At 47.5% G+C, this 280,110-nt stretch overlaps 7 protein-coding genes and 1 pseudogene across 25 annotated transcripts; 6 read left to right on the top strand and 2 right to left on the bottom strand.

The window, feature by feature from the left end:
• Positions 1-37,315: 37,315 nt before the first annotated feature.
• Positions 37,316-70,636, top strand: FAIM2 (Fas apoptotic inhibitory molecule 2). Its single transcript, XM_010989705.2, has 12 exons — positions 37,316-37,548; positions 40,988-41,186; positions 43,886-43,989; positions 44,401-44,465; positions 44,933-44,986; positions 51,084-51,134; positions 51,474-51,513; positions 51,984-52,021; positions 52,538-52,625; positions 52,909-53,004; positions 54,674-54,727; positions 67,021-70,636. The coding sequence occupies exons 1-12, from the start codon at positions 37,534-37,536 to the stop codon at positions 67,168-67,170; spliced, it is 954 nt and encodes a 317-aa protein (XP_010988007.1). The 5' UTR covers positions 37,316-37,533; the 3' UTR covers positions 67,171-70,636.
• Positions 70,637-87,042: 16,406 nt separating this feature from the next.
• BCDIN3D (BCDIN3 domain containing RNA methyltransferase) lies at positions 87,043-91,914 on the top strand. Its single transcript, XM_010989708.3, has 2 exons — positions 87,043-87,319; positions 90,589-91,914. Exons 1-2 carry the CDS (start codon positions 87,086-87,088, stop codon positions 91,231-91,233), a joined length of 879 nt encoding a protein of 292 aa, XP_010988010.2. The 5' UTR covers positions 87,043-87,085; the 3' UTR covers positions 91,234-91,914.
• Positions 87,180-134,417, top strand: NCKAP5L (NCK associated protein 5 like). 6 transcript variants are annotated; one of them, XM_031462608.2, is made up of 14 exons: positions 104,280-104,373; positions 109,157-109,218; positions 121,134-121,195; positions 122,294-122,422; positions 123,129-123,197; positions 123,310-123,348; positions 124,038-124,157; positions 126,881-126,994; positions 128,119-130,748; positions 131,707-131,869; positions 132,128-132,209; positions 132,698-133,006; positions 133,081-133,223; positions 133,519-134,417. In XM_031462608.2, exons 4-14 carry the CDS (start codon positions 122,300-122,302, stop codon positions 133,729-133,731), a joined length of 4,005 nt encoding a protein of 1,334 aa, XP_031318468.1. In that variant the 5' UTR covers positions 104,280-104,373; positions 109,157-109,218; positions 121,134-121,195; positions 122,294-122,299; the 3' UTR covers positions 133,732-134,417. The 6 variants fall into 6 exon arrangements, with proteins under 6 accessions (XP_031318469.1, XP_031318465.1, XP_031318467.1 ...); XM_031462604.2 differs by having other exon boundaries at positions 122,264-122,422; XM_031462609.2 differs by lacking the exons at positions 104,280-104,373; positions 109,157-109,218 and adding an exon at positions 87,180-87,319.
• LOC116156356 (exosome complex component RRP43-like) lies at positions 98,790-101,317 on the top strand (annotated as a pseudogene).
• A 13,117-nt stretch (positions 134,418-147,534) lies between the features above and the next one.
• Positions 147,535-165,318, bottom strand: TMBIM6 (transmembrane BAX inhibitor motif containing 6). Its single transcript, XM_010989709.3, has 10 exons — positions 165,210-165,318; positions 156,700-156,787; positions 156,186-156,294; positions 153,625-153,745; positions 152,360-152,408; positions 152,156-152,253; positions 151,879-151,958; positions 151,343-151,443; positions 150,598-150,673; positions 147,535-149,548 (listed from the first exon to the last, which is right to left on the bottom strand). Exons 2-10 carry the CDS (start codon positions 156,753-156,755, stop codon positions 149,525-149,527), a joined length of 714 nt encoding a protein of 237 aa, XP_010988011.2. The 5' UTR covers positions 156,756-156,787; positions 165,210-165,318; the 3' UTR covers positions 147,535-149,524.
• A 17,887-nt stretch (positions 165,319-183,205) lies between these two features.
• Positions 183,206-234,906, top strand: FMNL3 (formin like 3). Of its 5 annotated transcripts, none has more exons than XM_031462610.2 (27): positions 183,206-183,600; positions 213,329-213,412; positions 215,398-215,478; positions 215,754-215,830; positions 218,949-219,032; positions 221,786-221,938; positions 223,128-223,236; positions 223,418-223,494; positions 223,846-223,939; positions 225,018-225,092; positions 225,674-225,784; positions 226,223-226,369; positions 226,796-226,897; positions 227,902-228,181; positions 228,639-228,707; positions 228,791-228,915; positions 229,116-229,318; positions 230,062-230,296; positions 230,433-230,501; positions 230,627-230,707; positions 230,809-230,938; positions 231,617-231,777; positions 232,103-232,204; positions 232,562-232,654; positions 232,958-233,081; positions 233,185-233,301; positions 233,986-234,906. In XM_031462610.2, exons 1-26 carry the CDS (start codon positions 183,475-183,477, stop codon positions 233,274-233,276), a joined length of 3,084 nt encoding a protein of 1,027 aa, XP_031318470.1. In that variant the 5' UTR covers positions 183,206-183,474; the 3' UTR covers positions 233,277-233,301; positions 233,986-234,906. The 5 variants fall into 5 exon arrangements, with proteins under 5 accessions (XP_031318470.1, XP_010988012.1, XP_010988013.1 ...); XM_010989710.3 differs by having other exon boundaries at positions 226,220-226,369; XM_010989711.3 differs by lacking the exon at positions 233,185-233,301 and having other exon boundaries at positions 226,220-226,369.
• Positions 234,907-235,179: 273 nt separating this feature from the next.
• PRPF40B (pre-mRNA processing factor 40 homolog B) lies at positions 235,180-255,488 on the bottom strand. Of its 10 annotated transcripts, none has more exons than XM_064490955.1 (26): positions 255,365-255,488; positions 249,206-249,286; positions 248,305-248,448; positions 247,933-247,998; positions 247,243-247,270; positions 247,001-247,026; positions 246,756-246,866; positions 246,349-246,469; positions 246,242-246,266; positions 245,810-246,013; positions 245,451-245,580; positions 245,303-245,367; positions 244,629-244,793; positions 244,423-244,531; positions 243,911-244,061; positions 243,093-243,226; positions 242,337-242,451; positions 242,097-242,188; positions 237,834-237,950; positions 237,472-237,609; positions 237,168-237,263; positions 236,830-236,916; positions 236,434-236,611; positions 236,113-236,174; positions 235,857-236,000; positions 235,180-235,756 (listed from the first exon to the last, which is right to left on the bottom strand). In XM_064490955.1, the coding sequence occupies exons 1-26, from the start codon at positions 255,365-255,367 to the stop codon at positions 235,664-235,666; spliced, it is 2,685 nt and encodes an 894-aa protein (XP_064347025.1). In that variant the 5' UTR covers positions 255,368-255,488; the 3' UTR covers positions 235,180-235,663. The 10 variants fall into 10 exon arrangements, with proteins under 10 accessions (XP_064347025.1, XP_064347027.1, XP_064347030.1 ...); XM_064490957.1 differs by lacking the exon at positions 255,365-255,488 and adding an exon at positions 254,300-254,316; XM_064490960.1 differs by lacking the exon at positions 246,756-246,866.
• An 8,086-nt stretch (positions 255,489-263,574) lies between these two features.
• Positions 263,575-275,133, top strand: FAM186B (family with sequence similarity 186 member B). Its single transcript, XM_010989727.3, has 6 exons — positions 263,575-263,751; positions 264,576-264,801; positions 268,682-268,864; positions 270,807-272,469; positions 272,991-273,183; positions 274,951-275,133. Exons 1-6 carry the CDS (start codon positions 263,656-263,658, stop codon positions 275,131-275,133), a joined length of 2,544 nt encoding a protein of 847 aa, XP_010988029.3. The 5' UTR covers positions 263,575-263,655.
• Positions 275,134-280,110: the final 4,977 nt, after the last annotated feature.

The raw sequence follows: 280,110 nt of genomic DNA, 5'->3' as shown, positions 1-280,110 counted from the left end.
CGACTGAGGAAGCTGTGGGCTTCCATTCCATGGTCCATCTCCATGATTTAAAAAAGGGATGATAAACCTACATGGGCTTGGGGTTTAGATTAAATGAACTAATGTATAGAAAGTGCTCAGGGCTGCTCAGCTTAAGCTGTCAATTAATACCACCTCTTATTAATAGCATTATTTCACTCTGAGGAAAATATGACTCCCCAAACTCACATATCAAGAATCTGTGACAGGCTCTAGGCACCTCCTGGAGCTCAGAGTCCCCCAGGCCACAGGGGAGGACATTTCTGTGGGGCAGTGAGCTGTGCAGTCTCAGGGAGTCTGCAGTGTTCCGGCCTCAGTGCCCATGCAGCTGGCCTGGTATCCTGCCATCAATGCCGCTCCGGCCTGGGTCCTAGGAGACATTTAGGTCTCGGAGTCCCTTGGCCCCACTCTGTGGCTCTTTAATCCTTCCAGCCCTGCTGCCCAGCCTGGGGACCTGAAGGTAGGGTCAGGCTCAGAGTGTGATTAAGAGGACCAGCTTCTGGATCCTGCTCTACCTCCTGTCCAGCAGTCCCAGGAATGGAAATCTGAGAGCGAAGGGAGACTGCAGAGTGAAGCACCTTGTATTGCTGTGTGCCCTCGGATGGGCTGTGCACCCTTTCTGGTCAGAATGTTCATGGTCTTGAGAAAGACAGTGGCCCACTAACCCATGAGTCTCAGCAGGATCCCCACAACCCAGTCAAGTGAAAATCTCTTACCTCCCGACAAACCCAGAAGTGTCATGACTTCTCTCTGTAGCCCATTAACCCCTAATCCCAATTTGTGTGTGTGTACATGTTGGTCATTCAGTCACACAGTCATAAATTTAGAACACAGTGGGATCTCTGAGTTCATCTAGCCTATGAATCTCATTTTACAGATTACAAATTGAAGTCCAGAGGGATTGTGACTTGCCCATGTTCTGGTCTAGACTCAAGTCTGGAAGGAGGGGAGGGTGCCAACCACGAGGGGGCCTCTACTTTGCTGTGCTTTCCCCTTGAGCCAGGTGGAAAGTGTTCTTGAGAAGCAGGAGGGTTCTAGCAGTGGTTCCTGGCGGGCGTGGAGCTTCCAGGGGAAGGCTGCATTTTGTTTACAGTGACCACTATGCCATGTCTTATGAGGAACAAGATGCCATCAACGGTGTGATGCACTCCTAATTAGAATGTGAACAAAAATGCTTTCTTGGAGATGGATGGCGGTGATGGTTGCACAACAATGTGAATGTACCTAATACCACTCAGCTGTGCACTTAAAAATGGTTTTAGGTTGGTAAGTTTTATGTTGTGTGAAAAATAACTAAAGTCAGTGAAGAAAGATGACCCAAAGAATGTGTTCTTCCCATTTTTGTTTTTATATGTCAAAAGAAGTCTTATAGATCTATGTGAACATCAGTTTTTAGTCAAAAATCACTCTTGTGCCCACACAAAAAAGGAAATTTTATTTATAACCAAAATAAATTGGCTAAAATGGTTCCAAAATTTTTTCCCATTAGGAGCCCAACTTTCCTAAATCCCTTTTTGACTCAGTTTCACCCTCTGTGCCATCAGGGCTGCAGTGATACGTTGCTTATTACAAGGTTGTTCACTATGTTTCCAGAATTTCTTTCAAGGCCTCTGATACTCCTTCTGAAAGCTTTATCACAGGTGTTTTCTTGCTTCACACATTGACAGGCAACCATTTTGTCCTTTTCTCAGCAGTAAAACATAACAGTTTCATCTACTTGTGGGACTCTTCCGTTCTTAGGTCCCATGAAACAATTGGCTGTTGTTTTACAAGAAAATACAGACTTGCGGTCATTCTTCAGTGACAACTGTTTGCTTCTCTAATGTCAAATTCTTGCCATGCTGCTCTGTTTCCGTGTCCTGCTACACACACAATAACTTTGTTTAACTGCTAAACCATGGTGTAACCTTTCTGGAGAAGTTTTAAATAGCAATCAAACTGAACAGATGTAGGAATGAGAAGGCATGAAACTCACCTGACCAAGTTTCAGGATGTGCAGGTAGAGACAGCCACTCTCAGCTGCTGTAAGACAGCACGATTGTTAAGACGTTAGAATGAGGGGGAAAAGGTATACCTTAGAATTGACTCAAGATAACAGTTATAATATCAAATGTGTATTTAGTGCTCACTCTCCTATGCACTGCTCTCCCGACATTTCTGCATGTATTAACTCCCTTGATCCTCACAGCAATCCTATGAGCTAAAAGTATCATCTCAATTTTTAGAGAGGAGGAAAATGAGACAGAGAGGTTAACTAACTTGCCTGAGGTCACACAGCCAGTAAGTGGGGAGGCAGAATCAGAATCCCAGGAGTCTGGCTTCAAGAGGGCTTTTTGTTTGTCTTGATTGTCTCTTTTTAAAATAAAATAAAAAATTTTATTTATTTAAACTTCTTTTTGAAGTATAGTTGATGTACAAAATTATGTAAAGTTATAGGTGTACAACATAGTGATTCACAATTTTTAAAGGTTATACTCTATTTACAGTTACTATAAAATATTGGCTATAGTCCCTGTGTTGTACAACATATTACTGTCATTTATTTTATACATAATAGTCAAGAGGACTTTTTTGATTGTGGAGGTGAATCCTTGCCTCATCCCCACCCCATGAATTAATCAAGATAGGAAAGAAGCGATCAAAAAGGCTAAAGGACTCTGAATCATAAGGAAATAGGGGTTTTGCATGTTGTTTGCTGGTGGCTTGAACGAGGGGGCTGAGACTCTGGAAAAGCAGAGATAGGAGCGTGTCTGTAGGGAGCTGGGCCAGCGAGGATGCCCCACGTGGAGGCACAGTGACAGAACTCAGGACCAGTACTGTTTGACGGGTGACATGAGATGCGTTTCCTGCCCAGAGTTAAGCTACAAATGCCCTCCATTCTCCCCACAAGGTCGGTAAAAGTGGGTCACACACCACAGCCCAGGAGGTTGGAACTTCAGGGAGTGCAGGAGAGGAGACAGGGCAGCTCACTGTCGGGTGACGTGGGATCGAGTGAGAAGTGCAGCCTCAGGCAGCAGCCGGTGGGAGGGGTGGGAGGCTGGTGCTCTGGCCCCTCAGGAAGCCTGAGAAGTCTTGTAGGGTGCTGGATCCCTGTGGTTCTGGGACAAGTGCCCGCCTTTGGATTTCTGTATCAGGTTGCCAGATAAAACACAGGATGCTCAGGCACATTTGAATTTCAGAGAAATAACAAATAAGTTGTGCAGTGTAAGGGTAGTCCAAGCAATATTTGGGCTATACTTACACTGAAAAATAACTCATTATCTAAAATTGAAATTTAACTGGGTGTCCTGTATTTTTATTTGCTCAATCTGACAACCCTGCTCTATGTGAAAGCAAAGAGGGAACCCAGAGGACTGAAGGCCTGGAGACATCTGGGTTTCAAACTAAATTCTCACAAGAACTTTTGGGAATAGTCTTATTAGCCTCATTTAACACAGGAGGAAACTGAGGCACAGAGAGGTTATAAAGTTGTCTAAGATCACAAGCTGGTAAATAGCGGAGACAAGCTATAAAAACAGGTCTGTCTGATTCGGAAATTCAGACTTTTGCCCCCATGCTTGGCTGACTTTGTCCTCAAATGCTAGGCAGTCCTGACCACTGAGGCCCAGGTGGCAGCAGGAAGGTCACAGGTCCAGGGTCCCGGGGAGACACAAAGTCAGTTGCCTGCAGTCTCCCTCCTGCAGAAGTTGGGCTCTCACCTGACCTCCTACAGCTCCCACTGCCCACAGGGCAAGGCCAGACGTTGGGCGTGGCTGTTTGCCTCCCAACCCCTTCATTTTGGGGCCCTAATACCTGTTGTCCCCTCTGCCTGGACCATGTGTCACCATCATTTTCTCATGGCTAACTCTTCCTCAAACTCTAGGGCAGTGACTTTCAAACCTTTTTAATTTCCTCCTGATGGAAGAAATACATTTAGCAGCCTAACCCGAAAACCTAATCTCAATAGATAGAAAGACATATAACTGAAACTAACATTTCCACAAAGCAGTGTTTCCTAAATGTGATGTTTTAAATTTTTCTATTTTACTTAAAAAACTAATTGAGGTCACAACTACTAAATTGGTTTCATGACCTACTAATGAGTTGCCACTCACAGTTTGAAAAACACTGTTTTTGATCCTGTCTTAAAACTTGCTTTCTCATTAGGGAAGGCTTCCTGTTGCCCCAATAACACACACTCCCAGGACCATCCAGCCAATGGAGTGCTTTTGCCTTTTATATCACTCAGAGGCTTGTAATTATCTGCTCAATGTTGGGCTCCTCCTCTGGCCTGTGAACTCCCAGAGGGCATGGACCGTATCTGGGTTTGCTCACCAATGCATCCCCAACACCTAGCGTGGGCGGCCTGGCACATTCCAGGGGCTCAAAAAGTGTCAAGTGAACAAATGAGCAAAACTGCCAGCTCTGGTCCCCTCAAGCCCACTGGCACCCTGCCCTGCACCACTTGCGTTGCAGCCACGTGGCCCTCCTCAGGGACCTGATCAGGAGAGAAGTTGATTCTCAGAGCTTGGGTGGAGAGAGGGAGCATGCGTTTTGCACCCTGGTTGGGTGAAGGGGGATCAAGAACAAGCTTCTCATTTGAAAAGGATTAGGCATAAGTGAGGGGCTCCGGGCAGGGAGACCTTTCGAATAACCCTGCGTTGGGAGGTAGTGAGTTCCCGGGTGCATCGAGGAGACCAGTGAAGGCTGAGCAAGGAGTTTGTGGCAGGAAGCTGTGGCAGGAGTTTGTGCACCAGGGGGAGGGTTGGACAAGCTGACTAATGGAGTCCCATGAAGCTCTGCAGCCCGGAGAAGTGCAGCATGAAGGTGGGTGGCTGGGAGCCACTGTGGGTGCTCACAGGAGAGGAGACAGCTGGGAGGAGGACATCTGGCTCCCCCCTTGACTGAACTCCTCCTAGCCTCTGTCTCCCCCATCACATCTGGGGAGGCTGGCCAGGCTGGAGGCCCCAAAGAGCCAAGGGTGCCTTGGTGGTCCCTTGGCTTGCTGGGCTTCCACTCCCCCAGCGCTGGAGGGCAGAGGGGGAAGTATTTGCCAACTGGCCCAGGAGAGCCAATGTCTTGGCCCTACAGGGAGAGAAAGAGGAGCTGTGAATGCCAGGGTCAGGTGGTGCCGGGGTCATTGCCAGAGAAGGGAGTGGACTGAGCTGAAAGGGTTGTGGGCAGTGCCTCATGACCTTGCTCCCAAAGGTCACCTGAACCTGTTTGACTCCCCACCCAGAACGGCTGCAGCTGAGCCGCCCTGGCTTCACGGTGGCTGCCTCCAGCATTCGTGGCTCCAGCGACTGGGTGGCCTGCAGGACCCTGTTCAGGCTCTAGGCAGGGTCCCTCTCCTCCCCAGCCTGCCATCATGCCTACCATCATGCCTGCCATCACACCTGCCATCCTCCCACCCTGGTACCACTCCCTCTCTTGTCCCTCCCAGGCTTTGGCCTCTGTCTGCTTCATGCATCTCCTCAAGGCCTGCCCTGCCTGTCCGATGTGTGAGGTACTGAGCTAGGCTCACACCCCATCTGAACCATGTGGTGGTGGGCACTGACCCCATCATATGGATTAGGGTAAAGGAGGGAGGCTCAAGGACATTAATTTGGCTACCACATCTTCTGCCTCCACCACACAGCACTCTGCATCACCTCCACAACATCACAGGATCATGCCCTCCTGGATGATTTGTTCAAGCTCTGACTACTGCAATTGTATTGAATTGGTCTTTGTAGTTCCAACACATGATTGGCATGAATAGACACTTAAAAAATGTTTGTAGAATGAACTGTTTGCACAAGGTCAAACAGCTAGAAAGTACCTAAGCCATAATTCAAATTCAGATCTTCCTGGATCCCAACCCAGTCCCACACCCTTCACCCTCCTCCAGGAAGCCTCCCCTGACTCACTCAGTCAAGGCATCTTCCCCACCCCACTCCCCAGAATCCTGGGAGTTTGGCTGTGTTCCTATCTCCCTTCTCCCCTGCTCTACCTGAAGGCAGGGTCCTGGGATAGTGTGTCAGCCTAGCTCTGACCCCCTAGCTCTGCCCCCAGAACTCAGAAAGAACTCTGTGAATGTGGGATGCCCAGACTGGGGTGGAGGGCCGGGAGAGGAAGGCCTCAAGGCAATCCACTTGTGTCTTCCGGCTGGTGGGCCCAGCTGCCCGCCTCATGACCCCCGCTCATCCAACCACGATTCTGCCTGATAATGGGCCTGCCAGCTTCTCACCAGAGCCAGCCCAGGCCTTGGTATTCTCCTAGGGTGGGTCCAGGTGGGGCACCTAATCCTCCTCTCATTTTGCTGCAATTCAATATCAGCCTTCAGTTTGCACGCTCTGTTGCCATCCTTCCCTCCTCCCTCCGGCCCCTGCTGGGGGAAGGGAGAACTGAGTTCTCTCAGTGGCGCTTCTGAGAGACCGTGGGAGTCCCTCTGGCTGACCACAGCCTTAGGCCTGCTCAGAGCTGCGTATCCGCCTTGGGATGGAGGGACCACAGTCCCCACCAAGGGCGCAAGTCTTGGATGTCCAGTGGCATGGTGTAGATTCTGGGTCCACTTCTTAAGCTGCCTGGCTGTGGAATTCAAAGCGACTCAGGCTCTCCAAGCTTCCGGCTGAACAAATGTAAAGGTACCTGTACGTGGCAAGGGTTCAAAATTACCAGCCAAGGTTTCCAAAGGGGCTGAGGGCCTGTGGCTCCGGGGAATCCCTTCCTCACCTAACCACCCACTTCAGGCTGCAACGTGAGCCCATTCTCTCTGTTTCTAGCTGATGAATGCCTGTTTTCTTGGGATTTTATGGCACTTGAAGTGGTTCATTGTATTTATTTAATCATGCAACAAATAGTTATTGAGCACCAACCCTGTGCCAAGCACTCTTTTAGGCTTTGAGATACGTCAGGGAAAAAAACAGACCAAGATCCCTGGCCTGGCAAGGCCGACCCTGTGGGCAGCCTGTTAGTCGGCGCCTCTCCACCTCTTCTCCTCCACTTTAAACAACCGGAAAAGAGATGAAAAGAAATAGTCAATATTGGAAAATAACAGTGTTTACTCTCCGATGTCACCTTCACCCCGTCTTACCACCCCAGCCTGCATTTGTCACGTCAGAGGAGTGCAGTTAAAAGGGTGTTCTGTTCCTCAAAAAGTTAAACACAGAGTTCCCATATGACCCTGCAGCTCCACTCCTGGAGATAGACCCAAAAGAGCTGAAGTCAGGTGTTCAAACAAAAACTAGTACACACTCGTTCACAGCAGCGTGATCCAGAATATCCAAAAGGTGGAAACAACCCAATGGCCATCAAAGATGAACGGATACACGAATCGCAATGTATCCGTACGGAATAGGATTCAGCCACAGTGAGGAATGGAGTACATGCTACAACATGGATGCACCTTGTGCACATTATGCTGAGTCAAAGAAGCCAGACACAAAAGGCCACAAATCATGTCATTCCATTTATATGCAATGTCCAGAATAGGCAACTCCATAGAGACAGAAAGTAGATGAGTGGTTGCCAGGGGCTGAGGGGAGAGAAGAGTGGGGAGTTACTGCTTAATGGGTTCCCGGTTTCCTTTTGGGGTGAGGAAATGTTCTGGAACTAGAGAGTTGTGGTGGTTATGCAACGCTGTGAATTTACTAAACGCCACTGAGTTGTATGTACATTTTAACAGAGTTGAAGGGTGAATTTTATATTATGTTACTTTACAATTTGAAAAACAGAAATGTGTTCTGTGAGGGACTTCCCATCCCACGTATTGCCTCTGCTTCCCCCAGGGGCCTTTGCACATGCTGGTCTTTCTACCTGGGCCACTCGTCATTTTCTCTTCTCCTAGTTAACACATCTTCATCCTTTAGATCGCAGCTTCACCATTACTTCCTCAGAGAGGACCAAGCACCCCAGTGACATGCTCGAGCACCATGTGCCACCCCAGTGGAGCACTTGTCTTGGTCATAATTATGATGTTTGTATGATGAATGTCTCCCCCACTAAACTGTGAGCTCCTGGAGAGAGGCAGGAACCTGTGTATTTTTGTTCCTTGATGTATCTCAAGGGCTTAGCTCAGTGTCTGGCACATTGTAGATACTCAATAAATGTTTATTGAGTGCATAAATTAATAACTGTTCCTAAGGGAATTCTAACAGAGTCATGATCCCCACCAGTCCCATCTCAGTCTCCCCATCACTGCCACTGCCACCACCGAGCATTCATAGCCACCTCGACTCCTTATCATAATTGTCACTGACAGGTCAGGATGAAACCAACAGAAACCAGAAATGGCCATGAGGAGGAACAGCCAAACTCGTAGGCTGCTTAGGAGGTGAGACAGAGTTGGTCAATAAGGGTGAAGTTCAGGTCAATTATTGGTATTAGGAAGAGAGGAGTCAGGTACCAAGTGGGGTGACTGTCTGAGTTGGAATTGTAAACATGGGTCAAGTCAGTGTCCTACAGGATGGTCTTTCCGGGAAATGCTTGTTGAACAAATACCTGAAAGAATAATGTGCCAAGAACTTGCAGGGTAGACACCGGGCACATCACAGAGGCACAATGATGGATTCTGGGGATATTAGAGAGGAGCCTTGAGGGGACTCAGTGGGGTTGGGATGTGGGAGGGAGGGAGGGAGGGAGGAGTACAGAATGACTGGTGTGTAGTTGGGCCCTGCTGCCCTTTACCAAGATGGGGAACTGGAGGAGAAACAAGCTGGGGAGAAATGAGATGGGTTCTGATGTTCTGATGTTGAAGTGCTTCTGGGATGGGTAAGAGAAGGTTCTGGGGAGCTGCAGAAGCCAGAGGCAGTGAGTGGATTGAATGGGAGGTGAGGCAGGAGGGGGAGACTGGGGGTTTCCATGACTGGGGGAGGAGCTGGGGGAAAACGCGCAGCTGGAGAGAGGAAGAGGTGGAGGGTGACGGGTGGTGCTCTCTGCCCAAGGAGGAGGGAGGAGCTGGGCCCCAGACCCCAGGCTGGTCCTGGTCAGGAAGGGGGAGACCTATGCTTCAGGAGGAAGAAAGGTGGGGTGTGTGTGATATTGTGATGTGAAGGGGGGGGTGGCAGGAATTTGCGGGAATCCTCATCTTGGGGCTTCTGCTTTCTTTGTGAAGGAGGAGGAAGGGCAGCTGTGAATGAGGAGACTGAGAGACGGAGGTGTGGGTACTGGGCTGGGACTGAAAGAACTGCAGTGGGGAGCAGGGAGAGGCTTGATGGGGAGAAGTGGACAGGGCCCATCTGAGGGAAGAGGCTGGAGTCTCCATGGTGGTCTGTTCTCCAGCAGGCGCAGCGGCCCAAGCAGGCAGCCAGCTTCACCACCCAGGGGGTGCTGGGTGGGTGCAAGGGGCAGCTGGGGGGTGGGGAGCAGACAGGGAAGGGTGTGAAGGCCAGAGGGTCTTGGGCATGGGGGGAAGGTAGAAGTGTGTTGGAGAGGCTGGAGGCCTAGGTGAGCAAGACCCTGGGATAGGCCATCGGGAGGAAGCGGGTCCACCAGGAGCACAGAGGGACGTGGCCAGTGAGTGGAGTGTTTGATTTAAGCTTTGAGAAGTGCGGGTGTTTTAGGAAAGATGAGCTCCAGGGTGTGGCTATGGGAGGGACTGGCTGAAATGGGGATGAGAAGGCCTATGGAATTGAGAAGTTTGGGGAACAGAACAAAGGTGGACGTCCCCACACAGGAGGAGAGCTGGGCTTCCAGGAGGTGGAAGGGTTAAGAACGATGCTGAGGAAATAGGAAGTTTGCAAAACAATCCCCTCTACTGGCCCCTGGGGCAAGGAGCCTCCTCTCTGGAGGAGTCAGCCAGAGCTGGGGTAGAGTTTCTGAGGAATCCAGGCTCTGGTCTCGGCCCCATGGACACTCTTCATTTGGGCCTTCAGCATCTCTTGCTGAGACCCCCAGAGCAGCCAACAGATCCACTCCTGACCTCAGATACCTCTCTCTCCAGGCCCATCCGTTCCCCAGAGTAACTGTGGCCACTGCAGTCTCCCTCAGAACACTGCCTGCCTCCCCGTTGCCTGCAGTGGCAACTCCAGCCCGCTGGTGGCTCCGGCCTCCTCTCACCCCACAGGACACACTTGAAATTACTTGCACTTCCTTGAACATCTGTTCTCTCTTGCCTCGAGGCTGTGCACAGGTGGCTTCCTCTTCCTGAAAGGCCTCTCCACCCTCCTGACTGGCTCCTGGCCCTGGCCTACTCTTCTTCCAGGAAGCCTTCCCTGATGACCCAAGACTGCCCCTCCTGGGCGTTCCTAGAGTACTAGAGACTTTCCTTATCACAGAGGGCCTGGCCCAGCATGGAGGCTCAATAAAAAAGTGTTGAATGAATGGGCTAGTTGGTTGAATTGGGCTGGGCTGAGCTGCTGCTGGTCTGATTAGTTCAGAGGAACAGTGTCATGTTCCTTTTTCAATGACCTTTCTGGGGGAGAAGGATAAAGTGTCAGGGATGGATCAGAATTACCTGGAAAGCTTTTCACAAGACAATTGCCAAACTCCCCGAAGGCATATTGTCTGAATTACGTAGGGGTGAGAATGCGGACAGGGCGGCACTACACTTATGAGGAAGCTCCCTGGGTGATGCCGACCCTCCACACCTCCAGCTTCCTAGAGACGACTGTTCAAGGCTGAGTTCCAGGCCATCTTTGAGCTGATAAGCATCTGTGGGGTTCAAACCAAGATGTTCAAACCAAGAATTTCAACTCTGAAATTGCCACTCTCGACTCCACACTGTGCTGCCCTAACCAGGACCACCACTGCCATGCCCACCTTCATGATTTGAAACACCACCAACTACCCTCTCGGATGCTCCAGGCCATCACACTCCTCACCCAGCCCCTCGCCCCACAGCCACCTCGGCCCTGCCCTCTGCACAGCTTGGTCTCAAGGAACCAGCCGAAGCCCACCTCCCTCTCCCACTAGTGGTCTGGCCCTGTTACGAGACTCACGCTTCTGCGTCCACTGCCCATGGGCGGGCTGAGCCCTGGCTGGGCCCTTCTCTTGGGGTTCATCTTTGCCCCAGAGGTCAATATCCTTGATCATCCATGCTCCAGCTGGCCTCAGAGCCTTTTCTGGAGACTTCCAAGCCAAGATTCATGAAGTGTGTGTACGTGTGTATGTGTGAGTGCATGTGTGTGTGTTTCCAAGAGCGGGCCCATGACTTTCACTGGATTCCCCCAGAATCTTTGAGCCTCTGAGTATGTACCTGCTTCACCCCTTGGAGAACTCTTGTTCTTCCAACAAAATGCAATTCAAACACAGCTGACTCTCCCACCCACATCAGAGCCTTTCTCAAGCTCCATATCTTTACTGGGTTGAGTTTTCACGACCTGCCTTCTCCGCAACAATGACAGCTCCCCAAGGGCAGGAACCACAACTATTCACCCCTATTTCCTAGAGCTGCACCAGCCCACAGCACATGCTCAAATGGTATTTCCTATAACCAGCCAATCTGTCATGCCGTTCCAGAAATTATTTCTCTTTGAAAGCCTGCCCAGATGGACAAGCAGGCAAGTACTGCTTTATCCCAAGGTGACACCTCAAGCCTTACCCCTCAACACCCTCTGCACCTCACAGTACAAAGGCTCAGCCCCTTGTTTTAAAGATGGTGGAAATGGATCATATGCTGGACTGATGGGTTGTTCTACATGGGTCACGTACTTTCCTGCCCCGGGCATGTCCAAATGTCCAACCAAGGCTTATAGATGTCTTCATATCAAGTGCCAAGCTCTCAGCAGACTTATTGCACCCCACCCCCACCTAGATGAATCCCTCCCTCCTCCCCAGCTCATCACCCTAGAGAATTTCTAGTTATTTCATTTCTCCAGAGGTGACCCCTTGGGTGCCCCGTATACCCTCATACCACCCAGAATGTGAGCATGCGTGGAGACTATCTCTCTGCATGGAGACTGTCTAAGCTGCAATGTGCCACCACCCCTCCCGCCCAGCACACTTATTTTGATATAGCTCTTCCCCCTCCTCCTTTCACATCCATGCATCAGTCCCCTTTGCCAAAAAGCTCCCTTTGACCAAGTCCTTTCCCTCCAAGCTCCTTCCCTCCCTGCCCCCAGCTCTAGATGGACTCTGACATATTCTGGATGCGGTTCTGTTCCCCATGAGTAAGCACTACTCCTTTCCTCAAGCAGACTTCATCCCATCTGTGGGTTATGAGAAGAAATGGGGACAGGGCCGGAAAGTAGAGAGCTCTTGGGGGTGCACAGAGTGGACTCTTGAGGTCCCAGAGCCTGAGCCCTGAGCAGCCAGGACTGGAGAAGGAGGTAGACCTTAAAGGAGGCAACAAGCCACATTCCTGAGGAGAACACTGAAGTTCTCTCCCCGCACTGGTGGGGGCTGCCTGGAGCCACAGAGGGCAATTATCACAGTGCTCCAGGAATTCAAGTTCCATTGGTGGTTTCCAAATAGTCCCACAGAGCAACATGAGGCAACCCTGGGCCCGCAAGGACTTGTCCAGCAGTGGGCTTGTAGGGGTGGTGCTGGGGTAAAGAGCACAAGTGGGACTGAGGTCAGGTTGACAAGGATGCCCTCCTCAGGGGAGGGGCAGTCATTCCGTGGGGAGCTGGCCGACCCCTAGACCCTTGGGTTATCAGAGCTGGAAGGAAGGTTAGCGACTACCTATCTTGTCGGTGGTTCCTGGGCCCAGGGCTGCATGAAGTCTGGGATGGAGGTTCTCAAGCTATTCGCTATAATTCAATGGGTACATCAGGCTCTGAACATTTCCCTGACATGAGGCTGCAATCAAATAACTCAGCCATAAAGAAACTCTCTGTTTATTTCTGGAATTCTACCAACACTGGTTGGCATGTTGGCTATCTGCTGTAGATCTGAGTCTGCTCCATACGTCTTCCGTTAACAAGAAATGGGGAAGCAAATTAATCATTACTTACATGTGGTCTGCTCAGTCGGCAACATTTTTCAAAGTATGTCGTCCATGGCAGTGATTGGGGTGGGAATGGATAACAAAAGATGTCTTTGTTGGTGAAAAGGTAGGAAACTACTGTCCACTCAGCCCTGCAGAGAATGCAACTGAGGTCCAGAGAGGGAAGATTTTCCAAGATTGCACAGCAACCTGTGGACTGGTATCAAATTTGAATGCCAGTCCCTGACTCCTAGACCAGAGCACTTTCCACCAAGCCACCTGCCCTCTCCACCCTCCAAGGGACCGCAGAGACCCCCATGAATGAGATTTACCCCATTTTACATTAGTGGATCCCTATTCCTAAGGAGATCCAGTCTTTCCAACACCCTTTTTCTTTCCCTCTTGAGATTATTATCTGTTTGTTCAAGATGCAGTGCCAAGAGAGTCCATACTATGTGATTCCATCTGTATAAAGTACAAAACCAGACAAAACTGATCTGTGCTGTCACAAGCCAGGACAGTGGTTCTCCTTGGGGAAGTGGTGACTGGGAGGGGAATGAGAGGAGTTCTGGGGTGCTGGTCATGTTCGGTCTCTTGATGCAGGTTCTGGTTACACAGGTGTGCTCACTCGGTGAAAATGCATCAGGCTGTATACTAATGACACGTGCATCTTAATAGATGTTTGTAATCCACCAATTATGAAACTTAAAAGGTATGTGATCAATAAATACTTGTCATTGATTGATGAAAGAAAGCACATTGGGACTGTTTCTGAGCGCTGTTTTAAATATTGGACAAAGCTATGTCCCTATCAGCAGTCTGCGGTGCTGGGAAGGCTCTCCCTGCCCCCACAGCTTGGCTGGTCTGCCAAAGGCCTCCTCAGGGACAGGCAGAAAAGCCTGCATCTTGTGACACTGGAGCTTCATCAGGACCAACAATCTCTGGCCCAGTTCATGTTGGGTCTCCAAGGCTTAGTGCTGGAGTCTGCAGTGAGGAAGGACCCTGAGGGAAATGTCCAACCTGGTGACAGAGAGAAGGCCTGCATTGATGGGGGGAAGGCAGGGGGTGGCAGACATTAAGTGCCCTCTGGAGGAAAAGAGAGCTGAAATCCAGAGCCTGGTGGGACTTGGAACTGTGGGCTGACTCAGGTGAACACAATGCCACCTGTCAGACAGTTTCCGCCTTGCACAGTTTTGGGGAGCAGGATGCACCTGAGTCTTCGCGCATGTCTTGGTACAATGTGTACTTGTGAACACACCTTTGCTCTAGCTGTTCCATCCGCCTGGAACATCTTGCCCACTCTGCCCGAAACCCGCCAGTCCTTGTCTTTACCTGACAGAACCCCAGGCAGGCTTCCAGTCTCGGTTCAAAGGTCTGAGGTGGCCTGACACCTCCCTGCCTCCCAGGCAGAATGACTCCTGTCCTACTGCTCTGGGTCCACTGTGTGACCCAGCACTCCGTCCTTTGACTCTGAAGTCATGTGTGTGCTGATGTCATGTCTGGACCGAGGGCAAGGACTTTAACCCCAGCTCTGCACAGGCCTGCTTAAGGGACAAATATGTGTATGTTGCTCTGGGAGCATATATTAGAATTGATTAGGGCTAATCCCTCTAAACAAAGAAAATCATTAGCTGATTAATTAAGAGCCCTGTTTGGAGTGCTAATTTAAAGGCTAATAATCTTTTCATTTAAGCAAGGGCTGATGCTTTGATAAGACCTGTCATTGTGTTACAGTATTGATTGAGGCCAGGCCTGGCTGTGAAATGCCTAAGTGTGCAATTCACACGTAATTCCTCCACTAATTCAGGCACATTTTTCTCTTATTGACAAGCATTATAATGACTATAATAAACTAAGGAAATCTCAGGTGAAACAACACATGACTGTATTTGTTAATAGAGGTGTAGCCATGAATTTAATGGCTGCATTTCCTAATCCCTTCTTTGTTAAGGACGTTTGCCCAGGTTCTGATCAGAATATGAACTATATTTTATGCACTCATTCATTCATTCATTCATTCATTCATTCAGCATATACCATTCAAGCCTACCATGGTCCTAGGCTCCATGACTGGGGACGTGGGAAATATTTTCAAGAAAATAAGACACAAACCCTGCCCTCAATGAGCCCTTCTTCCAATGAGATTGGCGATCCCAGCAACCTGACAAGAGTACAAGATGCTGTAAGATGATTATTAAGGAAACGTCCAGAGGAAGACAGATCCTGAATGGAGAGTCTGGGAAAAGCTTCCTAAAAGGTGGCTTTTAGGTTGGAACAAATTGAATATGTAGGATTTTGTTGATAGTAATAAATATTTTTTCCTTCTATAAAAATAATTCGTGCTTCAGAATGGTCAAAACATCTTGAAAAAGAGGAACAAAGTTGGAAGAGTCACACTTCCCAATTTAAACTCACTAAAAAGCTGCCATGGCACTCTATTGACTCAAGACTGTGTGGTGCTGGCCCAGGAAAATATAATAGATCAATGGACTAGACATGACAGTCCAGAAATAAACCCACATATTTATGGACAATTGATTTTTCCCAAAGGTGCCAGGACAATTCAGTGAGAAAATAATAATCTTTTCAACCAGTGATCGTGGGACAACTGGATAGCTACATACAAAGAATAAATTTGGATCCCTACACTAAAATTAAGTCAAAATGATCAAAGACCTAAATGTAAGAGATAAAACTACAAAGCTGTCAGAAGAAAACATACAGGTAAGTCTCTTTGACCTTGGATTAGGAGGTGATTCCTTAGAGGGTAACATATAAAGCACAAGCAACCAAAAAAAAAAAAAAAAACCCAACCTTGGATGTCATCAAAATTAAAAACTTTTGTGCTTTAAAGGACACTATCAAGAAAATGAAAACATAATTGATATAATGGGAGACAATATTTACAAATCATATTTCTAATAAAGAGTCTAGTATCCAAAATATGTAAAGAACACTTACAACTCAATAATAGAAAGACAATCCCATTTAAAAATGGGAAAAAGGATTTGAATAGGTATTTCTCTAAAAATACATATATATGTGTATGTACACACATGTATTATATATAATACACTATATATATATATATATATATATATATATATATATATGTATATATATATGAGAGAGAGAGAGAATAGGTACTTCTCTATGGATACATAGAAAATGGCCAAAAGCACTTGAAGAGATGCTCAACATCATTAGTCATTAAGAAAATGCAAATTAAAACCACAGTGGGATGCTACTTCACACCCACTAGGATGGCTATTATGAAAACACAGACAATAACAAGCTTTGGCATTGATGTGAAGAAACTGAAACCCTCACACGTAGCTGCTGGGAATATAAAATGTTGTAGCTGCTGTAGAAAACAGTGTGGTGGTCCCTCAAGAAGTTAAACATAGAATTACTATATGATCCAGCAATTCCACTCCATACCCAAAAGAATTGAAAACAAGGACTCAAACAGTTAACTGTGTGCCAACGTTCATAGCAGCATTATTCACAATACCCAAAAGGTGGAAACAATCCAATTGTCTAACAGCAGATGAATGGATAAACAAAGGGGGGGAGTCCCATACAATTAAATATTATTCAGCTTTAAAAAGGAAGGAAATTCTGACACATGCTACAACATGGGTGAACCTCATAGTCATTATGTTAAGTGAAATAAGCCAGTCACAAAAGGCCACCTATATTATGATTCCATTTATATGAAACATCAATAGGCAAATCTGCAGAGATAGTAAGTAGATTAGTGGTTGCCAGGGGCCAGGGGAGGGAGAATGTGGAGTGACCGCTAATGGGCAGGGGTTTCTTTTGCGGGTGATGAAAGTGTTCTGGAATTAGATGGTGGTGATGGTGGCATAGCTTTATTAATATACTAAAAGCCATTGAATTGTACCCTTTTTTAAAAGAGTGAATTTTATGTTTTATGAATTATGCATCAATTTACAAAGGTACGCTTAACATAGTAAGTGTGGAAACAAATATTTTTAAAAAGGAGAAAAAGCATCCCCTAAACTCTCACCTGGAGGCTGTTACAGGCTGGGGGACTCGTCAGCAAAGAAGGTGGGAAAGGGAGGGGTGAGTGTAGCCAGTGTCCAGAGTGACCGGCACAGATCTTCAGAGGGCCTGAATGCTGGCTTAGATCACAGGCAGGACAGAGAGAAGCCATGAAGAGTTCTGGGGAGACCAGGCTGGTCCAGTTAGGACATCACGTAAGAATCTGGGCAAGAAGTAGGCTCCAGCAGTGGTCAGCATCCCATCAAATAATGGAAATGTGCTCCTTTGATTTACTGTAAACCTGTAAGTGTTCACAGTGTGTATGCACAGTAAATAACGAATGAGAAGGGCAGTGTTATTTACAATAGAGAGAAAATGGAAACCACACAAGTGTCCTGCAATAGTGTCCCTGCAGTTGTGGGAGATAGTGTCACATAGGAGTTGTGGGAGAAAACATTACACAAATATGTTCAAGATACCTTAGGTGAATAAAAAGGGGGGGGGGAGGAGTTCACTATAAGAACTTGCTTTTGTAAAATAAAAAAAAGTTACTCATAATCCCCTTCTTTATGTATGAATGGATGTAGATAGGATAAAATCTTACTGATAGTTCTCTGCTTGGTGGAGTTGATTTTCTTAGTCTTGTGTTTTCTATTTAAAAGTTATTTTTCTATGAGGAACATGTATTACTTACTTGAAAGAATAAAGCTAAACATTAATTTACATTAAATGGTAGAGACAAAATCCTATTTTGCCAATTTTCTGGTTGTTCATGGGAGAATCCAGTGAACCCAGGGGCGGGGCGGCGAGAGGCAATATCAGCCAGTCAACTAATGATTCAAATGCGATTTGCTTTTTACTTTCAGTAATAGAGCAGAGCTGGGAACTCGGGCAAGGACCTGATTCTCGGTGTTTGGCAGCTGGAAGAGCTGGGCGGTTCCACACTGCCATTGGGAAGAAGGTATAACACTTTAGCCATAGAACGTGCACCCATTCACGTATTCCTTCCTTCCTTCATTCATTCGTCTGTTGGCTGAGCACCTGCTGCGTGTCAGGCACGGAGCAGTTTTAGAATTCACCTGTATGTAAGATACAGTCTTTGCCCTCGCCAAGCTAGGAGTTGATTTATAATAAATCGATCTGCCCCATATTGAAATTGCCCACCTGGTAGAGTGAATAGTTAACATTTATTGAGCACTTTCTATGTGTTAGGTGCCAAGAGTCTTACATAAATTATCCCAGATACTCCTCTCCCCTACAAGGTAGTTACTAGTGCTGTTACTCCCTTTTATAGATGCTGAAATTGAGCCCTGGAGAGGTTAGCAATGTTCCCAGGTCTCTCAGTTTAGAAGCAGTGGACCTTCCAGCTCAGGAGGAGAGCCCTCCAAGCTCACACAAACACCCTGCCTGACTCCAGAGTGCAGGTAACACCACAGTCTTTGTCAGCGCAACTGCAAGTTGCATGGTTGCCCTGATGATGTTTGGTGAGCACCTGTTCTGGGCCAGGCACTGTGCTGGGGACAGGGCGGGGACTCAGGCAGGACCTGTCCTCAAACAGGATACAGGAAGCATAGGTGAATATCATCCTCATTCCACAGAAGAGGAACCTGAAGCTCTGAGAGGTTGAGTCTCACACACAACCAGGTGCAGAAGCAGGTCCACTTTCTTGCTTCATTTCCAATTTGTGGCTCTGCATGGACTCATGAATTAGCACAGTATTCACAAAAGTTGCACGTAGTAGTTGAGGCATGTTTTGTAAGACTAATTCTTCTAACTCTTTTTTGTATATTCACAGGTATAGGCATAACGTGTAGGGAGCATGATACCAATTCTTTACATTGTTCCACCCAGCAGTTCTCAAAATGTGGCCCGAGGATTCGGGAGGTTCCTGAGCCCCTCCGCAGGGATCGTGGGGTCAAAACTGTCTTCATAATAAAACTAAGACACCATTTGCCCTTTTCACACTAATTGCCTCACGAGCGTAGTGTTTTCCAGAGGCTGCTTACATGGTTTGCCATCAACACTCTGATGGCTCACAGAATGCGTGCTTGTGTGTTGTGTTTTAAAAGTTACCTGTTCATCATCTACAATACAGAAACAGACTTGCAGACATAGTAAACAATCTTACGGTTACTGGGGGAAAAGGGGTGGGAAGGGATAAATTTGGGAGTTTGAGATTTGCAAATGTTAGCCACTACATATAAAAATAGATTTTAAAAAACATAATTTCTTCTGCATAGCACAGGGAACTATATTCAATATCTGTAATAACCTTTAATGAAAAAGAATATGAAAATGAATATATGTATATGTATATGCATGACTGGGACATTGTGCTGTACACCAGAAATTGACACATTGTAACTGATGGTACTTTAATAAAACAAAAGTTATCTGTTCAATTTCTAATAGGACAACTATTGATAGTTATAATTCACATAAATAGGAGCTCTTTGGAGTCCTCAATGATATTTAAGACTGTAAAGGAGTTCTGACATAAACATGTTTGAGAACTGCTATTTTTATAGGTTGAGATATTGCCTTAAGAAATTTTCATGATATAAGGAATAGCAGTTTATATGACAAAGTAAAAACATTTTGTAATTTTTTGTGACAGTGATAATGTATCACATGCTATCCTATTATTTTGTTTGTACCTGATACATAAAATTTGTGGTTTCATTCTGAATCCAAGTATTGCTTTGATATATTGATAGTTTTCTTAGTTTCTCCAGATTGAAGTTAATTAAAAAACTAACAACTATAATGTCTAATTTGGTATGACTTTCAACAGAACACAAATTATGTGAAAATTCTTTTTTTCTATTTATTTTTTGGTTGAGGTATAGTTGGCTTACAATATTATATAAATTTCAGGTGTACAACATAGTGATTCACAATTTTTAAAGATTGTACTCCATTAATAGTTATTATATGAAAAGCTTTATTATAACCATATAATTGGTGACTTTCCATGACAAAAGCAGGAAAAACAAATTTTATTGAATGAACATGTAATCATTTATGAATTATGTATAATTATATATGCATTTATTACTCAACCAAGCATGGCCAGCCCATCAACAGTATACCCAGATGACTGCAATGATAATTAAATTTAGTCTTTTGATGTTTTGTCAACTTTTAGCTATACAATAACCATCACTTCACACATTTAAAAAGTGTTGTCATTATGAAAGAATATCACCAAAGTGGGTAATGGAACATATTTTATTCAACACTTTGACACTTAGCTTGACTGATAACTTTTCAGTATTTAGACACATGATATAAGAACCTTGCCTGGGCCCTGTACAAATTAAGGGCAGGTCTGGTGCTATAGACTGGGTCATCATTTCTTACAGAAGTTGGCAAGAATTTCCAGAATGTTCAGATCTCACGTCAGCCACTTTTTCTTCAAGCTGGTAGTTCTGCTACCAAAGGAGAGTGGAGGGTGTGGAATCCATGCCTCAGCTTGAATCATAGTTCTTACTGCCTTTTCCATGGCTCCGGAATTGCTCCAATGCTGTGAAAAGTCACCATCCTCCACAGGGAGCCTCGTGGAGCTTGCAGTGTAAGCAAACACTTTACATACGTGGAGACCAGGACAGGGAGACCACAGGGACCCCTCTTCTCATCCCCTAGCACCCTCATATGGGCTGCAATGATGAACCTGAAGTCCTGGGTGAGACTGAAGGGCAGAGCACTCCCTTGGGCAGGATGGTCCTTGCAGGAGGCTGGGCCCTGGAGCTCCAGGCCCAGGGTTCCCTGTGGCTTGGCACGTGTGGCTACCCAAGCTCAGCTCACCTGGACACAAGTGTCCGTCAGTGCAGGACATCTGGATGGGAAGGCCTCGCCCAGACCTCAGCTCTCTTTCTATACATCTTCACAGGCTTCTCAGGAAAAGAGCCAGGTAGGGAGTTAGGGGTGAGCAGGGGGAGAGGGCAGGGGCGCCAACAGGGAGTCAGCTCAGTGACTGGCACTGTAGGAGGCGGTATAGCAGAGGAAGCCCGTCCCCTTCACCTCATCTTCGTGGTCCAGCTTGACCTCCCTGTCTATGTCTCACTCTTTTGCCTCCCGACATTGAAGGAAGGATGGGAAAGTGGAGAAAGAGTGACCATGTTGACCTCTGATGTACCTTCTGCCTAACCAGGGGTAGGAGGACACAGTTGGCTGAGGGTGACAAGGACAGAGAGAGCTATGACCTTGGGTCCTCCTCTTCCTCCTCCTCCTTACCAGTTACCACTGATGAACAGCCCACACTGGGTGTAACACAGGGTTCAAAAGGTGATGCAATTTCCTACCCTCAGGCATCTCAGGGCCAGGAGACTTGGAGGACACTTATGCCAGTCTCCACCCAGGGTGAAATTCAAAAAGATCTGGGAGCTGATTGGACCAGACAAAGGGCTGAGGCGGAAGGGTGGAGATACAGGCAGAGTGGAGGTGTGAGGTGGATTGACTGCTCTGGGCCCCAGCTCTTGGAGTCCTGAGTGACAGAGGCCTGAGGATATGACAGGGCGAAGCCAGAGGCTGAGGCCATGCCCTATTGTTAATTCAGTTCTCATGGGCACCTGCTACCTGCCAGACCTCGTTCCATGCAAAAGTGGTTCCTTTCTTCACAATGCTTACAATGTTTTCAACCAATATGCATTTACTGAGCACCTACCATACACCTGGCTCAGAGCTAGCCACCAGGGTCTCAAAGAAAATGACAATTCTAAGGAGCTTACAGTAGCGTATCAGAGTCATGTGCCAATTAACAGAGTGATTGGAGTAATCATGTAATCTCTAGAGGACTGGAGTTTTCTCTTATGAAATTAAGGGACTTGATTATCTATTTATTACTTACATCCCACCTGCTTCCAAAAGATTTTGAGGTAGCGTCCAATTAAACACACATTTACAATAATTTTGTTAAACTATAATTAGAAAATTAAAAAGCAAGTGGCAGGAGAGAAACCAATTGAAGGGGAGAGGGAAAAAGAGAGCTAAAATGAAGCCAGATTGGGTTAAGAGGTCAGATGTCAATCACCCTAGTTATGTTGTTGCTATGAGGGACCATTAAATATGGCTCTGAGCTTCCTGGTAGTCCAGACAAAAAGAGAAATGTAATTACCATTATCTGGTAAAAATAAAACATATCAGGTCTTTAGGAGAGAGAAATTTTTTTTCCTGGTGGTAAATATTTAAGATAATTTACTATGTGGGCCCTTCCTTCTGGTAACATAGACTACCAGTGTAGACAATGCCTTTAATTGTAGTTTTTCCAGGACAAAAGTAATGCAGTGTTTTTCATGTGGTCATTTCTTCTGTCAAACATTAACAGATGCCAAGAGTGCAATATTAAAGTAGAACTGAATTGAAGGCATTTTTGCACGGGCAGCTAAGCTGACGTGGTTCAGATGTGTAGTTTTCTGGTGACGTGAGCTGACACCAACACAGGGCTCCAAATATGTAGAGGAACAGTTGGTTATAAAGTAGATTGTTGCCCCACACACCATCGCAGCTTGGGTATTGGCAAATGTTTTCATTTCTGCCTAGCAGAGCAGTGAAAAAGTGTTGTCTAAATTCTAGTTTTATTTTGTGTTTCTTCAATTATGAGTGATATCAAACATCCTTTGACATGTTTATTGGCTTTATTTATATTAAGTACCTATAGCTATATGTTTATCGATATTTCTTGTTCTGTGAACTATCATCTATATTCTTTGACTATTTTTAAAAACTGCTTCCATATCCTCATCTATAAAGCAGAGATAAAATAGTACCTATCTCATAGCGTTCCTTCTTGTGGAATTTAAAAGAAATACTCTATGTGCTTAAGATAGTGTCAGCACATAGTAAATGATCATTAAGTATTAGCTTTTATGATGATTAGACTTTTAAAAATAATTTATATGAGTTTCCCTGTAAATTAAGAAAATATTCCTATATCATTTTTTTTCATTAATTGAAAAAACATTTTTATGGTTGTTTTCCATATTGAATTGTTTTAGAAAATTGTTATGTGGTCAATGTATCAACTTTTTCTTTATGACTCCTGGGTTTTCCGTCCTGATCAGAAAAAACTTTCCACTCCAAAATTATAAATCAATTCACCTCTGCTTTCTTATAGAGCTTCTATGGTTTTATTTATTACACTTAAATAAATGTTCCAAAGAGAATTTGTTTTGGCCTCATCTTTATTATCCTCCCAAACAATAATCCAGGCATCCCAACACCATTTATTTTATATTCTCATTTCCCTGACGATTTGAGTGAAAATACTTCAATCTTTCACAGAATTCTCAGCCCTTTCCCTAATCCAAAATTCTTTTTGGTCCTAATATGTCAGGACGGATGCCAACCCACTGGAGAATATAAGGCGTGGAGGTGGGAGACCTGGGTTCTAAACCTCTGCACTCTTCATCTGATGAGTGATCTTAACCAGTCATTTCTGCTTTCTGGGCCCCCGTTCCTCTCTCTGTAAAATGAGAAGATAAGACTCGATAATTTCTAAGGTCCTTCCAGCTTTAATACTGTTTGATTCTGTAGATTACAGAGGGAGTGTGTGCACAAGCGTGTGAGCCAAAACTGGAGATGGAGGCATCCGTGGTGCCAGCCCTGGCCCCTCACCCCCTCCTCTGCCCCAGGCCCAACTGCCTGGCATCCCTAGAGATGCTGGCTCTGGCACAGGAAGGTGAGGCCCAAGAGAAGCTGCTGGTTGAAGGTGAGTGGACAGATGGCACAGGCCCCTGAGAAAGCCAGCCCAGCGAGCACCGCTGGAGTGTGCCCACTCCAAGGGCCTAGACCCTCCCAAGAGAGGAAGGCTAGGAGAGGACTGGAAAACCTTACTCTGAAGGTTAGCAGTGACTGTGAGCATACACAATGCATACACATATACAGACACACGTGCACACACACACATCCACAAAGCGCACACACACAGAGGAGGGCAAAATGACTCTAACAACTCAATGAGTTCTAACAGTGCCTGGGACACGGTGGGAGGTCACTTCAGGATACCCCATGTCTGCTCCTGCTCCATCCCTCACCACCCTGGATGCTTGAGTCTTTGAACAGACTGTAGCAAGTGCAGTGGAAAGGGAGTTGGGCTTTGGGGTCAGATCAGCCACGAGGCTCTGTGAGCTCACATCTCTAGAGCATGCACCATGGCTCCGGGCCCCCAGTGGGCACACAGTAAGTGGTATTAATATTACAACTCAATACATCTTCAGTGAGCTTGGAGCTCACTGAGGGCAGCATCCAGGCAGGTCCTGGGAGGACAGGGTACCCAGTCTTGGAGGGAAGAGAGACTGACTGGGAGCCCCAAGAAGGCCTGAGTCTGACAAATAAAGTCCAAGACGATGATCCCACTGCGCATCAATGTGCGGCACAGCAACGATCCCGGGGGGCGTCTTGACACTCATCCTCACGTTCAGTTCAGTTCTAGACAGCCTTTGCAGAGCCATTGTCTGGCCCCACATCCCTGTCCTCCCAGCCAGTCAGTAAACTGCCATCAGTAGGGTTTCCAGATAAAATTCAGGATGCATGAATAAATTAGAATTTCAGATAAACAATGAATAATATTTTTGTGTTATAAATGTGTCCTGAAAGGTGCCAGAACATGCCATCCTCCAATAGACCACTTTGACGTAAGGATTATTTTGAGCTAAAGGCACTTGAAAAGCAGCAGATGCCAGAAGGGCATTCTAATCTCCTTTTTTCTTCCTGAAGACAGGAGATTAAAAACTCCCCTGTGAAAGATGCCTTCCCTGTACCAGGGACGAAAAGAACCATTCTCTTAAGGTTTGTCAAGGCCAAGAGACTTTTATACAAACAGACTTTATTAAAATAACTCATCTTCCTCCAGTCTTCCCGTACAGTTCGGTGACTTTTTCACAATTGTCTCTCTTTGTTCAACCCCAAGGAAAGGCATGTAGTTTTCACCACTTCTTTGGGTCCTCTAGAAATAAAGCCGGTAGAAATGTGCATGCTTTTCTTCTGTTAATCTGTCTTATGTTGGTTTAATCCTCAGGCCCAACCAAAAAACCCTAAAAGGGTAGAGGTAAAATTTCACCTCCCCTACAGTTCTAAATATTGTGTGGGACATACTTATAACAACAAAAATGTTTTTCTGTTTGTTTAGCTGAAATTCAAATTTAACTGGGTGTCCTGGATTTTTATTTGCTAAAGTTGTCAGCTCATGCCATGGATGGGCCAGTAGAACACTTTACTGACTGTTTAATGAACAGTTGTGTGCTGGACTTTGCAGTCAAAGTCACATCCATGAGCTGGTATGACCCTCCTCTTAACAGATACGGCCTGGTTGCACCCTTGACACCGCAGTCAGGGGATGTGCGAGGGCTGCGAAGGGAGGGTCAGAGGCTGAGGACAGGAGGGTGAGCTTGGCAGTGGGTAGAGGCTGGCTCTGGGAGCCCTCAGTCAACAATATTATTATTATTACTCCCATCTAACATGCAAAGAAACTGAAGCACATTTATTTAAAAATATGTATTGAGCCACATACTTTTCAAGGCCTGAGAGGGGAGGTTAACTGATTTGCACAGGGTCCCCCAACTGGTAGACAAGGACCAGCTGAACTCTGCGTCCCTGGGGGTCACCTACCTCTTCTCCTGCTCACAATGCTGGCCGCTGGAGAATCTCAGACAACACACTGTATATACATTAGACTTTTCTGCATCTGTGTTTATCTCCTGTCCTACCCAGCTCCACTCCTCCTCTACGCCAGGCTGGGACCCCTAGACAGTCTTATTCACCTTGGGATTCCCAGCCTGAAGCTCAGAGTGAGTGCTTACTAGATGTGGATTCCAAGGACAGTGACTCATGGGGGTCCTCTCTTTCTCAGCTGCTGGACCCTAAGTCACTGCTTTCCCGGGACAATGAGGACAACACTGGCCACAGGCTCTCCAGCTGCCCTGTTCCCCTTCCTCCAGGCCAAGCATATCTGGGGCCCCTGAAAGAAGTCAAGAAAGGAAGGGAAGATACCAGGGTGGGACAAAAAACCAGGAGAGGTTGCATGCACTTAGGTTTAAGGAGGAGAAATACAAAATGCATACTTGTACAAACAATACTGGTTTGGCCATAGCTGTTCCGGCATTTACTGTGATGAGTGGTCCCTAAAATGAAAGTTTAGTGGGGGTGGGATCAGGACAGGGACAGGTTCAGGATCAAGATACTCAGGGCCACAGTGACTATGTCTTAGCCTGCTGGAGCAGCCTTCCATGGCTATACCCTCCTCCCCACCCAACACCTAACTCTCGCTCACTCGGCTCCAGTCACACTGGCCCCCTTGTAAGCACGCTGCCTGCCAGGGCCTTTGCTCCAGCTGTTAACTGCTCAGAGCACCCTTCCCCCAGCTATGCACTCCTCTACTCCCTCACCTCCTTCAAGTCACCTTACTCATCCTACTGAATCCTGTAACTTCTCTCCAAACCAGCACACATCATTGCACTTGGCCGGCGCTGCTCTAACTACTAGAAATTCTTACTTATCTGATATTTTTGCTCACTGATTGATCCCAAACCTGCAGGATGGCACCTGGCATGGGGGTACTCAATAAACATGTCTTGTGTTGAACTTAACGAATTGGATTTGGACCTTGACAATCTGGTTGTTTCTAATCAGGTGTGCTTTCAGAGTTCCCTGTAGAGCCTGTTAAAATACCCCCACCAGAGTCCTTTCCCAGGACCTCCTAAGTCAGCCTGAGATGCTCCTGGAGACTTCTGACATTAAAAACTTCTCTGGTGCAGTCCCCTCACTTAGCCATGGGTTTGCTGAGGGCTTGCCTTGCTCAAGGTCGCGGCGAAATCAGGATTCTCTCCCACGGGGGCCCTTTCTGGCTCTTCAGGAAGATCTGGGGCACCTCCTAGTCCAGCACAGGGAACCGTCAGTTCAGAATATTAGTTATCAGACAGCATGTCTGCTTCTTTTGTTCTCTGTCTAGTTTTCTCCACAGTGCCTCTGCCTACTAGACATTTTGCTTATTTATCTTGTATTTTGTTCACTGATGTATCCCAGACCTAGCGCGTGGTTGGAGCTCCGTAAATGTTCTTGCTCCTTGCTGTCATGTTCTTGGGAAGCAGCAATGCCTGGCATGGGGGTCCAGGTGATCGCCATCTCACGCTCCTCTTCAAGGCTGAGCCGGAGCAGGGCTGGAGAAGTCAGCGGCCAACAGACGCCTCTGTCTTTCTTTCCTTACGCCCTGAGTGTTGGAGCAATGTCCCACACTGGCTAGAGCACTGGGTTTAGGGTCAGTTGTTAAGTGCTTTGTAGCCTGAACACATCTCAGAACCATTCTGAGTCTGTTTGCTAATCTGCAAAATGGGCTAGCTTTCAGAATTGACACAATGCTTTCACCTGATCATGTACCTCTAGAAGCTCCTCACAAACCACAGATCACCATGCAAACCCAAGTTGTCACTGTCATTGGCCCTCTTGCTTAACACCCCCTACAAGGACAAAATGCCAGTTTCTCAGCCTGGAACCTCAGGTTTCTACCTTGGCCTCAGCACCCGCCTCACCCCATCTGGTGCCACTCCTCCCTACACGCCCCTCACTCTGGCCAGAGTTAGTCACCACCACCCAGAACAGGTCATACCCTTTCATGCCTCCACACTTTCACATAAACCCGTAAACCGTTCCTCTTGCTGGGAATGCCTCCCTCCCTTTGCTATTTCAGCATTGCCTGCCTCCGCAGTACCCTGCTTCCTTGTCTGTCTGTACCCGATGTGGAGTTCGGCAGCCTGGATTAGATTCCTGGCTCTGCCACCTGCTTCGGGCAATGTTGCTTAACTTAGCCTCAGTTTGCGTCTGCAAAATGGAGATGAGAACAAGACCCACCTCTTCTAGGTACTGTGAGGATGAACTGAGATAACTTAGGGCCTGGCTCCTGCCTGGTGCATGTCAGGTGCTCAGAAAATGATAGCTATTATTGCTGCTCTTGATTTATCATCGATACCTCCCCGCTCCCAGCTGCACTCAGGAGCTCTGCCCTCCCCACCGGCCAGGTAGGTCTTGGGCTGTCCTCAAAGATTATTCAAGGGCCACCCAGCCACTCTGGGGAAGCAGAGGGAAATTTCCTGCCCTTACTGATTAACGAAGCCATTCGGATGAGAGCCATAATGGTGGTGGACACAGAACTCACCAAGAACAGTTGCGTTCTTAGGCAAAAGGTGAAGGGGAGCCTGGTGTGGGAGAGGCCACAGCTGCAATAGGAGTTTTGCAGCACACTGCCCCCCATCTGCTAGACCTGTCCGTGCTCCATTTCTGAGGGGACGTGCCAAGGGCCAAAAATAGTCCTGCTCACCCTCTAGGTCCTGCCCTGATTTTCCCACCTGCCAGGGCCTGCCCTTTTCCTGGTTAGTTCATTGCCCCATCCTTCACTCCCATGGTGCTTATTTCTACAGCCACTGATCATTCTCATTAATTAGGCATGAAACTCAGGCCAGCACCATGAAAATAGGTACCAGCTAAGAGTATGGGCTTTGGAGTCAGGGTGAGTGCCTGGCATGCAGTAGGCATATGAGTGATGAATGATCATCACCATCATTATCTCAAAGCTTCAAATAACCACTAGACAACAGTGCATTTTAGAGCCAGACTGCCCTGGGTTCAAGGCCCTGTTTCCCTTCTTTCTAGGTGTAACAGTGACAAATTGCTCAACCAGTTCATGTTTCGGTTTCCTCCTCATCTCTAAAATAGGGATGATAATAGCTCCTACCTCATTGAGCTGATATGAGCATTACATATCATTATGTTTTTAAAGCTTTCTAGGTGTGTAACCTTCACAAATTGCTCAACCAGTTCATGTGTTAGTAGCTTCCTCCTCATCTCTAAAATGGGGATGATAATAGCTCCTACCTCAGTGATCTGATACAAGGATTATGTTATTAGGACTTTAAAGCAGCACTTAGCTTTTAAGTGCTTGGAAGACAGTAAGCACTGAATAATAGTTGATTATTGTTAACCATTTCCCTCTTTGGGGCATGAGGAAATAGAAATACAGAGAAATTAAACCACTTGACAAAGGTCACTAAGCTTGTAAGTGGTAGATCCCGGATTCCACCTCTGGGCTGTTTGACTCCAAAGTCGGAGTTCTCTTAGCTTTCTGATGGTTACCTTTATTTTTATTACTCTCATTCAGGAAATTTAAGCCAGAAAACAAATTTTAAAACATATCCCAACCATAATGGCAATGATTCGAAACACTTCAAATATTTTTAAATTCATGAGTTCATTATTAAAAGCAAACATCGATCACTTTTGGAGAAGCTAGGGAAGTAACATCTTTGAAATTGTAAATAAAGGGAAAAGAATCAAGCACTAAGCTGCTTTTCCTGTATGGTTTATAAAAGTTAACTCACGTTAACCAAACAGTTGAGAGACAGAAGTTTCTCTTAGTAAAGGTATTTCAACTACTAAATGCAAAGGAATAATGGAATATCACTATTTTGCAACACTTAATGAAATAATGGAGTGAAGCGGTGGTCACCAGGAGCTGCTCATTAGCTGTTGTATCTTCTGATGGAAGAATACACCACAGCCTATGGGGTTATCATCCCACAATTTGAACCTGAATCATGTCAAGCCTCCAGATACAGAGGTGCAGCCAAACTCCAGACGGTGGGAAACTGCAGAACAAATAACCTGATTTCTTCAACAAATAAATTGTAAGGGGCAGGGTGGAGAGGAAAAGGGGAAACTATAGTTTAAAAGACACAGCAATCATTTGCCATACATAGACTTTATTTGGACTCTGATTTAAACAAATTATTCTAGAAATGAGACAATTAGAGAATTTGAACAATGATTGGATATTTGATGATATCAACACATTATTGTTAATATTTTAGGGGTTAATAATGATAATGTGGCTATTTTTAAATCATTTTCTCTTAGAGATACATACTGAAATACTTACAGATGAAATGATATGTCTGTGATTTGCTTCAAAAGGACCCCAGGGTTTGGCAGGGATGTAGATGAAACTCAGTGGGCCTGATAATCATTGAATTAAGATAATGAGTATATAGGGGCTCATTATATTATTTCTCCATTTTTGTACGTTTGAAAATTTCCATAATAAAAACTAAAAGAAAAAACTGAATGATATCAAACCATTTTGTCTCTATAACTGTGCCTAGTTATTATTCCTCTTTGGGCCCCGTTCCCCTCAAATATGAAGTGAGGGAGCTAGACTATTTCTAACACTGAGTGTTGACCACATACTGGGCACAGTTCTAAGTCCTTGACTTGTTTTTAGTCATTGAATCTCTGAACTACCCTGTGGGCAGGGGACCTGGGTTGTGCCCATTTTAGAGGGAAGGAAGCTAAGGGCTAAAGGGGTTAGCTAACTTGCCCAGGGTCACATGCAGGCAGTGGAGAAGCTAAGATGTGGACCCCAGTGTTCCAGCTCTGGAGCCCTGGTGCTTCAGTTCTACTATAGGCAGCTTCTTAACATGCAATCCTAACTATCCGTCCCTCTGAGCTCCTCTAGGGTCCTTTCTGCATCCTCAAGCCCTCCCTGATCCTGCTTCGTCCCTACCTTGCCTGCTGCTGGGCAGAAGAGGCTCTCAGAGGGTGAGGACCGTGGGAACCAGTGAGTTGGACCCAGCCTTGAGAGTTTAGGTGTGTGAGAAGGGTGCTCCTGTGAGTTGCTGACCCGCGAATTGGGCAAGGGTGGGGCCCTGGCTTGAAATGGAGGCAGAGCTGTGCCAGGCAGGAGCAGCTGAATGTTTCCGCCTTCCCTGGGCTACACTAGTAGCCTTTCCCACCCCCCACCCCCCCAGCCCGAGTGTGGGAGTCCTGCTAAACCTCTCCCAGGTGTGTATGCACCTGGGGAAGTGCCGGGTGGAGCCAGCAGTCTGACTACAGGAGGCGGAAGAATCTGCTCCTTTGAAGGGGGCGAAGAGGCAGGAGTCTGGACACAATGACCTCGGAGTGTCCTCACTGCCTGTTTCAGCTGTCTTTCAGCTCCTGAGAAGTGTATATGAGTTTGGGCCTGACTGTTCTCTGGAGATTTAATTTAAAAGAGCTAAGGATTAGAATTTCCAAATATTCCAACTGCTGTAGCCACCCAGGCGGGCCTGGCACCGTCTCAGCACAGTCCTCTGCTGTCTGATTCTCTCCCTTGCCTTGTTCCTTAATGCAGTGCGTGCTTTCCAGCGGTCACTCTATGGCAGGCTCTGTGCTTGGCACTGAGGATATGAAGACAAGAGCTCCCAGTCTGCTAGGGAGGCAGACATAGGAAACAGAAATATGAGCATGAAAGAGAGAATGCCCGCCCCATACCCCCCTCTTCGTGAGCCCCATCAGGCATAGCTGTCCCCCACCGCACCCCTCCACCCCACCCCGTCTCCAGCCTAGTCTGGATGGATACTGTCCCAACACGTGACAACCCCTCTGAGTTTCCCCCATAACATCTCCCCAGGGGCTTCGCTCTGAAGAGTGGGGAGTAGGGAATGGTTCCATCCAGATCAGCACTGTTCCACAGAAAGAAGTATGTGAGACACAAATTGCAAGCACGTTTGTAATTTAAATGGTTTTAATACCCATATGAGAAAAGCGAAAAGAGCAAGTAGAATTAATTGTAATATTTTATTTAGCCCAATATACCCAAAATATTATCACTTCAATACGTAGTCAATATAAAAAAATTATGAATAAGCTATTTTACATTTACCTTTCATACTGCCTCAATAGTAAAAGAGCCCCAAATAACCTTGATTAAAAAACAGGTAGCGGGGAGGGTATAGCTCAGCGGTAGAGAGTGTGCTTAGCACGCAGGAGGTCCTGGGTTCAATTCCCAGTACCTCCATTTGAAAAAAAAGTTAAATAACTTAATTACTCTTCCCCAAAAAACCTAAATAAATATATTTTTAAAAATAAGCAAAGGACTTGAATAGACAGTTTCAAAGAAGACATACAAATGGCCAACAAGTATATGAAAACATGCTCAATGTCACTAATCACCAGGGAAATGCAAAGCAAAACCACAGTGAGATACCACATCAAACTGTTAGGATGACAATTATAAAAGAAACCCAACAACAATGTTGGTGAGGTCGTTGAGACCCTGGAACCCTTGTGCACTGTTGGGAGAAATGTAAAACGGTGCAGCCACTATGGAGAACAGTATGGCAATTCCTCAAAAAATTACAACTAGAACTGTCACATGATCCAGCAATCTCACTTCTGGGTATTTATCCAAAAGAATTGAAATTAGAGTCTCAAAGAGATATTCAGACTCCCACGCTCATTACAGCATTATTCACAATAGCAAAGATGTGGAAACAACCTAAATGTCCATCAGTGAATGAATGGATAGAGAAAATGTGGTATATACATACACATCTACATATATATGGTTAAGCATTATTCAACCTTAAAAAAGAAGGAAAACCTGTTATATGTGATAACATGAATGAAACTTGAGGACATTAAGTTAAATGAAATAAGCCAATCACAGGGGTAGAATTACTGCATGATTCCCCTTTTATGAGGTACCTAAAAGTCAAACGCATAGAAGCAGAGAGTCGATAGGTGGCTGGCAGGAGCTGGGGGAAAGGGGAAATGGAGAGTTGTTATTTAATGAGTATAAAGTTTCAGTTACGCAAGATGAACAAGTTCTGGAGATCTGCTGTACAATATTGTGCCTATAGTTAACAATACTGGATTGTATCCTTAAAAATCTGTTAGAAGGAATCATGTTAAATGTTCTTACTGCAACAAAATATTTTTTTTTAAAGGAATTCAAAGTGCCGTAGAGGTAATGACCCAGGTTCCCCTGCCCTCAGTTCCAGCTTCTGCCCCTGTTGTAGGGGTGTGGCCTACGTCCCTTGCTTTCTTTTCTGGGCTCTCTGCAGTCCTTCCAGGACCCCAAAGGTGACAGAGCTCTCGGCACAGTGTGGGGCTGGAAGTAGGAACCTGCAGATGGCTTGGTCTTACTTGGGAAATGGGACCCTGGGCCGGCTCCTTCTCTGGCCTCTCTCCAGACGAGGTCTGTCTGCAAAGCTGTTTCATGCTCTTCCAGGGGAAGGTCTTCTTTTTCTTTTAAGGAGGCTGATCAAACACTTGCAACAGGTCTGGGACTTCTCCCGGACCTCCCCACCACAAGTGCTGCAGAACACGGGCTGCACAGCCTCAACCACACAGACACACTGAAATATTTACGAGGCTCCTGGCTCGTGAAACAGAGCTTTCCACTCAGGAGGAAGGGAAGGAACATGGCACGTGTGAAGACCTACAGTATGTCACACCACTCAGGGAGGGTTTTCTTAAAACTTAATTTTTTATTAAGGTATAGTTGATTTACAATGTTGTATTATTTTCTGGCGTACAGTATAGTGATTCAGTTAAACATATATTTTCTTTTTCATATTCTTTGTCATTATAGGTTTTTACAAGTTATTGAATAAATGTTTTACTTTCATCCTGAAGCCTCATGGCTCAGGAAGGAGCTACCATTAACCCCATCTAACTGGTTAGAAAACAGTATCTGAGGCAGGACCAGGTGTGGTTGAGAGCTGGGCTCTGGGGTCTGGCTACTGACTACCAGCTGTGGGAGACCCTGGGTAAGTCACTTAACCTCTCCAGGTCTCAGTTTCCTCATCTGTAAAATAGAAATAAAAGGACCTACCTCTGTTGTCAAGGACTAAATGAAACAACCCATGTAGCACACTTAGCTCAGTGCCTAGCATTTAAGTGCTCAGGAAGTGTTAGCTATTATTATTATTATTACTATTTTTTTAATTATTATTCCCCACTCACGTCACCCTGCTCTCCACTGTTCCTAGGTCTCTTTTCCCACCATTCCCCTCATGGCCCAGAACCATCCTTCCATGTTATTCCTGTGGGGATGATTTGCCCCCTGCTGGGGACCTCCTGGAGGCTGAATGCTTACCCAAGGAAATGAATTTATAATGGTGGAATCTTGAGCCTGGTGTAGTTCTGGCCAAGGGTAGAGGACTGGGAAGGGGATCCTCCATACCCTACCTCTTGGGCAGTTGTCTCTTGTGCCTGTGAATAAAACTCCTTTGCCTGGATAGGCCTCCAACCTCACCCTAGGCTAGGACATTTTGGGATAAAGCACAAAATTGGTGCCTCACATTGTCCTTCCTCCATGCCTTTATGTGCCATTCTCATCTGCTAAAGAGCATCCCTTCCTATTTCTGCTACAACTGTCTCTGTCTGTTAAATTTAACTTTCTTCTTCCAGATGCAGTTCAAAAGCCACCTCCCCCAGTCCCTTCTGATCTCCCAACCAAGCATAACCACACGTTTTTCTGAACCTCCCAAAAGCATAGCATTGATAACCATCAATCACGTACGGCTTTGCCTGAAAGCTATCAGGGGACAAAGAGCTGTCTCTGCCATATGTTACATTCTAGAACTTTATGGTTCTTTGTAGTGTGCAACACAAGCTAAGCTGGTGCTGGTTACAGGCTTCTGAACAATAATGAAGATGGTGCCCGTTGTAACATAGCAGGTGCATTAGACTGTGAGTTCCTTGAGGGCCTGGTGTTTGCACCTATGTCTCCCTTAGCACCCAGCATGGAGCTGGCACGCAGTAAGTCCTTGGCAAATGGTTGCGAATGGATGTTCACAATAACAGCTCCCGTCTGTCATGCCTACCACAGGTCAGGCACTGTGCTGAGCCTTTTCCATATGGTAGCTCATCAAGTCCTCACAATCGCCCTATGAGACAGGCACTGATATTCCCCACTGGAAAGTAAGCCCCACAGGGCAAGGATTTGCATCTTTTGTTTTTGTTGCTATATATACATTAATGCTTGAGATGTAGGAGGCCCTCAGTGAACATCGGTTGAAGAGTGAATTAATTAATGGATATTCATTACTAAGCTCGGAGAGGTTTAATAACTTGCCTAAGGTCACTCATGTAATAAGTGGCAAGCTCAGAATTTGCACCTAGATGGACCTGATTCCAAAACCTGTATTCTTCACCACTGAACTCCAGCAGGTGGAAGAGATGGGGTGGGGCTGAAAGGATCAAGGCACACAGTCCTACCTTTAAGGAGTTTTGCATCTGGTGGAGAAGCAGAAATGCACACACATAGCACACATAACACGACAAGTGATCGGACCAGCCCGTGACCAACCCAGGAATCAGGGAGGGCTGGTGCTCACACCAAGACTCAGGGGAAGGAAATGACTTCTCAAGGGCCCTGACACTGCCAAGAGCAGCAGGAATGTAGTTTCACATGGTAAGAAATCTCTGCAGCTGGGAAAAAGGGTGATTCAGGCTGTTGATGCTTGCCATGTTGGCTTTGTGTCCCTGCACTTTGGAGACTGTATCTGGGGAGGAAGCGTGCCTTTAACATGTTATTCCTCTGCTCAAAAAACCTTGAAACCTACCTCCCTCTCCCCTGGTCCCACTTCCCTACTTCACACTAACAGAATAAAGCGCATCCCCTGTGCTAGGAGGTCAAGGATGTGACCCCATCAAGCTCCCAGCTCACTCCGGGGAGCCCCTCACTGTTCCCAGCTCCCCTCAGGCACCCTGTCCTCTAACCACCCTGGCACTGTGCTGGGGCCAGCTCTAAACATGCTCTGGAGAGAGTGTTCCTCCTTGAGAAAAGTGATCTGTAGAGATCCCAGGCAAAGGACACAGCAAGTGCAAAGGCCCTGAGCTATGCTTGGCCCAGTAAAGGAACAGCCAAGAGACCTGTGTGGCTGGAGCGGAAGGAATGGGGAGAGAAGGAGTAGGTCAGAATCACAAACACATGAAAATGCCAAGTTCTACATAAATTCAGGCTCTGTGTAGCACCGCATGTCTGGGTAATAGTAATAGGAGTCACTGAATGCATTCCACATGCCTGATACAGTCCTCAGTCCTGCCAACACAAAACATCTACAGACAGGACCTCTTAGAGTTTAGCAGGGAGACGGACAAAGGAACTCCACAGTGCCATGTGACAGGTGCTGTGTCAGGGCACTCTGAAACCACAGAAGAGAGCATCTCACCTGAACTAGGGGCCAAGGAGGCCTCCTGGAGGAGATGGCACTTAAGCTGTCAAACAGGAGAAGGAAAATGCTCCAGAACACAGATGCAGAGAAGGAGGGGAAGGCCAGAAGCTGGGATGCTGGGTAGAGCTTCAGTAGCAGTGCCAGGGCCAGGGGCAGCTGGCTGGATGAAGGGCTAAGGAGGAGAGTGCTGGGACAGGGAGGCGCTCAGGCTTGTGGGGACTGACAGAGCCTCTGGACAGAGAGGCCCATGTTTAAGTAAGTGTGTGAGAAGTTGGTGGTTATAGAGTGGGAGACACCAAGTGAGTAGAGGTGGTAAAAAGACTTCAACAATTTACCTGCCGCCCCTGGGCCCTGCTTTGTCAGAAGGTAAGGGGCCACCGCCACCTGCACCAGGTCTTGGTTTCTCATCCCACCCTACAAGGTTCAGATCCTTCTTTTTAGGCAGATCTCAGTCCTCACTCTGGGGCAGCTCAAGACACTGGAAAGAGATTTCCTTGGTTAATAATAACTCAAATGCTTGCAACACATTGCGGTCTTCAGTGTACTTTCACCACAATGACCCACGCGTCTTACAGTAAACCTAGGAAGGACAGAGCTCTGCTGTTCTCCTTTCCATAGGAGCTGCTGCAGCTCAGAGAGGTTAAGGCTGTGCCAAAGTCACACGGCTAGTGGGTGACTAAATTGGGACGTGAGCCCAGCTCTTGAGACTGCAAATCCCACAGTAACACTGCAGCAACTGCAGAAAACAGGGCTTGGTGATGGCCAGGTTCCCAAGGACAAGCCTGGGAAAGGGGACGGGACCAGCCCTGGAATGGGGAAGAGATGGAAACAGGGGTGATGGAGGCTGAAAGTGAGGCAGAAAGGGGGCAGTGTAGGAGGTTGGAGAGGCTTTGACACAGAACTAGAGGTCCTCTAGAAACATCTGGTAAAATGTCCAGGCAGGGTTTAAAAAAACAGAAGCTGCATCCTCTCTCCCCAGGCCTCTGTGAGGGGCCTGTTGCTCCCATTTTGCAGGTGAGAAAAGGGAGGCAAGAGAGGGGCCCACATGGCTCGCCCAAAGGCCCACAGGAACTTAGGGCCCAGGGGCCCTGTTAGAAGCCTGGTAGGGTGACAAGACAGCGGAGACTTCCCACCCCAGCGTGGATGACGAAATAGAGATGATGAGACAGGAGGTGGAGATGGAGACAGAAATCAGGGCCGCATCCAAAGACGGAGGGGGGAAAAGGCAGAGGTACTGACGGAGCCTGTCAGCGGCAGAGACGGTGGAGAGATAAGGCCCTGATACCCAGATCCAGTTACTGGCAGGCAGCATCAGCTGATCGGGTGTCACACGCAGTCCTGGCGCTTGCTCCCGCCCGCGCGGACCCATCCACCTGGGGAGCCCCGCAGCGCAGCGCTCCCTAGTCCCGGGGAAGTGGGGGTGGGGTAGGGTACGAGGGTGGAGGGGGTGGGAGGAGGGGGCGGTGCGCCACCTCCTCCCCTTCCGCTGTCAAATCCGCAGAGACCTCCGCAGCAGCCTCCTGGCCCGCCCCAGATCCCCCCTCCCGCTCCTGGATGGTACGCTCCGGTCCTCCTGGCCTGGCTGCAGTGGATGTTGCTAGAACCCACGCGGAGGAAGGAAGAGACGCAGGCAGGCTGCGGTGACCCAAGCAGCCGCCCCTGCCTCAGGCACCCCCTTCCCCGAGAGACGGAACCATGACCCAGGGAAAGGTACCGACATCTCCCCCGCCTGCACCATCCTCCATCCTCTGGATCCCCCATTTCCCTGTCATCCTAAGCAGGCTTTTCGGACCACTATAAGCATCCTTCCTTGGCTTTTGTGCGAAGGTCCTCTGCGGTCCTTGCTGAAGTCAGAGGACCAGAAGGCCCATTTCAAGGAATGGGTTGTGGTCTCTTCCCTCCCACCAGGCTCACCTCTCCTCCCATCTACCTTCCACCCCATGCGTTGGCATAACAGGACTCTTCACAGGCGCCCAGGTCCCCTTAAGGAGTCAGCCTAGGTGTCTGGTGTGTGTCTGTGTAAGTGTATGCACCCCAGGGTGAGCCCTGAGGGGTAGTTCCTATAGGGCATGCGTCCCTCGGTCTATTCCCAGCCCCAATCATATTATGCTCATCTTTCATACCCTCCATAGAAGCCCCCCACCCAGCTCCCTGTCGTTATTCCATATCTGGATACATCCCCTGTGGTTGGGGGGCCGGGGGTGGTTGATGGCAATCCTGCTTAAGGATGCTCTAATTTTTGTTTTGGTTTTGGCCAGACATGGGATTGAATGGGACCAGATGAAACGTCTTCTCTTTTTCCCCCAATTTTAGACCTGCAATGTAGGGAAGGGGCTGGGGCAGAGACTTGGCTGGCCTAATAAGGTTATGTAACATCAACAGCCTGTGGAATTATACAACCACCAGGGCCTGGGGCAAAGAGGGAGGGTCCACTGGGCCTCTGCTTGGGGATGCTAAGGATTGGGCAGAGAAAAATAGAAGAGGGACCTCCCCTCCATTCCCCCTTCTTTTCTGCAAGATGAGCTTCAGAGCCAATGGCATTTTCCCTGAGCTCTCAGACCCTCCTTTCCTTGTTTTTAAGCTCATCATGCCTCAGAATGATGTCATTGGGTGATACCACTTTCTGCCATTGGGCAGACTGCATTTGAGGATGCCGGATATGTGTGTATGGGGGTCAGGGCCCAGGAGACTTGGGGGGCTGGTCAGCAGGGTGGGTGTGGGTAAGAAAGACCAGCTTTGGACAGGGCTGAAGTCAGAGGTGATAATCCTTCTTTCACTACAAGCCCTGGGGCTGGACTCCGAGGCCCTTGGTTTTGGTGGGCTGAGATGGGTTTTCCTGGGCAGGACCCTGCTGGTCTGGGTGATGAAGGGGGTTGGTGAGTAGGAGGGAAGCGGATGAGCCAGGGCCCCATTCCCACAGGACTGGGATCCAAGGCCCTTCCCTAAGGATGCCTGGGGGGTATCCACTGTGGTGAAAATGAAGAGCTCCCCACTCTGTGGCTCCTCTGCCTCCACTTCCCACCCCCACCTCCATGAGTCACTTTGCCAACGCTGCTTCTTGCCCTGGGGTGAATGTATTGCCCTTCTTCCTCTGCCCCTCACCCCCAGCTTGCTCCCAGGTTTTCCAGGGATGGAAAAGACCCTTTCAGTTTAGTGGTCCTCAGAGCTGGATGGAAGCAGAGACCTTCTGGTGCTAGTCTGTCTCCGGGAAGCCTCAGCTAGACACACCCTGCAAAGAAGGAACTCTGTGGGGCTCTGCAGGTTTAACACCTTTTTGAAACCAGACCTAAATCCTATTTGTTTTCTAAGGCTCAGTCCTTTTGGTGCTGTTTCTGTTTTCATACCACCTCCGCCACCCCAATCTTCCCTTCTCTGGTGGCATCATTCAGGCCCTCACAGCTGGTAGCCTCTCACCAAAGCTAAATTTGCACATTGTGGGGCCTGGGGGGCATATCTGAGTGTAAACAGACTTGAGTTTTCAACCAGCCTTGGGGTATTTCCCACGGGGTTTCAGTTTCCTGGTCTGTAAGATGAAGGGGCTGAAATAAATGCTTTCTCTCTCAAGTCTGTGATTCTGTTCTGGTTTGGGTTTCCAATAGGCCGAAGCCAAAAAAGACACTTAGCCCCGGGGCCTCTTGCCCCTCCTTTGCCCTGCAGCCCCCATTCCTCTTCCTCTTTTTCCCCTCTCCTCTCCCCTCCTTTCTGTTTCCTGGCTCTGCCATCCCCACCCACCTTGGTCATCTCCAGCCCAGCAACAGGAGGCCAGTCCCAGCGGATGGTACCTGGGCTCTGCAGCTCGGGGAACCATATGTGACTCTGAGTCATTCTTCCTTTCTGATCCTCAGTTCCCTCATTTAAAAACAGGGGTCAGATCTTTAAAAAAGACACAAATGAACTTATTTACAAAACAGAAACAGACTCACAGACATAGAAAACAAACTATGGTTACCAGGGGGAAGGGAAAGGATAAATTGCAGATACTAACTACTATATATAAAATAGATAAACAAATTTATACTGTATAGCACAGGGAATTATATTCAATATTTTGTAGTAACCTATAATGAAATAGAATGTGAAAAAGAATATATGTTTGTATATATATGACTGAAACATTATGCTGTACACCAGAAATTGACACAACATTGTAAACTGACCATACTTCAGTTAAAAAAAAGAAAAAAACAGGGATCAAAATACAGCTAGCAAAGTAGCAGAGTGATTAAGTGAGAAAAACGTTTATTTAGTATTTTTAAGGGCCTACTCCATGCCCAGCCCTTCCCTGGACCCCAGGGAAACAGTAGAACCATATAGAGCCAGTCCCTGCCCTGGGAACAGTAACCACCAATGGTGGGTTCTCCTAAAAATTTTCTTCTTCCTCAATTCTAATCCAGGTCCAGTGTGTGCCCCTGGCCAGCTCTGACCCTCCTAGAGCTCAGTTCTCCCATCTATAAAATAGACAGAGTCTTTTTCTTTTCCAGCCTTATTGCGGTATAATTGACAAATAGAAATTGTATATATCTAAGGTGTATGATGTTTTGCTATATCTATAACTTGTTAAATGATCACCACAATCAAGCTAGTTAACACATCCTTCACTTCGCAGAGTTACCTTTTTTTTTCCAGTGGCAAGAACACTTATCTACCCTCTCAGCAAATATCAAGTACACAATACAGTATTGTTAACTGTAGTCACCATGCTGTACATTAGATCTCCAGAACTTCTTCATTGTGCATAACTGAAACTTTGTACCCTTTGACCAATGTCTCTCCATTTCCCCCACCCCTAAACCCTGGAAACCACCTTTCTACTCTGCGCTTCTATGAGTTCAACTATTTTAGATTTCACATATAAGTGAGATTATGCAGTTTTTTGTCTTTTGGTGTCTGGCTTACTTCACTTAGTATAATGTCATCCAGGTTCATTCATGTTGTTGCAAATGACAGGATTTCCTTCTTTTTTAAGGCTGAATAATATTCCATTGTATATATACACCACATAAATTGGGGAGATTCTTGTCTGTTCCCCTGCCTTTCCTAATGCACATGAGAAAGTACCCACAGAAGTTCCAGAACTGAGGGGCTGCTGAGGAGGACTTGGAAAGCACCCTTTCCCTGGTGACTGTCTCCCTCTGCCTCTATTCCACAGCTCTCTGTGGCTAACAAGGCCCCCGGGACAGAGGGGCAGCAGCAGCAGACAAATGGTGAGAAGAAGGAGGCTCCAGCAGTGCCCTCGGCCCCACCTTCCTATGAGGAGGCCACCTCCGGGGAGGGGCTGAAGGCAGGCGCCTTCCCCCCAGCCCCCTCAGCTGTGCCTCTCCACCCCAGCTGGGCCTACGTGGACCCCAGTAAGTCTCTCAGCTCCTGGAGACTGGAGCATCAGGGGAGTGGTGGGCCCAGATGGAAAACGTGGGTAGGAGGAAGTTGCCCAGAAATAGATGTACTGTGTGGTTGTTGTATGAGGCTCTGATATCAAAGGGTTGGGATTTGGAGGACTGGTCTGAGGGTAGGTTAAGGAGAAAGCCATGAAAGAGGAGATATGGTGTCTGCAGTCATCATTCTCTTGGATGGGGAACAGGGGTTTCTGAGTCACGAAGCTAGGGCAAAAAGAGGGGATGGATGTGAGAGAAAAACCAGGAGCTAGTCTAGAAGAGAGGGATACAGAGAAGGGATGGGAGAGGTCAGAGTGGATGCAGGAAGGAATAGAGTGAGGCTATAGCTGACCAAGGCCTTAGCTAGGGCTGGCTCCCTGGGAGTAGGGGTGCAGTGTGCTTACATATTGGCTGATCTGAACCCTTCGTGGGGACATGTCTCCACAGAGGCCTCAGGGTTGTTGGGGGCTGTGAGCCTGAGGATCCACTTCACCCATTACCCTCCTTGTCTCTTTTCCTTCCCCCAGGCCTTAACTGGGGGCAGGAGAGCATGATGTGGGGAAGGTATGTGGATGCCAGCCTCAGCATGCCTCATGGCCAGACACAATTCATAGGCAGACCCACCCAGCCTGATGACAGCTCCTTGCAGACTGAGAACCGCAGCTGGTGGGGTCCCCTCTGTTAGGTGGGGCAGCCCGTGGGAGCTTTACCTCAGGGCTGGGAACACACAGCTCCTCACTAGCTGTAAGGATGCCTTCCTCAGCCCCTTCACCCTCCCTCAGCAGTCCCTTGACCCCTCCCCCACGTTATCAACACCCCCTCCTCCCCCACAGAATTCTAGAAGAGATCCTGAGGACAATGCCTCAGACAGAGTCTCTCCTCACAAAGAGTGGCCACCATGGTCCGCACCTCCCACCACAAAGCCTCTCAGCCCAGAGCCAAGCAGACTTACCCCACTGTGACCTACTGGAGGGCCTTTGAAGGTCTGGTATTATGGGAGCCCTTCCCACTGCCCCTGACACTTTTTCATGTCAGGCTGCTTTTTATCCCCTTTTCTCCCCTCTGTGGCCTGGCCATTTGGGCTTTGAGAGAGGTTGTAGAGGGAACATGAAGGAGTGAAGGATAAGAGGTTGAGGGTCCCCAAGCCCCAGGTTGGCAATGGGTCTACCTCCCTCCCCCTTCCTCATTTCCCATATCCTGGTGGCCAGGACTGGCTGCCTAAAAGAATGTTTTCCCAAAAGCTGTTGGGGCAGAGGAAGGCAGTTCATTTCAGTCAGCATATGACAAATGTTTACTAAGTGTGTTCCAGGTACTGTCTGGCACTAGGCTAATTTCTGGGGATGCAATAATTTGTAAGACCTGCCCTCACAGAGCTGACTGTGTAGACAGGTAAGTGGACAACCACCACACAGTGAAACAGGTGCAGTGATGGTGGCCTGGGCAGTTCAACTAACCTGCTTGACAGTCAGGGAAGACTTCTTGGAGGAGGGGGTATCTTCGTGGAGTCCTGAAGGATGGCGTGTGTTAGGTGGGGAAATGAGTGTCCATGGCTGAAAGAAAGAATGTGCAGAGGCCCAGAGGAAAGAGAGCACATCGTTGAAAAAAATATAGTCAGGCTGGGGAAAAGTAGAATAGATAGTGAGCAGTGGGGCTGGAGGGCTCCTGGGAGGCTGAGAAAGCTTTGTTAAGGAACTTAGACTTGAGTAAAAGGCAGTGGGGAGCCATCAAAGAGCCTGAAGCAGGGCACTGCCAAGGTCAGCTTTGAAAGACCAAGATGGAGGCTATTGCTGTGGAGGGGAAGGTCACAGAGAACTGGCGGGGACAGTGGAGGAGAACAGAGTGGACACATCTGAGGCCTTAGGAACAGCCCAGAGGAGGGATGAGAGAGAGAAGGGTGTGTAGTCACCATCAGGCACAGAGCTCTCACTTTTATCTCATTTCGTCCCCATGAGGTGGGTATCACTGACCCACATCATAGAAGAGACTCAGAGGGCTGGTGACTTGCTTAAGGTCACACCGCTGGTCAGTCTTGAGGAGGAATCCACATGTTTGCCTGTGGAGCCCATGCTCTTCTGAAAGCCTGAGTCCTGGGACCACACCCCACAGCTTCATCCTCACCTCATTCTTGCCCTTGTCCTGGCTTTATTCCCGCCTCTGGTCTCCCGTCATCCCTGGTTCCCAGCTGGAGCACCAGCAGGTCCACCAATCCAGCAAGTCCCCAGTTCCCACCCCAAGGGCCTCAGAGCAAGCTGGGGTAGGACCTTTGAGCCAGGGGTGTGCAAGGTGGCCCTGGGAGAGTGGTTGTCCCTCTCAGCTTCCCAGCCATGAGGGAGCCAGAGTGTCCAGGGAGGGGGGTGAGGGACATGAGAAGGAAAGGTCACACTGGTATGGCAGAGCTTGGCCCACGGGGAGCCCTAGCCAGCATGGAGTGGGTGAGGAGGGGAGATGATAGTTCATTCTCAGGACTTGGAACAAGGAAGGTGAGAGGCATCCTGGGAGAGAAATCTGGGATCTCTGTGGGATGGGTGGGCCGGGAATTTTGAAAATGGGGCTAGAGAGAAAGGCTTTGCCTGGCCGGAAGAGCCAGTCCAACAAAAGGCAGCACTGAGCAGGTGGCCACTGGGGACAGTGTTTATATGTATGGCGTTCTCATGGCCCTCCCCTGCCCCCTCAAGGCAGCAGTTCCAGCTATGAGAGCGGTTTCCCCACTGGAGACCATGAGCTCTTCACCACCTACAGTTGGGATGACCAGAAAGTTCGCCGAGTCTTCATAAGAAAGGTAACTGCCTCCCCCAGCTCTCCAAGATGGGAAGGCTGGTTTGGGGGAGCCCCAGAGAAGCCCCGACCCAGCCGTCTGCCTCAGAGGCCATCCCTCTCCCCGTCCCTTCTGATCCCAGCTGACAGCACTGCTGGGAAGTGGGGGCGCCCCCTGCTGTGCCTGATCACAGGGTCTCTTCTCTCCAGATCCTGCGGGTGTGGGATCTGGGGTGTCTTTGCTCTCCTTTCACCTTGCCCTGGATCCAGTCCAATGACCCCCTAAGGAGGAGGGTGGAGGGCACAGGATGTGGGTCTGAAGGGTAGGTTGAGTCACCGGGAAGCTGGGCTCTTCCCTGAGCCTTGCTGGGGGCCTAAGCCTCCTTGGCCTCCAACAGGGCCTCCCAAGCTGAGTGGAACCCCCTCCCACCCCTAGGTCTATACCATTCTCTTGATCCAGCTGCTGGTGACTTTGGGTGTCGTGGCTCTCTTTACCTTCTGGTGAGTTGGCCGTGTGGACCAGCATGTTCTAGGGGTGGTATGGCCAGGCCTCAGGTAGGGGTGGGAGATCCAGAAGCAGACAGTTCTTGGAATGTTTGCCTGAAAATATTTGAGCAGGGCAGCAGCCACCCTCATGCTGGAGAGGAACCTTAGCGCACACGGAGGGGGTCCTCCATCCAATGTGGAGGGGGGGAGCGGGGTGGCCTTAGTGCTTTCCAGGCCTGCTGGTCTCTGTGAAGTGGTTGTTCCTCTCAGATGCACCAGCCCTACTCCTGGGCATGGAGTCTCAGCCTGAGACCATGGCTGGGGCTCCCTCCGCCCTCTGCAGTACAGCCCTCCTCTCTTCTCTCAAGGACTCAGGACTTCTCTTAAGTCCTGTGACATGGGTGGGGGAAGGGGCAGGTGCAGATGTTGAAATAGAAATGGAGACAAAGGGTACATTCTGATTCTCCCTCTCTTCTCTGCAGTGACCCCGTTAAGGACTATGTCCAGGCCAACCCAGGCTGGTACTGGGCATCCTAGTGAGTATACCCTAGACCCCTTCCCAGAGCATCCTCAGTGGCACAAGGTGGGAGAATCCCAGCCCATGGCCTCTCCCCACCCCACAGGAACCGTCCTCACAAGGCCATGATCAGAAGAGCTTTATAGGGTGTTTAGATCTGAGAGGGAGGAGAGGAGATGGGAGTGGGTTCTGCTGCCTGCTCAAGGAGGGAAGGGTGGGGCTGGGGTCATGCTGGTGAGACCGAGACCTTGGCCCTGAAGAGAAGGGGTGCTGGAACACCTTGGCCCACGCTAATGATAACGTTGCTACTCTTATTAATGTGGCTGTTATTAGTGCTTACGAATTATTAATCATAATAGCTACCACTCACAGCATGCCTAATAAGGGCCAGGTATTGCTCTGTGCGCTTGATACACTGTTGCTTTCGCTCCTCAAATCTACTGGGTACGATTACCTCAGAAACTAAGGCTCAGAGAGGTTGAGTAATTTGCCCAAGGTCACACAAGTAGGCAGTGGTAGAGATGGGATTCAAACCCAAGAATCAGGTTGAGGCTTGTGCTCATAATTCCTCTGCCCAGCAGACTCCCTTCCTCTTGAGCACTGGGCTCCTGCTTGTCCCATCCTCTTTAAGGAACATGGCAGGTAACTTGAGAGAAGGTCGTTCTGACCTTCCGATGTGGGCAATCACGGAGTCATTCTGGATCATTTCAGGCCGGGCCACCCTGGGCTCAGAGCAGAATTACTATCACCCAGGATCCTTTAGCACCCACTGTGAGCCCAGCTTGGAAGTAGGGGAAGGTAGTGGATGGCACAAGGTAGCCTGTGAAAGAGTGGCGTCCAGAGGAGGGGGAGCACTCAGTCCACATCAGGGGGTGCGCCTCAAAAGATGAGCCAAGAGGACTGGGGACCAGAGTGCCTTAAGCAAAAGCATGGGAATGGGAGTGCACGTGGCCCATTTGGTCAGTTAGGGACTAGGCTGGCAGAGTGCTGGAAGGCTCAAGGGAGGGGAATCTGGGACAGCCCAGAGAGCAGTGGGGCCTTCTGGGAGGCTCTGAACGTCCACCCAAGGAGCTTGCCCACTACGGCTGTCCCAGGCCTATGTCTGGATGGAGATCTGGTGGGAATATGGGTTTAGCCCAAAGCCTCCTGGACCACCCAAGCCCAGAATAGTCCCAGAGTGGACCCCGAGTTAACAGAAGCCAGCCAAAGGCTGACAGGAGGGAGACAGCCTGGCCTTGGGGACTCCTCAGAGGAGCAGGGGAGTGGAGGAGGGGCTCAGTCAAGTTGGGGGTCCCTGGGGAGGAGACATTCACACTCAGAGCCTTTCTTAGGGCACAGGATGGAGGGCCTGTCTGCAGACCAGGCAGGGACGGTGCATCTTGAGAATCTGGGGACACTGTAGGGTAAAGCTAATGAGGCCCCAGGGACCGCCACCCAGGTCAGCACACACGGTGGGTTGGCATGGCTCCCGGCACGTCAGCACTGCCTGGCAGCCTCGGTGCCCTGAGACCTTGGGAATGGAGTCCCCAGGCCTTTCATCAGGCCTTCTGCTGAGAGGTCTTCAGGACCCTATGCCCTGAGCAGATGGTGGCGGGGGCACAGCCCAGGAATAAGCAAGCTTGAGAAGCAGGGGCAGAGTCTACCTCCCTGAGGGTGGATGTGAGAATCTGACCTCTGAATAGTGAGATTTAGTGTCCTTCCTGCTCAACATCTCCAGGCAGAAAACAGAGACCTGGAACTCAGAGGTGGGTGGGGGTGGAGAGAAGTTGGAAGGGGGTGTGGACCTGCGCTTTTCATGGGGTATCACAAAGCCTTAAAGGTGCTTGGGAATTCACCATCAAGGTACTGCTCTGTTCTTCAGAAAGCCAGTCTGTGGCTCTGCCCCCACTGTCCCCTCCCCAACTCTCTGTCCATCCTGCCCCTGCCCCCAAAGTTTATCTCCAGGTCTGAGACCTGTTGGGTCTCACCTCTCCAACATACCAAGCCCTTAATGGCAATAAGAATAAAACAGGTCTTTTTCTATGTGTGTGGCACTGTGCCATGTGATTTGCAGATATTCTTCGTTTTAATCATTAACAACCATACCAGGCAGATATTATTATTATCCCCATTTTATAGATGAGGAAATTGAGGCTCAAAGAGAAGTTATTGCTTACTAAGCAGCACAGCCAGGATTGAAGTCTGTCTTTCTGATTGCAAAGCCCAAGCACTTGCCCCCAGTGTTCTGCTGCCTGCCCCCACCCCTAGCCGGGAACTGGTCCTAGAGCAGGATGAGTTGGGGGAGGACTCTGGGTTCAGACGCTGGCCTCCACCTGAGCCTCACTCCTCTGTCTTGACACTCTGTAAACAGACCATGGCTCCAGCCCAGGCCCTGAGGCCCAGGCTCTGACAAGCAAGTCAGTCTTTCACTTCTGTGACTCATTCTTCACTCCTGGGGACGGCAGCCTTCCAGCACCCAGCACCCTGCAAGCGCCCCTCCCAGCTCCCGCTCCCCGCCTTTCTCCAGGCCCCAGTCATCTCCTTCAGTGGGCTCTTGCCTTATTGTTTGATTGCTCCCTCTGAGCCCCGACAGCGGGACCTGCGAGCCTCCCTGAGGTGGGGAGGAGTGAGGGCTGTGGGGTAGAGGAAGGGGAACCCAGCAGAGGAGGAAAAGTGTGAGACCAAAGCTGGGGGGAGGTGAGCCTGAGCCTCTCCAGGAAGCTGTCAATCAGCCAGATTCTAATTATAATAATAACAACTCCCATCCGCAGGTCACTACCCTGTGCCAGGCCCTGTGCTAAATGCTCCAGCCATGCATGCCCTCATTCAGTCCTCGCTACAGCCCAGTGAGCTGGTACCAGTATTCCTGTTTCACATAGCAGGAATCTGGGGCTCTCCAATTAAGTAACTTGTTCAAGGTCACACGATAGTGGTGGTAGAACTGGGATGTGAACTCGATTGTCAGGCTCCCAAACTGCACCATAACATGCCAGGACAGCAGTCCCTCTGCCCTTCCTCCCGACCACTCACCTTGAGGGTTGAGGAGCTCTGGACCATAGGGAAAAGGAGGCTGGGCCTTGCCCTTAAGAAGCTTCCAGTCTGGCCAGGGAGACAGGCCCCACGCCCAGGATACACATAGACAAGGCTATTATTATTATCATTATTTTTGAAGTGACTGACCCGTGACTCAAGGGAGACCAAAGAGCAAATGCTGGGGTGTTTCTCAATAAATGGGTCAGGATGACTCCACCGTCCCTCACGGAGCAGGGTATCCTGCGGCCCTGGCCCTGGCACTGAGAACCCCTCCATCACTGTGACAGTGGTGTGCTTCATTTGAGAACCACTGAAGGGTAGGGAAGGATGAAGATAGAGGGCTCCCAGTCACCAAACCCAATAGGCTTGTCTCAACCCCCACAGTCCCTGTGCATTCACATTTCATCTAGAAATATTTAAAGGTCAGGCCCCAGGTTAGGCAATAGCTTGCTCTGGATGCTACATCTGGGTCGGGGTCAGATGAGCGGGCCTGTAGGGTGTGGGGTCCAGGGTGCAAGCTTTGGTTGAGGTATGCCCGTGGGTCACAGCCCCTCTAACCCCAGTCTCAGGCGTCCTGGTCTGTTCGTCCTTTCTAGCCGCAGCAGCAGAGTGATGGGCACATTGTGAGGGTGCCCAGGGCGATGAGGGTGGAATGGAGGGACAGAGTGCAGGGAGGGATGGGCTGGAGAGGTGGGGGAGCGGATCTTGCAGGGCTTTGCCAGGTCTTTGGAATTTTAAACAGATGAGTCACATGATCGGATATGCCTATAGTTTGGAGAGTGGAAGGCAGGGCTGGAGGCAGGAAGACCAGATGGACAGAGGTGGCCTGACCTAAAAGGATGGTAGTGGAAATGGAAAGAAGGGAACAGATATTTTGTCTTTTTTTAAAATGTCTATCTCTTTTTTTTTTTTAATTCTTTTGGGGGGGCAGTAATTAGGTTTATTTATATATATATTTAATAGAGGCACTGGGGATTGATCTCAGGACCTCATGCATATTAAGCACCATGTACTTTACCACTGAGCTATACCCTCTCCAAAGAGGGGCAGATTTGAGAGCTACCTGGGTAGAGGATCCACAGGTCCAGGTGACTAGTTGGGCGTGGCAGGGTGAGAGTCAAAGCTGACTGAGGTCACTGGTTGGGTGACTTGGAGGCTGCGCAACTTGTCCTTTGCAATAGGAGATGCAGGAGAAGGAGCAGGGAAGAGGGCAAGTTTGACTCTAACCTGCTGCATTTGGCACGTTTCTGAATAGCTATGTCGGCTCAGTAGGCAGTTGGTTATTCGGGTCTGAGGTTGAGAAGGAAATGCTAGATCAGGAATATGGGTGTGGGAGTCATGAGCATCTGCCTAATAAAGGGAGTCCTGGGGATGAGTGAGCCCACCGGAGGGGAGTGTTCAGGGAGACAGCCTGACGGGCCCCTGTGCTGAAGGAGCCCGGCAGAGCTAGAGTTACTCTGAAGGAGACTGAGAAGGAGGGGTCAGGGAGGTAAGAGGGAACCCAAGAGTGTGTCATTGTGGAACCAGGGAAACAGTGGGAGAGATCAGATATTGAGAAGTCAGGTAAGTTAAAGACTAACAAACATCAATTGGACTCAGCAAGGTCACAGTGATATGGTAAAGCCAGCTTTCATTAAGTGGAGCTGGGGCTGGTTTGCTGGGTTGAGGAATAGTTGTGAGATGGAGAAGACACCATGAGCAGAGACAGCTTCTTCAAGGAGCTTGGCTGTGAGGGTGGACAAAGTGGCAGTAACTAAAGCCAGGGAAGTTGTTGGTTAAAGATGGAGAACAGCTGCGGAGCTTTGTGAGTAGAAGAGGTGGCAGTGGCAAGGGGTAAGCAATAGAGATGACAGGGTAGTTGAGTATGGGACCAGAGGTGGAGGGGATTAGCCTGGGACAGGAGGAGGGCCAAAGGAAGGGCACACAGATGTGTGACGTGATGTTTGCAGGTGGCAGGCAGGCAGCCAGGGAAGCCCCACTTCATCTCCAATCTTTCTGGGACACATCAGGCCAGACCAGCAGTAAAGTGAGGCAGCCTGGGAGGTTTGCAGACAGAGGGAGATGGGTTGGAATTGCTATGGAGAATGGATGAGAGAACCAAGGAGTGAGATGGGGAAGAGTGGCAGGCGCCATGTTGAGGGTGCACTGGGGGCTGCAGACCAGGCATCGATGTTGGCACCCATCTCAGTAGGAATGAGCATGCCCCATCCTTGGGTCCTCAGCCCTTATCTCCCATCTAGACTGGCCTCCTCTTCCACCGCTCTCTAGAAAGTCCTCAGTCCTCAGCCCCTACCTCTGGGTTACACCTGAGCTTCCTGCCAGTCTCCCGGTCATGGCTGCCTGCTCCAGAATTTCATGCCACAGGTACTTCTTGCTGTGCCAGGCGCTGGCAGAGCAGACAAGATCATTACAGGTAGTGACAGGGTGAGGAAAGGGTCTGAGGGAGGCAGTGCGGGGTGGTGGTGATAAGCCAGGACTCAGGAGCCAGAATGCCTGGCTTCTAATCCCGCCTCTGCCATGTAGTAGCTCCATGACCTTGGACAAGTCCCTGACCTCACTGTGCCTCAGCTGTCAAATGAAGAACGTGCTTCACAGAGCAGTTATAAGGATTATATTATAAAGCACTTAGCACTCTGCCTGGCACATAGGGAATATTGTATATGAGCTTTTAATATTTTTTGAAATAATAAGATTGTGTCTGGAGGGAACCACTTCTTTAAAAAATTTATTTATTTTTAATGGAGGTACTGGGGATTGAACCCAGGACCTTGTGCATACTAAGCATGTGCTCTGCCACTGAGCTATACCCTCCCCCCTGGAGGGAACCACTTTAGATTGGATGGTTAGCTATCCCATGGCACCCAAGATTCAGTATTTCTAGAAGCAGGCTCATCTTAGACCTCTTCCTCTCTTTTGGATATTGGATCACCCCATAGCTGGTTGCAAGGCTCTAGGATTATCGTGGTCTTAATCAACCTCCCCTGCCCCAAAGAACCCTGCTTGGTGCCCCAAGGGCAGGGTTGGCAGAGAGAGGAATGAGCAGGGGACTGGGTGGAGGGGCTTCAGGGAGGACTAGCTAACTCACCCATACATCTGTCTCTCAGCGCTGTGTTCTTTGCAACCTACCTGACCCTGGCCTGCTGTTCTGGACCCAGGTATGATGATGGCTTGAGGAGCAACTTGTGGGAACATGAGCAAGATTTTGGAAGTTCTGGCCCCAGTCCTCCCTGCCACTTAGGTGCTGTGAACCCCTAAGAGGGCCCCATCCTTCTCTGGGCTCCATCAAGCAGTCCTGCCCCTCCCCCCTTTACTTGGCACCTCAGAGGCTGAGGGAGGGTGAATGGACAGAAGGAGGCACGTGGGGATGTGGCTGAAGGAAGAGGCTCCAAGTAGTGGGGGTGGGTTGGGCAGAGACCCCTCTGTGCAGCAGTGACCCCCTGTGCTGCTGGCACCCCCTCCCCACTCTCCTCTGAACTCGGTGGCTTGCCTTACAGGAGGCATTTCCCCTGGAACCTGATCCTTCTGACTGTCTTCGTAAGTGATGTGGAGGTGTCTGGGGTTAGACGCTGAGTGGGGAGGGAGGGAGGAGGCCTGGAGGTTGGGCTTTGAGGGCCAGGAACTGGGGGCATCCAATGTGAGGTCGCAGGGGGAGTCCGGGGGATTTTCACCCCACTTCTTCTACAAGGACATCCCTCTCGTTCCAAATGGGCTTTCTCTCCCTACTCCATCCAGTCTCCCTTTCCACTTCGATTTTGTTTTGAAGAGATTTGTATGGGGAATCCTAGAGCTATGGATGAGCAGGGGGGTCTTAGAAAGGAGGAAAAATAGGGGTACGAAAGATAGAGACAGCTGGCGCAAGGCCTGTTGGGACCTCCTTCACCAGGGGAAGTCCTGGAGGTAAATGTGTGTGTAAGTGAAGCAGACTCAGGGTTGAGGGGTAGGCACAGGGGGTGGAGACCCAGGCTGGCCCTTGAAGGTGTCCCTCATCTTGCTTCTCCTTTCAGACCCTGTCCATGGCCTACCTCACCGGCATGCTGTCCAGGTAAAGGGGACAGGCAGAAGGTGCCCTAAACATCATCTCTCCTGGGAGCATTTAGATGGGGGAGTGGTTCAGGCAGGTAGGAGACACTGGCTTAGAGCCTTCACCTTGCTCTCCTCGGCCAGACAGCGCCTCCAGAACCTGGCCAGGTCAGTGGGGTGGGGGTGGAGGACAGAGGAGAGCAAGGTGACGCCTCTCAAGCTGCAGCTTAAAAAACCCCAGGTTCGTGATCACATGGTTCCCTGCAAACCACTTCCAGGTGCGAGCACAAGCCTCTCCCCACCCCCACTCTCACCTCTTCAAGATCCTTCTAGCAAGAGTTTGAGTCTAAGGATTTGGGGAGGGCAGGTCCCAGCAGAAAGGATGGGGAAGTAGAGAATGGATCAGGGGAGAGGGGAGAGGGCAGAGGTCAGAGGTCGTGGGATCAGGTCCTGGCAGAGGACGGTGGGCCTGGGAGGAGGGCTGGGGGAGACCAGAAGCCCTGCCCTGAAGCTGACCTCTAGCCTGACGGTCCTGCAGTTACTACAACACCACATCTGTGCTGCTGTGCTTGGGTATCACGGCCCTCGTCTGCCTCTCCGTCACCGTCTTTAGCTTCCAGACCAAGGTCAGCTCCGGGGCCTGCGGCCAGGGGAAGGCAGAGGGGGTGGGGGCTCCGAGCTTGGATTCCCTGGCTGGGGAGAGGTAAAGTGGATGAGTAGGGTCTGGGGAGGCCACCTGGGGTGAGGTGGGGAGGGACGCTGCGTTCTGAGGGTGAGCACAAGACGGTGGCCTGCCGCAGAGGCCTCAGCCTTCCCTCCAGCACACTGCCCGGCCAGGGCCCCCAGGAATGCCGAGCCGCCCTGTGCGGGCCTGAGGCCCGGCCGCTGACACCCATCCCATCCCTGCAGTTTGACTTCACGTCCTGCCAGGGTGTGCTCTTCGTGCTGCTCATGACTCTCTTCTTCAGTGGACTCATCCTGGCCATCCTCCTGCCCTTCCAATATGTGAGTCTCCAGGTCTCCCAGCCAGCCGCATGGGGGTAGAGGGGGAGGGACCGCTGGCCCGAGGGTGCCGTTTCCTCCTACATCCTCCAGGGAAGGCCCAGAGCCAACGGCTCACAGCTTGCCCTCCTGTCCTGCCTCTCCTGGCACCTGCCCTGGGCTTACTGGCAGTGTAAGCAAACAACTAAAGGAGGCTTTTCTTAGCAGGCCTGGGCACCTGCCCACTACACGAGCCACATCCGGCTTCACCTTTCCTATCTAGCCCCTCTCCGCGGAGGTGAGGTTGAGGGGGAGGGCAGGAGCATTTAAACCCCCAGCAGGGGAGGGAGCTCTGGGGCTCCCTGGAGCTGCCAGGCCCAGCGGAAGGACCTCCTGGAATTCTTGGGGGATCAGCCAAATCCAGGGAGGCAGCATCGGGCTAGCCGGGTGGGCGAGAAGTGGGACAATGGGGCTCCGAACATACCCTCACCCCATTAGAGTGTCCATGGGGGGAGTCAAATCTCAGCTCTTTAAGAAGTAAGTGTATGGCTTGCCTGGAAAATCCAGCTAGGACTGCTCGGGGCTCAGGGACCTGTTCCAGGCACTCAGACTACTGCAGGTGGAGAAGGGGCAGATTGAGGGCATCACAGGAGGGGGTTTGACTCCTGGGAACCCGAGAGAGGAAGCTACTGGACCCCTGCTGAAGGCTCGGTGCTTACAGCTTTCCCCAGATCCTCGTAGCCACCTTTGGTACGTGGTCCGCCTTTTCTGCCAGTCTGGGAGCAGTGTTCCTCACTCGCTGCTTGCTCAGCCTGTTCTGCCCAGCCCCCAGGGTACTGGCTGCCAGTCCAGGACATCAGGATTGGTTCTGGCATTTCCTTGACTCTTCCCACAATCCTGTTGACCAAGGGAGGAGCCGGAGCTGGCCTGGGGGCCCTCTGTGTATCTAGGATGGGGGTGTACAGGAAGGGGCCCCAGAGCTTCAAAGAACCCTTTATTGACCTGGGTCAGGCTAGTGGGATGCCTGTGTTTCCAGGAATCTTCTGGAGGAAGGCCCTATGGAGGGCAGGGCTGGTGTGGCACCTTTTGCAGGATTTTCACACACAGCTAGGTACCCCTGAGACCTGGGGGAAGCAGAGGTTGGGAAGTGGGCATGCTGTTCCAGCCTCTGCAGGCAATCCCATCATGCACAGCTGGCAGGGGCTCCAGATGCCCCTCCCACACCCCTAAGTTCAAGCCTATGTCCCCTTCTGCCTGAGCCCCTAACCCCCACAGGCTAAGCCAGGGAGCTCCAGACAGAGGGACAGACAGACAGCGCAGGAATGAGTGCACACTGGGAGGAGGGAGCAGCCTCAGGCCAGGCCCAGGCTGGCAGGATGACAGGGCCCCAATAGGATGAGTCACTCTGGGCCAGCCTGAGCCTGGGGCTGTGTGTGGAGGGAAGAAGTGCCAGTTGGGAGCTCCCCTGCCAGTCCCTCATGATCTCTGTTATCCTGGGGTACCCCCACCAACCCTGAGCACACAGAGAATCAAGGACCTCTCAGTCTGGGGCTGGGTTTGCAGGGGTGAGAGCAGGCCCCCAGTGGGGAGGTCTGTCCCATATCCTTCATTCTCCAGACAGATCCCTCCTCCCTACGCTTCTGCCCCATTGCTCATCTCGCCAGCCCTAAGCCCATTTTACATCTGCCTGCAGGTGCCCTGGCTCCACGCAGTGTATGCCGTACTGGGAGCAGGCGTGTTTACATTGGTGAGTGTGACCCCCTGGGGCCCCCCTTCTCAGCCTCCCACCATCTTCCCAGGCCCCTCCACCATCACCGTCTTCCTCACAGCCCTCCTCCCTAAACCCTTCTGGAGTGCCAGTGGGCAGGGAGGGGCGCAGTGCTGTGGTCAGGGAGTTCTCTCAGGTCTCCAAGACAGACTAATTGACCTGGGAAGAGAGGGAAGGTTGTAACAGTGAGATTGAGGCTTAATGACAGAGCTGGGAAGAGGTGCCCTTGGCTCGTGGAGAGGTCCAGTGCTGCTTGTGGAGGGTGAGAGAGTGAGGTTGTCCTGGCCACATGGACTAAGTTAGTCATGCTCTCCTGGGGTAATCTGGGAAGGCTTCTTGGAGCAAGGGAGATTCCAAGTACTCTGTGACAGAGATGCAGTTAGATTGAGCTTGTCCTTCTTGGTTCTCACCAAACTGAGAGAGTTGATGACGATGATTATGATTATCATAACAATGATAGTTAATGTTTATTGAGAGGCTTCTCCCACAGCAGGCTCCCCACCTACACTGAATGTCACCATAACTCTAAAATAGGTTCTATTGTTCTCCAATTAAGACGCGGAGCCTGAAGCTCAGAGACTTTACATGACTTGCTCAAGAGCATACAGCATCCTAGGAAGTAAACAGCCAGATTGAGAATCTGGACAGTCTGGCCCCAGAGCCCCACTCAGGATCTGAGGCTAGGTGGGGAAGGGAGTGGCGTGGCTAGAGGCAGATGCCCAGGTGACAGAAGGTGACCAGGGGCAGACATCTGCCTGGAGCAGCCCAACACAGGACCTTTGCTCAGGGGCTCCCAGCACCTGAATGTGGTAGTCCAGGATCCTCCCAGTTTGACAAGCATGTGTTGGTGACATGTTCTTGGGGGATGTGGCATCCAAGGTAAACCTCCACTGCCAGCAGGAGCAGTGACCAGGCTCTCCTTTCCCTCACTGGAATGTTCAGTTCAACTCAGTCTGGCCCGAGCTCCGGGCCGAATCACAGGTTCCAGAAGCTTATGGGTAACAGATTTGAGGGAGCAGAGATGAGGGGAAATAGGGAGTCAGAATTATGAGCAAAGGTTTTGAGGGGTTTGGATAGGGATCATGCCAGGAATGGGAGTGTGGTAGGTTCATTCATCCATTTCCATAGGTCTTTACTGAGCACCTACAACATGTGACATGTGTGCTGTGTGTCCAGGCTGCCATAGTCAGCAGGAAGAGCACAGTGCGTGGCACATAGTGGCACTCATTAAATACTGGTGGAGTAAATGACCTCCAGGCTCAGAACTTGAGGGCTGGACAGGACTAAAAAGGGGTCTAGAGAAACTTCAAGCCTCTCATTTTACAGGTGAGAAAACTTGTTCAGTGATTTGTCTAAGGTTTCCCTGCAAGGCAGTGGTAAATCAATTGAGTGTGGCCTTGGTTAAGAGTAGGGTGACCTTTATCCCAGTTTACCCAGAACTTCCCCAGTTTTAGCACTGAAAGTCCCACTTCTTGGGGGAACCCCTAGGAACTCCAAGATTGGGCAAACCACGGTGGATGGTTATCCTACAACACTAACTTCTCTTGGCTCCTGGACCAGTGCTCTTTCCTCCAGCAGCACCTGCTAAAGACAAATTTCAGTGAAAAGGATGAGGTGGGGAGTCAGGCTAGGAGGAAAGAAGAGGGAGGGTCAGACAGGGGGAGCCTGGGAAGGCCTCAGAGGACAGCGTTTGCCAGGGACAGATGGAAGAAGAGGCATCATGCAGGGCAGAGCGGGAGGAGAGCGAGGAGCGATGGAGGGTCAGGATGTTTAGGACATTTACTTGGCTTCATGCTGATCAGGTCACAGCAGGTATGTCAGCTATTCCAGGAGGCTGTGCGTTGGAGTAGGGTTGAATGAACAGTAACCCCTTAAATTTGTTCAATAATCCACTGTGTTATTAGAATAATAAAAATAATCCCAACCATCTGTTCCACCCTTTACATTATACAAAGAACTTTCACACCTATTACCTCACTGGATCTCCATCACAACCCAGCGAGGGAGGCAGTGCTGATGTTATAAACCTGCTTTCCACATCTGAAGCCCCCGTTGTTAAGGGGCTGGCGCAGAGTCCCACTGCCAGGAAGGAGCAGATTTAGGACAGGACCCAGGTGCCATTTCCAGGTTCCCCCTTGGTCCCCCTTGGTCCCCCTCGGTTTCTGTTGGCTTGAAGTGGGGAGAGCCACTTCTCTCCAGCAATTTCCCCCCTCCCTTTCTTGCACCACCAGTATGGCCCTCCCTACTGGGTTATTTCTGTCAGCATCTGAAAAAAAACACACACAAAATAGTCTGAGCCCACATCTCCCTCTAGTTCCCCCTTTAGAGCAAAACTCCTTATAAGGGAATTTACACAATTTCCCATTCCTCTCCTCCCTCTCTCTCTTCTGTTCTCTCTTAACCCTCTTCAGAATTCTCCCTGCGAGGTCCCCAGTGGCCTGTCTGTAACTGAATCCAGTGGTCACTTCTCAGTCGTCATCTTGCTCGACTCTCAGCAGCATTTGATACGATTGCTCATTCCCTACCCCAGAAGCATCATCTTCCCTCAGCATCCAAACCACTAGCCCTCCTGGTTTTCCTCCTCCCTCCCAGGTCACACTGGAGGACCCTAGGGCCGTGGACTCTCTACACTCACTCCCTAGGGGATGGCAGACCGACTCAAGACTTTCAATACCATCTTTTATGATGACCCTAAGTTTTACATCACTAGCCTGGAATTCCAGGCTAGAATTTCCAATTGTCTGCTCGGGATGCACATTTGAAAATCTAATAGGCACCTCAAACTTAACATATACAGAATTGAGCTCTTGCTCTTCCCCTGAACCCGTGCTCCTCCCTCAGCCTTCTTTGTCTCTGTAAATGGCAGCTCCACCCTTTTGGTCACTCGGGCCAAAGGCCTTGATGACATCCTTGACTCCTCCACTCTCCACACCCCACAACTGGCGCAGCAGCAAATCCAGCTGGCTCCACCTTCTGTCTAGAGTCTGACTGCTTCTCTCCACCTTCATGGGTACTGCCTGGTCCATTTCACCATCCTCTCCTACCTGTATTTTTTTTCTTTTATACCCACCTGGAATCTGGAAATGGCATCCTATTGGTACTGCCCTGACAGTCTGTGTCCAACACCGCAGTGGCTAGAGTGATTTTGTTAAACATAATGAGGTCAAATCATTATTCTTCTTGGCCTCCAGCAATTGCTCCCCACTGCTTGCAAGACCCACGTGGACCTTCCCTACACTCACTCCCCATCACCCCCTCTGCTGCAGCCACGTGAGCATCCTTGGCTCCTGAGGACTTCAGGCTCGCTCCCAGCACAGGACCCCTCCACCCACTGTTGCCTCTATCTGTTCCTTCGCATTGGCTCACAGCTCCCTCTCTCCCCTCGTTCAAGGGTTTGCTTCATTTACAGTCTCGTGTGCCTGAGTGTGCACACACGCACGCACACAAGCACACAAGCTGTATTTCTCTCCATAGCACTTCTCGTTCTCTGACATACTCCATATTTTTCTGCTTTGTTATTGTTTGTCTCCATCCAGCAGAATTTAAGTTCCTTGAAGACAGGGATTTGGTTCTGGATTGCTCATTGCTGCACCCCCAGTGCCTGGAACAATGTATGGCACGCAGTAGGCACCCCCTAGATGTTTGCAGAATGAATGGACACCTGAGAGGCATGGCTGGGGGGCCGGGTCCGGCTGAGGTGCTGTTTGAGCAAGGCAAAGAAAGCGTGGCTGCACAGTTGACTTAAGCATCAGTCTTCTGTGAGTCACAAGGGAGGAGGAACCACAGCGCCTAATTACCCGTTAATGGCTCATTAGGAGAGCAACACACCCACAGCCCTTGGTTGGGTTCATCCTGAAGGTTATGTAAACAAGGGTCAGGAGCACATGATGTCAATCCCCCAGCCCCATCCTCTGCCCTCCTTCACGTGAGAGGTCCCATGGGGTGGGGAGAGTTGAGGAGGGGCCGCTGGATTCATTCTCCTCCCTCCTTTCAGTTTCAGGTGGACAGAGGCCCTCAAAGGCCCAGCCCTATAAGAACTAAGGTCCCTGTGTCTTTCCATTAACCTCAACTCGGAAGGTCCTTGACCTCAATCTGACCCTGCTTCTAGCATCAGTCCTGTGCTGTTGAATCTGTGGTCCCCTAGCTGTAACCCATCCCCAGAACCAGTGCCCAGCACCCCCAGTCTCTCCATCTGCCCATGCTGACATCTCCCATCCTAGTCTTTGGGGAATTCTCAGCACCGTGAGGGGTCCTCCCAGCATTTCAGCTAGGCAAGAATTGTGGAGGTGGGGGGTGGGGAGAAGAGAAGTGTCAAAGGAGGGGTCCCAGACCCCCAGGGAGAACCACCCCCAACCCCCACCAGCTTGGGCCTTGGAAGGGCTGTGAGAATCAAAGGGTTTTCTTCTAGAGACCTCAGCCCCTCCCCTGAAAGATTCTGCCATCTTTGAGAGCAGGGCCACCCAGCTGCACAAGGCTGAGGTTGCAGGTGGGTGGGGAGCCAAGGCATCTTAGGGCTGTGGTCCTGCAGGGCCCCTCCTAGGCCTCACCCCCTAGGCTTGGCACATTCTCAAGAGGCTCCGGTTTTCTGCCTCACCCTACCCCATACCCCCTACTGGGCACCAGCCCCAAATGCCGGTGGAAGTGGGTGAGTCAGAGCCGAAAGGTACTGGCCTCAGGATGGCCCCATCCTCCTCTCCCTTTCCGTGCCCTCTCCTTGAGTGCTTTTTCTGGTAGAAGCTCCTGAGAAGTTAGGCAGAGGAGCATGAGAGCTGGGCTGGGATGATGAGGCAAGGTGGAGGGGCCAGGACAGAGCAGGAGGGTTGGGGCGGGGAGAGAGTGAGAGAGAGCGCGAGCACACAGGTGGGGCGGAGGGCCTGGCTGGCTGCTTTCCCTCTGTGACGGAGTCTCCATGCCTACATGACTCTGGGCAGGTTGTTCCACCTCAGAGTTGGTCCTTCTTTGGGGAGGCTAAAGTCTCCCAACCACTTAAATCAGGAAGCCAAGCCTGGATGTACCTAGGGGAGAGATCAGGTATAGGGCCTGAGAAATTAGACGGGCCTGATGGGAACAGAACTCTCCCCTCCCTGCCCAGCCCAGCCACTTTGAGGACCTCAGGAAACATTAGCCTCTGTGCTTGAAGGAGTGAGAAGCCAGATCAGTGAATAGGCCAGAGGCTGGGAGATTAGTGAGGAGGCCACTACAGTGTTCCAGAGTCAGTGACAGGGTGGCAGGGAGAACCTGTGTGGTCGGCAGTGGCTGCTTCAGGGCCTGATAGTGTTTGGATGGGTGAAGCTTGGAAAGGAAGATGCTTTGTTTGCAGAGGTGCTGGGCCTCCAATGCTGGGTATGGACCCCTGACCATTGAAGGGACACACACAGGCATCTGTCCTCAGTCCCTAGAAGAAAAGGAGCACTGAGTAAATCAGACAAAGACAAACATCACATGCTGTCACTTACATGTGGAGTCTAAAATGTGATACAAATGAACTTATTTACAAAACAGAAACAGACTCACAGACAGAAAACAAACCTATGGCTCTCAAAGAGGAAAGTGGCGGGAGAATAAATTAGAAGTTTGGGGTTAGCAGATACAAACTACTGTATATAAAATAGATAAACAACAAGGTCCTATGGAACAGCACAGGGTACTATGTTCAATACCCTGTAATATACCATAATGGAAAAGAATATGAAAAAATACATATATTATATATATGTGTAACTGAATCACTATACTGTAAACCAGAAACTAACACAACATTGTAAATCAACTATACTTCAATTTAAAAAAAAGAAAAGCAGCATTGAGACCAGGGAGCCCTCAGAGCTGACAGACCTCCCTGTGCTAAGGCCCAGAGAGGGCACACCCAGACACACACACCACACACATCATGCACACATCACACACTCACATAACACACACCAGACACTCACATACACAGCCCACACACATACACACCATACACACATCACATACACCACATACACATACACACCACACACACGCATGCAGTGTTTGCTGCCAAGCTGGATGAAGGCCCCATTTTCCTGACTCTCAGCCCAGCATTCTTTCTACTCTCTTCTCTGTATCATTTCACAGATGGGAAGATAAAGCCCTAGAGAAGGGCCCCCACAGCAGGAGGACCCAGAGGGGCCTCAGCCTCTGTCACCCTGAGGCTAGGCCGTCGGTAGTTACTTCCATCCAACCCTAGCAGGGAATCTGTGTGTCCTGGGACTCTGCCATCCAGCCTAGGCCAAACCCACAGCATCTGAGGGATTTGGGAAAGAGACTCCAGTCTGCCCTCACCCCACCCTTCCCCTGCTTTTCTGGAGATCTATGCCCTGTCTTCTTCACAGTTAGAGAAACACTTCGAAAAGTAAAAACGGCTACACAGACCCAAGGCGGGGGTACGATTTTATTTCAGACTTAACCTTTATTTCATTCAGAGTTTAGAGGCTCTTTTGCCTCGGTGGTTTACATAGGCCCAGAAGAGCCGGTGAGAACCTTTTCTGTTGTGCCCCCTATCCTCTGCCGCTAAACTCTGACGCCCGACCTGAGGTCTAGTCGGAACCCTCTGGAGGTTGATGGATTCCTCTGAGGGCGGCAGGAGGGAGAGTGGATTGACCGGTAATTTCTTCTTCTAGGGGGAAGTGTATTCAGTGTCCCCCTCCCAGGTCTCACCTCAGTCTCACTTCCTGAGACACTAATCTTCAGAAACCAACGCCCTGCTCAGACCAAGTCCTTCAAACCAACACTCTGACCCAGAGAAGGTGAAAGAAGCCCCTAGCCCCAGGGGTGATTCAGAGTCCCTGTGGAGAGCGGGGCTGGGCACCCTGGCATCAGGGCCGGGGGGGGGGGGTCACCAGGAAGAGGTGCTGTCAGAAGGGCCAGGGGAGCTCTCCCGGTGACCACGCACACCCCAACCCCAGCTACAGTCAAGGCCTAGCTCGTCCTCTCACCACTGTGACTTCTGGGCAAGTTATGTGATCTCTCTGTGCCTCAGCTGCCTCATCTTTAAAATGGGCCTAATGCTAACTACTTCACAAGGCTGTAGTAATGATTAATAAGATACTCTATGAACAGAAAAAAGAAAACAGCCTAGCACTGGGAACATAGTAGTCTCTCAAGTACCCTGGTAGCTTTTAGCCTGATTGTAAAAGTTAACCCTGTAATTCAGGGCACCAGATTTTGGAACACGGTACTTGGGTTCAAATCCATTCTAGCTGTGTGGGCTGAAAAGTCATGCAACCTCTCTGTGCTTCTGTTTCCTTATCTGTAAAATGTGGATAATAATAGTACCCACCTTGTAGGTTGTGACTTTTAAGTAAATTAATATGTGCAGAGCACTTAGGAAGCACCTGGAACATCATCAGTGATCAATAATATCACCTGTTCCTGCTAGTTAGTTGCCTAAGGTGAGGTCTATGTGACGCCCCACTCCGTGTTCTTAAGCACTGTGTTACACACATGTCCCTCCTCTCTCACACAGCTTCTTACATGCTCCCCTTTTATCCTGGGCCAGACTTTCTGGTTCACATGCCTGCCAGGCGACCTGTTCCTTTGGTGGTGGCCCACCTGGAGGTGCTCCCCAGGACCCAGGGCTGCATGCAGAGGTCATCTGGGCCATTTAAACTTTTGACACCCAGGTCAATGAAGACAAGAAGTGTCTTCTACTGGCCCAGCAACAAATGGACCCCACGTCTCCACTCAGCTCCCTTTCCCTGTCCTGCATCCCAACCAAGGGCACAAGGGCTTAAGGCTGGTAGCCTCCTTTCTACAGAAACCCCAAAGCCCAGGCTCATACTGTAGCCCAGAAAGTGGTGGCAGGACCAGGTGGGCCCAGTGCTCTGTGCATCCCCCCGGGTAGCCATGAGCTCTATTTATACATCTTACCTCTTCCATCCTTCTACAAACACACACACACTCACACACACTCACACACTCACACACACACACACCATGCCCCAACGCAGTGTCACATGGTGGAAAGAGAGTGGTCTTGGGGGTGGTCAGGAGATCTGAGCTGTCCTCTCTGCTGTGTGAAGTGGGCAAGTCCCATCCTCTCTGGGCCTCAGTCTCCTCAACTCCGTGACGGAGATGACAGTGCAACACCCGTGACAGGGCTTGCGGTGACAAAGGAAAGAGTCTGCCAAGTCTTCTTTTGTGCTACTTTAAACTTTTCTTAAAATTTTTCTAATATAATAGTATATGAATACATTATTCACATATTTCATTTTTTAAATTTTAAATATTGATAAAGCAAATGTCATTTGACCATGTCCCTTACTGCCTTCCCAGTGGTAACCGCTGTGGTCAGTTGTCTCTCCTTCCAGACTTTTCTATCTGCATTTTATAGATATATGCTGTGTAGGTTCCTATGACGTATAGTCTTGTGAGGTTTTTTGTTACATAAAGGAGCTCGTGTGATATGGATTTTTCTGCAAGTTGTTCTTTCCTTATAATAGCATTTATGTGAGATGTTTCTCCCTTGGCACTGCTGCCCACAATTTAACAATCCCCTGGTTGATAGAGTTTTGGGTTGTTCCCAGGGTTTCCCTGTTAGAACCAACACCACCCTGAACGGCCTTGGGTGCTCTGCTTTGCGCACTTATGCTGGCATCTGTAGGATGGACACGGGCCACGAGTTATTTTTTATGCTGAGTCAACACACTGTAACCCCAGCTTTTTGTATTCAGTGCCTATTTGGTGTGGCTCTGAGCCTCTCAGCCTCACCTCTGGGAGGACAGCAGACAGAAGCCTGGACATGGCAGGGACAGGCTGAGTGAGCGGCCAGGAGACCCTGACCAGGTGCAGCCCCAGCTGATAGGGTGAACCAGGAGAGTCTGCCTTTGGCTCCTCTGCCTCTGTGCTTGCCCCCTCCCTCCCGGCAAGCCCACCCCAGCCCCATCTCTGTCAGAATAGGACAGCTGAGCTGGTTCCAGCACGCGACAAATTACCATCAGCAGGTCACGCAGTGGCTGAGACGCTTTCCCCTTATGTAAAATACTGATGATAATATCCACCTCCCAGGGTGAATTCGGTGAGTAAGATAAAAGACTAGTGTGTGAAAGGACGACTCAGATGTAAGTCAGTAGTGTTCTAGTCCTGCTCCTGCCTCTTGCTCCTGCCCTTCCTGCAGGGTCTTGTATTCGGCTAGTTAGCAACTCAAGTACCTGCTGTCCATTTCGGTGTTAGCGGTCAACCCATTTGCGAGCTCCCAACTAAGATCTTAGCTGCCAACTAAGATGTTAACTTAGTTGTTAATAACCAGGATATCCACTCTCAGTCAAGATGTTAGTCAACAGTGCACATCAACCAGGGAGATTATCAGGTTACTTTCCCCTGTAATGACTACATGCTCATAATGTAATCTCTGATACTATCTTTTGCTCTGTTAGTTCTCTGAAGGCAGGGTTCCAAGAACATAGTAGATACTCAGTAAATATTGTTGGGAATAAATTAATGGAAAGCCTTCACAGACATGAGGTTTCAATGATGGGTGGTCCTGGGCAGGGAGATTGAAATTTGGGGCAGGCTAGCACCATGGAGATAAGCACCCCTGACCATAGACCAAGGGTGGGGACAGAAACCATTTAATTCCTCTTTACTCCAAGGGAAAAAGCCAGCTGACTGCTCTAGGCGGCCTCGTAGGTGGGTGCTCCTTGGAGAGGCCACCCCCAGACCCGGACAGGTCCAAGCCTTCTAGGTTGAGAGATTCAGTTTCATTAGCTCACCCAGGGGTGACCAGGCTCTGGAAGTCAACCAAGCAAGCTGCTGATTGGCAAGCCAGATCAGCAATTTATTAACTTCCACTCCCCGCTGTGACTGCTAAGCAGCCTGCAGCATTGGAGCCAGCCCTTCTCCTCGCTCGTTCGCGCTGCAGAAGGAAACTACCTGGGAGTCCAAATCGAATTGAGAAGAAGCAGAGTAGAAGGGAGTGACACGACGCTAAAGAATAATAATACTTGATGCCACATACTCTGTCATACATTTCCCCAAAAACCATGCCACGCTGTGGTCATTATCATTGTCCCATTTTGCAGATAGAACACTGAGGTCAAGTGGGTGATGGTTCTGAGAGATGGAACCAGCCCCCAAACCCAGGCGTTCCGGCTCCAGTGCTGTGTTCTCCGGCACCCTTCCCTCCGTGCCTGTGAGCTCAGAGGCTCACGTGCCCTGCACAGGGCCCCCTCAGCACTGGCTGTGGCTCTCCATTTTCCTTCTGTTAAGGGCACATAGCTTCCCCTAGTGACACTTCTGCCTCCTGACAAGCGGCGCAGGAGACCCGAGTCTCAGCCGCAGCGTACACATGTTCTCAAGAGGGCACCTCTCCTTCTGCAGATACTAACAATAAAACTGCATTAATAGCTACCATTCATTAAGTGCTTACCATGTGTTAGGCACCATGCCAGGCGCCTTGCACGAATTATCTCACTGTCACAACAACCTCAAGAGGCAAGCACACTCATCTCCCATCTGACGGTGTGGACTCGCAGGCTCAGAGCAACTCAGTAACCTGGCCCAGAGTCCCAGCGCTACTGAGTAGCAGAGCTGAGACTGGAACATAGGTCAGTTTGACTTTCAAGCCCATAGTTGTAATCACCCCCACCTCCCCACCCTCAAGGGTGACATGTGTTGATATCCCATGTGCTGGAGCTGTTCCTTATTGGAGCCTCTGGCCCCTAGGCTCCAGCCTCTCTCCATCCATCCCTTTGCCAAATTGCTCCTGCCACCCTGAATCCCTTGTTCTTCACACCACACCCCTCACCTCCAGGGCTTCCCTAGGTCTGCTTAGTCTAGCAAACTCCCTACTCATCCTTCAAGCCCCAGTTAAAGTGTCACCTTTCCTGGGCCACCTTCCTCCTGCCCAATCAGCCTTAATTATGGCATTTACCCAGTTTTATTGTCATCATCTGTAAGTGTCCCCCACTAAGTGGTGAGCCCCCAAGAGCAGGCACAGCATGGTGTTCCTCATTGTCTCTGCAGCTCTGAGCAAGTCACTGGGGCTCGGAGGGGAGCCTGTTTCCTGGCAGGAGACACATTAACCGTGGGTGCTGCCCATAAGCCACAGGGCAGAATGGTTAAATGTGGGGGCTCTGAAGCCAGCCCACTTGGGTTCAGGTCTGGCTTTGCCACTTCCCAGCTGTGTAACTTTGGTTAAGTATTTAACATCTCTGGGCCTGGGTTTCCTCTAGGAATGATAGAATCCCTACTCGATAGGGATGTTATTAGGACGAAGTGGGCTAACGTCTGTGAAGCACATAACAAGCGCCTGCTCCCTGCTCACTGTTACCTAGAACAGACATTCACCCTCTAAGAGCAGGGCCCTGAGGCTATGGCAAGAAGACTATGCCTCCGTTTGAAGGTCCCCTCCTCCAGGAAGCCTTCCGGAACCCCTGCCACACTCACGTAGGTCAGGTACCTTGTTAGCAGCCCCCCGTGGCACATCGTGTTTCTCTTTGATTCCTCATCATACTTTTACTTCCCCACTAGACTCTAAGCTCTCCAAGGTCAGGGATCTTTTCTGTCTAGTTCTTTTTTTTTTTATAATCAGAAGAAAATATATTTTAATGTAGACATAAACACAGAATAGGTATTTAAAAGTGCTCATGGATTTTTGTAGTTCTGTCTTACAGAACAGAACTAAATGGTGCTTGTTAGCGGTTACTCCCTTGCTCTGTCTGGGGACAATGTTGAGAAAAGGGTTTGAGAGCAGGAGGGGAGAGAGGTGACCCTGAGTGACAAGGGTCATCATCTCCACCATGAAGTCCAGTTTAAGTAGGGCCATGGTCCCTGCGTCACTGTCCCCTCTGTTTGCCAGGTGAATTAAGTCGGTGTCTTCTGACAAATGTCATCTGCAGTTAACATGTGGGTGGGTGCATTCCAGCATCTCCACTTACTTGGCCCCTGGCTGTTGGTAGCCTGGTCTTTTCAGTCAGGACCTATATGACTCCTTTTCTCAAGTGCCTTTTTACTTCCTCAGTTCCCAGTAAATTTGGATGGAGAAGAGAAATGTTAGTTCGTTTTAATTATTTAGTTCTTTGCTGCATGACTGCCTGGCACATAGTAGGTACTCAGTAAAGAGGTATTGAATTAAAGATGGAAAGTGTTGGGAAAATTTCAGATTCCGGGCTGTCACAGGAGAGTCACTAAGCAGCCAGTCAGTAGGTGATAACAAAATTGGGGTTGGGCCTGGGTGGGGACATTGGGGCCCCATGGTCAGTGTCACAGTGACTGGACCTTCTGACTTCTCTCTCTCCTCCTTCCCTCAGTTCCTGGCATTTGACACCCAGTTGCTGTTGGGTAGCCGACGGCACTCGCTGAGCCCTGAGGAGTATATTTTTGGAGCCCTCAACATTTACCTAGACATCATCTACATCTTCACCTTCTTCCTGCAGCTCTTTGGCACCAACCGGGAATGAGGAGCCCTTCCCGCCCACTCCTTCCTTCAGAGAATGCCCCCTTGCTGGTCCTCTGACTGCCCCCTGTGCTCCTGCCAGCCCAGATATAAAACTAGCTGCCAACCCAGCCTGAGGCCAGCTCACTTCCTTGAGCCCAGCCCTCATCCTCACCCTCAGCAGCTTGCACCCATGCCATCAAGGGCCCTGCGGAATCCAGGTCACACCTCCCCTGTGCTGCCCCTTCCCCCTAGTTACCGCTCCCAAACTGGAACAGTTGAGGCTGGAGGCTTCTCCGAGTTTGAGGACCCAAAGGATGAGTGGGAGGAGCCCAGCAGTATTTCAGATGTGGAAAGGAGGCTCCAGGAAGCCCGGCTGAAGTCTGCACTCCCACCATGATTCCTCCTGAGGTGGCCACAGCTGTGTGACCCTGGGGCACACTGTACTGTGTCCACCCCCACCCCCTCTCCGCTTCCAGGTTAGGCTTTGACACTGCAAGGGAGTGGTTAGGAGGAGAGCTGGGAGACAAGGTCTGGATGCTCTATGTGTGAGGGGGAGGGGGTTGGGAGTGGGGGAACAGTATGGCTGTCTCAGGCTGCCCATCCTCTCCCAGGTCTGGGACCAGAGGCTTGTTCTAGGCACTTGAGCCCTGGGGGCCAAGGGCAACGAGAGAGGGCAGGAAGCCAGTACCATCTGTGCTTGCCTTGGCTGACCCCCCTGGGTCATAACAGAGTGCTGTGGGGGCAGAAGTGGGCAGGGGGGGCTCTGCTCCTAAATGGGGGCCTGTCCTGGGACTCCAAGGGAGGTGGGAGCAGGCAGCCAACCAACTGGGAGGCCTGGGCTCTGCAGTACCGCCAATTCACCCAGACCTTCATCCTCCTGGGAGGCGGGGCAGGACTGAGACCTGCACCCTCTCACCCTCTTCTCTTCAACCCCCAGGCTGCTCCCAAAGGCCTGAGGCTAAGTGGAGTGTTTGGGCCCTAGGAGTTCTGGAGGAGGGGGTGTATTTTAGCTGTTGAGCTAGCCCCAGCCGGAGGGGATCCAGCCTTGCCCCCAGCCCTTCCCCAAGGTCTTTCGGCCCATCCTATTTCCCAAACCTCCCCCATCTGCTGCCAGTTGCTGGCTTATCCCCAGTCAGGCCTCCTGAGGCCTCAGTTGGCAGTGCCCAGTCCCTTCTCCTAGTTTCTCTGGCCACTCAGCCCCTCCACTCCTTATCTCCTCATCTTTCCAATTTGGAAGCCATCCAGCTGATGTTAACTACCAGGTCAAGTCTCTCCTGCTGGTCCCATGTGATGGAGTCAGGTCTCCTTATCAGCTTCCTGGCAGCTGAGATCTCAGGCCCGGTGTGCGTCAGCCGTCCAGCCCCCTGCAGGTCTGCTGGGGAGCGGACCAGGGGGCCACACTTGGGGAAGCATGCAGCCAGCACTTGCTGACTCTGGGCCAGTGGAAAGTTACTGGATAGATCAGAGAGGTTCAGAGCAGCTATCTGGACCCTTCCTTGGCCTCTTCCTCCAGGGCTGCCTCTTTCTCCATATGCCAGGGGCTCTTTCTGCCTCTGGGGAGGATAACTAGGTATGTTATCTGTGTGTTCCTGACCCTTCCCTCTCTGCCCTTTCTATTTCCAGCTTTTAAGAAATATTGCAGAAACAGTTGAAGTTATGTTCCATCTTGGGTATGAGGAGAGAGGGAGCCAAGAACGGATGGTGGTGTTTGTGTTGAGATACAGGCAGCTGGGAGCACAGGTGGAATGCTTCCTGTGTGCTGGTCTAAATTAATCCGTTACAGCAATCCTACAAAGACAGTACTCTGTATATCCCTGTTGTGGAGAGAAAAGCTGAAGTGCTGGAGAGGCTGGGTCCCGGGTCATAAGGCTAACAGACTGGGTAGGCACTGGAATGAGACTGGGTGGTGAGGCTGTGACATCTCGGCGGATTTGTTATCCTCAGTGCCACCCCTGGCCTTCCATCTCCCCGCCCGGTACCACCACCAAGTTTTGCACTCTGTAGTTTCCACCTTCTAGACACAAGCTGGGAAGTAGAATTCTGGTGTCTGATTTCTAGCCTCACTGCCAACAGGTTCATGGTATGAAGCAAGTGTTTCTTGCTGTCTGTGATTCAGTTTTCTTATCAGCAGGATAGAAGACCATGGCCAGGGTGGCGCAGGGAGAGACACCAGAACACTTATTTGCACTGTCTTCCTTATCCAGTTGCCACCTCTCCTCCAAGGTCTCCTCGATTCCTCTCCTAATCTCTAGTTCCTGTTCATAAAGGGTTATTTCCCCCACCCCTTGCCCTGTAATTCTCAGCCTGGGCCTTGGTCATGCTTCCCAGAAGCTCTTGTCCAAGTCCTCCTCTCCCTAGGACAGTTTGTGCAAAAACGGGATTGAGAAGCTTTTCTGAGGCTGATCTCCAAAAGCTTAGGGGAGAAGGCAAGCACTCAGAAATAAACAATGTGTTGGGGCAACTCAGGGCCACCCCAAAGCAGAGTAGTGTGGAGCCTCCTATTCTGGGTCCTAAGAGGGGTCCAGGACATGCTGAGCTGGCAGCAGAGCCAGGGTTGAGGCCCCTGCATTCCACCTGCATTGAGGCCATGAGGAGCCCCAGGAACACTTGGATGGGTCTTGGAAGGAGGGAGAGCGGGGGAACAGGAATGCAGGATTACAGGAAACAGGGAAACCGAAGCTGGGCAGGAGGAACACGCTGCAGAGGAGGAAGGGAGCCTGCTGGCCCCTCACATTTTGGGCAGGGCTGCGGCTGGGACCAGGGAGGGGGAGGTTGGATTTTCATAAGGCGGGATGCAGCCAGGAATCTGACCATGGGTGTTGTGAGTCGGAGGTCTCTGACTGAGGGGAAGACCTATCAAGAGAGCCTCTCCTTGGAAGTGCAGGTTGGGGGCCTCCCATACCGATTCCCAGGCTCAGGTGTGGCTCCTGTGTCACCGGGGGAAGCCCCAGGAACGTTGATTCTTCCAGCCTCAGCTCTTTCTCCCCGGGGAGTCAGGACCAGACATCCTTATTCCAAGAGGCTCTGCCTCTCCCTCCCTGGCTCACCCAGCTGGGATTTCACACCGGCACTTTGCTGCCCCTTGGTGGCTGCCTGAGGAAAAGGAGGGCCTGATTCTGCAGGGGGAGAAGGAGAGGGAGGTTTGGGCCTGAGGTTTGCAGGCAGGATCTGGCCACTGAACTTCATTCCGGGCTCTTCTCAGGCAGCCTCAGACCACTCTCCTCATCAGCCTCCTGCTGTTCCCTTTAGTCCAGCCATTTTCACATCTCTCGGACACTGTTTACCTGTCTGCTGGAAACTGCCCCTGTGCCACCTGGCCCCAGAGCTTCCTCTCAAATGTCTGAGAGCAGAGACACACCCCAGACACAAGCCCTTCTGGCCTCAGCTCTTCCAAGTTTCCCGGGGTCCATGCCTGTTCCCTTCCCTGGCCTCACCTTCCGGTCCATGACTGACAGGAGATAAGAATAAAAGTAATAATGACACCCGAACTGTTTCCTTTGCCTGCCTTTTACTCGTTGCCTCAGATGGCTTGGGGAGTGTGTGTGTGAGGTGTAAGTCAGATTCAGTGTGAGAGGTGCACACCAGAGCTGCTGCTCCCAGTGTAGCTGAGCGAAAATTAAATCTCCGCGTTCCTCTTTACGTGGAAAAGAGGCACTGGCCCTCCTGTCGCTATACAGCCTTTGCAGAGTCTCCTTGGATCCTCGTACCTGTCACAGCCCTGACAGAGTCCCTTCCCGGTGGGGGGGCTTCCATGGAAGCCTGTTCCTTTGTGCTCAGTTGTGTTAGAAGATTCTTCCATATTTTGACCCAAAATTTGTTTCCCTAGAAGGAAAGCTTATGTTGTACCTGGAAGGATCCCAAGAGCAGCAGCTTTAAGAGTCGCCTCTCCTGTGAAGCCTTTCTCAATCCTTCCCCCTCGCGGTGCTCTGGCCACTCCCTCCTTGGAGCCCCTCTTCCTTGTACACTAGCTGCATTTTAACTGTTGTTTCTGTCTCCTATAAAACCTGAGCTCCTTGAAGGCACAAACTGTTCACCCTTGAATTCATAGGTCTTATGGCAAATGGTTCAATGAACAGGTTTTGAATGAATGGAGGAATAAATGAATGACCCCCCTTCAACCCTTTATTTTACCTAAGAGGAAAGTAAGGAGCAGAAAGTGCAGGGATTTGTTCAAGGTTATACATGAGTGAGTGAGTGGGTGGGAGTGCGATTAGAGGCACATGGGTGGTGATTACATTACCACGTTCCTGGGAAGTGGACACATCACACTGGAGAAGCAGGAGACATTATCTGGTTTCTGACAAGGTTTTGGTGTCAGTCCAACTGGAGCAGGGAAAGGAGCAGGGCAATAGTTAGGGGACTCTGAAGAAAGAACAGGAAACATTTATTAAGCACCCACTGTGAGCAAAGCACTTCCACAGACAGCAAGAGCCAGGAGAGGAAGAAATCACCCGCAGTGCTGCAGGAGAGAAAACATACCCAGCAGCTCCAGACCGCTTGGCTGAGAGTCCCAGGTAAATGTGAGCAGATGCAGAACAGTGGACCAGAGGGGACTCTGAGTCAGGGCTTGAAGTGAATGAAGGCAGAGGGGCATGGACTGGTGGGAACTGAGGGATAGCAGTCCAAGTTGGCGGTGGGGGGTAGGGGGGTTGGCAACCCTGGGCTCCCTCGCCGCCTCCTGCCTCCAACCAGCCCTTCAGCCTCACTATCTCTTTCCACTCATTCTATCTTCATCAGTTGTTAGGGCTGCCTTACAAATTACCACAAACTGGGTGGCTTAAAACAACAGAGCTAAATTATTCTCCCACAGTTGTGGAGGCTAGAATCAAGGTGTCAGTAGGGTTGGTTCCTTCTGGAGGCCCTGAGGGAGAATTCATTCCATGTCTCTCTCCTTAGTGTTCTTGGCTTGTGGCTGCCCACCAGTCTCTGCTTCCGTCTTCACCTGGTACTTCCCTCTGTATCTCTGTGTCTTGAATCCCTCTCTCCCTTCTCTTATAAGGACACTTGTCATTGGATTTAGGGCGCATCCTAAATCTAGGATGATCTCTTCTCAAGATCCTTAATTCCATCTACAGAGACCCTATTTCCAAAAAAGGGTCAAATTCATAGGTACCAGGTGTTAGGACTTGGACATCCCTTTTGGGGGCCGCTATTCAACCACTAAACCATCCACTCCCTTCTGGCAGCTGCTGCCTTGCTCGAGTGGTGACCTCTGTGCACATCCTTCTCACCCCAGGAAAGATCTTCACACTTCACACTTCATTCCCATTCCCAGGCTCCCAAGCTAGGCTGGAGAAATTCTAGACCTGAGCTGACCTGATCCAGCTCACGCGTGCCATCTGTCTCCACTCAAGCCTGGCTACACTCAGCAAACCTGTGTTTGTTTTCTCATTGTCCACCCCACCCACCGCGCCACACACAGTCGGCTAAGATCCTTTCTTCCCAGACTACTATTCCCAACCTCTCCTGGAGTCTCTGCTTTCTTTTCTGAGGAAATCCTGCCAAAAGGAGTGAGCCTCACCCTGTCCCTCATTAGCTCTATGCCCTTTTGTTAGCTCCTTTTTCCTCCATGCCAGGGAGGCCATGTGTGGACACTCTAGCTAAGAGACCCAGCTGAGCCCAGAGCTCCTGCCATGCTCACCAAGTGGCAGCCATGTGAGGGAGGACACCATCTTGGAAGTAGATTCTCCAACTCCAGCTATTCTAGCCCCCAGCAATTTGAGTCTTCCCAGTTGAGGCCCAAGACATCACAAAGCATGGACAAAGCATCCCCTACATGCCCTGTTCAAATTCCTAATCCACAGAATCTGTGAGCACGACAAAACGGTTGTTGTTTTATGCCACTAAGTTTGAAGTAGTTTGCCATGCAGCAACAGATAACTGGAACAGAATTTGGTACCTGGAAGTAAGTCACTGCTGTAACAAAACCTAAAACATACGGCATTGGTTTTGGGATCAGGTGATAGGAGATGCCGGACAGGTCTCAATGAGACTGTGAGAGAAAGCTCGAAGGGCCTCCAGGAAACTGCATATGAAGATTCAAAGGAAAGTTGAAGAAAATATCAATGAAACCTGGAAGAACAGAGACCCTTGTTATATCGTGGTAGAAAGTTTAACAAAACTTTTATCTACACTAAAGTGAAAAATAGAAAAATAATGAACTGACAGATCTGGCTAAGATGATTTCCAAGCAGAATGTTGAAAATGTCCATTGGCTTGTTTTGGCTTTGTGTCAAAAGAAACAGAGAATGAGAGAAAAGCTAAGGAAGGAATTATTCTGTTTTTAAGCAAAATTTGGAGGAGATGTAAAAAGTCCAGGACAGTCTTTCCAGTCAGCAAAGAATTTTCAAAGTAGTAAGAACCTCAGGACACAGATCAAATCCAGGGCACTGTCAGGAAAACATGGTCTCCCGGCAAAAGTGAAGCCAAAGGTATGACTGTAAAACCCTCTGTTAAGACCTCAGAAAGATCTTCGATGGTGCCTCATAGAATCTTTCCAACAGACAGAAGCACTCTTAAGGCTCTTAAAGGGTTGTAAACCTGCTCTGTTAAACAATAGGGTTTCCAAGGATCTTAAAGATATTACCCTTCAGCAGCTTCACTGAGGGCCCAGATGAAGAAGACCTTGTCCTAAACAGATTTACGAGTGTGACTATTGTCACTTATTGGAGTGATCCCCAATAAGATTCAGATAAAAACCACAGTTTTTAAGATAGTTGTATTTGTAGTAGCACCACCAGTTCAGATTGAAAGAGATAGAAACAGTACAAAATGAAGCAGCCTTTGGATTCCTGAATGTCTATGGGCAGGAAGCAGGCTGAAAAAACGATTTAGCTACAATATGGGCTGATTCCTACGGAAAAGATGACTCAGAAGGCAAAACCAAGAGGCCAGAGAATGGAGTTAAGAGCCACAAAGAGTCATTGCCAGAGACTGGGCCCTAGTCAACCCCAGGTGGAGTTCGAAATTGTTATAACCATATCTGCTGTATCCCTTTCATTTCCTCCCTTTTGAACCAGAGCAACTATTGTGGTTGTCCTATGCCTGTCCCATTATTTACACCATGTGGGGTGGAGGGGAGATGGGGGTAAATAACTTGTCTCTCTTATTCTGAAGTCTTCAAGTGGAGCACAGCCTTACCCAAGGAACCAGCCCTGAAGAGCCTCAAATGCACATAGACTTGGTTTAGATGTGATTCAGGACCTCTGGCCTGAGCCTGATATTGTTATGCAATGAGACTTTGGGAGAGGTTGGGTATATTTGCATGAGGCCTGAGGGTAGAATGGAGCAGTTTAAAACAATGATCACAAGTTCTTTGACCAATGGAATGTGCTACTGTGTGAGTTCCAAGAATTCTCTGGCCCAGCAATTCCAGCAGAAGTCCTGGCTGACCCTAATCGGTCCTCTTTGGTTCAGAAGTTCTTTGCTGGGCCAATCACCGTGGCACTAGGTTGGGATGTACTGACTGACTGGACCTATGTCATGTATTTATCCCAGGAGCCACATTCACTGATGAGAGTCAGGGAGGTGAGGGATGTTTCCCCAAAGGAAATCAGAGTATGATTCCCATGAGATGGGAATTAATCAATTAATTAATTTTTTGAAAAGGAAAGAGAAGATGCTACAACATAGAGGAGCTAGGTTCTGAGGGACCGACCAATGCTCTGCCAAGGAGATGGAACTAGGTTCTGCAGGCAGTGAGAACACTGTAGATGTTTAAGTAGAGGAATTACAAAATCAGATCTGTGTTTGAGAAATAACTCTGGAAGATAATTTGGCCATATTTATCGAGTAACTTTTAGAAGTATATACCCAGAAATCATATTTCTAGGTATTTGTCTAGATATTTGAGTGAACAATTGGACAAATTCCAAAAAGATACAAGAATATCCATTGGTATATTATTCATAAGAGTGAAAATTTGGAAACAAATTTTAAACAATAAGGGACTGTTTAATATATTGATAGACTTCTTCTATGAACTACTAATCAGTCCTTAAGAATAATATGGTTGTAGTAGCCTATAATGAAAAAGAATATGAAAAGGAATAGATATATGTATAACTGAATCACTATGCTGTACACCAGAAATTAACACAACATTGTAAACTGACTATACTTCAATTAAAAAAAAAAGAACGATAATATGGGTAAATATTTATACAGGCATAATATTACATAATACTAAATTAAAAAGCATATTGTAAAGTAGTACAGAGAGTATAATCCCATCTTTTATTTTTTAAAATATATTTTATGGCTCTTCCTTATCGTAAATTTCCAACAAGTAAATATAGATGGAATAACAGAATTAGAAAATTACCAGTTTGTAATATTCAAAGCAATAATTGATTCAGGCAAGAATCACCAAATGAATGCTAAACTTTTAAGTGAAAGTTTGCTAGGAACAGAATATTTATTTATTTTCAACTTATCTCCATCCACAATTACTTTCTTCTTTTTTAAATATTATTTTAGGTAATATTAGTTTACAACATTATGTAAGTTTCATGTGTACAACACTACATTTCTGCTTCTGTATACCATACATACCATTGGTAGTGAGCTTATCATGCTCACCACAAAAAATTTCATATCCATCCATCACCACACAGTTCTCCCCTTTACCCAATTTGTCCCCATCACCTCTCCTTCCCCTCTGGTAACCACTACTCTTTTCTCTACAAGTTTATTTTTGTTTGGTTCATTCATTTATTTTGTTTGGTTTTTTGTATGTTTTTTATATTTATAAATACAAATATGATCCATTTATTATATCATAGGAGTGAAATCATGTGGTATTTGTCCTTCTTTCTTTTCTTCTTTGTGAGTCTAGCTAAAGGTTTGTTAATTTCATTTATCTTTTAAAAGAATCAGTTCTTAGTTTCATTGATCTTCTCTATTGTCTTTTTGGTCTCCATTTCATTTATTTCTGCTCTGATCTTTATTATTTCCTTCCTTCTACAGACTTTGGTCTTCATTTGTTCTTCTTTTTCTAATTCCTTTAGGTGTATGGTTAGATTGTATATTTGAGATTTTTCTTGTTTCTTGAGGTAGGCCTGTATTGCTATAAACTTTCCTCTTAGTACCACTTTTGCTGCATCAAATAGATTTTGGTATGTCATATTTTCATTTTCATTTGTCTTCAGGTAATTTTTATCTCTCCTTTGATTCTTTATTGACCCAATAGTTGTTCAGTAGCATGTTGTTCGGACTACATGCTTGTGATTTTTTCAGGTTTCTTATTGTAGTTGATTTCTAGTTTCATACCACTGTGATCAGAAAAGATGCTTGATGTGATTTTGTTACCGAGTCCAAACTTGTTCTGCTTGCCGCACAATAGGTCAATAAATTGGGAGATGAGGTGTTGGGGCAAGGAATAGCAACTTTATTTGGAAAGCTGGCAGACCAAGAGGATGGCAGACTAAAGTTTTGGAGAACCATCCTGCTCCAGTCAGAATACAGGCTCCTTTTATACAAAAAAACAGGGGAGGGAGGTGTGGTTGGTTGTTGCATACTTCTTGGTGTAGGAAGTCTCTGTTCCTTCAGCTGTCCACATCCGCCAGGTCATGGCTCTTGCAAAACCTCCAGCAAAACAAAGGCTACCCTCTATTCTGCAACTTGTTGTCTTTATATAAGTGCAGAAGTGTTAATATCCTTAAAGGTCAGAGCCTTGAGAAAAGGCTCTCCTGTTTACCAGATGGGCTAAAGGCAACATTCATTTACAAAAGATGCAGAGCTAGCAAGAATGAACCCAGAAAAGGACACCAAGGCTAAAACCAAAGGAACAGATCCAATATAGAGTCAGATCTGTTCTCCTCTATTACAATTTCAATCTTCTTAAATGTATTGAGACTTGTTTTGTGTCACAATGTATGGTCTATCTTTGCAAAAGTTCCATATGCACTTGTGAAGAATGTATATTCTGCTGCATTTGGATGGAATATTCTGTACAAATCTATCTGGTCTAACATTTCATTAAGACCTTTGTTTCCTTATTGACTTTCTGTCTGAATGATCTATCCATTGATGTAAGTGGGGTGTTAAAGTTTCTTACTATCATTGTGTTGCTGTCAATTTCTCCCTTTAGGTCCGTTAATAATCATTTTATATATTTTGATGCTCCTATATTAGGTGCATATATATTAATCACTGTTATGTCTTCAAAGAATTGTCCCATTTATCATTATATATTGTCCATTTTTGTCTCTTTTTTGACTTGAAGTCTATTTTGTTTGATACAACACAAGCACTGATATGAGCATGGCTCTTTTGGGCTGCCATTTGCTTGGAGTGTCATCTTTCATACCTTCACTTTGAGCCTATGTTTGTCTTGAGAGGTGAGGTGAGTCTCCTGGAGGCAGAATATAGTTGGATCTTATTTTTTAATCCATCCAGCAACTCTGTCTTTTGATTGGTGAATTCAATCCGTTCACATTTAGGGTGATTACTGACAGATGAGGATTTGGTACTGCCATTTAATTTTTCATTTTCTGGTTGTTCTATATCTCCATTGTTTCTTTTTCCTTGTATTTCTATTTGTCTTTTTGGTTTGGTGGTTTACTATGAGGTTTTTCTCAATTCCTCTTTTTATATGTTTCGTGTCTCTGCTCCAGATTTACGTTTTGTGGTTACCATGGGGTTTGTATACAGCATCTCATAGAAAAATAGTCCTTTTTCTGCTGATAGTATCTTAGATTCATTTGCCTATCCGGGTTCCATCCTTTTCCTCTTCCCCTTTTGTGTTTTTGTTATTTCAAATTGTTTTTCATTTCTTTTAAACAGCTTTATTGAGATATAATTTACCCATTCAAAAATACACAATTCAATTTTTTTGTTAATATTCAAAGGGTTGTACAACCATCACCACAATCTAATTGTGGAACATTTTTGTTCCATCCTTATAGTCAGTCCTCACACTCACCTTTCCCCTGTCCCTTGACAACCATTAACCTACTTTCTGTCTCTAGATATTTGCCGAATCTGGACATATGTAAATAGAATCATACCGTATGTGGTCTTTTGTGACTGGCTTCTCTCACTAGCTTAATGTTTTCAAGGATCATCCATGTCATAGCATATATTAGTACCTCATTTCTTTTTATTGCCAAATAATATTCTACTGCATAAATATACCACATTTTATTTATCTATTCATCAATTAATGGACATTTAAGTTGTTTTCACTTTTGGCTATATGGACAATACTGCTATTAACATTCATGTGCAAGTTTTGTGTGGACATGTTTTCATTTCTCTTGAGTACATATGTGGGAGTAAAATTACTGGGTCATATGTACCCACATTCAACCTTTTGAGGAACTGCCAAATTGTTTTCCAAAGGAGTGGTACCATTTTACATTTTCACCTGCAGTGTATGAGGCTTCCAATTTCTCTACTTCTCACCAGTATTTGTTATTGTGTGTCTTTTGTATTTTAGCCATCCTTGTGGTGTGCAGTAATATCTCATTGTTTTGATTTGCATTTCCCTGATGACTAATGATGTTTAGTATCTTTTCATATGCACAGATTTTTTCACAGACTACTTTTTAATCACAAAGGGAAAAATGATAACTTTACAGCAGAAAAACCTGGTAGATTCCACCTCAATCAAAGTTAACATCACAAATAATTGACACCATTGTGCCTTCTGATGTGATGTACTGAGAAGGACACATTCTACAGTATTAAATATACTGTAAAGGGAAGTTCAAAAACTAAAAAAAACAGAGAAAAAAAGGAAGGAAGGAGGAATGGATGATAAGAAAGAAGGAAAGGAGAAAAGGAAGGAGAATGGAAAGGAAACTGGCAGTAGTGATAGTTACCAAGTATCATTTGGCATATCAAGTATCCTTTCCTTAATCTTATTTTCTTTGTCCTATTCGTAAAACTGTACATTGTGGAATTAATTACGCCCAAGCAGTGGTACATGCTGAAAACATAAGTAGGCTCAGATAACATTTACAAAAATTCACAGATGCTAAGTTCAAGGTGAATTAAGGAGAGGAGCTGAGGATGTTTGGGGATACATTCCCTAACCTTTTCTTTATAATAACCTTTATTTGTCTTTTTCTGACTACAAAACTAACACATACGCATTATAGAGGGCTTGGGAAATACATTACTTTGAAGAAGAAAATAAAAGGGCAGTCAGAGAAAGAAACAGAAAGGATTTAAAACAAACTGGGGGAGAGATGGAAATCGTGTGTGTGTGTGTGTGTGTGTGTGTGTGTGTGTGTGTGTGTGTGTGTGCGCGCGCGCAGGAATAAGCATTCTTTCTCTTCCCCCCCTACCCCGACCCCTCTTCCTGAGTTCTTCTGATTTGGTTATACCCATAATCATGTCAGTAAGTTTCCCCAAAAGGCTCTCTAAACCTCCTACTTGAAGAGTATAATCCTGGCTGCCAGTAGGGCAAGAAATCTGGGGTTTTCAACATTCAGTGTGTATACTTTCACTTAAGCCTGAAGCAGGTTATCCTCGCCTCCGGTGGGCTGGTATCCCCCAGACCAGAGATCCTCTGTTCCACCCTGTTCACTCTGCTGCCAGGGCTGGAAGCAGGCAGAGACGCAGTCAGATGGCTACGTCGGGTGGTGGAAGGGGTGGAGGTATACCTGCTTCTTAAATTGATTCTCTAACAATGCCTCTCATTTTTAAGAACTTTTTATTTTGAAACAATTATAGACATACAGGAAGTCACAAAAAGGTACAGTGAGGTCCCTTGTACCCTTCAGTGTTTCCCTCAATGATTACATCTTATATAATTATACTGTACTACCCAAACTAGGAGATTAACATTGGTACAAACGTGTATATAGTTCTCTGACATTTTATCACACAGATTCAAGTAGCCACCACTATAATCAAGATATGGAACTATTCTATCACAACCATCTCCATTAAGCTACCCTGTTATGGTCACATCCACCCCCGACCATCCCTAACCGTAGCAAACAATTCATCTGTTTTCCATTTTCTGTAATTTTTTCACCGTGAAAATGCTATACAAATGGAATCATATAGTTTGTATCTTTTTGAGTTTTTTCACTCGGCATAATGCTTTAACATCTACCCAAATTGTTGCATGGTGTCAGTAATTTGTTCCTTTTTATTGCTGAGTAATACGTACCATGCTGTAGACTACCACATACCACAGTTTGTTTAACCATTCACTTACTGGAGGAAATTTTGGTTGTTTCCAATTTTTACCTATTACAAATAAAGCCACTATGAATATTGATGTAAAGGTTTTGTGGGGGATATAAGTTTCCATTTCTCTAGGGTAAATACCTAGGAGTGTGATTGCTGGGTCATATACTGAGTGTTCATTTTCCAAAAAAAGATTTATTGAAATATAATTCACATCCCATACAATTCACCTATTTAAAGTGTCCAACGCAGTATTTTTTAGTATATTTAGAAGGTGTGAATAAACCATCAGTGTTACCAACCTGGGTTCTTGGATTCTTTAATCAACAGAAATTGTTAAAAGACCAGAAATTCAGCTAAGGCTTTATTGGGACTCACTGCAGCATGAGGGAGTGAAAACAAGTAACAGGTTCCCTTGCTCACTCTTTGAGAGGGGATGAGCTAGTCCTTTAAATGGGGTGAGGGCAGGGGCAGAGGGGTGGCTCAGGTGGTCTGCCCACCCCCTTGGAGGGGCTGTGTGCAGGAATCATGCGTGTTACCCTGCTTTTGCTCTCGACAACTCAGAAGCGGCCAGTGGGTTTTCACCTCTTTGTAGCTTGTTGTTCATAATTTGCCCCAGCTGCTGCACGCATGCTGTTATTTTTAGTTCCTCATAGTTGCTTTGTATTTTGTTGCTCCAGGAGTACAGGCACTGCAGTAAAGGACCCCAGGTCCCAGGTCCCAGCCTGTCTCATCACCATAATCAAATTTTAGAACATTTTGTTCCCCATCAAAAGAAACTCTATAGCCATCAATCCTCATTCCTCCCAACTCCAGTTGTTGTTTGTTTGTTTATTTGTTTTAAGAATCTGTAAAACTGTTTTCCAGAGTGGTTGTGCCATTTGACATTCTCACCAACAATATATGACAGATCCAGTTTCTCTGTGTCCAAGAATTCAAGTATTCAGTGCTGTCAGTATGGTGTCAAGTTCACTCATCTAATAGATGTGTAGGGCTATCCTGTGGTGCCCTTAGTTTGCATTTCCTTACTGGTTAGTGACGTTTAACATCTTTTCATGTATTTATTTGCCTTCAGTGAAATGTTCTCAGACATTTTTTAAAGCTGAGTGGGTCCATGAAGCCTCTGAGAAGCAGAGGCCCCCTCTACCCCTCCCCTGACCCACACTGAATTGAGACACGAGGAAGAAATAAACCTTTATTGTGGTAAGCCACTGAGATTTGGGAGTTGTTTGTTATAGCTCTTAGCCTACCCCGACTAATTTGGTTCCATCTTTGGAGAAATTGCCGTTACCTCCTGGGTCTCAGTTTCCTCATCTGAAAATGAGGGGTTCAGAACGGGTACTCTATCGGTTGCCTTTCAGCTATAATACTCCATTTATAAATTGTGTGGCTACTATTCCCAAGTGGTCTAAAACTCTATAAGGATTAACTGCAGAACTTCTCAACCATAATAACAAGTAAATTTCTCCATTTATACATGCTTTGTGTTCCAAAAGTCCAGGTATGAATCCCTTATTGGAACATAGTTTCTGTGAGAAAATAGATTTAATATTTAAAAATATACATAAATTCCTGCTTAACTCCCAGTTCTGAGGCCCCCTCAAACCCCAGCTGGAGGCAGTGAGTGAGGTGGGAGAACAGGGACTGAGCAGAGGCTCTGGGCATGATTAGCAAGGGACAGGATGGGAGGATAGGATGGGCTGGAGCATGGGCCAGGATATCAGCTACACAAGGTTCCTTGGGAGGCCTCAGAAGCCATTATACCTGTGAATAGTTCCTAACTTGGATATTTTCAATTCTATGTATACTTCTTCACTTTAACTGTGCTTGGGTACATGTTCTGGGCAGGGCAGAGATGGATTTACTGCGGAGCAAATAAAGCTCAAACTTCAGGGTCCTCTCTCACACCCAGGACCCTTCCAAGGCCCTAGAAATGTGTTAGCAAGGTCATTTGATTTTATAAAATTTGAAGAAGTAAGCTATTTTAATTGCAGGTAAGACTGCTATTTCCACTTTGACTCCCCCTCCTTCACATTTCCCCTTGTGTTTGGATGGCACTGGAGTGGCCACAGGCATGCCTGGAACCCAGCTAAGGAGAAGTTCAGTTGGGGATACCCTCTGTTTGGGATCTATTCACAGGGTTTATAGTTACTTCCACGCATAATTGAGCTATTACAGCTATTACCTGCCGCCCAGACGAAGGAACAGTTCCAGGAATCTCTTATTCGCCCAACATGCTGACTCACCTGAAGCTGTGACCTGAAGGTGCAAGGCCAGAGCTCAAATCAAGATCTAGACGAGTCCTATGACACCCGGCACCGGAAGTGTGTGGGAGCAGAAGAAAATCAAGTTTTGAAAATGTATGAAGCCAGAAGCTCGTATGAAGAAAACTCTTCCAATTGTCAGCTGTACAAAAATATAAATAGAGGAGCCTGTCCTTATTGACATCCAGTCAAAACAAGTTTTGTCCTGTCAGCAATATACTCAATAACACAGCATATATCATTATAAATGTACCATACATGCTTTTCTTTTTTGATAGGAACTGTTTGAAATACAATTTATCAAAACTCCTATCTTTACACTTTTTGATGACTTGACACAAATTTCTGGTATCAATGCAGATAATGAAAAACTCATAATACACCATTTATAATGAGGTTTTTCAAAGACAAATTGTCTAGTAAATGTCGTCAATTTGAAGAGTGTATCTAAGATTAGTCCCTGCACAAGAAAACTTGAAATGCTCTAAAATAGTATAGCTCTTAGATGAAAGAAATTTGATCAAGGTTTTCCCCCAATTTGATAACACATCTAAACATTTACATGACATTGCCAGTAACAAATCGTGAACCTGAAAGAAACTTTTCCAAACAATCAAATAATAAAAAAGACAAATTTAATCTGCCATGCTAAGAAAAGACTGAATTATCTTTCTAGTCATCTCAGTAAAATGGTATTATCAAATCATTACCATATAAAGAAGCAATCAAAGTGAATGCAGCCCAAAAATTTAAGAAAAATGTAATATTCAACTGTGACTTGCATTTGATTCATCGAACTAGTCTGGGAATTTCTGTGATGTTTGTGGTACTTGTCAGCTTTTAAAAAATTGTAACTTGTGACTTATTTTCTCACTGTAAATAAATATTCACTTTCATACCAATCTTTATGTCTGTACTTTTCTTTTTTTTTAAAAACACTACCCACCCCCACAATTGTCTAAGCATCAGGCTCCACAAACTCTGGCCCATAGCAGTGCAAAGCATGCTCTTAGGTACTACTACAGCAACAGAGGTATTGGGGTGGGTTACTCAGGCCCCAGGCTCAGGGACTGAGTATTGTCAGGTCACTGGGGCTGATCAGGCTCTGAAAAATGGGCACAGGTTCAAAAAGTCACCAGAGTGAGTCAAATTAAAATGCCTCCTTATGGGCTCACCTCTGAGGCATTTCAGGTCCCCAGTAACATTACCAGGTCCACTCCTATCTTTGCTTCTTGAGGATCCCAGGATCAGAAGGAGCCGGCCCTTCACCACCTAGGACTGTTGACTATTTTCTTTTCAGTGTTTTGAGAACTCAAAAATCATGCCTACGTCCTTAATGAAATTTAACTCTTTACTGGCAAAAATATATTGTGTATAACAGGCAAACAAAAGAGTGTTTACACAAGCAAGGTGGTTCTTGATTTTTGAAAATTAAGGGTAGTTGGGTGTTTGTGCTAGCATCATCTAGTGACAAAAAGGGGTAAGCTCAGCTCACCAAAATCTATCACTGGGGAGAGAGATAGTTGTGCTGCTGTCTCCTACCTCCTCTTTCCTAGAAGTTGTGCAGAATATTGTGGTTAACTCAATTCCACTGTGCCTTCTGGTCATTAACTTATGTCCCCAAATAGATCAGACAGAGAAGAAAGTATTAAGCAAAAATTGAGAGGACGAGAGACAGGGCTTATTTTAACCTCTAATGGCACTGTCTGCAAAAGTCTTGCTTAAATCCTTGGGAGAAGTTCAGCAAACTGCTGGCTTGATGAAGCTGGAGGCCCCTTTAAGATGGCTGGCCAAGTGGGGAGAGGTCAGCACAACTCTGCAGATCCCTGGCTGAGCCTGTTGGATATTCTGGGCCATCATGGCTTCTGACTTGAACCTGCTACCTAGCCTGACCACCCCACCACCAACATCCCATCCATAGTTTCTCACCCTACTAGCTATTTTTTTCTTATCTCTGGCTCAGCCCACATCTTGCCTAGCTCCATTCCACCACATCTGGTTCAGTTCAGTTCCTTTCTTTCTTCCTTTTTGGTTTTCCCAAAACAGACCTGGCTTTTGTTGGCTACTTACAACCATCATGGTGTTTGGTTGTTGTTTTTTTTTTTTTAATTCCATTGCAGCAAGAACACTAAACATGAAATCTACCCTCTTAACAGGTTTTTAAGTGTACAGTACAGTATTGTTCTCTATAGACACAATGTTGTACAGCAGATGTCTAGAATTTACTCATCTTGCATAACTAAAACTTTATACTGGTTTATTAGTAACTCTTTCTCCACACCCCAGCCCCTGGCAACTACCATTTGATTCTTGGCTTCTGAGTTTGACAATTTTAGATACCTTATATAAGTGGAATCATGCAGTAATTGTCCTTCCATGACTGGCTTATTTCACTTAGCATAATGTCCACAAGGTCCATCTGTGTTGTCATATATGGCAGGATTTTCTTCTTTTTAAAGATGAGTAATATCCCACTGTATGTATATATCACATTTTAAAAATTGAAATATAGTCAGTTTACAATGTTGTGACAATTTCTGGTGTACAGCATAATGCTTCAGTCATACATATATATATATATTTCTTTTCATATTCTTTTTCATTATAGGTTACTACAAGATATTGAATATAGTTGCCTGTGCTATACAGTATAAACTTGTTGTTTATCTATTTTATATATAGTAGTCAGTATCTGCAAATCTCGGACTCCCAATTGATCCCTTCCCATCCCCTTCCCCCCTGATAACCATGAGTTTGTTTTCTAAATACCGCATAACTTTTATCTATTCATCTGCATATGGACATTTTAGTAATTTCCATACCTTGTCTATTGTGAATAGTGTCACAATGAACATGTGAGGGCTAATATCTCTCCAAGAACCTACTTTCGATTCTTTTGGATAAATACCCAGAAATGGGATTGCTGCATCATGTGGTAGTTCTATTTTTATTTTTTTGAGGAACATCCATACTGTTTGCTGTAGAGGCTGCACCATTTTTCATTTCCACCAACAGTATACAAGCATTCCACTTTCTCCACATCCTTGCCAACACCTCTGTCTTTTGTTTTGGTTTTCATAGTAGTCTATCAGCTGTGAGGTGGTATCTCATTGTGGTTTTGATGAGCATTTCCCTAATGATTAGTAACGCTGAGCATCTTTTCACATACTTTTTGGTCATCTGTATGTCTTCCTTTGGAAAAATGTCTATTCAAGTCCTTTGCCCATTTAAAAAATCAAGTTATTAGTTTTTTTGCTTTTAAGTTGTAGGAGTTCCTTTAATTAATTTTGGAAATTAATCCCTTATCAGATATATGATTTGCAAATATTTTCTCCCATTCCATAGGTTACCTTTTTACTCTGTCAGTGGTTTCTGTTGCTGTGTAGAAGCGTTTTAATTCAATGTAGTCCCTCTTGTCTACTTTTTCTTTTCTTGTCTGTACTTTTGGTGTTACATCCATGAAATCATTGCTAAGATCAGTCTTGAAGCCTTCCCCCTATGATTTTTTTTTCTAGAACTTACACAGTTTCAGATCTTATGTTCAGGTTCTTAATCCATTTTGAGTTGATTTTTGTGTAAGGGTCCACTTTCATTCGTTTGCATATGATGTTTCCCAATACCATTTGTTGATACTGAGTATTCATTCAACAAACATTTATTGAGCACCTTTTGGCCAGACATTATGGTAGGGAGGCACAGGGGATTCAAAGCTGAGACAAACGTAATGGTTGCAAGTACAAAGTGCTTGAGTTCAAATCCTGGTAGCATTATTTCTAACTGTGCCACCTTGGGCAAATTACTAATTTCTCTGTGCCCCGATGTCCTCATTTATATAAAAGGGATAATAATTATGGTTCTTTCCTCACAGGGTTGGTGTGAGGATTAAACAAATTAATACATGTAAAGGGCTTAAGAAGGTGTCTGGGCCTGGTAAGGACTCTTAGGTGCTGACTCTTAAGGCATAGTCCATATCTCTCAAGGAGCTCACAGTCTACAGTTGCCCCTGTCCTCCTGTCCCACGTGGCAGGCAGAACCATCTGGGTCTTCTGGCACCTCAAGTGACCCATAGCTCCTGCCTAACATTTCCGGGAATCACAGGATGAACCGGGCACAAGTTCCAGTGTCACAGATTCGCCGTGTGACCCTGGACAAGGAGTTTCTACTCTCTGGGTCTCACTTTATGCATTTGTAAATGAAGTTAGACCAAAACTGATTTCCAAATCCCAACAAACTCCTTGTTCTTGGTAGCCCAAGTTAAAACTATGCTAGCTTAGGCAAGTCATTTAACCTCTCTGCACTTGTTTCACCAGAAAAATGGGATAATATTACTATCCACCTCCTACGTTACAGCGACAGTTCAACAAAGTAACGAAAGCCCAAGCATCCGCGATCGCTTAGGGTAGGCGGCCTTTAATACACACCCGCCTTTGCCATTCAGCGCACGCGCGCTGGAGCCCAGCCCTCGCTCGCCGGGCTGAGGTCCCCGACTTCCGGTTCCGCGGGGGCCCGGAGGCCAGATTGAGACTAATGGCGGCGTCCATGAAGCGGGCCACCGGGGGCGTTGAGGAGGCCTCGGCGGAAAAGGAACAGCGAGCTCTGGAACCCGGGGCCGCCCCATTCGGAAATTTTCCTCATTATTCCCGGTTCCACCCTCCAGAGCAACGACTCCTCCTCTTGCCCCCAGAGCTACTTCACCGGCTCTTCCCTCAGAGTCCCGAGACGAGGCCGATCCTGGGGCTCGACGTGGGGTGTAACTCCGGGGTGAGTGACGGGGGAGGGATCCGACGTCGGTTGAGATGAGAGGTTGGCAGCTTTCACGTCCACTGGTGTTCTGGTCTGGGCGTGGCATCACACCCGTCACAACTTTCCCAAAATGAGTTTAAAGGCGTAGAGTTCGATCCCGAGCTGCTGCTGTCTGACCTCCAGGGTCCCTGCACCATCTATTTTAGGAATCTTGGGGAGGAATCATTTTCAACTACGTTCCAAATTCCTGCGTCCCCGCCTCCTCTCTACGCCTCACGGCCAAACCCCGGGTGGGAAGGGTCATCGTGTCTGGGCTTCCGGCGCTTGCCTCCTGTCCAGCGTGGCTGGTGACTTGGCTGGGGGAGAGGGGGCCTCCCAGACTCACGTTGCGAGCCTGGAGTTGGAAATGGTTTACTGGGAGAGATGAGACAGAGGTGACAGAATCATGTCTGGAATTAAGATTCGTGTGAAACACGGTGCAGAATGGACCCTGGAGCCAAGTGGGTATTTATTTTAAAAGCAATGAGTTGGCCAAGTACAGTGGAGACGATCGAGAAAGAAAGCATCCTGCCAGAGGAAGGCATTGCCACGTTTTCTTACCACAAAGTATTCTTAGTCGTACAATGATTATAGTCAAACCACAAACACAACAGTGAGATGTCTCTCTGACACCTATTTGTAGCCACTAGGATATCCCAGAGGAGCAGGCATTCTGACCCTGTGATTATAAATGCTTCAAAAGTTAGTAGCCCCACTCCATTCCAGACCATGAGCAGCAGAGGGTGAGGAAATTTTTATTGTGTTGCTGGCCTTAGGCAGAAGAGACTTTGGTTGAGGGTTGAGGGCTGTAAGAACTCAGCGGGTAAATGAGAGGGGGACATTTAGATACAGGCTAAAAGTTGGAATGAGCAGATGGGTGGGTGTCTGGCTATCCCTTGCAAACATTTCTCTACTGTGATTATATAGGAAATCTGAGGGGGAAAGCAATGGAAAAGAGACTGGGCTTAATAAAAGGCAATAGGAAACTACAGGAGATTTCAAAGTAGTATATGTGCACCTTAGGGGCAAGGACATAGTTGCAGTTAACTAGGGCAGTGGTTCCCAAGCCTGCCTGTACATTTAGGGAATTTTTTATTTTGTACTTAAGAAAAAAAAATGCTTGCACTTCATAAAACAAAAAAATTCAAAATACAAACGGGCATATAGTAAAAAGAAACTACTTCTGATCCTAAGTCCTCTCCTTCCGCTATGCAATGGCAACTCCTGTTTATAATTTCTTGAGTGTACACAAGCATTTATGTATGTATAACTATCCCACTTATTCTAGTTTTACAAATAATAGTACACTGTTTTGCACCTTGCTTTTCACTTAATAATTTGGAGATCACTCATGTTACTGCATTGTTTTTTAGCAGCTTCATATTTCATTAATAGATGTGGTATAATTTTTTTTTTTTAATTTAAAAAACTCCTAAGCCCCACTCTAGACCTAATGAATCAGGATCTTGGGGGATTGAGCCTGTGAGTCTGAATTTTATTTTTTACTCTAGGGGACTCTAGGACTGGGGAATTGAGGATGGAGAGGATGAAGAGATGTGGAAGATGTGACAAAATGACTGGTCAAACATGAGGCACACCCAAGATCAGATAGGAGGAGGGAGACAGCAAAGAAGTAAAAGAGATATGGGGAGAAATTTTTAAGCAGCATAGTATAGGACCTTCCTACTCAAAATGTGGTCCTTGAACTACAGCATTAGTATGATTTGGAAGCTTATTAGAAATACAGAATCTCAGCCCCCACCCCAGATCTACTGTATTAACATCTTTATTTTAATAAGATTCCCTAGATGATGTGTATGTCTATTAAAGTATGAGAATCCTGGTATAGAGGAAAGAACCTAATGTAGCCTAAATCTTGCCGTGTATTAACCATGTGACATTGGACAATTCACTAGCCTCTGAACCATAATTTTTAAAATACCGGGTTTTCTGTGAACCATGCCACACATGGAGAACGTGCATAAAACATAAATTCATACTTTATGAATTATTTTAAAGCAAACACCTTTATGACTACTGTCTAGATCAAGTATAAAAGGCTGTCAGCACCCGCAGAAGTCTCCCATATGCCTTTTCCTGCTCATAAACCCCTCTCTCCACCCAGAAGTGGTAACTAGCCCAACTTTTATTATTATTCTTTCCTTGCTATTATTTATAGCTTATAAATAAATAGTGAATTTTTGTATCCCTAAACAATGTAGTTTAATTTCATCCATTTTTTAACTTCATATAAATGGAAGCTTGCCATGTATTTTCTTTTGTGTCTTGCTGTTTTACTCAGCATTATGTATTTGTGTGAGTCATCCATGTTGCTGCACTGAGCTGAATTCCTTCATTTTAATTGCTATCTGGTATTCCATCTTAATCCATGCTACTATTATTAGACATCTGGTTGTTTCCAGCCACACTTTCTTCACCTGCACAAAGGGCATAGGATTGTTGCACAGAGCAAATGAGATAATAAAAAATGCCTTGAAAAAATAGATTAGAACAACACAAATTTGAGTTAGTTATAATGGTTATAGAAGTCAAAGTTAGAGAAAGGAGATAGTGACTTGTTTAAGAGTAAAAAAGTGCTAAGATGGTGAAAATCACAAATCATTGGATTTGGCTAGAAAGAGGCAGCAGTGACTTTTGAGAGTAATGGATGCAAAAGCAGAGTAAGTCTCAGAAAGGGGTGGTGAAGCATAAGACAGGTAGTAAAATTGAAGCTGTAGAGCGAAGGCTGAATGTGGACTTTTTGGAATCCAGACTTTCCCAACCACAGGTCTGAGAAGTAGATTTTTATAAGGTGGTGCTTGCTCTGTTCCTCACCTTCCTAGTAAGGAGCTCTGGTTATGTCCCTGAAACTCTTTCATCCTCTCAGGAATCTGAGATATACAAAAGAGAAAAAGATGGTGAGTTTACCAGCATATTACTTAAGCTGGAAAATACTGCTCTGGACTCCTTTGCTGCATCCATTGGGCTGTAACTTTCAACCATACAACCCATCAGTGTCAGCAAAGTATAGAGATGATGCATTACAGCCTGAGACCCCTGGAGGGCGCTGACAGCCTGCTCTGTGGAAAACTTTTTTGGGGCAACCTCCTTAGCCTATATTTTAGGAACCTCACGTCTTATAAAGCCAGGTGTAAGTTGCAGTCTCTATGGGAGGATAAGAGATATAGGTTTCTCTTCCATTCACTGGTTGAGAACTGCAATGACAAAGCTCTTTTGGATTCCTCTAGGATCTGAGTGTGGCTCTATACAAACATTTCCTTTCCCTACACGATGGGGAGACCTGCTCAGATGCCTCAAAAGAACTCCATCTCCTCTGCTGCGACATAGATCCAGTCCTGGTGGAGCGAGCTGAAAAAGAATGCCCTTTTCCTGATGGCTTGACCTTTATCACCCTGGACTTCATGAATCAGAGGACCCGGAAAATTCTCTTGGGCTCTTTCTTAAGCCAGTTTGGACGTTCGGTTTTTGATATTGGCTTCTGCATGTCAGTAACCATGTGGATTCATCTGAACCATGGGGACCAAGGCCTGTGGGAGTTTCTGGCCCACCTTTCTTCCCTATGCCGCTACCTGCTTGTGGAACCACAGCCCTGGAAGTGTTACCGGGCAGCTGCAAGGCGTCTCCGGAAACTAGGCCTCCATGATTTTGACCACTTCCACTCTCTTGCCATCCGAGGTGATATGGCCAATCAGATTGTGCAGATCTTGACCCAGGACCATGGCATGGAATTAGTATGCTGCTTTGGCAACACCAGCTGGGACCGAAGCCTTCTCCTCTTCAGGGCAAAACAAACAACAGCGACTCATTCATCCCCTGATTCACTGATAGAAGAGGGGAAAGAAAGGAACAGATTAAGATTCTGGAGACAGTGAGATGAGAGGGTGGGAAGACCAGGATACAGATATTGAAGGAGTTTTATACTAAGAATTAAGTTCACTCTCCTTAAATCTTGGTAGTTAGGCAGCCTCAAAACCTGGCAGAAGCTTTTAAAATGTCCAAGACATGCAATGAAAAGAATCAGTATCTGTTCCCCATTTGGGGGAATGATCCTCGAGGAAAATATTTCTGTGGAGCAGTGATCTGGGCTATCTGGAATGAGATGGCCTAGAGAAAGTGATCCTGGTTCTGGGATATGGAAGGGGCTGCTTTTAGTGGTTATTTAGGAAGACTTAGACCAGGTTGGCCTTAGAATGTATTCATTCCCTGAACTCCTTGAATCTGATCTGCCTTCAGGCTTCTGGACTTATTCTGTGGGTCAAAGTCTCACAATACAATCTGGAATGAAAAGTCACTGGCTTGGCTAAAGGAGAGCATTGGTAGGAAAAACATCTTTCCAGAGCAGGCCAAGTTTCCAACATGCCCAGGCTGAGCACAGCAGTTACATATACAGAACTAGCTAAGACGCATTGACTGGCACTTAAAAGATGTTTTAAAGATTTAAATTATGAACTCAAAATCCAACTGGTACAAATGAAATGAATGAAGTGGAACTGTATACAGAATATACAGTTATATTTTATATATAATAAAAGTGACTGGAGTATGGTTGAGAATGCCCTGTGAACCTGGGGTAGATAAGAAGCTTCTGCTTTTAATCACTCTAACCATGAAGGTTTTCACTCAAGACAAAAACCTCACTCAAGCTCAAAACAGAAAATATGCTAGTGAGTAAGTTAATTCAGGACTCTTTTGGCAGTGTCCTCTGCCGGAGCACACCAGTATGGGGGTTGGGGGCACACACCAGTCAGTATCAGGGTGGGAATAGGTACAGGGAAGCATAAGCAAAATGCAGTCTGCAATTGGATGGCTACAGCATCAGTCCTGTGGAATAAGTGCCACTGATCTGGCAGGTTTTGATTTTTAAAACACCCATGAGTCCACTCCAAGGGAAAGTGGAAGATGGAGAAAGATTTGGTGGAGAGAAGATGGAAAAATAAAACATACCTAGCTAAGAAGGGAGATTAGATTGATGAGCTTCAAAATCCCTAAGGTCCTATTATTTATGTTATAGATGGAGGAACAGGGAACAGAAGAGTCTAAACCACCAATTAGAGGTTGGACCTCTTGAAGGAAAAGTTAGTAAAAGTTCCTGCTAAGGAATTTGAACTTTATGCATGAGAGAGCAGAAGCCAGAGCAGTCGCTGAATAATAGAAGGGTGGAACCAGAACCTTCATTTAGGAAAACCAATTTTTCTATTTTGTGCAGGATAATTGTATGGTTGGTACCATTTCCAGTCTCATTTAGACTCCAATACTACTTCTCAATCTTTTTATATTGCTGCTCCTGATCACTTTTATTCTAGTGACTCTTCCAGACTTTTCCCCTTCTGCAGGCTCTTGACTCTATTTCTGCTTCATTAATCTGAGTAGGTGACCTAACCACAAACTAGCGGCATTCTTGCTTGCTGTGTCAGGAAGTCTTTTTGAACACCTTCATCTTCCCTCCTTTCCACTTCTAAACTTACCCAGTGAGCTTTTACCCAAATAACCCCTGCCTAAGTCCCTGATCCCAACTTCTACTACCTCTCCCAAATTATGTTTTATTGAAGATCCTTTTGGTGTCTCCTTGGCCTCATTGACTCCTCCCCTATCCACCTATCAACATGCTCAGGTCTCTCTTCAAAACGACAAACCTTGTGTCCTATCTCCTCCTCAAGCTTTGCAATCTTTCCCTACATCTACTTACCAGCAAACATGAGCAAAGCCCTTGAAAAAATAAGACTCCACATCCTCTGTTCCCTCAGCCCCCATTCATCAGTGACCACCTGAACGCTGTATCTGAGACCTCTTTTCAGTCCTCCTCCTGGGCCATGGAACCATTGAACACTCTTGACCCCTTCTTCCTTGTTAAACCACTCTCCCTTGGTTTCTCTGCCATACCTCCCTCCCTTTATTCTCCTCTCTACCCATTAAGCAATTGGTTCAGATTTTAATTTGCATAAGAATTACCTGGGGAGTCCTGGATTCATCTCCAGGAGCTGTGTTTCAAGTCAGAAATGGGGCTTAGGATTCTGGTTTGGTTTGGTTTGGTTTGGTTTAGTTTTTTTGCATTTTTTTATCGTAGTAAGTATACAATTTTAATTATTTTTAGGTGTATGTTCTGTGACATTAAATACATTCACAATGAGGAATCTTTTTAACACGTACTCCATATGATTTGATGCAAGTTGAAACAGACCAAGCTTTGATGCTTACAGTTCATTAGGGTCCATCCAATCCTCTTCTACATATTTTTTCCTGGGGTGAGTTCCTTCACTCCCATGCCTTTAACAACTACCTATATGATCATAACCCCCAAATATATTGGTAGCCCTACCTCCACAGTTCCAGATTAATATTTTTCCTGTTTTATAGTCATATTTCCCTAGACAGTTCTTTGGCACCTCAAATTCAACATATCCCAAAAGCAAACTCATTGCCCTCATTCCAAACCTAATCCTATCTCAGCTGTTGGCATCCAGTCATTGCTCAAGCTGCAAACTTCAGATAACTCTCCTCACATATACTTCCCACAATGAAATAGTCACAAAGTCCAGTAGATTCTACCAATAACATGTAAGTCCCATTTATTCCATCCATGTGGCTGGCGCCCACCAAAGGTTTCTGTGTTAGGTCAACTACCCTCCAGTCCATTCTGTCTTGCTGCCAGTGTTTCCTTTCTCAAATAACTAGCTATGCTAGTATTATGCTTAAAAACCTTCAGTGTTTCCTGTTGCCTAGAGTCCTGTCCTTTATCCAGTGCCTAAACCAATTTGTTCAGTAAAGTAGCCGCTTACTGTTTAAATTTAAATTAAGCAAAATGAAATAAAATTTAAAACTCAGCTCTTCAGTCCTCCTAGACACATTTCAAGTGTTCAGTAGCCATATGTGACTAGTGACTATCTTATTGGACGGCACGCATATAGAAAATTTTCAGTGTTGCAGAAAGTTGCATAGGATGGTTCTTGTCTTCAGGCTTTTCCTCCACGCATCAGCCACGCTGAACTTCTTAGCACAAACTCCTGCTTCCTTTCTCTCTCCCCCAGCTCTCCTACTCTGCAGCGCAGTTCAACTGTCCTAAAAGATGGCTCAGACGCTACATTTTCTCGGAAACCTTCTCCAACTCCTAGAGCACTTTGCATTTGTTACTGTATTCTAGTGGGAACTTTGCATAGAAGCCTCTATTACAATATTCACCTCATCATATTGTAATCGTTCATATGCCTCTTCCCCACCAACACAAGACTAAGCTCTTCAAGCCCAACTTATTTTTGTATACCTAGGCCTAGCTCAGTGTCTGACATGTAGCAGACAGCTGAGAAATATTTGTTGGATGTATGAATGAACAAAAGAGAAATGCACCTGAATTCAAGTATTGAGAAGAAAAGGGAGATCTATGATTGGGCAAAAGACTGCCCAGGATACTGTGAAAATGGGGAGAAATTAGAAAGTTGGAAAGAGAATAAGCATAGCCTTTGGCATGGAAGTTTGAGTTGTGTTTCTCAAACATATCTTTAAGATAAAATGTCCATTTCAGGGTCTTCATTATTGATGGTTTGGGAGAGGACAGCAGATAAAGACTAGATATAAAAACTCAGAAGTCATTCACATAGAGTGGTTGATATTTAACAAGTAGTAAATTCAAAAAATAAGTGAATATGACAGGAGGAGACCAGATCCTAGGTCTGAGGGCTGCTAATAGTGTTTGAGTGAGGGGAAAAGGAATAACCAAAAGAGGTCTGGTTGGAAATAGGAAAAAAGAAAAAAAGATAATAATATACCATGTGCTGGACAACATAACTTTAAATCCTTGATACAACCCCATGGGTTAGATACTATTATTATCCTCGTCTTGCAGATCTGGGAACTGAAGCACATACAGATTAACTGACTTTCCCAAGGTTATGCATCTAGTAAATGTGGACTTTGAACTTAGGCAGTGGGGTTGCAAAGACTGGGCCTTGGCTGCTATGCCTTGAAATGTCACAGAAATCGAGACTGGGAAGAGACTCTAGAGAGCAAGTGTAAAAGAACATGGGCTTTGGGGTTACTGTGTTTCCTCAAAATGTGTGTTCACACTTGGGAATAAGAGACCCAGCCAGGCCACTCTTAGCTATCCCTGATGTTCTTAGAATTCTCACAGAAGTGATGCCTAATTCTAGGTTGAGTACCTGAGTAGTACCCCTGCTGCTGCCTACCACTTAAACAGGCGCATGTAGCAAACATAGACACTTACATCTCCATAAGTCCCAGCTATCCTCTCACTGTACCCTTGACTTGCCAGCAACCCTAACCTTCCCCTGAATTCCCGAAATTCCCAATCTGCCCCTAGCTTTGACTTCTGGGTAGGACCCCCTAAAATGGGTTACAGACTGTTTCATGCTTGGGAAGTAGGGATTCCAAGGCCAACTCCCAGATGTAATAAGATCTCAAGCTCAGTCAGATCCTTCTCAGCCCTCTGGGATTCAGTTTGGCCTGGGAACAGTGCAGTGGAAAGAACATCAGGTTTGGAATCAAGATGTGCCAATAACTCATTATATGACCACCGTATTCAGTTCATTTAGCCTCTTTGAGCCTCAGTTTACTCATCTGTACAATAGCAATAACAAAATCTTCCTTTTCCTATGCCCAAATGAGCTAAAGGATATGAAAGTATTTTACAGAATATGAAGTGTTAAACAAAAACACTCTATGCATGCACAGACCACAACTATGCCTGTTAGATCAAAGGCTTATGAGAAAAGCATCTCATCTGTGTAGAAAACATGCATCTTACTATTTTGAATAATTTGTTCTTAAGATGAGGAAGTAATAAGGAGTACAGCTTCAGCCTACGGAACATTTTAAAGGAAGAAATGCTGGGAGGGAGTGATTGTTGCTAATAGAAATAAGGTTTATGATGGTCTCAGAGTAATAATGGTGATTACAGATGTGAATTTACCTACTTTTCTGTGGGTCTTAATTTAAAAACAGTTTGAAACCTTATGACCCTGCTGGTGCTGTCTCTCCTCACCAACGCAGTGCAAAGAAATATAAATGGGGGCTGTGGCAGGCTGAATAATGGTCCACCAAAATGTCCTCATCCTGATCCCTGGAACCTGTAAATGCCACCTTAAATAGCAAAAGGGACTTTGTAGATGCATACAGATGTGCAGATTAAGGATCTTGATTAAGGATTAAGGATTTTGAGGTCAGGAGATTAATCTGGATTATCAGGGTTGGCCCTAAATGTTATCACAAGTGTCCTTATAAGAGAGAGGCAAAGTGAGATTTGACAGTACACGTAATGACGGAAGCCAGAAGTTGGAATTATGTAAGGAAGGGCTGCAAGCAAAGAAATGCAGTTAGAAAAGGCAAGGAAATGGATTCTCCCCGGAAGCCTCCACAGCTCTGCCAATACCTTGATTTTAGACTTCTGATCTCCAGAACTGTAAGAGAGCACATTTGTGTTGTTTTAAGCCACTAAGTTTGTGATGATTTGTTACAGCAGGAGCAGGAAACTAACACAGGGGCTCTGACTATAATGAGACTAGACTACAGGCCAGTGATACCTGTCCCACCTTCCTTGATGGCAGAAAATGGCCACAGTGACCAAAAGGACAGGCTGGGGCTCCATCTGGGTAGGTAACTGAGGAATCTTCAATCAGTAAAAGCTTCAAGAGATGCTTCAGCATCTGAACCTGACCTCTTCCCTCCTAACATTTTTATTGGCTGAGCAGTTACCTGACCTGTTGGAACTGTTGTATTTGAAGTCTGTGGCAGTTAGTTTCAAAAGAAGATGTGTAAATAGTGCTCATAAAGATGAGGCCCTGGTACCAAGAAGGCAATGATTGTGTAATGGCCTAGGCGAGCCCTTGAAGATGGTGGGAATATCTTTGGCTCCAAGAAAAGATAATCTTTATTCTTAAGCCAGCCTAATTTAAGAACCGACACCAAACATGGCAAGAGACTTATTGAGGGAGACAAGACTAGAGGGTGGTCCTGGATATACTTTAACTTTAAAAAATATATGTAATCCAATATTTCCAAAAATTAGCATTTCAACATGCAGTCACTATAAAAATTATTAATGAGATATGTTATATTATTTTTAATACCATCTTTAAAATCTGGTGTATTTTACACTTACAGGTCATCTCAATCTGGACCAGCCACATTTCAGATGATTAGCCACATGTCTCTAATGCTACACATTTATGGCAAATTTCAAAAAGTAATTTATCAAATCCCTTTCATATACTCAGCATGCTTTTAGCTTCTGTTGGGGGTAAGGAAAAGTCAGTTAAACAACCCTGGACTTGCAAAGGTTAGATTTGAATCTTTCAGCAAATATGTTAAAGTTGAGGAGAAAAGGAGAGACTCACACATGGTAGCATGTGATCATGTGAGCTTCAGATAAGGAAAAATCTTTGTGGACTACAACAGGGATGGGAGACTTTCTGAAGGATATGGGATTTGAGCTATCCCTGAAAGTCAACCCTCCGTATCTGCAGGTTCCGCATCCACAGATTTAACCAACCATGGATTGAAAATATTTGGGGGGAATAATTCCAGAAAGTTCCAAAAAACAAAACTTGAATTTGCTGTGCACCTCCGGCATAGCATTTACATTGTATTTACAACTATTTACCTAGCATTTACACTGTATTAGGTATTATATGTAATCTGGAGATGATTTAAAGTACATGGGAGGATGTGCATAGGTTATATGCAAATACTACAACATTTTATATGAGGGACTTGAGCAAACATGGATTTTGGTATCAGTTGGGGTCTTAGAACCAATCCCCCATGGATACCAAGGGACAACTGTATAGCTTTTGCAATGATGACAAGAGGGAAAGGAGCATGCCCTATAAGCCATGTAGAAAGGAACCTCTTGGCAAGGGTACACAGGAGTGGGTGTTTTGTACATTGAGAACAGACAGGACTGGCTGGTCTAGAATGGAGATGTCAGTATTTATCAAAAATGTTTACTGCACATACCCAGGAGTTCCATTGCTAGGAATTTATCCTGCGGATACACTCACATAAGTAATGCAAGGATTTGTATACAATGTTATCCATTACAGCTGGTTAATAAAAGTGAAAAGCTGGAAACAACCTAAATGTCCATCAGTAGGAAATAAATAATATGGTACAGCCATAGATTATTATGCAAATGTTTAAAAGAACAAGGTAGATCGATATATGCTAATATCAAAAGATCTCCAAGATAGTTTAAGTACAAGAAGGTGTAGTATAGTATGAATGGTTAGATCCCATTTTTGTACCTTATAAAAAGTATATATACATAGAGGGTAATAAAATATCTAAAAGTAAACAATCAAAGAATAGCAGTATAACCATATTTAATCATATCAAAGAATCAGCCAAAAAGTTAAAAAGGCTCATTGTTGAGAGTGGGAAATGCAGCAAATAATTGCTTCCATATTTTTTGATATTTTAACCACATGCACATAATGCTTTTTAAAAATAATTAATTTTAAATAAGTAATTTTGAAAATTAAGTAGTATCTTTCTAAAAATAGTTTTCTAAAATAACTCTCATCCCCCATTGCCCCACCCACCAGTCTAACTTTTCCCTCAAGTCATAGCCAAAATTCTTTTTTTTTTTAAGCCAAAATTCTTGACAGAGTTTTAAACACTTCTTGTCTTCATTCCTTACTTTGTACATCTTTCTCAACCCTTCAAAATTTGGTTCTACCAAAGTCACCAACCACATGAGGCTGAAGTCAGCAATTATATCTTAGTCCTGATCCTACTTGATACCAGCAATATCAGGAACTATTTGGTCCTTTTTTGGAAGCCACTTGGGCTCTGGTGACAGCACTCAGCCGATTGTCTTCCTCCTTCTCTGAAGACCCCTCTGTAATGTTGCTGTTCCTTAGGGTTCTGTTCCAGTCCTTCTTCTTTCCTTGCATGTTCTCCACTCCATGGCTTCAGTTGCCACTCATGTTCTGATGTTCAGATGATTCATAAACGTCTTATCTCTAGTGCAGATCTCTCTCCTGAGCTTCAGAATTACTTATGCAATCCATTATACACCAGTACTTACCAAACTCTTCCACATCTGGCACACATAGAAAATGATGGTGTTTTCATGGCAGTCCACCTTACTGACACCGCTGTCTGTTGAAGGGAGCTTGTGCTGCTCTGAAGGTTGAGAAGATCAGCATGCAGCACATCTTTAACCTCTTCCTGAGGCACAACAGTTGGGAAGCTCTGACCTCTTAGACATTTCTACTTGGATGTCTCCCCAGCATTTCAGTGTCAACTTGTTTGGAAGTGAGCATATCATTGCCCAAACCTGCTCTTCCTCAAGTGTTTGGTATTTCAATGAGTGGTCCTACTACCTGCAAGTTATCCAGTCCAGAGGTCTTGGCTTAGCTCTCTGCTTCCCTCCACTGCCAATCCCAATACCTGCTGATGCTAATGCTATTTATTTCTTGAGGTCAACTCATCTCCATTATCACTATCATTTTCCTAGACCAGAACACATCATTTCTCATTTTTTCCTCAGTTACTATAAATATTTTCTGTCTAGTCTCCCTGACTTCAGTCTTGCTCTCTTTAACCTGTTCTCCACACTGCAACCACAGTTATCTTTTTAAATAAATGCTGTTCTGATTGTGACAACCCCCTGCTTAAAACCATGTAAAAGCTCTGCACTGCTTTTAGGATAAAGTATGATCATCCCACTACTTACCTTTCCAATGTCATTGCTTATGATACCCGACATGAATTCCTTATTAGTTATCTAATACTATATGCGTAGTGCCTAGCATACAGTAAAGACTCAATAAAAATTTTTGAGTGATGAAAATGAGAAGAAAGGGGTTCAATAACCTGAGCAGATCCATCATTATCTGTGCTAGGAAGGTTTCAAAACACATACTGGCAATGTTGTTAGAACCCAAGGAACATGTTGTCCCATGTAGAATTAAGCAGCACTAGCAAAGATCTATTCCTATTCAGAAAATGGACCAAATATTAGCCTCTCCCCAGCTCCTTTCTTCTTCTAAGCAGGGAAGACATAAAGAATGCAGAATGCACTCAGAGTCAATCCAATCTGGAGAATAGTCAGATTATTAAAATGTTTTGAGGCAGACGCGTAGGCAGGAAGATGGCGGCTGGGTTCAAAACTGTGGAACCTCTGGAGTGTTATAGGAGAATTGTGAAAGAAACCTGCCATCCTGATGGAATAGAACTTGGTGAATTCAGAACCAGAACTGTCAACATAAGTTCATTTGGTACTGCAAATGGTTCTTTAGTGAGATGGAAATACAACAATAATTTGTGGAATTATAGTGGAATTTGGAGCACTACCAACAGATATCCCTGATTAACGATATGTTGTTCCTAATGTGGATTCATCACCTCTGCGTTCATGGAGTTTCTGGTCTGGACCTCCTGGAGAAGAGGTCCAAGTGGCCAACCAGTTCATTGCAGATGTCACTGAAAATTCACAGATAATTCAGAAAGAAGACTTAATGCATTTCTCCAGGAAAGCTTGCTTGAGTTCTATACTGTGATCTCATTTGCCTCAACCATGTTGGAAACATTTTGGTTGCCTGTACATTTGCTTTGTTAGCAGCTTTAAAAAATGTACAGTTGCCTGAAGAAATGAAGAAACTGCTTTAGCAGAAGTTAATTTAAAGAAGAAAAGTTATTGGAATTTTAGAACTCATCCACTTGTAACTTCCTTTGCTGTGTTTGATGACATTCTGCTTATAGTTGACCCTACTGAAGAGGAGGAACATCTGGCAACCGGAACCTTAACAGTAGTAATAGACGAGGAAGACGAGCTATGTTGTCTTCACAAAGCAGACGAAAGTCGACTGACTGGAGTGAAACTTCAGGACTGTGTGAACCTAGCAGCTACAAGACACAAAGAAGTTAAAAAAAAAAAAAAAAAGATGATGAAGCATTTGAGACTATGAAATTCAAATAAACAACCACCACATTTTCAAAACAGATTTGTAAAAACTATTTGTTACACTGCACTTTTATACTAAATAAATATCAAACTACATTCTTCTGGGAAAAAAAAAAATGTTTTGAAAGGTCAGTTACCAACCTGACCATCTTCTGATGTCAGGAATTCTAAACTGGGGTCAGTTCATCAACCAACTTACACAGTAGCCAAATGGCTACAGTGCCAAACTGAGTCATGAAGCTGCTCCAACACTGAATGAATGACCACATAGTATTGAAGCAGATGAACCCATTCAAAGTTCTGATGTGAACAGTGAGGGCGTGGTTCTCTGAGATGCCATACTAGTCATTCATCAGTACTAAATGCACAGTTAGACCATGCCACCAAACTGGTTTGTTACCAACAGCTTGCAGCAACCAGAGACCTCAGAGACCTAGTTTGTTTTATAACACAGGTAACCCAAGTAAAGAACAATTTATGACCAGTGATACATAACAAGGGTGGAAAACCAACTTTGGGACTTTAGTATAATTTTTAATAAGTAAATAATACCCATAAAGAATTAAAGTGTGTTAAGCCTCATCAAAGGCAGAAAGCAACCATGGAGCAATGGTAGCTATATTTCTTTCACCCCCTGTCAATGAAGATAAAGATCTGTGAAGCATAGAGAATCTGCCAAAATCTGACTGTAAACTTTCAAGTGTGCAAGAGCCTTTAAGTTAAGGAGGGCAGGTATTTGCTCTGACAAGTGCAGATGTTCTGGCTGTGTTTATTAAACAAGGGTAAACATCTGAATGAAAAGCAAAAAAAATCATCTAGATGGTTTGTTTGCTTCCAAAATTTAGTTATTTGGAAACATCCAAAAATAGTTAGAAATACCTGGTAGACTCTTAAGGTTTTTCCACCCCATGGCTTTGGAATGCAATAGATTCGTGGACTTTTACTGGACTTTTAAGCCCTTTGAGGAAATTATCATGTCTAATTTTTGTGGTAACCCTAGGGCTAGGACACTGATCCCTATTCAATAAATGTTAGATGATTGAATGAATAATAATCAATGCTGTAGGATTACAAAGATGCCACTATCTACCATCAAGAAATAAGGTGAGCTTTCTGAAAATGAAAACACATTCACAAAAGGATTTGCACAAGAATGTTTACAGCAGCAGCATTCACACTAGCCCCAAACTGGAAACACTTAAATATCCATCAGCTGGAGAATGGATAAAAAAATTATGATATATTCATACAATGGATTATTACTCAGCAATAAAAAAATAGACTATACATGGCTGAATCTCAAAAACATTACTAAGCTAAAGAATATAGACACAAAAGAGTACAAACTATATGATTCCACTTATGTGAAATTCAAGAACAGACAAAACCATGGTGATAAAATCCAGGAAGCTGCACAGTTGGCAGATGCAGGGTAATCATCTATACAGGGGCATGAAGGAATTCCCTGGGGTGATGGTTCAGTATCTTGTTTCAGGGGTTACATAGGTGTATATTATTATTGAAAGTCACCAAACGAAACACCTAAGATCTGTGCATATTATTGTATGTGAAGGATAAGTCAATTTTTAAAGTTGTTTTAAAGCAAGGATGAGAGAGCTGGTGGGAGTAACCTCCATGACATCTTTTAGGCTCCAATAATCACTGTTCTTAGGCACTCTTTTCATCAAGCTACCCCTATACTCAAGAAGTCAAAATGACTTTTTTATAACCTGTCCTGTCAAGTCCATATCCTCATTCTGATCTCCAAAAAAACTTTCTCCATTAACTTCTCCCACTTCCAACTCTATCTGCCAATGTTATCTGCTCACTGTCCCATGCAAATAATTTGTTCTTTCCTACCTGAATTTCCTTGTGTCCTTCCCTTGCCTGTTCCTACTCAGATTCTCTCTGTGCCCTTCAAATCCCATTTTAAATCAAGGAGCCTCTTTCAGAGAGGAACTCTTGGTTAATCTTAGCCAATCTGAGCACCCTATTTCCCTCAGTTTTTATGTTCATTTATCAGATAGTATGATGCTTTAATACATCCCTAGTATATCAGCAACAGAAGCAATTTTAATAAAATGGGCAGAGACTGTGGCTAGAGATCTTTATATTTTCTCCGCAGAATCCTGTTCAGAACCTGCACTACTGGGCCAAACTGTTAAGATTATGTGATATCAGGACAAGGGCAAATAGTTGTTTAACCAAGGACCAGTGATAATGGTATCGAAGAGAGCTCTGAGGCCCTGTAGATGTAGGTGGGTTGTTTGCTTTTCCTCTTTTAAGCACGCAGTTACTTGAATAGGGAAGAAATTCATCTCCACGGAGATAGCAAGTGGCTGAGAACAAGGCTGTATCCTTTTTCTACTCAGTTTTCCCTCCTCCTAAACCAGTGAGGAAAAGGCCAGCAGCGCTCTAAGAGGCTCAGAGCTTGTTCCCAGCGCCCAGGTTTCCATATTGCTGAAAGGACCCGATCTGGGAAGAGGAAAAGGGAGGCGGGAGCATTTAAGGCCAAGCAGGCACTTAAGCCTCTTCCCATAGATTTACACCCAACACGTATGCAGGAAGGCAAATTACAAACACGCTCACAACCACATACACACGTGCACGCCCAACCCCACATAAGCAAACGCGCATGCCTATGGGTCCGCGTGCACCTACTTAGTTTTCTCTGCTATAGGTGCCCCTCATTCCACCCCCGCTCGGCCTAGCCCAGCTTCTCCTACCCCGACACTGGGGAGATTTACCAGACCGGACCTGGCCAGGTCTGGAAAGACTGTTTCTCTATAGGGGGGAGGGGAGGTCCTTCCCTCCAGGGCGGAAGCCGCGCGCTCGGGCCGGGCGGACTTAGCTTTCGTCCTGGGAACATCTGGAGGGGGCTGGGAGGGGCGAGCATTCAGGGTGAAAGTGGATTGGCTGTGCAGGAGAAGGGGGCGGGGTCTGGGCGAGGGGCGGGGTTCACTGGCCCCTTTAAAGCCTTGACATCAAGAGGCGGCCCCAACACCCCCCTTTTTCTCTGCCCCCCGCCCCTGGAGCCGCGGCCATGGACCCGGCAGATCCGGCCTGCCCTGGCCCAGCTCAACACCTGATTTCGGTGAGTTCTGGGCCTACTTGGGATATAAAGGACGGCGAATGGGGGGTCTGTAAGCCCTGGGCTGGGGTGGGAGGTATGGAGGGTAAGGCTCTCGTGGCAGCCTTGGGTCAGAGAGAGCGGCGCGGTTTCCTGCCCGACCTCGCTGCCCGCCCCTCCCTTCTGCCTCACCTCACCCCGGGGGTCTGGCTGCGACTCTGTCCACCCCCACCCTACCCCCTCCCGCCCCCCGCGCCGTCCTCGCGCACACTCCGTGGCCCCGGAAGGGAAACTTTCCGGAGAGGGGGATGTTCCGGGGGCCGGTCTCCCTCCCTTTTGAAAGCACTGACCTTGCCCCAGCTGCGCACCCCACCCCACGCGCATCCCACCGCCCGGGTGCCGCTTAGCGGTGTCGGGTTGTTGTAGTGGGGAGACTCTCCCCAAAGCGCAGGCGCGGAGGCGAGCCCCGGGCTCCTTTTCGCACTCCTTACAGTCCCGGTGGCCTGGGGCGGTAGGGCGTGGGGGAGGTGGGGAGAGGCGGAGAGATCAGGGTCTCCCGGAGCGACCCTTCGATGGCTTTGAGGGGCTGCGGGAAGGGGAGCCCGGTGGGCTGAACACTAAAGAGAGGCTGAGAAAGGGAGAAGGGCTGGTCAGGGAGTGGGGCCAGGGCAGCGCCTGCAGGAAAGGCTCTCTGAGTCCTGGCTGCGGTGCCAGAAGAATGCAGAGAATTTATCTGTGCCCGACACTCCCCTGGCCTAGGCCGACTAGGAAAGCGGCTGTCCGAACCCCAGCCCCCCTCTCCTTAACCTCGGCCCAAGGCCCCATAGTCTCTCCAGCCCTGGCACTGCCCCCAAGGGCACGAAGGACCCTTACCTCGTACAGGCCTGGTTTTCCAGGTGTCACAGCGCTGTCCATCAGCTTATCCAGCTGCTACTCCTTAAATGCCCGCCTTCCTGAGAAGCCAGGGGTCTTAGGCTGCCAGGTTCTCTGGCTGTAAAGGCAATCCTTCTATTCCCTTCCTTCCACTGCTCGTCCTCCCTCACGGGTCCTCCTGCTTAATTACAGTTGTTTGCCAGCGGTAATGGTAGAGGCAGATGCCTGGGACAGGTGTGGTCCTGGAGGACAGGAGCAAGGAATTAACATCTAACCATTCTGTAGGCAGTACTTTGGGGAAAAATAAACCTAGCCCATTTGCCTTGTTGCAGACCCTCTCTTGCAAGACATGCCAGCTGACTGGGAGACCCCTTGTCTTTCAAAAAAGGAGACACAAAATTCACTTCTCATATTAGGTCCCTGTTTTTCTAAGAACAACCTGGGGTTAGTGGGTTTCTTACTTTAGAGAAACACTTATATTCGTGTCTGGGGAGATATTCCCACTTAGTTCAACTTTGTTTTCAGTCTGTGGTCTGTGCATGAGGTGGCATGAGCCCTCCAGCATCTCTCTCCAGCTCAGGCCTTTGGAAGAGAGTGAGAACCAGAAGGGGCAGATGGCCTGGGCTGCAGCAAGGAAGGCCCTTCTACAATAGGCAGGCAGACACCAATGTGTACGAGGACCAAGCTGCTCACTGTGGAATGGGAGTGAGAAGCTCTGTCCCCTGCTCTTCCTAGCTTGCTGTGTGATCTTAGCCAAGATAATTTGCCTCTCTGGTGCTCCTTTCCCTCAACTGTAAAATTTGGCGGTTGAACTAGAAAGCTCTACCATTCCCTTTCACTTTTTGACGTAGTATGTTTCCACTGATGTGTGAAGTTGGAGGGGAGTAAGGTCCTCCAGCAGGGTGGCTGAGTTTGGAGAGATAGGTTACTTAGGATTAGAACCTTGGGTGAAGGGGAGCAGACTCCCTTATCCTGCCTGACCTGCTCACCCCTGGCGCCTTGGCGTATGAGCTCCTGCTGGCTGGGATTTGGCCCACCCATCAAGGCCTCTAGTGAGACATCCTGGCAGGCCAGTCTTTGAGCTGGGCCTTTGGGGAGGGGTTGAGAGAGGAGGAGGCAGCCAAGGGCCAGCAGGGTGAACAGATTCCCAGGAGACAGTTTGTATCTCAGCTGTTGGGACTTGTTTTAAGATCTAGGCAAGGGAATACAATACACTCATCCACCCTGTTATGGGAAGAGGACAAGGAGAGCCCCACTGCTGTTGCCCATCCCACCCCTTGGCCCTACTCACCTCCCGCAGCTCCCAGGCAAGGGGCTTAAGGAATCTCTGCTGCCCTCAGCCAGAAACCTAGACCCTGCCCTGCCAGCCAGGCATCAGCAGGGAGAGGCTGCCCCAACCCCACCTTTCCAGACTCCTTCCCTCCTGGGGGTAGAGCTTTCTCAGGAGTCAGACTCTCCAGGTTGGGACTTGCTCGATAGCCCAAGAGCCAAAGGCCTTCACGTTCTCCTTGTTTGTTTTCATCCTTGGTCTCCCAGGTACTGAGGGGGATGTGGAAGAAGAGGTGGTGTTTAGAGAGGCCATGGGATTGGTTGGACGTGGGGCACATTCTTCTGCATTGCCTGCCCCTCTGCTGGCTCCCCTGGGCCTGGGGAGCCCTCTTTCCTGGACCCTGCTGCCTGTGGGAGTGAAGCTGCAGCAGGAGGTATTTAGGTTAGGCCCCAGGGAAACCTTCCTCACTACTGGGAGCTGGGAGCCCCTGGAATGGAGAATGGAAGCTCCCAGGGAGGTCAGTTTCCCAGAAAGTGGTTAATGGTGGAGTCCCTGTCAGAGTGAGGGATGCGGCTGTTGCTAGGCAGAAGCTGCTGTTTCCTCTTGGGGTGTGGCTCTGAGGCCTGCCAGCCAGAGGCCCTGTTAGAAGCAGGAGGAGAAAGGACCCTTGCCTGATAGCTGAAGAGAGGTCCCTGTCCCCCTCAGCCCTGGAGCACCAGAACCGCATCTCTCAGAACAAGTGCTGCTTCCACCCCTGCTTCCCCGGCTCCTCCCCTAATTCACCACCACTACCACTGTCTGCTTTGACAATCTCACCCAAACCTGGCAGGCTCCTCCAGCCCCAGTCTGGCTGCACTAATAGACTGATTGGATTTTCTATACTTGGAGTTTGGGATTTCTGATTGAACATGCAAATTTATGTAAATCAATCTGGGATCTGTCACCACATCAAAACAACATAGAGTCATAGGCTGGAAGGAATCCTAGAGACAGTCTAGTCCAACGCCCTCATGTTAAAAATGGGGAAGCTGAAAAAAAAAGTAAGGGGGGGGTGCACTGAATTCATGGGGGAAGTGATTCATACAACGATGAGTGTCAGAGGCAGGCCTCCTGACTCTGGTCTAGTGTTTTACATTGTACCATTCTGTCTTAATTTCTTGTGCATGAGGGGGCCTGACCGCATTAAAAGCCAAGAGGGCAGTTCTTGAACCTGAGCTTTCAGAGGGCTGAGTTCTGAGATGGTCAGTGTTACCTCAGGGTGCCCCAGAGGCTCTGGTCTGCTCTCTTAACATGATGAAGAAAAACCACTTCAAGTCCCTTAGAACAACACCCTTAATATTTTTCCCCAGGCCCTGCCCTGGAGGGTTGGAAGACAAGGTCATTGGCTGCTGCCTGCCTGGCTTGGCCGTCACGGTTTCCCAGAGCTGAGATTGTGTCTGTTCCCAGCATCTCTCATAGTACCAGGCATGTAGTAGGCTGCGGGTGGGTCTGCATGAGCAATGCCTCTGTCTTTATACTTCTATCCACATTCGAATCTCTGCTGCTTCCCTCGATGGCCACAGTGGGGAAAGATCTTTGGTCTTCTGTGACTCTTTGCCCACCCTCCCCTATGCTCCTGGAAGAGGCACAAGCCAACTGAGCCTCCTCTGCAGGTTTCTAAAGCAGTGACCACTAGGCAGATTTTGCTGTAGGAAAGATCTCAATATTTTAAGATCAGTACCCAGAACAAGGGTAAGGTATAACTCAGTGGTATCGTGCATGCTTAGCATGCACGAGGTCCTGGGTTCAATCCCCAGTACCTCCATTTAAATAAATACATAAACTGAATTACCTATCCCCCCAAAAAAAATTTTTATAAAAATCAGTGCCAAAGATGGGTGAGGACTGCAGAGAAGGTCTGGGGTCCAAAAGAAGCAGGCTTTCTACTTGGCATGATTTTGATGTGACCTAGCCACCTGGCTGCCAGGTACCCCCTGCACATGTGGTGCAGGGGTATTTGGAATCTCAGCCCTCACCCTGTGGTGCCTGTGAGCATTGCAGAGATGGCAGAGATGCTCAGAGCAGCTATTGGCCTGCTTGCAGTACTTTGGGAGAGTAGTGTTTTTGGCTCAAGATCAGAACCCCAGACTTCCAACCAAGGCTATCACCAGGCCCTGTTGCATCCTGGGGAGGGGGCTTGGGACACATACTTGGGGTCTTCCTCACCTTCACCCCAAGCATAGGTCTGGCTGACTCTGAAAGGAATGCCTTTGTCTTCAGCATCCTCCCAAAACACAGCAGGTATGGAGTGGGTACCTGCGGTTCCTCACTGCCCTGTGGCCCTCAGCACCTATATCCTTATTTCCGTGTGAGGAGAAATCCTTCTCCCTGGGCCTCAGTTTCCCAGCTTGTGTTGATGGATTAATCATACATCATCTTTGAGGCGTGGCACCTGCTTGATAATTACCGTTTCCCGTGCTCTGGGAGTTACACAGATGAAAGAGGCCTGAAGAGGCCAGGCTATTATTAAGGTGAATTATCATTGCTGTTATTCCTGATTTCTAAAAATCCAGCAGCTGCTGAAAAGAGCCTAGTCAGGCACAGCTCCCTGAACCTTATGCTGGTCCTTAAGCTCTGGGAGTTCTCCAGTATTCACTAAGTTTTTTGTTTTGTTTTAATGTATAGATATTTGCAAAGGAGAGATGCCCCATTCTGCTGCTCATGCTATTGCCTGCAAGGCTTAAGTGGTGAGTGTTGCTTGGGGCATTGGCCTACAGTTCTCACTGTCATTCAGGGCTTGAAATTGTCCCTCCCTGAAGACCCTCTGGGTAGGAGAATAACGAGGTTTTTCCTTGACAGGACTGTGAAGGGCCCTGGAACTCCTGGGGTGTGGCCCTGGGGTTCTCAGCAGCTGCAGTTCCCAGGGACTGATTCATTTTATTCCAAGCTGGCTTGATGTGGGGGCTGTAATTGGCCCTTTTGTGTGAGGATATGTTGAGACACCCCCAGAACCTGCCTACAGCAGCCCCAGGTGCTTCCAGGAGTTGTTTTCCTCACCTTACCCCCACCTGCCCTAAACTTTCCCCTTGCCCGAGCTCTCACCTCTGCCTCTGCCCTTGGCCAGACTTACCCCCTTCCCAGGGGTAAGAATGAACCTAGTTCTCATCCAGGTGGAAGTGGCCCCAACCAGCTTCCAAATAGTTTGTTGCTACCAGCGCACACCACAGTGTGTGTGTGTGTGTGTGTGTGTGTGTGTGTGTGTGTGTGTGTGTGTGTGTGTGTGTGTATCTGCCCTAGGCCAGGGAGAGATTTCTGGAAAGAAAGGGAGTGAAAACACTGGTGTTCCTTGACAGATGCCCCCACACTCATCTATCTAGACCTCCTCACCCCTCCCTTGCCCCAGGAGCTTGGTCCTTACTTCCTAACATGGGAAGAGAGTAGATGGCCCCAGCTGGAAGGGGCTTTAGAAATCACCTGGTCAAGTGGTTATTCCTTCTAACTTTTAAAAAAATTTCATGTTCTTTTGTTTTTTTTCATTTTTTAAAATATAGTCCAAAAATCAAAATGATACGAAAATGCATACATTGAGAAATTGCACTCCCTCCTCCACCCCCTTCTCCCTCCATAGACAATCACATATTAATTTTCTTACATATCCTCAAGTTTTTTATACAAAAATAAATACAAATATTCTTTTCTCACCCCTACCCCAAAGATACCATACAACGATACCTTCATCTGTCACTTGTAGGCAATGTCTGCATGTGCAGAGATTTCTTTTGCCACCTCTGTCAGTTCTCTGGTTTCTGACCTTCACCACCCACCTCAGGATCCCCCAGTTGACCACAGGCCAAGATCAGGGTTCATTCACTCTCATATACTTCATTCAGAAGCCAAAAGCAGTCTCTGAGGAGTTCTCAAGCTATGGCCAGCATTTACTAGGTGCTAGGTGTAGGCCAGACTCAGGGGGTACAGTGGTGATCCCAAAAGTCCACATTAATCAAATAATTAAAGTTACAAAGTTATAGCTGTGATGGAGACTGCAAAGACAGGGCAAGTACTGTCAGACCAGGTCATCAGGGGCCCTGCCCAGCCTGGTGTGTGTGGGAGTATGCGTGTGTTGGCGTGATGTAGCACAGAGCTGGGGCAGGAGTCTGGGGCCAGGACTGCAGATATGGTACCATGTGACCTGGAAAGCTGGGTTTCTTAACTTGACTTCAGTGGCTTTTCTTCCCCCTACCCCAGTCTGTGGGATGTCCTGGGTCCCTTTGAGGTTTATCATGCCCAAGATGGGAAGCCCCCTTCTCTGCCAGATAGTGCCAGTAATGCCTCCTCTCCTACCTCCATGCCACTGCCTCTGTTTCTCCAACCTGTGCCTGTGGGCTCCTGAAGCTGGAGCCTTCCTTTTCACTGCAGGCTGAGGGGAAGTTGGGGGGTGTTTGCTTCTTGCTTCCTCTGTAGACAGCACCTCACTTCCTGTCCCCGGGGCTAGAAAGCTAAAGCTCTTGATTTTGCTGTCCCTTCCTCTATACCCCCTTGCTTTCCTCTGAAGCCTGTGTTGCCTGTAGGAGGAAGACAGCATCAAAGCTAATGGCTTCTCTGTAAAGGTCCTGCCATGCTCCTCACCCCAGCACCCCCCACCCCATACAAGGAGACCTGTCTTCTCAGCTGCAGTTCCTGTGAGCTCATCCTTCTCTTCTATGCCCTGCAGGAAGAGAGGAGTCATAGTTCACCCCATTTTACAGATAAGACTGAGTCCAAGGGATTCTAGGCTTCCCCTAAGGGGAAGGCAGAATGGCTGAGCCAGAACCGGAATCCAAGGAACCTGACTCCCATTTGTGGGCACAAATGAACAGAGCCCAGTGGGACCTGTGGGTGAACCAGAGCTACTGTCTCCTCCCAGAGCAGAGCTGGCAGCTTAGGAGATCACCTGTGGGCTGTGGCCACATGGTGCCCACTGAGTCAACATTGAAGCTGCCTCGACGTGGAAGGTACTTGGCTGGCCAGAGCCTTTCCCTTTGAAGAAAGAGGCCATGATCTGAAGCACTGAGGGCTGAGCATGGGGACCTAGGAGAGTACATGCCCAGCTCTTTGGGGCCTGCAGGTATAGCCTCCCAGGCCCTTTTTCCTTCTGGATCTGAGAGCAGATAGCTGCCATTCCAGTAGTCAGCTCTGCTATCGCCTGCAGGATCCTCTCTGCCTTGGTTCCTCCTAGGGGACCCAGCATGTCTCTGGTTACACCCAGGACGTTGAAAAGATGCTGACTCTCCTATTTGGTCAGGGAATAGGAGAGGAGTTAGTAACTGGTATGGGCCAGGGTACCAGGAAACACTCACCTTCAAACACCCTTCAGTCCAACTGCACTGTCTTTCTGTTTCCATACACACCCATAGAGTTCTGCCTCCCACTGCCTGAAGTGACCCCCTTCCCTTTCCCTTGTACCTAAACCCTACCTGTCTATAAAGGCTCAGTTCACTGGATGCCTCAAATTTGGAAAAACTCTTCCAGCTCCAGCTTAATATTTCTTTCCTGATTTTTAAATTTCTCCAAAGACTCCTCTTGTGGCACCTCCTTCACTGTACGGCTATGTGCCTGCATGTCTTACATCCCCTACTAATCTGAAAGCTCCAAGAAGTCTGAGAAGAGCTGTCTCATCTCTAAACTGCTCCCCAATACCCAGCACTGTACCTCATACTGAGTGATCTGCCAAGAGTATCTGCAGAATGAATAGATTAGTCCCTTTGCCAGAGGGCATCACGGGGTCCTGGGCATAGGTTGAGAGCTTGGACAAGGTCACATCAATGTTGGGGACAAACCTGAAAATGTCCCTTCCTTACACCTCATTATGGCTTGCCATATGGTCCTTCAGATCCACTCGGATGGAGGATCCTTGGGGACCTTTAAGGGAACCTGATGAGCCCACTATCCATTCTCACCTATCCCTTCTTTCTAGTCTTTTTCTGTCTGGAATGAAAGGAGATCACCAGGCCCAGGGTCTCATCGGCAGGAAGTAGTGAGAGAGAACAGAAAATAAGCAGGGCGCCTCAGGGAGCTCCCCTTCTAACAGCGTGGAAGTGCCCCCTTCTCACAGGAGTACTAGAAAACAGGATGCATTACAGCTTGAGGTACTGACCTGCAGGAGGCACTTCGGGAAGAGAGATCAACATGGGCCACATGAGTCCAGACAGCTTTTCAGAAGAACTGCTCTTGAGGCCAGACCAGGGCAGGGATTCCAGGGTCGTGTTGAAGGCTTTCATCTGTCCCCGAAGCAGTAGGAGGTCATGGGAAGATTTGAAGCAGGAGGGACACAGTCAGATTTACAGTTTTAGAAAGAAGATTGCTCTGCTGGAGCTTCTTGGAAAAGAGATTGTGGCAGGGAAAATACAAGACAAGCCTGGAACATCTTTATGATTCCAGAAAGTAAGCAAATGTTTTTTAAAAATGATTTTTTTTAAAATAAATGGAGGCGGGTTGAAAGGACATAGGCGCCAACCTGAGAGAATGGCTGGAATTTAAGTGGCAAAATAAGGACTCATGATTAATACTGGATTATAATCTAAAGAATGAAATAATGCCTAGGAGTCCATACTAATATAAATACGTAATTAAGTGAATAAATGGGAGTTAAGAGACAGCTTTTCCTTACAGAAAACTTCCAATTAGTAAAGTACAAGGAATGAGGGAAATTGAAAATTATCCTTGAAACACCATAGTAATTGCTACAAGCAAGATCCACTGATGAATCCTAAAATTAGTGAGTGAAAATTTAAGCAGAAACAGGATTTTGCATGGTCACAAAGTATTGCCACCCCTCCCCCAAATATTTATTAAATACAAAAGAAAAATATTTTATGGTGGAGGAAACCACTAGTAAATGCCACTTAACCTTAAGTGATCAAGGCTAACATCACCAGTAATAAGACATCTCAGCATCTTGTATACATACCCCCTTATATTATGCACTGAGAAAGACACATCACCTCTGTGGTGTCCTTTTCAAAAATCCATAACCTCAATCTCGTTGGAGAAAACATCAGACTCACATTAGAGAATATTCTCCAAAATACTGCCCAGTTGCCTTCCAAAGGGTCAAGTTCACAAAATACAAGGAAAGACTGAGGAACTGTCATGGATCATAGGAAACTAAGGAGACATGGTGATTAAGTACAATGTGGGGCCCTGGATTGGATCTTGGAATAAAACCAGTGGAAAGGACATCAGTGGAAAAACTAGTAAGATCCAAGTAAAGTCTGTGGTTTGGGGTTTTATTTAATTGTTTTGCTAACAAACAATGTAGAAGAATGAGAACATGCTGCTGTATCTGTTTTTTTTTTTTTAAAAAAGCATACACACCACTAATAACACAGAAGTAGAGATGGAAGATGGCTGCAGGGAGAGGAGGAGCGTAGTAGACAAGGGAAAAGTTGTCTGGGGGGAAATGGTCACCATCAAGACAGTGAAAAGACAACCACAGAGTAGGAGAAAAGTTTTGCAAATCGTGTATCTGTAAGGGGCTTTTGTTCAGAATATATAAAGAATTCTTCCAACTCGATAGAAAAAAGACACATAACCCAATTAAAGAATGGGCAAAGGATCTGAATAGACATTTCTCCAGGGAAGACATACAAATAAATGTCCAATAAGCACATGAAAATATGCTGGACATCATCAATCAGAAATATAAATCAAAACCATAATGAGATATACTAGGGTGAGTAGAATCAGAAATCAGACAATAGCAAGTGGTGAAGATGTGGAGAAATTGCAACCCTCATACACTGTTGATAGGATTATAAAATGGTGCATCCACTTTGGGAAACAGTTTGGCGATTCCTCAAAAAGTTAAACCTAAAGTCACCATATGACCCAGCAGTCCCACTTCTAGGTGTATACCCAAGGGGAAATGAAAAAACTTTCATCTACACAAAACTTACACACTAGTGCTTATAGCAGCATTATACATAATAGCTCAAATGTCCATCAGCAGATGAATGGATAAACAAATTGTGGCATAGCCATACAATGGAGTATCATTTGGCCGTAGAGAGGAATGTAGTACCAGTATATGCGTTAACAGGGATTCACCTTGAAAACATTATGCAAAGTGAAAGATGCTAGTCACAAGACCACCCATTATATGATTCCATTCATGTGAAATGTCCAGAATAGGAAAATTATACATAAGGACAGAAAATAGATTAGTGGTTGCCTAGGTTTGGGTGTGAGGGGCTGATAACTAAGGGGTAATGAAAATGTTCTAAAATTGACTGTCGTCATGATTGCATATATCTGAATATACTACAAACCACTGAATTGTGTACTTTAAATTGGTGAGTTGTGTGGGAGTTGAACTATTTCTCAAAGCTTTAAAAAAAATAGTCCAGCAGGAAATGGCCACCAGGGGCACTTGTGCCTAAGAAGGCAATGGTGACTGAAAAATACTGTATGGATTTAGCATTGTGGCAGTTACTGCTGAAGCTGGACCAGGTTGAGGAAGGAGTGAGAAGTGAGGACGGCTTGATTTTTGAGAAGTTTGGCTGTGAAAGGCAGAAGAGGGCAGTATCTAGAGAAACATCGGGGGGGAATTATTTTTAAGATGAAAGACACCAAAGAAGTTGTAAACACAGATAGGAAAGATCCCTTGAAGAGGGAGATATTGAAGACATAAATGAGGAGGGTCTGTGGCCTGAAGGACTGGCCTGACCTGGGAAGAGGGCAACCCCGCTGCTGTAATTGGAGGAGAAGGGGAGGTACAGAGGTATTCCAATGGGGCTGGGAGGGTGATGGCAGGAGATTGGAGAGGTTTCCCCTGTGCTGGCTTTAATCTTCTGGGGGAATAAAGAGGGGTGGTGGTAAGCCAGAAATTTGAGGCCAGTGGAAAGGGTGTGAAGTAGTCATTGCAGAGAATGAGAGAGCAACTAACACTAAGCCTTGGTAAGAGTGCCAGTCAGGGCTAACCATCTGGCTGAGATGGCCTCTGGTGAGGAGAGAGTGAGAAACAGTGTGAGCAAAAGCCTGGGGACGGGAGTGCCAAGACCTGTCCTTTCCTACCCCGAGGCTCTAGACTCGGTGAAAGAAGCAGTGACTTCTTTCCATCGAGGAATCCCAGGGATCTTCTAGAACTGCACTGTCCATATAGAAGCTACCAGCTGCATATGGCTATTTATTTATTTATTGACGTATAGCCAGTTTACAATATTGTGTTAATTTCTGGTGTACAGCATAGTGATCCAGTTACATATATACCTTTTCATATTCTTTTTCATTATAGGCTATTACATTTATTGAATATAGTTCTCTATACAGTAGGACCTTGTTGTTTATCTACTTTACATATAGTAGTTAGTATCTGCAAATTCCAAACTCCTGATTTACCCCTCCCCACCCCTTTTTCCGCCTGGTAACCATGTTTGTTTTCGATGTCTGTGAGTCTGTTGCTGTTTTGTAAATAAGTTCATTTGTCTAATATTTTTGATTCCACATGCAAGTGATTCTATATGGTATTTTTCTTTCTCTTTTTGGCTTACTTCACTTGATATGATAAACTCCAGATCCATCCAGTGCATGTGACCATTTAAACTGAAAATTCATACCACTATATATAAAACAGATAAACAACAAGGATTTACTATATACTGTAGGGAACTACATTCAATATCTTGTAATAACCTAAATGGAGAAGAACTGGAAAATATATATATACATATATATGTAGCTGAATCACCTTGCTGACTTGAAACTAACACAATATTGTAAATCAGCTATACTTAAATAAAAAAAATTATTTATAATTCAGTTTTTCAGTTGCACCAGCCACATTTCAAATTCTCAGTAGCCACGTGTGGCTGGTGGCTACCATATTGGAAAGTACAAAATAAACATTTTCATCATTGCAGAAAGTTCTCCTGGATAGCACTGTTCTAGAAAAGTGATTCTTTTCAAACTATTTGGTCTAAGGACCCCTCTACACTCTTAAAAATTGAAGACTCCAAAGAGATTTTTTTCTCCCCAAAGAGCTTTGGTTCATATGGGTTACACCTATTGACATTTACTGTCATATAAATTAGAACTGAAAGTTTTAGACATTTATTTAATTCATTTAAAATAACAATAAACCTATTACATATTAACAGATTTTATGAAAAATAATTATATATTTTCCAGAACAGAAAAAATAGTAAAAGAATGGCATTGTTCTTCATTTTTGCAAATCTGTAATGTCTAACTTAATAGAAGGCAGCTGGATTCTCATTATCTGCTTCTGTATTCAATCTGTCATGTTATCACATGTCTCTGGAAAATGCCACTATATACTCTTGAGAGAATGAGAGTTAAAAAGGCAAATAATGTCTTAGTGGTATTATGGAAACAGTTTTGACCCTATGGATTCCTTGAAAGGATCTCAGGGTCTCTGAACCACCCTTGGAACCACTGTTTTAGAACGGCCTCTACTTGGAGTGAAGAAACTTGTCCCTGAGGAACTGAGTGATTTGTCTAAAGTCACATAGTAAATAAGTTGTATTGGGACTATCAACCTTCTGCCTTCTGGTCTGAGGCTTTTTCCAGTACCCTTGGCTGGGCTAGGATGGGCCCAGCTGGGCTTTTGGGAGTGTGGCCTAGGCTTCTTGGCTACAGAGCCCCTGGCATGTTGCCCTATAAATAAACCCATTGTGTCTGTGTCAGAGCCCCTTCCCTCTCCCCACCCCCAGCAGCTGCTTTTATTATTGTTGGGTTATGCTGTGGACTGGGAACATGAAGAATCAGGGGAGGAGAGATAAGAGGTGTTGAAATCTGTAGGCCTTTTGGACTTGTAACATTACTGCCCTTCCCTCCTGCGCTGCCTAGAAGGGCAGGGACTGATCTTACTATCAGTTCAAAAGAACCTACACCACGGTCTGGAGGCTCTTGGAGTGCCTCTAAAGAGGAAGTTGGAGGAGGGATGTAGTGGGCCCCTTCCCCATGGACACAGGCCTCTCAGAAGGGCTATTGTGTTGTGGGGCCAGTTGTCAGGAGGAGGGAAGGAAATTCTTGTCTGCCTCTTTCCCTGAGGAGGGAGGAGACCATTTGGAATACTTAGGGCTAAAAGGTGCCTTAGGCAAGATTAAGGTGGCCACTTTCAGGCTAGGAATGCCCTGGCGCCTCAGTCCTTATTTTCTTCTCCACACCCCACCCCGGCCCAGGGCTGATCTTGTCTGGAAAGGAGTGTTTGCTGTGGGTGCAGAAGTTGCTGTTTACAAGTGGACTCTTGGGTGTGACGGAGATTCCAGAAAGCAGCTGGGGGGTGGGGGGAGCAGAGGGAGAAACGGTTGGTGTTACGGATGATTCTGTTATTAAAGTGAGCTCGGTCTTTGCCTTCCCACAGCTGCCCACCCCTCCCCCATCTCCTGGCCCCTAGCTTTACTCCCTAGAGGACTCTGGGGGGAACAGCTGGTGAGTGAGGGGCTCCTCAGGGCCCGGAGTCCTTGGCTAAGGGCCAGAGTAAGGGAGCCTGGAGGACAGGCTTGCTGCCATCTCTCTGGCCCTATCCTCCCAGGCCTGGACTCTGAGTTTAGGGTGGGGTCTTGCCTGTGCTCTGGCTGGGGAGGGGGTGGGAGCAGCAGGCTCCACTCCTTTGATCTCGCCGACTGAAAGGCCAGGACAAGCCGATCTCTTCTGGGCCCCTGCATGACTGACTAGGCTGTAGAGATAGTGGTCACCTGGATTCACTAAGTGATTGGGCTGAACCAGCCTCGTCCCTGTCCCCTGTTACCCAGAGACCCCTGAGCAGCTGTTCCCTCTTCCCTGTCTCCTCTGAAGGAGGGCCAGAGAGGCTCTGCTCTGCCTCCCTTCCTCTCCCTCCCGCCCCTCAGCACTGAGGTCACCTCCCTCTGAATCAGGCCTTTGTCAGGGGCGGGGTTGCCCGTTGGCAGTTCTGGCGGGAGAAGCCTCCCGCTTCAAGTTCTGAGCTCCCACCCACTGCAGCTCCATCCCTACTCAGCCTGGCCAGCATCATGTGTTCCAGACCCACATCCAACATCCGGGATATGTTGTGGGACCACCAGAAGAATGTTTGAAACCAGGGCCATCCTGAAAAGCCCAGGCCAGGGGTTTTCCTGGGTCCAGGGTGGGGCTGAACACAGAAGACGTGAGTAGTAGTTGAGGGGCCTGAGGAAAGAGGAGGATGCGCAGCCCCTGGGGAGAGGGGCCTCACTGATACCCAGCAGGGACAGCTGCTGGGGAACACTCGGGTGTTTTTTTTTTCCTCATGAGATTTATGTCTAAAACCCAGACTCTGAAGGGCCAAATTCATAATTGGGCTCAGATTGGGAGCTGGAGGTGGTATTATCTCTCTGGATTTTAATATTCCCTAGAGGAGGGTAAAGATACAGGAAGTTTTTTTCTTCACCATAGAAATCTTGAGCTCAAACTCACCCTACTCACAGTGGCCCTCCTCCCTAGCGCCGAGTTTAAATGCAGGCCTCTTCCAAGTGACTCAACAATCCGGGCTGACGGCTTCCTGCCCCCTGCCTGTGGCCCTGCAAACAGAGAGGGCCGGTCATCCTGAGTTGGCCAGACCACTCACTTCAGCTGAGGGCAGAAAACTTCTCCCCAAAATGGAGCTGAGTCACAGCCTCCCTTCAGCCAGCACTCCTGGAACCTCTCCTGGGCCCGCTCGTGATACACAGCCTGACCCACATGACAGAGCTGTTGCTCTTGGGCGGCTTGTCACTTGGAGGGTCACCTTCAGGTCACAGTGGGGCTCAGGCTTTCCCTGTCCTGTGATCCTCAGGGGCTCAGATCAGGAGGGTGGCAGCAGTTGGCTTTTGGGGGTGTATTGGGTCCCTGCCCTCCTCAACATGCACAAAACCACACATATATCCTGCACAGCCAGCCCCTGCAATCTGGGCCTCAAGCCTACCCTGGATACTTTTTTTTTTTAATTTCTATTTTTTTAGGAAAAGATATTCTCCTGAACCACCTTCACCCTTAGTTTAGTTTTTGTTGTTGTATAATGAACACAAAGATTTGGGGTTTCTCCTGCTTTAATCCTTCCCTTTTTTGGCTCCCGGACGCTGCCCTATTCATCCCAGTCCCTTCCTTCACCCTCCCAGTGTTTTTTCTCACACTCCCCAAGATGCCCCCCTACCCCGCCCTTCTAGTCCTGGAGGTGTCCACCTGGAAATAACGCTGGTGATCTGTGGGCGCAGGCCTTGCCTACAGCAGTGGGAGCCTCCGCCTAGCAAGAGGATGGTAGCCCCGAGATGAGCGTTGTGGGGTGGGCTGGAACTGGTCCAGTGGTGAGGTAACTCGAGGCCTTTCTTGGTTTTAACCCCTATTTGTGTTTGTGGGAGGGAGTATTTTTCTTGAATTTTTTTTTGTTTTTTTTCTAGGCCTGTGCATTTCTAAATATACCGAGCAAGATAATGTTATGAGCAAATGAAGTTATACTTGATACATTTTTATGATGTTAAAATAACAAAGGACTTTGGATTGTGGTCAAGTGTTAAAAATAAATATTACACAGTTTTCCCTTTTTACCAAGTTTTTCAGAAGCCCCCTTCCCACTGTTGTGCACACATCTCCCCACTCCCCAGAAGAAGCATTCTCTCCTTCATTGTTACCCTTTCTCTTTCTGGGGTATCTGGCAGAGAAGAATGAAGGCTGGCAGGGAGGGGATTGGAGAGGAGGTGGCCCCCGAGGGGCAGGCGGTGGGACAGCACCTCAGATCATCAGGAGCCCCTCCTGTTAGGACCCCAGGGTGAGAGGCTTGGGACTCAGGGTCAGCTTGCAGGTGAACAGTTGGAGTAGCAGCAGGCTCTGAAATGTGAAAAACCTCCACTTATTGAGTCCCTGCAAGACACTCTACATGCATTATTTCACTTCATCCTCCAACAACCCTTTGGGCTAAGTATTCTTATCCTCGTTAAACAGGTGAGGAAACGAATTTTGCATAGTCAGATTCTAATCCAGATCTATCCAACCGCAAAGCTCCAGGAGCACTGGGACTAACTGTACAGAGATGCAGTACAATATGTGTGTAGAGAGGCCACACAGGAAGGGGTCATCCAGGCCTGTCCAGCATGCTTTGTGAACCAGCCATATGATTTGGGCAGCATCCTATGCCTCTGGAGCCTGCTTCCTCACCCAGGCTGGCACTCCCCTTAAAAGGTCGATAGGAGAGTCAGATGCACTCAATGGTACATGGAAAGTGCCAGCACACAGCACGCACTCTGGGTGTGTGGGTGTAGCTTCCTGTGCCTCGCTTTCTTCATCTCAAATATAGGTGTTGATAGTAGCATTTAATTCCCTTTGTGGCAGTGAGGATTAAAGATGACACTGTGTATTGTGGAAGGACTGAGTTGCTTTTCATTCCTATCTGGCTGAGAGCTGAGGAGGACCCTTGCTCTGGCTCTTTCCTCTGCCTGGAATGCTTTTCCCACTTCAGGATTCCATCCAGCCTTCATTCAGGTCCATACCTTGCTATCACCTCTCAGTGCCTTCTCTGGGCCTGATGTATGTTCATTGGTTTATCTTATACTACCTGCCTCCCCCAGTAGAATGAAAGCTTCATCATTTTGGCTTGTTCATCCCTGGGGCCCAGGATGCCATGCAGCAGGAGCCCAGTAAATGCTGGTGGAATGCGCAGCTGACATTGTCTCTCTCTCTCTCTCTGTCTCCACAGGCAAGGTGACCATTCTGGCTGCTAGAGTGCGTGTGCCAGCCTGGGTGAGGAAGCAGAGACAGGTGAGGGGCTTTGGAGCCCATGTGTGCTGGTGGTGGGGGCTGGAGGAGGAGGGCTGGAGGTGGGAGAGGCAGCCCCTCTGCCCCACTGAGGGGAGAACGTTCAGGTGCCTGGTTCATGAGCTGCCGAGGGCTCCTCGCTTCCTTGATCCGAAATTGCTAACTAACTAAGCCCCTTTTGTGGGAGCTTCACTGAGTCAGGGAGGCAAGTAGTTGGTAGACTGGGGGCCTCCACCCTTTCACATTAGGAAGGGCTTCCCATCTATTGGAAATTTGTACAATGTGTGTGCAGAGGAAGGAAATGAGTACTTCTCTCTAGCTGAGAAATTGAAACTTAAATGGAAGATGAAGACTAGTCAGATAAGCCAGGAACTGTGGCAACAGTTTGAGGTGAGGGGGATCACATAACACGATCCACGTCAGAACCTTGGCTCTGTTGTGTTCAGTGACAAACTAGTCTGTTCAGTCATCTGTCTCTGACACTCCAGGTATCACACCAAGAAGTGTGAGTCTAGACAGTGAAATAAAGACAATATCCTGCCCTCACAGTTTGATAGTCTGGGGGGACAGTTACAGAACCAGGCAGGAGTGGTTCCTGATCCAGCCTTAGAGCCAGGGCCCTGAAGAATGAATAGGAAGGAGCTGGCCAGGTGGAAGCGGGGTGGGTATCAAGACACCCTGCAGAGGGCCCGGCGTGCACAAAGAGGCTTGTCCCCTGGGGCCTCGTGGAAGATGGGATCCTTGGAGGCATGCAGGCCGCCTCCTACTCTCTGCAGGAGGATACAGGGTGCCAATTTGAGGTCAACCTCAGTGGAGAATTCAGGTTTCTTGGCTTCTGGCCAGTTCTGTGTGACCCATGATAGGGTGAGGGCAATTATAGGGGTTTTTAAAACAATGGTCTCTGTTCTTGAGATGGGAAGAGTCTCTGTGTGTCTGTCCCTTGAGCAGGAGTCTTAGCCTGACCCTGAGTTGTTACAGTGTCTTTGGCACATCGGTCACACTGCTGCAAACTCTGAGAACACTGACAAGTTTCATCTCTGTCCTCGCTCACCTCCTTGTGCCCTGGAGTAGCCTGCCAGGGCTTCTCTCACTTGTCCCCAGGGCCTGATGTCGGAGGCCATGGACCAGCCTGCTGGGAGTCCTGGAAACGTGAAGCCAGGAGAGGGTGGTGATGGCAGCATGGAGCCGGGTACCTGCCAAGAGCTCCTGCACCGGCTGCGGGAGCTGGAGGTGGGGCACAGGCCAGGACAGGGGCAACAGTGCTGGCCAGAGCTCTGGGGGGCTTGGTATGGGTTCTGGGTGTGGGTGGACCCTCCTCTTAGCCCGCTTTGCCAAGCTGGAGCAGAGCTGAATGTTTCTTTAGCAGAGCCCCTCTGAGAAGCCGTTTCCTTGCTCTTAGCGATCCAGCCCGAGTGCCAGCTCAGGACAAGAGGCATGCACAAGGGTGGGGCTGTCCTAACCCCCAAAGTGTCTTTCTTCTTTACCCTGTTTCTCCCCTGCTTTCATGCCCATGCACCTCTAGGCAAGGTATGGGTCACAGAGGCCACAGGAAGAAGACTCAGGAGTTGAGCGACGAGGATATGGATCCCTTTACCACACTCTTAAGACACTGCCCCCTCTCCCTCCAGCCTCCTCTGCCTTCTTCCCAGGGAAATAAGGGTTACTTTCAGCACCTCCCACATTAGGTCCTCCTGGCCATCCTCTCCAACCTCATTGACTGAAGCTGGGGTAACAAAAAAACAGCCATCTCAGCTCTGCCTTCTTGATGCCCTTGGTCTATCTTTGCAGGCCTCTCCCTGGCAGAAACAGACCAGAGCCAAGAGCTGGGACAGGGATGTAGCTAGTAGACTCCTTGCCTCCCCTTTCCCAAGAGGAGTTTGCACTGGGGAAGGATGATCCCTTAGCTTCCTATTTGCCCTCCCCATCCCTTCTGCAGGCAGAGAACTCGGCACTTGCCCAGGCCAACGAAAACCAGCGGGAGACGTACGAGCGCTGTCTGGATGAGGTCTGTGGGACTGAAGTTTGGGTTGCAGGGAGGATTGCTTGTCTGCTCCAGGCAGAGGCTGGGTTGGCTGACAGCGCTTCCTCAGCTCTGCATCGGGGCTTTCTGTCCCCAGGTGGCCAATCACGTGGTACAGGCGCTGCTGAACCAAAAGGTAAAAGTCCACAGGAGACATTCTCACCCGTGGGCCCAGACACCCTGGGAGGAGGCCCTGGGTACAGTAGGGGAAGACCTTCCTGGGACCCCCTGAGCCTGCTCAGCCAGGGCATAGAGGAGGGAGCTGGTGGAAATGGCTTCTTGGTCCTCCCAACTAAGTCCCCTTTCTCTGTTTTGGGCAGTCCATACTGTTCTACCTGGAGCCAGGGGTGAGCTAGGTCAGGCCAGGTCTCTGAACTATGATAAATTTGATTTGGACTTGAATCCTTCCATTTTCCTGGCCCCAGCTAGTTTCTCCAGGTTGTTATGGCCCTGATAGTAATGTTGCAAAAACTATGGGTAACTTTTTGACACACGGGCCACTCTGACCCCCAGGTCTTCCTCTGCCTTTAATGGGCCCTTCTTTGACTTGTGGTTTCCAAGAGGCAGGGGCTTGGCTCCAGGGATGGGAAAGTTGTCAAAGAGAATGGAATTACCTCCGACCATGGGTGGTAGACTTTAGAAAATTTACCCTGCAAGATGTGATAGCCATAAATGTGGGCAAGCTCAGCTCCCTCATAGAAGAAGGTTGCAAGAAAAGGGCATGCCCAGCAGGAGTGCCCGCTGCTCTGATGAAAGCGACTGTGCTCATGTACTCTCCCTCTCCCCACCATCCCCTCCTTCCGCTGCCTTCTGGGCGGGCCGCAGGACCTGCGAGAGGAGTGCATCAAGCTGAAGAAGAGGGTGTTTGACCTGGAACGGCAGAACCAGATGCTGAGCGCCCTATTTCAGCAGAAACTCCAGCTCACGGCAGGCTCCCTCCCTCAGGTGGGCACAAGTGATTCTCCGTCCTTCCTCATATCTCAGCTTCCTGCCTCCTACTAGCCCCATCATCATTATCATCCTCTTTCCTCCCAGAACCCTACAGAAGCAGGCCATCAGCCATTCCCCTCCATGCTGGGGGCTGTGGCCATCCAGGGCAGTCCCACTTAGCCTGATAGATCTGAGCCTTAGATGGGGGAAAACTTCCTGAGTCTCCTTAAGCTTTGCTGTCCCCCACCTCCCAGGTGCTCCCCGCCCAGCTGGATGGTATCCTTTTTTGTTGACAGAGAAGGTCCTTGCTTGCTCCGCCCTGTGTGGGGAGATGGGTGGAGGCTCAAAATGCAGTTATTTCAATCTCCCAAGGGGCCCCTTTGGCCACTGCCTTGCCTCTTCTTGGCCAGGGGCAGGGGTGGGGCGGGTGTAAGGCACCCAGTGCTTGGTGTCACAGAGAGGTCAGGAAAGGCACTTTACCCAGATGACTGTGTCACGCCTAGTTGCATATGTCCACCACTGACAACAGCATGGCTACAGATGCCGGTCCTTGCTTCTAGCCCTGACACCTGCCTGACTCAGGAGAAGCAGGAGGCTATTGGGAGGGAATCCTGGGCTCAGTTAAGATGTCCTTTGGGGTCCACTCTGTCAGGAAGCCCCAAGGGTAGGGTGACACCTGGGGGGATCAGGAGCAGCTCTAGGTTCCCAAGGTGAACAGTGGGTTCTGAGGTCAGCCAGCACACCCCCAACCCCACCCCCATCTTGACGAGAAACACCTTTATGTGTGTGCATCTGAATTTGTGTGTCTGGAATGCAAACCAGGCAGCTCTTGGCCCCCAGACCCTGAGTAGGAAGCCCTCAGCTCCCTGGGAAGCCTGACCCCTGGCAGAGGAACGCTCTCACCACCATGGCCTTTTTACAGCCCCTGTCTCACTAGGCTGGTGCAGACCTGGGTGGATCAGCGGCCATGACTCGGCGGCTGCCCCTGCCCTGGGTCTGTCCCTGCCATAGGGTTTACCCAGGAATCCCCGGAGGCCTAACCACGCTGGCCAGGCTTGCCCCATCCATACCCTTCTCAGTGACTGATGATAACAAAGGTGTAGATCATCCATAAATCACTTCTTTTTTACTTAAATGAATTCTGGGACTTGAATTGGGATTTTTAAATGAATTTGGGGTTTTGGGGCAATAGATTTATCTTCCCCAGAAGTAACATGACATAATGGAAAGAGCACGAAACTTGGCCTCAGATAAACTTGGGTTGGGTCCCTTACTTAGCTAATTCTTAGCTGTGTGACCTTGGGTAAATTATTTAACCATACAAACCACAGTTTTTCTCCTTATAAATGGGGATAAAAATACCTATAGTGCAGGTTGTTGTGAGGAATATCTAGTGCTTGGTTCACAGTCAGTAATTGGCAGCTAGTTATCATTATTAATCTTATTCCCAAGTTGTGCTTTGCTGGGATGGAAGCTCCATTGAAGCAAATGCTCATGAAGCTATTGTTGTGAGCAGTGCCTTTGCCAACACGTATGACATCAGACAGGGCTGTGGCCCATGCAGAACGAACGTAACCCCTGAGAGCTGGGCAGTAAGGCAGGGCACAGAGCGGGACAGTGCTGTCCAAGAGCCCAGAGGGGAGAGAGGCCGTCAGAGATGGGCTGGGGAGCAGTCCCTTGAAGAGGTGACGTCGGTCCTGGGCCCTAAAGGATGGGAGACTTAAAAAGAGTAGAGTAGGGATCAGGGAGAAGGGATTCCCTCTGGAAGGAATAGATCAGGGAATCCCAGGGAGCAAAGAGCTGTTCAGCTGGACTTGAGCAAAGGATATGTGAAGAGCAGTGAGCGAGGCAGAGCTGGGAATGGTGTCAAGGAAGAACCGTCCAGGATGCCGGCAGAGCAGTTCAGACTTCTCTCCAGAGGCCTTGGGCAGGCAGAGGCTTTGAGTGCAAAGATGCTTTAGATGAAAAAGAAAAAGATGCTTTAGGCTGCCTGCTGCACAGGAGATTGAAAAGCCACCCAGCCAGGTCAGGGAGACTGAAATGCTGAGCAGTGTCCAGGCCAGGGGTGTGAGGCTCTTTGGCTGAAAGAGCTGCTGCGGATGCACAGACCAGAGAGACGCCCCAGAGACAGGATTTAACAGCTGTGGAGAATGAGAGACATGGGAGAGTTAAAGCAGACTTGTCTCTAGTCAGGATGCCTAGGAGAAGGAAATGACACTCTCAGGGACTAAGAGAGAGGTGACCCATGGTTAAATACTACTTTTATGATTCTCAGAATAGAGGTTTCACATGCGACCAGTCAGGGGAGACAGAAGTGGTAACTCACGCCATCTTTTTTCTGCCTGTTCTGTTAGTCTCAGCCATCTTTGTGGGTGCTGGGTCACAGGTGGTCAGCACAGGAAGAGGCCTCAAGGCTCACCTTCTCTGTAATCAGGGAGGAGGCCCCACAGAAAAGTGGAGGGTCCTGGAGGCGTAGTGGACTCCCAGGTTAGATCTGCCCTGCCCCACCTCCCTGCCTCCTGGGCTTGCGTGCGCTTCTTCAGTGCCATGGTCTCCCAAGGCTCTTATGATCAAGTGGTGGGACAGTGGTGAAAGCCACACCTTGGGCCAGGAGACATCACTGAAGGAGCAGACTTGGAAGAACATTTCCCAACCCCTGGATGGGAAAGCATAGCTTCGTGAGTGAGTAGGGACCTGGGACAGACAGGACCTTTGCTAACCTCACCTCTCCCCTGCAGATCCCACTCACCCCACTCCAGCCACCATCAGAGCCACCAGCCTCCCCCTCCCTGAGCTCCGCCGAGGGACCGGCCACTTTGCTGCCATTGGGGCGCTGTGCTGGGCAGAGAGAGGTAGGAGGGCTGGGTACGGTGGTCTGTGGCTTCACTCGCTCCAGGCTCGTTAGTTTGTGCTTCACGGCTGTTTCCTCATGAGTCCCAGGGGAAAGGTTGCTTCTGGATGCAGATTCTTGTCCAGACTGGGTGTGAGCCCTCAGCTAGCTGTCAGCCTCATACCAAGAAAAATAGATCCCACCCCAAGTCACTGGCCTCACAACCAAAGGCATTAGTACTGCAGTAAGACTCATAATTAACACATCCTGAGCTCTTACTCTGTCTGGGCCAGGCACTGTGCTGAACACCTGGATCTCATTTATCTTTTTTTTTTTTTTTTGTAATTTTTGGCATAAATTTAATAATCATACACATATTTATTTATCCAGACCCAGAACTATGATTATTTATTCATTCTTTTGCATATCTGGTTTCATTTACCTTATTTTATGAGATTAAATGTAATAACCATTCTGTTGTGCAGATGATACAATTAAGCTTAGAGAGTAAATAACTTGCTGAAAGTCACATGACTAGTTAAGCAGTGTACCTGGGACTTGAACCTACACAGTCTGGCTCCAGATCCCATGTAGTTAACCACAATACCAGACTGGACTGGGCCTAAGAAGGGGCTGGGCAAAAGCAGGAAAGAGCATGAGGTGGAGTCATTCCCAGTTTGCTTCTCCATGGGGATCAGCTCCACAGGACAGCTGTCTGACCTGAGAAGGCCTGGGCTTGCCTTCAGTGACTGACTTAGGACTTGGCCACATCACATCTCCTTTTTAAGTCTCTGTATTCTTTTTGGAGCCTGAAAAATGAACAGGCCTCCCTCTCCTGGGACAAACATAGATCTCAGGATTGTAGGTGGTCAGCCCTGCTGATCCAAACAGGGGTGGGAAGTGGCACTGGGATAACCAGGAAGGGAGGTAGGTGCCCACCTAACCCCCAGTGCACCAGGAGGAAGAGTTGGGGTAACCAGGGCTCAGAGACTCTTGAGGGAACTGAGCTGGACTATCCCAGAAGCTATCAATTCCTTCTGGGGACACCGACAAACCAGGCCAGCTGTGTGCCTGACATACTCAGTTATGCCCAGCTCAGGTCCCAGGACTGCACATGGTCTCCTCCTCGTGCCATTTCTCCCCCAGGTGTGTTGGGAGCAGCAGCTACGGCCAGGAGGCCCAGGACCCCCGGCTGCCCCACCCCCAGCACTGGATGCCCTATCCCCATTCCTTCGAAAGAAAGCCCAGATCCTGGAGGTGCTGAGAGCCCTGGAGGAGACTGACCCTTTGCTTCTCTGCTCACCTGCTACCCCCTGGCAGCCTCCAAGCGAGGGTCCTGGCTTCCCAGAACCCATCAACGGCGAGCTGTGTGGCCCACCGCAGCCTGAACCCTCTCCCTGGGCCCCCTACCTGCTCCTAGGTCCTGGTAGCCTGGGAGGCCTGCTGCACTGGGAGCGTCTCTTAGGGGGCCCAGGAGAGGAAGAGGGTGTTGGACAGCCCTGGGGCCCTAGTCAGGGCTCCCCACAGGCCCAGGGCACCAGTTCTGGGCCACCCTGTGCCCCAGGCAGCAGCTCCTCCTCCTCTTCTGATGAGGCAGGTGACCCCAATGAGGCACCCAGCCCCGACACCCTGCTCGGGGCCCTGGCCTGCAAACAGTTGAACCTAGGCCAGCTCCTCGAGGACACAGAGTCTTACCTACAGGCCTTTTTGGCTGGGGCTGCTTGCCCACTCAACGGGGACCACCCAGGTCCCAGGCAGCCAACTTCCCCAGACCAGGGGCCCCCCCAGCTGTCCAAGTCCAAAGGCCTCCCCAAGTCAACCTGGGGTGGGGGTACCCCAGAGGCCCACAGGCCGGGCTTTGGTGCTACCTCAGAGGGCCAGGGGCCCCTCCCCTTCCTCAGTGTATTCATGGGTGCAGGGGACACCCCCCTGGGCTCGCGGCCTGGCCATGCCCACTCCTCATCTCAGGTGAAAAGCAAGCTCCAAATTGGCCCCCCTTCTCCTGGAGAAGCCCAGGGACCCCTTCTGCCCTCTCCAGCCAGAGGTCTCAAATTTCTAAAGCTGCCTCCAGCCTCAGAGAAGGTCCCTAGCCCAGGAGGCCCCCAGCTCAGCCCCCAACTCCCTCGGAATTCCCGAATCCCCTGTCGGAACAGTGGCTCAGATGGCAGCCCCTCCCCGCTGCTGGCCCGCAGGGGTCTGAGTGGAGGAGAGCTGTCCCCGGAGGGGGCGCAGGGTCTGCCCACCAGCCCTTCACCTTGCTCCACAACCCCAGACACTGCGCAGCTCAGACCTCCCCAGCCAGCTTTGTCCACTACACTTTCCCCAGGACCAGTGGTATCTCCTTGCTATGAGAACATTTTGGACCTTTCTCGGAGCACCTTTAGGGGGCCTTCCCCAGAGCCACCTCCATCCCCACTGCAGGTGCCCACCTATCCACAACTAACTCTGGAGGTGCCACGGGCCCCTGAGATCCTCAGAAGCCCTGGAGTCCCATCCAACCCTTGCCTCCCAGAATCCTGTCCCTATGAGAGTGGTCAGGAGAAGAGTTTGGACAAGGTAGGCTCAGAGTCTCCCCATCCTGGCCGCAGGACCCCAGGCAGCTCCTCCAAGAAGCCTGGCCAGGGGGTGGGGCGGCGACCTGGGGATCCTGGCTATACACCTCTGCGGGACAGACTGGCAGCCCTGGGAAAACTGAAGACTGGCCCTGAGGGGCCCCAGGGCCCAGAGAAGAATGGGGTACCAGCCAGGCCTGGCACCGAGAAGGCCCGAGGAGCAGGGAGGTCAGGGGAGAGCACTGGAGACATGGCACCCCTGACCTCCAGGCCCCCTGAGCAGCCAGAAGCCAAGGGGGGCCTACGGGGGGCAGTAGCCTTAGGTACAAGCAGCCTGAAGCAACAGGAATCAGGGCTCCTGGGGGACCCTGGGACCCGAGTCTACTCTTCTCACTCCATGGGGGCCCGGGTAGACCTGGAGCCTGTTTCACCAAGGAGCTGCCTCACCAAAGTGGAGCTGGCCAAGAGCCGGCTGGCAGGGGCCCTGTGCCCCCAAGTACCCCGCACCCCTGCCAAAGTGCCAACCTCAGCCCCCAGTCTCGGCAAGCCCAATAAGAGCCCCCACGGCAGCCCGACAAAGCTGCCTTCTAAGTCACCCACCAAGGTGGCACCCCGACCTGTGGCCCCACCAGCCACCAAGGAGCCCCCCAAGCCTGACAAAGGGAAGGGCCCACCTTGGGCAGACTGTGGTGGCACCATGGCCCAGCCCACACCCCCAGCACCTGGCCCTGTTGACCCAAGCCCAGGCCCCGAGGGGCAGGCCCCACACTCAGCCATTGAGGAGAAGGTGATGAAGGGCATCGAGGAAAATGTGCTGCGGCTCCAGGGCCAAGAGCGGGCACCTGGCACTGAGGCCAAGCACCGCAACACCAGCAGCATTGCCAGCTGGTTCGGCCTTAAGAAGAGCAAGTTGCCAGCGCTGAACCGCCGCACGGAGGCCACCAAGGGCAAGGAAGGGGCCAGTGGAGGCTCCCCACTCCGGAAGGAGGTCAAGATGGAAGCCCGGAAGCTGGAGGCTGAGAGCCTCAACATCTCCAAGCTGATGGCTAAAGCGGAAGACCTGCGCCGGGCGCTGGAGGAGGAGAAGGCCTACCTGAGCAGCAGAGCCCGGCCACGACCTGGGGGACCAGTGCCAGGGCCCAGTGCAGGCCTGGGGCAGGTGCAGGGCCAGTTAGCCGGCATGTACCAGGGTGCCGACACCTTCATGCAGCAGCTGCTCAATAGGTGAGAGCCTGCGACCAGTTGGCAAGTAGACAGTGGCTGGGGCCACTTTTCCCTCCATGGGAACACCTGGGGCTAGAGCTGGGGCTGGGACTGCCTTTCCTGGAAGCTGGGGCTTCCCAGACGCCAAAGAGGGTCGGTGGTCAAATGGCCCCAAAGCATCTGGGGATTAATGGCCTGCCCCAGAAGAGAGATCCAGGGCTTGAACCAGAATCCGGGGGTTTGTGTCCCAGTGCCCTTCCTCCCTGCTGTCTGACATTAGACTTGCTGAGACCCAGTTTCTCATTTGAGAAGAGTTAACAGTCTACATTTTCAGAGATTGTCTCCAGTGTCAGATGAGGCAGCCTGCCTAAGTGCCAGTGTACAGTAGTTAAGGGAATGCTAGTACTTAACCATGTTAGAAGATGAAGGTCTTCCCTCTCCAAGGTTTTCTGCCTTATAGGACAAGGAGAGGACCCTGCCCATCTTGCCCTTTGGCACCTGCCATAGACTCAGCAAAGGGAGCTGTGGTTGAGAGAAGAGGCTACCCCAACTTAGGGTCACTCTGTCTGGGTCAGGTAAGGCAGAATGTCCACAAGAATCAGGCCCCAGGTAGTGTGTGGTTTTGACAAGTGCACTCAAATACAGCTGGGGCAGGCAGGCTGTGTCACATGTGGACCAGGATGTGACCGTGTCTGCTCTCTACCAGCAAACATTGTCAAGAGGTCTCTAAGCTTGACCCTAGGTAGCTTCAGGAGAGTTCTCCCATCTCCCCTGCCCCAGCTGGTCCTCTGGGGTTTTCCCTGGGGTCTCTGCCTGTTCCAGTGTCAGGAGAGGTTGATAGGGGCAGCTACCAGAAATATGTCCCCTTACCTAGGGGCAGGGGGCACCTCACTAGGCCCAGCACCATTGGAGGGAGCAAGGCCAGAATGCCTGGGTGCACCCGGGCCTCCCTCACCTCCATCTGCCCTGCTGCCCCTAGGGTGGATGGCAAGGAGCTGCCCCCCAAGAGCTGGCGGGAGCCCAAACCTGAGTATGGTGATTTCCAGCCAGCATCCTCTGACCCCAAGAACCCTTGGCCAGCCTGTGGGCCCCGAAATGGCCTGGTGGGCCCTCTTCAAGGCTGCGGAAAACCTCCTGGGAAGGTAAGTCCTGGGACAGGGGCTGAGTGGAGGGCCTGGCTTTGTGGCCCTGCCAGGTCTCCTGCTCCCTGGAGGGCTCCCCTTCCCTGAGGCTTGGAAGCTTCTGGATGCATGTCTGGTCTTCAAGGAGCGTGGGGAGGGGACAAGGCCTCCTGAGGGCTACAGGTTGCCAGGACTCTCAGACCCATTCTCCAGGGGTCCTAATGGAGGGGACTAGGGTGGAGGGAAAATGGGCTCTGAAATCTCCTGTACCCCGTACAGCCAAGCTGCGAGCCAGGGAGGCGGGAAGAGATGCCCTCAGAAGACAGTCTGGCAGAACCAGTGCCCACCTCACACTTCACAGGTCAGCAGGGTCAAGAGCCAAGACTAGGGGGAGGGGATAGCTCAAGTGGTAGAGTGCATGCCTGGCATGCACAAGGTCCTGGGTTCAATCCCCAGTACCTCCTTCCAAAAAAAAAAATAAATAAATGAATAACCCTAATTACCTCCCTCCCCCCACAAAAAAAAAAAAAAAAAGAGCCAAGACTAGGACCTGCCCCCACCCCCTGCTCACTTTATTCCTGTCACTGCAGCAGGTGCCAGGCCCTGAGTGCCATCTTGGTGCCAAGCACCAGTGGGCCCTGGGGCTGCACAGGAATAAATCACTCCCTGCAGAAGGTAACTGCCCTGCTCCTCCAGAATGGGGCAGGGCAGGCAGGGACCACTGAGCCTGTGGAGCCAGGAGAGGCCCTAACCAGGGGTGGAGCCTGGGCGGGGGCAGGAAGCTAGAAGAAGGCAGAGGGGCTGAGCTGCCTGCAGCCTCACATCCCTGACTTACCCTCTTCTCCCCAGCCTGTGGCTCTTTGACTCGAACCCTGGACAGTGGCATTGGGACGTTCCCACCCCCAGACCATGGCAGCACTGGGACCCCCAGCAAGAATCTTCCCAAAACCAAGCCACCACGGCTGGAGCCCTCACCCGGGGTGCCCCCAGCTCGGCCCCCACCCCTTACCAAAGTCCCTCGCCGTGCCCACACACTGGAGCGTGAGGTGCCTGGCATAGAGGAGCTGCTGGTGAGCGGGCGGCACCCCAGCATGCCGGCCTTCCCTGCCCTGCTCACCGCTGCTCCGGGCCACCGGGGCCATCAGACCTGTCCTGACGGTGAGTGTCTGGGCAGGTGGGTGGGCCTCTCTGGGAGCTCCACCTACCACCCACCTTCCCTTTGTCCTGGACAGATCCCTGTGAAGACCCGGCACCTCCCCCTCCTGTTCAGCTGGCCAAGAACTGGACCTTCCCCAACGCAAGGGCAGCCAGCGGCTCCTCTGACCCTTTTCTATGCCCACCCCGACATTTGGAGGGGTTGCCCAGGACCCCCATGGTGAGCATGGCCGAAGGGGACAGGGAACAGCACTGGAGGGCAGAAGGGAATGACATGGGGTGAGGTACAGCCCTGTTCCGGAGTAGGAGCGCCTGGATGACCCTCTGGTCAGCACACCCCCATGCCTTCTCACACCCCTCTTGGGGAAAGGGTTTCTCTCCCTTCCAGGACCTGGTAGGACTGTGCTCAGTTGTGCCTCCAGCACAGCTGCAGCGCCCCCATCAGGCGGACGGCGCCTCTCAGGCCGGCTGAGAGGAGAGAGGAGCTTCCTCCCCAGCCTCCCCTCCTTTCCTAGGCTCTGCCCATGGACCGAAAGCGGAGCCTGGAGCCCAGCCGCCCAGCTGCTGCACCCCAGGGCCCAGCATTTGGGGGTAGCCGCACCCCCAGCACGTCGGACATGGGCGAAGAAGGGAGAGTGGCCAGCGGGGGCCCCACGGGGCTGGAGACCTCAGAGTCTCTCAGCGACTCGCTCTACGATTCGCTGTCCTCCTGCGGGAGTCAGGGCTGAGTGGCTGCACGGGGACATGGGACCTCTCTGGAGTTGGCAACCACAGAATGGACCGACTCTCCTCGCACCCGCCCCTTTGGGGCCCTGGAGGCTCCTCCCAGAAGGGACCAAGGAGGCAGATGGACAGGAAGGTGAAAGGGGGTCCCCGGCACACCCCACTGCTGTGGAGATGACCGCGCTCAGCTCAGGGAGAGACCCCACCCTTGGTCCCTTCTCTCACCCAGAGTAAGGCTCTTCCTCGGAGAGACTGGGGGTTCAAGGCTGCTGTGTCCCGGCCCCCAGCTCCCACTTCAGGCTGAGCCATCTTGTGGTGCTGGGCTTCCTGCCCACCGGCTGTGCCATCTCCGCCCGTTCTGGCGGCTCCCCTGCCCCGGAGGCCCTGCAGGGCCAGCCCGGAAGCCCCATGCTGGTGGAGTTTAGGGGCAAAGGGTCAAGTTGCCTTCTTTCTCTGTCTGCCCTGGTCCTCCCTGCTGTCTGGATGGTGCTGCCCTCCCCCGCCCCAGTTCTTTGGGGTCCATTTGTCTCTTCTTATTTTTTATTTTTTATTAAAGCGCCTGGCCCAGTCCCCACCCCTCATCCCCGCACTGCGGTTAATTTATCTGTCGTTAAAATTGCGGCTGCTCTGCTTCCAGCCTCTACTTCTGCCGTATCCCTAATAAAATGTGGAGGCCTCTCCCTGCCCCTGATTCGACTTGTTCTGTGGGAGGACTCAGGGATGGGCAGGTGGGTGGAGATTGTGTGGGCACCAGGGTGTGGGACTCTAGGGACCTGGACTCTGCCCCAGGTACCCTTGTGGGACAGCCCCCCACCACCAGGGGCATGGGGCAGCCCCCACCACTAGGGTCGTTGGCTGCCGTCGCCTGAGAAGGTAACTCAGGGTTGGGGAAGTGGGGCGTGTTTAGGCCTAGATGGTGCTTGGGGGTGTGGAGATGCTGCTGCCCCACGGCTTGATCAGGGCAGAAGGCTTGAGCTGCCCCTCGGTGGGGGTGGGGTGGGGTGGCTGTGGACACCCACTCAAACCCTGGACATACCAAATCACGTAGGTTGTGCAAACTCTGAACCTCAGGAGCCAGAGGGTAGACAGAGTTGTGTCTGCAGCCTCTTGTTACTACAAAGGGAGGCACAAACGGGTCTCAAATTTGCCACCTTCTGATCTCTCCTTAGACTTGGGCTTTTCCCAAGTCTTCTTGCCCCTATTTCTACCTCAGATTTCAACCAGAAGTTCCTCTGGCTCTCAGATTCTCACTTTAGGTTGGGGAGGCCAGGAAGATGGCTGTGCAGGAGGATCTAGGCTTCTAGGAGTTATTTCGGGCCCTCCAGGTGACATGAGAAGGCTGTGGGGGTGGTCGTGGCTCTCTAGCCCGTGGAGTTCCTATTGGGCATGGAACTGGGCAGTGACTTGAATGTGACCAGGTGGCACCAGCCCACCTCACACTGGCCAGCCAGGTTGGGCCTGGGAAGGATGCAGGATAACTTGTCCAGAGTGCCCACCTGTCATAGTCTGCACCTGCTACTTCCCCTGGCATGCTGTCTGGGGGCCACCTGGGCATCGTACATGCTTAACACCCCCAGCCTTGTGACCGAGACTCTGGACATTTCGTCGTGGAGGTAGGTGGCTCTGTAACGAATACCTGGTCTGTTGACACCACAGGCTTGCCGAGCCAAAGTCAAGAGTTCCTGGATAAGGAGTAGTGCTGGGCCCATTCACAACTCGGTTATACCACTGGACACCGTCCTGTGCTCTGATCAGCCCAGGGGAGATTGGGGGCAGGGAAGACGTCGGCGCCTCCTTTATCCTAGCTCCTTCCAGCAGTGTCTTTCCAGCCCTGTGAGTGCTCTAGAGAGCATTTAACTCCCTGTTATACATCTACCGTGTTGCCGACCTCCTGATAGCTAACCTGCACCCTAGCCTTGCAGGAGGAAGCAGCATCATTCTCATTTCACAGATGAAGACATCGAGGCTCAGAAACGTTCAGTGGTTTTCCAAGGCTGAGAAGAAATGGAGCCTGGCGGGAGTGATTCTTTTCTGATGTGTAGCTTTGCTTTCCAATGCCAGGATTTTAATTTCCTCTTCCTTTTTGGCCTTGGTTCACTCCTCGTGGACAGAGCTTGAGGACACTAGACTGGGAGTCAGGAGTCTTAGCCATTGAGTTGGGTTTTGTGGGGAAAGTTACATCCCTTCTCCCAGTCTTGGTTTTCCTTATCTATGGAAAATTGGAAAGTGGGGCCAGACCAGCTTTCCCCGTAGCTCTCTGCTCTTCCCACCCCTCCCCCAGTCTGGCTGATCTCCCTCCTGTTTCCCTTAGTTGATTTCATCACTGGAAAAATTAACAAGACTTAGAGAAGGGTCAAGTCAGATGTCTTGATTTTCTTCAGATGTCAAGATCCCATTTTCTTACTTCTGTCTTCTATTTCCAGGTACTTATCTCACTGTCCATTCAGCTTTTATGGGCTTAAGGATGTTCCAAGCTGTAGATCTCTGCCTCTTGCCAAGTGGGCTCAGAGAAGTCTACATCCTTCTCTTAACTTTTCATTTCTTGGTTTCTCAAGCCTTTTCCTGAAACTATTTGAACCTGATGGATTACCTCATTTCCTTGTTAGAACTGAATTGTTTGCCCACAGGATATTTATCCTATTTCTTTTCCGGGAAGGAACTTGGCATGGTGGGTTCGACTCTGGACTCCACCTCTTACAAGCTGAGACCAAGGGTCTATGCGTGTTTCTGTCAGCAGGGTCTCCTCGGTCTGCTGCCAGGCTCTGTCCTGCAGTGTCTGCAAACACATAGTGGCACCTTGGGCCCCGGGACAGCGTGGACTACCTGGGGAAGTATCTCACTGTCAGTCACCAGAGCAGAGTAGCATCAGCCACACCTGGTACCTGGAGCCAGCCTTTCCTGACAGACCGTTCCAAGGTGGGCAGCTCTCATTCCTGAGTCCCCCAGTGTGCTACTAAGGGGTACTGGGCCCAGACAAACCACCCACAGCTCACATAACTGTGTGTGCCCTCCACACAGACTGAATATTCCATCTGAAGTAATTTTGTGGAGGGGGACATAACAGGTGAGTTCAAGACACTCCCAGGAAACCGATTTCTCCTTGCACTTCAAGGAAGGGTTTGGCTGAAAGACTGCTCGATCCTCACTAGGGCAGAATACTTCATATCTCAGTTTGCAACATCTGTTTGCAGGATTAAGGTGACCTCACGGTTTTCTCCATGAACGATGAATGGGTGAATGTTTGCCCTACTATTGTGACTGACCCTGGTCTGCTGCATTTCCCAAAGAAAAGAAGCCAAAACTGCCAGGCCCCGCCTTGACCCCCACAAGTGGCATCAAGGCATCGGCAAGAGACTGAAAAGGTTCTAGGTTCCACCTCACTGGGCACCCTGCCTCCTGCAGGAAATGTCTCAGAATGTTAACTGAGGCTTTCTGTGGGTTGCCAGTGGTTTTTATTTTCTTCTTTACCCTTTTCTAGATTTTTCTACAAATAGTATGTTTTGTTTTCTTTATCAAAAAAAGTTTAAAAAAAGAAACCATTCTCTGCAGCGAACTCCAGATATATACCCCCATTTGATAGTCCTGGGTAAGTTAATTCAAGTATATAATTACTTTTTTTAAGACATGTGAATTTAAAGTAAATATAGGTGAGCATTTCTATGATCTTGAGGTAGGAAAGAACCTTTTAAAACCCTTTTTTGTTTATTATTAAAGACATAGAGATTATAAAAGTGAATATTCATGGTTAAAAAGAATAATTGAAATTGAATAGAATGTTATACAAGGAAGAGGAAGAGTCTTTCAAACTCCAGCTCCCAGTCTCACTCCCCAGACATCACCCAAGTTGACTGGTAATCTTTTAACTCACTTTTTTTTTTTTTTAATTTCCTTTGGTGTGAGAGAATTTGCTTACATGTCATTATGCATTCTTCCAAATCAGTTTTTTTAAGGAATGTGATTTTGTTGTAGTATAGCCAACTCACTTTTTAAATGCACAGACACACTCACAGAGCATGTGTATGTTGACTTTTTATTAGGCAATGGGATTATTCAGTAATTACTGATCTGCTTCTTTTAGCACTTACTAATACATCTTGGAGATCTTTCTGAAGCCCACGAATCTCCATTATCATACACGGTCTTCCATTGTACAGGGGCCATGTTTCTGTGTTTTGCCATGACAAACAATGCTACAGTGAGCGTTGCATGTGTGTCTTTGGCCACTTGTGTATTTCTATAAGATAAATTCCTGTAAGTGGAATTGCTGAGTCATAAAATATGCTTACATTTTTTTATAGATATTAACACATTATACTTCACCAACAATACGTAAGTGGAACTATCTTCCACATCATTGAGTATTATCAAACTTTGTATTTTTAGCCAATTTAGCAGGAGTAAGTGATCATGTAGAATCTTGGAGCCCAAAGTAGGGACTTTGGCTTTTACTCAGAGTGAAATGGGAAGCAATTAGAGAGTGATAAGAATAAACTGTGGAGGGCAAGTATGGAAGGCTTGGAGACCAGTAAGGAAGGCTCTTGGGTAACTTCATTGGGAAATTGAGGCCTGTTCCAGGGCTGAGACACTGTAAACAGCAAGATTTGCTAATGTAATTGATGTGAGGGAAAGAGAAGAGTCAAGGATAACGCCAAGGTTTTTGGAGCAATTGGTAGGGAGAAGTTGCCATTAACTGATACAGAAAAGACTGATAGAGCAGACTAGGGGGAGGGAAGATCAGGAGTTAAGTATTGGACATGTTAAATTTGAGATGTCTTGGCCAACATCCAATGGAAAACATGGAGTAAGCAGTTGGTTATAGAAGTCCAGAGTTCCGAAAAGAAGCCTGGGCTGGAGATAAAAGTTGGTAAGTCATCAGCATATGGCTGTTATTTAAAGCCAGGGGACTAGATGAGATCACCAAGGGAATAAGAAGAGGAACGGTCTGAGTCCTAAGCCCTAGGATGCTCCATCTCTTTAGAGGTCAGAGGAAATGAAGCAGAAATAGCACAGAACACAGAGGGGAAGTACTTTGAAACAATATACATGTTTCACTTTCATCAAACTTTCTATTTATGCATTTATTTATATCAGTATGGACTCATGGTTTCCTATTTTATTCAGTGGTTTGTAATCCATTACAGTCATTATTTACTTTGGTGCTTGAACCGTCCATGATTTGACCAATAGGAGCTCCTTCAAACTGGCTTGGTTTCTGGGTTGTTTTTTGACAAATCCCCATCATTCTTTTTGCATATGTACTTACTTTCTGGCATAACATGTTCAAGATTCACCTTCCCAAACCCGGCCCCAGAGTCAGCCATTTTTCCAAACAGCCCTGATTTCTTTTTGTGGGAAAGTTATCCAGAAACCAAGATCTGGGAGCTGGGGATGCTCATTGTTAAGTGGGAGTTGTTGCTCGGCTCTAAGAGAAGGTTTCTTAAAGATAGAAGAAGTTAAAGCATTTTCTTATACTTCTAGGAATAATAGAATAGAGAAATTTTGATGATGCAGGAGAGAAAAGAGGAACTTGTTGGGCTTTAGTGCACAAGTGGCCTTAAGCAGCATCCACAGTACAGGAAGGAGGAACACACAGAGGCAGGTGGGTGAGTGTATATGGTGGAGTCTACTTATAGAAGAACTTTTCTGATTGCTTCTGTTTTCTCATGAAAATAATCAAGATCATCAGCCAAGAGGAAGGCTGGGAGAAAGAGGTGTTGGAGGTTTGACAAGAGAAAATAGTATGGATAGTCATTTAGGAGCTCAGGAGTTCATGAGTAGGCTAGAGGATGTAACGGGAGTCCCAGGCAGCAGGAAGGGTCCACTTGAGGTGAGGAGGAATTAAAAGTGAGAGTTACTAACATGAATGTGTTGGGGGGTGTTCTCCTGCAATATTAGGTACAGGATAGGCAGCAAGTTGGATTAGCCAGGGCTGCCAGTTTGCCAAATGAGTGCAGCAGAGAGAGAGAGAGGCAAGGCAGTTAAAGGTATATGCAAGGGAGAGATTCTATTAACTGGCTGTGGGCTTTACATTGGTTAAGGAGGGAGAGAGAACAGTCAAGGAGAGAGGCATGAAAGGAAGTAGAATCTGTAGATTGAAGGTCTTGGTGAGATCAAAGGAATTTGGGAGATACAGTACCAGTGGGAATGAGTTGAAAAGATGTTGGGAAAAAATGAAGTGGTGGTCAGAGGGTGGGATGCATGAAACTGAGATTATGGGAGAATGTGAGATGTTATGGGTTGACTTGTGTCCCTCTCCCACTTAAAAAACATTGAAGTCCTAAACCACAGTGCCCTGGAAAATGACTTTACCAAAGTAATCAAGTTAAAAATGAGGTCATTTGGGTGGGCCCTAATCCAGAGTGACTGATGTCTTTATAAAAAGTGGAAAATTGGACACAGGGAGAATTCCATGTGGACGTGATGGCAGAGATCAGGGGTGCATCTACAAGCGAAGGAATGCCGGTGACTGCCACAAACCACCGGCAGTCAGGGGAGAGGCCTGAGGAGCACAGATTCTTCTTCCATAGCCCTCAGAAGGAACCAACTCTGCTGAGCCCTTGACCTGAAATTTCTAGCCTCCAGAACAGTGAGACAATAGATTTCTGTTGTCTAAGCCAATCTGTGATACTTTGTTACGACTGCCCTGGGACACTAACACAAGGCGTTGCAGTTATTGATGTCAACAAGGTCCAGGGAATAACCATGGGAGTGAGAGGCTCAGGTAGGGTGGAGGACAAGGTCATTGGAGAAGAGATCATGAAACTGAGAGGCCAGGAGATTGGGAGGATTATCTATGTAGATCCTGAGACCTCTAAGAATTAGGCCAGAGCTAGCATCAAAGGGAGTGCCAGTGAGGCAGGAGCCAAAACCTCAAGAGGAATTAACCCAGAGATTGATAAGCGAGGGGGGAAGGGAAGCATGGTGGGTGGAACAGTCTGAGTCGCGAGATTCAAAGCTGAAGGACTTTAGGGAAGAATGATCTGAGAGCAGCGCCGGAAGAGTAAGGAGGGCACGTGGGCTGAGGGAGAGGAAGCAGCGCCCACTTGAGAGGAAAGAGGGAGAGCCAGGAGGGCAGAGGGGCTGTGTCCGTGCTGATGACGAGCCATGAGCTCTGGAGGGCCAGGTGGAAGGGTTTCCCGAGACAGGAACAGAGAAGGGAATGTGCGGGGCTGTGAGGGTCAGAGTGTGAGAGACAGAGAGTCATCACATGTCAGTGGGAGCAGTGACAAAATATGGTGGCCACGCTTACCAGTTTACCACAGAGGGACTCTTTTTTCACTGTAACCTTTTTATCTTTTGAATTTCATACCATGTGGATAGGGAAAGTGGTGATGATGTGGAAGAGTCACTGCAGATAGAGGAAAGGGGCCAAGCTAAGGCCAAGTGAAGAGTTTTTCAAAGGAGGCTGGAGCCCAGTGGAGGCTGAGAAGCAGGAATGCCCAGTGGGAGAATCGTCAGGAAAGTGGGATTTTTGTGGCGCCTGTTTCTTCTCTGAGCAGGTGCAGAAGACTGGTTCTAGGACTAGAAAAGGAAGATTGTGGGATTAGTACAAGGATGGGCTTTGCTGATGAGGGAGTCAAGATGGCTGGTGAGGTCATCCTCTGTAGGCTCCAGCTTGAGCAATAGTAATGACATGTAAGAACAAACACATAAACAGCATTTAGTGTGCCAGGCACTGTTCTAAGTGCTCACACATACTCAGTTAGTCCTCACCACAAGCTTTTAAGGTAGGTATTGTTTTTATCCCCATTTTAATATAAGACAGTGAAGTTCAAGCTTAAAAAGTTGCCCAAGGTCAAAGCTTGACTGTGGAAGGGCTGTGATTCCCACCCAGGCAGTTCAACTCCAGAGTCTGCGTTAAACAAAGAAGGAGATGCCAGGAAGGCACTGAAAGGAGCAGGAGGGGTTAAGGGGCAGGACTGGCGTTTCAATGCAGACAGAGTGCAGGTGAGAAGGGGAGAGAGCATGCCAGAGCTGGAACCACGCCAGCTGTGGGCTGTATGCCCGATGTGGCTGGCGGGAATGAGCCAGAGGTGACCGTCCCGGGAGGGAGAAGATCTAGGAACTGGGGGGCTGGGTGATGGAGGGCCATCCACAGAAGCTCTGAAGTGTCCCAAAGTGATGCAGACAGAGGGAGAGGACAGTTGGAGACAGGTCTCTGAGAAGTGCAGGGAATGATTCCTGCAGGAGTGAGCAGGCAGGGCAGAGTCTGGGCAGAGGGCAGCTGAGGCCTAAGGCAGCAGAAGCCATCAGGAAATGGAGTTTCTGTTGTTGACCCGTGTGGAAGCCAACAGGGTAACCCTGGGGGCCTTCTCTAAGGCAGAAGCCCTCCAAAAGTTATTTAAAAGTTACAAATTTAAATTTGCTGCACACGTTCTTTGTTGTGATTCTTTGTACTAAAAAAATCATTTCCTACAGAACGAAAAATCATTTCCTACAAAACATATGGCCACCAGGTGGGGCAATATTGGTAGCGCCCATCTGAGAGGTTTGCCGGCCTGAACTGCCACCCTGTGGCGAGAAGAGGAAGTGCAGGGTGTCCTCCCTTGGTGGTGACCAACACAGGGAATCCTGGCTCCTCTCTCCACACACCCACTACATGCATTGCAGAAAGGACAGAGAACATGCATATGTGGACAAGGACAGACATAGACTCTTCCCTGTCAGAGTCCTTTTTTCCTGGAAGCTACCCTTTTCCAGTCCCCCGCTTTTTCCACAGCCAGTCCCAAGGTAGGCAGCTCTGGCAAGGGAGCAGAAGGGACTCTGGGCCTGGCTTGCCTCTCTCTTCCTGCCCCTTTTGAAGTCAGGACACTCTGCTGGGGGCCTGCCTCCCCTTTCATTCCTACATTTCCTCATCCACCCACGCTGTTGTTTAACAATAATCATTTGTGTGTGCACTTAGTAGGTGTGAAGTGCTGAGCTGGACCAGAAACCCAGAGATGGACGTGACGTGTCCCAGCCCTTTGGACACACAGTTCTAGTGGGTGACGCCAGTCACTGGGTGATCGGTCACAGGAGAATGTGGGTAGTGCTACGATGGAGGTAGTGCTCTGGATGCTGTGGAGGGCCCAGAAGGGGCCCAAAGACGGCTTCCTAGATGAGGTGGTGTCAAAACTAAGACCCACAGGGTGAGTGAGGAGTCAGGCAAAGAGGGTGGGGTGAGAGTTCTCAGCAGAGAAATGAAAATGCCAAGGCCTAGCTGTGATGGATCAAATGGAACATTCTAGCATAATGATGAGTTTATGATGTCTGGGGCACTGAAAGATGCGAGGACAGAGGTGAGCAGGAGACCTGAATGTACGATGAAATGTTTGGACTTTGTCCTGATGGCAAAAATTAGCCATGGAAAAAGTTCAATGTTCACCATCAGAAAGAGCCATCTAGAAATAGTTTGCAGAGTGCATGGGAGAGACCCTAGGCTGGGGACTGGGAGGCCAGTGAGGAAGCTGGAGCAATACTCCAGGCAAGATTCAGTGGGGCCTGAACTAGGGGCTGGGTTAGAAGGCAATGGACAGACTAAAAATATTTCCATATGCTCCTTAAATGATAAGGTTCCTGGAGTTTTGTTAGGTTCCCTCATTCTTCATAAAACAATGAAGAATTTTAACTATTTGAGATCCATCTAAGTTGTGTTTATCTATGGCTTTTTATGGCAGAGTAGTATTCCCTACAGCAGTGAGGTGCACAGTTTGTACATTCCCCTGCTGAAGGATGTTTGGGCTGTTTCCAGGTTTGGGCTATTACCAATAAAGCTTCTCTGAACATTCATGGACAGAGAATGTTTTTTGTGTAAACACCAATTTTCATTTCCCTAGTATAAATACCTAGTAGTGCGATTGCTAGTTTGTATGGTTAATATGTTAAATTTTATAAGAAACTGCCAATTGTTTTTCAGAGGTTGTACCATTTCACCTCACCGCTGGCCATGTGTGAGGGATCCAGTTGCACCACATTCTCACTAGTACTCGGTTTTATAACAATTTTTTTAAAAAATTTAGTATTTCATTGCTGCCTTGATTTGCATTTGCCTAATATCTAATGATTTAACATCTTGTCATGTACTTATCTGCCATCTGTCTCTTTGGTGACGTGTCTTGAGTTCAAGGAGCTGACTCACTTGTGTGGTTTTAAAATGTACCAGATCATCCACATCTCTATCCCTAACTTCTCCCCTGAGCTTCAGACTCATATGCAAACGCCTCCTGGCATCTTTGTGGAAGTCCCTGACGGCTGTCATCTCCACACATCCAAAACCAAAACCGCCATTCCACCCCCAGTCCTGGGCCTCCTTAGTGGAAGAACTAACACTTGGATTTTTACTATGGGCTGAATGCTGTCCTGAATGCTTTATGTATTTTAATAAACTTAATCCTCCCAACCATCCTATGAGGTAAGTACTGTTTTTACCTCCGTTTTACACGTGGGAGAATGAGGCACAGAAAGGTTGAGTAACTCATCCAAGTTTGCAGAGCTGGCAAGTGGCTGGTAGGACTGTCCAGACTCCTGAGAGTCACCCTGGGGTCTCCTGTCTTTCTCTCTGCGTCTGTTCAATCACTAAGGCCTGGACATTTCACCTCCTGAATATTTCACTTCATTGCCTATCTTTGTATCCTTATAACTGCTGCTCAGACCATCTTTTCTTTTGTCTGGACCATTGTAAGTACTTTTTTATTTAACTCTTTATTATAGAAAGTTTCAACCCTACAAAAACTAGAAAGAATAGTACAATGAATATGTCCATTGCCTGGTTACAACCAATATAAACTCATGACCATTCACTTCTACACCCTCTACTCCCTGCTGCCACCCAAATGCATTGTTTTGAAGCAAATCTTGGGCAGTGTATTAATGCATGTATAAATATTTCAGTATGCCTCTCTAAAAGATAACTTTTAAAGAACACCGTCACAATTACATGACTAGCATTATGCATTAGCAATATTTCTGTAAATCATCGACTGTCTAGTCCGTGTTGGAATTAGTTATCTACTGCTGTGTAACTTAGTGGTTTGAAACAATAATAAGCTCGGTCATTCCCAGTTTCTGTGAGTCAGGAATTTGGGAGCAGCTTAGCTAGTTCTGGCTCAGCGTCTCATGAGATCGCAGTCACTTGGAAACTTGACAGGTCCTGGAGGATCTGCTTTCCAGGTGGCTCATTCACACTGGCTGGCAAGTCGGCACTGCCTGTTGGCAGGGGGCTCAGGTCCTCTCTGCAAGGACTCTCCACAGGGCAGCTTGAATGGCCTCAGAACCCGTGCCTGGTTTCCCCCAGAGCAAGTGAACCAGGGAGCCAAGGAGGAAGCTGCAGTGCCTTTCACGGCCAGGCTTCCTAAGTCACAAATGCTTCTGCAGTGTCCCTCCCGTCACACATGCCAGCCTGTTTCAGTGTAGCAGGTGTGGATACCAGGAGGCCAGGATCTAGGGGGCATCCTGGAGAATGGTTATCGCAGGGTCAAAGTGCTCCAGTTCCCCTCTCTCTTTCATTTCATTACAGTTGGTTTGTTTGAATCAGGATCCACAGAAGGTCTACGTCATTGCATTTTCTTGATATGGCTCGTAAGTCTTAACCTCTAGTCTCCTTTCCCTCTTTTGTGATTTCGGTCTTGCTTCTTTGCCTTTTTTTTTTTTTTTAAGAAACAAGGTTGTTTGTCCTTAGAGTCTTGTATTTACTAGACTTTGCTGCTTTTATCCCCATGTCATTTAACATGGTCCTCTCTCATCCTTCTCTTTCCTGGTACTTAGATTAGAACTTAATAGTGATTCAGATTCCATTTTTTTTGCAATTAAACTTTATTGGTAGTGTTGTTTGCATCCATCAGAAGGCATATAATGTCAGGTTGTGTCTCTTAACATGATGTTGGTGGCTAGCAATTATCATCACTCAGCTTCATTGTTTCATCAGAGGTTTACAAAATAGTGATACCAACCCTGTAATCCCATCATCTATTAGCGAATACTTCTGCAGAGAGAAGCTTTTACCTACTTTTTGATTACTCTATAGTTTATACATAAAAGAAAGGATAAATGCTTCTGTTTATTGACAAGTAGTCAGAAGTGACTGGTTCCTAGCATTCTCCAAAGGAGACCAATAAAATATTTTTAAAATATCATCATGAATTTATGAGTTTAAAAATACTTGATTTCAATCCGTTGCACTTATAATTCCTGTTGATGCTCAGATTACTCCATCTTTGGCCAGCAGGAGCCTCTTTAGATTAGCCTGAGTCCTTTCGAATTATACTGAAGTAGTCATCTTTAATAGCCGCTTTGCTTTCTGACATAACATTATGTGCCAGGTTTATCTTGTTTATTACCTGTGCAGACCTCTAAGCATCATTTTTCCAAGGAGCACTGGTTCCTTTTAGTGAGAAATGAGAGACCACAATCTGGGCATTAGTGTATAATTGCCTGTTAACTAGTCCCTTTCCTCCAGTCTGTTCTCTAGTCACCTGAGATGTGAAAACACAAATCTGACCACTCCCTTGCACAAAGCCCTTCCGTGTTCTCTGCCGCCCTCAGGACAAAGCCAGCTCCTTAGCACCAAAAGTTAGGTCCACAGTTACTGCTTACCTCCTCCTTCTCATTTCCTACTAGTTCCCCCCTTAAAATTTACAACCCAGCAAAACCTTTTGGCCGCCCCCGCGCTCCCCATGCTGAATCATACTCCTGTGCCTTTTCTCTTACTAATCCCTTGACCTGAAAACACCCACTCCCTCCATGGCCTTTCTGAACCTGGTCACCTGTCTCACTTGACTTAATCTCACCTGAGCTCAGTATCATCTCCAACACTTTTCCTGGAATCACAGGCGGGGCTGTGTCTCTCACCGCTGCCCCACCTCACGGCCCTGTGCTTATGTTTAAGTGCTTCATGTCTGCACGTAGCTCTCCTGTGCTGCTCAGCTTGATGACCAGAAAGTAACTGCCTTACCCATCTTGACCCCCAGCATGAAGCACATCACCTGGTGTGGAGTGGACGTCCCCACCTGAACCCCCCCGCCCAGGCAGGACGGACTGTCTCTCCTCCCCACACCGTGGTCCTGGACTCCCGCCGCCCACCAGTGCCTCCCCCACTTTAGTTCAGCCTGCAGGTCTGCTAGGCATGGAATGAGCTGCTATGTTAACCTCTTCCGTCTAACTTGTGATTGGTGGGCCAGTTGGGGAGAAGGCTAAAAGGGAGCTCTTTTACTCTGGTTACAAAGATTGGGGGTGGGGAGACTTTGCCTCAAACACCTCACATTTCCTGCTCCACCCCAGCTGGAGCCTTGGCCAGGAGTCAGAGTAACAGGAAGCTCTGCCTACAATGAAGGTGACAACCACAGGGCAAGTGTGCCAGAATGAAGTAACCTGATCGTAATGCAAACTCGGGTTTCTAATTTCAAATGTAAACACTAGGAAGACAAGGATTTTTATATTTTCACCGATGATTCCTAGCATCAATAGAGTCTCTCCACAGTGGGTGACCACAAATACTTGTGATGCTTTTTCCATTATGCATCCCCAAATTTCAAAGCTTGGCTGTACACTGGAACCAAGACGTGCCGCTACCACGAACCCCCTACAATAAAGGCTGGGCAGAGGGAGGACCAGAGAAAGGCCTGGACTGCATATGGGACATAAAATTACCAACATCTGAGGCAAACTAGGGCTACAGAGGGAGGCCTAAGCGGGGGTCTCCTTGTTTCTACTTATACCTAGAGCAGAAACGTAACCCTGTCCCACTCCCAGCCCCGAGAACAAGAAGTCAGATAGCACCCCAAACCCCGTGTTCAGCTGTGGCCTTGAATTTCACACACACACTTACACCAGGAAAAGGTTAAGGAATTTTCTTTATTTTTTACAAATTAAGACTATGTAGATTTCATATATTTCTGAATCAAAAACACCTTTGTCTTCACAGTATGAGTTAGAGAATGCAGCCTGAGCTGAAAACCAAAGAACTAAAAAAGAAAGTGGTAATTACAGTGATTACTGTATTAAAAACCTTTTAGGCATTTTCTTTAAAAGTAGTTTTATATCTTGTCATTCTTGGCACTGTTTCTAAAGAAAAACTCCTTTATCCCAAGCAAAAAAGCACAAGAGGTGGAGTTTGGCTTCAAGAGATGTAACTCAGACTCTCAGGCCTAGCAGAGAATCAACAAATTTATGGAGAGTTGCTTTAGGGGGTTTAGCAGGAAGGAAATCCCTTTTAGTAAATTCTCAAGCCACACACTGGAGACAGCGTCTAAATCAGAGGGCAGCATCCTCTGCAGAAGCAAGCCATTCTGGGTGGCATGCCGCTCCAGGAATCCACACAGCCTGGGAAGAAAACTGCTTCATGGGATGGCAGTGATGTGGTGCGCACTGAACCAGTAGCCACCGGGTCAAACTGTACTGGTTGTGAACAGTGGAAGCCAAAAATGGTGTCTCACTAGCAATGAGCTTTTGATGGCTCAGCCCCCCTTACACTAAGCCCTGTGAGCTCCCAAGGCTGCCTGCCCTGCTGTGCCGGCTGACTGTGGCAGCCCACGGGGAAGGAGCTGGGGGTCCCCATTAGTGCTGCCCCCCTGCACTTGCAACCACAAAGCTGTAGGAAATTAGAAGTCTTGCAGGTTTCATCACTTAGCCTATGCCTGAAAGAAGGCTGCAAATTTCTAGAAACAGGTGAACAGACCAAAAACTAAAGTGCATCTGTACAATGGACATTTATCCACTGCCCCGAATCTCTGGCCTGACACTACCTATTAGTGCCCAGGTGGGGTAAGACAAAAATGCACAGACTGTTAAGAATGCTGCCTGCTAAGTCATCACAGCCCTGTTCCGTTGGTCTGAACAAAGATCCACTCAGTTAGAGATTTTGTTCTCCCCTGCCACAAACAGGTCCTTATCTCAGTTTGTCTGGCAGGATTAGTTACAATCACCCCCAGAGGCACAACCACTCCCCTTCCCTATCCTTCCTCTCCTGGGACCCTTAATCATAGCCACCTGGTAGAGGCCACTCAGTAAGGTGATAACCAAGAAGGAAAAAATAAAGACCAGGGGAAGTTTGGGAATTCTACATTATCTTGCCAGACATAATCAGCCTTTTCATAAATGCTTGACAAGAATCAGTCTTCCCTTTGTGCTGAAATCCTCCCACCCCATGGATGGGAAGCAGGCAGATTCCCTGAGGCTCAGACGAGGGATGGGAAAAGGGAACACACACAAATCCACACTCCTTTTGTGACAGCAAGGCAGAAAGGTGTGCTTGCCAGACCAGCAGCGACCTGGGCAGCTCAGAGGAAGCAAAGCGTCCACCAGAAGGGGCTTTTCATTTTCTTTGCGGGGTTGATCGCTCAGATACAATGAGCCCGAGTAACAATGGGACCAGCAAACGTCATTCCAATGGAAAACACACCGCCCAGTCCCACAGGAACTGCGCACAAACCAAACAATGCTGAGGAAGGAAGGGCCGGGGTGGCTCTACCAAACAGTTCAGGTCCACTTGGTGAAGCTCAGTCGGAAAGCGGACTCCTGGAGTTTGCTTCCTCTGCAGCTCTGGCTCCTCATCCTGGTAGACTGGCTGCCTGAGCAGAAGAGGAGGCCAGGGATGGGGCTGACAGAAAAGGGAGTGGGGGAGAACCCAGGAGTATGAAGCCAAACTCCAAACTATAGTCTGCTAATCAGTTTTTTGATCAAAAATTCAAAATAGAGAAAACCACAAAGTACAAAAGCTTTTCTGATGCTTTCATTATCATAGAACACGCCACCTGTAATGTGTGCAAAGAGGAAATGAGGAGCAGAGGGAGAGAAAGTCAAACTGGGGAAGGCTGGACAGTCATTTCACTTCTTCTCTTTCTTCTTGTCCTAGAAATGGAGGAAAATTACCCAGTTAACTTCTGGCATTGACAGTCAAGCTAAAACTCTTGAGTGAGCCAAAACTACACTGCCTTTGGTTAGGGATCAGGACAATAAAAAGGAGAAATGTTCCTTCAGTGTAGTAGGAACCAAATCTTAACCATCTTCCACTGTGGTGGTCGCCCAAGTTGCTGACAGACTTGACAAGAATATAGGTTAAGCAGCTGTCCCCACTCCTACCCTAAGAGTACTGAGGTGGGCGGCCTGACCCCTCCTGGCTACTCAACCCTCACAGCTCAGATCCCCACCAGTGAAGGCTGCAGGCTGGCAGTCTACCCTAAAAGAACTAAACAAGAGGCCATGACCGAGCCAAGATCAACTTTCCATCAGGCCTGAGAAGGAAGCATAAATCTTGGGTATAAACTCGAAATAATCTAGTCCAGTTCATTCTGCTGGGTAGAAGCCCAGTATATCATCACATGAATGAAAGGTGAACTGTTCTGACTGAAACTGGGGGGCCTGCCTGGTGCTCAGTCCAATCACAGCACAGGCCAGACAGAGAACCACCACTCCCATCTGGTTGCCTGCTTCTCACCACCACACTTGTCTCTCGTTCCACAGTATGTTCTATAAAGAAAAGCCTATGCTTTCATTTGTCCCCCTACTGGAGTGGACTGTATTTGCCACTCACTAACCCTGCAGAGAATGCCTCTCGTAAATTACAAAAGCTGGCTGTCAATATTCTACAAATCCCCTAGGATACCTTTTTGAGTCACAACTATCTTTACAGCCTTTAAATTCTTCTTAGATTGTTTCGTGCTGCCACCGAAGCTCTTCCCGTTTTGATACTCATTTCAGGGATTAGTTTTTTTTAAAAAGGATTGTTTTTCCTTGCTCCTTTTCCTCCAGCAGCTAAAGACTTCTGGTTCACCTTTTGCTCAGTGGCCTGCCTTACAGCACCCTGGACCCACAGAGCGTGAGCAAGTTCTCATGTATGAAGTGCACAAAGACGCTGAGCTCAGGAGCCCGTCTTTCACCTTCGGGTGGTGCTGACTAACCTTCTCATTCATAGCCAGGATCATCATGAGTTTTCTGAAGAGAGTAACGAAATCTAAGAAGAGATCAACGCAGTGCCTGAAAGAGAAGAACCAGATTTCAGGCTGCACCGCCCACTTTCCTTCACGCCCAAGCCCACAATGGGGCAGCACATAAAAACCCCACCCCACTGCCACGAGTCCGCTTCCCCAGCACTCCACCACCGCTGAGTAAAACTCCACTGTCTGGGATCCTTTTCAACTCAGTGAAGCCACGTAGCATAGAGAAAAGAAAACATGGGCTTCAGGCTCTGCAGAGGGCCAAGTCCAAACCCTGAACTATCACTAACTAGTTACGAGACTGAAGGGATTACTACATTAAGAAAATTGTATCTAAAAGGTTTAAGGAATACAACAGTATAGAGAGTAAACGGTGAAAGAGCCCTTTCCCTCCCCTCTGCCCAGAGGAAACCACTATTGAAAGTATGGATAAATATTATTTGTCCAATTTTTAAAAATGTGATGTCATTCAGGGACTGAGGGAGGTGCACTATTTGGTACACAGTGCCAAAACCATGGCTATCCTATCATGTACACCCCTGAAGGCTGGCCACAGAAATCAGCCAGCGCCATCTGGTCCACGCTTAGTCTGACGTGGAAAGAAAGGTGAGTCAGGCAAAGGGTCATCCCGGAGATTCAGAAAAGAGCCGTGGAATGAGAGAGTATACCCCACCCTTCATACTCATTAAAGACCAGTTTTCACACTCACCAGATATAGTCTTTATCTCCATTCTCAGCCTTTTCAATAATAAGTTGAGTATCAAAAAGGACAAAGCCACACATGACCACCAGCCCCACATACAGGTTTGCCTAGCAAAGGAAGAGTGAGATGAGGTCACCACCCGGCTGACAATGCAGAGATGAGAACCCGCCACGCGCTTCTCTGGCGCTTGGCCACTTGAGAGTACATCAAATGCTAACCCTCCTGACAAACACAATCCTGCACTTAATTATTTTTTATGTCACTGTAAGAGCTTCAATCATTTTAACAAGGAGCCACTGTTGGACTGGCTTTAGAAAAATGATCTCTGAGCAAACTATCCTCCCCACTGCAATGCCCAACCTCTGCTCAGTCTGTACTTTCACCTGTAGCAGAAGGATCCACCCCAGGAGGGTTAGTGGGGAGGCTTTAAGGGCACTGCCAGCAAAGATGAGAATTCTGGAGAATATCTTGCTTTAGGGGGTTAAGCAAGAAACAGAAGTAAGAGGCAAATGGCTGCTGGAGAGTTATGTGCAAAGTCTCACCTGGAAAAGCCAAACGGATCCAAAGAAAAGATTTGCCAGGGAAGACAGGAGCATCAGGCTCATGGCCGACATCAAGATACCTGTAAGAGATGACAAAATGCCGTCCTGAGAAAAGCCAAAGCAGAGAAATCCCATTAAGTTCATTCTTTACTTTCCCTTCAAAATGAAGGCTTTCAATTTCAACCCAACAGTCTCAAGTTGGAGGGTAGGGAAAGGGTCCTTGTGAGAATCCTGGCTGAAGCGGAGACCCTCTCCCTGCTTTTCAATCCACACATACCTCCCAGAAAGAGGTAGCTACGGCGCCTGGCATAGAGTGCACTCAGGGTGAAGCAGGTGAAGATCATTGCTGTGCCCATGAAGGCAGTGGGAAGGATGCTGTTAAAGGAAAAGACCATTATACCAAGGGCACAGGTATATCACCTACATTTAAAAGGTATATTCATAAGAGGAGAAATATGTAAGACACTACTAACACAGTTACCTGGGGTTGATGGCAATGCACAAGTCCAGAGCAGGGCCCAGGCCAACTCCTAGAAAACAAAAAACCCCAGAACACAGTATTACCACCAATTCTTGAAGAGGACCCTCATCCAAGAGCTGATCATCAGTAGCTTAGGCATGCCTACGGTCCTAGAAAACAACAAAACACGTGAGCTAAAGTAATCAAATCTCTCTCTCCCATCCTCAACTGTTTTCCAGAGAACGTATACTTGACAGAGCTGCAAAACTGTCCTCTTGGCTAAAAATCATGGATGACCCAGGAGGAACAGAGATTAGGAAAAATGAAGCAGGCACATCAAACATTTTTGAGGTAAACTGCAAGGCTGCAAACTCTGAAGAGCAGTGATGTGAGACTAATGTGGGCCAGACCAGGAATTAGAACAGAAGAAAAGGATAAAGAGCAAAGCAGTGCCTTGTGGCCAACAACCTGTAGTCATGCGGACTGACTTCCTTTGTAGCAGAAAAGGCCAGACCGGTTCTGTAGGTGGACACCTGCCAAGAGGAGGGTGCAGCAGCAACCTGCTCCAGCCCCCACATCTCCTCTACTCTGGCTATTCTCTCTCCAGATAATCCCACCTCTTTAATAGCTGCAAGCACAAGCTTTCCCTGATCTAAAAATCTTAATCTCTAAATCCCTTCCCTTCTACAATTTCTTCAACACTGTATAGATTAGACATACTAAGAACGAGTTGTACTAACTCAAATACTGCTTTGCAAGTATTTTTATTATGTAGCTTGAGACCTGTTTCCCTTAATGATAATTCTAGAAGAGCTGTGCTTTTAATTCTTTTCTTGAGAATCAGCAAAGTGCCCTGTAGGATGGATCTCAATGAATGGCTTTAATTAACTGTCTGCAAGATTTAGAACAGATGCTCCTAAGGTAGTTGCCAGTGTGGGTCCAACTAAGTCAGATTCTTAGGCCTAGTTTAGTCCCATGTCCACTGTTAACAAGTTACACTATGTAAGCTCGTGAACCTCATTCATTCAAGCACATGAACGCTTATTTTTGGATACAAAAGTAGAAGTCACAGTTACTAGGCACAAAGAGCTTACCGTCCCGGATGGGGAAGCAAGACGCACCTGTATGAAATGAGAAAGCAGTACAAGGCACACTCAAATACAAGGCAAGACAGTGCAGTGTGCCAGATGGGGTGTCTCAGAATAAACACATTATCTTGGATCTTAGTCTAAAGAGTATTAAAAATAGTTTCCCTCCCTTAAAATTAAACCAATCCCTTAACACACCTGTAAGGAAAGCAAATCCAGCAAGAAGTCCCAGTCTTTTTTGCTCAGTTTCATGGCTATGAGGTGTCGCCATCAGCCAAATCATCAACCCCAGGGAGCCCAAGGCAGAGAGCAGGCCAGCCTGTCAGATGCAGAGTCAATAATTAAATGCTTGAAAGTATCAAATTTATTTTGCAGGAGACCTTACTGGGTTCAAACAGTCATCTGAACTTCCTAATATTTGCTTCTAGAAAAGGCAGTGACGGCTGAAGATAGAAACCAGAAGCCCTGAAGGACAGGGTTAGGACCACAGTGGATGCTGCAGGCTCTTCTAGCCTCTTCTTGTCCATCAGCTACCACTACCCAAGTCAAATTATAAGCTTTGCCCAAGAAATAGAAAAGATGAATCAAAGCGACAAGTGCTTGAAGCACGTTCCAATCTGCACAAGTAGAAATGACCCCTTCTTGATCACTTTAAAACACACACAAATAGATATACACACACAGAGAGAAAAAAACTGAATGTCTGTATCTCCCCCATCACAAATTCATGTTTAAATCCAACCCCCAATGTAATGGTATTTGGAAGTGGTATCTTTGGAAGGTGATTAGGTCACAGGGCAGAGCCTTCACGAAGGGAGATTAGTGACTTTATAAAAGAGATCCCAGAGAGCTCCTCTGCTCTTTCTACCATATGGGGATACAGGAGAAGATGATGATCGTTTACATAGGAAGCTGGCCCTCACCACACAACAAATCTGCCAGTGCCATGATCTTGGACTTCCCAGCCTCCCAAACTGTGAGAAACATTTGTCATTTAAGCCACCCAGTCTACGGCATTCTATTACAGCAGCCTGAATGAAGTGAGATGGAGGGTAAGAACCAAAAGGTTAAGAGTAATTTTGGTGTGATGGGATTGTGGGGTTTTGTATCTCCTTCCTATCACTAGTTTATTTTCCAAATTCCCTACAATAAACATGCATTAGTTTTGTAAGAGAAAAAAAAATTTTTTTTTCTTCAAAAGAGAGCAAGTGGGAAAAGTAACAGGCATTAGAGAGGAAAATCATTAAGGATGTGTGTAGACACTGAAGTCTGTTCCTTCTTTTATTTTTATTTATTTATTTTTTTGTTCCTTCTTTTAAAGATAGGGTCGATCCTTATTTTTCACAGTAGGCTCCATAAAGTCACTGTGAGCAATTAATGAATACTGAACAAATGCTCCTGGAGGAAATAAAGGTTTAAGTTCTTTTGAGCCTCTCATCACAGTATTTTCAACAACTGATCAATACGTAACCTCGTTTTATGTGTTTTTTGCTTAAAGACACTTTGATATATACTGTTGACTCATTAACACAGACCTCCTGCCCAACAGCACTGTAACTCATGCCTGAACAAAGCTTATCTCACACACGTATTTTCTCCAAAAGACGTATCACAGTCCTGCACGTAGCTACACCAGACAGCGCTTTAGTGCTATGCCTGGGGCCATTTTAAATATCAAAATCACCAACAAAAATGACAAAAATGCAAAAAATGTGGCACTCAATAAACTATGAAAAGGACATTTGTTTATAGAATGAGAGCTTGGAATAAGGCAGTGCTGCCTTGTTCCACCTCAGTTAGAATACGGTGCAATGGGCAACTCAAATTTTTTGCTGCTCTGTGTATGGCAGCAACTGTTTGCAAAAGCACTGTGAAGACTGATTTTAGGGTTACAAATGAATTTTGGCGAGCAGGTAAATTCACAAATACGGAATCCATGAATAATGAGAATGACTGTATTTTACTACATTACTTAAACAAACAAAACAACCAGAAACCAAAAGGGCCACCTTTGCCTAAAAGGTGGAATGTGTTTTAGTCTAAATCTGAGGGATCAAAGCCCTATCTGAGTGTTTAGAGTAACTTTTCATACAGCGCCTGCAGAGGACACTTCTCCTCAGCAGTGGCAAATGCCAACACAGGCACACCCCTGTATTACGCTAAAAACGACACTAAAAGGGATAAGTCTTAGTCAGCAAGCCTTCAAACTTCTTGGCTATTCCTCAGCTGTCCGTCTTATTGCTGCCAGTCAAACCCAAACTCCCCCTCAATGCAGGAAAACAAGTTGTTGAAGGTTTTCACTCAATCACGCAGATAGAAGTGTATCAAAGAATAAAATGGGTCAAATTCTTTAAGGTCTCAACCCTGCCTCTCCTGATAATTAATCATACAATCAGTGTTTTGTATCCAAGTACTCCACAGTCATTCCAGCAAAAAAGAGGAAGAATGGAAGAAAAAAGGCTACTGTGCAGAACCATCCCAGCACGCACGTCAAGCCTCTGCTCAGTGGGTGGGGGTCCAGTACGTCAGCAGCACACCACTCAGTGTCAGGGTCAAGACATCCTGTTTGCAGTATCCAGAGAGGGCACAGCTGCCAGAAATGGCTCGGCATGTCCTGACTTACAGACTGGCTCTGGCTAGGTTCAGATCCCAAACTACTGAAAAGGACTAAGGAGGGGCATAGGCTTGGACCACCCTGCTGAGCTAGTTTCTTCCTAATGCAATGTGCCACAGCAACTAGAAGAAAAACCTGCTCTTACCTGAATGAAACGGGTGACCACGTGGACATAGGCCCCCGCGGCCGCCACAAACATACAGAGGGCAAAACTGGCATAGACCTTCTTCAGGTGCTGCTGTGTCGATGGGGTTCTAGGAAAGAATGTTAATAATGGCCATCACTCTGGGACCAATCTCATCTCTAAGCTAAGAATAATTTTTCTCTCTTCTTCCCAGGGTATATATGAAAGTTATAATACAACAACAAAAAAATAAGGCTTTGAAAAATAGGTTAACAAACAAAATCTTAAATGCTGAGGAAGAGCCCAAAGCCCCAAACTATGAACAATCGGTACCCAAATTAGAATAACTAAATGGCTTTCCAGTGACCACACAGTAGCCCTTAGAATTTGCTGCTTTTATCAGATCCTCTGGATTCCAGCAAAGTTAATATGTTAATTTATACATACAAAAGTTAATACACTAGGAAAAGGAAAAAAAAAACAAGATATGAAAGGAAATGTAATAAGGAAATACAGCCAAGGTCAAAGCACTTACATGTGGGAAAATTTTAAAAGTGCATCAAAGTTGATCTTCCGATCAAATATGTTCATGATGCTAGAGTCTGTGGGACACAGCCTCCGCTCTGTAGAATCAAGGATATAAGACAAGTTATTTTAAATATACAAGGACATATAAAATAACAACTTTCTTATAAAAAATAGCAACATACAAGTTTAAAAAAAATGAAAGTTATCGAAAATCCCACTGCCCTAACACCACTTTCATTTTTATGTATTTCCTTCTAAAGTATATTTGCAATCATACCCAACCATTTTAAAGTGGACAAAGGAAAACAAACCTATCTTCTTCTCCTCCCCAAATTGTTTCATTACTAGAATTTGATTTCTATTCTTTCAGAAGTTAACTTGCCCCTTTAAGACAGTTTGTATACTGTATACCAGAAATTGACACAACATTGTAAACTGACTATACTTCAATAAAAAAAGAATGCAAAGGGGAGGGTATAGCTCAGTGGTAGAGCACATGGATAGCACGCATGAGGTCCAGGGTTCAATCCCCACCCAGTCCCTCCATTAAAAGATAAATAAATAAATAAACCTAATTATCTCCCCACCTTCAAAAAAATAAAGACGGTTTGTTTGTTAAGAAATTCTCAATTAGCAATCTAGTTAAAAGGGACTCATTCTTACTGGAATATAAAGCAATTTATGTCATTGTTTAAAGATGCCAGAGAACTCCCTCAGTAAAGGCATAGACGCTTAAAGATAAAAAAAAGATAAAGCTGGGTCTGGCACTAGGACTTGCATTTTAAAAATATACATTTAGAAATGCACTTTAGAACTAAACTGAAAGGGATCTACAATTTTAAAAAGAAGAAAGTTCCTCTATGAAAAAGGGATTTTTTAAAAACACAATTTCAGAACCTTTCCTACCAAAGAGAATAGTACAAGGAATTTCTGCATTCTTCACCCAGATTTCCTAAATGCTAGTATTTCACCATATTTGCTTTATCTCCCACCCTCATACACAGCAATATATAGAGACTTAAAATTTTTTTCTAACCATGCAAGACACAATGCCCCCTTACACCTAAACAGTACATATACCCTGAAAACAATGATCAAAATCAGGAAATTAACAATGATAATACTATCTTCTGATCTACAGATCTTATTCAGATCTTGTGAACTGTCCCAACTGTCAGAAAGGGCATTTTAAAACTGAACTATACCCAGGTTACATTACATTGATACCATAAAGTCAGGATCTTAGGTTTCACTCACTGCCCATGCCACATGCACATTATATAAACACGTTTAATCTATAGAACTAAAAATCTAATCAAGAGCTTTCATCTTTCCTAAGTATCAATACTCAACATTCTTATTAGACCCATAATAACCCATTCATTTCAAATCAGCCAAAAAGGGGAGGTGATGAGGGGATTAAAACACAAAAGGTTTAAGCTGTTTGAAAGACAGGCCAACTACTCACGCTCACTCTATCAGCACCTAGCCCAAGGCTCAGCAAAATTAATCTAGGTAGTAAGAGTTACAATCTCGGGGGAAGGGTATAGCTCAAGTGGTAGAGCGCATGTTTAAGCACGCACAAGGTCCTGGGTTCAACCCCCCAGTACCTCCTCTAAAAATAAATAAATAAATCTAATTATACACCTCTCTTAAAAAAGAAAAAAAATAAGAGTTACAATCTCCAAACCAACTTCCTGAGGAATCCTGGGCCAGTGGAAAGATGCCATTCTTAGAACTCACAAGCAACACTACCATTTGTTTCTGGAGGCTCTCTCTCACACATCAAACAAGTTCAACGGCTGGCTTGCTTTCATTTCCTCTTTCCTTTCGCACCAGCATCCCTACTCACCCCAATTGTATTCTTAGTTCTGTTCTGAAAAATGGATACAGTGAGAAGCTGCAGAACCTACTAACGCTGTTCCTCTCACCTCTAAGTCACGGGGCTCTGGGCCCTCTTGATCTAGATGGTGCAATTATTGCAGGCTGTTGCACAGCCAACCACAGCCTTCTATAACCATGATGAATATGTCCTCTAGAGAGCACACTTACAGGATGGCAGAATCCAGCACCTGGAAAGTGTCTTTGTTTAAAACTTCCATTAACAGCCCTAATGACATCCCTAGACAGAACTTGCAACAGCACTGAAGCAACCTTCAGAGCCAAGTTTCTCAGTATTCACAACAAAGCTAGAGTGCCTCTTGCTTCCAATTTCAAGAGTTAAAAAGGAGGGAGGTGTTTCAATTCTCAAATACCCTGGGGATTTTTAGTCAGAAAGGGGCAATGCTCTGTAACCAGACCCCACTGAGTGGAAACTGTGGGAGGGGAGAATGGCAGAAACTCTTCTTTCCCAGTTTGCTCTTTGCCATTTTCCAGGGGGTATTAACTGTTTCACTTAGAACTGCAGGTAGAAAAGCCAAAACCATCAAAGGCCGGGAGGTAGGGAAGTGTCAAATAAGAATTCCTCCATGATTTAGCACCTTGTGATTTAAAATCATTAAAAAATTAATTAAATACAACCAGTTTTGCAACATTACTACCAATTCTAAAATTTAAATGAAATATGTAACTAACAAATTTTCTAGATGCAAAGGTCCACAGCAATTTTAGTAGCACTTTTATGGGGAAAAATGCAATAAAGCATACATTTATTTCAGAACTGTTAAAATTAGAGGGGGGAAAAGTTAGGTCTTAGAACCAAGGAAACATATGATAGTTTGCTCTTGGTCTGTTCCAAATAGACAAGAACTAATATACAGATAAGTAATGAGTTAAAACTGTTCTTACAAGTTTTGCCAGACAGACTAAACTTACCAGTTTTTTATCTTAGCTTCAACTACTTGTGCTCAGAAGCTGCACATAAAAGATACCCACATTGCAAGGGTTCATATGCAAACTCAGCTGAACAAGATTAAATTGCATTCATAATTCAAAAATAGCAGCTCCCATACCAAAAATATTTTCAGTCCCAGGAAAAGTTAGCTCTCAACAGGGCTTGAAGTATTCAAATCCATTAAGGGGAGGGGGAACCCGGTGGGGGAGGGCGGGGCAGGCGGGTATAGCTCGGTGGTAGAGTTGTGTGCTTAGCATACACAAGGTCCTAGGTTCAACCTCCAGTATATCCATTAAAAAAAGATAAACACAACAAAACCCCCAAAACAAACCACTAACCAGGTAACTTGGCTAAAATTCCAGAGGGGTCCCTAAGTGAAAAATCTTTCTTGAAAAAATTGTACATTAAAATGATAAATTTTATGTTATGTATACTTTACCACAACAAAGGGAAAAACTACATTACAAGTTACTTTAAAATTATTCAATATAGCAATTCCTCTAATAGACATCTAAGCCCATGACAAAGTGGATACCTACCACAGTAAGTGTTTAAAAAAAAAAAAAAAACAAAAAAAACCCAAGGTGGATACAGTATTAGTCTGTTTCACCCTGGACCACAGCTCATCAAATCTGGAAACTGGATCCTCTCTCCCACTCCCCAGTTCTATGCTCAAATCAAACAGGGAGGTAGACAGTGCCTCCTAGACTCATGGGAAATATGCCTGCATTGCGTATGTAAATGAGAAGTAACCGTTCGGTGCTAAATCATAACCACATTCCTTTAATTTAGTTCAGGATTCATTTTATGCCTTCATCCTTAGAAAGGCAGAATACCAAAACTTGTCAGAATCTGTCAAAATTTGTCATGTATATAGCGCTAAAGCTTTGTTGGAAGTGTCACCATATGTGGTTCTCCAGGCTGGCCTCCTCTGCCAGAGCCACCCCAAAACAAAACAAAACAAAAAACTTACTGCATAGTTTTATCAAGAAAAGAAAAACTTAAGGGTCTGCTTTCATTTGAGGAGGGAGGGGCAGCAGAAGCAGGAAGGAGGAGACAGATATTTTTAACAATGAACATCTATGTCTTCTTACATATTGTTAAATCTCTTGTTTTGTTCTAGGAATCTTCCTTACCCTTTTCCTAAAACAAAATATTATTATCAAGGGCCAAGCTTTAAATTAAACAAACAAAAAAAATCTCCTCAATCTTTATGCCAACTCCTATTAAGTACAATGCATATGAAACATGGCTGAGTGGACAAAAGCAATACAAAACAATCATGTATTTAGCATTCATTAAAAAAAAAAAAACCCTTTGCCTTTGAAAAAAAGAAAAGCTTGCTGACTGCTAAAGCCAGCACAGAAGCTGCCTCAGCATATACAATTTAACAACATTAAACCAGCAAGTCAAAGAAACACAGTTCACACATTTAATTAAACATTTAGTTGTGAATTATATGGTTCTTCATTCCTGTTGTAGTAATTCAGCCATCTTGAATCCTGTTCCCACGCATCCAGAAGGACCAAATTGATACTTGAGAGAAGAAAAATCCCATTTGATTAAAAAGAGAAGGGGAAGGGACTGTAGTAGTAGTTCTTAGTTAATTTTAGTAGTTCTTCCTATTGAATAGTTTTAAGACTCTGTATAACCACATCTCTAGCATCGTGGTTAAGAGCATGGCCTGCTGCGTTTGAATCCTGGCTATTTCCTTAGCTGTGTGATGCAGCAAGTTTTTGGCACTTAGCATCACTGTGCTTCCGGTTTCCTCATTTGTAAAATAATTACACATAATATTCCCTACTTCATAGGGTTGAGGACTAAGTGAGATAATACAAATAAAGTGCTTAAAATAGTGCCTCATACAAAAGACCAGCTCAATATAACAACCATTGTTTTACTACTGTAACTCATTATTCATGTCCTAAATACATGATTTTCCCTTTTAAAAGTCTGATTTTAGAAGACATTTATCATAGGCCTAATTTACATATGCTCTGCATTTTAATTTTAAAAATATTATTCAACCATTAACCCAGAGCTAGCTATATCCTGAAGGTTTAATATCTACCCAAAGGACAGAGTAAAATTAAATGGGGGTTGGGGGAAGCCTAAGAAAACTATAAACTGGAATTTAAGAGTCTCATGCTCTACCAACTGAGCTAGCTGGGTGCCTATAAACTGGAATTTAAAGGAACTTGATAAATCTTATTACTGATTAAAATGATTTTTGTTTCAATGGCATGTCTCTCCTCTGGCACACTTACTCTACCTCCTGTCCCCCAGGACCACAAAGGTGTTTTGAGACAGCCTAATAACCACTAAGTGATAATCTGATATGGTAGAGAATTTGATGAAGTAAATGTTCATTAGCCTGATGCTTTCCTTGCCACCCCTAGGAGATAGGTCAGTTTGGTTTCTGGAAATCTAAGGAATTCTGTTTTGACTAGTGCTTTGATCGTCCTAGATTTGGACTCCAGATGTCCCAGCCCATCATTTACTTGGACCAAAATCCCTGGATTAGGTAGCACTGAATCTCTAGGGGGCTGTCTCAGAACCAAACCAGTAATTGGAGATGGAATGGCTACTGCCTTCAATAAATTATTTTTTTTGCACCACACTGACACTACTGAATCTCCCTATCAGCCCAACTGTTTGACAGACACTGAATCATAAAAAGGTCCTAATGTCCTAAATACATAATCATCCTCCAGTATAAACCAGCAATCCCTCCCTAATAACACCATATTTAGCCCAAATGAGAGCAAGCACAGATTAGGACAAGCAGCACACCCACTCCACTCAACCCTCAACCTTGCAGCTCTTTTTTTCAATTTGGATTCCAGCTACTTGTGCACACACTTTTCTCACACATTTGGTTTTAAGCACCTTGAGAGACGAGCTTACATGATTCATCTCACTATCCCCCATACTTAGGCACAACCAGGAGTCTCCAGAGTAAGTCTCGACCCCATTAGCTAATCAAGAGTGCAGCAACTTAAAAGCAACACTCCCTAGCTGGCTCAGAGGAACCTACCTTAAAGAGGTCACTCAAGTGGCCCTAAAAGTCAATCTCTACAGTGTTTCTCTCCTTGGCTGGAACACTGTTTTGGAAAATATAAATGTGTATAATATAAAAGCTACTCCACAAAATTTGGTTAGAAACTCTAGAGGAAAACAGGGTGGAGTGAAAGACACTTCTACCAGATTCTACAGCCAAGTCAGAGAAGCAAAGGAAAATTTAGCAGAGAGCATCAAGAGAATATTCAGTGTTTTCTCCGAGGAGACTAATACCCTTGGGTAGTTTATGAAATAAAGTGAAACTCTTCAGGCCAGCAATAGTACCTTCTATAACAATGCCATTGACTACGTTTATACGAAATTTTACAACTTTCAAAGTGTTTTAGTATATAGATTACCCACTGATCTTCAATCCATGAAAAAAGGGCAATAATGATTAGTCCTACTTTAAAGATTAAAAAGAAAGTTCAAAAAGGCAGCATAACAGTGGCACAAGCACTGGAGTTGGAGTCACAAGTCCTGCCGTTTTTCTACCACATAACTTTGGGAAAATCATTTTACCTAAGGTCACCTAGATTTCCTTATCTGTAAGATAGGGTGATTAGCTAACATCTCCTCTACCAAGTTTACTGAATGCCAACACGAAAATCTGGGTGGGGAAAAAAAAAATCTGTGTGAAATTACTGTAAAGTGCTAAATACTTTATAATGGACATTAAAAGGACATTAGTATTGGCCAACCTCAGAAAGTTAAAAAGTAGAGCCAGAAGCAGGTTAGAGGTCTTCTGACCTCTAAAGTCTGGTGCTCTATTATTACACCCTACAGTAGAAAAGCAAGTTTTCATTAAGGCAGTTTCAACAATAGGTCAAGAGAAATCTTAAACAACAAAAAATGCTGATTCCCATTATACTTTTCTGTACTTTTCAGCATTTCTACAACAAGTATGAACCACATGAATAATCAGGAAAAGAAACCAGAAATGCTGACTAAAAATCTGGATTAATTTTCCCTTTCCTATTCTTTAGGAGAGTGAGACTTGTGGATCAAAAGTGGGGAAGGGAGAGAAGGGAAGAGGGTACTAAGCCATGTTTCCACAGCAAGATAAATGGAAGGAGGAAACTCTGAATCCAAATTACAGACTGCATTTCTCAAGGATTCAACCATTCTGTCCCCACTGGAAGAAAATGGCAGAGAATCTAAATGTTAACATATTCTTGAAGCCAGAACAAAAAGTATTAGGCAAAGAGGAATAAGAAAACACCAAAGAGAGTAAATCTAATAATTACAGACGTGTGTTTGCAGAAGCCGTAAGAAATGTGGTTATGCAACTTTAATCTTGAACTGAATTTTTTTAAGTCTGCTTTTACTTTTTTTTACTTTTTTTTATTGAGTTATAGTCAGTTTACAATGTTATGTCAATTTCCAGTGTAGAGCACAACTTTTCAGTTATACATGAACGTACATATTCATTGTCGTGTTCTTTTTCGCTGTGAGCTACCACAAGATTGAACTGAATTCTTAAACTACACATTTAACCAAAAGATAAACTTGAAATAAATATCAGTAAATAACTACAAAAATCCATTCGCCATTAACCTTTAACCTTGAAATCTTTGTCTATGTTTTCAGGCACAGTCAGCTCTTCTATGCGGTTACACATTCACAAGTTAACTATTGCTAGAACAGAGTCTCAAGTTCAGAGAGGTTTTTGTTGTTCGGTCAATGAAAGGCCGATGGGGCAGGCAATGCAACCTGGGCTGGCACGGGGTTGCAATTCCTCGCTTAATAAATACACAAAAACACCACACCTCCAGCAAGTAGGTTTAAGAAAAAAAAAAGAAAAAAACAAAACCGCCCAACTACGCCTTTCCACAGCGGACTTTGAGAAAGACGCCCACAAGGCTCAGGACCAAGCAAAGCCAAGGCCACCTCACCTGTCCAAAGGTAACCAATCAGACCAAAGCGGGGCTGTTCTGTGGGGCTGGCAAGCCAGGCCTGGCCCCGGTCTCTCCTCACCTCCCGCCTCTGCTGTTGGCTTCCAAATAACTAAGGAGCCTCGCGTGTCACAGAGGAGTGTGACATCACCCGCCCCGCGGTGACAGGGCAGCCTGCCGGACGAGGCCCTTCACCGCTCCTGGCCCTCGCCGCTCACCGAGAGGCGGCCTGGCCCAAAGACCCGCAGGAAGCCAGGGATCGGCTGGGTGGGGCGGGGAGGACCACAAACCCGTGAGGTTTCGCTTCCATTCTCCGAACGAACGAAGGTGTGGGCGACGTGCCCTGAATTCAAGGGATCGAGGCTGGGTCTTGACCAAGGAGCCCCTGCGTCTACACTTGGCGGAGAAGGAGGGACGCGAACTAGAAGGAGGCAGGGGCCTTCACTAGCTCTCCCGTACAGAATTGGGGGCTTCGACGCCCCCCCGCAAAACCCCGGCGGACTCGCGCCCGCCCCTCCCCCGCGCCAGTACAGTTGCGCGTGCGCGGTACTAGTTCCCGTCTCCCCCCGCCCCCCCTTAGCTTTCCGGAGTCCTGTCGCGGAGCAGGGCCCCATCCCCGCAGCGTGCAGTCTTCCCGAAAACAGACACTACTCTCACTCTTGTTCAGGCAGTAACTGTTAATCCCCTATTTCTCACTCCAGGCTTCAGCAACCCTAGCTTCAGACGTACCTTCTGCCTCGGCTCTCAGGAGCCCACACAGTTCTTCTGACACCGGATGTGCTTCTGACTACCAGGGTCCGCTCCAGACTCTTTACCTTGAGTCCGCCCCTCAAGGGAAGCTCCGCCCCCACGTTCCACCTAAGGCCAATTCTCATTGGCTGTTGATTGCACTTCTGCCTTTTCATTGGTTGTGAGTGCATAAACAACGGCCGCTTACTTCAGAGCCGTTTGCGTAATGCCCGTGTCAATCAAGCCTCTGGCCGCCAACTGGCGTCGTAGCAAGAGATCTCCGCCTTCTTCCCCTCATAGTAAGGAAGGGTCGCAGTCCAAAGTCGCCTCTAGTGGACAAGAGGAAAGGGGCAGGCTCCGCCCAAGACAGGGCAAGTAACGCAGCCTCCACCACACGCGGTGGGACTCTGCAAAGTCCTGGGATTCTGGTTTTAGGCTTGTCATGGAATGTAAAAGGGGGAAAGAGATTCAGAGAACACAGAGAAGCGCTCTTACAGGGGCCAATTTACAGTGAATCTAGTGAAGCTTAAGCTTCAGAACACCTTTGAAGGTTCAGCGAATTCTCTAGGAACGCGAGGAGGACTTAGCAGCCCCAGTCATGCATTGGACTCACGGACCCCACACCCTTTAAGTCCAAGTGGTGGTCCTGGGGTCGCGGAGGTGGGGGGGTGGCAGTGGGCTGCCGGGCCACCTCCCCATCCATCTTTCTTGAAGGAGGTGGGTAGTAGTGGGGTGAGTGGGAGGGAACAAGGGCGGCTACCTGGCCAAGCTGCCCTGGCAGCCCTGACTGAGCCAAAAGAGATCAAAGAGCTGGATCTCCGGGAGGACTTGTCCCCAAAGAGAAGCAACACCTGTGCAGGGATTTATAGTGAGGGCTAGTGAAGATGATTTAAAAAAAAGTTTTTACACTATCAGTTTTTTTTTCAAAAACTTTTTTTTGTTTTTGGTAATTTATCTTTCTAATATCTCTATAAAAATAATACAACGTGGTCATAGGAAGAGGCAAAGTATATGCAGCCAAAAAAATAAGTAGAAAAAGAAAAAAGAGATTACAGCGGTTCTCAGGCAGTTAATAAGAGTAATGTGAGGTTTTTGGATTGTGTGATGTTTGTGGTTTTGTGGGCATTTTAAAATCTGTAATGATTTCTTGTTCTAAATTAATGTTGACTTTATTACATAATTTTGTATTCTTTTTCTTAACTATGCCTTACAATTATAGATGTTTCAGGCTGCACAAAGCATAGATCTACACCTGCCTCTCATTTTCCAAGTGAGGAAACAGGTCCATGGACAGAAAAGGTTCTGGAAAAATAAGATAGGAAATTTAGATTAAGCATTTGATCAGTGGAGATTGCATCAGAATGCAGGTTTTAGGAAACTGCTTCCTAGAAGGATAGAATATCTTCTGAGTAAAGAATACAAATGTGCGGGGTATGATTCTCAGTCCACAAACTCAGATATACAATAAACATTTTATTTTCTATAGTGCACCCTAATGTTTACTCTGAACCTTATGCCACTGGAGTGGGAGAAAATGTATTATCAGTCTTCCCTGGGGTTTCCTCTCCCTACCCGACCCTAATTTCTGCCACATTTCTGGGGCTAAAGTGCTTGGGAACAGGGCCTATCTGGTTCCTGGTCATCAATTCACACAAGTTGCTGCAGAGGTTTTTACCTTTGTATTGGTGTGGCCCTTTTAGGTACAGCAGTAGCTATTTCCATGCTATACTTAAGGCACAAGAAATCTTTTGTCAAGCAAATACTGAATTATCCACCTAGAACAAGCGGTTACTAAGAGTTTGACCTGTACAGTGTTGACTAACATAGGTTACTCATTCACTGATAACATAAGATTTTTCACTCCATTTCTGGTTCAGGGTCTCTCATGAGGTTGTGGTCAGACGTCAGCCAGGTGTGCAGTCCTCCAAAGGCTTGACTGGAGCTAGAGGAATTAACTTCCAAGCTATGGCAGACAGTTTGGTGCTGGATGTTGGTGGGAGGCCTTCGATCCTCTCCAAATGGGCTCCTCCACAGGGCTGTTTCAATGTCCTTACAGCATGAGGGCTGGCTTCTCTCAGAGTGAGCAATCCCAATGGCAGAGAGAACTAGATGGAAGCTTTTTTTATGACTTATTCTCATAAATTGCATAGCAATCACTCTCTCATAATAATACCCATATTTCCAGACCCCTGTCCTGGGTTCTGTGCTTCAGAGGGCCTCATGCTTTGGAGGGCCTTCGTGGAAATTTTCTAAATCTCCCTCATGTGCCTGGGACCAGCCTGCGCCAGTAGTGCTTTGAGGCTTAGTCCAGACCAAGTCCTGTGTGAGCCCTTATCCTAATTTCTCCCTTGCATGACATTCTCCAATCCCAGGATGCTGGAGGAACTCTGGAACTCATGCCTATGGCATTTTTCCAAGACACTGTGACCAGGTCTCAACTCCAAGAGGGCATTCTGGTGAGCTGATCACTCTTGCTAGCCAGCACAGTATATCTTCTGTGGAATTGCATGAGACTGAGCCTCCAGGATCATGTTCACATGCCCACTTAGGGGCCAGACAAAAGATGAGCTCGGCGCTCTGGGTTACCAACCGTGCTCCACCAACCCTCGGGCCTGTGTCATGTGTGTCGGTCCCTGTATTGATCCTTTCCTGTCAGTGTTCTGACTGTGGAGCTGTGTGTGGTCCACTGCACCAGAGGACAACAGAGTGACAGCAGGCATGTTTTATCCGGTACATCACCACATACAACCCCTACCCCAACCACCCCATCACTGGCATGCAAGGCAATCACTCCGTTTCCTCGAAAGACTCTGGGACATATATCAGACAGTCCTCTGGGAGTAGTTCCACCTTTCTCCTCCAAGATCATTTCTGGGTGCTTCTGAGACTTGTTCCACAGTGCTGAAAGTGCCCAACTAATGTCCTCTTTTGCTTCTGAATGATGTGATAACAGTGTTCTCCCCCATGCCAGTTGTGGTGAATCATTATGCTATACACCTGAAACTAACACAATACTGTAAATCAACTATACTTCAATTAAAAAAAAAAAAACAGGGTATAGCTCAGTGGTAGAGTCTGTGCTTAGCATGCACAAGGTCCTGGGCTCAATCCCTAGTACCTACATTAACAACAACAACAAAAACCAGTGTTACTATTACTTTTTCTCCATGTAGGAGATCTGAAATTAGCCAGGAATGACATATTTGACCGTAAAGAACATGAAGAACTTGAGTCCTGAACGTGAACAAGAAGGAATAGTACCTGGACACTGAGGAGTCATCACATCCTCTGATATGTGCAATAAACTGTTATCTCTTCTCTATCCATTATTCTAAATCTTCATCAGTAAATCATATGCCTGACACAGGCTCATAAGTTTAGTCAGACATTTTTAAAATGAGATATAATTCACACTATAAAATTCATCCTTTTAAGTTACACAATTCAGTGTCTTTTTAGTATATTTACAAGGTTATGCAACCATCACCACTATCTAATCCTAGAACATTTTCATTGCCCCAGAAAGAACCCATTATCAGTCACACCCAACTCCCCTCTCTCCTCAGTGCTGGCAACCATTAACTTACTTTCTGTCTCTGAATTTGCCTATTCTGGACATTTCATATAACAGAATCATATAGTATGTGGCTTTTTGTATCTAACTTCTTAAACTAAGTTTCATTCATGTTGTAGCATGTATCAGTACTTCACTCCTTTTTATGGTTGAATCATATTCCATTGTATGGCAATACCACATTTTGTTTGTCCATTCATCCATTGACATTTGGGTTGTTTTCACTCTTTGGCTATTGTGAGTAATGCTGCTGTGAACATTTGTGTATAAGTTTTTGTGTGGACGTATGTTTTCATTTCTTTTGTGTATATTCCTAGAAGTGGAATTGCTGGGTCACTGAAGCCATAATTGGGGTTTTTTTTTTTTTAATGACTTTGAATGCTTTGACACTTATCATGTCTATTTCCTCTCTCTTGATCTGGGCAATCTTATGGCTACTTCACATAACAGACTACAGAAGAAGTGATGCTGTGTGACTGCCAAGGCTAGGTTGTAAAATGCTGTGCAGCTTCTGCCTGTTTTACTTGGAGCACTTGTTCTTGGGACAATTCTGGAGACTCTTTTAGAACCCAGCTGCTGACCTGTGTGTTTAAGTTACTTGAAGGGGATCATGTTTAGGTGCTCCCATTGACGGTCCCATCTGAATCCCACTTTGGAGTCATCCTAGCCCAGATGCTACACATGTGAGTGACGGAGGCTTCAAATGATTCTAGCCTCCAGATATTTCTAGCAGTTCAAGTCTTCCCAGCTGATACCCTGCTAAGACCTGTCCAAACTTGTCTCATAGAATCCACAGGCCTAATAAAATGGTTGTTGGTTTATGTCAAGTTTGGGGTGGCATAGATAACTGTGTTATTTCTACAGACCAATAAGAAAAAGACCGAAACTAACATTAAAATGGGCAAAGCGTTTAAAGAGGCAATTCACCCAAGAGAAAACCCAAATGGCCAATAAACACGTGAAAGTATGTTCATTCACAATAGTAATTGGAAAAATGCAAATTGAAACAATTGTATGCCATCTTACACAAGATTGGCAAAATCAAAAAGCCTGACAGCTCCAGCATTGGTGAAGAAGTGGAAAAACAGGAAATCATCACTCTTGGTATAACGGAAAACTAGCATAAACACTTTGGAGAACAATTTAACAAGACCAAGCAAAGCTGAAATAAACTCACCCACAACTTCTAGGCATATATTTTAATGTATATGTATAAAGGTGCCTCAGAGGAGGATGGTTGGTGTATGAGATTAGGGAAAGGAAATTTCACATATTCATAATAACCTACTTACATGAGAAATTATCTGAAGCAAAAGTTGTGTAATACTAAAATTGATTAATTTTGAACAATGGGCACTTGGGCATTTATTATTATTCTTAGTACTTTTCTGGGTTTCCCCTTCTAAACTTTTCAAATTGAAGGAAAATAAAAATTTAAATATTAAAAAAATTCCTATTCATTTTAGGTATGTGTGAAGTACTTCTATTTTGAGTGGGCCTGTGTCAATAAAATCCCGTTTAGGAAGATAGAATACAAATGGGTGAAGCAGACAAGGTTTGCTTATAAAACAAATAGTTTTTTAAAAACTCTGCCTGCTTTACACCATTCATATCATCCTCCTGGCTCTGAAGATATTTGGGTTTACTGACCCAGAAACCCTTGGCTCTCAGGCCCCTGTAGACTTCCCACAACCCCTGTCCTGTCTCCAATCCAGGAGAGGGAAATTCTTCTTAGTTTGGTGGTCCTTCTTCTTTCTTATCTTGCCAAGACATTATGCTCACACCCTTAAGTACTTTGCCAAGGAGGGATATGCTTGGCAGGCATTATTTATTCATCAACTCTACCCTACTTTCCTAATCCCCCAACCCCCTCCCCAACCAAGGCAATAAGCATAAAGCCAACTAACTGCTTGATAGGGGAAAATAGGGGAGAAACAAAGTAGAATGTCTTAAAATGTGATTTAAGGCATTCAACCATGGCTGCCACACTTGGAGAAACTACCATCTCATAGGCATTATATGCTAGATCCTTTCAAAATGTCGTGAAATTTAAACAGACAAGATTCCTAAATTAGACTGTATTTTTCCCCCTTGCTTCTTTATTTGTCCACATCACTGTCTACCCTTTGGTTCCTATTCTACCCACTAATGCCAAGCTCAATTATATAAAAGTCACCTCCCAAGAGAGCTTGGAACTTGGCTTTTAGAAAGCATAGAAATATTCTTAGAAAATAGTTCAAGCAGACTGTTTCTATATAGGACAGAGGCCCAGGGAAATCAGTCCACCTGAAAATCCTCAGTGTATATGTCCAACCTAAAGTTAAAGGAACAGAAGACCAACCATCCATTTACCTGGGTCTGAGGGGTTTTCCAGGATGCAGGATATTCAGTGCTAAAACCAGGACAGGCAAATCATGCTGATTGGCAGCCCCAAACCTGAGACAGAGTGGAGGTTGTAGGATGGAGGGCTACGTAGGGAAGATGATGGGAGAAGAGAGAGCTATGTAACCTCCTCCAACAGAAATGAATTTGAAGGAAAATTCTGTTGGGTTTCTAATTATTTCAAAGAGCATAGATGTAACTAATGATGAAGAAGCAAAAGACCTCAGGAAGACCTCTTAGACTTTGCAATTTCTTCATATTTGTAATTTGTTATCCTTTGTCTGTTTTTTTAAGTGAGCAGGAGCAAAACACTTGTGATTATAGGTGGTTTTAATTTTTTTCTTTTTACTGTGCTATCTATAAGAATACTAGTTAATATGTATAGTATACTGCTTCTTATATGCTAGACAGTGTCTAAGATGCTTTGTATGTATCAACTAATTTAATCCTTGCAATCACCCAGGGAGGCAGGAGCAAGTATTACATTTAAAATGAAGAAACTAAGACTCAAAACAGTTTGCCCAAGGTCACAAAGCAAATTTGAGTTCTGAATACCTCATTCCGAAGCACATACTCTTAATGATGAAGCTATACTGTTTCTCATTGTAAAATTGGCATATATTGTTAATATGATTAGCAGGCTGGATTCCTTAGCATAGGGCAAGGATAGACAACTTGGAATGACTTGGTACCACAGTCTCAACTTAACTGTAGGAAGGCTGAGTGGTTCCCCAACAAATGGCAGTAAACATGGGTTCCTTGAGGTCATTTTTTTCTGTATCTCACACCTTTCCTTATCTACTTTTATAAGCCCAATCCCTCCTTCAAACTCACTGACCTTGTTCTGCCCAGTGGTTATGAGAACAAGCAGCTAAGAGGAAGGAAACCCACTAAAATCCACACCATCACCTATAAATGTGTGAGTATTTAACACTGTTTAAGATTCAGGAGGAGCCTTTCACATACCAGATCTTATTTGCAATTCTGTTAACATCTGATGGACAGGAGTGAAGCAAATTGAGCTATCTTTTTCCAATTATGGGCTATTGTATTATGGGCTATTGTTACTGAAGACCGACAGGAAAAAAAAAACTACAAAATACAGTTTGCAGTATTTTGTACTATTCAACTCAGCCCCTTCTAACTTCTCAGAGTGCGGTGATAACAGTAACAAAGGTATTAGAAGAATATTTTATTCTTTTCAAAGTAATTCTCTGTAATTCACTTTATCTGTATAACAACTCAGTGGAGAAGGTAATGCAGATATTATTAATCCCATTTTACAGATGAGGAAGCTGAAACTCAACAGTTTCCGTAAAGAGCTATGAGAGAGGCTTCATTTTAGAAGTAATTATCTCTCTCCTTTTCACTGTGGAGCCTCATTCTGTTTCAGATCAATTTCTTCAGTATTTCCCAGCACTTTAAAGTCTACACTCTTCTAACCCATTACCATTTCCAAGCCCCAAACACTTGGCCAACCTTTTCATCTGCTTCCCCTGGTCCTGCCTATCACTTAGAGCAGGTAGTGAAACCGAGCAAAGGGCTCATTTGGCTGCAACATAGAAAGCCAACCTCTGACAGCGCCAGTCTGCAGCAAAGTGAGGATTTATTGCAGGGCACCAAGCAAGGGAGTGGAATAGAAGCCTCAGGTCCACTTGCACTTGGTTTTTGAGTCAGGGTTTTTTTGTTGTTTTTTTTTAACAAGAAAGAGCAAAGAGGCTGGGATTAGTTATCATCGTGCAACATTTCTATGACATTTCTTAATTGTAGTTTTGGGAGTCAGGATATCTTTGGTTTTTGATCCTCTAGCCAATGGGTTCATGGCTCAGGGGTCTGTTAGCTCACCTTGCCCTGGAGAAACTACCTGAGTTTGTACGGTAGTGATGTTATCTACAACAGCAGTTTTAGTCACTAATGTCATTATTGACAACAGCAATTTTAGCCATCTGATTCTGATTGATTAGCATTAAGTTAGTACAGGATTGAGGTCAGAGGGGACAAGAAAGGGAATAAGATTTTGGATAGAGAGGTTAATTATTAACTCGGCAGGGGAACTCAGTTTTAGGGGAACTTGGTTTCAGTAGAAAGGTACTACATTTGTGTAACCATCTCTTACTGCATTGACTCCCTAAATCACTATTCACAACTGATGAGCCAAATCATTTCTTCCTTAAGGTTTCCACGTCTTTTTTTCCTTGCCTTACTGTGATGGTTTTAAAGTAGGTCCACAAGTTCTTTGAGACTCCTCCTTTCAAGAGGTGGAGCTTGATTCTCCTTTTACGGGTGAACTGGACTTAAATAAGTTGCTTCTCATAAATAAATGCAGATCTTCCTCAACTTACAATGGGGCTACATCTCAATAAACCCATTATAAATTGAAATTATTAAGTGCTGAATAGTTCATGTAATTTATTGAATGCTGTACTGAAAGTGAAAAATGTAATGGTTGTGTGGGTCCAGAATGGTTGTAAGTGTGTTGGTTGTTTACCCTCATGTCATGTGGCTGACTGGGAGCTGCAGCTGCCTGCTACTGCCCAGCGTCAGGAGAGAGTATAGTGCTGCATATCAGTAGCCTAGGAAAAGATTAAAATTTAAAATTTGAACTACAGTTTCTACTGAATGTTATTGCTTTCACACCATCACAAAGGTGAAGAATCGTTAAGTTGAACAATGGCAAGTTGGGGACCTTCTATAAAGTGGAAGTGATGACGATCAGGAGAACTAGGTTAGAAAAAGCGCTGCACCTTCCTCTCTGTTCTCTCTCTGATCACTCATGACCAGCAGCCATGTCAGGAGGACACTCAAGCAGCCCTGGGGGAAAGGCCCAGGTGGTGAGGAACTGACGCCTTTTGCCAGCAGCTTGCAAGGAATTAAGGCATCCTGCCAAAGGCCATGTAAATGAGGCATCCTAAAAGCAGTCAAGCCTTCAGATGACTGGAGCTCCAGCCAATAGCTTTCTTGCAACCTCATGAGAGACTCTGAGCCAGAAGCACCCAGCTAAGCCTCTCCTGACTCTCAGAAACTGTAAGATAAATAACTTTTTGGGGGGCAGTTGTTGTCTCAAACCTCAAAGTTTTGAGGTAATTTGTTAGGCAGAAATATATAATACCCTTAGTCAGTTTCCTTTCCTGATTCCAGCTAATAATGTGATAAAGCTTGAGGTTTTCACAGCTTGATCACAAGGGTGCCAACCATTGGAGTAAAGAGGGCAACTAAATGACAAGGAAATTCTGTGGAAGAACTAGGCACATGACCCAATTATTGTTTTAAAACCATCATTCTAGCTAATTTGTGGCAAATAGATTGTGAGGGTGTAACAGGGAAGAAAAAAGATCTGACTCCATATTGGATCTCTTTCTTTTACTTTAATCTTTGTATTCTATTGCTTTTGCTACAAGTTAATCACTAAAGGGATGTTGCCAGAAGTTTTATTTATACATAATGGCCCATCTCTGGGAACCCTGCCTCTCAGGTAATGAGTGTTAAGCTAAAATACCCTCCTCACAGGAAACACCCTAACCAGGCCCACCTGTGAATGACTACAGGAAGGAAGAAATTAACCCGTCCCCTCCAGAGGCTGACCGGAAATAGGAAATGTTTGACTTTACTTCCTCCCCTTTTAGTATAAAAGAAGCCTGAATTCTAACTCAGGCAAAAGAGTTCTTTGGGACACTAGTTTACCATCTTCTCGGTCTCCTGGCTTTCCAAATAAAGTCTCTATTCCTTGCCCCAACAACTCATCCATCGATTTATTAGCATGTCATGCAGTGAGCAGTATGAGCTTGGACTCGGTAACAAGAGAACAAGAGTGGCATTCAAAAAAGGAGTTATAGGAATAGAACAAGCGAGAGAGAATGTGGGCTTGGACCAGAAGGGCAACGTGTGAAGATGGAGAGAACCAAATGGACATTTTACAGAATAGGGAAGTTTTGTGTTTTGTGTGTGGGGAAGACTGGCTTCTGTCTAAAATCATTTTCTTCAGGGGAACCAATGCCTTCTAACTGCTAAATCCAAAAATCCAATGGCCTTTTTCTAATCCTTCTCCTCCTTGAAATTACCTCTTCCATTGGTTTTGCTGGTGCAGCAGTACCTGGCTCCCCATCATGCACTCAGACTGTTCCATCTCTGCGTTTTTCTCCTCATTCCTCCATAACTCTCAATAACACCACAGTCTCTCTTTTACTCAGATTGAGACTTGGAGTTATTCTCAATTTTTGTCTCTTCTTTCTTCAACAAATATTTGTCAGCTTCTAATATGCACCAGATGATATATTGAACATTAGAGATGCATTTGTGCAAATAGGCACGGCCCTAGCCTTTATGCAGTTTTCACTCTACTGGGAAAGACACATCAAACAATCGCATAAGTGAATATATACAAAGAGTTCAGGCCTTTTCCCCCCCAGTCTCTGCTTTATTTTAATTTTTAAATAACTTTATTTAGGTGTAATCGACTATATTTAAGGAAAAACAATTTTAAGAGTTTTGACATGAAAGCATCATTGTAATAAAGATAATGAACATGTTCATTATGCCCCCAAACTTCCTCATGCCCCTTTGTAATCTCTCTTGCCTTCGCCCTCCCCTATCCCTAGGCAACCACTGATCTGCTTTCTATCACTATAGATTAGTTTGAATTTTCTGGAACTTAATGACTTAATGTCAGTGGAATCATACAGTTTGTACTTTTTTTTTTTTCCTTTGGCCTCTTTTGGGTCAGCATAAATTTGAGATTCATTCATTGTTATGATATCATAGTGCATTTCTTCTTATTCCTGAGATGTATGGATTACCACAATTTGTTTATCCATCACCTGATGATGGACTTTGGGATTTTTTTTTTTTTTTGCTGTTATACATAAAGTGTCAAGAATATTTGTATATAATTCTTTGTGTTCCCATCTGTTTGCTTTTCATTGGGGTGACATCTAGGAGTAGGATGACTGAATCATATGGTAGGTATATGTTTAATTTTTTTAAAAACTGCCAAATTGTTTTCCAAAGTGGTTGTACCATTCATTTTACATTCCCACCAATATATGATTTCTACACATCCTTACCAACACTCAGATAAAATGTTTTAATTTTAGGTGTATAGTGGTATCTCATTGTGGTTTTAATTTTTGCATTTTCTTAGTAACTAATGATGTTGAGTATCTTTTTATGTGTTTATCTGTCATCCATATATCTTCTTCAGTGAACAATCTCTTTAAATCTTTTGCCCAATTTTTCTTTATTTGGCTGTTTTGTTTCTTACTGACTTTTGAGAGTTATTTCTATTTTCTGGATATAAGTCCTTTGTCAGATATGTGATTTGCAATAGAGTCTCCCAGTTTGTGGCTAATTTTTAGTTCTCTTAATAATGACTTTCAAAGAGCATTAGTTTTCAATTTTGATGAAATCTGGAATATACATTTGTTCTTTTAAGTACTAAGGACAGCTAAGAAATTTTGCCTCACCTAGGTCATAGAAAAGGGCAAACTGTAGCTTGAGGGGAAGACTAAAGAGACCAGAATCAAACACTAAACCAGCCACCAGGGTGGGCAATGGTGAGGGAGGAGGAAGAGACACAGATGCTGATAAGACTCTGGGTGGATTTTCACACAAGCAGAGTGAATATGGTTAAATAGCATTCAACATATATCCCCATATTCCCAGCATGTATTCTCCTTCTAGTGTGCTTTCTTATACTGCAGAGGCTGGAAAGTTAAGGATTATATTTCTCGGAATAATTGTAGGCAGTCAGATGTACTCAGGTGAGATTTAGAAGGCAAAAGTGAGACAAAGGCCATCATGCTGCTACTTTGGCTATTTCTCTGGCAAGCAAGGCCACAGAGATGTGATGTATTTCTATTGCAGTAATCCAGTGATGCCTCAAGCTTTGCAAATATTGAGAGGCAGTTGCATCAGAGTGTAGCAGGGGCAATGTCCTGATAATAGCTTCCAGATCCCTGGATCCCATTTGTAACCATTTATAATTTGTTATCAAACCCCATCATCAGTGGAACCCTCCAGATGCCTCACCCTCTCTGACTATGGAAGAGGTAGCAGCTTTCCTGGCTTTTGTCTTGTTCTGCAGCTCATGGCTAGAGTCTCAGCCTAGAGTGGGCTCCTCTACAATTTCCAATTGATTTTGTAAGCACCTATGTCCTCATGTCCTTATACTACTTGGAGGGGTTTTTGTTTCTTGCATTGAGCCCTGAGTGATACAAGCAGTCAGACTGTATTTGACAGGAATGATAAAGAATCAAAGGACTCCCGTGGTGTGGGAAAAATGTCACAATATATGAAGTCATTCATTTATTCAGTGAGCATGTAACAGACACAGAGTGGGTGCTATTGCTAGACACTAGGAATGTCTGCCTGCCCTGAAAGAGCTTATGCAATCTGATGATTCATGATATGATGATAGAGATATGTTGGAACACTACGTGCCCCCGGACATGTTCTCATCGAATTTGGAGAAGTCATGAAAGAGGTGACCTGTAACCCTGGTTTTAGTAGATGAGTAGGAATTAGCCAGCTAAGAGGAAGGGGAAGATCCTCTGTCACTAACAGCGTAAATTTTTAGGAAAAACTTTAAAATGTCTGTATTCACATTTGCCCCTCTTCCCCGAGAGAGAGGAGGAGAGAGCAGATGTGTGTTTCTAAAGATCTTAGAGGAGGGGGCCAGGGATAAGGTAGGAGCTTCGTAGGTGGGGAGGACACAGGTGGAGGCAGAAGTTTAGAAGCATTTTGAGTAAGGAGGTGGAAGTAGATGACAAGAGAATTATGGGTTTCTCTAGCTACTAAGGGTAAGGCAGCCTCAAGCTAGCCTCAACTCAGTCTTCTTTACTCTCTCACTTCTCAACTTCTCACAAGGGCATCGGAATGGCATGGGATTCCAAGTCCAAGGCCAGATTCAGTTCCAGGGCCTCTATTTACCAGCTATAAGAACTTGGACATATTATTGAACTTCTTTTAGTCTGTTTATTCATCTATGCAATGAGAATAATAATATCTCCCCCCCCCTCACAGTGTTGTGAAGGTCAAACCAGATAATGGATGTTAAAAGACATTATAAATTATAAAGCACTATAAAAATTTTAGTAACTATTATCTAATAGGTAGCTAAGTCTTGTTGATTCTACCTCAGGTGTATCTCTGTTGTAGACTGAATTGTGTCCTCCCTAAATTCATACATTGAAGCCCTATGCCCGAGTGTGACAGTATTTGGTGACAGGGCCTTTAAGGAGACAATTAAGGTTAAAGGAGGTCATGGTGAGGCACTAATTGGATAGGATGGTGTCCTTATTAAGAAGAGGAAGAGACACTAGAGCCCTCTCTCCATGTGAGTGCGGAGGAAAGGCCACGTGAGGGCCCATCGAGAAGGCAAACACCTACGAGAAAGGGAGAGAGGTCTCACCAGAAACCAACCCTGATGGCACCTTGATCTTGGATCTCTAGCTTCCAGGACTGTGAGAAAATAAATCTCTGTTGTTTAAGGCACCCATTCGCTGGTATTTTATTACAGCAGCCCGAGCAGACTAATGTAATCTTTTCCCCCAACTTCACTTCTCTTCATCCCCCCATCCTGATTTTGTTCAAGCCCTATCTTCTCCATATCATCTCTGCAGACCTCTCTGCATTCTCAAATGCCACTAAAGGAATCCTTCCAAAAACTATACTTAAAAACTGTCTAGGACACAGGACTATCTACAGCATGATCACGAGACCCCTCTGGACTTGATTCACCTGCCTTTCTAGCTTTGTCTCCTGTCCTCCCACTACATATCCTATGCTCTAGCCTTACTAAAATTCTTACCCTTCCTCTGACATTCCACACTCTTTTACAGCCCTCCATTTTTGCCTGTACCCTTCCTCCTCTCTGAGCTGCCTTTTCCCCTTCCTGATCACCCCTCCTTCCATCACCTTCTCACCGCACTGTCTCAGTTTTTCCACTGGCACATCTATTTCTCCTTCAGCCCAGACTTGAGTGTTAATCTACTCCCCAGAGCCTTCAGCAGCACTTTGCACACCCCTCTATTACATCACTTATCACACTGTTCTGTAAACATTATTTTGAGAGTCTTTTCTACTAGAGTCTGAGAACCTGAAAGACACCTATTCATCACTGAATCTTCCTTTGTACTTGAAACAAAACAGGTACTGGATACATATGTCTTACATAAACAAATAAGAAAAGCCCACAGTCCAGACAAGACATACACAAAAAATTGAACAACAAAAGGCAGTAGAGGAACCATGAGTTATATATCGGGTATCCTCCACGGCACCTAGCCCAGTGTCTTGCATGCAGTAGACTCTAGTAAATGTTGCTGAATTAAGTTCCAAAGAAAAAGTAGAGAAAGTAAGAGTCATGATCATTTAAATCTGGGAGAACTCCAGGATGGTATTTAAAACCTGGTACCCACTAATGTAATGCCAATGATCCTATCTGGTGCCTTCAAACTTGCTCTATCCTCCTCCCCCTCTCTTCCTTACCTCCCTTGCTCTAGACTCTGAGATCTTTGGAAGTTGGGGTGGGGGTGGGGGGTTGTCTCTTCCTCATCTTTGTATCTTGCATGCTTTCTTTATGGACTGGTATCTAGCCAGATGCTTTACACATGATAAGCATCCAGTAGTGTTTGTTGCTTTTTGTTAAAAACCAATGATTTTGCTGAACCTGGGGGAGATTTGAATAAACCACATAGAAGAAAGCAGAAATCCAGATCAGGGACCCGGCAGGAGTTATTTGTTTCCTACTGCTGCTCTAACAAATTACCATAAAGTTGGCTTAAAACAACACAGATTTATTACCTTACAGTTCTAGAGGCTAGAAGTTTGAAAATAGGTCCTACAGGGCTAAAATTAAAGTGTTAGGGCCACATTCCTTCCAGAGGCTCTAGGGGAGAAACTGCTTCCTTGTCTTTTCCAGTTTCTAGAGGCTGCTGCATTCATTGGCTTGTGCCCCTGTATCACTGTCACCTCTGCTTCTGTTGTCACATCTCCTTCTCTCATTCTGCGCCTTCTGCCTCCCCGCTTCTTCCCCTTTAAGTACCCTTGTGGTTACACTGAGCCCACCCAGATAATCCAGGATTATCTTTCCATCTCAAGATTCTTAACTTAATCTCATCTGCAAAGTCCCTTTTGTCACATAAAATAACATATTCACAGGTTCTAGGGATTAGGATGTGAGCACCTTGGGGAGCCATTATTCTGTCTACCAGGACAACCAAAGCTGAAGACACAAGAATAAACGCACAGCTAATGTTTGGAGATGGAGCTTTCCAGCTGAAGCAAAGTGTTCATGAATATTAGAGCCAAGTAAGACAGGAAGAATAGATTGAGGAGGCACTGGGGTTTGGAGATGATATGGATAATTAAACCCAGATTAAGTTTTGGCTTTATCCTGCATAAAGTAAGAAAGCTTTGAAGGTAGGTGAGCAGAGAGTTAATAATGAAAGAAGTAATTTAGCAGCCTCCAGAAGACCGTAGAGTATGTAAATTTGGTGGTCAAACAAGACCAAAAATAAAAGGTTTGGGACCAAGAGATCACACAAGGGTGAATACCTTGCTGTTTACTGTCTTGTCAAGTCTCTGCTAGATGTTCCTTAAGCTTCCATAATGAATGACTGATGAATTATTTCCCCTTTTGAAGTCTCAATTTTTTTTCTAGTGTTAAGTCCTCAGTTGTGTTATAACTCATCTGTCCTAGAAGAGTCTGCTACAGCAATTGGGAAAGTGCGTGTTTGGGGTGGCGGCGGCAGGGAGGAAAAGAGGGGATAAGATGTGAGTTAATTGATTTGTCCAACCAATTGGAAGAGGCTGACCTCGGCAGTTTCAATGGTCTGCAAAGACAGGGACTCCACTTTTTGGTTGTAAGCAATAGAAACCTAACTCAGACTGACATGCAAAAAATTAGAATTTACCAGCTTTAAATTCTCCAGTCTCGTACATATCCAGTTGCCTAGTGGCTACCTCTACTTGGATGTCCAATCAGCAAATCAAACTCAACATGGCCAGAATGCTATTCCTGCTCTTCCCTTTCTGGCTCGCCCTCATCAAATCTAATCCCCCCACAATCTTTCTCTATTTCAATTAATGAAAACTCCACCTTCCCAGTTGCTCAGCTCACATGCTTTGGAGTTAACTTTCATTAACCTTCCACATTCAAATTGTCAAACAATTCTATTGGCTCTACTTTCAAATCCATCGAGAATCTGACCATTTCTCTCTACTTGTACAGCTACTACCCTCCTCCAAACCACCATCATCTCTCACCCATATTATTGTAATAGCCTCCTAACTGGTCTTCCTACCCATGCCTCTATTCAGCTTGTTTTCAATGCAAGAGCCAGAAGCTCCTTTAAAACATAAGTTAGATCATGTCACCTCTCTGCTCAGAATCTTCCAATGGCTACCTATCCTACTCAGAGAAAAACCAAAGTCCTTGCAGCAGCCTACAATGCCCTGCACAATATGGCTTCTGGTTACATTTCTGACCTCATCTTTTACTACTCTTTCCCTTGCTCATTGCACTCCCACCACCCTGGCCTCCTTCCTGTTCCTCTAACAAATCAGACATAGTATGCACCTGACATTCCCTCTGTCTGGATCATTCTTTCCCCAGATAGTCATATGGAGTACTTCCTTTCTTCAGATCTTTATCCAAATGTTATCTTAGCAGTGAGGTCTCCTGTGATTGTCCTGTTTAAAATATTAACCCCCTTCCACCTCTTTCCCCTTTCAGTTTTATTTTTATTTACACTTAATCACTAACATCTATACATTTTACTTATTTAGTTTGTTGTCTACCTCTTTTCCTACCCAGAGTGCAAATTCTGAGAGCAAAATGTATGCCTTTTTTATTCACAGATGTACCTTCAATGCCTAAAACTGTATCTGACATATAATAAGCTTCTTAGTAAATATTTGTTCAATAAATGAATGAAAAGTCAAAGTGATAACTTCAGGCATGGTTGGATTCAGGTTCTCAGCGTGTTATTAAAACTCTCTATCTTTTAGCTTTGCCTTCCTTTTCATTGGCTTTATTCTCAGGCAGTCTTGAGGTGTTATAGTTGATGGCATAACTGCCACCAGCAGCTCCAGATTTACAGCCTTAATGGGAAGAGAATGCCTCTTTCTTGATTATTCCAGTGAAAGCCTTAGAAATGAGTTTTATATTCTGGGCTTAGGTCAAGTGTTAATCCCTTTAACAGTGTCTAAAGGTAGAGGAAGAAAACACTGTAATTGGCCAGGCCAGGGTCATGGGGCCTCCTGGAATGGGGGTGAAGTCACTGAGAACAAGGGAACATAGTCCGCTAAAAGGAAATGGCGTGCTGTCACTTGAAGAAGAAGGAGGTAGGCCTGGCTGGCAGCAACAACAGATGTCCATCACATCATAAATGATGACCCACCAGGCAGACCTAGCCCAGAACAGCATTCTCCTGCCCCTCCATTTCCACATCCAATCAGATCAGTCTGAACGCTGGTAAAGTCCTCTCCTAAACGCCTTTTCATCTGTCTCTGTCAGTTAAAGTATTCCCCACCCCTGAATGTCCGGTTCAAATATGATCTTCCTTATGGTGACTTTTTAACAGATGAGGTCTCTCCCCCACTCCTGGGCAGCCCAGTTGTTCCTACTTCTTTGGTAGTTATCTTTTCTCACTATACCCTCTATCTTACCTAATTGTACACATTTTGAGCTGTTGTGGAAAAGGACCGTTTCCCGCGTTTCCCAGCAGACATCTCAACGCCCTCAGCAACTGCGAGGATTAGATACGCACCAAGGCCGCCAGGGCGCGCCAAGCGTCAGGCGCGAGGCCGCCAGGGGCGGGAGGAGCTGTGATTGGCAATTGCGGCCGTCAATCGGGCACAGGCGCGGGCGGGGCGGGGCGGGGCGGGGCGCCCGGGAGGCCTGTGGGTGAGAGGCGGGGCTTGCATGAATGGGGCGCGCGGCGCGCTGCTGCAATCGGCGCTCGGGGGGGAAGCAGGAGTCCCGGCCGGGAGTGGGTGGGAGGAAGCGAAGTGGGGGGGAAGGGGAAGAGCGCGGGGGGCGGGGAGGGGCAGCGTCGGGACGGCGCGCCTAGAGCGGCGAGGAGGAGGGTGTGAGCCAGAGCCGTGGCCGCGGTGCCGGTCGCTTTGGTGCCGCTGTCCGCTGCGTCGCCTCCCGCCGGACCCCGAGGAGCCCCCGGCACCCCCTACCCAGCAGAGGAGTCGGGACTGGGGTAGCCCGCTCTGAGGGAGGAGCCGGGTCTGAGCGGCCGAGCCCAAGACCCTCGGGCGTGGGGGTGGGGGGCTGAGGCCCCTGAGGGGGCCCCCGCCGCGATGGGCAACCTGGAGAGCGCCGAGGGGGGCCCGGGAGAGCCGCCCTCTGTCTCGCTGCTGCCGCCGCCCGGCAAGATGCCGATGCCTGAGCCCTGTGAGCTGGAAGAGAGGTTCGCCTTGGTGCTGGTGAGAGCTGAGCCTGGTCCCTTCCCCCTCCTACCGTCCCGCCAGGTCCTGGCGCTCTGGGTGGGATTTTACCCGGGTTCCCCAATCTGGCCCAACACTTCAGTCAGGGCCCCGACAGACGTCGGGCCCCAGTGCCTTCCCAGGAACCTCAGAGCAGCCCCGACGGGGACCTCCCGAACGACGCTTCATCTGCTGGACACTTTAGAAGGAGGGGTCCTCAGCCTGGGACCGCCCCAGGATCCAGAATTCTTACTCTTCCCTCCCCCTTCTGCCTCCCTTCCCACTTCTTGCCACTTCCCTGACAGTCTCCCCGGGTCCCTAGAATTCTCATGCCAAAGCCTCTGGCGGGTGCGGGAGAATTCAGAAGCTCAGGGCCAGCCCACCCTTGAGCGTAGGTCCGACTATGACTCTGGCTAGGGAGACTTCCTCTCATGTTAACATGGAGGCTTTCCAGGGAGTGGGTCCTACTCCCAGCCCGGACCAGATGTTTGGGGGAGCGGAGGGGGAATAAAGGGGGCCTGGCAGCTCTTGAAGGGGGTGGAATAAAGAGTGATGCCATTCTTCTTATTTTAAGAACGGCCTGCAGGCATCCTGCAAAGTTACAGTGGGTTTGCCTAAAAGGGCTGAACATGTGGATAAGCCATTTCACTAGTGTATTTTTCCAATTGAAACAATACACACAAACCATCCCGCGTCCTCCTCCCCTCCTTTTTATGTTAAGCCCTAGTGGCTGTTGTGCTTTTTGCCTGTCCTTCTTTTTAGTCTTTCTGTAGGTTCTTAAGTGATCTGTATGCATGAGTTTTTAGAGCTGACTTTGGGATTCTTCTTTGGTGTGGGAATTGGACCTTAATGTCAATGGCTCTGTGGACAGAGAGGATCTGTTGGAGCTAAAAATGAAGTTTTGGAGAAAGAAAGTGAACTAGGTGATGGAACGTTTGCTAACAGAGGTAAATCTTAGAGAAACTTGGGGAAATAGTTCCCAGTTCCTCAAAGAACTCTCTAAGAGGCAGTGTTAATGCTGCAGTTATTGTTACTATGGCCTGAAGGGCTGACTTTGCCTTTGCCTGTAAGGAGGGATAAGCTGTGGACTTAGCAGCCTTATTGGATTTCATCTGCTTTGGAATAGGAAGATTAGATCTGTTGGCATCAGTGAAGCTGTCTAGAGATCCTGGCCTCTCTGATAGTGCAGAGCCTGACATCAGCCCACTGGCACCACAGCCAGATCAGAGAGGGTCCATGGGGTTCCCAGGGGAAGCTGGCACCTCTCTGCCCATTAGCTCTGTGACGGGCCAAAGGGATCTGGGCCACACATCCTGTGGCTCTCTGCATTTCCCCCAGCCTCCTCAGGGCAATGGCGTGACTCAGTGATTACTAATGTGCTGTGGCCATCTCAGAGCCTGAGGAGGAGAGCCTGGGACTCGGTACCCTTGAGAACAAGAGCTCAACTGTTGGGGAAAAGAGTGGGAGGGAATCTGCACTCCAGTGGGGGTGTGAAAATCCCCATCGAGTGGCATGAGGTAGCTACAGAAATTGGAGAGAAAAGGATGATCAGAGGTGGACTGGGTAGGGGGCTACCTTAGGTAGGGGCCCGGCTGTTTGTTGTGAGAGCTCACAACCAGAGTTGATCTTATCCTCATTGGAGTTTGGTTGACAAGTTTGTTTAGTTGGCAAATTAATGGCTTGATATTCACAAAATGCACATGGTATCCTGATTACTATCCAGAGAGCCCGGGTCAAGCCAGGGCCCAGACCACCCACTTGCAAACCTTCCTTTCTATATAAAGTTTTGATTTGTTTCCTTGTGGCTTTTGGTCTTGTTTCTGTGTGCCTGAGCTGTTGCTGCTGGGTTTGAAACAGGGCAGGCCAGGGCTAGTTAGCTAACTTAGAAGAGAAGGGGATTTTACCTCCGTTTTCCAGCACAGGGGAGTCATGCTTTCTTGGGGATTTGAGTTCTTCTCTGGGGGCTCTTAAAGACCCCTCTTTCCTCTGTTCCTGAAACGTGCCCTTTTCCACCATCCTTTGGAAACAGTGCTGGCTGTTGGATGTTTGACCCTGGAATAGGCTCAGGTGTATTTCCTGACAGTCAGGAGAAGCATAGTGTAGTAGGAAAAGCAGGGGCTCTGTCTTAGCAATTGTCTTAACCTCCCTAAGCCCAGATTTCCTCATCTGTACATTGGGGCTAATAATTCGCATCCTGGGAGGATTTTGAGAATCAGGTGAGCCATGTATATAAGGTGCTTGGCATCCAGTAGGTACTCAATATAGATTAGTTTCGTTTCTTGATTGTGTAAAAGAGTCAGATAAGTTTCTCCATTTTCACCATTTTCTTTCCCAGATTGTCAGCTTCAGTATGATTGATCTGGTTTATGTAAAAGCTATTTGGTGGTTTTATTGAGATGATGTGCTAGTGTCCTGGTTAAACATATGGATTTTCAAGTCAAAGTGGGCTCAAGTACTGGCCCCTCTTAGTCTCCAGTTAGAAAAGTGACTTCAAGCAAGTTACTTAACCTCTTTGAGTCTTAGTTTCCTCTTATAAATGGAGATAATAATAGTATTTGCCACATGAGGTTATTGTGTGAATTTAACGAAATTAGAAGTCAGGTACTTAGTGAGCAGAGTCTGACATCTACTATATGTTTAGTAAATGGCCATTTAAAAATTTGTAGCTTTTAGCAGTGACTCAGGTCTAAGATCACTTGTGTTCCCAAAAAGGCATTTTAAGTTCAGAAATCTCATGAAACCAATTACTGCATTCTGTATAGCCAGTCTCAGGGTATGCTGCTGCTGTCACATAGAGGGCTTCCCCAGTCCCAATATATCTATGGAAAACCCCCCTGAAAAGCACCCTGGCTGGGGAAGTTGTATCATTGCTGAGTCAAGACCACAGGCTCCTAGCTTTCTAGTGCTGACATATGATCTGATCCACAGCCTGTCAGCTGAGGTTGGAGAACTCGAGGTCTGAAGCTATGAGGTGATTTGTGCAGGACATTGATCCCAAGAGTCCTAACCCAACCCAGTGCCCTAATCCAGGGCTTCCCTACTGGTATGCTGGGATACTGACCCCCTCAGCCCTGGGGGCAGCTGAGGTCCAGGATCGGTCCCCTCTGGCCAGATCAGCTTCCAATATTTACCCAGTTTACTGTACAAATAGTGTTATTTCCTAGTTGTGCCCTGATATTAAAAAGATTTGAAACTACTGTTTCCTCTGGATCCTTTGTTACCCCCTGTCTTGGCAGCAGCCTCCATTCTCTTGAGGACTGAGAAGTTTAGGATGGACAGTTATTGGAATTCCTCTTTATTAATTCTTGTATGAGAGCTGATCTCTAGTCTGGCAAAGCCGCCCTCTGTAATTTGGTCCAGACTAGATTACTACCCAACCTTAGTTACCCAGAAACTAGTATACTGGCCAGTACTGGCCTTTCCTTAGATAGAGAGGGGAGGCAGAGGGCTTTAATGGTTTAAGAGGATAGCTGCCTGCCTTTGCTGGGTTTGCACCCTGATTTTTCTGTTTGCTGGCTTATTACAAATTTGAAACAAAGTCTAAAGTCTGATGCCAGAAAAAGCTCTGAATATCCCTCAAGAGGAGGCTCTCAGGGCATGAGGATGGGGTTGTGTGATAGGCTGTCCCTGCCGTGGCTCCTCCTTTCACATTTCCCTCGTGATGACTGATGAGTTGCGGTTTTGCTGTAAGTGTAGCATTGATGTGGGGGCTAAGCTGACCTGGGTGCTAGTTGTCAAGAGCCTTTGAGGGGCCTCCTTTGACATAGAAAGGGGCTGGGAAAAACTTGGACTAAATATCAAGTTCCAAATCGCCATGATGGAAATGTTTTTCCCAGCTCTGGGGATTGTGGTGAATTAGTTCAGGCTGGAATAAGACTTGGGGGAGGGAAAGGGCCCTTGACAGCAGCTGGTCAGAGGAACCCACTTGTTTAGAGACCCCACTGAGAAGACCCTAGGCCACAGAGAGGAGCCTCATTCCTTGACCTTCCCCTGTGACCCTGCTTTAGACTGGGGGAGGTGTGGGGAGTAGGTGGGAGGGAGATGAAACTGCTGCGGTGGACTCCTTGTCATTGGGAATGTTTTCATTGCTCATTGGGAGACTCTGCTTTTTTTCTTTTTTCTCTTAAAGTAATACTCATTCTCTTTAAAAAAAAAAAGTGTGGGCAATTTAAAAATTAGAAACGATCAAAGATTTAGATTGAAGAAAAAAATCCATATTTTCTCCATTATTTTAGCAAATGGAGACAATGTGTTTTAAAACCTTTCAAATTTTTTTTGTCTACATAGGGTTTTGTACAGTGTTGCAATAGTAGCATGTATGTGTAGGTATGTGTACAAACACATATATATATCCAATTTGGCTCCTTCTCCCCCGCTTTTGTTATTTCATTAGTTTTTCCAGGGTAGTCTTTGTAAACATTTTTAAATGCTTGTACAATGGTCTGTAAAGTAAATGTTCCATTGTTTACTTAACTGTCCTCCTATTGTTGGACATTTAGGCTGTTTGCTTCTGTTTGCCATGGCAAACAATGCTATAATGAACATCTTGGTGTACCTTTTCAATAGTTAGTTTTCCTTAGGATAGAAACCCCAAACTGAAGTTGCTAGATTGTAGGATATAATGTTTTAAGGTCCTAAGTATGTATTTCCAAACGGTTTTTTAAAGAGATTAATGCATGTGAGTGTCCTTTTCGCGAGGCAGGAGGATTAAGAATAGCTTTTCTCCAGATTATGGAAGTAAGACATGTTTATTAAGCAAATTTAGAAGTAAAGAATATAAAAAGTATAAACTATATAGAAAAGTATAAAGAGAATTAAAATCACCTGTAATCTCTCCATCTACTATTAACATTTTGATGTACTTATTCACGTTTTAACAATTAGAGTCATACTGTGCATATTGTTTTATAAACTGACTTTTAATTTCACTATTTTAAACATTTTCTCATTTGTTTAAATATTTTTCAGCATCATGATTTCATGGCTGCAAAGTACTACAAAATATAGTATTTTATTACCACCTTATCTTATATTTTTCTCTTTGTTACTACTGTAATTAACACTGATGACTATCCTGTGCGTAAATATTTGTGTGTATCTCTGATTATTTCTTTGCTATAAATTGCTAGAAGTAGAATTATTGGACCAAAGGTATATGCTTTTTTTAAATTGTAGTATAATAATGTGGTTTTTCAAGGCCTTTGAGAAGTATGCCTTCTAAAAATGTTGTATCAGTTGGTTTTTCCATGGATAATGTGTCTCCCTTTCTCTGTAAGCGAACTAGTACTGAATGGTTTAACTTTAAGAATTTTTGTCTATTTAATCAGTGATAAATGGTATTTTGTTTTACTTTGCATTTCTTTTAACATTTCATCATAAGTATTTTGGCCATCTTTTGTCTGTTTCCTTTGCTCTCTGTTGGGGATTTATTATATATTCATATTTCTATGTAATTCATTCATTATTGTAATGATTCATTCATTATTATATATTCACATTTCTATGTAATAAAGGTATACATTTTCCACACTTTTTCATTATAAAATATTTTTCAGAGCACATATAACTATTATGTAAGATTAAAATAATAATAAAATGGATACTAGTGTATCCACTGTGGAGTTCTTAGAATTACTTCCTGCCGCATAATTTCTCCTCCCTGCTGTTTTATCTGTGATGAAAAAAGTCCTTTAGCTCAGGACTTATTGGGTCTGTTTCTGCAGCTGGGACAGTCCAGGTGGCAGCCACACCAGTGCTTCATAGCTCTGTCTGTGGGGAAACAACCGCTACAGCTGGTGAGAACAGGAACTGATCGTGGTGGAAATAGCTAATCTTCAATGAAGTGAAAAAAAGAAGCCAAGGTAGAGAGGAAATGAGACCACAGATCCTCCCGTGCCCCTGAGGTTGCCTGGGAAGGCTGGTCAGAGCCGGGGCCCTGGTTCTGTGGTCAAGACCAAAGTATCTGCCCCAAAGCTGGCTACAGTCAGCCCAGGGCACAGCAGCGCTGGCTGCCTGAAGTCAGAGTGTTATCTGGTCAGCCAGGCTGGTCACCTCCATTCTGGGGAAATGTTTCTCCCAAGTCTGAGCTGAGCTGATGCAGTGCCAGGGAAAGGCCAGAGGTTCATTCCAGTTCGGAAATGTACTTCAGAGGAAAGGAAGGACCTTTTCCTTTGAAGATAAGAGAGGGTGCTGTCTCCACACAGCCCCTGCCCCGTGCTCCTTGCTGGGGACTTTAGGGCCCCCTTTCTGAATAACACCATATGGGAACTTAAGGGCTTTAGGATTGTCATCCATGAAGAAGAGAGTTCCAGAATAGAGATAAACTAGGCAGCTAGAATTCCTGAGTTCCCATTCCCAGTCTCTCTTTTGTCTCCCTCAGCAGAGCCACATTTTTGTATCCTGTTTTCCTTACACAAGGAAGAATGCATCCCACAAGAAAGATGTAGAGGTGGCAAGCTGCCCCTCTGTCCTCGAGATGCTTTGGTTGTCTTTGCCTGCCACCCTCCTCTCTGCTTCTTCTTTTCATCTTTCAGAATCCTCTTTCCAGATTCTCTGATCCTTTCTGTCTTCCATCACCTCACCACAAAGTTGAGGGGTGGAAGTTTGTGTGTTGGGTGGATAGGGTTCTGGGGGAACCTTTACTGATATGCACCCTCTTCTCAATTTATAAAGTACTTTGAGGTCCTTGAAGGGTATTCAGAATCACAAGAAGATGGCCGAATTATTTACGTGGCAAATTTTGCAAGCAGAAGAAGGAGTTAGGCTGTTGTACCCGTGGTGGTTCAATTCTTGTCCTCATCTCTTTCCCTTGTCCCCTCCCCATCTTTTACCACCTTCTCATCCTCACCCAGGTTATTGCCAGGACTCTGTGGGCTGGTGGCCCTGCCTCTGACTCCCTAAAACATTAACAGGGAAGGGATATATTCTCTTCCTCCCCTGCTTGCTCATTTCTACTCAGATGTAGACTGGAGAATATCATAGCTTCCTCCAACTGCTCAGCCCCTCTTAAAGAGCTGGGCATGAGCCTGGTGTCTGGGTACTTTAGGAGATGGTTATCCTGTTTTAAGAACTATCTACAGCTTACAGCAGTTAGTTTCTGCTCAGTTTTTACCAGCTTCCTTGCAAGGAGCTGGGGAGCCAGTCCCTAGATCGACCCAATATTTCCCATGAAACCTTAAGAAAACATCTGTCCTGGATGGAAGTAGCTGATTTGAGACTCTTGCAGGCTAAGGATGTTTTGAAAGAAAGAACATTAGTTTTGGAATCAGAACACTCGGGTTCTGATCCAGCTTTATAAACTCTTCTTTTCCCCAGCTGAATGACCTTAGGCAAAGCCAATTTCTGAGCCAATTTCATCCTTATGAAATGGGTGATGATAATACCTACTTTACAGGGTTTTGCAGTTGTTTAAAGTAGACAACATAGTAAAAATGCTTTATAATCTATAAAAGCTTTACAAATAATATTTATAGATTATAGTGGGCATGTACGTTACCCACTATACCACCTCTATTCCTATAAGTTAAAGTGGTTTTCAGCTGATGGCGGTATCGTCCCAGGAGGGAGTTTTTGGTGAAAAGTGAGAATGCTTTGGTTATCCTAGTGACTAGGGGTGCTTCTGGCACTTAGTGCCCGAAGGCTAGGAGTGTTGACCATCCTGTGGTGTTTGGGTCAGTCCCACACAATAAAGAATGATCCTACCCACATTGCTGATAGCATGTCTGCTGAGAATTAACTTCTGTCAATCTGTACCTCAATCGACTTGAGTCGCAATTGGGGATGAAGCTTCAAGAGGAGTAAAAGTAAAGGCAGGGCAACAGTTTTTGGTGCTGTCTTATTTTCCCGTTTCCTATTACACCTTCAGTCAAGAGGTGGACCTCCATCTTATTACGTCTTTCTGTAGGTTTAAGAACTGATTCCCTATTCCCTCTGTACTGTAGGTTCTATCCTAAGACTTATCAAGAAGCAGTTTGGGGTATACATGCTTCACTGCTGACTTTTACTAACCCCATTAGCTCCTCAAGCTGGGGTAAAGTTCTTTTAGTTTGAGAATATATTTGAGAGCTCTTTCAATAATGCTTCTGGATCCTTTGGGATCTAATTAAACCTGTGACCCCTAGTTCTTTGCACACATACAATACTTTGGGGGTTTAAAACTCATTCTTAGATCTGCCAGGGAATCCCTGGCTTTGGGCCTAGAGGAAGGAAGAGCTGGGTGAGGAGAAGCCACTGCAGTAGCTCCTTAATACAAACAGTACCCAATATTTTTATAAGGGGAAGGGAGCCCTGGTTGCCAGTTCAGATAAAATGTTGCCTCTGCTGCAGTTCCAAAAAAGGGAGCTTGTTGAAACTTGGTTGACTCCCATTCAGAGGGAGATATTCTGGCCCCTGGATGTCTTAATTTAACTTTGACTAAGGATACTTTTTGGTAGGATCTGCCCCTTTGAGCCAGAACTTCCAGGAAGATCCAGGTAGAGATGACAGGATGCACTCTGACAAGCCAGGGGAAGCAATGCCATCTTTGCAGTGAGGTTAGGTCATATCCTATGCTTGCAGGTACCACCCGCCCAAAGCCGCAACTGCCTCCCATAGGCCTAAGGTCTCTGGGAAAATCCAGACAGTTGACTTCCTGGTGTGTGCCTGAAAGGGGACTTCAAACATACAGTCTCTAGCAGTTACTTCTACCCTTACATCCTTTTGCTTTCTACCTTACCCAAAACAAAAACAAAACAAAAAAAACCCTATATATTTTTGACTGCTTAGGATATTTCATACTAAAATTTTTGAAGAAAAATTCAGATCTTTTGGGGGCCTTATTTATTATGAAAAAAGATTTTTCAGGACAAGGTTAAAAATGTTTTTTTTTCTGGGTGAGTCTCCCATTTCATCTTTATAGGAATGGCTCAGTTTTCTGGTCTCCACCAAATGCTTAGGTTTAACTTGTATAGGTTAAGAAAAGAGAATTCACCTTTGTTGAGTGTATGCCATGTGCTTTTACATGTGTTTTCTCATTTAATTTGACAACTGTGCTGGAAGGCAGTTATTTCACTTCTGTTTTACAGGTGATGAAAACAGGGCTCAGAGAACCTGGAGAAGGTCTCAGCTTAAATGTCACTTACTTAGACTAAGTAAAATTTTTGTTAGATTTTTTTGTTCATGCTAAAAGATTGCTAGAAATACAGCTTCTAAAAGATGCTTAATCCTTGATTTTATATGTATATTTTTAAATGTGTAGAAAAATTTCTGGAAGGATACAAATAAGACTAATAACAATAGTTATCTCCGAAATACGTAATAGGAAGAACAGAAAAGTCATAGAGAATTCAGCTTTATAATGTTGACATTTTTTACAAGGAGAATGTATTTATATGTTAATTATAGTATTAAAAGTTAAAGAAAAAAATTCTCAACCTCATTTGAAATCAAGGAAATGAGCAGTTCTCTGATACACTTTTATACCAATTGTCTGGATAAAGTTTTAAAGATCGACAGTGTCCATGTTTGTCATTAATGGTACATTAATACTCCACTAATGGTAGTGTAATTTGGTACAGACATTTTAGAAGACATTCATAGGGTCTGTCAATTTCAAATGTGCCTACCCCTTAACCTGGGCATCTCACTTCCAAGGAAACTGTCCTACAAAACTGTTCATACGTGTGCATGGAAGTGCATGGAAAGGATCCTCAAGGCTGCATTGTTTAGCAGTAAAAACCGGGGGAAAACCTGATTGTCCATTTCCTGTCCAATTCTATTTCTTTTCCATTCATCTAGTTACTCAAGGCAAATATTGGGAGTTATCCTTAATTTTTCCTTCTTCCTTCTCCATACCCAGTCTGTTAGCAAACCCTGCCAATTCCATCCCCCCAAATATGTCTCAAATCTATCTACCCATTCTCCTATCTCTACTACCACTGCCTCAGTCCAAGCCAGTATCAACTCTGGCTTGTATCATATCCAATCAACTGGCCTCCCAACTTCCTCTACTGCCCCTTTCTCCATCCTCCCATCCATTCTCCACAAAGCAGCCAAACTTAAAATACAAGTCAAAGAGCATCACCTTTCATGGCTTCTCGTTGTCTTTAAAAAAAAAAAAAAAAGCAAACTCCTCACCTTGGCCCTTAAGACTGTGCATTATTTGGCTCCTGCTGACTTCTTAAACCTTACTCACTCCTGACTGCCAGCCTCCACATTAGCCTTCCTTTAGTTCAGGACAGTCTCCCTTCTTCTCACAGGGCTTTTGCACAAGCTGTTTCCTCTCCTGAATTGCCTTGTTCCTGGATCTTCAAATGGCTCAATCCAGTTTATGTATGCTTCAGGGCTCAGTTTTAATAATACCACCTCTCAGAGAGTCCTCTCTTCCTTATTATTCTCTATCTTCTCATCCTATTAACTTCTTTTGTATTATTTTCCATTTTAAAATTATTTGTTTAATTACTTGTTTATTATGTCACCCCAGACTGTTGGCTCCATGGGAGTGGAGGCTTTCTGTATGCTTACCACTGTCTAGCCAAATACCCAGCACTGGGTAGATACTTAGTAAATAGTTGTGGCTGATGGGAATCTCCAAGATATGTGTGTGTGTATAAATATAATCATCTAATTCCTCAAACAACTGAAAATGGACTTACCATATGACCCAGCAATCCCACTCCTGGGCATATATCCAGAGGGAACCCTAATTCAAAAAGACACCTGCTCCCCAGTGTTCATAGCAGCACTGTTTACAATAGCCAAGACATGGAAAAAACCTAAATGTCCATTGACAGATGACTGGATAAAGAAGCTGTAGTATATTTATACAATGGAATACTACTCAGCCATAAAAAATGATAAATTAATGCCATTTGCAGCAACATGGATGGCCCTGGAGAATGTCATTCTAAGTGAAGTAAGCCAGAAAGAGAAAGAAAAATACCATATGATATCACTCATATGTGGAATATTAAAAAAAATGGCAAATGAACTTATATATAAAACAGAAACAGACTCACAGCATAGAATACAGACTTGTGGTTACCAGGGGCGGGGGGGCGTGAGAAGGGACAAATTGGGAGTTCGAGATTGGCAGATACTGACTGGTATATATAAAATAGATAAACAAGTTTATACTGTATAGCACAGGGAAATATATTCAATATCTTACAGTAGCTTATGGTGAAAAGGAATATGAAAGTTAATAAATGTATATTCATATATGACTGAAGCATTGTGCTGTACACCAGAAATTGACACAACATTGTAAACTGACTATACCTCAATTAAAAAAAAAAGAAAGAAAGCAAAAAAAAAAAAAAAAGAGGCAATTAAAGGGAGACCATAAAATGCTTTATATAGCCACATGTTTGTATGTAAATGTATAGAAAAAGGGCTTGGAGCAACCAACACCAAGCTGTTGGTCACTGTGGTGACCTATGAGGGGGATGGATATGGTTGGGGGCCAAACAGTGACTCCATTTTTATTCTGTAAGCTTTTGAGTTGATTAATTTTTAACAATATGTACCCATGTATTTGTTCTTCCTTTAAAGGAAAAGGAGGAATAAAAATAGGGGAGGAGGGCTCAACTTTTATTGTAAAAAAGAAAGCTCCTCTTTCTTGCTCTCTGCACTGAGCCAAAAGAAGAGAGCTAGAGGGAGAAAGGTCACCAGTGGGGTCATTCCCTGCCCTGTGCCGAGCTTGGCATTAGTTTTTATGGTAGAAAGAACCCTAAGAGATGCTCTTCTGCCCTGAGGCTGTATTTTAAACTCTTAAAAGTAGGCACAATCTTGGTTCCCCAGACACAGCCAGATTGTATATTTTTAGCCTCTTTGATTTCCAAGCCAGTGAAAGCTGCACCTCTAGCCTTAGCAAAGCTGGAGCAGGTGAAGTCAGCAAAGAGAATAAACATGAGCTCTGGGCTTCACTGCAGCTAAGCTTCTCAAAGTCAAGTCAGTTCAGCAGTCGTGACTCCCAGGGAAGCCCTGTTCTCTAGATTCTTGTCTCCCAGAAATGTGGATAGCTAATCATTTTCATAGCTAACGTTTATTGCATGCTAATTGTCTGCCAGGCACCTTGCAAAGCTCTTTACACACATTATCTCATTTAATCACCATAACTCTATGAAATAGTTATTATTATCTCCATTTTATAGTTAAGGAAATGGAGATCCAGGAAGGTTAAACAGCTTGCCTAGGATCACACAGTTAATAGGTGGTGAAGTCAGAATATGAATCCAAGCAGTTTAACTCCAAAGCCCACATCCTTAACCATAGTCTCCTTCTCTTTTGAGGGTCAGCCCCTCTTGACTTCAGTACTGCTTTGGTGAGGATTGTATGGATTACTGCAGAATATAGGGAAAGTAGAACCAATTTTCCTTTGCTGAGAGGTGAAGTGGGCAGATTTGGGCTTTGGAGTCAGCTATCCTGACTCCTGGGTTTGAATCCCAGCTATCATATTGGGACATTCACTATTCAACAAATATTTCTTTTTTTTTTTTTAACACTTTTTAAATTGAGTTATAGTCATTTTATAACGTTGTGTCAAGTTCCAGTATAGAGCACAAGTTTTCAGTTATACATGAACATACATACATTCATTGTCACATTCTCTTTCGCTATGAGCCATTATTCAACAAATATTTCTTTTTTTAAAATTTACTATGTGCCAGTGATACCACTGGGGATACAGTGGTGAAAAACAAATACCACCTCTGACTTCATGAAGTTTAGAGGGAATGACAGATATTAAACAAGTAAATATAAGCAAAGAACAGGTTGTTAGGAGAGGGCATAACCAAGGCTCCCTCCAAGTGAAGACCAGGGGCAGCCTTGGAATCTATGAGAGACTTTCTACTTTCATTTCATTTTCTTTCCTTTCGTGATTTATTTAAGGAGTATGTCTTAGGTGCCTGCTGTATATACAGCACTTTCTCAAGTGCTTTGGAGAATACCAGAGAAATAGAAGACGATGCTAAGTTGGAGGGACAAATATGTGTATATTTAGAACTGTACTTTGAACAACTAGAGAATTAAAACAAGTGTGTGTCCTCAGGTTATCTGAGAGGCTCTCTGTGTGCCTCAGTTATTTCATCCATAACATGGGGATACTGTTTGTCTTGCCCAATCACATGTTTTTGTGAAGACCGAATGAGATCATGAGGTGATGAGGTGGCACACAGCTCCCAGCACAGGACTGGAGGGTTAGGGAAGGATGAGTGTGGCATAGGATCGCTAATCAGGCACTCTCAGGAGGATGTGGACTTTAAGTCAGGTCTTAAAGGTGACAAGTGTGGATCAGGAGAGAGGAGGCTGTAGGCTAGAGCAGTATGGGAGGGGATTAAAGAGGAAGAATGAGCCAGATACATGAGGGGCAGCCAGGAGCCCCACCTGCTGGGATAGAAGATCCTAGTTAGAGACAGAGGTGAGCTTGGATCAGAATGGTTTGTCAGTTCAGAGTTTTGTCTGAAGAGCCCCTGATTGTCAGAAAAGGCTCTGGACGCCTTCCTGCCTAGTGTTTCGGCGGGGAATAGAAATTAGCTGGCCATCATGAATTTGCTTGTCAAGTTGAATGATTGAAATGTACAAGAATTAGGCCACTCTCACCTTCTGAAATGGACTGTATTCTGCCTATGGAATGTGTATCTCTCTAAATAAACTTGCTTTCACTTAGAAAAATATATACAAGAAATAAATGCTCAGTCCTTACAGGTTAGGGGAATCAGAATTATTTGATTTAAGTAAAACTGGATAAGAGATAATCCCACATGTTACCCCTGAATTACAGATGTCTAAAAAATGTTTCTATTTCAAGTCATTAAGTCTGGGGCTAATTGTTGCCTTTGCCAAATCTTTCTTGCCTTCTTTTAAGGTAGAATGTTGTCTTGTACTAGATAATTTGTATTATTAGCAATGCTTTGTTCATGGTAGGTATTCAATAAATACTGCTCACTGCAGAGTGTCCAGTGTTTTTGACCTACTTTCTACCTGCTAGTGTTTTCTTGTACTCTGAACTAGGGTGAGGGGTTGGGGGATGGCACACCCTCCAGCTAGTCATCCAGGCCAGACACCTGGGATTCGCTCTAGGCTACTACTCCTCTCACCTTCTTTCCCTGTGTACTACCACTGCTGTAATTGGTCCTCATCTCTTGCCTGGTCCATTGTAGTAGACTCCTTAGTGGTCTCTCTACTGCAGTCTTGCAGACCCAGCTCCCCCATTCCCTCCCATCCATCCTCATAGCCATATGTAAAGATCTAGATGAGGGATTTTCTAGGAAGAGCAAACAACCTGAGTAAACCTTGTAGTGGGAAGGAACTTTGCACATTCAAGGAACTGAAGGAATGCCAGATTTGTGGACCAGGACGCTAAAGAGAGGTCTAGGAAGGCAGAAGAGAGGTTAGCAGGGCTCAGGTCATGGGAACCTTGTCAGCCTTGGTAGGGAGTTTGAGGAGTGACCTGATCTGCTTTATAGTGTAAAGAGTTCACTGTGGCTGCTGTGTTGAGAGCCCTGGGATCTGGCCTCCCTCTGGGCAGCATGCTGGCCTGAGTGAGAACTCCTCAGTCAACTCTGGCCAGCAGAACAATCGTGCCCTCTGCCTTTTCAGGTTTGACTGGTGCTCAGCCCTCCCTCCTGTACCCGCCTCAGGCCAGAAAGGGCAGCGCCTCTGCTAGGCTGGCCCTGGTGTTTGGCGTGCCTGCTCGTGGACTGAGCCTATAATTTGGTGGGTTGGCTGGTTACAAAAATAAAAAGTATGACCTATAACTAAAGCTGAGTGGATTCAGTAAAGAGAGAGCTTTTAATTTGCAGAGGTCCTGGGCTGTATTTAACTGGAGGAGAAATGTGTCTCCTCCCTAGTCACTGCTCCATTTTCTCCCTTGAGTACCTGCTCTGGGGCGAGTTGGGGTTTGTGGGCCTAGGGGTGAGTTTTAGGGGGATATTTAGAAGGAATGTTAGGGTCCAAAAACAGGTTTGATGGGGCTTCCTGGGAAGTCAGCATTATTTAGTCTTGCTTCTCATGTAGCCCACTGAGAGGGAAGTAGAGTTTTCAGATGTTTGTGTGATCATTCATTTATTCATTGAACACAAATGTATTGAGCATTTACTCTGTATTTTAGACTTTAGAGATCCTACTGTGAACAGGAAGGACAAAGGAGACTTGTCGCATGGAGTTGAAGTTGTTGGGGACAACAAAAAACACATATACAAGTTTGTAATGGAATGTTAAGTAGGGATAAGTGAAGAAAAAGAAGGTCAAGAGTTAGAGAGTAATGGGGGCAAAGTTTTAATGAGGTGGCAGTTTTGGGGGTTGAGGTATGAGAGAAAAGCAAAATAGCGAAGGGACTTTCTGTGGACTCTGGATCCCAGCTCTGGAGAGTTCCTCCAGGACAGGGGCTCCCAGAGCAGCACAGCCAGTCTGGGCAGAGTGGGATCCATGCTCTTCGGGGGCTGGGCTGGCTCCTAGCCCCAGGTGGGCCACTTAGAGCCTGTGGTTGCCTCTTCCTGGCTCCACTTGTCAGAACTGTCTGCGGGGCTGGGCAGAGTGCTGATTAACTGCAAACAGATACTTGTCTTTCCAGAGCTCCCCAAGCCTGATTCTCTCAAGATTTCCTGAAGTCACCGTGTGTTCTTGGCTAGAGGAGGATTAAGAAGTCTGGCCTGGGAAGTTGCAAGGAGTGCAGGGGTTCCTTCTGCCCATGACCACTGCTCAGCCAGGCCTTTTGCAAGGGCTCTGGGGTTCAGTGGATTGGATTTGAAATCCTGGCTCTGTCATTTATTAGCTCTGTGACCTTGGGCCAGTGCTGTAACTTCCTTGAGCCTCAGTTTCTTTATCTGTGTAATCAGGATAAGAATACTTGGCTTCTAGGGATTTTGTGAGGATTAAATAACATGTGAAGAATCCAGGACAGGGTCTGGCATAGTGGGTGCTCAGTAAATTTTAAGTAGAAATATTATTTTAAGACCACTAACCTCGTAAAGTCAGGGATCTGCTATTAAAGAGTCCAATGAAGATATCCAAGAAATACGGATTCTTGTTGATGCATAAGAGACTGACCGATTCTACGTACCTCGAAGTTGTAAAATCACTGAATTGCACACCATGTTAGTCACCTTGCTTTCCTGCTTGATGATGCTGGCCTTGTCATGACCTCGCCACTGGCCTTAGGACCTCCGGGAACCAACACAGCCCTTGGCCTGCCCTTTAGCACATTTCGTCTCTAGCACAGCCTTCAAAGAATCAGACTTTAAGACCCTTCTGGACTGGGGCATTTACCAAGGCTGGACTAGCTACTAAGGTCCAGACCTGTGCTCCTGGGACTGTTTTGAACTCTGGAGTGGTGGTGGCACTGTTATGTGGGCTCATTTGCAGACTGAGGAGATCACAGACTCCCTTCCCCTCAAAACCAGCCTCAGAGTCAGGCCCAGACAATGTTTTAGTATGGGTGGACGAGATCTTTGTTTGAACCTTCTGTGTCCAGAGTATGCTTCGGCCCCTTACTTTGGACAGCTTTCTTGTTTATGGTTGTGGTTATTTTGTTTTTACTTGCCACTCACTAGAGTCAGCATCACACAAACACTCATTATCCTCAGGCCCTTGGCAGTCAGGGCACTTTGAGAATCCCTTCTAAAGTGCTCACGTCTGCAGATTATTTTTTGATGCATCTGGCATGAGTTCCAGATTGATGGTCCAATAGCAACTATAAATTGCTCCCTTTGGGCTTGGCTAATTACTGCTGGCATCGTGGATGAGTAAGGAATTAAGAGTCTCTTATGCATTTATGGGGCAGCAGGTCCTGATGAGCTCCCAAAGCATTTATCTGTCATTTCCCCCAGAATATCCTTGTTAAAAGTTGTGAGCAAAACCCCGGGAGTTGAAAGGTAGCCAGCTAGACAATGTCTGGTGGCATCTGGTTTCTCAGTTGGTTCCCTCCAAGAGTTATAAAGAAGTCAAATAGTACTCGTTGCCTACAGGTGCGTAGGGAAATGTCAAATGTTGTCATAACATTATAAAAGCACTCCCAGCTGCTTCTGATTGTCTTGGAGGCAAAAGGACAGAGAGGTTGCTCCAGCCTTATTCTATGGCGAGGCAGGTGAAGATTCACTCAGAACTCAGGAGGGCCTCTGAGGCTGCGAACTGAGAATGGCGAAGGTGTCATCTTCCTTGCTTGGAGACAGGGAAGGGGATGCAGTACCAGCCCTTGGAGACTCCCAAGTGCAGCCTGGTGTTCATTCACTCAACAAGCACTTTTTGAGCACTTAGGATTGTATTAAGTGCCAGAGAAATTAAGATGACTGAGACAGTGTCTGCCCCCAGGAATTCAGTCTGGAGGGGGAGACAGACACATTAAACTTCTAATTGCAGTCTTCAGCTTGTGAAGTGCCCGTGGTGTAGATATGCAGGAGCATCTGGGGAGCATGGAGAGGAGGCTTGGGGAATACTGCCAGTAAGAAGAAATCTCTACTGGTTAATGGGATAATTAGAAGTTGGAGAGAAGTGTGGAAGAGAAAGCATTCTAGATAGAGCAGGGACATCAAGGTGAGACAGCGCGATGTGTTCAGAGAATCCTCCTGCAGCTGCTTGGGGCTATTGGAGTGTAAGATGTAAGGCAGAGAGTGGTGGGAGGGGAAGCTAGTGTGGTAAGGAGGGTTTTGAATGCTGTGTGGAAGGAACTGTACTTCATGCTTTTCATAGGAAAGTGGCATGATCAGATTTTGATGTCTGGGTAGGTCAGTGTGGTGGCCGGGGTGGGGGGGATCAGAATTGGAGGTGGGCAGCTGAGTGAGAGATCTTGGTAGTGTGGTGATGACAATGGCTGTTTTGCATGGTGGAGGTGATGGGATAGACTCATAAATAGTCAAAAGGATTAAATTTGGGGAACTTGTTGGATTAGATTTGAACTTGGAAAGGTTAAGATAAGGGAAAAGGGAGGAATTCAGGATGACACCCAGATTTCTAGTTTGGAGTAGAATACATATTTGAAAGTCATTGGTGTCTACTGGTCAAATAAAATATGGGGCCAAAACATTCTCATGCCTCTCTCTATGTTCCTGCAGATAGCACAGACCTTCAGTGACTGGGAGGGACAACTCCTAGGACTTATGCAATGTCACAAGGAGAGAAACAGAGTTGTTGAGAAGAGTAGTTAGCTGAGGGGGCTGAAAACAGATTTGTGGTAGATCAGACCTCGGGTTTGCAGACCGCAGATTTAACCTGAGGAAGTTAGGAGACAATGGGGAAATGAGAGATTTGAGATAAGCGGAAAGCTAAAGACAGCTTACAAAAATCTCATCTGAAAGCTTAGAGGAGGTGTCCTAGATCACTCAGTAGAGCACCTTAGTCAGTGACTCAATGCTGTCTCCCCAAATTCTGGTCCCAGCTTTCCTGTGAATCCCCTGGCGGCTGTTTGTGTTTCAGTCTTCTCTTTCTAAGGGGCATGTGTACTACTGCTCTAACCTAGAGAATTAATAAGCATATAAATAAATGTATTTAATCTGCACTGTTCAGCTACATTTACGCACTCTCTCTTATGTATTTTATATTCTTTTTTTTTTAATGTACTTTAAAAATTTGTTGTTGTTGTTGTTGTTGTTGTTGTTTGTTTTGGGGGGGGGAGTAGGTAATTAGGTTTATTTATTTAATTATTTTTTAATGGAAGTACTGGGGATTGAACCCAGGACCTCATTCATGCTAAGCATGCACTCTACCACTTGAGCTATACCTTCCTCCTGCTCTTATGTATTTTGAAGTACTGTGAAATTGTGTTTTAGCTTTGTGCTTAGAAGCTATCTTGAGTCACCTGCAACTCCTGGAGTCACTCATCCAAGTTACTATCTACCCTTCTGGGTCAGGCACTGTGCAAAATCCTTTTCATTCATTCATCCCTTTACTTAATTCTTATAAGAGGTAATATTATGATTCACATTTTACAGATAAAGAAACTGAGGTTCAGAGCCTAGTAACTTTCTCTTTGTCTCTTGAAAAGTAGCAAGATTCAAATCTAGGTCCTCTCTGATTCCAAAGCCCATACAGTTATCTGTAGTACTTGGAATGTTTAAAATGCCATTCAGGTATGAGAGAATTGTCACCATGTGGTGTCCAAGAGGTTAGTTCCCTTGTCCCTTTTCCTGCATGGTCTCCCTCTTACTCAGACAGAAGCCTTGAACTTCAGGTGTCCAGCACACATACCTCATTCAGCTGGTTTCACCCAGTCTTGTTGGTTAGGGAAATACCATTTAATGATTAACCAAAGCCAGACAAATCCAGGTGGACCCAAATTAGAAATGGAGATTTGTTTTCTTGGCAAGGAGATAGCAGGATACAGTTGAAAAAGCCATGTCCTGGCAAAAGTTCTGTTAAAGGTCACATATCTGGGTTTGAATCTGGATTCTGCCACTTTCTGTGTGACCTCCAGCCAGTTGGTCTCAGATACTTAATTTTCTCACCAGTTGAACAGGCATAATAATATTTACCTCCACTGGTTATCGAGAGCAGTAAGTGAGATTATGTGAGGAAAGTGCCTGGCATATCAGATGCTCAGTAATGTTTTCCTCACCATCCGTGACCCTGAGTGAATATGGCACCTGTGATGCCAGAAATTGAGAGAAGCAGAGAAGAATCAGGGTCTCTTTGGGTCATGCAGCATGAACTCTCAGAAGGCTACCTCCAAAGAGGTGTTTTTCCCTAGCTGGAGAATCAGATGAGATGTAAAAAAGCTGGAACTCTCAAAAATGTCACTATGATTCCTCCCCAAAGAGGGCAGGAGCACTGAGGCACTAAGCCAGCCCCTACTTGAGAACAACTGGAAAAGCAAGGAGAGACAGAGGACTTGCAGTGCCTCTCCCCAGCTGACGTGACTTGTGACAGCTGTGGGCCCGTGCTGGGCCTCAGTTTATCCTTCCTTAAAGCAGGAGTCATGCCCCTCCCACATGTCATCTGGATGTAGGAAGGGATTCATTAAATTTTATGATTTGATAACAAACTCCTGGATTTCTGATGAGACTCCAGGCAAGCCCAAGCTGGGCTCCTCGCTGGTACACTGGACTAGGTGGAGTACTGCCCCCAGCCGGCCTCTGTGTCCACGTGGGCAGCCCACAGCATCTGCTAAGCTTCTTCTGTGTGTTAGACATCCTTAGTTAGGAACAGGTCTGTTTAAGGAAAGTACATGCCCTCACAGAGCTTACAATCTAGTTCAGGAATTAATACAGAATGTGAAAGATGAATAATTATATGAGAATGAAATAATTTTTTCATTAAATTAAATCTTGTCATTAAAGGTCTAGCACAGTGCCTGGCCCAGAACAGATGTTTATAAGCCATAATTTTCCCTCTTTTGGTAAATATATGAGTCATCACAAGGCAAAACGGGTCTCCTAATTGGCATGGTGCTTGATACCTAGAAGATACTAGTGTTGAAGAATGATTGAATATGATTGTCAATAGGAGGCAAGGGCAGTAAACCCTGCTCAAGTTGAGAGAAAGGACTGTGCAGAAGTCTGGGTTGTTTGGGGGAGGTTTCGTGAGGAAGGTTGATTATACTGCTCCTGAAGGATGCGTACAATTTGAAAAGGGGCAGAGAAGGGCTAAAACAATTGGTTGTCTTAGAGGAGGCATTGTGTGGGATTACAGACTCAGGCTTAGGGGTCAGACTTGGGTTCAAATCCCAGCTCCATCACATACTAGCCATGTGACCTTGGGCAGCTTCCACAGCCTTCCCGAGCCTTTGCTTCCTTACGTGTAAAATGGAAATACTAGTCCCAACGTCACAGAGTTGTTGTGAGAATTAAATGAGACAATTCATATAGAGTTCTTATCACAGTTTTGTCAATAAATGTTAGCTTTTGTCATTATCATTTTTTAAATTTTAATAATAGTATCATTATTATCCTGCTCATGCCCACCTACTTATGTTAGTTCCCAAGACCTTGTGTCGTCTGGCTGTTCACTGCTTGCTGTGGTTTCCTCCACTGTTGCAAATCACTTAGAGACTCCTGGGATTTTTATGGTGTTTTGTGCTTCTATATGCTGTGTCCTTGCCTAGAAAATCACCATCTTCCCCTCCTTCATTGTCTTTGCCTAACTCCCTCCTGCTTGCTGTTTTAAGACTAAGTCCTGTAGCATTTCTTCCCAGAAGCCTTACTTGGCTCCTCTGTTCAATCAGAGGCTGTCTCCCTGGGGTCCCACAGTGCCATGTGCACCTGTTTCATAGCTGTGCTGTATGCACTCACCTCTGGTTTGCTTATCTACCTTGCCCTCTGGATATGAACTTCCTGAACGTAGGGATACTGCCCTATTAATTTTTATATCCCCAGCTCGTATCTTAGTGCTTGGCATATAGTTGTTTTCCAGCTAAGTGTTAAGCAAGAAATCCAAACAGCAACAAAAAACATAGCTAGCGTGATGTATAACATTTACTACCTAGTTCTGATTTAAATACTTTACATTTATAAACTTATTTAATAATCATAGCAACCCTATGAAGTAGGTACTGTTTCTACCTCCATTTTACAGATGAGGAAACTGAGCCTTGTGGAGATTAAATAACTCTCCCAAGGCCACACTAGTAAGTGGTAGAACCAGGATTCACACCTGAGCAATGTGGTTCCTCATCCTTTGCTTTAGCTGCACCGTGAGCATTTGTGATAGGATATTTATTGAATGCCTAAGAAAAGGTGAAGAGACATTAGCTATAAATCACAGCTCCATGAACACATTTTAAAGGCATTAGTATACGTGTGGAGACACTGTTTTTTGAGGGGGTGAGTGTAGACCTTACCACTCTCACTCATGAAAGATATGCTAGGGAAGGTGGGATTCCACCTGTTGTGACTCGGAGGCAGGGCATGGCTGGCAGTTGGGAAGGGGATGATCTCTCTGAGGTCTAATGGAGTAGAAAACTTAGGGACAGCGAGAAGAGAAGTATATGTACGGGGAAGTTCAATTTTCCCAGTCTTTATTGAGCACCTGCTGCAGTGATCAACAAGCTGGCAGTGATGATCCCTGTGATCAGGAGCTCATGGTCTAGCAGGCTGCAAGAAGATGAGTCTGGTTACAAGATGCATCAGGGGAGTGGCTTAGATTTATGGCATGAACTGAAGGACAGAGTTGAAACTCAGAATGAGAAGTAGGAGTTTGCTGAGGGAGAAACGGCATATAAAGAAAGTGATTTGGGCTGTAGCACATAAAGAAGATTATAGGAGAGACCAGAAATAGCAAGGGCGATTGTGAGAAGTTGGATAATCCCCTCCAGAAATAACCAGGGGCTGAACAAGGGACCTGGTGATAGGAGAGGTAGTAGTAGGATCAATCAGCTATTTTTTAAGCCCCTGCACATGATTCAAAGAACGATAAGGCATGCCCCTACCCTCCAGGAGTTCATATTCTAGTTGTAAATAGAGGAAAAACACACATGAAAAGACACTATATGACGTCATTCAATTTGTGTTAAGGTCCATGGTATCACTACCAGATATTTTCTTTCTGTTTGCTTCAGCCATCTGGACTTCATTTCCAAGGTCACCTCACGGTTCAGAATAGCTACTGAAGTTCCAGCCATTACCTCTGCATTCCAATCAGCTGGAAGCAGAAAGGGTGTACTCCCTCTCTTTAATGATACTTCTCAGAAGTTGTACACACTACCACTTGCATTCCACATGGTCACATAGCCACATCTGAATGCTAGGAAAGATGAGAAATATATTAATTCTGGGTTTCCAAGTGCTTAGCTGAACATTGGAGGTTCCTTATCAAGGAGGATGAGAAGAGGTTGGGAGATAACAAGCAAGTCTGCCATATCATTCTTCACATATGATTATGCTTTGGAGCTCAGAAGAGTGGTTGATTATTTTAGGTTGAATAGTCACAGAGTTGGGTTTTGAGTCAGGTAGTAATAGATAGGGATTCAGAAGATTGCGGAAACGTGAGTTACAAATTACAAGCAAATCCTGTGTCAAGAGTGGCTGTTCCAGGAGAGAGAGTCCAGGAGAGGATGAGCTGGTCAGAGATGCTGGGGCTATCCTGGGGAGAATCTTACCCCGAAGCTCTTTCTTATTTTAAGATGCTAAGAACAGCAGGCAAAGGAGTTAAGGTTTTCTTGTGTAAATGATGAGTCAGAGAAGACTTCTGAACTAAAAAGAAACATGATTTACCTTATGTGCTAGAAAGTTTAGAAATTTCATCCACATGCAGGTTGGAAGGAGGAGAGGGCTGGAAGTAGGGATGCCAGCTAGAAAGTTATCTCAGAGGGTTAGGAATGAAAAACAAGGGCCCATCTGATGGTGACAGTGGGATGGAAGGGAAAGGAAGGTATGGATGAGAGATCCTGGGCGGACACGCCCTGGGTCTTAGTGAGTAATGGGCTGTGATCTGAGGAGAGAGAGGAAAATACTCTTTGTGGAATGTAACCCCAGAAACGTGTCCTCTGAGAAGTAGCACTGCGTATTAGGGCTCCCCAGGCGAGGGCAGAATATGGTGAAGAGAAGGGATGACCGTGGTTGGACACAGGGACAATGTGAGACTCCTTAGCTTTGGAAAGCCAGCCGCCCCCAGCGGAATAGTTTCCATTCTGCGTAACTGGGGAGTGTGTGGGTCTGGCTAACCGCGAGGAGGGGCTGAGGAGCCAGCAGACAGATCAAGTTGCTGTGGCAGTGGCTTTTTAGCTGGGGGCTTGTAGCTAACAAGAGTTCTTCTGTCTGAAAGTTTGTGCTTCTTGACTGGGTAGGCCAGAAGGGGTGTCCTCAGCTAGGGTCTAGGGGCCAGGTTACTTGTTGTGGTTACCTGTTGTCAGGTGTGAGGCCAACAGTGTGGCAGAGGGTAGGGCTGGGGGGCTTTGCTGGCCCTGGGGGCAGGGCCAACTTCCTGTGCCTGCTCAGGTTCTAAGGCAGGAGTCCTCCAAGGTGAAGAAGAGGCCATGGGGGTTTAGTTGTATTTGGATAAAGCCACATCTCTAATTGATGCTGGACTTCTAGGACCTCTCCTTTACCCGACTTCCCTGGTGTGAGTTGCAGAGCTCAGCCTGAGACATCTGGCAAATCCATCTCTTTTTCCTCCAGACTGCTCAAGGACTTGGCCCATAACTGCTCAGCAAGTCATTTCTGGTTATAGAGTCATCAGTGACCACAGAAGCACGTTCTCCAGACAGGGCTCTGAAAGCTGGCTTTTCTCTGGCAGCTTGTCCCCAAAGTGATTAGCTTCAAGTAAACAAAACCAGAAAGCCAGACCTAAGCCATTGCCGACACTTAAAGCAAGGAGCACCCACTTTTCTGATGTCTTTGGTCACGAGGTACCCCATGACCCCATGACAGAAGTCTAGTAGGGCAGCTCAGGCCACAAGGACACAGTGTGTATAGCTGGAGTGTGTCACACCCATGAGCCCCTGTGTGTGGGGTTGCAAATGGAGGGAGATGAGGAGGGAGGGGGCTGCACTGTGAAGGCTGTGGGGTTTGGCGGCACCAGGGCAGGAGGCCTTGAGTCCAGGGAGGTGACAACTGCTGTCCACCCCTTCCTATTCTTGAAGTGTTCACCCCTCTCCATCATGGGCAGGGCTACCTCTCCCTGCAGCCAAGTGTCATGAACTGTTCATGTGATTTCCTTTCTGCTGCAGGATGCAGCTTTTCTCCCAGAGCCTTTCCCAGTTGACTCAGGCTCACCCAGGCTCTGTCTCAAGTTATCGTCTCCAAACCTGCCCTCTGAAAAGAAGGATGGGAGGGAAGCAGGCAAAGAAAGCTGTCTTGGGCTTCATCTCCTGGGTTGGCAGCATAGCCAACCTCGGCCTCGGTCCGTGGGGGCTGCAGTGAGACCTGGCCACGGATCTGTTCCGCTTCCTCTCCTGCGCCACTCCCGCCAGTCGCAGGGCGGGAAGAAGTGTGGGTGTATGCAGGGGCTGCTGTGCTTCCCATGTCTGGACCTTCTTAATTTTGGCACTTGGACCTTTGATCAAACTCTGATTTTTTGGTTTCCTCTTGCTGGGATTGTACTTTTGGTGGGGAGTTAGGAGGAGCTGTGCTGAAACGACGAGATAAACAAACAGTGACGCAGGGGCAGCAGCAGCGTAAGGAACAGGCTGGGCTGGCCGTCTGGGCGGGCTGGGTGGAGGAGGACTCCCGCCCTGCACACTGGCCAGCTGGCTTGTGTTAAAGCGCTGGCTGAAAATAACTCTCATTGTCTGGGAGCTGCTACTGCGGCAGGGCTGGCAGGGCTGGCTGCGGCCGCCAAGGGGGCCGAGGCAGCAGGAGCTGGTACCTCCCACCTCCTTGGGCTTTTGCTCTTTGGGAGCAGTGCCCAGCTGGCCACAGCTGTGCCTCCTGCCCACCAGTAGAGACACGTGGAGGGTGGACTGGGCCACTCCTCACATTGTCCTTTTGGCGGCTGGGCATGGGCCTTTGTGCCCGGTGTTGCCTGCTTCGCCATTGGCTTGAGGGAAGAGATGTTGGTTTGGGGGAGGGGGGTCCTGGCAGGAAGGCAGTGCCCCAGCTCCTCCTCCAGCAGTCCTCCGGACTCCCAAACCTTGTACCTCCCCACCACAGTCCACCTCCGCCTGTCTGTACAGCGGGCTGATCTATGGACGCCTGAGAGGACTTGCTGTGACCAGGGGCACATGGGGTGCCCAGGACAGTGCCCCATTTCATCTCTGGGGAAGTTCTAGACTCAGCTTCCCAGGGCTCCCCACCCCTCTACCACACTGGGGAGAAGTGGCCAACCATCGGGGCTTGGTGAGAGGTGGTTCTTGAAAGGGAAAACATTGAGAAAACCACCAACTCACAATCTGTGTTTGCTCAAAATAAACAACCCCTGCCTGCCTTCCCTAAAGCCTTCTGAATCCCCTTTGCAGGAAAGTTTCAGACATCTCTCTCCCTGTCTCTCAGAGGGGCTAGGCCGTTTTTATCTCTGTTCCTAAGATTTATCATGATTCACTGGGACCAACAGAAACAGTTGGGAACTTTTGGTGGTTCCTATTTCTGTTTGTTGGGTTTTCCCCAGGCCCAACCCAAGGAGACTGACAGAGTCAGGGGTGAGTCCCAGAGAAGGACCCACAGCTTTGGAGGAAACTCCAACCCCACCGGCATTTCCCTTTCCCTGCCGTGGGAAGGAAGCGAGGAGTGGCTCACTGGCTGGGCCTGCAGAGCTGGAAAGGGAAGGGAACCTCTGCAACCAGGGCCACCCCCTCCTCCTCGGCTTCTCTGGGGCCGATAGGGCTCATTGGGGTGTCAGGAAGCCTCGCCAGAGGGCCTGGGCCATTGCTCCCACAGAGCCCAGGAAGGTGTTGGCCACTGAGCAGGGCACGCTGCCTGGCCTCAAACTGGCAGCAAAGCAGAGCGGTCTTGCGAAGAAGCATCGGGTCCACCCCTTTCTGCTTCTTCCTGTTATAGGTTTTTTATTATTAGGCTTCTGGCTGGTTCCCTCTGATTTAGGAATCAGTCCCAGATTGCTTTCAGTCTGAGTTCCTCTTCCCTCTCTCCTCCCATCCCCTGGGGTCTCTCCCTCCCTCCCCAAGGTTGGTGGTATTTAATTGCCTCCTAGTCTTAGAGGAAACCTGAGAGGGATCAAACCTGGGCCCTCTGTCCTCAGAGTGTTGAGAAGCAGTGCTGAAGGAGGGACAGAGGCAGAGATAGAGGACAACCCAGGAGCAAGAGAGCAGGTCCTCGGATGTCAGAACATTACCCAGGGTTTTTAGGAGGAAGGGGGAGGAAACTGTGTTGAACACTCGCAGTGTTCCAGACACATACAGACCTAAAGTATTTATCATTTAATCCTCATAAAACCCTGTGAAGTAGTGAGATTATCTCCGTTTTATGGATGAGCTCACGAGGTTCAGGGACTCTGAAGCGCCCGAAGTAGATCTTGGGCTCTCTGATTCCACATCCAGTGCCCTCTGCTCCAAGACAGCTGCGCCTCCTTTCTGTTCAGCAAGAATCTCAGTGAAGAGTTAGCAAGAACTCAGCCCAGCTTCTGCCTTAAGAGAGCCCGCGGTCCACTGCAGGAAACAAACCTCTGACGGAGACCGGAAGGAACCGTGTCAGGTTTGCTCCCTGGCTGTCCCTGGAACTCAGGAAGCTGCCCTTCCTCAGGACATTGAACCCTGCTAGCCTCACACGTGTTATCAGAACTCCTGATGCCCTGGTCTGGCAGGGAGAGGGCTGCCCTGCCAGGCCCTGGTCCTGCCTCCTTGGCGCATCACTCCTACCCCGCAGTCAGTGATTGATTTCTTGTAAAAGTGTTGGAGGCAGGGGGAATTCCCCCACCCACGTCCTTCCCCATTGCCACACTTCTGCCTCAAAGGAGCAGAGAAGCTGTCCAGAAAGTGCCACCCAAAACCCTAGACTGGAGGATGTGGGCCTGCGGTCAGAGAGGCTTCATGCTTCTGCCACCTGTTTCCATATTCTGGGGTTACTCTGTTCTGGCATCTAAAGTTTGGCCAGGTTCCTGAGATGCCTATTCTATGCTCTCAAGCTAGGGTTCCCAAAGGTGATGACTTTGCTCTGTCTTTGAAGCCCCAGGGGGACCAGACATTTTCTCACCAATTCACCTGGTGGGGAAGTATGAGGCCACAGCAGCTGACTGAGGGAGGAAGTTGGTGTAGACGGGATGTGATTCTGCCACAGTAGCAACAGGCCCTCCCTCCCCTTCCCCGGCCACTTTCTTTCAGGGGAGACGTTGTTTTCTGTCTTCGTGACACAGACTTGGGAGAAATAGACAGATAACAGTGAAGTCATCTAGGGGTGTGCAGAGCCAGAACCAGGGCTGGTCTCACTTGGGCTCAGCTGGCAGCTGCCTGACCCCAGTTAGGTGGGAGACCTTGCTCCGGGCCATCTTTGATCTTTGGGTCCCTGTTCTGTTTTGGCCTCCTGCTCCTTTCCTGCTATCCACACAGACATGCTGAGGTTGGTCCTTAGCAAAGTAATTCCAGAGAAAACATCTGGAGTTGTATTTGCGCGTCTGGCCATCCCTGCTATGTTGGCAGTGGCAAGGGTTTGGTTTAGCCCCTCTTCCCTGCAGAAGTTCAGGTAGGTCCACAGGGCAGCAGAAACCAAGGGGAGAGGTATGATGTGGTGGTCTCTTCCCCTTGGTTTCTTCTCTCACCTGCCCCTCTTCTGTATTCCTCAACTCTTCCATTTCTAAACACTGAGCAGAGATCCCAACCCTCCTGCCTATTTTGAGCCATAGCGACCCTGTTTCTAGCCAGGAGCTGGGCCCAGAGCTCAGAATTGGGACATCTTAACTATAGATTTATCATCAACTTACTCTCTACTAGGTGCCTGTCACAGTACTAGACATTAGTGGGGGTTGGAGATCATATGAACAGAAACAGTCCTTTAGGCACTAGATGAGCGTACAACTGGCTTAATGGTATGTGTGTAAACAAATGCATAAAAAGTAGATACATGTAACAGAAATAACTGATGTTTAAGGATCTTTAGTTTCTTAGAAAATGGAGGGCCCACTCTCAGAATACTCCTGCTGCTTCTGGAATAATGCAGTGAGTGACTCCTTGGGATCCTGGACACACACAGTTCACGTGCCCAGGGATGAGGATGTCAAGGAGTGGGCAGAGGAAAACCATGGTCATGCTTGGTTTAGCTGGGAGTAGAGCTGAACTTGGAGCAGAAGGTAAAGGAGAGAAAGATGAGAAGAAGGCCTTCCAGGTGGCCTGTGGTGTGCCTGGGGAAGAGGCAGGATTTGTGGGAGGTCATGTGGGTTATCAAGCAGCTGCAGTGCTTCAAGTAGGAGATATTTGATTCAGGAGTTGGGGGTGGGAGGCAGGTGCAGCGACCTGCCTTTGCAGGCGATGGCTGTGACCTGCAGTATAGACATCTGGACTGGTTAAAGGAGAAGCTTGGCTGGAAGGGAATAAGGAGGGGAAGGCAGGGCTCCTGGCCTGGGTGGGGCTTGCCCATGGATGTCTTGGGCTTTTACTCACTCACTTAGCACCTTTATTCACTTACTCATTCAACAAATGGTAATGAACAAAATAAAAATGACTCCTACTCTGACCTGTACTCCAGGTTAGAGTGTCTCTTTAAAGGGTTGAAACACTTTACTGTGTCTTAAGTAATTGGGAGCTGTGTCATAAATAATTATACCAATAATTAAAGTACTGAAATTTTGTAAATTATTTCCTTAAAATTTTAAGCAGTTATCTTTATGCTAATGTCCTTCTCATTCACTTGTATCCTGATATGAGGGGAAGGGGTAGAGTTGTAGCATCTGCACAGGCTGTGGGTGGCTCAGGATCTGCCCGTGAGTCTGCATGGTGCAGGACAGCCGCCCATCTCTGGCTGTGGTGGAAGAGGAATTGAAGGTTGTTGCTTTAGACTGGTGGCTTTCAAACTTTTTTGATTTGTCCCATGCTAAGAAACACATTTTACAGTGTGATCTATATGTGTGCATGTATGTGTATATGTATATACATAAAATATAAAAGAAACAAAAGCTTCATGAAACATTATTTGTACTTCCTACTTACAGTGAATTCCAATATCTTCAGTCCTATTTTAATCTGTTCATTTTCACTTAAAATAAAGTTACTCTCGACTCACGAAATCTATTCCACGACCTGTGGTTTGGAAAACATTCACTGAACCAGATATGAAGGGGAAGCAGAGGGATGCTGGCGCCTCTCTGAGCCTTCCTCACCAGCCTGGAGAGTCATGGGGAAGCCTGAGGGTCCTGGGGCAAAGGTGGGCTCCTTTCATCGAGCCTTTCTCTCCTCTGAGTAGTAGTGGGGTTTTGGCCCTTTTGACTCAGGTTCTCTCCTCAGAGCTCCATGAACCTGCCTCCTGACAAGGCCCGGCTCCTGCGGCAGTATGACAACGAGAAGAAGTGGGATCTGATCTGTGACCAGGTACGGGGATGGGGCAGGGCGGGAAGTAGGGGTTGTGTCTTGGGCTGGACAGGGCAGCAGGGCCAAAGGCATTTCCTTTGAGGTCCTTCGAGGAATCCTGGCCTGGACTTGGCATCAGTCCTGCTCCAGCGCCCTCTCCTAACAGAGACAAGGCTGGTAGGCCAGGTTCCCCTCTAGCTCCCGGAAAGAGCTGTTTTAATTTCTTCCCACTGAGCAGCAGCCTGAAGGAGGTTTGTGTAGGGTCGGCTGTGGAGGAGTTTGGTGGTTTTCCCAGCAGTGCCCGTTTCTGCCTTTCCCCAGGGTGAGGGCTGTGCCTGGCTGGGGAATTCAAAGGACCATTTTTATCTTACTCTGCTCCAGTCTGGCAAATAGTGGGGTTTTCCCATTATTTACAGGCCTCTAGGAATGAGAAGCCCCGGTCCCCTAGTGTTTTGTTCCCAAGTCAGAGCATGAGGATTGGAAGCTCTCCCCACGTGAACAGTGTTTAGAGCTGGAAGACATTATAGAGATTACTGCTTAGCTCAGAATCAAGAACTAACAGCTGCGGCCTTGCTCTTTGCCCTGCACACATCTGAATATGACAAGTCATGAGCTTCTGAACTCAGACAGGCCTGTCTGCACAGCTGCGAGAGTCGGCCTTTCCTTCCTTACCTCTTGGGAGATGTGGAAGCACCTGGCAGAGAGTGTAGGCAGTCTGTTTACCCAGCACTTTCTGGTGGAGCTTTGTCATGAACATATTTAGTGTTCCTTTTCAAGCCCTGAGCAAAATCACAATAGCTAACATTCATTGAGTGCTTATTATGGACCAACCACTTTCTATACACTGAAATATCTCACTTAATCCTCACAAAAACCCTTTAAGGAAAGCACTGTTACATTTTATAGAAGCAGAACCCAAGGCTCGATGCCTTGCCTGACACTGGTAGGTGATGGAGCTGGGGCTCAGGCAGCCACCTCCATCTGTGCGAAGGGTTCTGCTCCTCTGCCTCCCTAGTCATGCTGCTTGACCTAAGGTAGACTCATGCTTCAGAGAACCTAGTCCAGGTCCCTTCTTCTCCAGGGAAGGCCTGTTTCCTCAAGTCCTGCATTCAGAGGGGTCAGTGAGCACCTACTTGGAGTTTGGAGAACAGTAGCCCTTGGGTACTGAGTTTCTCTAACTGATAATCTCTCAGTCTTTTCTAGGTCTCATAATGTCAGCTCTTTCTCAAATCTTTCTTTTTTTCCTTCTATTTTGTTTTTAGATTTTATTTCCTAACATTATACATTCTCCTGGACACTTTCCAGCCCCTCCACCCCTTAACTTTTCAGATAACTCAGTTGTGGAGGCCCTTATCAGACCAGAATGCTTAAGAGTTTTCCTTGAGTTTTCTCTTGGGTTGGATGAGGGGGTTAGGGAGGACATGGTTCCATGCCCTGTGTGGAAGGGGACCAAGGGATCACCTTGTGGAAAGCAGGCTTCAGCATTTGGGGTTGCTTGGATTGTTGGACTCTGAGGCCTGGGCAAGGAGCAGAAAGTGTGTTTTCAGTCCTGAGCTGTGTTGACACTGCAAAACCAGTCCAGTCCCAGTCTGGGTTCAGCGCTGAGAAAGTTGGATTCTACAAGGCCTAGCTCCCTTCCCCTTGGCCTTCCTAAATCCCATCCATTAGCTGGGTAGGCAGTGAACAACATTTCTGTTTACAGCTCTGTAATCCCTACATCTTCTTAGGAAGCAGCAGGTTCTTAAAGGTTTTTTAATATAGAAAAATATTTTAGGCTCAGGGAGTACTAATTAGAGGAGAATATGGTAACAGATGGGAAGTACCTGAGGCTACGTCAAGGAAGGGAACTTATGGTTTCAGTGATGTTAAGGGCCAGGTGTTTCAGCTTTAGGAGGCTGAGGCCCCCCAAATCAAACACTGTGAGTTCTACTCATATGAACTCTACTTCCTTAACACTCTTCTTGGAACCCTGGGTGTCTGTGCACACACGTGTGTCTCCCTTACAGGAACGATTCCAGGTGAAAAATCCTCCCCACACTTACATCCAGAAACTCCAGAGCTTCTTGGACCCCAGCGTAACTCGGAAGGTGAAGTGCAAAGCAGGGAGGCCCCATCTTGCTGCCTTTATAGTCCTGTGGGGTTCAGGGGCAAACCCTGTGACTTGGGTTGGGACTGCTTCTGAGCAATGGGAGTTGGCTTTCTGTGTTCTGAGGCCATGGGCCTGGAGTGGCTGGTTAGTAGCAGAGGGAAGGACTATAACTGCCCTCTTGAGTGCCTTCCTTTTCCTTTTCTACCCCTTTTGCTTATATTGTAAAGTTGGATTGTTGGCCTCCGTCAGTGACAGAAAATTCCATGTTTACAGAAGTTCAGGAGGAGGGTGCAGGAGTCAACCAAAGTGCTGAGAGAGCTGGAGATCTCACTTCGTACCAACCACATTGGGTGAGTCAGATCTGGCCATCAGAGCCTCTTCCCCTGGCCCCTTAGGACCTGGTGTCCCCTGAGGATAGTTTGCCTGTTAATCTCCCTGCCATGGGGCAGAGTTGCCCCTTGAATGGCTCTTGGTTCCCCAGAGAGCTTCAGACTGTTCCTTTTCTGGCTTTTCTCCCCCTCAGCTCTGCCAGCTGCTGACTGGATGCTGCTGGCAAGCTAGGGGCCTCTCCTGGGGTCCTCAGCCTGTGGCTTTGAGTGGAAGACATTCCCACAGCGGCTGAGACTGGAGTCTGCCTGTGGCCTGGGGCTGGGCCAAGGGAGGCCCAGGGAAGGCTGGGGAGAGGGGAGCATATTGCATTGGGTAGCTGAGACCTAGTTTGTGGACTCTTTGGTGCCCAGAAGATTATTTGCTTGATTATAAGATAATTTAATTCATGAGCAGCCAGCAGCTTCCTGAAGCACCAGGAAAGATCTAAGGCACTAGGGGCTAGGAGTTGAACGTCTTCTGTATTCACAAACCCCAGTACTGCCAACCCATTGACCGGGCCCCTAGGAACTGCATGAGTTTTGTTTTCCAGAGGAGTGGGGAACCAGACCTGCTGAACAGGCAGAGGGTAATGCATGGAGTACAGTGAAAGACGGCAGTGGTCTCAGTTTCACAAAGCCGTAACCAGCCAGAGTAAATAGAGTGAAAGTGAGAGAGAGAGGAAGGGTATGTGTATGTGTGTGTGTGTGTGTGTGTGTGTGTGTGTGTGTGTATACACAAAGGACTGAGGGACTCCTGATAGAGAACTGTGGGCAGGGCTGCAGTCCTGATCGAGGGGCCTGGCATGAATGTTGAGAGCTTATGTGAGTGAGAAGTCAAGCCTAGGATGAGAGAGGGTGTTGCTGGGCAGGTGCCAGCCCCAGGGTCCTGGGCTTCCTGAGAGCCAGGGTAGAACGAGCCAAATGACATCATCTGCCTTCCCCGCCCACTTGTCCACCCTCAGGCTGAGCCTGCCTGGGGTTCTTACAGGGCTACCTGTATGCAGCCAGCTGCCACCCCAGCAGCCACAGAGGAAGTGGCCCAGGAGAGAACAGAAGAGGGACAGTTCCTGTCTTTAGTAGCTGTGCTTGGTGGCCAGAGTTGGCTTTTGCACCTCATCTGTGATTCAGTCACTGAGAACTGACTTGCTAGGAAATATGTAACTAAGCCTTCACCTTTATTTGGTGAATCCTCACAGAAGGAAAAACAGCAGAGCCTCATCAGCTACCGCGTGTGAGGAGGGCAACAGCGACGCAGATGGCAGCTCCAGACACCACCTGCCACGCTGCATTCCTCCATGGGGCCTTTTCCCCGCTCCTTCCCTCTCTCTCAGGCCCTCCTGTCTTTCTTAGTAAGTTTTGCTGTGTGAGGATGGGGGTCTGCTCTTCTCAGGAGAGGGCCACAGAGCAGTGTGTGGCAGTCCCCACTGCCTGCCCCTTCTACCTGGTGCCGTCCCCTCTGGGCATTGGCCGGGAGCTGGGGCCCGAGCAGCACGATTCCCAGGCCCAGGCCTCTTGACAGTTGGCACACAGGTTAGAAGTCTGGACCTGGTCCTTGGTTCCCAGGGAGCAGTTTAGTGTCTGGCATTTTAGGAACTCCTGTCCTCTGAACTGTGGCTTCTCTGGCGGAGTGATATGGGAGGGCCAGGATCCTTCCCAGATTTCTGGGCAGGAAGAGTTTGTCAGGCTGTCCTGCGAGGATGTGGCTGCTCCTGGGCAGAAGGAGCCCGGGGCAAGGTGGGGAGAGGAGGATACCGCTCAGCCCCAGGCCTGCAGAGCAGGGCGGGCTGGGGAGTAGGATTCCAGAGCCTCTCCAGCTCCTCCTCTCCTTGGTTTGTATTGGTTTCTCGGCCTTGCCTAAGTGCCCTTTAACCTCTCCTCAAAGTGTCAAGATCCCGAAAATAGCAGTGTAGACTCAGACAGGAAATGAGAAGGGGGTGGGGAGCTGGAGAGCAGACAGACAGGAAACGGGAGGCCTGTCGGCCCCCAGAGAGGAAGCTAACTTCAGGCAGCTCCGGTGTCAGTCAGCCTCAGCCAGAGCCTGCTGCCAAATCTTAGCCGGGCCTGGTGCTGCAGCCCGGCCGCTCTCTGTAGCCCGGGGTGTGGCCATCAAACATGGCGCTGGGGCTCCAGCTGTGGAGGAGAAGCTGCCCAGAGGGCTGTTTGGCACACCTAGCCTAGAAAGACCCCCCGACACTCAGACGGGACAGAGCAGTCAAGAGAGTTAGGGTTCACCCTGAGAGTTTTATGTTTCTCTGGGTCCTGTCTGTCTATAGGACAGGAACGAACCTATCCTGTAACAGTCCTCCTGGGACTTGTTCCTGACTTTCTTTCCAGGGATATCTCAGCCCCAAAGGCCTGAAGGCAGAAGGTTGGAAATGCCCTGGTCCATTGTCTTTAGGTGCCTAGTTGTCTGCCCTCCTGCCTCCCTGGTTCAGTCTTTGAGTGATCAGAGCCATTCTGGGGTTGCTTGAGTTCCTGACTGTTCCCTCATCCTTTTCCCATTCTGCCAGACTCGACCAAACACAGAACTCGCACATATCCCTCTTTGCTCACTACTTCCCCAAATACCTCCACTGAACTTGGTGGAGAGCACTTTGGCCCATTATCCCTCTGTTCCAGAGCTCTCTTTGACCCTTCCTGCCTGTCTCTGATTGAGACTTCGGGCAAGTTGGGGACTTGGTGGCCTCTGTCAGGCACAGCCCTGCACAAAGGCTGCAGTAAATGCTCTTGATAACCCCCAGTTCCTCCAACGAACGTCACGCCAGGATGGTGTGCCCAGCCTCGTGCTAGACACCAGGGACCCAGAAAATGATTGAGTGGGGTCCTGGCCCTTGAGGAGGGGGCTCCTGAAGGCTGGTTGGCCGACATGGTGTTGGAAGGCCTGTATCTTTTTCCATCCCTGGCTCCCCCACCTAGGGGAGGTCCAGGCCAGTGATGTGACCGTGGCTGGGTCTGCCACGGGCTTTCATCTTCAGAATTCTCCCAGTCTGGTGCTGAGTTCCAGAGGATCCAAGAGGGAGTGCTGTGTCAGAGATACCTTGCCTGTCACCCCCTCAACCCATTTTAGCAGAGTCCTCCACTATGTCTCTGTTATCTGCAGGTGGGTGCGGGAGTTTCTGAATGATGAGAACAAAGGCTTGGACGTGCTGGTGGATTACCTGTCATTTGCCCAATGTTCTGTCATGTGAGTACCACCTGGGACTAGGGTTGGGGACCAGCGAGGAAGGACAGGGTCCCATTCTGCTTTGATGAGGAAGGGTGAGCTTACAGTAGTGAAGATGGGAATAGGAATCCCAGGCAGGAGGGAGGGGCCCAGGCAGCAGCGTGGGAGTGGACAGGCAGCGAAGGAGTTGTCTGGGATCAGTGAAGGATGCCAGGTGGCTGGAGAGAAAGTGCATTTTGGAGAGCAGGAGGAAAGATGTGGAAAGAGAGCTCAGAATCTGAACCCAGAGGATCCAGACTGCTGGGGCAGTCCACGGAAATGCCCTGGCTTCTGAGAGAGATGCCTGTGGGATTCATTTGCTTTGAGAGAGCTAAGCCTTCAAGAAGCTCCTTTGGGTCTCCAGTTGTGAGAGGGTTACTCCAGGTCACCCTGGGAGCAGTGAGCATGACCTTTGACGCAGACTGAAAATGAAGCATTCAGGAGCTTTTTTCAAGCAGGTTGGAGGCAGCAGGAAGTGAATTAAAGCAGAGGAGAAGGCAATGTGGGATAGTGAAAGGAATGAGGGCTTTCGAGTTAAGATGAAGCCCAAAGCCAGATGTGGGTCTTTTCTGTCCTTTGCTATCTATGTGACCTCAGGCAAGTTTGCCTCCTCTTATATGAAGGGATCCCTGTTCCAGGTTGTTGTAAGGATTAGATGATAATGCAAGTGAAGCATCTGTAGTATTTAGAACATAGTCTATACTGTGGAAGCCACTTAATTGTTATTATTTAAGGCGGTGTTCCCTGCCATAATTACCTAAATATATGGAAAGAGGGATTTTAGTGATCATTCACGGCATGACCAACACATTCAGACTTATACTCAAGACTTATGTCAGCCCTAGAGTGACTGATCATCCCGGTTTGCCCATGACTTTCCCCAGTGTAAGAGATGAAAGTCCCTTGTTTTGGGGAACTCCTCAGTCCTGGGACTCAACCCCAGCCTCCACTTTCACTTTCCTTGTTGCTGTCCTTGCCCGCTGGCCATTCTCCTTTGCCCGGCAGGAACTCACTCTCATCTCCTTAGGGGTTTGAACTAAACGCCTCTCCTCAGTTTGGCCTCTTTCACTTTATCCAGGTCATCTCCTGTTAAAACCAAACATGGCCCACTCCCCATTCCCGTCCCTGCAGAAGTCATGTCTCATGATCCTCCTATCCCTTAAAAAAAACCCACTCTTTTTATAGAAAGAAATGAAAAACATTTGCTGAAACAATTTTTTTAAATTCAGGGCTTTTATAGTAAAAAGATGTAGATCATTTTTCCAAATAAGCCTATCTTGTTTGAAAAGCAAACAAATTCCAGCTGCTTTAAACCAAAATACACTGGAACCTCAGCACTGTAGTGTCCATGGCAGTACCTTTGACTCTATTTTTAAAAGAACGATTTGGGGCCGTGGTGAGTGGGAGGCGGGTGGAGGAGGGAGACTGTGTGTCTTGGGAAGGGTTGAGAGGAAAAAGGTGAAGCCAAATAGAGTTTGAGTGAAGGCACTTATTTGTACACTGCACGTCCCAGCCGAGGGAATACTATTATTAATGGAGGGAAGCCACTGGCAAGCAGTCTCCCTCTCAGGGAGACCCCTTTGATGTCTGCTCGAGAGCTCCATTAAACATCTGATCAGCGGGATTCTGAAGCCTGCTTCTGCTTCCTTTGGAACATTCAGTCATCTGCAGATATCGCTTCCTATTTCAGGAAGCCTCATCCTTGGTGCCTTTGACCCTGGGGCTGAGCATGTCTGAACAGAAGGCTCCTTGGGGGAACAGCCTGCTTGCTCAGTCCTGGGTGACCTAGTCGGGGGAGGGGACAGGAAAGAGGAGTGGGGCTTGTTTCTCAGCGAGGGTAGATCCCGAGGCGGGGATATGTAAGGGAGAAGGCCCTGTGGGTTTGTGATCTTGAGCTGCCCTCCTTGCCCTGGCCACGCTCCCGAACTGCTGATGGTGGGAGATATCTGGTCCCAGCAACACAAAGGGACAAGCAGAAACCATTCCAACTCCTGTAGGGACTAAGGACCCCAGTTCACACACTTGACCTGTTATTTCTTCCCCCAGGGATGCTAAAGCCCCAAGGAGCCTCTAAACCAGAAAAACCTAGAAGCCTTAAGTAGAACCGTAGAAAACCTGGTCATTAAAACCCAGTGCTAGGATGAGACCGTGGTGCTTTTCCTAAACATAGAGGCATTTCCACTCTGGGTTTGCCAGGACCTCCATTCCCTTCCACTCAGACTGGCCCCTCATGAGCCCGATCCAGAACCAACCAGGCCCCCTTAGGGAGGCCTCTTTGGCTGCTGCCATTTGCCACCAAGCAAAACCAGCAGTTGGCCTGTTCCCCACCACTGCTCCACCGAGCAGATTCTCCAAGGGGAGCCACAGCTTCTCTGAGATGTCCCATCGATGGCTGAGAGTGCAGAAAGACTCCCAGCCCCCTGTGTCCCCTCGGGCCCAGGGGGAGGTCACTCCTGGAGTCACCTGGCAAGTGGGGAGCAGCGGCTGCCTCTGTCAGAAACCCTGTTTCCTGAGGGGCCCCTCCACGTTGCTGCCTGTGCCTACCCTGCCCTGCTCAGCCCTCCTGTGCTGGTGGCTCCTCTGACCAGGGTTGGATCTCTGTTGCCCAATTCTGCTTTCTCTTCTTGCTGCCCTTGCTTCTTGTTGCCCTAGAGGTCTAAAGGGCAGGGGTGGACTCGCCTGGGGCTTGGCACTGAATTTCTCCTGTGTGTGCGCTGTGTCCTTTCCTGCTCCAGGTTTGACTTTGAGGGTCTGGAGAGTGGTGACGATGGTGCATTTGACAAGCTCCGGTCCTGGAGCAGGTCCATTGAGGACCTGCAGCCACCCAGCGCCCTGTCAGCCCCCTTCACCAACAGCCTCGCTCGCTCTGCGCGCCAGTCTGTGCTCCGGTATGTGTGCTCTCGCTCTGCCCGCCTGCCTCCCACCCCAGCCCCTGTCCAGGTTTGGGTATAGCGGTGAGTGCTCATGCTCTCCCTCCACTCTTGCTTCCAGGCTCAGCTCTCTTGCCCTCTGCCTGCCAGTCTGTCTCTGGTCTGTCCTCTCTGTCTCCCTGACTCTGCCCAGCGATCTGTCCTGGGTAAGTACATCACCCTCGGCTGTGCCCATCCCTTCTGGGGTTCCAGCCCTCCCCTCCCCTCTCCCCCTCTCTGGGGGCCCCTCCATTCCTCACTCTCGCTCTGCCATTCCTTCCTGCCTCTGCACAGGCCTTGTCCTCACCTGGCTCCCTGGTCTTTGCTGGCTGGTCCAGTGCCTGCCCTCACATCTGCTTCCCTCTGCTCTGCGCTCTGACCCATCAGCTGCCCGGAGACCAGCTCCCACCCAGCCTGATGCTCACCTTCCCTTCCCTTCTTCCTTTAGGCCTTTTTTCTCCAAGGCTGAAACGTGTTCATTCATTGCAGTATCTGAAGAGCCGTCCTGCCCGGAGGCAGGTGGATGGACTGGATGACTTCTTAGAGCCTCTCCCATAGAGGGAGGCTTTCCTTTGGGTCCTGTGGCCCTTTCCATGGTCTCTGTCTCTCAGCCACGCTTTTCACCTAGTCTCCTTTAGGTTTTGCCCCCCTGACACTGCTCATCATTCTAGTCATGCACCAGCAGATACCATTTGTGCTTCCTTTTTCTTCCATGAAACATCATTGGAGGCAAAACCAGATGTAGCCCCTGGCCCTCCTATAGCCTTTGGGGTCTGCTCTGTCTTTCCTAGGACATAGAAGTGGGATGGGAGCCAAGATGCCCCTGCCCCAGGTATTGTGGGAAGATGCACTGACTGGAAGGAGGAGGAGGAGAGGCTCAAGTGAATGTTTCCCTGGACCCATCTTGAGGTCTAGGAAGGCCTGCACATTTACTGTTGTATTTTGGAGGATCTCTGGGATTAGGATGGTTTGGGCACTGATTATAATGCTGGAAGACCTGTTCCAGGGAGGCGAAAACAGTGGAGTGCCCTGCCCCTGCCCTCTCCCTCTCTGGGCCATTGGTGCAAGGTCCTCTGTCCCCCTTTTCTTCTGCTTCTGAGGGGCAGCCTGTTGTCTGGGTGACAGTGAGCACTCCTAGACCCTTCACCAGAAGCCCCCTCTCCTCCAGGTATAGCACTCTCCCCGGGCGCAGAGCCCTGAAGAACTCCCGCTTGGTGAGCCAGAAGGATGACGTCCATGTCTGTATCCTTTGTCTCCGAGCCATCATGAACTATCAGGTAAGGTGACAGCACTAGTCACAGGTGCTCTGCCTCTTCTGCTGCATCTCCCCAGCCAGGAGAGCTCGGAAGGCACCAGCTTGTGAAAGACAAGTTTGCTGGTGGGTCAAGGTGCTGTGGCTGGGACCTGCCTTCCCCACCATCACAGTCTCCCCTCCTCTGTCCTTTCCCTTTGCTACAGTATGGATTCAACCTGGTCATGTCCCACCCCCATGCTGTCAATGAGATTGCGCTCAGTCTCAACAACAAGAATCCAAGGTGAGTTCCTTCCCTCCCTTTCCTCCCTGCTCTGCCCTGGGCTCTGGAGATCTGGGCTCCACTTGTCCCTGTCAAGGAGTCCTGCCTGACCCCGGTCCTGAGGCCTAGGTCAGCGCCTTGGTGTGGCCCCCTCACCTCTGCTGAAGAAGGCGTGTCCTGCGTCCCACTGGTCTACACGGCTTAGTGAGGGAGCAAGCCTGCCTTCCCCTGCCTTCTTCCCCAAACCCACCTTCTCCCCTCACCACTGAGGCTGTCTCTCTTCTCTAAAAGGACTCACCCACTTGTGGAAGTGAGATGTGTGGTGGCTAGGGTCAGGGGCTAAGGTGTTAATCTTCATTCTCCACCCTTTAGGACCAAAGCCCTTGTCTTAGAGCTCCTAGCAGCCGTGTGTTTGGTGCGGGGAGGACACGAAATCATTCTTGCTGCCTTTGACAATTTCAAAGAGGTCAGTCTCCTATATTTGGGTGTGTGTGTGTGTGTGTGTGTGTGTGTGTGTGTGTGTTTGGCAGGGAGGAGGTGGGAGCCAGATAGGTAAGCACCCTTTCCTGTGATCTCACATATCCCAGGGATTTCAACAGCCCAGTAGTTAGTTAGGTTGTCCACCCACTGCTTTTTTAAACCAAAACCAGAACATCAGTCTTACTGGATCTCATCTCAGGAAAGCTCCTGATTGGCCAGCAAAGTATGCCCTCTCTTGAGGGCTATTGTTCAGCAGTCCCATCCTGCCAGGCAGCAGAATACCTGAAGAGCCGGTTACATGGACAGACCCCCTGGCAGGCCTGCCTAACTGTGCTTTAACAGGCTGCCCAGGTGGTTCTGAGGCCGTGAAACCACTGGTAGAACCTGAGGCAATCGTATTTGTAGCGGGAGGAGAAGGCAAGCAAGGATCCTCCTGGGTTGTCAGCTGTTACTGGTGAGGGAAGAGGGAGCTCCTACTTGGAATTTCCCCAGCCTCTGGGCCTGGCTCTAAAACCTCCATCTGCTTGAACATAGGATTCCTCGACATCCAGCCGCAGCTGCTGGTACCACCCCTTCCTCCTCTTTGGACCTCTTCCCTAGCATCCATTGTTCAAGCCAGGAAATGGCTCTTCCTCCTTGAAGCCAGAGGCTCGGAGGAGTCTCTGAACCCCTCTCAGCACAGGGGCTTTCCTGCACCCTGGCCTCTCCCCTGTGTCCCCAATAGGACTTCAACCTCCTGTCTCAGCCATGGCCCACAGCCTTCCTCCTCCCTCCCCCCTTCCTTCAATAACTCAGCAACACCAGACCCCTGTGTTTCTTCTTGGCCCCCCAAGAGGCACCCAGAGACCAGACTAAGGGCACATGCTTTACTGAGCTCATACCAGAGCAAATACCAGGTCCCAGGCTTTCTTCTATCATGTACCAAGTGTTCCCTTACACAGAAAGAGTTGTGGTTACAGTTGGTCTAAACCAGTCCCTTTGCCAAATGTTCCTGAGAACCAGGGCTCAGGGGCTTGGGTTCTACATAGGACAGATCCTATCACTGAGAAAGTTTGCTTGTTCAGGTGTGCAAGGAGCTGCACCGCTTTGAGAAGCTGATGGAATATTTCCGGAACGAGGACAGCAACATCGACTTCATGGTGAGGAGCTGGGCCTGGGTCAGGCGCACGCCCAGCAGGGCTGCCTGCTCCTTGAGAACAGGGGCCGGGCCCACAGCTGACTCTGATATTCTGTGTAGGACCTGGAGCAATTCTCTACTCAGTAAATGCTCCTTGTCCACTCGCTCACCCCAGGGCACTTATAGAAACTCCAGGACAATGTCATTTTTCTGTCTTGGGTCTACTTCCTTTCCCCCTTTTTGTGGCCTTACTGTCCCTGATTGGATCCTTTCCCAGCCGCTTTCCTTTTCCCCCTGCTTTTTGTCTAGCTTCTCAGTTTAGGGTCTTCAGCTAAGTAGGGTTGCCTCAAGAAATGTCTCTGATGTGCAAAGGAAATCAGAGAGCTGTATCTTCATTTACACCTATTTCTTGTATAATTTACTTGTCCCCATACACTGAATAGTAAGTTTGACCTTTTTTGAGTTAAAATACTCATTGCTCCCAGAAAGACTTGCCTTTTTTACTCACTCCTTTTGATTATCCATCTGGTGATGCTGGTTCTAACAGCCACCTACCCTACCTGTCTTGGCTCTCTCTGCCCCTCTGGGCTGCTCCTTCCCCAGGTGGCCTGCATGCAGTTTATCAACATCGTGGTGCACTCGGTGGAGGATATGAACTTCCGGGTCCACTTGCAGTATGAGTTTACAAAGCTGGGGCTGGAGGAGTTCCTTCAGGTGAGCTGGGCTGCAGTCCTCAAAAGGTGGGGTGCTTTGGGGCAGAGGAACAGCTTAGCTGTATCACAAAGGGTTGTTTTTTTTTCTTTAATTGTTTTTATTTGTGGGGGGAGGTAATTAGGTTTATTTATTTATTTATTTTAATGGAGGTGCTGGGGATTGAACCCAGAACCTCGTGCATGCTAAGCACACGCTCTACCACTGAGCTACACCCTCCCCCCACAAAGGGTTTTTCTTGTACACACGGGCTTAGTCATAGATGCTTGGAGCCTGGGACCCAGGTCCTTCCGCAGAGGACTCCTCAGTCAGTCAGCTCCATGGGGTGAGACTCTGACATGGCCGAGGTAGGAACTCCTGGGTCTTAGGTTCCAGGAAGGCATCATGGAGGGCGAGGAGGAGGCTCCCCCAACTACTACTGTCTCTGCTTTTCCCCAGAAGTCAAGGCACACGGAGAGCGAGAAGCTGCAGGTGCAGATCCAGGCATACCTGGACAACGTGTTTGATGTGGGAGGCTTGTTGGAGGATGCCGAGACCAAGAATGTGGCCCTGGAGAAGGTGGAGGAGCTGGAGGAGCATGTGTCCCATGTAGGTGGTCCTCCTTTGCTGCCAGAACCACTGTTGAGGGTGGGGAGAGGATGGGGACATCTGAGTCCCAGGAACCCTGAGCTGACCCACTTACCTCCTGACTAAGCCCCAGGAAGCCTCAGAACCCACTGGGGCTCTCTAGAGCATGCTCTGGCTGAGGCACTGGCTCATCCACAGTGGAACACACTGACCTCAGGGCTGAGTGTGAGGTGGCCTCAGGCTCTGGGAGTCAGATGTGGCCACTTGCCTTGTACTATTTCATATGGTCTAAGACCGTGGGCCCACAGGAGTGACACAGCGAAGCTACCAGGCCAAGCTGCCTTTGGGGCACTGGAGGGGTCGGCCCCAGGTCCTGACCGGGGTTAAGGCTATGCCGAGTCCCCAGGCTTTAGGGCCAGCTCCAAACCTACCCTTCCCATCCTGCAGCTCACAGAGAAACTTCTGGACCTAGAGAATGAGAACATGATGCGTGTGGCAGAGCTGGAGAAGCAGCTGCTGCAGCGGGAGAAGGAACTAGAGAGCATCAAGGTACCAAGTCACCTGAGGAAGGGCATCCCTGACTGATGCTGGGTGCTGGGGCCCGGGGATCTGGCATCCTGAGACATGTCAAGTCCTTGAGAATCCAGGGTCTTGATACACCCATGAGGCACTCAGATGAGGGTGGGCTGATGATTTTACCCCATGGTTTAGTTTGAGAGAGAAACTGGAACCAGAGTGGGCCAGACACAGAGAGAAGGGTGGGAGCAGATGGGGCACATTTGGAGTCCACGCCCCCGCCTGCCAGCCCATCCCGTTGCCTCTCCCTCACCTGCACCACCCTGTGCTTCCCCAGCCCAGGGCACTGGGCAGGCTCAGAGTGGCCCAGGCACTTGGGACTATTTATTAGGATGTCCACCAGGTATCCTAAATCAGAGAGCAGCGGCTCCTCATATTTCAGTGTCTTCTCTGTCCTTCACTTAACTGTTTGTCAGTTATAAAATCATGCCCCAACCTACCTCTTCTTCCGCAGGAGTACAGTTATGCTGCCTCTGTTGAGCTCAGTTTATATCTGCCGAGCCCCGACTAAGAGTCTAAAGTGCTGTATGGGAAGTATGGAGGATTCAGAGGTGGGTTAGGCAGGGTCTTATCCTGAGGGGGCTTCCAGTTGAGCGACTGTACAAACCAAATGAAATGAGAGCAGGACTGAGGCACAGAGGTCTGAGAGCAGCCATAGCAGGCTGCTGGCGGGTCAAGGAGAGTTTCACAAGGGCAGCCTTCTGCCTGGGCCTTGAGGGGCCAGCGAGATTAGGCTGGAGTTGAGAGGAAGGACACTTCAGTGTGTGAGCCAGGCAGGCCAGCTCTTCCTCTTGCCTCTTTTGTTCTACTGCATTCCAGCTTCCCCAGGTCCCCACCTGTGTTTCTGCCACTCTGCCTCGGAGCACCCTCCCAGAGACCCCAGCTGGGAGACCCTTGGGTAGGAAGTCTCACTCCCAGGGGCAGCGCCTGCTGTGCCTTCAGCTGTTCTTTTCTTAATGGTGCTGTCTGCCCAACAGGAGACTTATGAGAACACGAGCCACCAGGTACACACCCTGCGGCGGCTCATTAAAGAGAAGGAGGAGGCCTTCCAGCGCCGATGCCACTTGGATCCCAGTGTCCGGGGCCTGGAGTCAGTGGGCAGTGAGGCCCTGGCCCGGGTAGGCCCTGTGGAGCTGAATGAGGGCATGCCCTCTTCTGACCTGGACCTCCTGGCTCCAGCCCCGCCCCCCGAGGAGGCCCTACCTCTGCCTCCACCGCCAGCTCCTCCCTTACCCCCTCCACCTCCCCCATTACCAGGTAAGCAGGACCCTTACCTGGTAAGAGGTAAAAGGGGCAGCCTTATTGTGTGGCCAGACCTCAGCAGCGGCTTCCACAGGGAGAAGCTGGGGATGTGGCTCGAAGGATGGGAAGTCAGGTGGGAGAGGGTTAAGGGAGGGTTAGAATCTGAGGAAGGCTCAGGTTACTAGGCAAGGGTTGTCTGAGAGCAGGTGTGGATCTGTTTAACGGGTCACGAAGATGCTGCTCCTGATTCCTCTGAAGACAGCCAAGAAGAGGGCTTAGGCCAAAGCGGGAAATAGTGGGTCAGAGACCAGCATGACCTGCCCCTAACTGTCAGGGTTAAGACCCCTGGGAGCCACTGGGGCAGGGAGTTCATGTAGCCTCCTTCCCTGAGAATCTTTAAGGACAGGTAGGGTAGGCAGAGGGGAGGAGCCTCTAGGCCACTGGGTTACTGTGCCATTTCTTCTTCCCCCAGACAAGTGTCCGCCAGCCCCACCACTCCCCGGAGCTGCTCCCTCTGTGGTGTTGACAGTAGGCCTGTCAGGTGAGTGTCCTCAGGGCTCTGGGCAGGGCTGGTGGGACAGAGTCTCCTTGGCTCCTGCCTCACTGATCCTCCTTTCAAATTAGCCATTCGTATCAAGAAACCTATCAAGACCAAATTCCGGCTGCCTGTCTTCAACTGGACAGCACTGAAACCCAACCAGATCAGTGGCACTGTCTTCAGTGAACTTGATGATGAGAAGATTTTGGAGGTAGCAGGGCCTGGGGCCCCGAGGGGTGGAGCTGGGGGCTGGGGACCAGGTTGCCCTTTTAGCCAGATCTCTTGGCCTTGGAAAAGTCCTCAGACTCAGCTCTTTGTGAACTAGAGCTGAGCTAATGCTGGGTGTGCTGCCAGGGGGTCCTCTTACAGAATAAGGCCATAGCATTTTCCCTTCTCATCAACCCCTACCAGGACCTGGACCTGGACAAGTTTGAAGAACTGTTCAAGACGAAAGCCCAGGGCCCTGCCCTTGACCTCATCTGCTCCAAGAACAAGACAGCACAAAAGGCGGCCAGCAAGGTGACCCTGTTGGAAGCCAATCGTGCCAAGAACCTGGCCATCACCCTTCGCAAAGCTGGCCGCTCAGCTGAGGAGATCTGCAGGGCCATCCACACGTGAGGCTCCCACTGACCTCGCCCTGGACCCCAGTTGATAACCTACCTAGGATCCTGGCCTTCCCTGGATTCCAGGGCATCAACAGAACTCCTCACACACCTCAGTCATCCAATGGCTAGGCCAGAACTTACTGCATGTGTGCTGTGTGCCAGGCACTGTGTGAGGTGCTGGGGATTCAGCCCAGACCTTTATTCGAGGAACTTACAGTCTAGGGGGAGCAGTCCAGTATCATTGGGTGATAACCACCAAGATGGTAGAGGTACAGGCAGCTTTGGGAAAACAGGAAGGGCCAACTTGGTGATCTGGGAAGGTTCCCAGAGGAGGTGATCTCTCATCTGCAACCTGAAGAATGTATATAAAGTCCAGATCAGGGCCTGGAGGAAGAGGCATGGTGCCCTGGGGGCTGAAAATCAACTCTGGCTTTAGTGTAAGACAGAGAGAGAGGTGAGCAGAAGTCTTTCCGGCTGGGCTTCCTAAGCCATGCTCAGATGTTAGGACTTCTCCCTAGGTGCAGAGGAAAGACACTGAAGGGTTCTTAAACGGGGCATGGAATGTGCCTCTAGGATTGTTACTGGTGCAGAGTAACTCCAGTAAGTCACTGGAGGTGAGGCAATGGGTCCTCTCCCTCTGGCTGTGTCCTGCTCACAGACCCCACCCTGTCTCCGTAGGAGCTGGAGAATGAAGGGATGACAGGTAATGTGGGCAAAGGTGAGCCCTGAGGTGGTTCCTCCCTCCTACACAGGTTTGACCTCCAGACACTACCAGTGGACTTCGTGGAGTGCCTGATGCGCTTCCTGCCCACAGAGGCTGAGGTGAAGCTGCTGCGGCAGTACGAGCGGGAGCGGCAGCCCCTGGAGGAGCTGGCGGCCGAGGACCGCTTCATGCTGCTCTTCAGCAAGGTGGAGCGGCTGACCCAGCGAATGGCTGGCATGGCCTTCCTGGGCAACTTCCAGGACAACCTACAGATGCTCACGCCGGTACAACCCCCACCCCTACTGTGGTCATCTGCAGCCACCCCTCCACCCCTACCTGCTGGTCCCCTGCCTGCCAGCCCCTTGCTGACTGTGCCCCACCCCAGCCTGGGGTTACTCAGCTCTTCATCTTGCCTTCCAGCAACTCAATGCCATCATTGCGGCCTCTGCCTCTGTCAAGTCCTCCCAGAAGCTGAAGCAGATGTTGGAGGTGGGGCAAGGTTGTGGATGGGATTGCAGGTGGTTCCTAGGTCTTGGGCGGGGGGGTCTGGGGCTATAGAGAGGAGGAAGGAGCCCTCGGCTTGGCCTAAGTTCCTCCCGTGCATCTTTGGACAGATCATACTTGCACTGGGGAACTACATGAACAGCAGCAAGCGGGGAGCTGTGTATGGCTTCAAGCTCCAGAGCCTGGATCTGGTAAGATGTGGGGGCAACGAGGGGCCAAGGAAGCCTGGAGGGCGGTGGCCATGGAGCCAGAGTGTTCAGCCCTTTCATTGCCCACCGTCCCCTCCTCCCAGCTGCTGGACACCAAGTCCACCGACAGAAAGATGACATTACTGCATTTCATCGCCTTGACGGTAAAGGAGAAATACCCAGACCTGGCTAACTTCTGGCATGAGCTGCACTTTGTGGAAAAAGCTGCGGCAGGTAAGGGGAGCCTGGCCCAGTGAGCCCACCCTTATGTCCAGCCTGGGACAATCCCAGGAAGCTACGAGGAGAGAGAACACTTGGGTGCCTTTGTTTCTGGCTGTTTCTTTTGTTTTGTTTTTTTTCCCTGACCACTTCAAAGCTTTCTGCTGGGGCCATGGGCAAGGGCCGCCGCAGAGGGAGCTTTCCTCCAGGCAGCAGGCCCTGCCCGGTCCTTCCCATTTGGGTGCTGTGCTTGCTGGCAGAGAAAGGCTCTTCACTCCCAACTCCCCTAGGCTGGCCCCAGAGCCTGCATGTCTCTGTGATGTATGTGGTGTGCTTAGAAAACCCATAAAGCCCTGCACAGACATAAGGTACCTGTTACTTTTGCCCGACTCATGAAAACGGGGGCAGGCCCAAGGCAGCTCTCTTTTGGAGACCAGCATTCTCTCTGGCTTGCCTGCCTTTGCTGCCTTGTGGGTCATGAGCTTACAGCCTCCATTCCTTTTCCTGGCCCCGGTGAGAGCCTGGCTAGCTTGGTGCCCCCTCTCTCTGTCCAGGTGGGTGGCTCTGGAAGCAGGGCGTGAGAAACTGAGTGAGCCCAGGCCAAGGGGGAGGGCTGGAGCTCGCTGTAGCCCTGGGCTGGGAGGTGGGCATGTCGGGCTGGGCGGGCCTCAGCCTACGCTCCGGTGACAACAGTGTCCCTGGAGAACGTGCTGCTGGACGTGAAGGAGCTGGGCCGGGGCATGGAGCTGATTCGGCGGGAGTGCAGCATACATGACAACAGCGTCCTGCGGAACTTCCTTAGCACCAACGAAGGCAAACTGGACAAGCTCCAGCGTGACGCCAAGACGGCTGAGGTGAGCACAGGGTGGAGGTGGGTGTGAGCAGCCAGGGGTAAGGCACCGTGCCTCTCTAGGTGGGCTCCGTTCTGGCTCTCGGATTCAAAGAACTTTCTTCAGGTGGCTGGCTGGCTGATTGTGGGGGAGAGGGGGTATTGGAGGGGGCAGGCATCTGCCTCTGGAGATGCGCATTCCAGAGGCTTTGGGAGCCCCAGATTCTCTTCCCTCCCACAGGGGCTCCTCCTTTGGCCTTGGCCTGCTTTCTGTGGGCCTCCTGTCCTGGCGGGAGCTGGGCTTCTCCTTCCTTGCCGGGCTTGACCCCTTCTGCCCATCCCTTCCCCAGGAGGCCTACAATGCAGTTGTGCGCTACTTTGGTGAGAGTCCCAAGACCACACCTCCTTCTGTATTCTTCCCAGTATTTGTCCGATTCATCCGTTCTTACAAGGTGAGCACAAGAGGGGCTTTTAAAGAGGAGTCTGGCTGAGAGAAAACTGGTAGGGGGAGAGAGGGCTGGGCTTCAAGTCTGGGCCTTTTCCGTCTCCTCCTCTGAGTCCTGGGAGGGAGCTATGGAAGCTGGCCACAGGCCTCTTAGCTGTGAACTGGTGGGCAGGGTGGGGGCCCAGGCCCTTCCTGTCATTGTTTGGGGCAGGAAGTGCCCCTCCAGAGGGTGGCCACCTGGGGTTGCTGGTCCCACTGACACCCACTCTCCACTCTCAGTGTCAGCCCCTCCCCTCACAGCCTGTGTGAGCCTCACTACACACACAAACACACACACACCGCCCCCATCTTCCATGGTTCTTAGGAAGCAGAACAAGAGAACGAAGCCCGAAAGAAGCAGGAGGAGGTAATGCGGGAGAAGCAGCTGGCTCAGGAAGCCAAGAAACTGGATGCCAAGGTGGGTGGGACCAAGAGCTGAGGCCTGGAGAACAGGGCAAAGGATTAGAAGGGGGTGGAGCAGAGATGGAAAACTGGGGGTGGAGCAGAGGAGATGGAAAACCGGAGCCCAGGGACCACCCAGAGGGCCTGACGCTGGAGTCCAAAGGGATGGGGAGAGGGGCTCTGGGAGGGGATTCCTGGGCAATGATGGGGGCTGGGCTGCCAAGCACAATCAAGGGTGTCCTCAGACTGCTTCTTGGGACAGGAACCAGCCCCATGGTAAGTATGGTGACTCCCTTCCCCTTCAAATGTTCGACTCTAGACCCCATCCCAGAGGAACAAGTGGCAACAACAGGAGCTAATTGCAGAGTTGAGGCGGCGCCAGGCCAAGGAACACCGGCCTGTTTATGAGGGGAAGGATGGTACCATTGAGGACATCATCACAGGTGGGGCCCTTTTCCCTCCCTGGTGCCTGGTCACTGGGCCCAGCTCCCAAACCCCAACCCCATCCTCATGGGGCCTGACCACTGTCTCTTTCCTGGGCCACAGTGCTGAAGAGTGTCCCTTTCACGGCCCGTACTGCCAAGCGGGGCTCACGCTTCTTCTGCGATGCAGCCCACCATGATGAGTCAAACTGTTAACCCCCAAGGCTGGGGCTCTTGACAGGTACTGGGCACTACAGCTGCCCTCTCTGCATGCCCACCTCCCAGGACTCCTGCTGGGGCCCTAAGGCACCCCCTCTCCTGCATGTCCTGCATGACTTGGAACTATCCTCTGGCAGTCTTGTGGTGATGGGGACACATACTTCTTCCCTTGCATGCCCCATGCTCTGAGAAGCATGGCTTATCCCCTGCATGTGCCCTCAGGGAAGCGGTATCTCTCCCACTAATGCTACCCTGGCTTCAACTAAGACCCAAGGGGTAGGGAGTTGCCAGAGCAGGCAGGACCAGGCCGCCACCTTTGGTCACAGAGGCGGAGAGGCTCTGGTCCTGGGCCCAGGTGTCCTTTGTTCCTGCCTTCTCAGAAGAGCTCTGGCAGTGGCTTCTGCCCAGGGGTATCAGATGACCCTTGACCTGTTGCCTGATATCCAATCTGCCTGGGGTTTCTTCCCAGCTTCTAGCTCTTGCCGAGTCTACCTTGTTTCTGCCACTCCCCAGGGGCCTCTAGTTACCCCTACCTGTTCTCTGGAAATGCAGAGCCTGCGGCAGAAATCTCCCTGACTATCCCCTCCAGCCTCTCTTTGATCTTCTCCCTCACTGGCCTCATGGCTGGCTCTTCGCTGGCCCTGCCTGTGAGGCTGGGCCCAGCCTGGCCTCCTTGCCTGTTCACAGGCCTCTGTCTTCCCCATAGGCCTCCACCACCAGCCCCTTGCCGTTTGCCACCAAGCCAAGAGTGCCGCACCGCCCACTGGCCCGCCTCGGGCTCCAGGCCCCCACTGAGACCCTCTTGGAGGCAGAAGCACTTCAACCTTAGGAGTCCTGCAGGTCCAGCAAGTGGACCTGAAGCCCTGGAATTGGCCAAGGGCGCAGCAGAAGGCTGTGCTGCTCTCAACGCAGTGTTCACCCCAGCTCTCAAAGCTGCATCCTGCCTGCTGCCACAGTGGGCACTAGGTCCTTTGGGGCCTGGCACTTCCCTGGTGCCTCCAGTACTGCACTTTGCTCCCAAGGTCTTCAACTTCATTTCCTCAAGGGTCAGCTCAGGGCTGGAAAAAACCATTTCCAGTTTTAGGCTACATAGGGGAACCTAAGAGCCAGAGGGATGACAGGAGAAAGCAATTATCCTTCTTCTCCTTCCTTCCTGCAGCGCCATGGTCAGCTGTGATCTAGAAGTGTCCAGGCTTAAGGAGCCCTGGGACCCTGCCAATCTCAGATCATTTACAGGAGCAAGGCTCTCCTAAGCTTGGGCCTGCCCAGCTGTGCCCTAGTGATAAGGGTAGAGGAGAGATGCCACGCTCCCTACCCTTGGTCCTTTGCATTCTAGGCCGACTCTGTCCTACGGTGGGCAGAGGAATGGTTTTCTCTGCCCTCCTAGAGAAAGGGTGTGCCAACAGCATCCTCACCTTTCCTCAGCTAGGTTTTTTTGTATTTTGTTTTTTAGCAGGGGGCAGGGTCATAGTGGTCTTGGCTGACGATTTTCAGTCCCCTGCCAGTTTCTTCTCAGCCTCTGGAAGGGAAGACAGGGGCCCACTCCTTTTTGTACATGTACCACTTCCCTTCTCTTTTGTATATAAACTCCAGACCTTCCTTCTCTCAACAAAGGCTTCAAACACCAGGCCTGACTGTTCTTTCTGAGTGGGGGACTAAGGTGGCTATTTAGCCTGACCTGAGCCATGGGGATAGAAAAGAAGCTGGGCAGAGCTGCCGTCTGCCTGGGGTAGGTGGGTACAGAAGCCTGGGGAAGGGGAACCTGGCTAGGTGGGCTCCAACCACACAAAGGGAGGCAGGCCTGCTGTGAGACACCAGTGCCCTCTGCTGGCCATGTGTGTACCTGTCCAGGCCCCAGCCTGCCTCAGTAGCACATGGAGAAGACAAAAGAGCCACTGGCCACGTTATAAATATTGTTATTTAAAAAACCAAAACCAAACCAAAACAAAACACACATACACTGGGCCCTGGGGCTGGAGGAAGGAGTGGTGGAGCCCCAAGGGCCCTGGGCAGGCAGGAGCAGGCACTGATGCTAGAGGGTAAGGACCCTGCCCTCTGCCACCCAGGCTGTGTCCACCAGCCTGTCCCTCTTCCTGGAGGCCCCCCCCCTCACATTTTATCTACTGGCACCACCCACCCCGTATGGTATACACCACCAATCTCCAGTCAGGGGCTGAGGGCAAGGACTGCACTAGTTGTCCGGGAAGTGGGGGACCCTTGAACACCACGAGCAACCTTGGGAGGTGCCTGCAATGGTGTGATGGGGTTGGGGTTACTTGAGGAAAAGTGGACACAGACCCAACTAAGGAAGAAGTCTGGGGCAGACGGTGAGGGTGACCTAGGCCACAGCCTCACACAGACCCGAGGCAGGGTGGCTTGTCAGGTCACTGGTGGTCATCCAGCTGCTGCAGGAGCGTCCGCCGCCGTCTTTCCAGCTCACCCTCGCTCAGCTCGCTTTCCGACGTGTCCCAGCCCGTCTGGTGGAGCAAAGGCACAGCTCACCCACCGCCTCCCCCGAGGGCTGCGGAGGCCTGGACAGAACGCTGACTGGGCTGGGGTCGGGCGCCTGCCTCTCACCTTCTCCTTCTTAATTCCAAAGCCTGGGGAACGGTTAGGGAGCTCTGCCCGACGGAGGTCCCTGTCCTTGTCCTGTTCTGGTTCTTTCTCATCACTCTCCTTGCCAGCTTTCTCCTCAGGGTCTGTCTCACTCTCAGGACTGTTCTGTAAGAGCCCAGAGCCCGCCTCCTCAGTTCCCGTGGAGGACAGCCCAGGAGGCGGGCGAAGACATCTCCTAAAATAGCAGGGCCTTGGATGGAGTTCCTTCTCTACGCACCGACTTGTGTCTTCTCTTCTTCGTTTTCTTTTTTGGTTTCTTGGCTTTCCGAAGGCCATGATCTGGAGATAAAAAGTCCCCACTAAGTCCCATGGGAGAAGGGAGGCCTCATCCTTTTCTCCGCTCCTTCACAGACAGGGACCAGTCGGAGGAAGTTAGTCCAGTTTTCCTACCTTCTCCCAGTTTCCTGCCTGGGCAGGGATGGGAAGTTCTCTCTCTGACAGGTCCCACCCTTCCAATCCACTCCACCCTCAGGGGGGTGGGGCTCCCCCAAGGCCTCCTCTTGGTCTGGGCCAACCTGTCCAGTTCCCAACTGCCTACCTGATCCAAGGAGAAGGCGGGAGGATGGGGAACCTCGTCCTCCAAGGGCAGCACCCCCACTTTCAACAGAATCAAGTGAGGAAGAGGGCTCAGAGCCTGACTCCGAGGGGTTCCGCCGCCTCCGCTTGGGAGGCCGGAGAGACGGTGGGGGCAGCTCCTCCTCTTCCGACTCAGAGCCCTGGGGAGAGCAGCAGACACACGTCAGTGCAGAGGCTCTCTGCCCTCCAGAAGCCCTCAAGTCTGGGAGCTGGGGACAGAGACGAGGATGCAGGACCAAAGGAATCCTCACATCTCCCTCCAGGGGACGTGATGTAGGGGAAAAGCAAGAAAAGTGGTTCTTCTTTCATCCCCAGACAATCCAGCCTCACCCCACATCCTTTCTACCCGCCAACTCACTGAAGGCGAGTGGGAACGCTTGTGATGGTGCTTCTTGCCCTTTCTGCTGTGTTTTCGGCCTTTGGTGTGGAGGTGCTGGCATTCAGTCTGGTGGAGGCAGAAGAAGGGGTGAGGAAGGCACCAGGGTTAGCCCCAGGAAGGACCTGGCATCCTAAAATCTGGTTTTGCCTCTGAGGCTAGGGCCTTAGGCTTATCCAGGGCACCCTAAGACCTCCCCTTCCTTAATTGTCCAGAAAAGGAGAGCCCTGGGGGTAAGAGGTCACTGAGCTTTCTGTCAAGCTAGCCTTGGGTGTTCCAGAGCCCAGGACAGACGCAGAGAACCAGAAGCTCTGCCTCACCTCCAGTACCTGCAGGAACTCTCGGAAGAGCCGGATCCGCTCCGACTCCAGGGTGATCTGCTCAAAGGCTGAGTCGCACACAAAGCGCTCACGGACCTTGAACAGGAGAGCACTGCTGATCAGACTAGCCCCAGCACAGCATGGATGCCGCCATGAGCACAGGGCAGGGCTGGGGCAGAGGAAGGAAGGGAGCCGGAGCTGGCCCTGAGCTGTGCTATGACTGGGGTGGGCCCCCAGTGGTGGAGAAGCACCGCTGCCCTCAGGACTGAGGGGGTGGTGTTTGGTGCCAGGCTGCAGTCCTGACCTCTTCCCAGGCCGTGCCCAGCTCCAGAGCAGGCACAGCCTGCCTCAGCATGCTTCGGAAGGCAGCTTCCCTGCGCCGCAGCCTTCGTGCCTCCTCCTTCTCCCGCTCTCTCTCCCGTGCCTCTGCTTTCTCCAGCAGCTGAGGGCAGACAGGACACACAACAGGGTCACCCAGGAGGGTGGGTGCCCCAGCCCCATGCAGGCAGACCTTAAAATGTGGGAAGATGGAGTCTGGGCTCTTACTATCACCCCCTGAACTGAAGATGGAGTCACACTGGGGCAGTGAGAAGGAACAGAACAAGACCGAGGGACGAGTTTGAGAACAGAGCCCTGGCTACAGCCCCACCCCGCGCGGCCCCTCACACTATTGAAAGTCAGCTTGATGTTGCCTGCATCCAGCGCAGCAGCCCTCTTGTCAAAGCTTATGACGTGGGCGAAGTCCTCAAAGGCTGTGTTCACCTCCACGCAGAAGCCCCGGTCCTGTGGGCACAGCAGCGCATGAAGCAGGGGGCACCGCAGGCCTGAGCCTGAAGCTGGCCAGCCTCCAGGGCAGGCGGAGGGGTCAGACTACAGGATGCCCGGGAAGAGAGCCACAGCACTGGGACGCACTTCAGAGACCAAGTCGTCCAGGTCCTCACCGTCTAATAAGCCTCCCACGCCAACCCCTGGTTTGGCTGTCACAGGGAACTGGGGGGTTGGATCACAGGGGAGGGGAGGCGGCGGCGGGTATGTGTGCCTGGTCTGCTGATTGATGCCCAAGTTTCTCAGTTCTTTGTTCCTTTGGCTTAAAGCTTCGGCCCCCGCTGGGTCCTCCTGCTGCTCAGTAGCTTCCTTGCATTCTCTTGCGGGTCCCACCCTTTGGCTATATTTATTGATTGCTTACTAGGTACCAGGTACTGTGCTTAGTGCTTCACACACATTACCTCAATTAATCCTCCCTCATTTAATCTGAATTTAAACCTAGGTCCTAGTCTCCTAATTTTATGTGGAAGGGGAAACCAAGGTTTAGAGAAACCAGACACTTGCCCAAGGTCTTCAAGGCTAATGTACAGCTGAACAAGAACGCTACCCCAGGTCTTTCTAACAACAAAGCCCCTACTTTTAAGCACTACACCCATACAGATCACTTAGTCCACGGGAGAAATAGAAGCCATCAGGTGTGCAACTCCTGAACAATATTAGAAACACCTCACTTTCTTGAAGCACCAGGGACCAGGCTCTGTGCTTCTCACCTAAGCCTCACAACACTGCAAGGCTTAGGAAAGTTATCTCACTTGGACCAAGACAACTCAGTGGAAAGTAGAGCCACTAGAGTCTGAAGTCTGGCTCTCGAGTCAGCTTGGGCATGGGCCCAGACTCCCTTCCTCTCCCTCCACACGGTTTTAACTTGCTCTGGCCTTCCTGCTGACGGCAGAGGCATACTCTTCTTGCTTCTTCCAAGAGGACCTCCTCAAGCCCTGGCCTCCAGCCCTTCTCCTCAAAACATACCATGCTCTCCCCTAGGGAACTGCAAACTTCAATCTCACCTCTTCACTGGCTCCTTCCATCAAGTACACACCTCACTTAACCTGGAGCATCCTTTCCACCCTCCCCTCATCTTCCTCAGGCTAACAACCTCTGCTTCTTCCCCTTTGTATCAAAATCCTTAAATGCAGCACAAAGGAAAATAAATAAATATGTATTGAGCCTGCTATAAGCAAAACACTACAATTGTTATCATTTAATTCTCACAACCTTGCATAGATTAACCCCATTTTACAGATGAGGAAACTGAGGCTCAGAGATATATAAACTGCTGCGGTCTCAACCAATAAGCAGCCAGAAGGTATCCAACTCTAAAGCCCATGATACACTCACTCTACCCTCTTCACGGACACTGCTCTCCCAGATGTTTCTCATGGCCCCCGAGCCAACTCCAAGGACATTCACTTCAGTGCTCCCCTCTCCAGGGTCCCCTCCTGTCTCTCTGATCTTTTAGCACCTCTCTTGCATGTGCTGGCTCCCCTGAGAACAGCAGTTAGTCTTTACGATCTACATTGTCCCTAGCAATCTCATCTCCTGCCTCTCTCCTGACTTCCAAAGCCAAACCAGACTGGATATTTCACAGACACATCAAATTCAGCAGATTCCAAGAGCATTCATTTCCCGCAAGCCCCTCACCCCACACCCCAGTCCCATGGATCTCCCAGGCCCGGATCTTCTGTCTTCCAGCTGTTCCAAGTCCAGGAATCTGCGTTACAATACGGGATACGAGGTACCATCACAGTCTGCCTGGCTACTGGATGGCCACAGGGATCCCTGGGCTCACCTGCCTTTCACAGACAGAAGTCCAAAACGGGGAACAAGGGGGGCACCTGTCTAAAGAACATTCTTTCTCAGGGGGGGTGGAGAGACAGGACTCAGCAAGGACAGGACTCCTATAGGCCTGTCAGCAGTACCAACCAGTCTTTGGCTAAAAGTTAAGTGTCCAATAAAATTTAGCTCTCTTGGGATTAGATATTTCTACTTTATACGATTATCTGATTTAAATTATGATATTTGCTTTACTCATCTCTGCCCCAGGTTGCTTTTGGGACTAATTCCCCAAATAGAATTCCGATTTTCTCCAGCCCTGTTCTTCCTGCTTAATCCTTACCAGTGGTATCATCAATCCACTCCTGCCACCTCTGACTCATTCCTTCCTTCTCTCAATTTCACCAAAAAAATCTGTTAATTCTGACTGACTCTAGCCTACTGGTTTTAAACTTTTTTTTTTAACAGCAGAAACATTTTTTTCAATAAAAATCTTATGTAGAACCTCAATGTAAAAGAGAAATAAGCTTTTACACTTGAAAATAAAGTAAGGGGCATAAAGTCCCCACCACCCTCTCCTTGCTTGAACCAAGGCACCCCTGAGGAAACCCAGGGTGCTTCAGAGCCTGGAGCACTACACCTCTCTCCTCACCCACTGTCCCCACTGCCTGCCCTGAGCTCCCTCCCACCTAGATCACTGCAGCAGCTCCTGCCTCATCTCTGTGTTTCTAATCACCCCACCACCACCGCTTCTAACCCTGCCTCAAGAGTCCAGGGCTGCCCGGACTTTTCTACCAAATGGCCCCAACAGCAGGGGAGAGGTCTGGGGGTGAGTCAGAAGCTCAGAATTTGAATCACTTGCCACTATCGCTTTCAGCATCCTGAGGCTTCAGGTCCTGCCCTCCTACCACCGCCCACCCCTAAGGACGCCAGCACTCAGGCTGAGAGGTGCTGCCCTACGCTACATGGGCTTCTCTAAGACATTGCCTGATCATATCATTCCCCAGCTCCCCATGACTTACAAGAGAAAAATCCAAATTCCTTATTTTAGCACTCAAGGAATTTCACATCCAGGGGTCTCCTTCCCACCTGGGACACGTGGTTCCAAAGAAACAGAGGAAGCCACAGGACAATATGATACATCTTACGTAATGGTAAGTAATTTTAAAATATTAAGTTTGTATTAAACAGAGAGGTATTACAGTATTAAAATACAACACCTGCATGAATTTTTAAGGCAAAACACGGGACTTCAAAGAAATGTGTGTGCAGTGGGACGTTTCTAGCTTTATCCTCAGACCCTCCTCACCTCAGGTACCAAGTTATTCCCCTTGGTAATCAGGTGCCGTCTGGAGGAATCCTCCCCATTTTTCAGATGAGGAAACAGGCTCAGAAAGATTAAGTCACCTGCCCAAAGTCACACAACTTGTGGCAGTTAAGCTAGACACTCACCCCCCAAGTCTGCCTTCACTGTCTTGCTCCTAACCACTTCTCTACACTGCCCCCTCAAAGGCATCGGAATGCTCTTCACTGCCACAAAGAAGTATGCTTTCTCTTTGTTATCTTTTTCTGAAACACAAGGCTCTCTTAGTCCATCACTCACTTCTCCCTTTGATAGCCATGGACGTTGAGAATTCTCCAACGAGCACATGTGATGGTAAATGGCAGATGGACTTCCTCCCATGTCATGGAGGTGACAGGGAAGAGTAAGGCTAGATAAGGATGACATGCCCCCTCTAAAAGGCAGTGGCGTCTTGGCTCAAGTCCACTGAATGCCTCACAAAACCAGTCCAGTGCTGCTAGGTAATCCAAATTTCCAAGAGAAGCTGAAGATGCAGATTTTAATTGTAATCACTTGATTTTAAAATGTTAGCAACAAATTCCAAATTCCTCTAAAACACTGTGCGGGCAGAAGGAACATATCTGTGGGCTCCCAGTTTCTGATTAGCTGTGCTTCTTGCTGCTCAAACCTGCCATGCCCTGTGCCCCTTGCCTTTGCTCCTGTAGTACCCTGTGCCCTGGACATCCACCCTCCTCCACCTACTCGTTCTTAGAGGTACAGTTCGATTCTTCTGATTCTCATCTCTGTAGTAACACTTGCCCCTCTGTATTGCTACTGTCATGTCTGTCTTCCTACTAGGCCATGAGCTCCTTATGGGCAGAAATGGTGTCTTATCCATTTCTGTGTCCCCAGTGCACAACAAAGGATCACAGTAGCTATCTCCTGAACCGGGCTGCAATGCTCCTGCAAAACAGGACTTAGCGGGCAGTCCTGTCCTGGGAGCGTGCCCTGTACCCAGCCTGTATCCATTGGCAACCCCAGGCCTCCCTCACCTTAAGGATGTCCTTAATGATCTTCTTCTCATCATGGAATCGTGCCTTCAACTCCTCCACATAGAACTTGAACAAGTCCAGAGGGGTGGAGCCTGCGGGGGAGGGAGGGAGGGGGGCCTGGCGGGCGGCAGCTTCCCAAGGCCTGGGGGTGGGGTCGAGGACAGGACCAGGGAATGGGAGTCCAGAGAAGCTGGCAGGGCAGGAAGCCAGGCCAGAGGAGGGGGAGCCCGGCTGCCTTACCCGGCTGGCCCAGCATGTTGGCAAAGCGGACATCAGTGCTGACGGCTGGGTACAGCTCCATCCAGGTGGACATAGAGTGCAGCTGCCCTGTCTCGTGCAGCTCATCCAGGAAGGTCTGAGCAGGGAGAGGCCAGTTACAGGGGGAGTGAGAAAGGGGGAGAGGCAAAGCTAAATACTGGGTAGGAAGAGAGGGGATGGCAGGGAGACACAGGGATGACCCAGACTGAGGAAATGCAGGCAAGGGAGGCAAAGATGAAGAGATACAGGTAGGGAGGCAGAGAGCAATGCGAAAAGAGTGTAAACAGAAAGGGACAGACTCAAAATGAGAATGGGCCACACTGGGAGGCAAAGAAATGGAAACTTGCCTATAGAACAATCTTCCCATGACTTGGTTTAAACTTTCTAAAAGTGTTTCAGCTAAGTAACCCCAATGCCACCTCCAAGCTGAAGGACAAGCTAGCTATGCCTGTCTGGTTCCCCACCGAATGGAAATAAACTAGCTGCCGAGCCGTGCTTTTAGGGTGCTCTCTACTGGCAGGTTCTGGGTGGTGCAGACGTCCAGTCTCCCTAGAGGAGTATGGCCCAGAGCTGAGGGGACACAGAAGGAGCAAAACTGCAGGTATAGAGAGGCCTCGTGGAGGTGGGACAGGGCTGGGCACAGACAAAACAGTGGAGGCTAAGAGGAGGCAGAACATGGGTGAAGCGGTGACGGCCTGGGGCAGAGTTGAGCTCTAACCCAAAGGGTAGCAAAGATACCTGGAAGGCCTCCCGGTTCTTGCGTTGCTGGCGGCGCTCCCGAAGCCGGGCCCGCTCCCGCTCCTCCTCCTCCTCCCTCTCCAAAGCTCGGATGTGCTCCTCAAAGCAGATCAGCGCATCTTCCTTGTCCATGTCTAACCACAGGGAGGAAGCTCAGTGGGCACTGCACCAGTGGGACACCCTCTCAGCCAGGACCCCCAGTGCTTTAAAGATGCTACCCTGGTAGGCGTGGGGGACACCCAGGGTGGTGAGGCAAGGGGAGCAGGGGGCTCTGTGGGAGAGGCTACTGGAATGGTGGTTTGTGAGGAGGGTTCATTAATTGTATGAGAAAAAATTAGCAACTATTCACCTCTTAGGAATTTGGTTACTAAAAGTCATCATACGAAACCAGTTATCTCAGGATCTGAGGTTTTACTTTTCATGGACCTGGGAATCAACTGGGCTTTGATGCAACTTTAGAAAGTGAATAACAGAAGGTATGGCCAGTGATTATAGGCTTACTGCAACATGTGACCACTTAAGGCCTACAGTGCCGTGACGATTTAAGACCGTATTCACATGAGCTATAAAAATGACCTCCAAGTCTTCTGATTCCCACCCCAGAGCTCTTCCTCCAAAGACACACAATGTCTAGGTCAACAGTAAACCCTGGAGGGAGGGAGGGGGTGTCCTGAAGCATTCTGGGATCTCTGGAATCCAGAGAGGTTCAGGGACTGAGTGAGTGCTGGGGATTCCGAGACGTCCAGGAGGGCAGGAGGTGCAGGGGAGTGGTGTGAGGCAGGTGTTGGGGTCAGTGAGGACGAGAGGAGGGAGCTTACTCTGAAGTTGATGGTCCTGAGCAAAGCTGGGATTATCCATGAGGTACTGCTGGGCCTGGGACCATGTGGTTTGGAAGTTGACACTACTCATCCCATCCAGGATGCTCTTCAGGGCCTGGATGTTGCGGCGCCGGAGCTGCTTGGCCTGTTCCTAGGGAGCCACAGGGTCTCCGTGAGGCAAGACAGGCCAGACTACTCAAGTGGGCCTGGGCAGAGGGGCACTCGGGGAAAGCCAGGAAGCTAGAGAACTCTAGGATGACCAGACTCAGGCTTTCATGTCCCCGAAAAGGAGAAGGAGCACAGGTTACAGATGAAGCCCTGAGAGACTCCCTCCCGTCTTCCCATGCCCAGAGCAGAAATGGTGGATGTGCAGGTGCGACACCAGCTTCTGAGTACAGAGCTGGGACCCCGGGGCAGCGGAGAAGTGAACAGCCAGGGTTCCACAAGGAAGCAAAAACATGGAGGGTCTAAGATGAGACTAGGGCTGATGGATCCAGCCCAGTGACTGTTACCTTCTCCTTCTTGGCCAGGAAGAAGAGAACATCATCATAGACCTCTTTCCGATCCCTCTCGGGGACCACAGCCCACACCTCCAGCTCGCCAAAGGTCTGTTCCGCCCGCCTGTGGAGTATATAGGCTGTGGGTAGGCAGGCAGAGAACAGACTGGGCCCATGGGTTCTCAGGGTGTCCAGGCCCCACCCCAGCCCGGCCCCCTGACCGATAGCGGGTGGTGGAGGTCATGCGCTCATGCTGCTCCAGGAAATGCTGCAAGGTCTGCTTGGCCTCCTTGGCCCTTAGCCGGGCCTCTTCCTTCTCCTCTTTCTCCCGTTGCGCTTTGTAGGCATTGAATGCCTGCTTTTTCTCACTCAGTTTGGGCAAGGCACTGGGATGGAAGAGTGGGAGTGGGTGGAGACAGAGGAGTCAGCCTGAACGCCACTGCACAGCCCACAGAGCAGAGCTGACTGAGGCGTCCGTGCATGGGCACAGCAGGCGGCAGGGGCTCCCAGGGCACAGGGACGCAGGACAAGTCTCTGGACATGGGGAGGGGTGAGAGGCAGTGAGGGGAAGAGACAGGGCTCCACGGCACTGCAAATCCTGGGCCCTTTGGCTCTGGGGTTCTCAGGTCGCAGTCAGGCCTGCCCTATCCAGCCCCCTCCTTCCCCAATTAATTCAATTCAAATCAATTCAATTCAACAAGCATTTATTGAATGTCTCACGACAGATCTCTTTCCCTTCCTTCTCCTGAAGGCCCTCCAGCTTCTCTTCCCCTGGCAAGCTCACCCATTCATCACTCTCCTCACACTGGCACCCTTGGGGTTCTCAGGGAGTCCCTGGCTCAAATGCTCTCATGAACAGGGTCTGGAGGGCCTGGCTCCCTCTGCCCAGGCCTACCTGTAACGGGGGTCGGTGACCACCATCTTCATGGCCTGTTCCCACGAAGCGTTGGAGGGGACAGCCTGGAATGGAGCAGGCAGGGGTCATGGGGCCCGCCCACCTCCAGCCCCCTCCAGGCCTACCCTGGGAGCCCCACCCTCAGCACCTTGTCCCTCAGTAGCTCCTTGAAGGCCTGTTTTGCCTTCTCCCGGTTGCTCCAACTGAGGCCAGACCTCTCTGGTTCTGGCTTTGATTCTTCTTCCTCCTGCTGTGGTGCCTGACGCCGTCCAGCAGAACTGGGGGCAGAGGGGATTCAGCCACAGTGTCCCCCAATCCCTATAGCCTCCAGCACCCCGCGTGATCAGGACACCCCCTCCTCGTTCCCCAGGGCAGCCCTCTTCTGCTCTTCAGAGGTCACACCCAGATCTTTACACCCTTCCTGAGAAACTTGGCAGAGGTCAGGGCTTGAGCGCAGCTGGGAGCCTGAGGTCAGTGCTGGGAATGTTGCAGGGGAGCAGCCCTCACCTGCTGGGGCCCTCCTCCAGCTGATGCAGGAACCCCTGCTCCAGGGGCTGGGCAGCCTCTGACACATCGCAGTCTTCACTCCCACCTGGCTCAGGTTCTAGGAGGCCCGTGGGCACCGAGGTGGGGCCAGGTGGCACAGGTGGGGGGTCAGGCTGTGGCTGAGAAGGCTGTGGCTGTAGTGTCTGTGGCGGCTGCTGCTGTTTCCTGCAGGTGACCCGGAAGGGCAGTGTCCAGTACAGTAGGGATAGAGGTGGTCGGGGCTGGCTGGTCCCTCTAACCTGCGCAGGACTGGGGCCAGGACAGACCACTCCACAAGGAGACTGAGAGCTGGCTCTTCCTCCCAGAGTAGGGATCATGGGGAGAGGCCACTCCCACCCCTCAGGTGGCCCCAAGTACGGATGTACAGGTGGGCAAGGTGGGCAAGTCACTCACCCTGCAGCCTCTTGTTTGACTAGAGCTGCAACAGGAAAGGATAACATAGTTATAGGGTAGCAAGGGCCACGCCCCAGAGCCCCTTCCTGGGCCCACCCCCTCCTCACCCTCCAGGTCATCCAGGTCCTTGGGCCGGGTCCAGCGGGACTCCTTACTCTGGTTGTTATAGTAGTAAGGTTTGCCTGTGTCTGACTTGTACTCTTTCCAGGGACACTGGGACAGCAGCAGCTGCAAGAGGATGGATCAGAGAACATTAGTGGGCAGGGCATACCTTCCAGCCACACGTAGGGAAGCTAAGGGGACCCAGTGAGTACGGGACACAGGACTGTTTAACTACCACCTGACCTGGCTCAACCTGGGGGAAGGTGGACTTCCTGAGATCCTAGGGAGGTTGGGGTGGTCAGGGATCTTGGGATCAGAGGAGCCATGTGTATGGTTAGAGACTCAGGGGAGGCCAAGGACTTAGAAGGGTCAGGGCAGCTGAAAGGAAGGGCCAGAAAGGCCCACTCAGGACCTCTGCCTTGGACTTGAGCACGCTGGGCTTCTCCCACACGGACTGCTTGTCGTCAGCATTGTAGTAGTAGATGCGCCCATCAGGGGCCACATGCTCACTCCATAGGGCCCTCTGGGGGAGGGGGGGCACAGAATGGTGGTCAAGGCCCCTTTCCCAAAGCTTCTCCTCCTCACCCCAAAGATTTAACCATCAGCCCCCCACTTTCAGCCTTTCTACCCAGAGACCCCTGAGCTGAAAGAACTCACCAGAGGGCCTGTCCCAGCCACAGCAGCTACAAAGAAGTCAAAGGGAACATATTAAATCCTTGCTCCAATTCTCATCTTGTTCCCACTTATTCCTCCCTTATTCCATCCCCAATAAATATCCCCATCAACATCCCAGGCTCCCTGGCACCCCAACAGGCATGATCCAGGGTGGGCTCTAGTCCATGGTCCCCTTCCCCCCCCAACCTCCGAGCCTGGGGGGAGCAGGCCCCCAGAAGACTCACAGCTGGCGGTGTCCGCACCCGGAGCCGTCTGCCGAAGAAAGAGGAGGGGGAAGGGTTGGGGCCAAGCCCGGTGGCCCCCAAGACCCAGGCCATGGGGGATGGAGAAGCAGACCAGGCCAGGATCCACGTGTCCTGCTCCCAGGGATCTTTGCTCCCTAACAGGCTTCCCCCACCCTCCGGGGCCACGGTTCTAGGACCCCAGGAGGAAATCACACAGCAGCAACTTTCTTCGTTTTCCTCAAGTGAGAGGATTTTGTTGAGTCAACCTCCACGGCCCATCTCTTCCACAGCAAGTACCAAATGCCACATCCTACCCAGACTCTACTACACTGAGTAACAGCACAAGAAGGTACAGCGAGATCCCCAGATACTGCTGCTTCCTCCAGCGACAAAGATGTGAAAAGGAAACTGTGCTCAAGTGTCCACAGTGGTAACTCATGAGTGTGTTCCTCAAAGGAGCTGAGCGCAGCAGGGGGAGTAACCAGAGAGAATGTACACGCCTCTGGGGACGAGAGAGAAACTAGAAGAGCTGAGTATGTGACTGGAGAGGAGGACTCAGCATGGGGAGTGCTGGGCCCAGGGTGGATGTGATGAGAAGAGGGAAAGAGAGGCGGCCACGTCCCTGTACTCCAAGTCAGACCCACAGGGCTGCGGGGCAGAGCCCACTTTCTGCCCCTACTCAGGGCTTACCGCTGCGGTGACAGGCACTGCGGGCATCAGCATTCCTGGCATCATGGGAGGTACCATTCCCGGTATCTATGGATACAAAGAGACAAAAACCAGCTACTGAAGTAAAGGCAAGCACGGGCTGCGTAGGGTGCTGAGAGATCCTGCTGCGGCCGTGACTCTCATGTGGGCACCTTCTCAGCAATCCCCAGGCTCTGAGCTCTCAGCCTAGCCTGAGAGTGTTCTTCAGTCATTCAGCAGACAAATCCACAGGGGCTTGGCCCCAGGTTCCCTGCCTCCCCTCCCCAGTTTTGAAGTCCAGATATCCACTCTCATCTCTAACCCCAGCTGACATGACAGGGTTTTCTGAGGCCCTGGTGCAGGGGAGAGGATTACCTGTGTGAGCGGCGGTGGTGCCCCCATTGGTGGAAGCATTGGGGGCATGATGCCAGGTGGCATGGGAGGGATGGCTGGTGGTCTCTGACTCATGGGGGGTAGCCCCATTGGAGGAAAAGGTGGGGGGATTCCCGGAGGGGGCATCTGGAAAGGAGGAAAGTTAGAGATGCGGAGCAGAGAAGACACTGATTTGTACCTGTCAGAAAACAGCCACTCGTCTCGCACCCCACCCTCCACCCGACTCTGAGACAACTGCAAGACTTTAGTTTGAGAGGCATGACACTGCCTCCCTCCTCACCACTGAGACTGATAATAGGCAGGTTCTCTGGGTCTAACAGGCAAGTACACAGCTTCTTGAGAGGCAGGGAAGGGAGAGGGAAAAGGCAAGTGTAACCACCACCAGACTGTGACTGGAAGGCTCCACTGCTTCAGCAATTCTCCCCAAAGGGGCCTCTCAGATGCAAGACCAGAGGCAGGTGTCCAGGTACCCATATCCCCTAGTCTCCTGCCTCCTACCCCTTTTTCCCCAGCTCAGTGACTATCAGTTGCTATTCCAGCCTGACCTCGTGGTGTATTCAAAGAATACAGACAAGGAGTAGTGAAAGAGAAAGAGAGCCCCACCCTGCCCTCACATTAACGGGGACTTTACCCATCCACTTCTCCTTCCCCCAGCCCCACTGTGTCCCAAGGACAAAAAGACCAAGAGGGAGCTGTCAGTTTTATAGACTGGGAGTTTAACAGCAGTCCCTCCCATCCCAATGCCCAAGCAAAACCATCCCTCTTCAAGGACAACACAAGGGGCATTACATAAAACCTGTGCTGGTGACACAGCAGTGCTAGGGACTAGGGAGCTGGGTTGCAGGCTGGAAAAGCCAAGCCCAGGGAAAGACATAAAACTTACGAAGGGTGGTGGCATCATGGGGGGCCCCGGTGGGAAGGGGGCAGGCGCTGCTGGGGGCCGGGGACCAGAATCGGGAACCGACTGTTGAGGGAGAGAAAAGTCATAGGACCCAGGCTGGGCGAAGAGATGGGCTTTTGCAGAAGGGAAGCAGAGGGGTGAGGATGAAAAATGAGCACAAAGTTCAGAGGAAGGGTCTCCAAGGCAAGTTTCCTACCCACCCCCAGCTCTGAGCCCTGGGTAGGTCTGTTTTCTCTTCTGCCAGCCCAGAGCCAGCTGCCTGAGTCCCTTCAATGTCATCTTTATTTTGGAAGTCTCCATTTTGCCCAAATCAAGAAAAGATGAAGGAGGCTCTACTACAGGCACAGGTGGGCTCTTCTCAAGGCTTTTCATCCACTCTCTGCCTGTGGGCAAGGCTGTGCCTCCCTCAAACCAGTTAGAGAGGTCTTTCATTCCCAAAGTATCAGGGAGGAAGTGGCCTCTTTTCCTGTTCACCTATCTGAATTCAGCCAGTTACAGAGATTCAGCCCAAATCCCTTTAAACATAGTCACTAGTCCTTCATAAGTACTATTTTCCCGAACTCTCCTCTCTTCACCACCAGCCCCTCCCCTAACCAGCCTCGTCTTTCGTGACTCACTCATTCTCTCTGACATCTTACATTCCCATTTGCCTCCCTCTTTGCTTTAGCTCTACTTCTCTGCCCCTCTGCCCCTGCTCAGTGGCCATCACCTCCCCTACAGATTCTGAACTCATATCCCACTGGGTGAGGCTTTGAACAGCCTCGGTCTCCCTGTTCTACACCTAATGGCTAACCATATATGTCCCTTTAGTTCTCAGCTTAAATATCACTTGCTCTAAGAAGCTTCCCTGAATTTATTTAAAGCACTTCCAATTGATTCTCTATCTGATCCCCTTTTTAGTTTCCTCATGTATACAATTTTGTAAGTATTATATTTGCTTGGAAATGTGTTTCCCCTCACTAGAGTAGTAACATTTCAGAGGGCAGAGATCATATCTGACTTGTTGAAAACTGGATTCCTGGTACCTGCCACAGTGTCTGGCACATAATGGGTACTCAACAAATGTTAAATGAATGAAAGAACAAATGAAAGAACAAATCTTCTTTATATAGAACCTTCCAATTCTAAAAACTCATCCTATAGATATAGCCCCACATTTCAAATCAGCATTATTTGTAAAAAACAGAAGGCTGCAATCAGCCTAAATATCCAACAGTGAAGAACTATGAAATTTTACATACAAAAATGGAATATGATGCAGTCATAAAAAAGAATGAAGAGGCTCACTGTCTTGATAGGGAGTAATCTCTAAGACGCATAACTGAATGGGAGAAAAAAGCAAAGTGCAGCAAAGTTTTACCACCTGTACAAAAATCAGAGACAAAAGATGACACAGAGGGGGACAGAGAAAAGAAATGAGAAGGGGGACAGAGGCTGAAAGGAGAATTCTCACTGTATGCCCTTTCATAACTTTGAACATGCACCCACACGTCTATATACCCATTCAAAAAAATTTTTTTAAGTAAACTGGGGCACAGAGATGCAGCTAAAAGGCCTGGCCTTTCTTCCTCTTTGCTTGGAAGGTAGGAGGTGGCAGGGAGAAATTCCATGGGAAGCGGGAACTGGCTCACTGCTGCCCAATTTCCCTACTTTCCCAATTATCCTGATGGTGAGAAGGCTCAGTATTTAAAAATGCTTTCTAATCTCCACCTTCAGCAACATCTGCCCTTCCTCTCTTCCCACCCATCTTGTTCTAAGAAGAGAAGGGGATAAGTCTAACTACACCAACTTGAGTCACCTTTTCTCATTGTTTAGCTACTCTTACCCATGTATTCAAACCTGCTCCTGCTCCCTGAAACATTCCTCAGCATGGGAAGTCAGAAACAAATCAACATGGGAGGAAATACAATTCTCTGGGCCACACTTTCCCACCCAAGCTGCCTCAGGGTCTTCTCTAACCTCCCAGACACCACGTATCTTTAGGTCCTACCAGGCTCCAGGGTTGCCCATCTCAGAGACTGGTGCCATAACCAACACAGTTGTCCAAGATAGAAACCTGTGAGTCATTCACCACACCTCCCTCTTCTCGTCAGCACATCAGCGTGTCATGTTAATTTCACCTCCTAAAGATTTCTTGAATCCATCTATTTCTCTCCATTCCTCCTCCACCCCTACCACCCCTCATTTCATATGACCTACTGCAGTGGCCTCCTGACTGGTCTCCTCATATCCACTCCAACCTCAGGCCATGACACTTCCCTGCTTAAAACTTTTTAATGACTTCTCACTGTTCTTAGGGTAAAGACCAGAACCTGTGCCCAGGGTCTGGGAGGCTATGGGAGGCTGGCTTCCCAAATGCCTCGCCTTCCTCACACATGCTGAGCTCTTTCTCTCAATCCTCCTGCCTCAGACATCAACCTTTGCCTGGGGCGATCTTCGCTCTAGCCCTCACACTTGCCTCCATATCCTTCACATTTATCAGTCATCATTTCCTTGGGAAAGCCTTTCTCCCAACCCAGCAGACTAGTCAGAGCCCTCTTTTATAGGCTCGTACACCATGTACCCTCCTCTTCAGCAATTATTCACTGGAATTTTACAGTTATTTATACAATTCTGATTGTACTATTATTTTATGTGTCATTAATGAAAAACAAATGCTACCAATGAAGTTATGATACTCCATTGATTTTAAGATGCACCTTAACTTCAGAAATGTTAAAATATGAGTCTTGGAATCAATGAAATATCTGCTACATCCACTAGGCTGAAAATGCCAAGCAGCAGGGATTTGTTTTTGCTTACCCAAATATCCTATCGCCACTGTATTTTCCCACCACCCCCTCCTGGCTTACAGTGCCTGCTATTAAGTATTTGTTGACTTAATGACTCGGCAGGTCCCACAAAACCACTGGAAGGCCTAGCGGTTATTCAGGGAACACAGAATGTCAGAGCTGGCGGGGACTCTGGCAACCACCCTAGGCAGTCTCCTTTCTTCAGATGAAAAAACAAGGGAAATTAATCAGTCCCAGGTCCCACTGCTGGTTAGGGACAGAGCCAGGACTGGATCCAGTCTGCCCTCCAGCCCTACTCCCTTAAAAGCACAATTCTTGCCACAGGAAGCAGGTCTGTTTTTTGACTCCAGCATATCCCCCAAGAACCATGTGGTTCAACCAGGAATGTTCCAACACTTTGTTGCTTGAGAACCAGTGGTGGCTCCCTACTGCCCACCCTACAGAATCTCTTATCTAATATTCTAAGCGTTTACATAAGACCCATCCCACACACTTCTTGGCTCCTCCTGACTCTGTGACATCCTCCCTCCTCTCTGCACAGGAATTGTTAAGAGTACTCCATGTTTCTTTTATTCTGCTTTGTTGCTCAGTTTGTTCAAGATGATCCAGCATTCACCTCCTTCAGGTTACCTTTGTGATTATCCTCCACACATACACACACTCCTACCTGTGTCCCCTCAGGATAAATGCTGCATGACTTTGCCCAGATTGGCATGCCAGTCTGTGGATGTTTGCTGGGTGTTTCACATGATTCTGCCTGTCTCCCTACTCAGGTGAGAACTTCCCTACATTCAGCAATTTTTTCTCCTTTTAAGCCTCCTCTGAGTGTCTAGCCAGGCCCCTGCACACAAAATGCTGTGATAAAATGCAGGCTTATCCCTAATCTTATTTTTGCATACTGGAATATCATAAAAAGAGGCAAATGTGTGCGTGTGTGCACATGTATCCAGGTACATTTGTATAAATTCTCTGGGTAAAAGCTAACTGTGATGAGAGGGACAGTTTGGCAGAGGTCTGTGTGACTGGGGATAGGGAACTGGCATAGGCAGACCTAAAAAAACACCCCCAAAAACCTAACTGTAAATGACCATCTTTAACTTGGAAAGGAGACCCCCCCGCGGCCAGGATCCAGACACTAGCCTGTTTTGGAAAGTTCCCTACAGAGGAGAGTAATGGAATGAACATAAATTTCTATGGAACTTTGGAACTTCCAAAGCCTTCCCTTCCCTGAGCCTCCCCTGTGTGATATGTATACGTTCATCCTTTCCTGAAATCCCCCTACCCCTATGTCACTTGCTCCAGAGCCTTTACAATGTTAGGTCTTATTACACTTCCGGGTGAGAATCTGAAGAAATAACTCATGTGAGAGAGGGACATAGGAAAGGGGGTTAAAAGAGAAGCAGATTGTGTGTCTTCCTTGGAACAAAAACACATTTGTGGGCTGGGAACAGAAAATGAAGAGATAACTGATCATCTGATCATCATGTGTTCACCTGGACCAGTGGAAGGACCACCCTCCATCCTCCCCAAAACACAATCAATTCTTCTCAGCCTCCAAATGTGAGGGGCATCTGAGAACTGAAGATTCAGAAGAAAGAACAAAAGGAGAAAAGGAGAATGGAGAGACAGAGGAAGAGAACAGAAAGAGGGAATAATAACAGCTAATAGCTAATATTTACTGAGTGCTTATTATGAGCCAGATACCATGTCACTCATTTAATCCTTGCAACCATCTTAGAGCTTATTATCCTCATTTTATAAAGAAACTGAGGTTCAGAAAGACCAAGTAACTTGACCAAGGTTCCAAGACATTAAATGGTAAAGGCAAGTTTGGAATCCAAGCAATCTGACCCCAAAGCCTGTGCTTTCAACTACTCCATAAAGCAGCCTCCCAGCAAGGACGATGGTGCCACAGGTGTTTCTTACATTCAGATTCATTCCCCTGTTTTCTTTTTACCCCAATCCTCACACAATCCTGAAATCCTCGGACAGCCAGGTGATCCTAAGGTTGACCGGGCCTGACTCACTCCCTGAAGGGATTTGTTTTGGAAAACGAAGGCTGGGAGGCACACCTCTCAGAAAGAGGTCTCAATCATCAAAAAGAAAAGTAACATGGAGGCCGAGAGACCAGCCGATTACCTTGTGGTCTATCTCTACTTGCTGCCCTAAACAGCACCAGCCTCCCCCTCCCTATTTTCAAGATCATCTTAGTCTCCACTCCACTGTACCAGCGTTATTATTACTCCTTCTCCCCAAAGACAATGGCCATCTTATTAGAAAATACCTTTCATTCCTTCTCTCTGATCCTGCCATCTCTTCATCACTCTCCCTGATAAACAGAATGTTACTTCTTGTCTTCATCTTTCTCAGGTGAGGTCTCAACCTCCTCCTCTACTTACAGAGTTCTCCCATCCCTCCAACCTAATTCCAGAGGCGCTGGCGAGCCTGCCCCAGCCTTGCTTTGTGCCTACCATCCCCCAACATCCCAGGGGATTGTCTGCAGCCCCAGTCGAAGGCCTGCCTCCATCTTCATCCTTTTCCTTTGCTTCACCACGTCCCAGAACCCATTCTCCTGAACTCTCTCCTCAAGAACCACCCCATTTTGGAGCAGGAAGAAATCGAGGATATCATTCTCATGCATCTTCCTTTTTTTTTTTTTTTTTAATTGATGGGAAATATGAGGCCCAAAGAAAGGTAGTGACTTGTCCAAGGTCACACAGAGTTGTTACAGTCTGTTGACGGCAGGGCTAGGGTTGGGACCAAGGGGCCTCTGCTCTCCCACTTCTTGGTCCATCCAGTACTGGGTGGGGGCCAGAAGCCTCTCTTTCCTCAGGAGACAATGCCCCCTCCTCACCTCAGGAGACAATGCGAGGAAATGAGGAAGGGGGTCTCCTAGAGGTTTTATGGGGCATCCAGGGCTTCCAAAGCACTAAGTCCCGGGAAGGGGCATGCCGCACGCCAAATATCCCAGGTGGGGCAACTGTGGCCCCCAGGTTTCCCCTTGTCCGGCGGTTCCCCCATCTCTCGACCCTCTCTCCTTTCCCGACTTTTCTCCACAAACCCACCCTTCACTTCATCCCATCCTCCTCACCCAGTCCCGCAACTCGAGTTCTCCTCAACCCCCCACCCCCAGCCATCCTCCATCATGGCCTCCCCCCGCCCCATCTCCCCTAAATCCCCGCCCCCTCCCCCGTCCTGGGCTCCTCTCCCTAACCCCTCATTCCCCTAGCTCTCCCCCGGGGTCCCGGGCACCCCCGGCGGCCTCCCCGCACCCCCGGCCCCGGCCCGGGCCGCCGGGGGCGCTGTGGGACCGCCCCGGGCCCCCTCCACCCCCGCGCGGGGACGTTACCATGCCAGAGCCTCCGAGCAGCTGGGCCGGCTCGGCCCACCCGCCAGTAAAAGCCGCTCTGATTGGCGGGGCCGCAGCCGGGAAGGCGGGGCCAGTGGGGGGTCGCACCCCTTGGTGGCCGGGACTCCGGTCGCTCCCGCCGATCAGCCGGGTCCTCCACCGGCCCGGAGCGTCCGGGCTCGGCCCCGCCCCCGGCGCGGAGAGCCAGGCCCCGCCCCCGCGCCGCCGGGCCCGGGGCCCGCCCACCAGGGGGCGGGGCACGCCTGCTCCAGGCGCTCAGCTGCAGACGCCGGGCTGCACCGAGCGACCTGAGTGCGGGTCCTGGCCGCTCAGCGCGCGTCGGCGACTCTTCTGCCTTCCTGCTCTTTCCGCCGGCGGCCTCCAGACCTCGGCCTGCCGCTTCCCGGCCTTCGCGGCTCCGCTGGCGCGTCCGCCCCACACGGGCGCTCGGAGCGGCAGGATCCCGCGTGCTCGCTCCCAGGACCAAGAGCTGAGCCCAAGTATACACTCGGAATATAGGGGTATCTTTGCACTTCACAAAGGATTTTTTTATGCGATGCGTAGTTATTTTTAGCATTTTACTTAATTCACTTATTTGACAACTATTTATTGAGCACCTGTAATATGCTGGAATTGTTCGAGGCACTAGGCAACTAGCAATTGAAAAAAAAATAAGCAGACAGATCCCCCGAAACCCCTGCCCTCATGCGGCGTACACGTGCTTCTCACGTGACCCAAAGTTACTTCTTGTGAGACGTGGCTCCCACCAGGCGGTGAAACGGTGAGGCGAAGGGCCTAATTTATTGTAAGAATAAACATATGCGGTAAATATTATGTTGTTCGGGTAGAGGAATTATAACCTAAAGCTATTTAATGACTATGCTGAACGTCTACAGAGCTTCAGGCAGAAAAGTTGAACACCTTTCCGTAGCCTGGGTAAAGGTGCTTCCTCTTTCTTTTATTCAACACTTAGCTGAGCCTGCTTGGTATTGTCCTGAAGATACAAAGAACTCTGAGGCGGGTCGCCGAATGCAAGGAGCTTAGAATTTAGCAGGAAGGAGATAGGAAAACAACTAACCCAAAGTAGAAGCCCTAAATTAAAAGTGACAAACGGGTGGAAAGGAGGAGAGAGTCATTATCGGGGTCGCTGTAGGAATTTCATTGTGGTTTTCATTATAATACCTGCGTGGCCCTAGTCCTGTAGTTTTCAAACATTATTAAGACCTCTAGACATAGCAGAAGTGGTTCAGAGATTCCATAAACTTTTATCAATCACATTTTATTTTTACAGTTTTTTTTTAGAGGGGGAGGTAACTAGGATTTTTAATTAATAATTATAATGGAGATTCTGGGGATTGAACCATGTGCATTCTAAGCATGTGCTCTACCCTACCCCCCCCCCCCCCAGCTTTTCTTTTTTTAATGAGGTTTCTTTTAGGATACATAGACAGCTGTTTTAAAATGTCAAATTATTATTTAAGATTTGTTAAGAAAAACAGCAGAACCCTGTTGTCTCCATCTTCTCTCCCCCTGGGAGGCGGCCATATTCAGCTCTTTTAAACTGTTAATATTCATATCTCTGGTCCGCCTCCGGCTGTGTCCCTTCGAGGAGCCCAAGAGGATATCCCCAACCAAAGCCCACTTCCCCCCTTATAGGCCATATTCTGAATACCTAGGACCCTGGAGTTCCTTGCCCAGCTTGCTTGCTGGGCCTGCACCAGTTTCTTCCTTGGATCGCTCCTCCCCAGGGAGACTTGCTGATAGTGTGGACAGCCAAGGAGCAGCTATTTGCTGCGAGAGGATGCGCGCAAGTGGGAGTGTCCACAGGACCCTGTGTGAGCTCTCTAATGCAGGACAGAAGCCAAGAGCAGAAAGGAAGGGGGTCAGGCAAGAGCCGGGGGTTGCTATATCCTAGTGTAGAACTCTGAGGATTCCAAAAATTCTAATCTAGAACCTGGCCTACCAGGTCCTTATGAAAGTATATTTATAAAGTTAGAAGTTTAAACAGGTTTTTTAGTGGAACAGTTTGTGAGCTTAATTCATAACATTAAGGTGTGTAGTGTGTGAGTCTCCATTTATAGTCTTGCCCCAGCCCCTACAAATAACAGGAGCAGATTTGAAGATTTATCTCTTTTCCCTTTCTGTCTCCGCACTGCTTATACCTCACTCCCATCTCCTATCTGCCAAGTTTAATTTGATAACTTTTAGTTCAATTTTCAGTTCTTAAAACACTGTGACTACATATCCTATTGAGAGTTGAGCCATGTGGAAAACTTTGATTACTCTTCCTTTCCTGCACTTTTCATGTTTCCTGGAAGTAACAATTACCTTGTGGTTTATTTATTTATTTATTTAGTTAGTTAGTTAGTTAGTTAGTTAGTTAGTTAGTTTTCTATCTATTTATCACAAAATCTGCCTCAAAATCTTCCCCCGGTTGCCTAAATCTCTTGGAATATTCAGGTACAGCAAATCTTCTGTCAACTTCACGTACTTGAAGACATCTGTGCTGAAGCCTTCTGACCTGCTCCGGTCTCAGTTCATCCTCCCCTCTTGCTGCACATCTGGCAACCTGGCATCTCATCTCTCATCCCCCCGGCATTTTCTTTGCCTCTCTTCTTTGTGGGATCTTTTATTTGCCATATTCTGTTTCTTTCTCTTTCTTGACTTATTCCCTCTTTTTGGAGGAGAGCATCTTCCAGAAGCTTCCTCAGAAAGGAGGAAGTAAATTGTGTTGAAACTTTGCATGTTTCATTATTCTGTCCTGACACTTGATCCGTTGTTTGGCTGGGTCTTGAATTTCTTTGGAACTACGACAGCATTGTGACATTACCTTCTAGCTTTCACCATTGCTCTTGAGACATCTGAAGCCTTTTAACTCCTTATCCTTTGTAAGTGACTTTTCCCCCCTCCCTGAACCTCTCCTTGTGTCCAGTATTCTGAAATGGCAGTGATGTGTCTTGAAGGGGCTATGTGTAGGTCTGTGCACTCAGTGCCCCTCACTCCTAGGAAATAATCTTGATTCATCCCATTGGTGATTTCTTCCCTTCCATCTTCTTTTTTGGAACACCTATAATTCAGACGATGGATCTGCTGGACTCATTTCTTGTTTTTCCTCTCTTACTTTTCACCTTTTTACTTTGTCTTCAGGGAGATTTCCTTAACTTATCTTCCCATTCTTCTACTGAGTTTTTCAACATTTTAAGGAATTTTATTAGTCTCACTTTATTTTTGTTCTCCAAATATTCCTTTTCATAGCATCTTATTTTGTTCCAGAGTTGCAATAGCTTATCTCTGACGTTATTAATGGCTGCTTTATGTTTTCTTCTTTCTGCATAATCACTGTTCTCTCTAAATTTCCTTTCCTGTGCTTTTGGTCTCTTTCATGTTAGATTCTTTGCCTGAAATTCTTATCATCCTTGGTTATCGCCTCACATTTAAGGATGGGTTACCAAAATGCCAGTTAGAAGCCTTTGTGCTCTGTGGGCTCAGGTACACAGGCGAGGTTTGTCGGCCAAGAGCTTCACTGCAGGGAAGCTCTGATCTCACCTCTTTAGTTCTTCCTTCTCCGGGTGGTCAGCATTCTGGCACAACCAGTTCCGTTTGCCATATGGTAACCCCACTACTGCCTTAAGATTTATCCTTTTCTAGTCTGTCAGCAACCACTCACCCATATGCTTAACAGCTTCCTGAAGTATTTTGCTCATCTCTCCTATTTCCCTTTTTGCATTTATGCCTTTTTAAAAATCCCTTTGCTATAGTTTTAGTGTATTTTTAGTAGAGCAAAATTAGATACATGTGTTCAGTCTACCATTTTTACCCAGAAACTAAATATATTTTAACTATTTTTAAAACAGTGGTTTAAAAATATATACACTTGGATGTCCTACGTATCAGATTTTTTGGGTTCCTCAAAACAGGCTTGTTGGCATTGAATGATTCTATAACACGGAGATATCATGAATTTGAACTTATAAATGTATTCTAATAAAATGTCGCTTTTACCTATTTTAGATAGTGAGGTTCTACAAAAGGCTTGCTTGGAAAAGAGGGTTTGTTGCTTTTTTTAAAAAAGGTTTAGCTGGAGTGTATAGCTCAAGTGGTAGAGTACATGCTTAGCATACACAATGTCCTGGGTTCAATCCCCAGTACTTCCTCTAAAAAGAAATAAGTAAACCTAATTACCTCCCCCCACCAAAAAAGAGAGAAAGGGATACATGTGTCTCTCCTGGGTGATCATTTGTGGTGAAGGTGCTGCTACTGGCCTGAACTGCATGGGAGGGGGGCTTGGAGGAAGGAGTGTCCCAGCCCCAGGGGTGACGTGAATGAAAATAGAGAAGACTTGCCACCTGTGAGGAAAAAGAATTATTTCCTTATACCCCTGACTAACTTCCAGCCCCTTTGCACTGTCTGCCCACATTCCCTCCACAGTCCTGGGCATAGTAAAACGTTGCATTAAAAAAAAAAAAATCAGCTTTATTGAGGTACAGTTTACATATAGTAAAATTCACCAATTTTAAGTGTACAGTAGAGTGAATTTTCAGAAATATCTACAGTCATGTAAACACCACCATAATCATGGCATGAAGCATTTCCTTCTCAGAAACTTATAACCTCTATCTTTTAATTGCTTCTTTAGGTCATTTATATGTTTTGGGTTTTTTTTAAAGGCAGGAGAGGGTATAGCTCTGTGGTAGATCGCATGCTTAGCATGCCCAAGGTCCTGGGTTCAATCCCTAGTACCTTCATTAAAAAAAACCTAATTACCTCCTCTCTCTTTTTCTTCTGGCTCCTGGCATCTCCTGATCTGTTTTCGGTCACTATAGTTTTTGCCTTTCTGGAATTTCATATAAATGGAAACATACAGTTTGTGGTCATTTGTTTCTGGCTTCTTTCACTTAGTATAATACTTTGGGGATTATCCAGAAGTATTGCACGTATCAGTAGTTGCATGTATCAGTAGTTCATTCCTTTTTAATGTGAAGTAGTCTGTTTCATTGCATGGACGTACTATAATTCGTTTATCTATTCACCAGTTCATGGATGTTTAGGTTGTTTTTTGGTTTGTGCTATAACAAATAGAGCTGCTTATGAATATTTGTGTATAGGTCTTTGTGTGGACATATGTTTTCATTTCTCTTGGATAAATACTTAGGAGTGGGATTGCTGGATTGTATGGTCATGTATATTTAACTTTAAAAAAACTGCCAAACAGTTTTCCGAAGTGGCTGTGCCACTTTACCTTCTCACCAGTAATATACAAGGGTTTCACTTTCCCACCATCCTCCTCAACACTAGGTATTGTCACACTTTCTATCCCCTGACTCATCTTTGTCAGACTTGGCAACCCGATGTGGTTTTAACTTGCATTTCCCTAAGGACTAATGATGTTGAGAATCTTTTCATGTGCCTATTTACCATTTGAATATCTTCTTTAATGATGCATCTATTCAGATTGTCTACTTATTTAAAAAACTGGATTGTTTTTCTTCTTGTAATTGAGTTATAGTGTTTATAGAGTCTGGATGAGAGTTGTTTATCAAATACATGTCTCGCAAATAACTTTTTTCCTGCCTGGGGGCTTCCATTTCATTTTATTTTGTGTCTGTGTTTGTCTTGTAAAATGTTGTCTGTTTTTTGTAGCAAGGTAATGTTAACCACGTAAAATGATTTGAGAAGTGTTCCATACGGTTCAACTTTCTGGAAGGTTTATATAGAATTGTAGTATGTTTTCCTTAAATGTTTGGCAAAATTTACCAATAAAGCTGTCTGGGGCCGGAGTTTTCTTTGAGGGAAAGGTTTTTAATTACAAATTCAATTTATTTAATAGATACAGGGCTTTTCATGTTTTCTGTTTTTTGTGAGCTTTGATAGATTATATCTTTCAAGGAATTTGTCCTTTTCATCTAATTTACCAACTTTATTGGCTTAAAGTTTTTTCATAATACTCTCTTATTATTCCCACTATAGTGATGTCCCCTTTCTTATTCCTGATGTTGAAAAGTTGTGTCTTCTCTTTTTTTTCCCCCTGGTAAAAACTGGCTAGAGCTTTATCAGTTTATTAATCTTTTCAAAGAACCAGGTTTTGGTTTCATTGATTTTCTCCATTTTTGTTTGTTTGTTTTCTGTTTTATTTATTTTACTCTTACCTGTATGATTTCCTTGTGCTTACTTTGAGTTTCTCTGTTCTTCCTTTTCTAGTTTCTGTCTCAGCACTGCTTTAGCAGCATCCCACAAGATTTGATATGTCATGTTTTCATTTTCACTCAGCTCAAAATATGTCACAATTTTCCTTGTCATTTCTTCTTTGATTCATGGGTTATATAGAAGTGTTTTGTTTAATTTATAAATATTTGGGAATTTTCCCAAATAGCCCTCAATTATTGACTTATAATTTAATTCTGTTGTGGTCAGAGAACATATTTTGTAAGATTCCAATCCTCTTACGTTTATTGATATTTGTTTTATGGCCAAGATTGTTATTCCATATGCATTTGGAAATAACGTGTCCTGCTTTTGTCGGTGAGATGTTCAATAAATGTTGATGGAGTCAAGCTTGTTGATAGTGTTTTTCAAAACCTCTATATCTTTACTTATTTTTTTCTCTTCTACCTATTCCTGAAGGAGAAGTGTTGAAATCTCTAGCTGTAATTATGGATTTATCCATTTCTCCTTTTACTTCTGTAAGTTTTTTGTTTCATGTATTTTAAAGTTATGTTATTAGGTTTGTACATATGTAGGATTATGTCACCTTTTTAACTGACACGTTTATCATTATGGAATGTCCCTCCCTTTTTATTTTTGCTAATCTCTCTTGTTCTAAAATCAGAAATTAATATAGCCACTCTAGCTTTCTTTTCATTAGTATTAGCATGGTTTGTCTCTTTCTCCCCTTTTACTTTTAACCTATATGTGTCTTTGTTTAAAGTGTGTTTCTTGTAGACAGAACATAGTTGAATCTTGGGTTTTTGAATCTTATCATCTCTATCTTTTAATTGGCTTGTTTAGGTCATTTATATATAATCTAATTATCAGTATGATTAGGCTTAAAAGAAAGAAAAGGGAGTGGGGAGAGAAAAGGGGTAAAAGAGGAAAGAACCCCAGATTGGGAATCAGAAAAGCTGGTTAAAGTCCTGACTGTGTACTTCCCAGCTCTGTAACTTTACATAAATCTCATAACTCCTCTGAGCCTTAGCTGGCTCTCTCATGTTTGTAAGGATGAATAAGTTATTTGTAAACTACAACATGCTCTGAAGTCATAAGGGGTTAAAGGACCATCCAGTGTCAGATGTATAGATAGACAGATATCCATAAACAAGGTGTGAGAGAACTAGGTCTCACTCTTTTCTGTATTTCCAGCACCTAGCCCCAGGTCTGGCATATAGAATGTTACCAATAAGTGTTCATTGAGTGATGAGGCAATGAAAGAATTAACTTTCAATAAGTGAATGAATGATAGTCTATAAAAGACAAATGGGTGCCAGGTGAAAAGTTATTAAGTGGCTATAGCACTGCTAAGAACTGAACGTACAATGTTTAATTCCTTATCTGTTAAATGTTCAGTAGCATGGAAGAATAATTTACACGTATATGTATTTTTACTTACATATTCATTGAGTCAATAAATGTTTATTAAATATCTACTGTGTGCCAGGTAGATTTCTAGTCCTAGGCATACAGCAAAGTCCATTTTAATCTGTTTTTAAATGCCTTCGGCAATGGTAATTACCTTCAGTGAAAATGTTGACTAAGTCCTTACCCCTGGTGCAAACTGAAATATATTCCCACTAGTTATTGGTTGGCTATAATTTTTAAAAAAGTCTCCTTGGTGAGTGTGGTATAGCTCAGTGGTACAGCATGTGCTTGGCGTGCACGAGGTCCTGGGTTCAATCCCGAGTGCCTCTGTTAAGTTAAAAAAAAAAAGTCCTCTTTGAGAAAAGAACTCTTTGTAATTGCTTTTTCCTTTTAGACTCTAATGTTTGGTTTGGGAGCATAACATTTAATGATTTTTAGAAAGTAACAGGTCAAGTTAATATAGATTGGGTGATGGATAAAAAGCTAGATAATCAAGCAGATAGATGACAGGGAGTCATTCTTCCAATCCAAGTGATGATGTCATTGGAGAAAAGAAGGTCAGTTGGAACCTGATGTCTGGCAGTTACAGGAGCTGTAGCTAGGAAGAGGGTCCTCAGGAGCTGCCCTGGAGTCCTTAACCCCCCAAGCAGCCAAATCATGTGTCCAGGCCTGTGTACCAGAGACACAGGACATCTTTGTGACAGACAGAGTGATCCAAAATGGAGAAAGATACACCTCCACAGTTGGTGACCCCTGCATCAGTGAAAGCCATCATCTCGAGGATTGAGGCTGCCCAGCTAACCCGGGCTCAGGAGGTAACCCCTGAGATGACAGTGTCACCCTTCTTTTGGGGTCTAATGTGGAGGCTGGGGACTGATTCCAGATTTGGGCAAGATCCCAGCTCTGGACAGGGTCCTGGGATCCTCAGCAAGCTGGGTTTATAGACAGATTAGTGCAGGGGCAAGCTGAAATCAAACTGCGCTCCCCACCCCAGGCAGGGATGGGCCCAGGAAGGGGACAGCCCACAGGGAAGCCCTAGGATGACCCTGAACCACTTAGTGTTGGGTCCTGCCAGAGCAGGAGAATCGGTCTAGAGTTTGTGATTGGAGGTCTGTTCTTGGAAAGCTGTCAGAGTTCTTCAGGCTGACCCCTAGGGGCTCATAGAGAAATGGGCAAAGACTTGAATCACCCTGCATGTGAGCCTCTAGTGCATTTTTTTTATGGGAGCCTCTGATCCTGAGGTTTCTTAGGGCCTCATTTTTCTAATCTGTTGCCTCTGGAGCCTGGTGAGGAGAGATGTCCTAAAGTCCCCAGCAAATTCTGAAATTCTGAAGAACTATGGATTTTTAGTTTTTTCTCCCTTCCTGACCTGGTCTTAATAATCAAAATGACAGTAATAAGAGCTGACACTTTATGTGCCAGGTACTGTCCTAAGTGATTTACAAATATTAATTTGTTTAATCCTTACGAAAACCCTGTGACATAGGTATTGTAATGACCCCCACTTTACAAATAAGAAACCTGAAGCCCCAAGAGGTTAGCTGACTTGTCTAAGATCACTAAGATCACACTTTAGGACATGGTATCTGGTGCCTGAGTTCACCCCTCTAAACACTACAATCTGCTGCCTCCCATTTAGGATATTTCTTCCCAGCTCTCAGACATCTTGGACAATGTCAACTGTGTCATCAGCCGCTTCCAGGAAGAGTTAGGATATGATTTAAAAAAAAAGGTGAAGTCTCACCAGACAGAGCAAAAGGGCAAGAACAGATTCATCTTGCTGGAGAAAATTACCTCCTTCTCCAAAGATGCTGAGACTAAAGAGAAGCACTTGTATGAAATTCTCCACTGGCTGGGTGACTGGGGTGAGTTTGCAGATTGGGTGCAGTCCTGAGGGTAGGTGTCTCCTCTGCAAGACCCTGGTCCCAGTTCATTCAGCCTCCCCCTTTCCCCACCCTAGGTCAGCATTCGTTGGGAGGGGAATGCAGGGTGGTCGGTGCAGAGGAAGCAAAAGACATATCGCAGTGCCTCTCCAGGGAAACACTCTTGTCATAGCACATCACCTCTCCTCCCCAGAGGGGCAAATTGTCCAAAACATAATAGACTGTGACATTAGGTGCTTATGGGATGAGGCCTAGGTCATGAGTTCACTGTTACATCTCATTTTTTAGCAAGATAGAAACTAAATGCAGGCTCACATTAGCTATTTTATTTTATTTTTCCAGCTTTATTGAGATATAATTGACAAACAATATTGTGTAAATTTGAAGTATACAGTGTGATTATTTGATATGCATATATTGCAAAAAAGATTATCATAGTAAGTTTAGTTAACACATCTTACCACCTCACTTAGTTACCATTTTTTTGTGTGTGGTGAGAACACTGAAGATCTACTCTCTTAGCAAATTTCAAATACAGGCATACCTTGGAGATATTGCAGGTTTGGTTCCAGACAACCACAATTTAGTGAGTATCACAATAAAGTGAGTCATACGAATTGTTTTGTTTCCCAGTGCATGTAAAAGTTATGTTTACACTATACTGTAGTCTATTAAGTGTACAATAGCATTATGTTTAAGAAAACAATGTGCATGCCTTAATTTTATATATTGCTAAAAAATGCTAACTGTCATCTCACAATGCAGGGTATTCACAAACCCTCAAATTATGAAAAATGCAGTATCTACAAAGAGCAATAAAACAAAGCACAATAAAAAGGTATGCCTGTATACCATTCCATATTGTTAACTATAGTCACCATACTATACATTAGATCCCCAGAACTTACTCATCTTATAATTGAAAGTTTTTACCCTTTGACCAGCACCTCCTCATTTCCCCCACCTCCCAGCCTCTGATAACCACCAACTTACTCTCTGTTTCTATGAGTTCAACTTTTTTTAGATTCCACATATAAGTGAGATAGTACAGTATTTGTCTTTCTCTGTCTGACTTATTTCACTTAGTATAGTACCCTCAAGGTCCATCCATGTTGTTGCAAATGGCAGGATTTCCTTCTCTGTTATTACTGAATAATATAGATCTTCCTTGGCTTATGATGAAGTTACGTCCTGGTGAACACATCGTAAGTTGAAAAGTATATTTAATAATACAACTAGTCTACCAAACATCACAGCTTAGCCTAGCCTACCTTAAATGTGTTCAGAACACTTACATTAGCCTACAGTGGGGCAAAATCATCTAATACAACACTTATTTTAGAATAAAGTGTTGAATATCTCCTGTAATTTATTGAAGACTGTACTGAAAGTGAAAAACAGAATGGCTGTGTGTGTACAGATGGTAGTCAGTGTATTGGCTTACCCCTGTGACTGTGTGGCTGACTGGGAGCTGCACTTGCTGCCACTGCCCAGCCTCATGAGAGAATATCATGCCCCATATTCAAATTCAGAATTCAAAATGTGATTTCTAAGGAGTGTACGTCACTTTTACACCATTGTAAAGTCAAAAAATCCTAAGTTGAACCATCGTAAGTTGGAAACTATCTATATTTCATTATATGTACCACATTTTCTTTATCCATTCATCCATTGACTGACAGGTTGTTTCCATGTCTTGACTCTTGTGAATAATGCTTTAGTGATCATGGACACGCAGATATCTCTTGGAGATAGTGATTTTGTTGCCTGTGGATATACACCCAACAGTGGGATTGCAGGATTATATGGTAATTCTATTTTTAATTTTTTGAAGAACCTCCATTGTTTTCCAAGATGGTTATACCAATTTACATTCCCACCAACAATATATAAGGATCCCCCTTTCTCCATGTCCTCACCAACACTTGTTATCTCTTGTCCTTTTCATAATAGCCATCCTAACAGGTATGAGGTAATATTTCATCGCAGCTTTGATTTGCATTTCCCTGATGATTAGTGATGTTGAACACCTTATCAACATCCTTGTTGGCCATTTCTGTGTCTTCTTTAGAAAAATGTTGATTCAGATCCTTCACCCATTTTAAAATTGGATTATTATTATTTTCTTTGCTATTGAGTTGTATGAGTTCCTTTTGTATTTCGGATATTAACCCCTTGTTAGATAAATGATTTGCAAATATTTTCTCCCATTCTGTAGGTTGGACCTTTTTATTTTGTTGATCATTTCTTCTGCTGTGCAGAAACTTTTTAGTTTAATGTAGTTCCACTTATTTATTTTTGCTTTTATTGCCTTTGCTTTTGGTGTCCTATCCAAGAAAAAATCATTGCCAAGACCAGTATCAAGAAGCTTTTGCCTGGTGTTTTCTTCTAAAAGCTTTATGGTTTGGGGGCTTGTATTTCAGTCTTTAATCATTTGAAGGTACTTTTTGAGAGTGGTATAAGGTAGGGGGTCCAATTTCATTTTTTTGCATGTGAATATACAGGTTTACCAACACCACTTACTGAAGATACTGTCCTTTCCTCACTGAGTGTTCCTGGCTCCCTTATCAAATATTAGCTGGCTGCATATGCATGGGTTTATTTCTGGGCTCTTGATTCTGTTCCATTTGTCTATATGTCTGTTTTTATGCCAGTACCATACTGTTTTGTTTACTGTAGCTTTGTAATATAATTTGGAACCAGCTTGTGTGACGCCTCCAGCTTTGTTTTTCTTTCTTAAGAATGCTTTGGCTATTTAGGGTCTTCTATGGTTCTACATGAATTTTAGGATTGTTTTTCCTAGTTCTGTGAAAAATGCCATTGGGATTTTGATGGGGATCACACTGAATCTATAGATGGGTTTGGGTAGTATGGACATTTTTATAATATTAATTTTTCCCATCCATGAACATGGGGTATCTTTCCATTTATTTGTGTCGTCTTCAGTTTCTTTCATTAATGTCTTATAGTTTTCACTAGAATTCCTTCACCTCCCTGGCTAAATTTCTTCCTAAGAATTTTATTGTTTTTGATGCTATTGTAAATGGGATTGCTTTCTTTACTTCTTCTTCAGATAGTTAATTGTTAGTGTGTAGAAATGCAACTGACTTTTGTATGTTGATTTTGTATCCTGCAACTTTACTGAATTTACTTATTAGTTCTAATAGTTTTTTGGTGGAGCACACTAGCTATTTTATAGAGGAAGCCAAAGGTGGGTACTAGGTCAAACACCACTGATGCCAGCTGTAAGCAACTGGTATAGCCATTTGGGTGTGGACCAGCTGCATGCAGGCCTGGAGCCAGGTGCTGCCCAGATTAAGATCAGAGTTATCCCATCAGGAGGCCTCAGTCTGCTGTGAGGTGTGGTGACTGATGCAGTGTTGGAAGAAGATGGTATAGGGATGTGCCCTCCTCGCCTCACACTGCCCTGCCCTGGAGGACCTCTCAGTTTAGCGGTCCTTCAGCTGCCCCCAAGAATTAAGCAGGGCTGTTAACTCTGAGTAATTCATGTAATTGTCCAGATATTGGACTAGGCAATGAGGGTAGAGCAATAACAAGGCAGGTACATCCCTGGCCTTGTAGTACAACAATACTGTCTAATGTCTGTTGTACATTTTCTATATGGCAGGTCTCATGTTAATCGTTTCCCTTGCATTATCTCATTTAATCCTTACCCAGCCCTTTTATTGGCAAGGATACTAAGGATTAGGGGAATAAGTGACTTGCCCAAATCACACAGCTAATGAGAGGTGAAACCAATCCAACCTCAAAGCCTGCTGGTGTAGCCCCTGTGCTGTAGGGCTGTTTGGGTCTCCCTAGAGGACTGCTTGTTCTCAGCCTGCACCTCCCACTGTCTCTCCAGGTGACAGTCTGACCTATGAGATCAGGAACAGGAAGAGTGAGGAGGAAGAAGAAGCCCTGGATGAATGGATCGAGGTGATGGAGAAGGTGTTACCTCTCTCCCTCATTGCCACCAAAGGAGGCATCGAGTCTCTCATTTCCCTTTGCTCCACTCTCATTGAAGGACAGAAGAAAGGGGCACAAAGTAGGTTCCAGGAGCATCTGGGAGAGAAGCTGAGTGGGGTGGATGCCATCTCAGGGAAGAAGCCACACAGCAGGGTCTATGGGAGTCTTTCCAATTCTCCTCCATAAAAAAAAAAAAAAATGCTGAGATGGATGGGCAGTGGTAAGAGGTTGGGGTGGTGAACCCAAGCTGAGCACTGAGCAGTTATGGGCTGTCCCTCAGGCTGAAGGAAGGTATGATGTGGGAACAGGTTCCTGTTGGTACTCCCTGGAGCTGCTGCCTCGTAGCTCAACCTTGAAATATTGCTCCTATCAGCACTAAAGGGACCTGAGATTATCTAACTCCCACATTCTGTGGATGAGAACACTGAAGCTCAGAGAAGAGGAGGGACCACAAGGAGAGCCTGTGGCAAAACCAGACCCCACACATAGGTTTTCTGGCCTCCTAATCTTACTCAAGGACATGGGCTTCAGAGCCAAACAAACTCAAATTTGAATCTCAATTCCTGACAGTGTGACTTTGGACAAATTACTTCATCTTTCTGAACCTCACTTTCCTCATATGCAAAGTGAGGAGAACACCGCCCACTTACAGGGTTTCAGTCAGTGCGAGGCATCTGGCACTTTGCTTAGAACATGCTCGGGGTTTAATGGACAATAGCTGACATTAGTGTTTTCCCACTGATTGTCGTGGCCAGGTTCCTTCCAGTCAAGCAAGGTCAATAGTTAGCGGGGGCATGGGGTAGGTGGGGGAGCAGGGAAAAGTGGAGGAGAAGGAGACAGTCTCTCTTACAGTCCTCACAATAATCCTATTGTATTTGTATCCTCGACTTATTTCCTTGCTAGATTATAAACTCCTAGAGGGCAAAGGCTGTGTCTTTTTTTTTTTTTAAGGGATTAATTATGGAGCTCTTTCAAGGTACACCTTGTTCTGTGCTTGGTACTAAACTACTAAACATGCATAATCTACTTAAGTCCTATGAAGTAGATGGTATGATTATCCCCATTTTTCAGGACTGGAGACACAGAAGTTAGAAAACTTGCCTAAAGCAAGTGGGAAGTACGGGATTCAAGTTATCTGATTCCAGAATCCAAGCTCTGAACCACTAGGCTGTATGGCCTTTCTGACACTATTTAGCTAGATGCTAGCTTGACTTCAATGTCATTTAATTTCCATATTTCCTTTAGTCCCTCATCTAAAGTTAGACAGTGTTTTTTCTGCCAGTGGTGTTCATTGAATAGGTAAATGAATGGATGCTCCAAGATAATCACTCCAGCAGCTCTGCACATGGTAGATTCAACTGTGACCATCAACCATCCCCAAAGAGCTGAAGTCTGTGGATAGGTTTGACCACAAAGTGCACAGTCTGTGTTTTTGTATGTTTTCCTGCTTTCTTCAAAGTATTAAACGAGTTCATGACCCTCAAAATGGAAAAAGACACTAGGCTTTTTTTTTTAATGTGAACAGTTAACAGGACCATGTGATAAATTCTCTACAAATATAGTCCAGTAGTAACAGAAAAAGGATTAAAATTTCCCAGGTGATCTGGAGTCCAGGTGCCAGGTGGGCTTCCAGAGTTTGTATAGTTGACAATAGGTAGCCAAACACAGATACCGAGGCTGGAAAGTAGCACGATTAGAAAAATAACTCTACTTGAAGGAGATATGGAGGATCAGGAATGTGCTGAATTGAGTTGAACTGGATCAAATAGGTACAGACCCCTCTGGGCCCTGCAGATGCTACAGAGCTGACAGACCCTGGTGCATAAGCTCTGGGCAAGCTCTGAGCCCAGCAGACATCTCTCCTGACAGTATCTCTCCTGGCCTCATACGATGGCCCAGCTCCAATTATTGCCAAAGTCTAAGAGGGTTGGATGGGAATTTGGTCTAGCAGGGTCTAGAGAATCAGTATAATCCTTGGATCCATAGGAGCTTATTGCCTTTGTTCTCTCCACCTCTCCTAGTGGCCAAACACACCTTCTGGCAGGGCTGGCAGGAACAAAGCCAGCAAAAAGCAATATCCTGCCCTCAGCCCCTGAGCCCAGAGCAGATGCTCCAGGACAGGCACATCACTTGCACCATGGTCTCCGAGGTGAAGTCCATGCTGCAGGAGCTCCTGGACTCCACCATGTTCAACCAGGGGGAGGTTAGGGCCATTAGGTACATGTCAACTGTGGTGGAGAACCTCAGCAAGGCCTTGATCCTCCAGTACAAGGAGAACAGGAGCCTGGAGACCAAATACAGGTACCTAAAAATAGAGATGACCAAAGAACTCAGCAGCCAGAGGCTGTACTTCCAGAATTCCCTCCAGGTCCTTGAGAGTAAAAGAGATGCTCTACTAAAGCAGGTAGAAGTTCTAGGGGGAAAATACCATGACCTTCTCCTGATAAAGCATGCCTTAGAGTTCCAGCTGAAGAAGGCTCAGTCTAACAGAGGTCAAGCAGAAGTCTCGGCCAAGGTCTTGGTTGACTCCACAGCCCCCACTGAGAAAGACACCCTCCCAAAGAAAGAAGCAGTCATGGAGGAAAGCCAACAGGAACCCAAAAAAGGGGAGCAACTTTCACCACTTTCCCCAAGTCCCATGGCCGTGGCCTGGGAGAGTGGCACCAAGCCTTCCATGTATCAGCCACTTTCCACCATGACCGTGCATTCAAGGATCGCAGATGTGTACAGCAGCAGGGACACTGAATGTCTTCAGCCTGTGTTACCATCCTCTGTGGATCACAAGTTTCCTAAGAAATTGGAAAGACCAGAGGCAGAAAGTCCAGGCCACAAAGTCAAAGACCAGAAGGATTTCTTCCAGGAAGCAGTCCAGGAGAAGGAAGTACTCCAAATTAAGTCCCATTTGCAGAAGCAGCTGTCCCTAGAGGGCTCTAGGAATGTGGCTGTGGAGAGCAAGGCAGAGCACCAGGAAGAGGAACTCAGCTGGGAGCGCCGGAGGCAGCAGTGGCTGGAGGAGGAGGAGATGTGGCTGCAGCGGCAGAAGATGTGGGCCCTGCTGGAGCAGGAGCACCAGGAGAAGCTGCGGCAGTGGGAGGTGGAAGAGGTGGCAAGGAAGCAGCAGCAGAAATTGGACCAGGAGCAAGGGGGCCCATGGAGGGAGCCAGGACAGCCAAGGGAGGAAGCGGAGAGAATGATCTTCATGCCCACCAGTCGATGGAGGGCCTTGGAGGAGGCATTGCCGGCACCTCCCCCAAGCCGGGCCCAATCTGCTCAACAAGACAGGAGGCCACACTTGTCCAGGTCCACTAAGACCCAGCAGCCTGTGCCCAGAAACCAGAAGACCATGAGTTCAACTGAGTTTACCCAGAAACCATGGACCTACCAGGTTCCCACGAAGCCCAAGAAATCAGCCTCCTTTCCTGTTGCAGGGACATCCCTCCGGAAGGTGACCCAGCTCCCTTTGCATATATCCCTGGTAACTCCTAAGAGGAAGGTCTACCACATGGACGTGGAGGCCCAGAGGAGGAACCTGCAGCTCCTGAGTGAGGAGGGTCAGCTGGGGCTGCCCGACTACCTGCGCAGCAAGGCGCTGGAGCTCACCACCACCACCATGGAGCTGAACGCGCTCTGGCTGCAGTGCCTGTGCCATAAGTACATCCTCTACAGACGCTTCCAGGGCCTCCGGTAGGTCCTCCCCGGCACCCACCCACACCCACTGTGATGTGTGGGCAGAGCCAAAACCCAACAAGAAAAGAAGAGCACAGGGCAGGGGGATCAGGGAGAATCACTCCAGGCATGGACAGGGTCCCTCTGAGGGAGGAGCCTGGCAAAGGATGCCTGACCTCAAGGCCCTGGGCAGCATGCAGATGTGGAAGGTCAGGCCCTCACACACTGCTCTCCCTCTAGTGGCCTTTTCCTCTAAGCCTGCTTCCTTGTTTCTTCCTCTCTTCCTACTGTCCTGTCCAGAAGCCCCCTAACACGCTCCCCTCCACCTGCCTTGCTTTCTCTTCCTGTTTCCAGCCCAGCCCAAGGCTCCTCTCCTGACACCACCTCCTGCTTCTCTGTTCCCTGTTTTTCCCAGCTCTCACCAACCACCGTTTCTCTTCTTGCTCTCAGGGATTACAAACAAAGTGTCATCCTGGTTAACAGAGTTAGGGGCAGGAAGAGGCCCCTTCACCCATTGAATCACTTCCCTCTCCTCCCAGACAAGAAATGATCAACCGTATACAAGTTGTGCAAAAAACTGAGTTTGCCTGGAGGGCCCAGAACCTCTACATCTTCCTGGAGAACATCAACCACCTGCAGAACCTCCAGCTGCAGGCCTGGACGGACAAGCAGAAGGACCTGGGGGAGAAGTGCCAAGAGTGCCTGAGCAGCATGGTGACCATGTTCCCCAAGGTGGGCCTCCTGTCCAGCACCCTCAGGGCTCAGTTCAGCCAGCAGGGATGGGGCCAGGAAATGAGTCATGGGGATGTGGGGTGTGTCTGGGGGCAGGGGGAGCAGATGGGAAATAAGAGAGCAGATTAAAGTCTCTGAATCGGGAAGAAGTGAAGGCCAGGAGGAGGCCTGAGTGTAAGGAAGGGCAGTTTTCCAGTCTCCATATATGGGGAGAGCATGGCAGGGAGGGATCCTCAAAAAGAGCCGGAGAAGAAAGGCTCTTCTGGAAGGGGAGGTAGCGGGAGCCTGCAGTACTGACTCTGTGCTCAGGTTCTCCCTCCCTGTGGGTCTCCCTGCTCCTGTCCAGCCTGGTTGCTCTCCAGACTTGGTCACAGCTGTCCTCTTCACCCTCCTAAAGGCTGGGGACTTGCTTCTCTCTGGGGACAACTCCTCTGTTTTCTAGATGCCAGGTCTCCCTTGTTTTAGTGCAGTACCTCCTCTAGTCACTTCCTGACAGAGGGTTTGTGGCAGGTAAAATCACTGAGACCCTAATTGTCTGGAAATACCTTTACCTAGTATTTACCCTCAGCTTTTTTTTTTTTGAAGTATAGTCAGTTTACAATGTTGTGTAAATTTCTATAGCACGTTGCTTCAGTCATACATGAATATACATATACTCGTTTTCATAGTCTTTCAACTTTTTTAAATTAATTTTATTTTGAGGGGGAGGTGATTAGGTTTGTTTGTTTGTTTGTTTGTTTGTTTATTTATTTATCTATTTATTTATTTATTTTTATGGAGGTACTGGGGATTGAACCCAGGACCTCATGTACCTGTAACCCTTAGTTGGCAGTTTGCCTGGATGTGGAAGTCTAGGTTAGAGTTCATTTTCCCTCACAATTCTGCAGGCAGTGCTCATTGCCTTCTAGGTTTTGGTGTTGCTGCTGAGAGTCCAGTCATTCTGAGTTCCAATCCACTGAGTTTGATCTATTTTTATTCTTGAAGGGCTGGCTTCAGTTTCCTCCACTCTCCCCTGCTACCAGGGTCAGAGAAGCAGCGAGTGCCGAAAGAGTCCATAGGGGGCTAACCGGCTGCTTGGAGGAATTGGAGAATCCCACAGCAGTGACTCAGAACTCCTGAGATCTCCCATAGGGTTGGGCCAGGAGGTAGCTCCTCAAGTCCTGAGTGGTAATGGCCTAAGTCTGGGGGAAGCAGTGTCCTGAGGGGTATAAGTGCCAGCATCAGGCAGGTGGAAGAGCCTTGGCCATGGAGGTATCTCCCAACTCAGTTTCCTATTGCCTTATACTAGACTAGTCCTGATCATCTCCTGTAGAAGTCTTGATTTGTTAAGTTGGTTCTGAGGTTGACAAGGAAAGGGACCATATAATTCTTTAGGTGGCTGTGAGGGTTTCCTCAGCTCTTTGTCCAGAGCAGGGCCTGGATGACAAGATACTGAGAACATTCTGGGCACAACCTGGCCCCATGTCATGAACTCTGTGAGTGCTCTCACAGTTCCAGCTACCCTGGCTTCCTTTAGTTTTTTCCTTGCTTTTTTGCCTGTTGTCCAGATTCTTCACAACAAAGGAGAAAGCAGGAACTAACCCAGCAAATAATAATTCAAGGAATTTCTAGGAAATGCAACACCCTGGGGTTCCAGGGGTCTCTAATGGGAGGGATTCCCTGGACCCTACCCTTTCTGCTCAGCCCTGAGTCAAGCAATGCCTCCTCCCGCCCTAGAGAGGGAATATCTTCCTGTCCCCCTGATGCCTCTCTGCCGGTTCCTCTTAGCTCCAGCTGGAGTGGAACGTTAACCTGCACACCCCTGTGGTCACTTCCCCAAAGTCAAGAAAAAGCAAGCCGCCTCCATCCTTACTCCAGCACACCCACTCCAGCAGCTCCTCCTGCAAGCAGCCCCTGGAGCTCTTTATGTCTAGGGGCCAGCAACTTGTGCCCCTGCGGGTGGCCCGGTAGGTGCACAGAAGCCAGGGGGCAGCCGACTGGATGGGTGGGAAGGCAGGGAGGAAGGGTGGCCAGACTGGAGGGCTGGCAGCTCTGGGAAGGCACAGACAGGCAAAGCTCACCCCATGAATTGCAAAGAGCCTGTCTTCTCAGCTGCCAGGCCGAGCTCTGGCCATTGGCCCAAATGGAGGTATGTATGCATGTGGTGTGTGGGCTTCAGGGGCCAACCTGACCAAGTAGGTTTCAAACTATGCAACTGAAAGACCCTGAGGACCCACAGCTGAGAACTTACAACCATTTCTATGCTGAGCATTGATCCACCACCTGCCATTGGTCCATCCCTATAAACAAACCTGATGCTTCCCACCATGTGACCCCCCCAGGCTCAAAGAGAGACACTGTGAGCCTCTGGGCAGCCAAGAAGGGCCACCTTCACAGCCTCACTAGTGTAGCCAGTTCAGGGCTTCTGCCCCAGGGCACGTGGGCTACCCCCGCAGCCTCTTCCAGTAGTGCCTCAGCTAGAGGAGACCCAGCGAGGTGAGATGTGGAGTTAAGGGGAAGAGACGTGGCAACGAGGGTGTGACACCTATTTGAGAAGGGAAGAAAACTGTGGAGAGCTTGTTGCTTCTCAGTCTCTCCCTTTCTGTTTGTCTAACTCTTCATCTCTTTTTTACACTTTCAACCCTCACACCCCAGCCAACAGGGAAACCATATGGAAGCCATCTGGAAGGTTGATGTAGCCTCCTCCAGTCACCCAGTAGAAAAGAAGACCCCTGCCAGCCTGTCCTGGGATCAGCTAGGGGGGTACCCAGATACTCCGCGGCTGTTGGCATTGGATGTGCATTCCTCTTACCACAGAAGCTTGATGTCCCTCCAGGCCTAGTAAGGTGCAAGGAGACCTGCCCAGCAAGGGCAGGAGCCAGGGTACACACTATCTGTGTCCAGCTGCCCAACAGGTCTCTTTCCACACATTAATAATGACCTCATTACTGTACCACATCAGACAGAGATGCTTACCTGCCTCACTGGCCATGAGCTTGGATCCCCATGCCAACACCATTCTAGTTCTCTCAAAGGACTGACTGCACGTGGCATCTCAGATCACAACAGTAGTCTTTCCTTCCCATTTGCTTTCTGGGCTGCACAGGAATTGCTCGAGAGGCATATATGCCCTAGGTCTGGGGATTGTTGTCAAGGTGAGCTGGATGCAGGAGTGAAGAGTTGAGAGAGACCAAGAGTTTCGGATAAACCTAGGCCTGTCTTTGGCATCGGCATTGCCTTACTGCCTTCAAGAACTGCCCCTGGGAAGAGCAGCTGAGGGGACAGAGGCAGGACTCAGTGGGCCAACAAGGGGCTTTTCTGGTTGGGAAGGTTCAACTCTGCCTCTCTTGGCTTAAAGATGTCAGTATTGAAGACGCAAGTCTCTTCCAAGGAGTCTTTCTAGATTACTAATCCCAGCCACCCTTCATGGCCCTGGCCCTGCCACAATTAAAGATCTTTGGTAGAGAGAGGGCACTGATGCCTGCCAGTATAGACCTAACTGGAACCAAGGCTGTGAGATGCTGGTGCCAGCCCCATCCTCTAGATGGACTTAGGGAAGACAGCAGGGCATGGCAGCATCAGAGAAGGCTGCTTCTTGTCTATGCTTCTGCTCTGAAGTGGGCCTGAGAGTCCCAGCTGGACTTCAACATCATGGCTCACCAAGTACATAGATACCTGGTTTTCAGTTCCTGGAGCGTTCCCAAGGGCTGTGTGTGTGTGGTGGTGGTGGTGGTGGTCGTGGTGGTAGTTGATTTGGATATAGAAAACACAATTGAGAATAACCAAAACAACAATGTAGCAGAACTCAACTGGGGCCCTGCCCTGCTGAGATTCGGCTAAACTTGCTCCCTACTCTCTCACCCCCGTGTTGGTATCTCTCCTCTCCGAGCTCCTCTCCCTCTGCATCCCTGCCAGTGCCTGGGCTCTGCTAAGCATCTATTTGAATCCAAGGCCCCAACCCCTTGGTTCTTCCCTCTCACATTAATACATGCACCTACATGTCTAGTGTGCACGCTCCACTTGACCCCAACATTTCGTGATGTTAGTAACTTTCTGAAAATTTAGGGGAGGTGATGGGGAAAGGGATTCACAGTGAACAGCATCAAACGGCAGCCTCTTTCTTACACTCTGTCTTTGGTATAACATGCAAAATTCAAAAACTCCTTCCTGTCTCATGCAGAGCTGTTCCACCCACACCCCGGCCTCCACTGGGATCTCAGCTTCAGACTTAAGCACTAAATCAAAATATTGTTCCCAGCAAAGACAGCTTCCTCTTTCCAGGGGAATTTAGGTGAATACAATTTTCTTCCCCTTTCTCTAACTCTATACAGGTTTGTTCAGTTTATCGCACTACCAGGTGTAGAGGCCAAGCCCTGCTGCTTCTGTCTTCCTTATCCACATGCCAGGTTGGCACCAACTACGTGTGTGTCGGGCTGGTCCTCGGCGTTTCAGTGTGGGGGCTCCCTGCACAGCCTTGGGATCTCATGGCTGTGGCGTGAGAATCTGCTGCTCCTTAATGAAAGTTCTCTGCTGCTGCTCCAGGGGTGGTGGTCGTGCTGCTTTCCTTGTGAATACTCCGTGTGTGTGCCACTCTGGAGACACACTGCTTCCACTCCGAAAAGTGCACCTTCTCTTTGGCCGCCTGCCCCGGCCCACCTCCAATCCACATGTCCACCTGTTCTGTGAGCCCAGGTCACTTACCTCTTTGTGATCCTCACGACCTCCCCAATTCCCCAGCTGTGCTGTCCAGTTCACAGCACTGTCTAGTTTCATAACTAGGACCAGCCTCACGCCGACTGCCCCATTCTTCTGGTCTGCCTGCCATTGACGGCCTGTCTCATCAAAGGCCCGCTGGGTGTCCTCTCAGCATGTGGGGAAGGGCTAGTCATCTTTCCTCTGTAGTTTGGGACTGTGTCCCTCAAAAATGAGCAGATCCCCTTCTCCAAGATCTTTTTCTGCTTTGTCTTACAAGTGTCTCCCCTGGGCTCTTTTGTCTGCCAGGTTAAGATAGCTGTGTGCCTCTATGCACCAAACACTATCTGCAGTTGGAGAAGACTCTCTACCTCGACTCTAGCTGCCCTGGCCCTCTCTTGCTCAACCCATTTCTGCACAAAGTCCACAATGGTTCCCATGCACATGCCAAGATGCAGTGAGCACCGACACACAGACATACACAGACTTCCAACATGGTGCAGACAGACGGGAGGGCTTATAACTTGGTTTCTGGGAAGGAAACAAGATGAGGGTGGAGAGGAAGAAACATGGATGGGTAGGAGGGAGCAGGGAAGAGTGAAGGGAGGAAGAGGGAGTCTTCTGTGATGTGAAACCAGAGGAAAATTCACAGGAAAAGTAGCAGAGCTCTGGGATGTGGCAGAAATGTATGTTAAGCAGTTCCACTTCTGGGTCAGTCTGGGCCCAGGCCTGGACTGGTCTCCCAGAGACAACCAGGGAAGCTCTCGGGTGGGCTGTGGGCACTCACATCTTGGGACCTTATCTTAGCTGCTCCCCAACCCGTAACTGTATTAACTCTTTCAGTGCTTCAGTGACCCAAAGAAAGGAACACCAGGAACTCCCAGACGAGTCAGCTGAGCTTATTCGTAAAAAGTCTAATGAATCCTTCCCTGAAACAAAGAGCCAGAAGGATCGAGACAATCCCAGTCCCCATGCCATGCCTTAGCCAGTGATTCTCAAACTCCAGGGTGACTAAAAATCACATGGAAACTTGTTCCAAATGTAGGTTCCCTGCTGGTGTTTTTAAACAAACATTCTGGGTACTGCTAAGTAGTCCTAGAACTTTGAGAAACACTATTTCCCTCCTTCAGTCCCCAAACTGTACCTTTTTAATAAAATAGAGGTGTGTTTATTTTTTTAATTTCCTGTTTCATTTCCATACTTTCCCAACTCGTTTTTGGAACCAGGTCCATGACCACCTAGCCACTGACTTGGACACCAGTCACAGAAGATTCCCCAAGTGTGGTCTCTGCCTTCTGGGAGCTAACCAGCCACAAAGGCCATGATTAGTGCCTGGCGCACAGTGGGGATCAGTAACCCTTCAATTAATCAGAGACAAAGACGAGTAAGTAGCGGATATACTGATGATTAGCATGAAAGCTTAGAAGATACGAACAAAAGGAGATACTGAGTACAGGTCAGAGCCAAGTGAGACTGGGTCGGGGGCAAAGGCAAGTGGGCCTCTGAGGATTGGGGACAAAGATGGAAGAAATGGGGACACAGAGTTTCTAAAACTAGATGGTGAGGGCTGAGGAGGCCATCCCTGGCAATCGTCTGTTCAGCGAAGATACTACTTTGGTTAGTTCACTCACCTTACGAGCACCATCCCACCCTCACTCTCCCTTGGACTCACCATCTGCCTGTCTTCCAGGCGGCCTCTGCCCCCACCCTCCTCCTCCTCTCACCCAACCAGACCAGGCATAATAAAACATTAGCTAGGAAATTACCCTGGCCTCAGAAAACCCACAATCCAGTGATTCTGTTTCTTAGGAATGGCACCCATCCTTGCTTCCAGCTTAAGGTTGAGACTCTGGAAGTAAGAGGAGGATGTGGGATGCAAACAGATGGCCCTTGGGTGAAGCTGGAGAAGGATTTGATCTGAGCCACAGCTTAACATATTGCAAGGAAGCCTGTTCAGGAGAGGAAGGTGAGAAGCATTCGTGATGCAGGTCACACGCACAGGACAGCTGTGGCAGGAAACAGCTGTTTCTAGTATTTCAGGCTTATTCTTTATTGGGAGACCTCACCCCAATTGTAGCCAACATAGTAAAATGCCTTCATACTAAATGTATTGCTTTGTAAATAATTTGAAAGGATTTTTATAACGTTGCTTTGGAAATTAACTGGCTATGAGTAAGTTTTTTTTAATGTGTAGTTGGCTATATGTATTTCTCAGCAATCATGATGCATAGAGATGAAATCTTAACAAGTTTTATA

Source organism: Camelus dromedarius, chromosome 11 (genome assembly GCF_036321535.1).
Source record: "Camelus dromedarius isolate mCamDro1 chromosome 11, mCamDro1.pat, whole genome shotgun sequence".
In the NCBI taxonomy this organism is placed as follows: Eukaryota; Metazoa; Chordata; class Mammalia; order Artiodactyla; family Camelidae; genus Camelus; species Camelus dromedarius.
The sequence above is the reverse complement of the archived record's forward strand: the minus strand, read 5'-3'. Positions and strand labels throughout refer to the sequence as shown.

Coding starts and splice junctions, on each gene's coding strand:
- BCDIN3D (XM_010989708.3), top strand. CDS start 87,086: ATGGCGGCGTCCATGAAGCGGGCCACCGGGGGCGTTGAGGAGGCCTCG. Junction 87,320..90,588: donor ACGTGGGGTGTAACTCCGGG/GTGAGTGACGGG, acceptor GGATTCCTCTAG/GATCTGAGTGTGGCTCTATA.
- FMNL3 (XM_010989710.3), top strand. CDS start 183,475: ATGGGCAACCTGGAGAGCGCCGAGGGGGGCCCGGGAGAGCCGCCCTCT. Junction 215,479..215,753: donor ACCCCAGCGTAACTCGGAAG/GTGAAGTGCAAA, acceptor CCATGTTTACAG/AAGTTCAGGAGGAGGGTGCA. Junction 221,939..223,127: donor GCGCGCCAGTCTGTGCTCCG/GTATGTGTGCTC, acceptor CCTCTCCTCCAG/GTATAGCACTCTCCCCGGGC.
- FAM186B (XM_010989727.3), top strand. CDS start 263,656: ATGGAGAAAGATACACCTCCACAGTTGGTGACCCCTGCATCAGTGAAA. Junction 268,865..270,806: donor ACAGAAGAAAGGGGCACAAA/GTAGGTTCCAGG, acceptor CACCTCTCCTAG/TGGCCAAACACACCTTCTGG. Junction 273,184..274,950: donor TGGTGACCATGTTCCCCAAG/GTGGGCCTCCTG, acceptor GGTTCCTCTTAG/CTCCAGCTGGAGTGGAACGT.
- TMBIM6 (XM_010989709.3), bottom strand. CDS start 156,755: ATGAACATATTTGATCGGAAGATCAACTTTGATGCACTTTTAAAATTT. Junction 150,674..151,342: donor GGAGATAAAGACTATATCTG/GTGAGTGTGAAA, acceptor CTTCTCTTTCAG/GCACTGCGTTGATCTCTTCT. Junction 149,549..150,597: donor TCCTGGCTATGAATGAGAAG/GTTAGTCAGCAC, acceptor CTCCATTTCTAG/GACAAGAAGAAAGAGAAGAA.
- FAIM2 (XM_010989705.2), top strand. Junction 51,135..51,473: donor GCCTGCTGTTCTGGACCCAG/GTATGATGATGG, acceptor CTTGCCTTACAG/GAGGCATTTCCCCTGGAACC. Junction 53,005..54,673: donor TCCTCCTGCCCTTCCAATAT/GTGAGTCTCCAG, acceptor ATCTGCCTGCAG/GTGCCCTGGCTCCACGCAGT.
- PRPF40B (XM_064490954.1), bottom strand. CDS start 254,336: ATGAAGAGATGGCAGGATCAGAGAGAAGGAATGAAAG. Junction 246,267..246,348: donor GGACCTGGATGACCTGGAGG/GTGAGGAGGGGG, acceptor TTCCTGTTGCAG/CTCTAGTCAAACAAGAGGCT. Junction 236,001..236,112: donor AGAAGAGAAGACACAAGTCG/GTGCGTAGAGAA, acceptor GGGCTCTTACAG/AACAGTCCTGAGAGTGAGAC.
- NCKAP5L (XM_031462609.2), top strand. CDS start 122,300: ATGTCGGAGGCCATGGACCAGCCTGCTGGGAGTCCTGGAAACGTGAAG. Junction 123,349..124,037: donor AGGCGCTGCTGAACCAAAAG/GTAAAAGTCCAC, acceptor GGCGGGCCGCAG/GACCTGCGAGAGGAGTGCAT. Junction 130,749..131,706: donor ATGCAGCAGCTGCTCAATAG/GTGAGAGCCTGC, acceptor TGCTGCCCCTAG/GGTGGATGGCAAGGAGCTGC.